Source organism: Gobio gobio (genome assembly GCF_949357685.1).
Source record: "Gobio gobio genome assembly, chromosome: 22".
Lineage (NCBI taxonomy): Eukaryota > Metazoa > Chordata > Actinopteri > Cypriniformes > Gobionidae > Gobio > Gobio gobio.
In genome coordinates, this window is record NC_137118.1 from 25,275,751 (window position 1) to 25,557,352 (window position 281,602).

The following is a 281,602-nucleotide window of genomic DNA, read 5'->3' on the forward strand; positions in this document are numbered from 1 at the left end:
CCGGCTTGCCTGCACTTTTTTTTCACTCCTCCCCTCACTGCAGCCGCCTAGTCTCGGCTGAACTGCAGGCGAGGCGAGGCGCATCTCAAACAAGCCTAATGCCATCACTGAGACCACATCACTCAATCTCTCGTGATTTATTCTCCCTGTCTATTCTCAGGTAACGGATCACTAAAGTGATTATAGTGCATTTAAAAAATGAGTTTAAATGTTGAAGACATGTATAGAGATTAGGTCCGTGTACTTAGTGGCCAACGGATTTTCGTTTTAAAAGAAAAAAACGAAAAACGGCCCGTTTCCCAATTCCCATTAGTAAATAGGAAAACAAAAAACGGAAAACAATCCATTTTTCTTTTTTTCTTTTGATATTGAAAGACGGAAAACGGAAAACAATCTCGTTATCCGATTGTGTTTATAGATGGAAATCGGAAATCAAAATACGTACGTTATGACCTAATCCTGCATTCTGCATTGGTACTGCATTGGTACTTTTTTTTTTTTTTTTTTCATGTTATCTCACACCTTTAACAATCAGTTTTTGTCTTGTTATCAGTCCCCTCTGGAGATGCATGTGCATTAGAATCTCAGATACGTATAGCTCATATTTAACAGTCTATTGAGATGCAAACTCTATGTTATGTTGAACAGTCCATTATGTAGCCTAGCTAAATGCACGTGCATTTGTTCAGGTCGGGGGAATGGGGTTGTAGGTAGCACAGTTATTTCAAATCTCTGATTTGCGAGTAATTTCTGGATCTTTCACTCTGATCCAAAATACCGTTACCCACTTCTGATGGTGATGTGCTTATTTTATTTTATTTTTTCTCTCCCCTGGACACTTAAAAAAAAAAAAAAAAAAAAAAAAAAAGTGTATATATATATATATATATATATATATATATATATATATATATATATATATATATATATATATATATATATATATATATATATATATATATATATATATATATATATATATATATATATATATATATATATATATATATATATATATAATATATCTTTCCTGAGCCTTTTTGTTTACATCCATTTAAAAAGAAGAAATATGATTACTAAAGACTTTTATCGATTTAAGTTATAAATGCTAATTATTTTAACCCCTTTAAAAGGGGAATTATAGTTGTTGTTCCTCAATTGTATGTTTGTTCTCTTGGTAGATTAATGAAGGGATTGTTAACCTCATCCCTTACTTGTTCTGACCAGTTAGGTTCCCTATCTCAGTGACTTAGTCCTTATACTTGTTCTTTGAACTAATTCTTTCTTCTATTGGTCTTTTTTTTTTTTTTTTGGTTTGTTTTTTCTTCTTTATTCTTCTATGTCATTATCTGTTATTTCCTTAAATTGTAGAGGGCTACGAAACATTCTTAAGCGCAAAGCTGTTTTTTTGTATCTTAAAAGTCTCAACACAGATCTTTGTTTCATACAAGAATCTCATTCAACTTTACAAGATGTCAATTTATGGAGAGCACAATGGGGGTTAGAAATGTGGATGTCTCACGGAAATGAATATTCTGCTGGAGTTTGTATTTTAAAAAATAATTTTGGAGGAAAGATCCTAGCTACTGATTGTGACATCAATGGTCACTATATTATACTTGTTTTTCAGTTTGCAAATATGACTTGTATTACTGCTAATGTATATGGGTATAATTCACCAAAAGATAATAAGGTATTTTTTAATATATTAGAAATGCGTATATGTCATATGTTATCTAAATTTCCAAATTCTTTCTTAATATTCGGTGGCGATTTTAATGTTGTTTTGAATTGTACCTTGGACAGATGGCCCCCCCAATCTACTAATACTAATTCTGAGTATCTATTATCCTTTATGCAAAAATTTTCTGTTGTAGATGTGTGGCGAGAAACCCATCCCTTGCAAAAAGTATTCACATGGAGCAATAATTCTCTTTCTAGACAATCCCGACTTGATTTTTGGTTGACCTCAGCAGAGTTATCTAATATAAAGACTGATATACTTCCCTCACCATTTTCTGACCATAAAGCCATCTCTATCTGTATTACATTTGTATCCTCTTCCTCACAAAGTAAAAGATCCTCGTATTGGAAACTTAATACCTCAATTCTTCAACATAATGAAGTTCTCACTAAGATTGACAACTTAATTTCCTTTTACTGGCATAAAGCCAATAATGAGAATATTTTTTGTAATAATTGGGAACTTCTTAAATATGAAATTGGGAAGTATTGTCGGAAATACAGTAGTTTGTTAGCAAAATTAAGAAAAAGTAATGAGAACCAGATTATGATAGAATTTCGTCATTATCATGTAAAAATGTAGATGATCTTACAGATTCAGAAAAAATTGAGCTTGTTAAGCAAAAACATAATTTAGAGAATATATATAAACGGAAGGCTGAAGGTGCCTTCATCAGATCTCGACGGAATTGGCTAGAGGAGGGTGAGCAGAATTCTGCCTATTTCTTTAGGTTAGAAAGGCATTAGTAAAAAATTCCATTCAGCAACTATGTATTGATGGGAATGTAACGGATGATTTTAAGATAATTGCAGATTTTTGTGCAAAATTTTATAGTGATTTATATTCTTCTAAATTTTGCCAGCAATCCACCACAAATTTTTTTGATTCCTTATCTCACATAAAACAAATTAATAATGAAGATTGTAGTCTGTGTGATGCACCCATTAGTCTTTCAGAAATTATTGATTCTATAAATAATTTAAAAGTTAACAAATCCCCAGGTACTGATGGGCTATCTGCAGAGCTTTATAAAGCATTTGGTCAAAAATTAGCACCTTTTTTACATAAAATGTTTTTAGAGAGTATTGAGAAAACAGTGCTTCCTTCCTCTTTATGTCAGGGGCTAATAACTTTGATTCCCAAGCCCAATAAAGATCCCCTTCTAATAGAGAATTGGCGCCCGATTTCATTATTGAATACTGATTATAAAATTATTGCCTTGGTTTTAGCAAAAAGATTAAAACTTATTCTTAATAATTTAATAGATGAGTGCCAATCAGGTTTTATTAATCAGAGACATATTTCTAAACATATATTTCATATTTCTACCTGGGGTTGGGGCTCGTATGCGAGCGCCTGGTGGCCGGGCCTTCCCCCACGGGGTCCGGCCGGGCTCAGCCCGAAGGAGCGACGTGGGGACACCTTCCCGTGGGCCCACCACTCACGGGAGGGACCGTAAGGGGCCGGTGCAAAGCGAATCGGGCAGCAGTCGAAGGTGGGGGCCTAGACGACCCGATCCCTGGACACGGAAACTGGCTCTTGGGACATGGAATGTCACCTCGCTGGCGGGGAAAGAGCCTGAGCTTGTGCGTGAGGTTGAGAGGTTCCGACTAGAGATAGTCGGAATCACCTCCACGCATGGCTTGGGCTCTGGAACCACACTCCTCGAGAGGGGATGGACTCTTTACCACTCTGGAGTTGCCCATGGTGAGAGGCGGCGGGCTGGTGTGGGTTTGCTTATAGCCCCCCAGCTCTGCTGCCATGTGTTGGAGTTTACCCCGGTGAACGAGAGGGTCGTTTCCCTGCGGCTTCGGCTCGGGGATAGGTCTCTCACTGTTGTGTGTGCCTACGGGCCGAACGGCAGTGCAGAGTACCCGACCTTCTTGGGGTCTCTGGGAGGGGTGCTGGAGAGTGCTCCGACTGGGGACTCCGTCGTTCTACTGGGGGACTTCAACGCCCACGTGGGCAATGACAGTGAAACCTGGAGGGGCGTGATTGGGAGGAACGGCCCCCCTGATCTGAACCCGAGTGGTGTTCAGTTATTGGACTTCTGTGCTAGTTACAGTTTGTCCATAACGAACACCATGTTCAAGCATAAGGGTGTCCATCAGTGCACATGGCACCAGGACACCCTAGGTCGTAGGTCAATGATCGACTTTGTGGTCGTTTCATCTGATCTGCGGCCGTATGTCTTGGACACTCGGGTGAAGAGAGGGGCGGAGCTGTCAACTGATCACCACCTGGTGGTGAGTTGGATCCGATGGCGGGGGAGGAAGCTGGATAGACTCGGTAGACCCAAACGTACTGTGAGGGTCTGCTGGGAACGTTTGGCCGAGTCTCCTGTCAGAGAGATCTTCAACTCCTGCCTCCGGCAGAGCTTCGACCGGATCCCGAGGGAGGCTGGAGATATTGAGTCCGAGTGGACCATGTTCTCCACCTCCATTGTCAAAGCGGCTGCTCGGAGCTGTGGACGCAAGGTCTCCGGTGCCTGTCGAGGCGGCAATCCCCGAACCCGGAGGTGGACACCGGAAGTAAGGGATGCCGTCAAGCTGAAGAAGGAGTCCTATCGGGCCTGGCTGGCTTGTGGGACTCCTGAGGCAGCTGACAGGTACCGACAGGCTAAACGGACTGCAGCCCGGGTGGTCGTGAAGGCAAAAACTCGGGCCTGGGAGGAGTTCGGTGAGGCCATGGAAAAAGACTATCAGCTGGCCTCGAAGAGATTCTGGCAAACCGTCCGGCGCCTCAGGAGGGGGAAGCAGTGCCCTACCAACGCTGTTTACAGTGGCGATGGGCGGCTGTTGACCTCGACTGGGGATGTTGTCGGACGGTGGAAGGAATACTTCGAGGATCTCCTCAATCCCGCCGTCACGTCTTCCATTGAGGAAGCAGAGGCTGGGGGCTCAGAGGAGGACTCGTCCATCACCCGGGCTGAAGTCACCGAGGTGGTCAAGAAACTCCTCGGTGGCAAGGCACCGGGGGTGGATGAGATCCGCCCTGAGTACCTCAAGTCTCTGGATGTTGTGGGGCTGTCTTGGCTGACACGCCTCTGCAGCATCGCGTGGCGGTCGGGGACAGTGCCTCTGGGATGGCAGACCGGGGTGGTGGTCCCTCTTTTTAAGAAGGGGGACCGGAGGGTGTGTTCCAACTATAGGGGGATCACACTTCTCAGCCTCCCCGGGAAAGTCTATGCCAGGGTACTGGAGAGGAGAATCCGGCCGATAGTGGAACCTCGGATTCAGGAGGAACAGTGTGGTTTTCGTCCTGGTCGCGGAACACTGGACCAGCTCTATACCCTCTACAGGGTGCTGGAGGGTTCATGGGAGTTTGCCCAACCAGTCCACATTTGTTTTGTGGATTTGGAGAAGGCATTCGACTGTGTCCCTCGCGGCGTCCTGTGGAGGGTGCTGGGGGAATATGGGGTCCGGGGTCCTTTACTGAGGGCTGTCCGGTCCCTGTATGACCGAAGCAGGAGTTTGGTCCGCATTGCCGGCAGTAAGTCAGACTTGTTCCCGGTGCATGTTGGACTCCGGCAGGGCTGCCCTTTGTCGCCGGTTCTGTTCATAATTTTTATGGACAGAATTTCTAGGCGCAGCCAAGGGCCGGAGGGTGTCAGGTTTGGGGACCACACGGTTTCGTCTCTGCTCTTTGCGGATGACGTTGTCATGTTGGCCCCTTCTAACCAGGACCTTCAGCATGCATTGGGACGGTTTGCAGCCGAGTGTGAAGCGGCTGGGATGGGGATCAGCACCTCCAAATCCGAGGCCATGGTCCTCAGTCGGAAAAGGGTGGCTTGCCCACTCCAGGTTGGTGGAGAGTTCCTGCCCCAAGTGGAGGAGTTTAAGTATCTAGGGGTCTTGTTCACGAGTGAGGGGAGGATGGAACGGGAGATTGACAGACGGATCGGTGCAGCTTCTGCAGTAATGCGGTCGATGTACCGGTCTGTCGTGGTGAAGAAAGAGCTAAGCCGTAAGGCGAAGCTCTCGATTTACCGGTCAATCTACGTTCCTACTCTCACCTATGGTCATGAGCTTTGGGTCATGACCGAAAGGACAAGATCCCGGATACAGGCGGCCGAAATGAGCTTTCTCCGCAGGGTGGCTGGGCGCTCCCTTAGAGATAGGGTGAGAAGCTCAGTCACTCGGGAGGAACTCGGAGTAGAGCCGCTGCTCCTCCACATCGAGAGGGGACAGCTGAGGTGGCTCGGGCATCTGTTCCGGATGCCTCCTGAACGCCTTCCCGGGAAGGTGTTTCGGGCATGTCCAACCGGGAGGAGGCCCCGGGGAAGACCAAGGACACGCTGGAGGGACTATGTCTACCGGCTGGCCTTGGAACGCCTCGGTGTCCCCCCAGAAGAGCTAGAGGAAGTGTCTAGGGAGAGGGAAGTCTGGGCATCTCTGCTTAGACTGCTGCCCCCGCGACCCGGCCCCGGATAAGCGGAAGAAGATGGATGGATGGATGGATGGACATATTTCTAATAATATACGTTTAATTTTTGATTTGTTGGATTATTCAGATCTTATTTCTACAGATAGTTTTATCCTCTTTCTTGACTATTATAAAGCATTTGATTGTTTAGAACACGAATTTATGTTACAAGCCCTACAAAGATTGGGTTTTGGTAATTTTTTTTGCAAGTGTATTAAAATGCTTTACAGTAATGGGAATAGCTCTATCCGTCTAAATAATGGCACTTCTCCTAGATTTTCTTTAAACCGTGGCGTAAGACAAGGTTGCCCCATTTCCCCATATCTTTTTCTAATAGCTACACAATTTTTAAATTTACATATTAAAGAAAGTCCTGTGAAGGGAATTTCTATTGCTGGTACGGATTTGTTTATTAGCCAACTGGCAGATGATACAGCATTGTTTCTAAGAGATGCCTCTCAGATCCCTATTGCTTTAAGCTCTCTACAATCTTTTTCTAATGCGTCTGGCCTTCTTCTTAATATTAATAAATGCGAATTACTCCCGATAAAAAAATGTGCTGCAACCTCCATCTCAAATATTCCCATCAAAGAAAGTGTCACCTATTTAGGAATAAAAATAATAAAAGATAATAAACTAAGATGTCAGATTAATTTTAGTTCAGTTATAGAGAAAACTCAGAAAAAATTTAACCTTTGGTTGTTAAGAGATCTATCTTTAAAAGGCAGAACTCTGCTTACTAAAGCAGAAGGGATTTCACGTTTATCTTATGCTGCTCAGTCTTTATTTGTGGATAAATCTACTTGCAAGCTGATTGATGTAATGTTGCTCAAATTTCTTTGGAAAAATAAGACTCATTATGTTAGAAAATCAGTTATTTTGAATTCTTATAATAAAGGTGGCTTAAACTTCATTGATTTTGATTCTCTTAACAATACCCTAAAAATCAATTGGCTTAAACGTTTCCTTCACAATCAATCTTCTATTTGGAGTATAATCCCAAAATATGTCTTTTCTCAATTAGGAGGTATACATTTCCTTTTAATGTGTAATTATTCAGTTAGTAAACTTCCTATTAAACTTTCAAACTATCATCAGCAGATGCTTATGGCCTGGAGACTTATTTACAAACATAATTTCTCGCCACACAATTTTCTAATTTGGAACAACTGTAATATTCTACATAAGAGGAAGTCTTTATTTCTTGAAAACTGGTTCAGTAATGGAGTGATGTTAGTAAACCAGTTGTTTGATAGTGATGGTAATTTATTTAGTTATTCCGCTTTTGTCTCAAGATACCAATTCCCAGTTTCTAGTAAGGAATTTAATATAGTTTTCAAAGCCATCTCTTTGGAAATCTCAATGCTATTTAGAAACCGTAATAATGCTACACTGACTTCTGTTTGTCCCCCTAGCCCTGAATCCACTGTGGTTGGTTCTATTTGTTTTTCAGTGCATAAATCCAACTACAAAATAAGGTCCTTATTTTTGGACCTTATTACTTCAATTCCTTCTTCCATTTCTTATTGGAATAACTTTTTTGATGACATTAAATGGTCATATGTTTGGTCACTTCCTCAGAAATTCTTTCTAACAAATAAAGTTAAAGAAATTTCCTTCAAAATTATTCATAGATTTTATCCAGTTAAGTACTTTTTAAAGAAATTTAGAAGTGATATTGATACGTCCTGCTCTTTTTGTGAAGCCTCTTCTGAAACTGTTGATCATTTGTTTTGGGAATGTCCTTTTGCTCGATCTTTCTGGAATAATATTGATGCTCTGATTGTCCAAAAGGTTTTTTGCAACTTTTCTCTATCATTTAAACACATTCTTTTTGGGTTTTATGTCAAAGACAATAATCTAATTGATGCAAGCTTTTGTATAAACCTTCTTTTATTTATTGGAAAGTTTCACATCCATAAATGTAAATATATTAAAACTAAACCCCACTTTAACTTCTTCAAAGAAGAACTGAAGGCGTATTATTTAAATACAATTTCAACTTCTGATAACAAAAAAGCTATGAAAACATCCAGAATTTGTGCCATGTTTAATATTCATCCCTAATACTCTGATTTTGGTGCCCTCTTCCCTTTTCTTTCTTCTTTTTTCTCTGTTTCCTTTTTCTTTTAGGTTTATTATTCAGGTGATTTACATTTCTCTGTAAAATTATTGAATCATACTTTCATTTTGTCTTTGAAATATTGTTTATATTTGTTATATGTGTTGTTTTATTTTGTTTATTAATATTGCAATAATAAAAATAAAAAATAAAAAAAAAGACCTGCCCCTCACCCAATGTAATGTAAAACACGTAACGTAATTGATGTCCGAGCTACTGCGACAATGGAGACAAGTTATGTTCTCTTTCGAGAAGGCAAACGTGTCACAGTAAGAGAGGATGACATGTCTGTTGACAAAATATGCAGGATATTTCAGGTACTGAAATAATACAGAATATATAAGTAACGTTAGTTATAATTTACAGTTTTGCACGCAAGGACATGTCATGTTGTGGACTTGCCAACACAGTTCAAAGCATTGGTTAGCTTGGTGGCATGTGTTTCTAGACAGGTACCATTAAAGTTGTTCATAAAAGCATGAGTTCTTGCTAATGTTAGTAACACTAACTTACTTTGCTAACCTAACGTTACCTAACTTTATTTGTTAAAATATGGTGGGACGGTACATCGTGTATTCGTATCGAACCGAAAGGCGTCACGGTTCGGTGAATTATGTCATTATTCTTTTCTGAAAATATAAACAATACAAACAGGGTCTCTAAAAAGTGAGAATAAGTGAAAAACCCACATGGTCCCTAAATTGAGCTGATGACATACAATAATTAAAAGAATACTGTAGCCTAATTATATGCATGTGCCTTTATATTTTTTACAGTTGTATTAGTCTTTTATTCTGAAAATATACACAAAAGTAACACAATCCCTTTAAAAACGTGATAAAGAAAAAACCGCCGCGCTCTCTGTTGAGCGGCAATAAGAAGCCAGTAAACGCGGAAGTTCGCGTCAAAATTTCGTGTTTGTTGTGAACGAAGCATAATGAACAGGCTGCAATGTCGATTGCAATGCTGGAGTGTGGGCGATCGAACTGTGGATAGTGTGGAAACATAAAAACATACTCAGTAATTTTGTTCATACAGGACATCATTGAAATTGCAAAGGGTTTGCTTATATTTGTGTATACTCGCAATAAAACACAACATTGTGCTTTTGTCTCCCTCTTGTCAAAGCTGTAACCTACAACTGTCACACACACACACACACACACACACACACACACACACACACACACACACACACACACACACACACACACACACACACACACACACACACACACGGTTTTAAAAGAAAACCATATTTATCCAACCCTGTTTCAAAACAGTCTGTAGGTTCCATCTTTTGAACATTCATCATATCGCATTGGTTTTCATTTCTTCTCCTTGGAGGAGTGATCAGTTTATTTTTTACTTACACATTCTACTAATTGATTTAAATAGAAAATCAAATGTGCTTTAATGGTAATCAATTATTTATAATTCAGATTAGTGAATTACAAAGTTAGGGTTAATTTAAATGAAGGAAAACAAATATATTTATCTGAAATTGATCTATAGGAAATTAATGTTAAATTCATTAAAGTACAATTTTAAACACCTCAAGGTATTTTTTGTCTTTTTAGTAATTTAATTAAAAAGCTAATTGTATAAAACTATTGTCAGTGCACTACAAATAAACTGGTTCTATGCCTTTATTAATACAACTTATTTAAAAAAATACAAGGCTTAAGACATGTATAAAAATGCCTTCTGCATTTTTGTTTTGCTTTTTACTCCATTGTACCGAAATTGTACCGAACCGTGATGTCTGAACCGAGGTATGAACCAAACCGGGACTTCTGTGTACCGTTCCACCCCTATTAGGTTTTCTGAAATTTTAATTAAGCATTTTGTTTATATTCGTTATTAAGCTAACAATGAATCTGATGGATTAGCATTTGTCTTTTTACTGTTTACCATTTATTTTAAATGTTCTTTAAACTTATGGTATTTTCCTTCTATGTACTTCAACAGGTTGATGGCAGCAGTCTGTACATTACAGATGATGCAAACACTGCAACATTTCCGGAGCCATCTGGACGTTTTTGCATCCTCAATCTTATGCATCGCAGCCATTATGAGGTCCACGGGGATCCAGATAATAGTCAGCTTCCTGCAAGCAGAGCCGTAGCCGTACCCACTACTGCTGTTCCTTTTGCCTTCATGCGCCGCCCCGCACCTGCCGCTTCTGCTTCCACTGAAACACCACGACCTTCCCCTGGAACTCCACGAGCTACTGGCCTGTTCCCTGCAAGATCCTTCCAAAGGTTACTTATTTAATATACAACTGAACTATGCTGCTAATGTTATCCTATAGCTAAAATATTAATAGAATTTTAGGCCCACAGTTGTGATTTTAAACAGTCTGGTTTATCCACAGGTCAGTCCATGTTGCTGAAATAGTGAATGACAAGCTCATTACTTCCAGGACAGTTGTCATTCGCTTTTTGGAAGCTGATGCAACTGTTGAACGAATAACCGCAAAGGTGAAGGATGCATTAGGCTGTGATGAGCCAGGGAAATGAGATAGTGGACTCAGATGGCACAAGAAGTAAGTTTTATGATTAGAATGTTGCTTCTAATAGGTGTAATTTGTAATTAGTGTTGATAAAAAAAAAAAAAAAAGTCTCTATTGTCCCCAGGGTGTGTAAGTTAAAGGGTTAGTTCACTCAAAAATGAGATTTCTGTCAGTAATAATTACTCACCCTCATGTGTTTCTAACCCCGTAAGACTTCCTTCCATCCTCGGAACACAAGTTAATATTTTTATGATGAAATCTGAGAGCTGGCTCACTCTTCTATAGGCATCCAAGTGACTGAAATTTGCTCGATCGACTCCGGTGGCTCAACAAACGTTTATCAAGCGACGAGAATAGATTTTGTGCGCAAAAATCAAAAAAAAAAAAACACTGGTTGGATTTTTATCATTATAGGGTAGTTGTGTACACACACTGGCAACACACATTTATGTTCAAACACCATGTAAAAAGTGATTTTTGCATAACAGGTGCCCTTTAAATACAAAAGTGAAGTAAATATTTTCTGATTCCTAAGGTTCCCAATACTGGAAACAGAACTCCAGAAAAATCTACGCCATCTCTGATTTTGACTTTGTAGAGTTCCAGAATGGAAGAAGAGCTAAAACAAGGTAATACAACATTTTATGTGAAGGCAAAATCATATGAATGTAAAAAATTAAATATAGATTTGAGATGTTACATTGTTGCAGATCCTTTTTTCAATACATGCATGATTAATATTTGAAAATAATTTAAAATAATCAATTTTGAGTCATAGTCATGAATTTATTCATTATGATTTAATTATATGACTATTTACTCAACAGAAATGTAAATTTACAACAACTTAGAGAAGGTATCTTAGGTTGACACTATTATAGAGTAAAATATTCAGAAAGATGTTTAATCATTGGTTCATACACTACTTGAATACATCTTTAATAATTTATTTTCTGATCCTACATTTAAGTCGAAGGGCTGAGGACAGTTTGAGTGCACAAAAGGTTATTGGTAAAATTAACCAACTAAAGGAAGCTGCCGAGAGCCTCCACGACATCACTACAACCATAAACCAGCTGTCTGAGCTTGCAAAGTCCAAAACCACAACAGCAATGCCAGATGCTTATCTGCACACTTTAAAGGAAGCCTTCACCTGTCTAATTTGTAAAGGTATGTGTAAGTTATTTAACAGTAGGTACATATACAGTAATTTCCTTTTTATATTAAAATAAACTATTAAATGTCATTATGCACATTTTTCTTTGAATACAACCTTGCAGCACTAATGGAAGAGTCCATGTTTTCCACATGCTGCGAGTCTCTGGTTGGATGCCAAACATGTGTGGAGCAGTGGCTGTTAACCGCAGATCACTGTCTGAAATGCAGAGCTGAAGAGTTTGCCTCCAAGGTGCACCAAGTTAAGGGTCTTTCTGCTTTCCTGTCTTCTTTCAAGGAGATAGAAGCAGAGTAGCTCATGTTGTTTCAGCAAGGATGGCATCCATGTTACTGGAAAGTTACAGAGGCTGCACATTTTTTTATTTTAGAAAACACCACAGCTGTTGATTTTATTAATCTGTTTTCTCAGAGGAAGATGAACTTGTTAGTAAAATCATCTGTTGTAGTGTTATGTTTGAATAGCAACCTGCAGCTTTCCAGGAACAAGTCTAACCATCTTCACTTTGCATTTTTCATTATCACGTCTGTTTGTTTGATACGTGGTTATAATGTTTAATCCTGTTTGATGTTTTATAAAACATTTTGGAATGGAGCAGTTGTTCCTCAACAGCAATTGACCTCTTAAAAGAACAGTTTATAAAACAGATTAACTGATGTTATGTTCTTTATTGTGATCTGATGAGCTAGATTTTTATACAAAAGCTCAACTTCTTTACACGACAATTACATTTAAAACAAAGAATTTACAAAGAAATAAAAATTGTAAGTGCTGGGTATTCATTGTAAACAGAGTTACTGCATTGTTGGTGCAATTTATTTTGTTATGGACTGAAACCACTTTTACAGATTCCTCTGTAATAAATGTTATTTTTGGAATTATACTGCTGCTTTATTGACCACTGCAGGTCACACACACCTTCTGGTGAAATCAATAAGAGACATAACTGCATCTTTAAAAGGGCCGTAGTTATGGTGAAGTACATTTTCGTAAAGTGATAATATGTCAAAGTGAGAACCAAACTCTGTTTCAGTCCATTGTTGGGCCTCTTCAGAGGGGAAAGGATCACATCCAAAAATGGATTCCCTTTTCAATGCGGATCCCATTTCCTGCTGATACAGGTCAGCTGCAACAGAACCAACAGGCAGAAGGTCCTCGAGAAGTTTTGCAGGACACCCTTCTTTAGCCAGTTCATTTGGTATTCCCTTTCCTGTAAGACATAACATGTTTTACATGTTGAATCTGCCCATATACTGTACATTTTCAGTTTAATTAGCAACAAATGAATTAATTCAATATTAGATTGAAATCTATAATAGAACAGCCAAAATTATTTAAATAAGTCATGATCATTCTACATAGAATGAAATGTATTATACCTGGGATCCTGTGTGCATTCCATGCCTCTGTGACTTTTGTAATGCCAATCCTAGCCATCTGGCATGTCAGGTTTGACACACAATACTTTGATGTGTTGTCCTCCATACTCAGTTCATCTTGGTCCACCAGCTCTACCAAAGCGGTCTTCAAAGGGTAGTTGACTCTGGCATTCACCTCTGACCACATTCTCTCGATCACATGGTTCTGTGCAGGTTTTTAAGGATAGTATTAGTCTGCCTGCCCTCATTAGAAATACAATTAAACCTGGATTAATTTATAAACAAATAAATAAATATATATATATATATATATATATATATATATATATATATATATATATATATATATATATATATATATATATATATATATATATATATATATATATATATTAGTGCTGTCAAACGATTAAAATATTTAATCGCGATTAATCGCATTAATGTCATAGTTAACTCACAATTAATCACAATTAATCGCACATTTTTATTTATTCTAAATGTCCCTTGATTTCTTTTTGTCCCATTATTTTTTCTTATTTTAATGCTCTTATCAGCATAGAAAAGTGGATCGGCTTGCTTTGTTCAAATGTTTGTTTTATTGAAAACAACATTGGCATACTTTAGTGTTCGATTTCACACCAACATTCTCACTTGGAGCAAATAATCTCACACAATGTAACACTGCCCATCAATAAAAGGGTGAAACAAATACTTTGTTGCACAAACAGCCCCTTCAACAGCCCTTTCTAAGGGATCAAAACAGGGTGATACAAAATAAAATTACAAAGTGCACATGCAAGGTAAACTAGGACTCCGCCTATAGTGCAGTTAAACCAGGGGTCGCCAACTAGTGGACTCCGGTCCGAATCCGGACCGCGAAGCCTTTTGACGTAATGAAACAGTTAATGTTGCAATGCTCAGTTACTACGTTCAGACCCAGACGCGCGGTCAAGCATGCAGTGAAGAAGAGACTGATGGTGCGCTCACACCGGACGCGAATGACGCGACATGCACGCCGCTTAATCCGCGCCGCGGAATGTCTTTTTGCGTCTTTGCATTGACTTAAATCACTCGAGCAAAACGCTTCATTCGCGTCTGGTGTGAAAGCACCATCAGAGCAGAAAGCAGCGCTCAAGACAAGCACTTTTAGTTGAAGACCCCTGAGTTAAACCATGGCATAATACGTTTCTCATTTCGGCGTCTCACGCTTGCCATCCACGTCTACTCTTTTAATGGCCCAAACGAGTGCGGGCAGCCGCAGCGTGCCTGATGTTTTGTTTCCGGTCTAGCTACATCCGGAGTGGTGTTGTAGTTTTTCTAACGTTACTAGTTGTTGCAACAGCATGTGAAAAAACTACAAAGTTTGTTAGACCAAAAAGAACGTTAATCTCGCGATAAAAAAATTGACGCCGTTAAAATAGGTTTGCGTTAACGTCGTTAATAACGCGTTTAACTGACAGCACTAATATATATATATATATATATATATATATATATATATATATATATATATATATATATATATATATATATATATATATATATATATACACACACATCACCCTTGTAGAAGGAGTCTGAAGGTAAGGCTGCCTTTGAGTATTGTGTCTGTGCTCTGCCAGCTTTTCCTGTATGAATAATGCCAGATAAAACTCTTTCCCACAGTCAACTCTGACCTGATCCCATAGTCCGAAAGTACAGCAGGTCTGAGGACAAATCGCAGACAAACTTAAAATATAACCTTTACACACAGCATTAGTCTAAGCCATAAATCCCTAAAGTGCAAATTAAAAGTCCAAAGCACTTACATTTTTTTCCAGCTGCACACACACACACAAGGTGGTGTGACACCCAAAATCTGTGACCTATCAGATTCTGTGACCTAAATAGGAAGTAAAGCGCTCAGGGTGGTTAACGTTGTGAATTGGTCGCAGTTTGGTTAGGTTAGGCACCAAAACTACTAGGTTTAGGTTAGGTTTAAGAAAATATTGTGGTTTGGGTTTTGACACAGAATCTGATGGCTCGCAGAATTTGGTGTTACAGCGGCAAGTTACCACACAACCACCGAGCAATTTGGGCACAGTGTCTTGCCCAATGACATTGGCATGCAGACTACTAGCACTAACAAAGTTATTTTACCTGTACACTTCCTCATAAATTATGATGTTGTTCTTTATTGGCATAGTGGAGTGACTGACAATCTTCTTGCTGAAACCATCGATAGCCATTACATGGGTCACACCAAACATAACAAGCTTTTCATTTTGATCTACATGTAGCTTGTGCCCCATGTATTCTGCATTGTAGGGTATGGGGTTCAGATTTCGGGCACCCTAAAATACAAGAACGACAATATTATAAAATCTCAATAATCCTTGATTTGTATAATAAGATTCACCTACACCTAAGTTACAGTGGTCCAAACATCTGAAGCCCTATTTCAGCAAGCAGGCTTAACAGACACTGAGCTTATTCCTGAGCTCTGAGTTGACTAAATCTGAGATGGGAAAGTCCGAGTTTTTGGTTCCAGAATAGCTGATAGAATTAGTTCAATCAACTCTTTTAACCGGTTGGAAGCATGTGAGTGGGGATGAAAAACCTCATCAAAAAATCATCATTGATGAAAAAAAATCATCATTGTAGCTCTGATACTACAATTTACCATTGCAATGGGTGAATAAAGAGCAGAGCCTTCAATCTAATCCAGTGGCACTAGAAATATAAATGTGTGCCAATGCGGACGATGACATTTTATCTTAAAAAACATGAGTGGAGGAAGGATAAATAAGTTAAAAATATACAATTATATTCAGTGTATTCTACTTGTGGAAATGTGACTTCCATCAGGTTCAACATATTGAACTAATTCTATCAGCTGTCCTAAAACTGTTTCATCTCTCAGGCTCAGTCAACGCAGAGCTTGTCAAGCCTGCTTCCTGAAACAGAGCCCTGATGTCCTCTATTGAAACGCAGAAAAAAAAAATGTTATGACCTTACCTGCTGTCTTGCAATGTGGTAGGGTTGATGAACACGTCTCAACACTTTGCCCACTCTGCCCTCAGAAGCTTTAACCCCTTTAGAAGATAGATAGCCTGTCATCATTTTTCGGCCGAAAGACGATCCAGTCTGGGAGCAGGAGTGCAACTTAGTTCAACTGTTCATTGTTATGCCTATACATTCTAACGTTACTTTGTAAAAAAGTTATATCATTTTTTCAAATACTGATTTTATCATCTATCGATAAACAAAACATGTTTGGTGATCAAAGATAACATTAAATAAATAAATAAGTTGTACCTAGCTGTGGTCAGCTTTTTATTTAAGAGTAACAGTTATAGCATTAATTTCTATGTTTAACAAAAGCGGTAAACGGCGATTGATACGTTAAATATAACTTACCTCAGCAATACCTTCAGCGACTTCAACTTCAAGTTGGCTGTCAGGACAGAAGTTCCTCCTGACAAGTCCCTGCTCAGCACACCACCTCCGCACACTCCTCTCAGAAAACCCCCGTATCTCTCCAAACTGTGAACCCACACTGTTATCCCTGAAATTGTTTTAATTCAAATTATTTAGGTACAATAAACATAAACTCCAACAGATTTGTTCAATGACTAAATGTTTTTCGTTTGTTGTACGATTTGCATGATTTTTTTCATTCTATTTAATTGTTTAGATTAAATGTACTTAAAGAAGCCTATTTTAGTCGGTTGTCAATACAACGCAATACAAGGAAGATGCTGATTGGCTCTTTGAACTGAAGTCAGGCATGGATGCAGCTGCACGCATTTTTATCAACGTTTGCTTCAGTATAGGCCTTGTAACTTTACATTTTGGTCTCAAACAGCTAATACATTATTAATCCCTAATAAATTAGATGTATAACAGTTAGCCAGTAAAACAAAATGTAAGTTTAGGCTGTGTTTACACTCAAAAAATTATTTTACGATACTGTTGACTTTATTTAAACAATTTATTTTGTTTAAGGTTTTCATTTTGAAATAACTAAATAAATCAACAGAAGATAAAAGAAGACATTAAATCTCTGAAGATCTCAGCAGAGGAGGATTAAACAACTCCACCAACAGCATTACCAGCTTCACACATCACTAACCAGACTGGCTTTATTTCTGTCTGACCATGATGGAGATAAGTGTTTGTTTTAGTTGACCCTTGGCTCTTTAACATTAGTTTTTTCTTTTCTTTGGCTGCTTTAACTGTGTGTTTAAAAAAACACTTTAGTTATGCCAAGACAAGCCAAAGAGAAAATGTGATCAGGTGACTTTGACTTACTGTATTGATGATGATGACATCATCATGTAGAAGCTGAATCACTAATCTCAATCACACTAAAATGTTCTGTTTATAGAGGTAATGTGTTATCAATTTTGTGTTTACGTGATGTTATTAATGTTATTCTATAACACGAGATCCAGCACTAGAGGTGTGCGATACCGCTTGATTTGGTATCGATCCGATACCAAGTAAATACAGGGCCAGTATCGCCGATACCGATACAAATATCGATACTTTTTAATAATTAAGGTGGATGCGTCTTCAACCTAAATCTAAATGAATTTTCATGACTTTTAATTTGTTTTTGTGATTTGCATTTTGGGTTATTAATCAGTACTACAAAAGCTTTTGTTCAGAAACAACTTTTGGTTACTTCTGTTTTATTTAAATAAACAAAGTTACAAAATGATTACTTCACAAATATAAAAAATGTAAAAACAAAATCTCTTTTCAAGTAGCATGTTAACAAAAAATGTTTCTCCTCTTTAGTGCACTTCTTTTCAGGACTTTTTTCTTAAATAAACAAAGTCACAAAGTTTTACATACAACGCTCCTCTTTCTCTCTGCTGCCATTCTCCGCCTCTGACTGACTGCTGTTAGAAATGCGCGGCTGAGCGGCGCGCGCGCCTGACTGCTGGTGGTAGCGCTAGTGGTGAGTCACGTGACGGTACAACACAGGAGACGGGGAGTAGAGCAGCGTCGAGCACGAGCAGCACTCTTGAGAGCTTGCTCTGCTCTGTGACAGCAGCAGCATTTTGACAAACACGGCCAGGTCGCAAAACGAGAGAAACTGAAACTTAAGTATCGATATTTTCACGTTGGTATCGATCAATACCGATACCAACGTTGGTATCGATATTATCGATATTAATATCGATCTGCCCACCTCTATCCAGCACTGTTATGGTAATTGAATAATATTCAAGATTTTAAAACCATGTAGTGCTCAAAAGGTTTAAATCTACGGCATTACTTAAACACATGCAGACATCAAGAATCTGCGTATGAATCTCAACAATGGTGACAATGAAAAGCTTCATGCTGCAGTGCATGCTGGGTACCACCAATCAAAACTCCCCCATGGGTCCCAGCATGCATTGCGGCAAGAGCCCAACTAAAACGAACACTCATCTGCATCATGGTGACCTAAAATTTAAGTTAGTTTGTTAGTTCAATTAACTAAAAGTTTTTAATTAAATGCTGTTAATTAAGTACATTAAACTGGAAATGTTTTGTTTTTTCAACAAGACAAAATTAACTTTTTTAGGGCAACGAGTTTCCATAAATTGTTTAAGTTCAATCAACCTGTATAAGCTTACAGTGCAACGCAGCTGCTATATCCCCACACGACATCCCATTCTTTCGGTTTTCTAATATAAAACTAGCATATTCATCTAAAAACATTTTAACGTCCGTATCATTCAACTGTCAATTGTATACAACCACCTGCACACCACACCACACAACCAACAGCTCATATCCATGACAACCGCTTACTACTTACGATCGCTTCCGGTTCACGAAAAAGTACCAATGCAGAATGCAGGATTAGGTCATAACGTACGTATTTTGATTTCCGATTTCCATCTATAAACACAATCGGATAACGAGATTGTTTTCCGTTTTCCGTCTTTTAATATCAAAAGAAAAAAAGAAAAATGGATTGTTTTCCGTTTTTTGTTTTCCTATTTACTAATGGGAATTGGGAAACGGGCCGTTTTTCGTTTTTTTTTTTTTTTCTTTTAAAACGAAAATCCGTTGGCCACTAAGTACACGGACCGATTAATTACTAATATAACTCAAATACGCTCAAGTAAACAAAGGAGGATTTTTTTGTTCGCCCCCCTCTATTTTTCAGAGTGGACCCTTACACTTACATGCTGGTGTTTATTGGATTCGTCCGATCGGATCTGCACGATAGGAGATGAAAGATGAGTAACTGCATTTATTATGCTGATGTTTAAGTGGCCGGTCCTTTAGCATTTAATTAAATGCTAAATGAAGCATTAAATTAATAATTTATCATTTCATTAATCCTTTAATGCACCACTGCGGATTGAGAGGTTAAACTAATACAAGGAAACATTATTTAATATTTTTTATTCATATGCAAAAATATAGTAAAAATAAATGAATCAAAGTATTTACCAACACATTTTGATGCATGCACAGACATCTAGCATTTCTGAGTGATGATGATGCAGAGGAATCACTGAATCAAAGTTTTGAACTGAGTCAATGAAACAGGTTCAAACTTTTTAATAAAGAAAACGTCCAAATGAAGTTTGTAACTATTCAATAAATGTGTTTAGATCGATGTGCGCTCACGACTCCGCTCATATGAATGATTCACGTTTTAGTTGCTATGGCGACGCCTGTTATGAATTCTGACGCAGACTCAGACACGCACCGATTGCGATCTGTTGTTGAGAGAGACGACTGAGGCGATTTCACAAACTTTTGCAGAATATTTTCTGTGCTGACCTTGAAATTTTGAAGCTGTTTGGAGGAGACGAGACTTTTATTCTGGAAGAACATCGCAGGAGATATCCTTTACAGAGTTACATTTTTGAGTTGTAGATACTTCTATCTTATTGTTCTTTTCTTATTTTAGGAGTGTCGAGTTTATTGTATTGTATTGTGTGTTGTTTTGTTTTGTGTTTTGTATTGTTTTTGTTCCAGATTGCAGGAGGATGTCGATGGCGAAGATGATGGGTGAAAGAGAAGGTGAGTGCTTTAACGTTAGTTATGTTATGTTACTGAAATATTTCAGCCTCGGGCCGCTCCAGATCCAGGAGAGCTGCTTTCTCTCAGACGGCTGGTCAGGAGGTTTGGAGACAGACAGTGTTCTGATGACCGTGATCAGGCCTGGGCCGGTTGCATAAACCGTTAAGACTAGTCTTACAAGTTAGACATAAATTTTTTTTCTTTAAGACTGTTCATAATTTTTTTTAAATCAGTTACATAAAAACATAGACTGGCCTAACTTGATACGGAAAGCAATGCTGAATGCCACTTGCCTAACTGCTACTGGCTCATACTAGATCTTAAGACACTGTCTTAACATAATGGCTTAGTTTATGCAACTGGCCCCCAGGATACGCTGCCAGACCAGACCCAGATCACAGATCCAGGAGCTTCCTACACATTTAGCGCTTCTGTCTTCTGAGTTTTCTGTTTCTGTGCCCACAGGTCAGACTGACAGGAAGAGAGCGTGGCAGAGCGGCAGCCGGCAGAGCCCAGATGATCATGGACGTCCGTCCACTCCATCTAAAGGCTTTCGCAGAGGTCAGAATATTTAGGCTTTTATTACACAAGTTATGGCTCAGTTAAAGGGTTAGTTCACCCAAAAATGAAAATGATGTCATTAATTACTCACCCTCATGTCGTTCGACACCCTTAAGACCTCCGTTCATCTTCGGAACACAAATGAAGATATTTTTTGTTGAAAGCTGATGGCTGAGAAAGGCCTCAGATAGGCCTCCATTGGCATTCAGTACATTTACACTCACAAGACCCATAAAAGGCACTTAAAATGTCGTTACAAAGTCCATCTCACCACAGTGGCTCTACAATAATTTTACAAAGCGACGACAATAGTTTTTGTGCCCCAAAAAAAATCAAAATAACGCCTTTATTCAACCTCTTCTTGTCTTCCGTGTAGGCCTCCACGACGCATGCGCGAGAATATGACGTAGCGCCGGCGTTTGGGTGAACTAACCCTTTAACAAATAATGTGTCATTGAAAATAACAATTTCATGTGACCACTGACATTGATTATTAATATTATTAAAAATGTCTTGACCAGGCACCATGTCCACATCATATTTGTCCCTCTCTGAGGACAATATAGTGAGGCGGTTCTGCAGAGAGTCGTTGAGCCTTAGCAGCCGAGGCTCGTACATCACGAGCTCAACAGGTGAGACTGAAATAAGGCTGGGCAGTGTACAGTCACATTGAATTTCATTTTACTGGTGACCTTTTTTTTATTTTTTTTTTAAGTAAAACGTAAGTTATGTCATTTTATCACTGCCTAATTGGACGTCAGAGATGTTTCTAATCATTCAGTTTTGTTTTCTTCATTTCAGAAAAACCTACAGAATGTAAGAAGAGGAAACGAGTTCGTTCTTTCCTCAGGAACGTGTGTAAGGCTGTGAGGCGCTCGCTCCTCTGCTGTTGTCTCAGTGATGTGGATGTTGTGGAGTCTTTTGTTCCTCCAGCGGATCTGGAGCCAGAGCCCGATCCTGGTCCATCATCACCTGATCCAGATCACTCCGGCGTCAAGCCAAATAATGGTCAATCTGCAGACATTATTTCTCCAACATTGTTTTAAACAGAATTATTATCGTCTTGTTTGCACTGATATTTTTAATATAAAACAAAGGATCTAGCAATCACAGATCCAGGAGCTTCCTACACATTTAGCGCTTCTGTCTTCTGAGTTTTCTGTTTCTGTGCCAACAGGTCGGACTGACAGGAAGAGAGAGTGGCAGAGCGGCAGCCGGCAGAGCCCAGATGATCATGGACGTCCGTCCACTCCATCTAAAGGCTTTCGCAGAGGTCAGAATAGGCTTTTATTACACAAGTTATGGCTCAGTTAACAAAGTAATGTGTCATTGAAAATAGAAAGTTGAAAAAAATAAAACATAAAGTAACATTTCACCACTGACATTGATTATTAATATTATTAAAAATGTCTTCAGCAGGCATCATGTCCACATCATATTTGTCCCTCTCTGAGGACAATACAGTGAGGCGGTTCTGCAGAGAGTCATTGAGCCTTAGCAGCAGAGGCTCGTACATCGTCGATTGGAGGTGGAGTGGCGATAGATCGGATAGCCGAAACGAACAGGGCAGTTGGAGCGACGAAGAGTGGATGTGCCATCCGCTGCCAGGTCAAGTTCCCGTCGAGCCAACGGAGACTTCAAATGGCCTTATGGAGGCTTCACCGGTGAACACGAGCTCAACAGGTGAGACTGAAATAAGGCTGGGCAGTGTACAGTCACATTGGATTTCATTTTACTGGTAACCTTTTTTTAAAGTAAAAGTATTATTTATTATTAAAATTATTAAAGACATTATTTCTCCAACATTGTTTTAAACAGTATTATTATCGTCTTGTTTGCAAGCTCATACATTTCTCATATTTGTTTTTCAGACTCCTTTGAGACTCTCTATAACGTGGGAGAGATGATTGGATCCGGAACTTTTGGGAGAGTGTTCAAGGGAACACGGAAGTTTGATGGCAAAAAGGTAAAGCAATCTTGCTGAATTGTACAAACATTTTTGCTCTTGCATGCATCAAAACATTCTTAATACAGATGGGTTAATACTTAGATGCTCAAATCGTAAATGTTATGTGCAAAGTCAGGCGCTTGAATACCGTTATTGAACGCTGTTTTTTTTTTTGCAGGTTGCCATCAAGCAGATGCACAAGATTGACAATGATCGTTATCTTGATATTGTAAGTTGGTCAAAAGTTGTATTTGTTGTTTAAGTGCTGTTTGTTGTTTAAGTGCTGATTACTGTAGTCAATACACCTGTAAGAAGCATTAGGTGTAAATGTAATAGATCAATAAACCTGGAAAGGCTCTGATGATCGTGTCTGTAAAGATCAAAGAAAAGTACATTTAAAAATGATAGGTTCCCCTTCGAGGGAACTCGAACTGCGTCATCGTGACGACACTTTGGGGAACGCCCCTCGCGTAAAGCGTCTGAAGAAACTGTAAAATCAGCCCAATCCGATTGGTGTTGCGTGATGACGTCGTATGTGACGGCATACCCGGAAGATACAAAGAGACGTCTGAACGAAACAGAGATAGCTTTTTTGCTCTTCAGCGTTAGCGCTCTGTGTTACCAGTCTGAGAGTATTTGGTGTTGTTATCTACCAACGTTGTTTTCAGAAGCATACAGGGCTCGCGAATTCCATGGCCGGTCCCGTGCTGTTGAGGCAGCACGGTTGATCTATCATGGACTCGCAGATGGGTCTGTCAGGGGAACTTGAGAGTGCTTATGCATCTTCTCCTTCCCGGTGACAGCTCCATTGTTCTCCTTCCCCGCGTGGAAGCCCGCGCTGCGGCTTTTTCCCCCGGGGTGGAGGACCCGATGCGTGAGCTGTCTGATTCTGAGGAATTAGATGGACTCCGTATCGAGGCTCGCCTTTCCTAATGCAGATTCAACCTCGAGTTGCCGAGGCGGCGCGCAGGTTTGGGTCTGTTATTAGAGTGATACAACGTGACACGGTGAGAAGGGATACTGTGGGTGCGAGGCATGCAGTCAGCTCCTGAGGGGGCGGGCTGTTTTCATTCAGAAATATCTCGACGCGGACTGCCGTGCGCCTTCGGGTGTTTCAGCCTCGCGCCCTTTGGCTTTTTTCTCGAGGGATGAAAGCCAGTTGTATTATAGCGGCTTGAACCACGTTGCTGAGGCAACGTGTGGTTTACGAGCCGTATATAATACAATTAAGCAGTATTGTCTGATAATTGTGGCTGCGTTTTATTCTGAGGAATTAAATGAAATATGATCTGACTTTGAGGAGTTAGATATTCAGCCTATTATTCAGACCATGTTCACCGTATTTGTGAAATGTGATACTGTTTGGCTTTCTTCTCGAGGGAGGAAAGCCAATTGTGTTATAACTGCTTGAGCCGCGTTGCTGAGGCAACGTGTGATTTTCGAGCCGTATATAATATAATCGAACAGTATTCGCTTTCACCTTACTATGGCTGCATTTAATTCCGAGGAATTAAATTAAAATATTATCTGACTATGAGGAGTTAGATGTATTTTTTACTCAGCCTATCATTCAGACCAGGTTGCACGGTTTGGGTGATTATGATGACATTTAATTCTGAGGAATTGAGTGTCATGTTATCTGACTTTGTTAAGTTAGATACTTAATCAGTCTGTCGCCCAAGCGTGTTTGACTTGTCTGGATATCCATCTAAGATTGGAGGTTGCGGCCCTGTCGAGCTGCTCCCTTAGATGAGGCCCCTGCTGGCCGGCCCCCTCTCCCGGGTAGGAGCGATCGAGGTCGCCTCCCCTGTGGAGCTTTTGGGAATCGATGTTGTGCTCCCGCCGTCTAGTACGTTTCGGGCCACATCGTTTCTCAGCGCACGCGCGCTGCACCAGCCGCCTCTAGCAAAGACCTGCGGCGGTCCAGCAAACGCGTACGCACACCGAAAATCTTCCTCGATTTCGCCCTGCCGGTTAGCCGCTTCAGGGGGTCGGGGAGGAGGCTCGGTTGACACCCGAGGCCGGCCTCGAGAGGCTGGTTCCCTTAGCAGATTATCTCGGCGCATGGTTATGCCTCCGAATATATCTGCATGGGCCCTGCGTACTGTAGAACGGGGTTACAGGCCGCAGTTCAGTTCCCTCCCCCGAAGTCTAACGGGGTGGTCTGGATTGTGGTCGGCCCAGAGCAGGTGCGGGTAATGGAACAGGAAGTACACTCCCTGTCGGTTAAGGAGGCTTTGAACGTATTCCTCCGCCAGTCAGGGAGTCCGGGTCCTACAGCCGGTACTTCATAGTTCCTAAGAAGGATGGCCAGTTGCGTCCAACTTTAGATCGGAGGTACTTGGATCGTTCTCCGAGGAGATTCAGATTCAAGATGCTTGAGTGTCGTGGTTCAGATCCAGTCTGAGGACTGGTCTGTCACGGTGGATCTAAAGAGGACACATACTTCCATGTTCCATCCTTCTGTGTCACGGGGGATTCCTGAGGTTCGCTTTCGGGGGCGAAGCGTATCATTATCAGGTTCCTCCATTCGGGCATCACTGTACAGCAGTTTTAGGACTGCTGGGACTTGCGGCAGCTGCGTCCAACAGAATTTCTCTTGGCCTGCTGCACGAGACCCCTACAGTGGTGGCTGGGAACCAGGGAGGTTTTCCTTGAGGGGAAGACCATTCTGTATGATCAGGGTAACGCGCAGATGCCTTCGTTCTCTCGTCATATGGAAGAGACCTTGGTTCCTGTCCCGGGGGCCAGTGCTGGGAGCTTCATGTTGCCGGGAAACCGTTTCAACAGACGCATCCCTCACTGGTTGGGACACGGTCATGGAAGGCCGCTTTTTCAGAGGTCTGTGGGAGACCCGGCATTCTTCCTGGCATATCTACTGCCTGGAAATGCTGGCGGTCTACGAAGCTCTGAGGAGCTTCCTCCCGGACCTCCGCGGCCACCATGTCCTGATGCGGAAGTGAACCAGGGGGTTTTCCTTGAGGGGAAATTCATTCTGTATGATCAGGGTAACGCGCAGCTGCCTTCGTTCCCTCGTCATATGGAAGAGACCTGGGTTCCTGTCCCAGGGGCCAGTGCTGGGAGCATCATGTTGCCGGGAAACCGTTTCAACAGACGCATCCCTCACTGGTTGGGACACGGTTATGGAAGGCCGCTTTTTCAGAGGTCTGTGGGAGACCCGGCATTCTTCCTGGCACATCAACTGCCTGGGAATGCTGGCGGTCTACTAAGCTCTGAGGAGCTTCCTCCCGGACCTCCGCGGCCACCATGTCCTGATGCGTAAGTGAACCAGGGGGCTTTCCTTGAGGGGAAATTCATTCTGTATGATCAGGGTAACGCGCAGATGCCTTCGTTCCCTTGTCATATGGAAGAGACCTTGGTTCCTGTCCCGGGGGCCAGTGCTGGGAGCATCATGTTGTCGGGAAACCGTTTCAACAGACACATCCCTCACTGGTTGGGACACGGTCATGGAAGGCCGCTTTTTCAGAGGTCTGTGGGAGACCCGGCATTTTTCCTGGCACATCAACTGCCTGGAAATGCTGGTGGTCTACAAAGCTCTGAGTAGCTTTCTCCCGGACCTCCGCGGCCACCATGTCCTGATACGATCCGACAATATGTCGGCAGTATCGTATCTAAACCTCCAGGGGGGCCTGAGGTCGCGCCCTCTTTGCAGACTGGCGCATCAGGTTCTCCTGTGGTCCCAGGGGAGGTTGTCATCCCTCAGGGCGATGTACATCCCCGGGGACCAAAACTAGGGAGCTGACATCCTGTCGAGGCAGGGGCTGAGGCCCGGGGAATGGCGACTCCACCCCGAGGTGGTGGAGGCTATGTGCGAGCGGTTGGGCCCGGTGGAAGTGGATCTATTCGCGTCTCAAGAGACGTCCCACTGCCCGCTGTGGTTCTCCCTCACTCATCCGGCCCTGCTGGGGCTGGATGCCATGGCACAGATGTGGCCGAGGCTACGTCTGTACGCTTTTCCCCGATCACTCTGCTCCCGGGAGTACTGGAGCGTGTCCGCCGGGAGGGCATCAGCCTTCTCTTAGTAGCACCCCGGTGGCCCACTTTAGTATGGTTCTCCGACATCATCTACCTGCGGGACGGTCCCCCATGGCAGGTCTCTCTGAGGAGGGACCTGCTATCTCAGGCCGAGGGCACGATTTAAGCCTACCCCCGGCCAGAGGTGTGGGGTCACTGGGTCTGGCCCTTGAGGGGGCCCAGTACCTAGTAGAGGGCCTGTCTGCGGGTGTCGTAGAGACCCTACTCAGCTCCAGAGCTCCTTCCAGCAGGAGGTTGTACAGCCTGAAGTGGAAGGTTTTCCACTTGGCGTAGAGAGCGGGAGGTGAACCCAGTTATCTGCCCGGTGGCTTCAGTGCTGGAGTTCCGTCAAGACCGCTTCTCCGCCGGTCTTTCCCCGTCCACACTTAAGGCGTATGTGGCTGCCATTTGGGCTTTCCACGCACCTCTAAGTGATGGGCCGTTGGGAAGGCACTATCTGGTTGTACGATTCCTCCGTGGGGCTCGGAGGATGAGGCCTGCGGCTCATTCCAGGGTCCCAACCTGGGACCTGGCGGTGGTGCTCGAGGGTTTGGCTGAGGCCCCCTTTGAGCCGCCGGAGTCGGCTGAGGCGAGAATACTGACCTTCAAGGTGGTTTTTTTCCTTGCTATCACTTCTCTGAGGAGAGTGGGGGACCTCCAGGCCTTGGCTATCACGCCGACTTGCCTGGAGTTTGCCCCTGGCATGGTTAAAGCCATCTTGCATCCCAGCCAGGGCTACGTGCCCAAGGTGCCATCTAACAGGGCAAGGTCAGTGGTTCTCCAGGCATTCCATCCTCCACCTCACGTGACGGCGGAAGAGAGCAGACTTCACCTCCTCTGCCCCGTGCGGGCATTGAGGATTTATCTGGAGAAGTCTGCTCAGTGGAGAAAGTCAGACCAGCTGTTGGTGTGTTTTGGTTCACCCAAGAAAGGGCTGCCTGCGTCAAAGCAGACGATTAGTAACTGGATTGTCCAGGCTATAGCCATGGCTTATCGGGTGCGCAACCTGCCTTCACCCTTAGCCGTGAGGGCCCATTCTACCAGGAGCATGGCCTCCTCGGTAGCCCTCCTTTCTGGGGCCTCTATGCTAGACATCTGCGAGGCAGCTGGGTGGGCCACTCCTCACACCTTCATTCGTTTTTATAGTCTGCATCTCCCTGAGACGCCTGGCGCGAGAGTGCTCGCCCCCTAGTTGTGCCTGGTTCCAGCTTCACACTGGGGTGGGTATGATTGGTGCGGGATAGTTGGTACTCGTTCCCCAAAGTGTCGTCACGATGACGCAGTTCGAGTTCCCTCGAAGGGGAACGTCTCGGGTTATGACTATAACCCTTGTTCCCCGAGAAGGGGAACGAGACACTGCGTCTCGTGTCCACCCAATCATCAGAGCGCTCGCTTCATCGCAAAGAACGCTATCTCTGTTTCGTTCAGACGTCTCTTTGTATCTTCCGGGTATGCCGTCACATACGACGTCATCACGCAACACCAATCGGATTGGGCTGATTTTACAGTTTCTTCAGACGCTTTACGCGAGGGGCGTTCCCCAAAGTGTCGTCATGATGACGCAGTGTCTCGTTCCCCTTCTCGGGGAACAAGGGTTATAGTCATAACCCGAGACGTTTTCTTCAGATTTTTACCCAGCTAACCTTCTGTCTACTACTTTTCTCTAGCCCGGGCATCCCGAACCTCTCGTTACAGAAGTGGCGCTGCTGCTAATGATGAGGCATGAACCCATAAGCCCCTACGTCGTCCGACTGTACGACTGGTTTGAACATCCTCAGACATTCGTTCTCATAATGGAGTTCCCTGACCCCTGCGAGAGCTTGCTGGACTTCATCATTCGTCATTCGTGTCAACTGGATGAAACAACAGCACGGGTCATCATGCGACAGGCTGCGCTGGCAGTACAGCACTGCATCGAGCATGGCGTTTTCCATAATGACGTTCATGCAGAGAATTTCCTGGTGAAGACAAACACGTTAGAGCTCAAGCTGATCGACTTTGGCTGCGGTCAGCTACTTAGTGGTGATGGCTACGAGACAAAAATATACCGTGGTGAGTATTTTTGGAGTGTGGAAACCTGGATGTAGTGACTTTCTGATTATTTGATGCTTTGAAGAAATTGCTCAACAATGTGCAAAAATGTCTTGCTCACAGGATTACCTTCTTACTGCCCACCTGAAGTCTTCACAGAATCTCGATTCCACGCTGTCCCAGCAAATGTCTGGGCTCTAGGGGTGTTGTTGTACCTGATGGTTAATGGACGTTCTCCCTTTGGCAATAGAACGGAAATCACACAGGCCAAAGTTACATTTCAGAACTCCAACTTATCCAAAGGTGAGTGAAGAATATCGATAAACACACACACATAAAGCAAAGGCTCTGTTTAGAAACAGGTAAAGGTGAAGTATGTAAGATGTTTCAAGTTGAAATACATTCAGTTTATAGTTCACCAGATGCTGTTTTCATAATTGCCAACATTCGTGTCACATGGTCATCATGACTAACCAGCTCTCTCCTTAATAAAATGTGTACAGAATGCAGTGATCTGATTAGCCAGTGCCTAGCCCGGGATCCAACGAAACGGCCGACGTTAGAGCAGGTGTTACAACATGAATGGATTAGAAATGATCTGGAGAAGTTCAGGAGAAGTTCAGGAGATTCACTCGATCAGTGATTTCAGGTGTGAGGCAGTGTAACAGACAGAGTAGGATTAATATCATTTATCTTCAATTCTGGATTATTTGTAGTGAGGTTTTCAAATTTGTGTTCATGTTCTTGTTATAGTCAAGTCAAGTCAGCTTCATTTATACAGCGCTTTATACAATACAGATTGTTTCACAGCAGCTTCACAGTAATAAACAGGAAAATAACACAATTAGTGATGCAATTGCAAGAATTCAGTTCTGTTGTAAATCAGCTAAAAAAAAAAAAACATTCATGAGTTCACATGTTCATATAATCTTTGTATTGGATAGGAGATAACACTTGCTGTCCTTGGTGGGCTTGAGCTCGAGACTTGACCAGAAGTCCAACCCCGACCTGACAGGAACCCAAGCCGATCCTGGTCCATCATCACCTGATCCAGACCACTCCGGTGTCAAGCCAAATAATGGTCAATCTGCAGGGGATGAGGGCTTCCCACTGATGACCAACCTCTTGCGGCCATACCCTGGACATCACATCCCACCAGAGAAAAGGGTGTTCAATTACCGCCTCAGCCGGGCTAGGTTGGTAGTTGAGTGCGCCTTTGGCATCCTCTCAGCTCGGTGGCGGATGTACCGCCCGTGTCATTGCAACCAGTCCAGAGGTTGCAGAGGTGTGTGTGAAGGCCACATGTGTGTTGCACAACTTCCTGCGCATGAAGACACTGGAAAGCAGGGGTGGACTGGGGCAAAAAAGTGGCCCTGGACTTTCTGGCACAAAGCGGCCCATCACACCCGGTGTGCAACACACCTCACCATAAACCCACCAGCTCATTATACACAGGGCAATTTTAAACACAGGAGCTATTTATTCAAAAATATGAATTATATGAATTGTTTTATAGTAGGGATGAAACGGTATGGAAATTTAACATCACGATTATAGTGACCCAAATTATCACGGTTATCAATATTATCACGGTTTTGTTCAAACGAGAGATGAAAGTGTTCAAAAAGAACAGATGCACACACTTAAAACATTTCAACAAGTTTTATATTTGAAATTCAACAAACAACAAATAACTAAAACAGCTCTATGCACTTTTTTAAGCTAGATTCTTTGGGATTTCCTTCCTTAATGGCCATCGTCAATAGCAATGCATAACGCATAAATAATAATAATTTGTCGTAAATATAATCTCTAATATTATCTCTGTAAATATATTCTCAAGCAATATTCTCTATTGTTCAGCAATGATGCATTTAAATCTAGCATATTTAGTGTTAGAGCCCAAACAGTATCCTAGTGAAATAATGCATATCCATATTTCCATATGATTTGACAGTTTATTTTATTAAATATGAAAATGTGTGCATCATACCTGACACCTAGATGATCACTTTTAGAGTCAGTTTTATGACTGTCATTCTCTTCAAATGCTATTGAAGTTTGAAACGTGTATAACGTTACCAATGTTGTATGTAACTTTAGAGACGGCCCCTAAATTCGCCAGAGTTATTCCAGTCATGAACGGAACTCTTGCTAATCTGAACGCCTCTGATTATGAGACATTGCATTCATAAACTCAATAGAAACACGTGTGAGTGGTTATAATGCGCAACACGATTAACAGATGGCTTTTGAGAAGACTATAATAAGTTCAACAGCCAGAGTGACTAGTGTGCAGCCGAAATAACGTTACACCCGCAAATGGCGGTTGTTAATGTCAAGCCCTGATTATTATCCCTTAAACGTCACCCTAGTCTTGTCTGAATTTGTTCGTTCGCTTCACGTTATTATTTGCCAGACGTAGTTTTGGTATTGAGGTCAAAGTCCACTTGCCTTGCGTTCGTAGTTTTGAAGTGTTTCCCCGTATTACAGCGACTTTCTTCAGGCATGTTCTGCAGACAGGGTGACCATCTGCGATTAAGTTTCCCTCAGTACTTTTGTAAAAGCCAAAATATGACCACACCTCAGATTTGGACCTTTTAGAAGTCTGAACAATTCCCCGAGTGCTGTCACAGCCTTCTGCCATTTCTTCTCATTCATAAACAGTGGTGCGGTGCGCCAGACTGAACAAGATTTACAGCGAGTTTTCACAATCGTGATAATCACACGCGGTTTTAATGATAATACAATTTTATACGATATTACTAACCGTCACTAAATTTTATCGTGGTTTATCGTGAAACCGGTAATCGTTTCATCCCTATTTTATAGAAATGCTTATCATACTGAATGACTGGCATACTTCTTCAGGTTATAATTTGTCTTTCCTGGTGCACATGGCAAGTTTTTTTTTTTTTTTTAATACAAATTTTGATTTCTCTTTTCCATACACTGTAGTTTAATATCATTAAGTTCAATACCTACCATAAAATCAGACCATATACAATGCTATTGTCTAGAAGACTTGGGATGTAGTGCAGAATGTGGACTGTTTTAGGGTGCCTTTCTAGTGGCTATAGTATCTAGACATCTGTAATTTTATAGCCTGACGTCGTCATACACAATTCTGGTCAGAATTTGAGTCTGATACTGCTCCGTTGGGCTGTGATTATGGGGCGTGTTTCAACCGAACCAGGAAAGACCTCAATTGGATAGACCTACAACCAATCAGAGCAACGGAGCGACACATAACGTTAGTTGTCAAATGTAAACAGAACTCAACTGCACTATGTTGCCAAGTCCGCGGGTTGAAGCGACCCCAATTATGTGATATACAGACCCAGGAATGCGAATTTTAGCAGGCAGCCCGGCCAACATAATACATATTTTACCCCCCAAATGCCCCCCCCGGAGAACCCCCCTGGAAGGTTTTGTTGTAAAAACTTGGCAACCCTGTCTGCACGCACGCTGGAATAAGTTAGAAGAAAAAGATGAGTGTAAACGATCTTTGCCGGTGTTGTAAAAAAAGAATTTAAGGATACACAGAGTACCAACACGATCATCATTTCTGAGAGAAATAGTAAAGGTGAATGCATATACGAACAAGTTCTCCGTTTAGGATTAGAACAAATTCAACCCAAGCGCCTTTGATGACGTGGATGATTACGTTACTGTTTATCATCTGTCCATCATCGTCTAAAGCCCGCCCTGACAATTTCATTGGCATAATTACTTCTCTACCTATCAAGTCCAGACCGAACTGCCCGAGTTAAAATGTTGTGGGCGGGGCTAAGTTCGGCTGGCATCCAGGCTAGTAATTTTTTGGAATAGAGCTCAAATAGTGGAAAAGAGTTTAAAAATTATATGAAAAATAAAGCATATTAAAATGATTTCTGAAGGATCATGTGACACTTGCTGAAGTAATGATGCTGAAAAGTCAGCTTTTACAGAAATAAATTACATTTTACAATACATTCTCATAGAAAACAACTAGGCCTATTGGAAATTGTATTAATATTTCTTAATATTTGTGGTTTTACTGTATTTTTGATCAAATAAATTCAGCCTTCTTCTTTCAAAAACATTTGAAAAAGTCTTAATTATTTCAAACTTTTGATTACCAGTGTGTAAAATAATGCATGTAACTAGCAAATTATATATTTATTTTCATATGACACTTTCCATTGGCCACTTGAATATGAAAGTTGCCAGTTTTAGCATGATATATGAGAAAGATATTTTGAGTATTATTAATAATTTGAAAATGATTGTGAAATTACTGAAGAAAGCCTGGAAACAGAAAGACAAACATTCCCTCTGATATGCTGAAAACTGCGACACCTACGCTAATGTTTCTTTGTGAATTTTGTGAGGACGAATAACGTAAAAGGCATTTTAATCTGATTCATTTTTAAAACCGTTAACAGTCGGGAAATATTGCTGCCCATTGACTCGTATTCAGCTCTTACCTCGGCTCGCATTCAAGTGTCGCCCGCGCTGCTCGGCTGCTGTGCACAGTAAATCCCGCCTCCTTGAATTTGATTGGATATCGCAAACATTTTGACATTGACGAGCGCTTTTACACCACTGAGACACTGGGACTGAGCAGGCTATAGATTAGAGTTTTGCATGGAGTTTTGCCTCAAGAGGGCTGCGCGGGCCATTCGTCTGGGCTGACGGAAGGATATAGGCTACGTAGTTTTACTATAATTTATTCTTCATATATTTACGTAGCAACGGGCAGGCCCACATTGTCCAGCGGCCCACCGGGAAAACGCCCGGTACGCCAGATGGCCAGTCCGCCCCTGCTGGAAAGGGGGAGAAGATGCGCACACAGAGCTGAACCCACCATTGAGCCATCTTCAGCTCCTGAGGCCCTGCGAGATGCACCAAGGATGGGCTCCAACAATGCCACCCGTAGAGCTATCCAACTCCGAGAGACGTACTGTGCCTACTACTTCAACCAGGAGGGTGCAGTGCCATGGCAGCCGAATTCATAGAATACGCCAAAGGCTCTTTTCAGAGCCACAAAACCCAAAAGCTCTTTTAAGAGCTACCTATATTTTTCTTAAAAGTGCAGATTCCAAGTGTCATAACAATCATGTTTTACATTAAATTAACATGTTTGTTTTATATTTCATTACCATGTCATAATGTACATAGCCTTTGCCCTTTCAGCCCTGTTTTCAACTAATACATTCATGATTTGAGCAGATTTTCACTGGAGAGAAAATACAAAGGCCTTCACAGAACAAAGAAACTCATACAGGTTTGGAACAACTTGAGGGTGAGTAAATGATGACAGAATTTACATTTTTGGGAGAACTATCCCTTTAAGTGATTGTATTGCGTCGACAGCGCTGTATGATACGACAAATTTAAAATACTTACTGTATTATTCTATATGAACATGAGAAAACAATACAGCCATACGATTATTTTAATATGTTTATTTTAGTGCTGTATGTATGTAATATGTGTGTGTGTGTGTGTGTGTGCAGTTGTGAGTGTAAAAAGTAAAATGTAGATCAGTATGTGAAGAAAAAAAAAGTAAACAAAAAAAAAATTCCCTCTTCAGCCTGGAAAACCAGACGATGAATATCAAAACGATATACGTGAATATCCACGCTACCCGCCCTGACCGGCCGGCACCTCGGGGTAGAGGTCGACAACCACGGCGTCGGGGTCCTCGGCCCTCAGGAGATGGCCGTGGAGGGGGGGGTAATGTTACAAGCACGCCAGGCTCCACCCTCTCACAACCACAACGATCCCTATCACCAGAGTACTGAGCACACACACCTGCACGTCATCATCACTGCAATCACCACCTGCACTTAAGCCCCACGCTCACACTCAGTCACTGTCCGGTATCGTTTGCACATGCTACTACTCATGCTTGCTCCCTCGGACTCACCTGACTACTTACCTGATCTCCTTCGTTTCCTGAGTGTCTCCTCGTCTCGTCCTGTCTCCTGGTCCTCGTTTCCTTCGATCCATTGTCCCGCTGTTCTACAATCAAGAAGACGTATAGTATCACCAGCATATCCAGCAATCACCTGAACCACTATCTCTGACTCTCACCTCATCTGCTCACATCCTGGTTCTGCAAATAAACTTTGCTTTCACCTGCCTCTGTTATCCGTGTCACCTCTGTTTGTAACAGTAACAACCTACTGAAATTCTGTTGCTGTTTATAATCTCAGAAGACGAGTTGGCCCAGTCTTGGATACTGTGGAAAAGAGGAAACATTATCTGAGAAAAACTACTGTATAAATATAGTTGACATTAAATATATACATTTTTAAACAATATGGATAATCAGTCTTGCCTGGTTTGTGCATGATGTTGAAGTGGATTCCTCCCAGAACTGTGCAGGCTTACAGTGTTTCAGTCTGTAGCTGTTAGTGTTTGAATCGACTCCTCAAGAAGTGTGACCGACCGGAGATCAGTTAAAACAGTGTGTGTGGTGGGAGAGGATCATTTATGGGAGACCAGGCTGTTTTTTTCTCAAGGGAGATATATTTTGAAAGTATGAGTGTTTATTTATACATAGTTTATAATTATTCATGTATAAATATATATTCATATATAAATGAATATATACTCTTTTCTAGTTTCGACTACACATTCTACTGTTAATGCCCAGGAAAAGATACACGTCATAACCCAAGCCTGTAGTGCTTCAGTCAGAAATTGAAGCTTTCGCGCCTCGATCGCCCCCCGGTGGCCGGTCCCAGTATAGCTCCTAAACCCCGCCTCTCCATGTATTAGTCCATATTTTTTTTACGGTCTATGGTCATAACACACATTGACTTTTTGGGAGGATTAATCACTATTTGTAGAGATACTGCTAGAAAAATCAGGTCTTCATTTCTGTGAAATAATATGGAAAGAAGAATGAAGTTGGGGAGAGAGGATGCCTTCAAATGATAAATCATACATAGATATGTTCTCTAATGGCTCTGTAAAAAGTGATAAAGCTAGCTATATTAGTGTTAAGACTATTACTGTTTTGTAAAACCCCTGGCTCACCCCCTCTCTCCATCTAAGAACACAGCAAGCACATGAACTGCCGGTCATTAACATGTGCAAGGTCTTTACACCCGACAGCCATCAGCAGGGCTGGACTCAGCATAAAATTTGGCCCTGGACAAATCCAGGCCATCCAGCCCACGAGTACCCCATGAATGTTTTGCTGAGGTTAGGGCCTTAAATTTGAGTAAATTAATAAATAAAATAGGACAGAAACAAATAATGATATATATTTACTACAAATACAAGAATATTTATTTTATATTGTCACAGAAATGCACTTGACAGTAAAGCACTGATTTTGTGCTAGTATGCCGTAAAGTAGGCCTAGCTAAATTTACTGTTCACCCTAAATTCATTCCAAATGTATGACTTTCTTTCTGTGGAACATAAAAGAAGATCATTTGAGAAATGTCTGTTTTTAATAGAAGTCAAGGTTAACCCAAATGGTTTGGTTACCAACATTCTTTAAAATAACTTAATTTGTGTTTCACTAGTAGAGAGAAAGTCATACAGGTTTGGAATGACATGAGGGAGAGTAAATTATATTTTGGGGTGATCTAGCTGTCCCTTTAACAACAGTAACATTGGCAAAGAGTTAACACCTAGTAGACACTGATATTTATATTTCACCAAGCTCTAGCTAATTGAATTAACATTTACTTCAATTAAAATTCATTAGAACGATTCAAAAGTTAAACTATTAAGATCATGGTAGTCATGGTAAAACCAGGCTCCTCATTACCATGGATATGGTTTCTAAAATAAATAAATAATAAACTATAGAATTCGTAATAAAAAAATAGTGTAAACACATGTAGAAACATATCCCCCATGTAATATAGGTAATAACAGCAAAAAAATTTAACACCATATTTCTACAGTGTTTGTAGCTGCAAGGTAAATTATAATAAGGGTGCTGGGATGACAGTTTACCTCGTCGCGTAGTTTACATGGTTGTGACTGTTTTCAGCTATACGCCTATTCATCACACTCCACACACAACTGCATAACACAAAATTCTTAGTCAAATATGAATGGATTTTTGGGGAAGTTGTGATATCTGATCGTGGATCAAGGCAAGCAACTAGCTCAGTTTATCACTTGATAGAGCGACAGAAACGCAAGTTCGATGTGCTTTCGCCAGTGAGTGATAAACTGCGCTAGTCACTTGATCTACGATTTTTAATCGAATATAAGTATTTGCATTTTGCTGTTACCAATGCGCTGCATTTTAAAAAACAGCATCTAATATAGTGGAGGGGGATCTCCCTGGCTTCACCGATCGGCCCACCGGGAAAGTCCCGGTGCTCCCTATGGCCAGTAGCCTAGGCTACATGCCTGGCCATCAGTGTTTCAACTTTCAACTGTGAATGTCAATGAGATTTTACGGATTCCTGTATATGTCCGTGTACGCCAAGTATCTGGGTATTTTTGGAAATGTACTGTTCTGTGTAACTTAGCTCACGATTTTTCCGCATCAGGCAAACCTGAAATTACATGGAAATTTACCATGGTCAGATATTACCGGAAATGACCCTGTTCATTTGCACTCTTCGGGAAATCAGATTACTAATGGCTCACTAATGGATGTCTGCGCACATTAAACTGGGTTGGGAGAAAGTGATCAAGGGCTGTCAATTATAACATTGACATCTCATTTATAACAGTTCATGCATTCAGTTCCTTTAGTTGGCTTGTCAGGTCAGTTCTAAATTATTCTGCGCTATCCTTGGGTTTTAGGGGATGTGCTCTGGTTTTACCCAAGGGGGTAATCCAGCACCCGGAAAGCGTACCTTCCATAGGGCCAGCCATTGCTAACCAAGCCATCACCTGCTGTTTGATTTGATTTGATTTGATATCTTTATTTCGAACATGAGAGAAGAAAAAAAAATTATAATAATATACAATGTTCCAACATTTAAAAAAAAAAAAAAAAAAAAAGGAAAGGAAAGGAAAGGAAAGAAGAAAAATCAATTTAAAAAGAAAACAGCAAAGTATCTTACTTTCCTGTATAAACATGCTTCTATCTCATGTACGAAAAGGAGTAGGAAGAAGTAAAACTTATGTACTCCTCCCCCTTTAATTCTTGCTTTCCTTTAAATAACATACAAATGCCTACACCTACACATCTACATATATATACATACACATATACACATCTCTATATATACTCACATACATAACACATAACACATACCTACATATAATCATACATACATACATACTTTACAATGACCACTAACAAGTATTTCAAGTCATAACACAGGAGCTCTCCTATTTTCCTACAGTACTTCTTGATACTTCTTAAAAATATTTTCTGTATAATTTTTTTTAAAGAGGAATATGTTAGGGCATTGCTTTAATTTTTTATCTAGTTTATTCCACAATTTAACTCTGCAAATTGATAAACATAATCTTTTCCTTGTTGTTCTAAATCTATTCGTCTTAAAGTTTCCCCTTCCCCTTAAGTTGTACCCTCCCTCCCTCTCAGAGAACATCTTTTGTATATTCCCAGGCAATAACCTATTTCTTACTTTGAACATACTGCAGTTTGATATTCAATTTGATCGTAGTATTTTAATAATCTCGACTGCAAAAATAATGAATTTGTATGTTCACAGATTCCTGCATTATGAATGATTCTCATAGCTCTTTTTTGCATTATGACTAACGGCTGTAGTGAATGTCGGTAAGTGCTTCCCCAAACCTCTACACAATAGTTCAAATAAGGTAAAAATAATGAGCAGTACAAGATACGAAGAGATTTAAGATCCAGCATATGCTTAGCCCTAGCTAGAACTGCAATGCTTCTGGACAGTTTGGTTTTGATGTATTTTATGTGAGGCTTCCAGCATATCTTTTCATCTATTATCACTCCAAGAAATTTATTTTCATTTACTCTTTCTAAGTTAGCCCCCTCTATCTGTATTTATGCTTGTTGCTTTGACTTACAGTTTCCAAATACCATGAATGTAGTTTTACTCAAATTTATCGATAATCTGTTAGTATCCAACCATTGTTTTATTTTCTTAAATTCTGAAGTGATCAATTCCGAAAGTAGCTGTAAGTTGTCTCCTGAACCAAATATGTTTGTGTCATCTGCAAATAATACAAACTTCACTACTTCAGATACTTTACAAATATCATTAATATATAATAAAAATAACTTTGGTCCCAGCACTGACCCCTGTGGGACACCACAAGCCATGCCCAGACATTCAGATGAATACTCTCCTATCTTCACAAATTGTTGCCTGTCTCTCAGATAACTACTTACCCAATTTAAAACTACTCCCCTGATCCCGATTTGTTCCAATTTATTGATTAATATGTCATGATTTATTGTGTCAAATGCTTTTTTTAGATCAATGAATACTCCAACTGCACATTTATTTTTATCTGTGGCATTTGTGATTTCTTCAATAAGTTCTGTTAATGCTAGTGCTGTTGAGTTTTTTTTCCTAAATCCATATTGACTATCTGAGAGTAGTGTATTTTTATCTATGAATTTCTCTAATCTATTGTTAAATAGTTTTTCTATAATCTTTGAAAATTGTGGTAATAGAGAGACAGGCCTGTAATTTGTGAATTGGTGTCTGTTTCCATGTTTGTATATAGGAGTAACTTTTGCTATTTTCATTTTTGTCGGAAATTTGCCTGTTAAAAATTATAAATTGGAAATGTTTGTTAATGGTTTGGCAATCCCCTCTATTACTTTTTGTATGATTTTTATGTCTATTCCATCATGATCAGTGGATGGTTTGCTTTTGCATTCTTTAACAATATCTTTTATTTATTTTTCATCAACTGCTGTCAAAAATATTGAGCTGGGATTTCTTTCTACTAGGTTATTATATCTACTTTCTAATGTTTGTGGAACTGGAATTTGCTCTGCTAAGTTTGGACCCACATTTACAAAAAAATTATTAAACTCATTCACCACATCCTCCATATTATAGATATTTTCATCATTATCCGTAAAGTAATGTGGATAATTAGCCTGTCCGGTATTATTTTTGATAATTTTTTTAAAGATTTTCCACATACCTTTAACATTATTTTTGTTGTTATCTAATAGTTTTGCATAATATTCTTTCTTACAAGTTCTCATAATATTGGTTAACTTATTCTTATATTTCTTATATCTATTTTCAGTCTCTATCGTTCTGTGTTTTATAAATTCTCTATAAAATGTATTTTTCTGTTTACAGGCGTTTTGCAATCCCTTAGAAATCCACGGTCTATCGTTTTGTTTTTGTTTCCTGCTAAATACTTTAATTGGGCAGTTGTTAGCATTCCATTGACTCCCATTCATTTTGGCGTCATTTTGACAGCGAATAACTTTACATCTGAGGCGTTTAAAGACTCCTTTGTTTATTTCTAAAGAAACCGACAATGTATAAAAGGCTCCATTGCCTTGAATCTTACACTATCGCCCCGTAGAAGCCGTTTTTGTAAAAAATAGGCTAACGATTGCGTCATAACCACGCAACTCTGTCGCACAGTAAAGAAATGACTGTATAGACAGGAGGAGAAGCAATCTTTTACTGTCTATGAGGCAATTTATTAAAATAAATAAATACTATGTAAAATGACAAAATAATTAATCAGAATACTTACCAAAAGCTGCTCCTGCTCACGCTCTCCGTCTCTGCAAGATTCGATGATTCAGATTTCACTTAGCACAACTACTAGAAGACTTACAACTGTCAGACTCTGCTCCGCAGTACGCTCAGCCATCAGGAAGTGAGTGCTTCTAATTGACTTTTCTTCGTTGAAGTCTTTGGGGTCGCTTTGTTCATTTCTTTTACTGTCTATGGTTTTAACCCCATCCCACTAGTAACCCTAACCTTGCTGAGCCTAAGCTCCTCCCCATCCCACCAACAACCTAAAAGACCAAAATAAAACAAGATCTAATCAGATTCACTTAATAATTGGTCAAGAGGTATAGATTTATTTGTCAGATGGAGTGTAGTTTTTTTGTCTGCGTTTTAAGCCACACAATTAAACCTATTATTGATTAGTGTTTAATTGTAAGCGGTAGGCTACACATTCTCCGCTTTGACTGATATTTTCCATTTCGCTGCCCAAGCGACTTACATTCAGGTTCACATTTCATGCATTTTCTGAGAATCAAACACATGACTTTGGCTTGGTGGCGCCAGAGAGCTAGTTTGATCTAAGCACATATTTTTGTACTTGCCTTAATGCAGCCATGTCTTCTTGGGAGTTAGTTCAACATATAATATTTGTAATTGCATTAAGTAATTTTAAGCTTTTAAATAATATAAAACTTTTTTAATGAATACATAAATCAATAAGCCTATATTTGGTGTGGGCCTACATAAAAGTTATTTACAAATTGATATAGCCTATATATATATATATATAATTTTTTTTTTTTTTTTTGCTCTCGCAGCAGTCCTAGTTTCAAGCAGCAGTGTTTTCTCTTGCTGTGTAAATGGGTTTAAATTATTCAAAGTGTTAAAGGTAGGGTAGGCAATTTTCGGAGAGGCTAGCATTAGCAAGCTAGCTTTGAAAGCATGAGATCCCACCCTCCCTTCAGAGCTCCAAAGCCATGCCTCTTACAAAACACATTAACCATAGTTGCCAAGTCTACGTATAGCACGCGAATTTGGGCTTCTTTTTTTTGGCAAGTTGTATTAAAAAATCACATGTCGCGGGTTGCGGTTTTTTGGGCTTATTTAAAAAAATGTGGTTGCTTGTTAGGAAAATATGACAAGCAACTTCGTTTCTTTACATTTATGGTCGCTGTTTTGTCTAATACATTGACTGACACTGTCTTCTCACAGCTAATAGCCAATCAGTGCAATGATACAAATGCTGTAGTAATTCGTCCTCATACATCCCGCCTCCTTCTCCCCCTCACAGAAGAAAAATCACGTTCAACATGCAGGCTAGGGCTGTGCTCAGAATATCGATACAACGATACATCGTCATGAACTCCTGACGATATCGATACAGCAGCTGCCGTATCGATACTGTGTGCTTTTGAATGTAATCAAAGTGACGCGAGCAGCAGTGCAAGACCTTCAAAATGGAGAATAGGTTTTCAGAATGAAAACGGAATAGCAATACTCTTTGTGCTTTGTTGCTATTGATATAAAACAAAGTCTCAGATTTCAAATTATGTCCATTTTATTACGAAATTCAAAAACATAAATACTGTTTTGGCATCACTTTGGTGCAGCTCAGCTCTAGAGAAGTGGCCGTGCGCAGCGCACGTGAACGGATCTTTTCTTCCGCCTTAATACTTAATATCAGTTACCAGCGCGCAATAAACATGAACGAACATCTGAACGTGTGTTAAAAGATACAGTACAACTTACCGAAACCCGTATCATGTCACATGGAATAGCTCAATCAGTGTTTCAAACACGGAAAAGCGTCAGTAAAACAGCTTGTAAATAGCGTCATGTAACGTCACATTTACCTCAGAAAAAAATTATCATTATCATTAGTCAGCCAGAAAAATTGACTCTAGAGAGGAGCATTTTGCTAAATAAATGCCCCATATTCCATATTCATTATACATTTTAATGTTCTTCAATATTTAATGCATGTTTGAATTAATCTGGCAAGTTTTTATAACAGCCACCATTTAAATGTTTATATTTCAAAACATTTGTGATTATGTAATTTGTAAAGTTAATATTACAACTTATTTTTATAAAAAATTATTATAAAAAACATCATGTAATTTAGTGTAATTTAAGTGTTTGTAGCTACAAATCAGTTCATTTTTACCTTTAATATTATAGTACAACTGACTCCCATATCAATATACAGGTGTTGGTTTTCCTGCTGGACATCACTGCCTGACGCACATCCTCCAGTGCCTTTTGATCTGGTGTGCCGTGACACCACACTGAACACTTCCGTGAGCCTGAACGGGTCATCAGCTGGGGACCACCACTCATCGACGTTTCGCTCCTTTAACCCCAGTACGTCTCGTGGTGGCGGAGCGATTGCAGGGATCTCTCCCTGCCACCCCCTGCTGATGCCCTAGGTGTTTGTCCCCCAACCCTTCTCCTTCCTCCTTAGCCACAGCCAGAAACTGCCTTTCTCCGCCTCCTCTGCCAACTCTTTCATGGCTTTCCGATGTCTCGCTCCTGTACATCCCATGTCGCGAAGTAGGCGAGCAGATGAGGAACCTACAAAGCCCCTACACCCCACTTCCACAGGGCAGATAAAGGCTTTCCAGCCCGCCTCACTGCACTCTGTCACCAGATCAGAGTACTTGGCTCGCTTCCGCTCATACGCAGCCTCCACACCTCCCTCCCATGGTACAGTGAGTTCCACCAGGAAGACGGTCTTGCAAGCTTCTGACCACATGACGAGGTCTGGCCGCAGGGATGTTTCCACTATCTCCCTGGGGAACTGGAGCTGCTTTCCCAAGTCGACCCTCATGGTCCACTCACTTCGGGATGAGAGGAGCCTTGCTGTATCTCTCTAGCGGGAGGGTATGACACTCTCTCCAGCCCTTGCGAACTGGATGGAATGTCGTCCACGAGCGGAAGGTCTGCTGTTTGCCTCCTTTCTACATGACTCTACCACCTCTGCCAGCTTCTTCAGTACTTGGTCATGCCGCCACCTATAGCGGCCTTGGGACAATGCTGTCGTGCAGCCCGACAGAATGTGCTGGAGGCTTGTGTTGCTGGTGTTACAAAGGGAACAGTTCTCTTCGGCACCAAACCATTGGTGGAGGTTTCGGGGACAAGGCAAGGTGTCATAGGTTGCTCTGATCAGGAAGCTGAGCCTAACTTGGGGGATCTTCCATAGGTCGGACCATGACATGGACCTGTCAATGAGACCTTCCCATGCCGTCCAACGTCCTTGCTGGCCCTGGGACACCGCTTTGATGTTAAGGCGTTCGTGCTCAGCTCTTGCCACTTCCGCCACCACCATGGCTTTTCGGTCTTCTTTGGAAGCCTTTGACCAGAACAAGGGAATATCGCCCCTCCCAAGGCCTGCCCGACCCTCCTGGACTCTGCCGACCACCTCGCGGTGCTTCAGCCTGCCGATTGCCATGCCGACCTCTACTTGGGCTTTCCACTTTCTTCCCGTTCTTATCTGGGTGCCCGCTGCTTTCACCAGCTGGTCAGTGGTTTCCCTCAGCTCCAGCACCAGCCGAGCCTTCTCTTGCTTGTATCCCACGATGATGGATCGCAGTGGTAGTTGTAACGTGCTCCTCCCGAAGAGGCCTACCTCCGAGAAGCATCTTGGTAGTCCCAGCCACTTCCTGATAAACGAGTTTGCCAGCCCGTCCATCTTGTTTACCATTGATGAGGGAATTTTGCTCATCTTCAGTGGCCACATCACCCTTTGGTACAGTATTGCCTGGTAACACCAAACTTTGTACTTTCCGGGGAGTTGGCTTTGGTTGATCTTGGCCAGGCCATCTGCGAGCTGCCTCCTCACCGTCTCCCCCATCTGCCTGTCTGAGAGCTCTGCTGTATAGGTACGACCCAGGCTACGAACCGGTTGATCTGCCAGCAGTGGGATATTCTCACCGCCTGCGACAAAGATGGTATTGTCATTTCTGACACCCTTCTTGATCAACAAACTGCGTGACTTGGGTGGTTTGATCTTCATCCTCGCCCAGCCCACAAGCTCGTCGATCCTCTTCAGCAGTCTTGTTGTACATGCTGCTGTCCGGAGTATGGTGGTGATATCATCCATGTATCCTCTAACTGCTGGTAGTCTTTTTCCTGACGGCAGTTTCACTCCTCCGACCATCTTCCTAGCCCCTATGAGTATGATCTCAAAGGCTGTGACAAACAAGATGGGCGAGATTGAGCATCCCATGGCAATGCCTATTTTCAGCTGTTGCCAGCCTGTTGTGAAGTCCTGGTGGGTGCAGCACATCTGGAGGTCTCCAAAGTACTTGGCCACCAAAGATCTTATTCCGATTGGGACATGGAAGAAGTCCAAGGCGAACTCGATGAGTTGGTGGGAGACTGACCCGTATGTGTTAGCAAGGTCAAGCCACACTACGTGCAGGTCACCTCTCTCTCTTTTCGCCCTTTGGATCTGCTCCCATATTACTGCAGAGTGTTCCACGCACCCTGGGAAGCCTGGCACACCTGCCTTCTGGCAACTGGTATCGATGTACCCGTTTCCTGTGAGGTAGCTGGTCAACCTCTTGGCCAGGATGGAGAAGAAAATCTTCCCTTCGACATTCAGGAGGGCGATACTCCTAAACTGGCCGATCGTTCTGGAGTTCTGCTCCTTTGGGATGAAAACTGTGACAGCTCTCTGCCACTCTGACGGGATAACTTGGTTTTCCCAGGCCACTCTCAGCAGGTTCCAGAGGTGTCTCAAAACCCCTGGGCAGTACTTGTACAGCTTGTATGGTATCCCGCTCGGGCCTGGGGCTGAGGCTGATCTTGCCTTCCGGACCACCTCTGTTACCTCGCTGAGTTTGGGGAGGGCAGCATCAAAGAGGGAGGTTGGAGGAGCTGGGTGAGGGACATACTCAGGGGATCCCAGCGGAGTTGACTTCGCTGGGTCACTGTACTGCTCCTGTATGTAGCTCTCCAGCTCAGATTTGGTGATCTCAAGCTTTCCGCTTCTCTTATCCTCTAGCAGCTGTCTGGCATGCTTGAAGGGATTTTTAAAGAAGTTACTCCTCTCTTTCTCCTTCTGCCTTCTGCGCTTACGGATGCGCTCTGCCCTCCTTAGGCCGGTAAGCTCTTTCCTCACCTCGTCCCACAGTGGTTTCAGGCCCTCCTTCTCCTCTCTACTTGCCTTCCTCCACTGTTTTCGGAGTTGGCGCCGCCTCTTCACCAACCGCTCAATCTCCCTCTCCCTCCTCCCCTTCTGCACTGGACACGCTCTCCGCTTCCCAGCAGTTGCTCCGAAGATGCCTATGCATTCATCATATAGAATGTCTCCGATACGGTTCAGCTTGGTTTCCACCTGGCCACGCAATGAGTGCCCCAGGATAAGGCTGAGGTCCCTGTCCAGCTTCTGCCAGACCGCGCCTTCGTTGGCTTTTGGCCATTTCACCATCTGCCTCCTTCCGGGTTCTTTCCTCTCTGTCCTATGGCTTTGCTTGCAGTTATTAGGGTTGCTTTGTGTTCTGTGTGTGTCTTCATCAGTGCCACTCTCAGAGGCATTGGCGTCCATCGCGGGCCCTCCTGTGTCCTCCACCTGCCTTTCTACAGCAACGGTGGATCCCTCGGCGCTGTGGTTTGCGACCTGGCCTTGGGTTCCTCTTGTCTGCACTGCGGTTGCAGTGCAATGTTGCTGTTGGCCCCCCTCTTCACACTTCTTCCTTCCCTGGTGGATCCGCAACCCTCTGAAGGTGGTCACTGTTTCCCACCCACACCTGCATCTTCTCATGATCCTAGAACCTTTGTTCGTATCCGTTCCAGTCGTTACCGGGAAATCCGTCCGTTTTTGCCCTTCTTCCACCCCGCCTCTCGGAGGGCATTCGGGTTGTTTTTCTTTATTCGTTTTCGTAGTGAGATTAGGGTGTCCCTTTTATGAGACTAGTGAGTTAGGTAACTAGCCTTCCACTCCATGTGCAGACTTTCCTGCAGTCATCCAGTCTTTCCTGGATAGTTTACAGCATTAGTTAAGAGATTTTTTTCCCCCAAATGTGTTTTAGATTTATCGTGAGATTTGTTTTACATTCCAAAATTTGCCATGTATTGTACCTGATGAAATCTAATCAATATTGAACCAAGCCTTTCCAAAGTTTTTTTGTGACAATTAATTTATTTAATTTAACTCATAGTTTTTTTTTATGACAAAAACAAAATAGTTTTTCAGTTATCACAACTGTTCTAACACTGGTTATTCAATAAACATATATTACTGTTATATAACTCTGCTCAAAAGAAATTTAATTCCAAATTGATCCATATTGTGATACGTATTGTATCATGAATTCAGTATCGTGATGCGTATTGTATCGTGACATTGTTGCTGATACACAGCCCTAAGCAGGTATGTGATGTTATAAATGCACGTAATGATAGCTAGATGTAAATAGACGTATACATTTTCACAAACAATGCCACCAACAAAGATGTACTGGAGAGGAAACAGGGAGAAGAGGCACCTAATTTAATTAAAAATATATTTTTATAGTGTATTTATCATTACAGGCTATAATAAAAAAAACAAGTATACTAATAATAAAGTATGGTCCGAATATATTTTATTATAAATATGTAACTATATTGCAGCGCTCCCAAACTCTTTCAGTTTTTGCTGTTTTTGTTTTTGCTTTTCAAACAAAAGGTTTCAGTTTTATATGTTGCAGGCTCATTTATTGATAAAACATAATCGATCATAAATAATATTGATGATAATAAATAATATAATAATATTGGGCTTGTTTTGGGCTTGTTTTTGAGCCAAAATCCATCGGTCACCAGACAGATCATAGGTATATTAATACACTGTCAAATTCATGGTTCTCATAAATAGGCTGTGATTACTCGTGCAAATGCACTGCAGGCATATATATACTGGTGCAATTTGGATAAGTGATGTTTTTGTTTAAGCTTGTCATAACACGTCCTAAACAAAAGGCTTTTGTTAACAAACGTGCCTTCATGCCAGTAAATGTCCCTGGATTGCAAAATACTGTGACAGGTCTAGCATCAGTAAAGGTGTTAAACCGAAGTTAATCATTCTAATACGTTTTTATAATGAAAATAGGCCCCCTAAAATAGCACTAATTTGTCTGTCACGCATTTTAATGTTATATGTAAATACGCTCAGGAAGTAAGATCATTTTACAGCGTTTTCGGGCAGTGGGCGAGGACTAACTGGAAATCTAATAGATTATGAATCACGAGGCTTATTTAAATGACCGACCGCTCTGCCGACCAATCACGATAAGAGTTTCAGTACCGAGGACGTCTTGGCTCTGCGCATGCTCAGAATGCTTCGATCTATAAAACACAGTAACGTCTTCAGCGAACGTGTGCGCGGTTGCAGGACTTTCCAGATGAATGAGTCATCTGTTCAAATGGGACCGGAAATAAGGACACAGGACGGGCAGAACAGACATGTTGACTTGATCATCCGCGATGTTTTCTAAATATTAAATTCACAGTAATTCATATGATGTGAACAACTCTAAAGGTAGGAAACCATTATAATGCCTCCAACTTATGGTGTTATTGTTATTATTCTCTCATTTGTGATCCTATGATGTTGTTTAGTAAGTTTTATTTTCAACGTCCGTGTAGTTGACGGGGATCGTGTTACTATATTTACGTAAACATGCTGTTTTTGCTCATTCAAGATCATTAGACAAAATATACTTAGTATAAATCATTTTTTGGAGCTGAAACGTACATATTGCTGGTGCCCCTAAAATAAGTGTAATGTAGCCTAATATAATTGGAATAAAAAACACACATATTGTTATCATCTTTTGTAGGTTTAACGAGGGCAAAATTGTGATATGTGGTTTAAAAATTGTTGAATTATGTATTGGATTATTATATATGGATTATGGTTTATCTGCTACCTGTATAACTTATTAAATCTCAACATTATATCATTATAAACAATATATCTATATAATCTGTTTCAATATATGTATTCAGTTAGATAACAGTTGTTCCATTTTCACCATTTTATGTTTTATGTTATTGTTAATTAAAAGGCCTTTTTTTCCACATTAGTCAACACTCCATATCCCAAAATGATCAAATATAACCTAATCACATTATATATATATATATATATATATATATATATATATATATATATATATATATATATATATATATATATATATATATATATATATATATATATATATATATTTATATATATATATATATATATATATATATATATATATATAATGTGTATTATATACACATGCTAAACAAATATCTAAATATGTTACAGTTTAAAACTGTACATATGGATCTTAAGGGGGGCATCTTCCCCCATCCTAGTACTGGATGTGGACCTACATAAAAATTGTTTACAAATGGATATAGTAGCAATTTATTTAGCTTTCTTCAGCAGTCCTCTCTAGCTTCAAGCAGCAGTGCTTTCTCTTCTTGTGGAAAATTCTTCATATGGTAGCACTTTATTATTATTCACAGTCCTGTTCCCCATATACTATATACTTATTATACAATAACTGGGTAATAACTAGGTACTAACACTGACCCTAACCTTAACCCATGTAGTTACCTTATATTACCAGTACTTGTATGTACACTATAAGTACACATACTGTAAAATAAAGTGCTACCTATATTGTTCAGAATGGTCTCTTCATCATCAGCTAAGTGTTAACTGTCGGCAATCGCATGTTTCACATGATTGGCTGACTGTACGCCACTAACGTCACTTTCATGTGCATTGTGAAGTAATCACAAACTCGGGAACAAAATCAGTCAAATATATAAAAAAATTTAAAAAGTAAAATATTCAAATAGGCGCCATCTTTGTTAATAAACCGCAGATTTTAAGTTTAAACCACTACATTCTCTTCTGAAGTCTGAACTCTTAAAACCACATTCCGTGACATAACAACATTAGCGTTCCAAAAAACTTGATGCCAGTTTTTTTTTTTTTTTTGTGCGTTTTCTCCTCCGGCATTGACGCTCTCTGGGATGCTGGAATGCTGCCTGTGTGGAAAACGGTGGACAGTCCCCATGCTGAGACTGCTGGAATACTGAAATTTAAGAAAAATACAAAAAACAGAAAAGTTGTTTGATATAGATAATTTTTTAAATACCCTGAGCCAATATATTCAATATACCCAGTAATATATTCCATATATTCTAATCATTACAATAGGAAAAAAAAACTATTCAGGATTTTTCAGGTTTGTTTCATCAAGACAGTTGTTCCTTTATTTATTTTCCTATTATTACATTAATTAGTTTAATTAGTTTACTTGTTATTAAATATGGCTGTCATATGAACAAAGAACAAAATTTTGGTCCCTATGAGCTGTTATAAATCATACTAAATTATCCTTTGTAAATTTAAAATTGCAGAATGTTTTCTATTGGTTTAAGGTTAGGGGATAGAATGTAAAGTTTGTAAAATCATTATTTCTATGAAGAGTCCCAACACGAAATCCCAATGTTTTCGTGGATAATGTATATATGGATGCTCATTTTTTGTCCAGATCTATTAATTTATCCAAAAATATGTTAAAAATGCTATTCATGCACTGATTCTCTTCTATGACAAGCATGCTTTTCATTTCTGAATTAAAATAGATTTTGAAATTTTTGGTTAGCATAAAGTAAAAAATATCAAATGATACAAATATCCAAAATATCAGGTAATTTGACATTTTTTTAAACTACTTTTTGAAGGAATTTATCTTTTCTTTATTGTGGAAAAACTGAAAATGCTACAATTTAAGGAAGTATTTCTATAACTATTTGCATAATGGTAGGAAAATGAACAGGATGCCTATAAGGAGGGGAATGAGGAGCTAAAGTTAGATGTTGGTCAGTGAGAAATTAACATGCGTGTGCTGTCTTTGTTTATTTTGATTTTGTTCTAGCCTTTTTTGACATTTTCATATATTGATTTGAAAATTTCATCCATTTTGATACGATTCAAACAAACAAACTAACAGGCTTGTCTAAGATGCCAAATGCCTCACCTTAAAGGGGTAATTCACTGCTGGCATGACAGGTTTTAAATAAAACTTGGCTCTCTATTGAGCACAAAGCTTAATTTTTTTATTTATTTAAATCGGTGCTGTGGAGTTTGTGAAAAACTTCAACACCATTCACTTTTGATTTTGGTGCCGTTCCTCTGTTGATCCGACTGTTTGATCAGGAGCTTCACAGAAGCCCTGGAGCTTACCAACATTGTAACAATAATACAAAGCTGGTTGAAAATGGTCAAACTTATCCTTTAAATGTAGATCAGATTTTGGGGGGCGACGATTTCTTTCTTCTGGTGAACACAAAGAAAGATATTTGGAAGAATATTTGTAACCAAGCAGATCTCTGCAGCCATTGACTAGTGGGAAAAAATACTATGGTAGTCAATGTCATTTGAATTAAAACGAATCGTATGTAATTAATGTAAGTAAACTTGAACTGTTACGATTTATGTATGAGTGGTTCCCTACATTTTTACAAGTTTACTGTAATAAGCGAGTGCCCAGAAAGCCGCTTCTTGCATTTACTGCATTGAATTCTCTTTCACTCTTGAACTGACAAATTCACACAAAATGTAGTAGTAAGAAGAAGTAAAAACTCCGTCTTGGCGAGTATCTTAGTAAACATAGCTGGTAATGTCTTTTAAGGGTTAATTCACCCAAAAAGGAAAATTAGCCCATGATTTACTCACCCTCAAGTCATCCTAGGTGTAAATGACAATCTTATTTCAGACGAACACAATCAGAGTTATATTAAAAAATGTCCTGGGGGGGTTAATAAAGGCCTTCTGAAGTGAATCGATGCTTTTGTGTGAGAAAAATATACACATTTAAAATGTTATTAAGTAAAACAACAAGCTTCCGAGAGAACTTCCAAGACAGCGAAAGAACCACAACTGAACTGATGCATGGAACTGGAAGAGCCAGGATATTTATTAATATAACTCTGATTGTGTTCATCTGAAAGAAAAATGTCTTTTACACCTAGGATGACTTGAGGGTGAGTAAATCATGGGCTAATTTTCATTTTTGGGTGCACAAACCTTTTAAGTGAACGTGACGGTTGAGAAATAAAACGCATGCAACTACATTTGATCCGTGCATTCGGTTTTGAACGGACAGCAACTGCTGTTGTGTTTTTACTGAGAAAGGACAAAGAAATCACTCTCTGCTCTTGACTGAATAACTTTTGTAACTTTAATAAAGATGAATCTATATTTAATTTAAACAGTGAAGACTATGCAGTGTCATTTTTTACATTTGATTTAGGGATGCACCGAATATTCGGCCACGGGCATTTTCGGTTTTCGGCCGAAAGACTTTTATCACCGAAACAACATGGCCGAAATGTTGTGATGACGCAAACAGAAACCGCGACCTGCACGTGCTTGCCTGAAGCAACATGTCTGCAGTGTGGACGTATTTCAGTATATCTGACAAACACACACGTCTGCTCCATGCACAAGCACTGACAGCGAGAGCTCATGTTCTCGATGAGAAGAGGACCAGACTTCACTGTGAAACCGAACGCAATCTTTAACAGTGGGCATGTTTTAAGCGCGGAACACACTTCAATCTGGCGGCAGCGCGCGCGCGCGTGAACGCGATCATCTGCGAACGCGATCGATCATCTCTTCCTTAAGAATAAACATGAATGAACATCTAAGGTGTGTTGAGGATACATTACAACTTACTGTCACGTATCATATGTGGTGTAATCGCTCAGTCAGTGTTTCAACGGCAGAAAGACCTCTATATAACTGCTGTAAACTAAACAGTCATGTAGCATCATTTACCTCAGGCACCTCAGTGTCCACAGCTGTTATTTCACTAGAAAAATCAACTCTTTCACTAAATATATGACCTACATTAGCCGTTATATTCATTATATTCTACTTAACCTGTTAATGATATCTTGATTATTTCATGTATGTTTAAATAAAATGACAGACACTGTGTATAAATGATTATATTTCAACAACGAATTGGATAAAAAACTATTTTATAATTAGATTTAGAAGTTATTGCAAAAACTGCCTTATGTGAAGTGTACATGTTTGTGTATTATGTTATTTGAGTGTTGATTATTAGACCTGAAAATACATAGCAACTGAATTTAGGCTAATAGTTTGGGCTCTGTTTTTAACCTTTAATATTAATGTGCAAGTAAGGGCTCCCATATAGTTTAGAGCAATATATTCAATAAACTTTTAGTTATAATTTAATTCATTTAGGGACAGACTTTTTTTTTTAGTTAACCAATAAAAATAAATAAAAAGCCACTTTGTAAAACTGCTGTACCGAACCGTCAGTTTTGTGTACCGCTACACCCCTATTATACAGTTAACATATGGGCTATGGCAGTCTTTGCTTTGATACACTATTATGTTAATGGCCTACAGAGAAAATAGTTGTATCTTTAAGCAGTTGCACTTGTTCTGAATGCACTTTCTTGTAGTAGTCCTGCAGAGAAAATTTTTAAATGCACTAGACCTAAATGCACTTTGTTTTTATGAGAGAACATTTAATTTAAAAACCTTTCGGTAGGCCTGTACATTATTATTTAATGAACACATGAGTGGGGTCAAGTTAAACATTTTAGTTTGAATTTTATTTTATACTGTGCATTGTTGCAATGTGCTAAATAAATATTGGCATAACTTGTAATTGATTTATTCTTTGAAACTTTAATATTAATGTATGCAATTGCAATGCCTTGATTTTAGTAAAGTTAGTACACAGTCATAGTCATAGATGCAATGGTACTAATATTTGGCATAATTTCTTTCGGTGTTTCGGTTTTCGGCTTTCGGCCTTGGTTTCCTCTTTTTCGGTTTTCGGTTTCGGCCAAGAATTTTCATTTCGGTGCATCCCTAATTTGATTAGTTTATTCAATTTCTGTATATCTGAAAACTACTGTTAGAACTATCTGAAAAGAACTGTTTATTTCATTGGTATTTTAGTTGTATTGAATTTATTTGTGCTATTTGTAATTGGATTATTTATTTTTTTACTGACTCTTTAATAATGTTTTAAATGTACATTAATTGGGCTAGTATGCTATAGTATACAAATTGTAATAGAGAATAAAATGTGATATTTCACTGGCATGTAAACATTTGAACCATCCTTAGCAATGAGCTCTGCTGAAGCAGCTCTAAATATACACTGTGCTATTAAATGAAAGATAAAATAAGAAAGTAACAGAGGCATGTATGTACAATACATTTTAACAGGCATAATTAAGCATGAAAATAACTCAACTTTATTTGCTAAACAATTTAAACCAATGAATATGATTCTCTACCTAATATATTTAAAAATTACTAATGCAATGAAAATACTGGTATTGGTATTGGAAAGTATCAAAAATGTAATTATCGGTATCTAGTTCTGTAAAAAGTTGTATTGGTATATCCCCACTAGCTATTGCAGTGGCTCTGGCAAATGTCTGAACATTCAAGGCAATTAAAAGATTTAAATATTGGTCAGTTTTGTTCAAAGCTAGAGTAAGCGATTCTCAAAACGTATTAATGACAGTATGATGGGATGTCACAAATGAAAAGTCTGAAGAAAAAAGAAAGTAATTCAATGATGTAGATAATGGCCAGTTTAGTTGTAAGCCAGAGTGAACGATTAATCATAAAGCAGGTATGATATCAATGGATTGCCTCAAGGGAAAATGGCAGATTGTACTTTTTTTTTTTTACCCCAAATGACACTATACACCATGCACCTATACAGGACATATGTATATACATACTGAATAGTAGGAATGACCACTTTCTGTATTCACTATATCTTTTGATGCCATTTTTTCTCAGAGACCAGTCTTGATGTGACAATGGACACATTACATAATTTCTTCTTACTCTTGATGTTTTTGCACTATGCAATCGGTAAGCCATGTCACTAGTCATTTACTCCCAATTAACAGTTTCTTAATTGTTCTCTTGTGATACTCAGTTTAGTGCTTTGTCCACACAGTTTCCAGTGATGGCTGTGTAAAAATTCTCCCGGACTCCAGAAGTAAGATTCCTGTTGAGGTGGGAAAAAACTTCACAGCGACATGTCACCTGCAGGAGGAATCTGATTACACCTCAGATGACATTGCATGGCTTTTGGGAAACATCAGCATTGGAAAGCAGTATTATCATAAGATAAACAAAACGTCCGTCAGTGTTACTGTTAACATCACCAGTAACATGATGGATTGGTTGTATTGCAAAGCCGCCAGGGAGTCCTTGTCATTCAAAAAACCGTGTATCTATGGAATCGCTCTCCATTCAGGATGTGAGTGTCTTCTCGTCCCAATCGCATCATGTGTTACTTTCTGATTTAAAGGCGGGAATTCTTCCACGCACCAGCTGTGTTTAAGTTTTGCATGTATTGTAGGGTTAGTACGGAGTCCCTAAAAGGACATGGTGAAGGAAAAAAAGATGAGATGGGAGGAAAAATTATGTCAACAATACTTTTGTGTTCTTTGTCCCTTTAGGGGCTCTGTAGGATAGTTCCACCAAAAATAAAAATGCATTGACTTTGTTTCTTCCCTGGAACACAGAGGCGAAATATTGCAGAATATTCACTTTTTCAGTGTATTCCAAGACATTTGTGTCAGGAAAAGACAGACATTTCAGCCGTTACAAGCTTCCCCATTGCCTTAGATTTGAAATTTCGTTAGTCCTCAAGTTCAGTTTCAAATAAAGTATTTTTTCTTCAAAAACCATAATCGGTTATCTGATCTCACACCTGGCACGACAACATCGAATTAAATGAGATATCAAAAATATTTTACAGAAATCATACAGCTTTTGTATGGCTTCAGAACATTTGTTTAATAATGACAATTTTCAGTTTTCAATGAACTTACCCTTTAAGAATCTTTTATTCGTTTGTTTATAAAAATGTTGGAGAAAAGCAGCCTTTCTGTTGTGGGAAATGCCAGAAATGTTTTTCTCTTTCAAGTGTTCTCATTATTTAAAAGCTAATGTATTATTTACTTTTACTTCATTATGTTTTCAATGTTTTTTCTGTTTATGACCTCCAGACCCTCCGGTGAAACCAAATAATCTGACGTGCATTGCTGTGCAGGAGGGCAATGAAATTTCCCCTGACTTAAAATGTTATTGGGAGCCAGGATTGCGGGACCCGCTGCTCGCCACCACTTACACCATTTATGCTGAAGTGTATGTGTGTTTAGTAGCTGTTGTACCTGATAACAATGTATCCGTTTTTACACTTTTAAAAAACTTTGTTTTTTTTATCAAATGACTCAAAATGAAAGACTAGAATATCGTTTATTTCCTCTTCTTTGTCTTTTTATAGAGTTTACTCAACCACATATATTGGCAGCTGTAATCAGAATCTTGCAAGAAGTTGCACCGTCTACCTGAGCACTTTTCCATTTCATATGTCTATGCGTGTGCGGGTTGAAGTAAAGAACGCGCTGGGGTCAGTGTGGTCAGATGACCTTTCATGCTTGGCTTTGGATTTTGGTAAGTCTTCAGCTTTCGCATTAGGAAAGAATGCATTTTACACTTTATATGGATGTGTAACTTCAACTATCTTCTTTACTTTTTTTGCTTTTATTTGTTTTTACATTTGTTTTGTAGCGAAACTCAATCCACCATTGGATGTCCAAGGTCTCGCTGAAAAAAACTTCTCCACATCTCTTATGGTTACTTGGAAACATCCCATGGACAACCTTCTGAAAGTCACTTATGCAATCAGATACTGCCAAGTAGACTCCGATGTTTGGACAGAGGTACGAGAGCCTAGAGCAATTCAGATTTTAAAATGGTCAGGTCATAAACTATGATTTTTTTTTTAATGTGAATAATGATTGTTAGTGAAAAACCTGATGTGATCTTTTGTTTTCAAAACTTATTATTTACCTACCAAAGCATTTCATTATGGTTCAGTGTGGGATTCCATGCATTCCATGTAGTCCTCACATAAAAAAAGGCCCATCTTGTTTTATTCATGAAATTGAACCCTCTTTTAGGTGCCTGAGAGCTTCACCCAAGCGCACACAGAGTCGTTTAGACTGCAGTCTCTGGAGCCTTTCACTGAATACGTGGTACAGATGCGATGCATTCAAGAAGGGCATCAAAGCTACTGGAGTGACTGGAGCGCCAATGCTACAGTTCGCACTGCAGAAGCTAGTATGACCTGTTTTATTCCTAAAGTTATTTACATTTTCTGTGATTGTTTTTATTTGGACCGAACAATGTTGCGAGGACTTCAGAACAATTTCGCGAGGAAGCTATTTTGAAACTAGCTTGCTAAAGTAGTTAAAGGGGCTATGCCAACGTATATGATCCGCTTGTGACAAACTTAAAAAAATGAGACCTTCCCCGACTTCCTAGGTTGTCTATGAAAGCCTGTAAACTGATTTTTATGTGAAGGACTCAAAAGGATGGAGAATCAAAAAGGATGTGACGTTTACGCTCGTTTATGACGTCATGAAATGGATGCTTATACAATGTTCAGGAAAATGCAGAAAGAGCAATTCTGTAGTCAAGTCGTCACCTTTATTTATATGACGCTTTTTACAATGCAGATTTTTTTAGAGCAGCTTCATAGTGTTAATAGCAAAATAATGCAACAAAGTTTGTTTTGGCTGTACAGCAGCTCTAGAAGAAAATAATGTCATTGTCCAGTTTAAAGTGCCCCTATTATGCTATTTTAAAGTTTCCTGATTTTGTTTTGGAGGTCTCCAACATGCATGCATCAAAGGCCCAGTCTGTTGTGATTGGTCTTTGCACTTGTCGGAATTTTATACAACCATTACCATAACTGTACTTCAGCTCTGGAGGCTTTCTCAGTCCTCAGCGAGTGCACACACTGTAAAGACAGTAATGATGACGTCGATTTTACCATATCAATCCGAGCGCGAGTCCGATTATGAAACATTGGAAGAATTAGTTATTTAACCTGAACCTCCATCGCAAACTTGAGCAGGATGTTTCTCAGTGACGGGACTCATTTTTAGGTACATTATGAGATGTTGCAACTGTAATTCCTCCCTATCAGCATTAACAAGTGTGCGTCCATCAACAAACCGATATGTATTCCAGTAAGACCGTAATAACCTGAGTTTGCCAGTTAGGAAACGTACACAATATAAAACACAAAAACACGAATTTTGAACACCCGGTAGAAAATATATACATCAATAATTAATCATACTTACAGTTTGTCATTCGGAAGGGCAATCTGGTCCAAATAAACTGAGTACTGACCCATCTTTCAAGAGCAAGCGTTTTGTGAATCCCTCTGGCATTATGCAAATTTCTTTTCTTGTGATGTATTAAAGACGACTTGTTTAGGCGGTTCAGAGACAATTCTTTCTTTTGGTAGACAATAACTTTATTTATCGGGTACTTTCGACTTTATAAATTTGCAGAACGTTTACATTCACAAACAGCTATATTACACACTGCATGAAATGGCACATTCGAAAAACCATAATGGGGCACTTAAAGTAAGTTCAGTGTTTGATTAATTTCAATTTTTAATGTAAAAATTATTAGTTATTAATTTAGTTATAATTTAGCTCTGTAGAAAACAGTGATGTCGTCATCCAGCTCAGTTCAGTTCTCATACAATGATGTCAATTTAGTACTGTAATGTCAATGCGTCATGCAAAGAAAGTGGATTAATTCAAACTGTAGTCTCACATAGCCAGATCTGTATAGTCCATAGTCTTAAATATACTTTATAATCAAATCTATCATAATAGTGTAATTTTAATGACCTAATCTGTCGACATGATGCCGGTAAATCTCAGAGCTGGTGCAAACATATCCTCATCGCTATGATCAGATGCTTTCTTAACTGCTGTTTTCTCATCTGTCATTTTTGTTTATTTTGTTATTAAAGAGGAAAGCATGTATTTACATATTCATCTAAACGCTCTCAGCAGCATGGACATCCTCGGCATGTTCATTAACAGTATATCGCTGCAAAGGTATTTCCAACTTCTTTTACTTCTAAGCGAAGAACGAAAACTTTGCTGTGAGAACATTTCGCGGTTGTTGAATCACGTTCAGTCTCTTGTATGTTACGTGTGCATGAGTGCGAGCACGGGCAATAAGCTGCTGGCTGCAGTTCGTTTAACGGCCACCGGTGTCGCTAATGACAAGGGTTTATGAATTCTACATATAGCCCCTTCAAGCAACCCTTTTAATAACTAGTTAGCTACTCTACAAGGTACTAACATAAATAGTGTATCTTTCCAGAGATACAACAAACTTATCATTGTTTTAAATCCAAAATATATTTTTGCTGAACCAAAAGATTGTCAACAAAAGAGTTTTAGCATTTAAACTCAGTAAACAGGCTTTGTTTCACAATGCATGCTTTTAAATACAGGAATAAGCGGAGATTGAATCTAAACATACCATTTTACTTAACTCACTAATGACTTGGAGAAGATCATTTACAGTTGTAATGTATGACTAACCAGTTCTATAGAATGAAGCAGACTTTCCAATGCAATATATTAGCGAGTGAGTTTGATTATTCTCTCGAGTCTCGACTTCTTGACAGTAAAGTGTGTGCTAACAGTAAAGCATGCACAAACAACGTGACATTAAAAAGCAGCTGAAGTTAGTAGCATCTCTGCTTAATTACTTCCAGGCATTCAGAAATATTATTCAACATGCATTTGCATTAATATTCATCAGTCGATCTTTACACCATCTTATTTTCTCAGAGCCAGCAAGCGCACCAGATCTGTGGAGAATCATCCAGCCCTCTTCTGATAATAGAAAAGTCACATTAGTATGGAAGGTAATTTCCATTTTTTTTCCACCTGGCAAACAAAATGTTGATGTTTAACATTCAATTGCTACTTTAAATTATGTCTCCTATTACAGCCTCCTGTGAAAGCTAATGGAAAAATACTTAATTATTTCCTGCGAATTGCTCAAGATTCTGGGAAGTTTGAAAGAACCTTTCCAGCAAATAATTTGATGTATTCAATTGAGTTGCCACCAGGAGAAATGGCCAGTATTGAAATAACTGCAGCCAATTCAGTTGCAAAGTCTCCTAAAGCAACTTTATTCATTCCAAGATCAGATCAAGGTATTTTGAAGACTTCAGTATTTTTGATTAGTTACATCTACAGTGAGGAAAATAAGTATTTGAACACCCTGCTATTTTGCAAGTTCTCCCACTTAGAAATCATGGAGGGGTCTGAAATTGTCATCGTAGGTGCATGTCCACTGTGAGAGACATAATCTAAAAAAAAAATCCAGAAATCACTATGTATGATTTTTTAACTATTTATTTGTATGATACAGCTGCAAATAAGTGTTTGAACACCTGTCTATCAGCTAGAATTCTGACCCTCAAAGACCTGTTAGTCTGCCTTTAAATTGTCCACCTCCACTCCATTTATTATCCTAAATTAGATGCACCTGTTTGAGGTGGTTAGCTGCATAAAGACACCTGTCCACCCCATACAATCAGTAAGAATCCAATTACTAACATGGCCAAGACCAAAGAGCTGTCCAAAGACACTAGAGACAAAATTGTACACCTCCACAAGGCTGGAAAGGGCTACGGGGAAATTGCCAAGCAGCTTGGTGAAAAAAGGTCCACTGTGGGAGCAATCATTAGAAAATGGAAGAAGCTAAACATGACTGTCAATCTCCCTCGGACTGGGGCTCCATGCAAGATCTCACCTCGTGGGGTCTCAATGATCCTAAGAAAGGTGAGAAATCAGCCCAGAACTACACGGGAGGAGCTGGTCAATGACCTAAAAAGAGCTGGGACCACCGTTTCCAAGGTTACTGTTGGTAATACACTAAGATGTCATGGTTTGAAATCATGCATGGCATGGAAGGTTCCCCTGCTTAAACCAGCACATGTCCAGGCCCGTCTTAAGTTTGCCAATGACCATTTGGATGATCCAGAGGAGTCGGGGAGAAAGTCATGTGGTCAGATGAGACCAAAATATAACTTTTTGGTCATAATTCCACTAATGAGTACCATCCCAAGAACACCATCCCTACTGTGAAGCATGGGGGTGGTAGCATCATTCTTTGGGGGTGTTTTTCTGCACATGGGACAGGGCGACTGCACTGTATTCAGGAGAGGATGACCGGGGCCATGTATTGCGAGATTTTGGGGAACAACCTCCTTCCCTCAGTTAGAGCATTGAAGATGGGTCGAGGCTGGGTCTTCCAACATGACAATGACCCGAAGCACACAGCCAGGATAACCAAGGAGTGGCTCTGTAAGAAGCATATCAAGGTTCTGGCGTGGCCTAGCCAGTCTCCAGACCTAAACCCAATAGAGAATCTTTGGAGGGAGCTCAAACTCCGTGTTTCTCAGCGACAGGCCAGAAACCTGACTGATCTAGAGAAGATCTGTGTGGAGGAGTGGGCTAAAATCCCTCCTGCAGTGTGTGCAAACCTGGTGAAAAACTACTTGAAACGTTTGACCTCTGTAATTGCAAACAATACTTATTCAAATTCTTATTTGCAGCTGTATCATACAAATAAATAGTTAAAAAATCATACATTGTGATTTCTGGATTATGTCTCTCACAGTGGACATGCACCTACGATGACAATTTCAGACCCCTCCATGATTTCTAAGTGGGAGAACTTGCAAAATAGCAAGGAGTTCAAATACTTATTTTCCTCACTCTATCTATCTATCTATCTATCTATCTATCTATCTATCTATCTATCTATCTATCTATCTATCTATCTATCTATCTATCTATCTATCTATCTATCTATCTATCTATCTATCTATCTATCTATCTATCTATCTATCTATCTATCTATCTATCTATCTATCTATCTATCTATCTATCTATCTATCTATCTATCTATCTATCTATCTATCTATCTATCTATCTATCTATCTATCTATCTATCTATCTATCTATCTATCTATCTATCTATCTATCTATCTAAACTGAATTATAGATGGTCATTGGTCAGATAAGAGAAAATGGGCATATGTAACGTGTGATGATTTGTGTGATTCATCAGAGCTTCCTGGTGTGAAGAGTCTGAGCTGGTTGGTGCGTGATGAAGAGCTGCAGGTGGAGTGGAGTAGAGTTCCTCCTCTTCCTAGCGGTGCTCATCTCTCTGGATACCTGCTGGAGTGGGTGAATGTGCATCAAAGAGACCTTCATCCACACTGGCAGAAAGTTCCTCACAATGTCAACACCACCACACTAACCGGTACCAGCTCTATATTTTCTAAAGCTCTTATAAGTTGGCCCTCATCTGTGCATATTTCTTTATATTTGAATCCACTGATTTTCAGTACCATAGCTGCGGGATGGATTTAAAAATGCTAAATTTGTTGACTTGAGCAGTGCCTATTACATTGTTCAGTTTTTCCCTTTTGTTTAAACAACATTAATTCAGTCCTTAAAATGCAAGTTTGTTTAGAAGTTATGAGGTATAACAACAACTTGCTTAGTACTAATTAGACCTGTTACATGCATCTTGTGTCTGTAGCATGTTTGCCTGCAGTTATTGCTGTTAACCGCGGTGCTTTTGACTCTCAAGGGGAAGTCACTGTTTCACACTGGGTTAGTGGGTGGTATAAAACATTCTAGAGCTGCATGATTCTGGATAAATTGAGAATCATGATTTTTTTTCCAGTTTAAAATAGAGATGATTCTCCCACAATTCTGAACAGACAACTAAACAAAATAACATAATTTACTAGAGGTTCTGACAAAATGTTAATTGATGGAGTTAACACAGTTTCTGCCAATCTCATGTTAATCTTGAGTACCTATAGATTAGTATTGCATCATTCATATCTCCAAAGAGTCTTTACTTTTATCAGATTTTAAAAAAAAAGATACGCTGTACCGATTCTTCCTGAAAACAGCCGAACTCGTGAAGGCAAACTCTTGCTCTGGCTTAGCTTGGCTCTGGAGAAGTGCTCATACAAGGAATTCCGCTCTTTGACGTCATACAGGGCCATACTCGAAAAAAACTTTCCGAAACTTGTTCAAATCCTGGAGTGTATTTGGCACAGAGATATTCTGTCATATGTCCAACTCATTTTTAGAAATTTTTGCCATTTTTAGCAGGAGAATTCAAGTCTTTAAAGGTGTAAATAAGTCAGAATGCATGAAATAGCTTTAGACTCGCCCCTTTAAAATGTTTAATTAATCTGAATTATAGATTTTTTTTTGGTTCGATTGAATTATTCAATGACTCGCTCATAAATGCTTCACTTTTTCATTACTGGATGAATCAGCGTTTGGAACAAATCTCTTAAATGAATGATTCAATGACAAATACATTTTTGTCGCCACCTACTGGCATAATGATGTTATTGATACAATTGTTATTTGAAGCGCCAAGTTACTTTCAAAAGGTGATTTGCTCTATTTTGACATCAGTGTTTATATTCGAAATATAAACTTTTATCCCAGTACTTCTGTATATTCTGAATGATTGTAAGATTACAATACTGTGTAATACTGTGTGGTTGAAAAGACTGTTAGTGAAGCTGTTTCCTATACCTATAAATGACAACTACTCTCTTGGGATCAAAATGCAGTTCTAAATGTTCGGATCATTGCCATTTATGATTGAGATTGCATGGGTGTTTGAATCAAGATTGCGAACTTTTTAACGATTAATCATGCAGCTCTACAACATTCTCAAATACATGAAAGATGTGTGTATATTTAATATTGGACTTGGCCAATAATAGAATCATATTCTAAATTCTCTCTCTCTCTCTCTCTCTCTCTCTCTCTCTCTCTCTCTCACACACACACACACACACACACTCACACACACCGTTCAGTTTCATTGTTTTTGAGAGCAATGTAGCTACCATTTAAGGTGACCAAAGTCTTTGCCCCTTTCCCAAGGTTTTGAAAAAATGAAGAGGTACAATGTATCAGTGTATCCAATTTACAAGCAATCCATATCAGGAAGACCAGTAACCGTGCAGGTAGCAGGAAGACCAGTAACCGTGGCGGCCTACATTCAACAAGAATGTATGTATCTCTAATATGTCACAAATTTAAATTTCATTTTAAGTTCATGCAGCTTTCTCATAAAGGACACATTACCGAAGTATACTTTTATAACAGCTTTGTCTTTTTTCTAGCTCCAGAAAAGGGCCCCACTGCCACAGTTACAAAATCCAAGAAAAATAGTGCTGAGCTGACATGGGAGGAAATTCCCCTGGACAGTCAGCATGGATTCATCACCAACTACACCATATTCTATAGGACCGGGAACACTGAGCACTGGCAATGTATGTTAACACATGATGGTTTTGTATAATGTGTGATGAAATGAGTGTGATGATTTCACAAGCAGATCTTTATCAAATGTTTTTGGCAGCTGTGGCAGTGGATGCGAACATCCACTCACATGTACTGACTGATCTGGCCAGTGAAACAGATTATGTGGTTCACATCATGGTATCAACAGTAGCAGGCTCCAAAAATGGATCCGACTTTAATTTCAAAACAATGAAGTATGGTATGTCTTTTATCCTAATTTTTTTCCATTTCTTATTAAATGCTTAATGATGCCAGACTTTTATTGTAGGGGTGTAATGGTACACGTTTTCCTACCAAACCGTCTCGGTACAGGAATTCCGGTACTATGCACGTGTGTACCGAACGGTTCCGAATGCAATCTTTAATCGTTAACAGTCGGCTTGTTTTAAGCGCGGAACATACTTTAATCCGAGGTTCCCACATGAACATATTAAATATTCAGTCCATTTTATCACGAAATTGCCATTTTGACGCTCTTTAATGTGACGTGACAGATCACTGTATAGGTTTGTCAGTTCAAGCAGCGGTGCAGCGTGCAAGTGAACGCGATCATCTCTTCCTAAAGAATAAACATGAATTAATATCTTAAGGTATGTTGAGGATACATTAAAACTTACTGAAACGTATCATATGTGGTGTAATCGCTCAATCAGTGTTTCAGCAATGGAAGACGTCAATAAAACAGCTTGTAAACAATGTCACGTAGCATCAAATTTACCTCACAAGTCAATCAGTGTCGTCAGCTGGATAGTTCACTAGAGAAATGAACTCTTTCACTAAATATATGCAGTATATTAGCCTATATATATTAATTATATTCTACTGAGCCTGTTAGTGATGTTGTGATTATTTAATGTATGTTTAAATAAATCTGTCATGAAAATGACAGACACTGTATAAATGATTATTTCAACAACGAATTGAAGAAAAAACTATTTTATTATTAGATTTAGAAGTTAATGCAATAACTGCCTTATGTGAAGTTTACATGTTTGCTTACTATGTGTTATTTGAGTGTTGATTATTATATCTAAACATGAATATCAGCTGAATTTAGGCTAATAGTTTGGGCTCTGTTGTTAACCTTTAATATTATAGTAATGTGCGAGTAAGGGCTCCCTATATAGTTTACAGCATTATCTTTAAGAAACGTTTAGTTATAATTTAATTAATTTAAGGACAGACACTTTTTTTTTTTTTTTAGTAAACCACTGTTTAATAAAATAAATAAAAAGCAATTTTGTAAAACTGCTGCACCGAACCGTCAGTTTGTGTACCGTTACACCCCTATTTTATTGTGATTGTAACAAGAAACAAGCTTAAGATACTAAAGGATGTGACATGCGTTGACGCATTTGTTTCTTGATTGTAGGTGATGGAGAGGTGGAGGTGATTGTAGTTGTGGTTTGCCTCAGCTTCCTGTTCCTGACCGTCTTTATCATTATGTTCTGCCTTCGGAAAAGAGAAGTGTGAGTCATGACTTTTTTCCGCTCTCAAAATGAAACGCAAAGCAAAACTTCAACTTAAACTCATCACTTCAGTTCAACCTTTGGTCTGGAAATGCTTACAAGATTGCCTAATACTGCCTAATTGCTTTTACAGTCTTCGTAAACTTTGTGCAAAATGTGTACACACTTTAGAAGTTTATTTAAAATAATTAAATCAAGAAGTAAATACAGTAAGAAGAAAAGTCATGTTTTTCACTCATTTTAATTTTTCACTAAATGAAAACAAGAAAGTATTTTATCACATATTTAAATTACTCAATGAGAGTTACTATTTTAACATTTCTTTATTAAAGGTAAATTATTACGTTACTTTTATTACTGATTTAATTCACTACAACGACAATATGTAAAGTTCCAAAAAGGACAAAAAAATAATTTGTGAAACACAAAAGAGACGTTTAGCAGAATGTTCGCACCAATTTTTTTCTATATAATGAAAGTAAATTATGACCAGGTGCTGTTAGGCATTCAAAAAAGACAAAAAGGCAGCAAAAAAATCTCAATTTTATTCATTGGTTATATTCCAAACCTTCTAGGGTCATGGACCTTATGTGGGAAAACAAGTGAAATGAAAATTGTTATTATTCACTGATAATCTTCTCTGGCACAGCTCGTAGTTCTCATTCTTGTAGATATTTAAACAAGGGAAGTTGAACCATGTCAGGTTTGCACCAGGTTTGATGTTAATGATGCCATACATGGTTGATTCCTACTGCGTGTGTCTTGTAATGGATCACCAATTTTTGCATATTCAAATAGCTTGAATGAGAGTTGTGAGTTATGCCGTTGAGGTATATTTAGTGCAAGTGTCCTGCAAAGTACTTTTTGTGATACTTTTAATAGTGCTTTTTGTCTTTATTGGAGCTTGACATTCCAAAAAAATCCCACAAGGCGTAGAAGGATTGTAAAACTAGTCTAATGATATGCTATTTAGGTAACTTAAAAAAGCACCAAATTCAAGTTCGTTAAAATTATGATAGCATTTATGACATTGCTTATGGCCATAAATAGCTCCAAATATATATGGATGTGAATGTTAGATATATCACCTAGCCCTGATTATAACAGAAGTGAATGGTGCTGTGTGGTGTTGAATGTCATTATTTTCTCCTCTCTGTTCAGGATTAAGCAGCTGTTGTGGCCGCAGGTCCCAGACCCGTCTGACAGCTCTATTGCCCACTGGTCACCTGATTTCCCTGTAAAGGTCAGTGAACTATAAAGCATCAAAATGACTTATGGGTGAATTTCACAAAAACGTTGTCCAGAAAATAAATAATATTTTGCATTTGGAGAATTAAACCTTTTGTTTATATCTCCCACATCTCATATATACAGTTGCAAGAAAAAGTATGTGAAGAATCCGCTTGGAGAATCTGTGAAAATGTGACTAATTTTAATAAAATAAGAGAGAATTAAAAATGCATGTTATTTTTTTTATTTAGTACTGTCCTGAATAAGATATTTTACATAAATATTTTTTACATAGTCCACGAGACAAAAAAATTGCTGAATTTATCAAAAGTTTATGTACCCTTGATTCTTAATACTGTGTCGTTACCTGGATGATCCACGGCTGTTTTTTTGTTTTCTGATGGTTGTTCTTGAGTCCCTTGTTTGTCCTGAGCAGTTCAACTGCCCAATGTTCTTCAGAAAAATCCTTCAGGTCCTGCAAATTCTTCGGTTTTTTTCAGCATCTTTGCATATTGGAACCCTCTCCAGCAGTGAATGTATGATTTTGGGATCCATCTTTTCACACTGAGGACAATTAAGGGACTCAAACACAACTATTAAAAAAGGTTCAAACATTCACTGATGCTCCAGAAGGAAACACGATGCATTAAGAGCCGAGGGGTGAAAACTAGGTCAATTGTAACTAAGTCTTCAGGGAAACATGTAAGTATCTCCTGTTGCTTCTGAAGGTACTAAATGAAAAAAGCTGATATTTAAACAAAATAAGACAAACTTGGACATCTTCATCCTGTTAAAAAGTGTTCACCCCCGGCTCTTAATGCATCGTCTTTTTTTCTGGAAACTCACACAGAACTGTTAATGCTTGGGTTCCAGGTTAAAAATACATTGTAAATGTAAATAAAAATGCAGCCGTGTCATGGGTCATATAACACATGTGCACCAGTATGTGAAATGTACAGTGACCAGAAAGGGACTTTGTTTACTTTCTTTTGTTGTGGCCACGACATATTAAATCAAGGGAACGTGATAATATATCATGGATACGTCTCGTTACGATTATAACCTTGGTTCCCTGAGAAGGGAACGAGATGCTGCATTTGATGGCGATGCTATCGGAACGCCTCTGTTTGATTTTGTCTATAGCACATGCATAATCACTCATTGGTGGAGTGTCATAACATGATGCATGACGTTGTAACTAGGAAACTATAAAGGACACCAGGACCAAACATCATCAGCTTCTGATTGGCTGAAGGAAGTTGCTGCGACGCGTCGCAGCATCTCATTCGCTTCTCACGGGAACCAGGGTTACAGTTGTAACCGAGACGTTCCCTATTTAAGGGAAACTTTCACTGCGTCTGATGACACTATTGGAACGTTATTACCCACTACGCCATACTGATAAGTGCCTGTCCTAGTATTCCCACTTCAAGGCGTAGTCTCTTTCTGGAGAGAGCTTTAGAATTTAAGAGAGACCAGAGTTCACGAGTTGGTCCCCCTCAGGAGCCAAACCCACAGGTCCACAACTCCGACAGGGGGTGTAAGATTGTGCCCCCTGCCTGGAAAAGGAGATCTCTCCTAAGAGGAAAGGGGAGCCGTCGAGGAGAGTCATTAGGTATGAAAACCATACTACTAACAGTATACTACTAACAGCAGACAAACCCCTTGCGAACTCTCTAGACTTCCTGGGAGCAGAGCGACTGTGGGAAATGTGTACAGACGGCCATGTCTGCACCATGAGATCCAACCCTAGTGGAGCTAGATGCATGAGGGAGAACCAAAGCGGACAGTGAGTTGTTTCCACTGATGTAAACAGATCCACTTCCGCTTGGCCAGACCTTTCTCAAATCAACTCCACTGTCATGGGGTGTAGTCTCCATTCCCCGGGCCTCAGCCCCTGCCTTCACAGAATGCCTGCTCCCTGATTCAGGTCCCCAGGGATGTAGATTGCCCTCACTGAGAGCAACTTGCCCTGGGCCACAGGAGGATTTGTTGTGCCAGTCTGCAAAGAAGGCGCGACTGCAGAGCCCCCTGATGATTTATGAGACTACCGATGTGTTTTCTGTCCAGACAAGAACATGGTTAGCCTCTGAGATCTGGCAAAAAGTACCTCAGTGCTAGAAATGCAACCATCATCTTCAGGCAATTTGTGTGCCATTAAAAAAGTTGATGGCCTCTTCACAGACCCAGAGTTGAGTGTCCGCCTAGAGTCGATCCCCAGCCTGTGAGGGAAGTGTCTGCTGTAAGCATTTTGTTACGACAAGCCACTCCCAGCACAGGTCCCTGAAACAATAACACATCTTGTTATTTGGCATGATTTTCAGTTGGGTGGCGTGTGAGAGATCCCGAAAGCATGTTTCTCATCGAGGAATGCTTGGTTGTTTTCATTTATATAAGGGCTGAGTACAACAATTTTAAAAGTTATATGTTGGGGTGGAAATGAATAACATAATTCTTTTGAATATTGTGGTCAATTATGACCTGGGCATGTACATATTTAGTTTTGCGAGATTCACACTTACTAAACAATGTATATTGTAACACAAGTAATGGCATACTCCTCAAAACTGCATTTACGGTGTGTTGGGACGTATTTAAGTAGCCTGGTACACAAAGGTAACGCCTTTAAAATTCTCAACAGGCCGATATGCCCAAAGAAGATGTTAGCGTGGTGGAAGTGGACGTGTTTGATGGAAAGTCTTTGTGCGAGGAAGACAAAGCCGTGCTGCCTCTGAAGAAAGACAAGTATCTCTCTGAGGAGCACAGCAGCGGCATCGGAGGCTCGTCCTGCATGTCGTCCCCTCGCCACAGCGTGTCTGACAGCGACGAGAGCGACTCTGGTCAGACCACGGCCAGCACCGTGCAGTACTCCTCAGTGGTGGCAAGCGGGTACAAGGGCCAAACGCCCAACCATCAGCCTCCTGTGTTTGCACGCTCTGAGTCCACCCAGCCGCTTCTGGACTGCGAGGAACATCCAGACCTTCTCAACGAGAGTGGTGGCCACTCCAGGAACTCTTACTTCAGACGAGGCAGAGAACTTGAGCCGGGCGCCCTCACTCAGGATTGCGAGGAGCCGAATGGAATCTCTCTTACTTTCTGTCCAGTGCAGGAGGAAGAGATGTCTCCTATCGTAGAGGATTCGCCCGCCTCCGGCGTATGTTACATGCCTCAGCAAAACGGCTATCGACCTCAATAAAGTAAAACATTCTTACTGACGCTGGCTCTTTGGAGATGGCCCTAAGCTATTTAGTGTCTTTTTTTTTGTCATGAACTTTCAATTTTAATGGGATTTGTTGATGAACTTAAGTTCCACATTTTAATGGGATTTGTTGATGAACTTAAGTTCCACATTTTAATGGGATTTGTTGATGAATTTAAGTTTCACATTTTAATGGGATTGCAATTGCAAGCTTACGCCAGACATGTATGGTAACACTAGACCGCTCCCCAATGAAGCTGTCTGCACTTCAAGACATCACACTGCCATGTGCCTTTTATGGACGAACACTCGTTGCTTTTTTTTTGCTTCCTTTGTCTAATTGAAATGCGATGTTGCTGTTGTTTTGAACCACATTTATACCGTAGCTTGTTTTGCTATAAATTAGTCAAAGTTCATTTTTAACCAATGGATTTTGGTTTTCATTTTACTTTGGCTGGCAAGGTGATTGCCAGCCTCAAGTTGCAATGTAATTTTCCTCGCTTCCAATATAGACAGTGTTGATTAGAAAATAATGAACACTGTGCCATGGAGCATTATGTTATTGACATTATTGATTATGGTATTGCGAATATTCACATTTTTACAACATGCAACAGAATGTAAACCCTAGCTTGAGTTAACCCTGCTTTCATGTTCCTCGTGATAATTTTCTCCAGGATAAAACTAACACTACGTTGAAATGTCAGTTATGAAATGCAAATATTTCATTGTATGCCTTATCAAATGTATCCACGTATCTGAGTGATTTATTTGCTTATATCATTGCATCACTGGTATATATCACTGATACTAGGTTAAATAAAGACTTATTCAAATGTTTTGTAGTCTTATGGTTCACTGGTGGCACCAAACAATCACTTCGCAAACAGCAACATAGTGTCGGCCCAGATCCGGCCCACATCTGGTACACATGGATTCCACACATACCAGATTTGGGCCGGATCTGGGCTATATTGCTGTCTGGGGCGGCTTCTCTGATTGGCTGTGTCCCACTTCAGGATTGTGGGAAATGCAGTACTTTGCCTTTAACTTGGCAAAATTATAAGTTTTTATTTTGGTACAACAAAGTTTTGAGAAACTGTTATAAGCAATGAAAAATTTAACCATTATAAAACTAATATCTGAGATGTATATACACATCGATCAGTTATAACCAGTGTTGGGGAAAGTTACTTTGAAAAGTAATGCATTACAATATTGCGTTACTCCCTTAAAAAGTAACTAATTGAGTTACTTGGTTACTTTTTAAGAAAAGTAATGCGTTACGTTACTTTTGCGTTACTTTTTCTCACCTGGGCTGGGCTTGTTTTTGTTTTGTTTTTTATAACAAAAAAGTTATATTTTTGTGCAACGGTAAAGACCTCTTCATACCAAAATTGAAATAATAAAAACGGTAAGAATGCAAATTCACGCATGAACAGTAGAGGGCGCAGCTCTGCTCTGCTGTGCTTCCATTCTGGAAAATGGTAGAATAGGATGCAGGAGAAAAACGTTTTACCAATAAAAACAAAAAATCTAGTAAATTTCATCATCAAAGGTCAGCAGCAAGACATTGGTAAATTAAATATAAAGGTAGATTATGCATAAAAATAGTTGTTTTATTTAACATTTAATTATTGGAGGTTTGCATAGTACTGATTTTATTCATTTTGAGGAGTACAGAATCTTTATTGTGCAAGTTAAATAAATGCTCACATTTAGTCTGGAACTACAATAACCATCATGTTTACACACAACGCCTCTGCACTTATTTTTCTCAACATGGGGGCAGGAGAGCTGTCAGTCAAATTAATGTGAAAAAGTAACTTGCGTTACTTTTTTAAAAAAGTAACTCAGATATTTTGTTGTAAATTTGAAAAGTAATACGTTACTTTACTAGTTACTTGGAAAAAGTAATATTATTACGTAACTCAAGTTACTTGTAATGAGTTACCCCCAACACTGGTTATAACATTATGACCTAATATAATACCACATACCCCTGAAGGTGTGCTGTGGTATCTGGCACCAGCAAATCCTTTAAGTCCTGTTAGTTGCGAGGTGGGTCCTCCATGGATCGGACTTGTTTGTTCAGCACATCCCACAGATGCTCGATTGGACTGAGATCTGGGGAATTTGAAGGCCAAGTCAACACCTTGGAAGCCACCAAACTCGTGCACCTCAAACTGTTTTTGCTTTGTGGCAGGGCTCATTATCCTGGTGAAAGAGGCCACAACCACCAGGGAATACCGTTTCAATGAAAGGGTCTACATGATCTGCAACAATGCTTAAGTAGGTGGTACGTGTTGTTAGGGGACAACAGTTTAGGACCCAATACCAGTTGTGAAGAAAGAAGACCAACTATGCAGCAAACATTTTAAAATTAGCCTGGAAAATAACTACAAATTAATCAATTACAAGAATACCCTAGGCTACTTGTTCAAAATAAAACAGCCTGCATGGTTTTTCAAAAAGTAAAAAAAATGGTGCTCTTTCATATGGTAGGCCTAATGATATTAATTTGGGGGCGTTTACAAGGCGGAGATCTGAAACCATTCAGCTACGCACAATTTCAAGATCATTTGCGATTTATACTTCACATGCGAAAGAGAGGCGTACGCACGTTTCTTTGTGCGTACGTTCGTTTCCCGGAATCATACGTACACACATTTCAGAAATGATCTTGGATCAAACGTAGGACAGTTTCTAGCAACATTTTATAAATGAGGCCCCAGGTCACCTGCTTCCATTGCTCCGTGGTCCAGTTGGACCAGTTCTGATGCTTACATGCCCACTGTTGGCGGCGGTGGACAGGGGTCAGCATGGGCACCCTGGCTGGTCTGCGGATATGCAGCCCCATACACAACAAACTGCGATGCACTGTGTATTCTGACACCTTTCTATCAGAACCAGCATTAACTTCTTGAGCAATTTGAGCTTCAGTAGCTCGTCGAGTTGATCAGACCACATGTCAATTAACTCTCAGTCTCAGAGTAATAGTAGACTGTTAGGGTTAGTAGAATAACTTAACAGTTGCAAAGTTACTGACACTCAGTAGAATGTCTGTTGAGGAGCATCAAAATAAAGTGTTGACAGATATTAAGCAGACTGTACTAATACTCTAATGAGAATGTCTAAAGGGATCAAAATAAAGTGTTACCGTATCAAAATTGAGGGAGCTATTATTTATTAGTCTTCATAATAAGCTATCAAAATGATCAGAATCTATCTCTTTCGATGCCGTTATTCATTTTAAAAAAAGTATACATTTACATGTAAAATACTGAATCTGATATTCTAAATCAATCGACAGCTGGGATGTGTTTACCCCAGGGGTCCATTTGCCCTGGCTGTTACCACCCCCATAGTGGGACAAGTTGGAGCCCTTTCTTTCAAGGTAAATTAGCAAATGTTTTATTTTCTGTATCAATATACTCAATGATGCACCATTATCATCCTGTGCCTGTTATGTTGCAATAAATTCACTCTTTTTAATAGGGGCATTCAAATGATTAGCAGTAGTGCAGCGCAGTGTGAATTTTCTGATTCTCAATATACATTTAGGAAACTTCATACAACTGCTAGAAAGAAGTGATGCTTTGCAGACACTTTATTACACAAATAACATTGTTACTGAAAATAGTTTTCTTGCAATAAAACCTCATTATCACAACAAATATCAGACACATCTCACATTAGCTTTGAAAACGTAGTAAATACAGCTTTAAATATTTAATATCTTTTTTTCTTACTCTTTTATCAATGCAAAAAAACTGAACTCAAATCACATGTGACAGTAGCAGCTCTTAAATATGTGGCACATTTGTAGTAATATATAGGTGCTGCGGAAGGCGAAATACATAAAAGGCACAAACATACAGAAAATGTTATGACACAAAATGCCTGGATCAATTATATATTAATTGCACTGCTATCAGATTGTTAAATTATTGGAAGAGTTTGACTAGCTGGTCATCATTAAAACTAAATAAATAATCTACCTTTACCCTCCTGTTAAAATAATAATGAAATGTCTTTATCCTCAAAATGACCAGTGCTCGGTATCTCCACATGGTCCCTTAAAATCATAAATTAAAGTGGCAGTCGTAGGTCTCGAAGAGAACATTTTCACACAAAAGATAAAATGTTTCAGCAGCTGATACAAACATTTACAGGGGTGCTTAAAGTACATCCTGACAGCGCTAGCAGAAGGACTGGCAAGCGACACTCATTAGGACGAGGACACTGGGGGCGGTGGAGCGGAGTACTCTTCATTCTCAGAGTCGGTACCATCCTCGTCGTCCTTCTCCAGGTCGCTTCCTTCGGTGCTGAGCCTGTCAAAGCCGTGCCGAGTGTAGCCTTTGTGGGAGGCGAAGAAATTCCCCAAGTTCAGGCTTCCTGCAGCTTTGCCTGTGGATGAGAAAGACAGAGAAAGAGGTTTACTCAAAAAACTGCTTTTTAATGCAACTGTTTACTGCTTTTAAACATACAAACTATACTGTAGAATAAGAACTTCATAAACTACCGGACGCACAAGAACAACCCTCATTGGTTCTCACGTGTCAAGTACGTTTGAACTTCCATTTGAGAGATATGGGTGGATAATTTCATAAAAAAATAAATTTCCTCACTACTAAATATTCCACTGTCAACAAAGTGGAAGCAATTGGGAACAACAGCAACTCAACCACAAAGTGGTAGGCCACGTAAAATCACAGAGCGGGGTCAGCGCATGCTGAGGCACACAGTGCGCAGAAGTCACCAACTTTCTGCAGAGTCAATAACTACAGACCTCCAATTCGTGTGGTCTTCAGATTAGCTCAAGAACAGTGCGTAGAGAGCTTCATGGAATGGGTTTCCATGGCCGAGCATCACCAAGTGCAATGCCAAGCGTCAGATGCAGCGGTGTAAAGCAAGCAGCCACTGGACTCTAGAGCAGTGGAGACGTGTTCTCTGGAGTGACGAATCACGCTTTTCTGTCTGGCAATCTGATGGACAAGTCTGGGTTTAGTGGTTGTCAGGAGAACAGTACTTGCCTGACTGCATTGTGCCAAGTGTAAAGTTTGTTGGAGGGAGGATTATGGTGTGGGGTTGTTTTTCAGGGGTTGAGCTTGGCCCCTTAATGGAACTAAGACATTTTGGACAATTTCATGCTCCCAATTTTGTGGGAACAGTTTGGGGATGGCCCCTTCCTGTTCCAACATGACTGCGCACAAGTGCACAAAGCAAGGTCCATAAAGACATGGATGAGTGAGTTTGGTGTGGAGGAACTTGACTGGCCTGCACAGAGTCCTGACCTCAACACCTTTGGGATGAATGAGAGCGGAGACTGAGAGCCAGGCCTTCTCGTCCAACATCAGTGCCGGACCTCACAAATGCGCTTCTAGAAGAATGGTCAAAAATTCCATAAACACACTTCTAAACCTTGTGGAAAGCCTTCCCAGGAGAGTTTAAGCTGTTATTGCTGCATAGGGTGGGCCAACTCCATATTAAACCCTATGGATTAAGAATGGGATGTCATTAAAAGTTCATGTGCATGTTAAGGCAGACGTCCCAAAACTTGGCAATATAGTTCATATGTATTTAAATATCTGAAACACAAAGTAAACATGTGAAAGCAGATTTGACTTTAGCGGTATGGCTACGTCCCGCACTGAACTGGTGTGATTGTGCACTCCAGGGACCAGCCAGAGGAAAGGGCCCAAACATTTCTGTTTAACCATTGGGTCTCTTTTCTGAGGATCTATGCAAAATAATACCTTACCTCTGATTTTACCCAAGATTCCACCTGTTGATCCTGATGGCTCCAACTTCACTTGACAATCTTCTTAAAAGTAGAAATCGATCAAAAACAATCCGACATACAACAACACGCCATTAACAAGACTGTCATAAACAAATTCCACAATTACCACTGTACATCCTGCCCTTTTTCCAGCGGATAAAGACACCGATGGTGATGACAATCACCAATGGGATGAGCAGTAGAGTGGTGATGACAGCAGGTGACACGCCCTGAGCGCTCTTATTGGCCACAGTCTGGGGTTTCTTCTCCTTCTCTTCAGGAGCTGATGGCGGCTGCTGGTGCGGTATCTGTGGAGGCTCCTCGATTTTCTGCACAGCGGCCACCGGAGCCAGGGCTGGAAACTTGGGTAATGGCTTCAGCTTGGCTTGCACAAACGCTTCCGTTTCTAAAACAAAGATAAAAAAACAATGAAATATTGATTAACGATTCAAGGGAATGCAGAAAACAGGTGAAATATGACAGACATTTTCTTGACTACTTTTGGTAGTTTCTAGGGATGCACCGAAATGAAAATTCTTGGAAACCGAAAACCGAATTGAACACTGATCCCTAAACCTACCCGTCACTGTAACGAATTAAGTACTGATTGCCTGCACCAAACTCTTTTCCCTAAACCTAACCGTCACTGTAACGAATTAAGTACTGATTGCCTGCACCAAACTCTTTTCCCTAAACCTAACCGTCACTGTAACGAATTAAGTACTGATTGCCTACACCAAACACTGATCTCTAAACCTACCCGTAACTGTAACGAATTAAGTACTGATTGCCTACACCAAACTCTTTTCCCTAAACCTACCCGTCACTGTAACGAATTAAGTACTGATTGCCTACACCAAACTCTTTTCCCTAAACCTAACCGTCACTGTAACGAATTAAGTACTGATTGCCTACACCAAACACTGATCTCTAAACCTACCCGTAACTGTAACCAATGAAATTAGCTGCAGGGCGGGAGTTCTGACGTCACACTTGGATGTGGGCGGAGTTGGATATCCACCGCAGGCTGCAGCGAGCCCTACTTGGGCAAGCCGGACAGTTCTCTCTTCTCGTAGTGGATCAGAGGCTGCGAGATCAAAGGCGGATATCGCGGGATTCACACTCGTGCGCTTTGTTGCTGATAAACTGGATGTAATTTAAGTTCTGTTACTTTTATATGAAAATAAATATTATGAACAAGACACCCAAAGTTTTTGTTATTTATTTCCATTCGAAAGACGTGTTTATCAAACATTTTGACTTTAATTAGGCCTACATACATGTTTTATATATATATATATATATATATATATATATATATATATATATATATATATATATATATATATATATATATATATATATATATATATATATATATTTTTTTTTTTTTTTTTTTTTATAAATATGACAACAATCACATAACCCACAGAGAGATTGCCTTTGATAGAGAGTTTGGGAATATTCACACATAAAAACATGATATCAGAGTTTTAAAATCAAACATTTAAAAAAAGAACCATACATCACGGTTGTTTAAACCAATAAGCATTAAGCTGTGTCGTCAGCAAGTCATTTCCCATCATGCTTTTGCTCAGCGCAGTCGGCGGAGAGCAACTGCGCTCGACTGCAGAATCCGACACATCCGCCTTTCGCTCGCGAGAGTTTTTTGACATACGTCAGCATGACATCAGAGCAAGGCGGACTGCCCTCGGACACATTTCTAACCGGAATGCATCTCGCGCTGATCACCGGTGATCGGTTCTGCGCAGATTTCGCTCATCTCAAACAAGCCTATTGCTTCAGACAAGCACGTGCAGGTCGCGGTTTCTGTTTGCGTCATCACAACATTTCGGCCATGTTGTTTCGGTGATAAAAGTCTGTTGGCCGAAAACCGAAAATGCACTTTTGGGCCATTTTCGGCCGAAAATTTTCGGTGGCCGAATATTCGGTGCATCCCTAGTAGTTTCACCCATTAAGTCAATCACAGAAGTTTATAATGACATTCTAAGGTCATTATTTCACGAGCTGCAATGAAACCATCACAAAAACCATATTGTGCCTTCAACCATCAATGATAGGTTAAGTACACTGAACCTCATAATCCCTTCTTAATGCAGTGTATATTTTTTCCCCCAATTCCCAGGATTTTCCAACCTGTCTTGGCCAATCCCAAATAGTGTGCTTTCAGAAGTCTTAAAGAAAAGGCAGAAATGGAGCGTTTCATTTAGAAGCCCATACATGTGAAATGTTTAAAATGTCCAACTGGTGAATTTTAAGCCCTAAAATGTTACATTAAACCTTTAGTGATTAACAAATTATTCACTAAAACAGTTTTTTACACAAAATGTGCTCTGAATATGATGGACATCAGATTAAACATTGATTTTGTTTCCAGATCTCTACCTAATTTTTCATTTTAAAACAGATACAATTGCATAAAAAAATTTTTTCTTAGCCCACAATCATTTGACAAATGCTGGATGTAAAGGGAAAAAAGCTTTGTGTGCTATGGAGGACAGTTAGGGCTAATCATGTTACATGAATTACTTGTCTGTATCAAGCAATGTAATGTATATAAGAATTTATTTACGTTAAGAATATATTTTATTCTAAAAAGTTAAGGAAAAAAGTGTCTCGGGTCAGTCAGTGCTCATGGTACAGCTGTGGCTGGGCCAATGAAAGTTGCTGTGTCATAAAAATGAAGACAATTCAAGCCGAGTTCAGACTACACGATATCGATATCTGCCCGATTTTGGCATGATCCAGTTGTTTCTGGAAATTGATCTAGGTGTTAGAGGCAGAATTCAGAATACATACATTTAAACATTATAAAATACATTCAAATCTGTATTTTTGTGAAAGGTTAGAATTTTTAGTTTTTAAGTGTCTGTTTTTGCAATAATGCCACATAAATTTGCATAAATATAACTAAAATGCCTCCAAAAACTTAGAGTCAGATTGAATTCACAAATTATTTATTTCAATAAACCAATCAAAAAAAATCTAACTTTAGAATAAGAAAATATTTATTTAAAAATATGTAAATAAAACCAATAGCAAAAAGCAGAAATGAACAGGAGTTGTGTATGCATGTGTGTTAGGTCTCACCGCTTCATATCTTTTAATAATTTTTTTCCCTGTATTTGCTGATTTTGTCTGTTGCAGTCACACCTCTGTGTGTTTGTGTGAGAGTATTTGTTCCACACTGCATTTGTGCTTCAAAAACAGGCCTTCATTTCTGTGTGAGAATTTTTAGATTTATGCTGGATTTATTGATTTTATTTTAAAAAATGTAATAAAAAACTTTTAATTTTTCACCTTTTCTATTAATTTTCAATGTGGGGTCGGTTTGGACTTAAAAAAAAAAATTATAAAATAAAAAATGTATAATGTATAAAAAATAAAAAAAAATTATACATACCTTCAGAACAACCTAATTAAGCCCATGTTATGGTGTGTGTTTAGATAGATGATGTAATAAAAGTCACAAAATCTCATGCCACTGAGATGAAAGGAACTTTTTTTTTTATGAGAGGAATATCCAAATGGACCCCAAAGATGGTTAAATGCTGGTGAACGGAGGTGGCCTCGCTTCAGCAACATGGTGAGTATTGGAATTAGCATTAGGCTAGTACAACCATTGTTTGTTTAGACTCTTGTTTACAGAGGTCAGTCGCTAGTTCCGCCTTCTCAATGACATCACGCATGTCATTAAAGACAGTAAGCGATGACTGGTCAGGAAGAACCGCGTAGTCTGACATGTTTCTTGTCCACGACGCAAGAAACATTTAGTAGTCAAAATCGCTTAATCGAACACATTACCTTCAATTTCTTGGACCTCGATTCCTCCTTTTTTAACAGAGCGATGTTCTGCTTCTGAAATGTGAAAAAAAAAAACTTCAAGCTTCATTTTTCAGACAAAAAGCATAGAAAGAATCTGCAGGCTTACGATAACACTGATGAACAATGACAGAAGCATGATAGAACAAGTGACTTTTTCCTCAGGTTACTAAACACATGATGCTTGCCAGAATAAGAAGTGTATGTGCAGCAAAATATGACACATTTTAGTGCGTTATAAAAAAATAAATTTCGTTAACACTTTAGTTTAGGGTCCAGTGCTCACTATTAACTAGTTTCTTATTAGCATGCATATTACTAGGATATTGGCTGTTTATTAGTACTTATAAAATCACGTATTAATGGCTTATTCTGCATGACCTTATTCTACATCTCTTAATCCTACCCAATACCTAAACTTAACAACTACCTTACTAACTATTAATAAACAGTAATTAGGAGTTTATTGGTGCAAAATGTGTGGTTAATAGTGAGAATTGGACCCTAATCTAAAATGTGACCACTTATTTATTTTATTTTTTTTACAAACATTTCTCATGATCATACTTTTGTTTGAAATGTTATACACAGGTATGTTGACATATTAGTATATTTATACATTATAACTTACTTGCAGATTGTACAAACTTCATTACAGAATCTGATCCTGCGTCTCCCACAAAGACACTGCCATCTGCTGTAACAACAATGTCATGTGGTATTTTAAATTCCTGAAGGGAAAAAAACAGAAAGGAAAGACTTCAGATATCAGAATAAAATATAAGAATGGGTAATGGGTCGAAGGCATGATATTTTGTGTTGATGCAATTTGGAATATTGCTAATATTGCTTGAATTTTTTCACATATGGGAATCTCGGTGTGGCCAAAAGCATCAACTAAATGAATAAATGTGAATGTAAGACTTAAAGAGCAGAGAAACCTATAACTAAACTATTTGCTAATTGGCATGAAAATAAATCCTAAACAAAGATGTGAGCGCTACTTCACATTATTATCACTCTTCATTAAAGCATTAAAAAATGACAAGCTTTAAAGGTGCAGCAAGCGATTTCTGAGAAACGCTGTTAATATATAAAATAAAATAAAAAACACTATACATGTGCAGTTTACAACTAACATTAAACTCTCAGCAATATCACTGCTCCCATCATGAGTAACCCTTCTTGCATGTTTTGGAGGAATGTTGTGTTGTGCTCAGAAGGATTGTGTAAATATTTCTTAATCAGCACCTGTGTGTCTGGACTGAAGGAATCCAGGATTTCCTTGGTTGAATAGCTGATAACAAACCCTTGAAGAGGAGCAGCCTGTCCATATGGAGGCTCTCCATTCACCGCGTAGATGAGACCGCCTGAAACAACACATTAAACAACATGACTGCAGACTCTACATTACTACTGATTTGGGTTTTGCATCAGTCAACACGTTTTTGAACATGTATTCATATTCAAAGGAAAAAGTGAATTCACACTGTTAGGATTGAGATGCTCAGTGATCTCAAGAGGTCTTCAGCTTTATAAAAATGAATTGCATGACATGATTATATGAAGTCATTAAATCCAAAAGTTTGTCAATTCTTTATTTGCCTATACTTCTGCTGAACACAAAAGGATAAATATAGCTGCAAGCAGCTAGCCTAACGTCGTCATACTCAATTCTAGTCAGAATATGAGTCTGATTCTGCTCCATTGGGCTGTGATTATGGGGCGTGTTTCAACCGAACCAGGAAAGACCTCAATTGGATAGACCTACAACCAATCAGAGCAACGGAGCATCTTATAACGTTGTCAAATGTCAACAGAACTCAACTGCACTGTGTTGCCAAGTCCGCGGGATGTTTTCCATGTCCGCGGGTTGAATCGACCCCAATCATGTGATATACAGACCCAGGAATGCGAATTTTAGCAAGCATCCCTGACAAAATAACACATATTTTACCGCCCAAATGCCCTTTTTTTACCGTACAACCCCCTCTGAAAACTATTGGACTTGTTTTTGGCTAGTTTTGAGTAGCAATTGGGTGGGTTTTGTTGTAAAAACTTGGCAACCCTGTCTGCACACACGCTGGAATAAGTAACGTTAGAAGAAAAAGATGAGTGTAAACGATCTTTGCCGGTGTTGTAAAAAAATAATTTAAGGATACACAGAGTACTAAGAGTAAGAGAAATAGTAAAGGTGAATGCACATTAGAACAAGTTCTCCGTTTAGGATTAGAACAAATTCAACCCAGGCGCCTTTGATGACGTGGATGATTACGTTACTGTTTATCATCTGTCCATCATCGTCTAAAGCCGGCCATGACAATTTCATTGGTCCAAACAGTTTCTGTTCGGGCATAATTACTCCTCTACAGATCAAGTCCAGACCGAACTGCCCGATCTCAAATGTTGTGGGCGGGGCTAAGTTCGGCTGGCATCCAGGCTAGCAAGCAGCAACAACGCGGAGAAGCATGACAGTAGCAGATCAGTTACAAGTACATTTAAATCGGATATGGCATCTCTGGTGATCATTTTAGGAAAATTGGAAATTGTCAGGGCATTGTGACAATACTTTCCTCCCTTATATTCTGCATCTGAAAGGTAAACTCCTACAAATGCATGTGCAATAAGTTCAGCCGCAAAAATAACCCTGTCCACGCTAATTTTTGACTGCGTCTCTTTAGTAAGTCGTGACAGTAGTTTTTTAATGCCAAACGAGGGATTGAGCTGACGCAAGCTGTAAGTTTTGTCAATATGCCAAAGCAATTCCTGAGTGGAATTATCAACGCATTACGTAGAAATGGTTTGGTTAATCAAAATCCTGTAGCTTTTCCGCCATTTTGTCAAGATGATCGGACACAGATTGGTGAACCGAGGTATATTCAATTCAGCACCAGCCAAGGAATCAGTGGGAAAAATGTTTGTAGACCACACAGTTTGTGTGAAATTTGCCTCAAGACTCTAATAAGTAGACGTCTTTGTGCTTTTAGAAAAAGACCCTGGGCAGTTTGCTTAATTTCTCTTTTTGTGTTCCAACTGAAGAAAGTTACACATGTGTGAAATGAGTACATTATGACAAACTATTCATGTGGTACTGTAGTCTAATTTTCAACATAATGATACAATAAATCAAAAACAGACTTATCATGCTCTCTTCGTGCATACCTTGGACAGGCGAGTATGCGATGGCAAACACTTCTCCTCCAAACATGTCTTTTTTGATCTCCTTCACAAACTCTCCAGTATCTGCCATGAAGCACTGAATCCGTCCATTGTCACGATCAGCCACACACAGCTCCCGTTTATCCGGCAGGAAGGCCAGGCTGTGCGGGATCCAGAATGGGACACGATGCTTTCTGTCTGAGGAGCCTTTGCCATCAGCAAAAATTGATTATTAATAATATCTTAAAACTAAACTATGCAAACTGTGTTCTGAAATATCAACCAGGTGTTGGATGTTCTGCCTCACCGATTCAATTCTAATTAGGCTGTATCATACTTTGCAGCAATATCAAATCGTTAATTGCAAAAGTTTTGTATCACTGTAATATCGTGTCGGATAAAAAATTGAATAAGAAATAGATTGTGCAACGTGTACCTGCTCCCCAGTATGAGATATATTTGCCCTCTGGTGAGAATTTGAGGATCCTGGAATTGCAATAGCCATCTGAGACATAGACGTTTCCAGTCACAGGGTCCACGGCCACATCTGTAGGTTGGCAGAAATGATTCTTGTCACTTCCTGGTTCAAAAGCTTCTCCCAAGACCAGAAGCTGCTGATCTGTACCACTACTGCTCAGCTTGAATACCTATATATGGAGAAAGAATGCTTCACTTTATTACAGTTGTAGAACTCATATACCGTATTTTGCTTGACCATGATGATGTGTTTTTTATTACAGGGATACACTATATATAGGCTACCGTATCGGCTGATATATGTTCATTTTTATTGTTATCATTATTAACCCGATAAGTAAATTTGGGCGATATATTAAAGCCAATATATTTTTTCCTTCAGCTGCGCACTGGTCGCCATGATGATTTTGAATTGCTTGAAATATGATTAGAATCACTTCAAAAAGGAAAATATAATTAAGTGCAATGCAAGTCTGTCATATAGGCTACATAAAATTGTTATGAGAAGAATATTGTCACTTCTTTGTGTGCCCGTGTTTCAGTGTGTTGTTGTGGAAAAAGCGTGTCCACGGATTTACACCATGACTAGCAGGGTCAAGTTCACTTGTACATTCACAGCCTTCTGTGCCATTGTAAGTTGTAATATTATGTTTATTTTGTGTATACTGTATATACACAGTGGTGGCCAAAATTATAAGAACACTTGGTATATTTAAGAGGTTTCAGTTGTTTTTTTGTTGAATTGGCCACTACAACATCCATAAAATGAATGAAATATCTAAAAAGTCATGATTATGCTCTATAAGCCACATAATAGAGCCATCATAAGGAGATTTAGGTCATTTTCCTTACAAAAAACAAGCTAGGCCTATTTCACTGTCAATGCCACATAATCATATTCCTTCACAGAAGAAGCCAAATTACTTGTGTGGTCCCCAAGTGGATAAGATTTAAGTGGATAAAAACAGTACAACTCACTTCATCTGATATTTGTTGTGCTCAGAGAAACCATCTGCATGTTTCATGAACATTATTAAATGAAATCATGTTTTGGAGGCAAAAAAGGTTAATATTTTCAGATCTGTCAGGTGTTAGGTGTGTGTATATATATATATATATATATATATATATATATATATATATATATATATATATATATATATATATATATATATATATATATATATATATATATATATATATATATATATATATATATATATATATATATACATGATTTCTCTCATAAAGGATGATCATTTCATTATTGTCTTTGCATAGACTGTTACATTTTTTTTATTTATTTCTTTTTCAGGCTCTCAGAAAATTATAAAAATGTGGCTCTAGTTGTATTGGCCAATATATCGGTTATCGGCTTTCAAATATGAAAAATTATCAGTATCGGCCAAAATGTTCATAACACTGCATCCCTAATTATTACATATTGTTTATCACACAAATTCATTTCCTTTTTCCCCCTTTTTTTCTGCCATTCTGAACCTTTTTTATGTCCACTGACATGTCTTATTTTTGTGGACCTCTCACTAAAATCATTGTATGAAGAGTCCAAGTTTGAGACAGAATTTTAACAGTATAGCTGAATAATACACTGAGAATAGACTGGAGCAGGCATGATGGCAAAACCTTAAAGTCTAATTCACGCTGGTTCCCTCAAGATTTTCCTATGGGGTTTTATAATAGGGTTTTCAATTTTCAACTCGCCAAGTTATGTTTACCACAGGCTTTATTTCACTTAATAAATTGACTTTTCCAGGCACATTTGACCAATTCCAAACCACAGTAATCCTAATAACTACTATTGATTTAGTATTTAATAATGTATAAGTGATATATAATTGTTCATGAAGGCTGGAAATGAAAATCACCTTATATTCAGGTGTGCAGAATTATTAGGCATGTTTTCTTTTACAGATAAATTGAGCCAAAAAAGAGATTTAACTCAGACTGAAAAGTCAAAAAGTATTAAATGCCCATGAGAAGGATGCAATACTAATGCAATACTAGACATTGCAGTTAAGGCATGACCATTGGACAGTGAAATGCTCGTTGGGTCAGCAGGATCTGACAAAAACAGGTGGTGAAGAAAAGTCACCTGTTAACTGCAAAAGAATTAAGAATTAAGGTGAAGAATTAAGGGTGAAACCATCAGGAACCCTTTAGTCTCCAGTGCCACCATTTTCCAAAGCTGCAACCTACCTGGAGTCTCCAGAAGTGCAAGGTGTCAGGATCTCAGAGACTTCAGTTAGGTAAAGAATCCTAAAAAATGACCCCCACTAGATAAGAATCACAAGCTGAAGTGTTGTAAAATACATGAAGAAGGTTTTTTTATTTGCTTTATGGACAGATAGGTTGAGAGTGACTCTTGAAGGACCAGCACCACATCCTCTAGTACCACTGTTTGAAGAATTCATCTTCCAGAATCTGGCAGTACGTTTTGGGAGTTCATTTTTAGTCCATCTCTGCAAAACGGACTTCAGGATGGACTAAAATGAACTCCCAAAACGTACTGCCAGATTCTGGAAGATGAGTTAGACTTACGAGTTCTGAAGTCATACCTGCACCAGTCTATTGGTAGATATTAAAAGTGCCTCAACTTTTACTGTGTAGATACCAACACCAAGCTGACTGATGCTGAAAGAGTGCTCACAGTAATGCTGGTAATACACGAACCTTTACTTTTGTATAGAGCCAATAAACAATCCTACTAAACTAAGAGTTTCTCAAACTAGAATATGACTTGGCTAAATCACCCACCCAAATAAACCTGTATTCGCTTTCCCCCGTTTTCATTTGTATATTAAGATATCTAGTAGTGGGGTTTCTTAAGTTCATTTAAGTGTCTTTACCTGATGAAGTGCTACATCGGTCACCCAGTAATTATCATCCTTGTCAGTAGTTATTCCATGAGGCAAATAGAACCTGTTGAAACAAACATCTCATTAACAACAACACAATGAATCAAAGACAGAAAAAAATAGCAGTACAATGTCTACACTGCATGAGAAAACTTAAACACTCTCATTATAATCAATCTCTCACATGCCTAACTCCACTTCAGCTTCATTGATTATAAACAGGAGAATTCTAGTCTGTCAAATTGCATTGCACCGCTTGCCTGAACTGTAGACACAGAGCAATAACAGAATCTCATGGACTTACATATTTCTCCCTGAAGCTCTGAGCACACGTCCTTTGACTGGATCCACCACCATGATTGTGGGCTGCTGGATGGGGCCCAGATCCTTCTGCTGGTAGTTGCCATTCATATTAAAGGAGCTGCATGAGAAAATGACTTGATTATACTATAGCAACATATCGTTTATCAGCCGTATTTGCCCCTTTAGAGGGATAGTTCACCCAAAAATAAAACCCTGTCATGATCTGCTTCATGTTTTCCCCAATGTTGTTCAAAAACCTAAAAAACTTCTTTCTACTTTGGAATAAATAAATAAAAAAAACTGAAAGAATCTCTGCTCTTTTCATGAAATGACAATAAATGCGGATGGGTGCTGTGTAGCTCCAAATATGGCAAAAATATGTCGAATGACATCAGCCCTGCTGAAATATAGCACACAAATCATATGAACCACATCTATGTTACTTGTGTGTTATATTTGGTACTCTACAGTATTGTATGGAAAATGGAGATTTTGGAGAATTTTTTCTAAGAAAGGACAAAGTCATGAGATTGGATCTTAAGGTTGAGTAAATTATAAATAATTTCATAATTCAATGTGCACAAATTGCAAGAGATAGTTCATCCAAAAATGAAAATTCAGTCATCATTTATGCACCCTCATGTCATTCCAACCCCTGTCAGAAGATCCCTATAGAATTACTTTACAATCTTTTCAGAAATGCATGGACTTTCAATGGATGGACAAAAATGATGAAAGAATATAAAAAATATATGAATTTGTGTTCTGAAGATGAACAAATGTCTTAAGGATTTTGAAGGACTGATGAGTTTGAGTAAATTATGATTTTTGGGTGAACTCTCTTTAAGCAACACAATGCAAAAGTAGCATTTCCTTTAAATAGCCGTTCATCAGACCGTTAATTCTATGCAGAGTCAATGAAAACTTCATGAGCAAAAGGTCAGTGTTCATTACATGTCAAGATAGAGCTTAATTCTACATCAGCACTGTTTATCACTTAATATATGCACAAATTCTCTTAAATTGATTTTTTTTCTTCTCCAGAGCCTCTGGATGGAGAATGCTAAAATGTATGGAGTGGATTTATATGCCAGAACGTACTCCCTTCCCCATATGTGATCTCCTCTGTGGAAGATGATCAGGTCACCATTTGAGTTCAGAGCCAGGCCAGACACCTGCCCAAGCTGGAGCTCCGCCTCAGGCCAGTCTGACATCTCCACCAGATGGGCACCTGTGCACACACAAAATTGAATTTTGGTTTGAATTTGAATGTGGAATGAACGAGGAAGAAAAAACAACAACAACAACTGAGGTTTCTAGTTTAAAACAACACAGACATCTATCAAAGTTCTTAATAGTTTTGATCACCCTTGATTCACATAGATGCAGAGTACAGAGAGAACTGGCTCATGAGTTTAAAAAGAAAAAGATTGTAAAAAAAAAATGTATACAGTGAGGAAAATAAGTATTTGAACACCCTGCTATTTTGCAAGTTCTCCCACTTAGAGGGTTCTGAAATTGTCATCGTAGGTGCATGTCCACTGTGAGACATAATCTAAAAAAAAAAAATCCAGAAATCACAATGTATGATTTTTTAACTATTTATTTGTATGATACAGCTGCAAATAAGTATTTGAACACCTGAGAAAATCAATGTTAATATTTGGTACAGTAGCCTTTGTTTGCAATTACAGAGGTCAAATGTTTCCTGTAGTTTTTCACCAGGTTTGCACACACTGCAGGAGGGATTTTAACCCACTCCTCCACACAGATCTTCTCTAGATCAGTCAGGTTTCTGGCCTGTCGCTGAGAAACACAGAGTTTGAGCTCCCTCCAAAGATTCTCTATTGGGTTTAGGTCTGGAACCTTGATATGCTTCTTACAGAGCCACTCCTTGGTTATCCTGGCTGTGTGCTTCGGGTCATTGTCATGTTGGAAGACCCAGCCTCGACCCATCTTCAATGCTCTAACTGAGGGAAGGAGGTTGTTCCCCAAAATCTCGCAATACATGGCCCCGGTCATCCTCTCCTTAATACAGTGCAGTCGCCCTGTCCCATGTGCAGAAAAACATCCCCAAAGCATGATGCTACCACCCCCATGCTTCACAGTAGGGATGGTGTACTTGGGATGGTACTCATCATTCTTCTTCCTCCAAACACGTTTAGTGGAATTATGACCAAAAAGTTATATTGTGGTCTCATCTGACCACATGACTTTCTCCCATGACTCCTCTGGATCATCCAAATGGTCATTGGCAAACGTAAGACGGGCCTGGACATGTGCTGGTTTAAGCAGGGGAATCTTCCGTGCCATGCATGATTTCAAACCATGACGTCTTAGTGTATTACCAACAGTAACATTGGAAACGGTGGTCCCAGCTCTTTTCAGGTCATTGACCAGCTCCTCTCGTGTAGTTCTGGGCTGATTTCTCACCTTTCTTAGGATCATTGAGACCCCACGAGGTGAGATCTTGCATGGAGCCCCAGTCCGAGGGAGATTGACAGTCATGTTTAGCTTCTTCCATTTTCTAATGATTGCTCCAACAGTGGACCTTTTTTCACCAAGCTGCTTGGCAATTTCCCCGTAGCCCTTTCCAGCCTTGTGGAGGTGTACAATTTTGTCTCTAGTGTCTTTGGACAGCTCTTTGGTCTTGGCCATGTTAGTAATTGGATTCTTACTGATTGTATGGGGTGGACAGGTGTCTTTATGCAGCTAACAACCTCAAACAGGTGCATCTAATTTAGGATAATAAATGGAGTGGAGGTGGACATTTTAAAGGCAGACTAACAGGTCTTTGAGGGTCAGAATTCTAGCTGATAGACAGGTGTTCAAACACTTATTTGCAGCTGTATCATACAAATAAATTGTTAAAAAATCATACATTGTGATTTCTGGATTTTTTTTTTAGATTATGTCTCTCACAGTGGACATGCACCTACGATGACAATTTCAGATCCCTCCATGATTTCTAAGTGGGAGAACTTACAAAATAGCAGGGTGTTCAAATACTTTTTTTCCTCACTGCATATATTTTTTATTGATCCACCATGAATAAATAATAACATAATGGCAGAATAATGAAAATAGCCCCTGAATAAGTTTGTCATGTAAAGCGGAATAATGACCACATCAGATTGATGCATCAGTGCATCATAAATCACACCGTGTTCGTTCGTTGGCCAGAGGAGAACTGCTTCCCACGACTAAGCCTGGTTTCTCCCAAAGTTTTTTTCTCCATTCTGTCACCGGATGGAGTTTGGATTCTGGCCAGTCTCCTCTGGCTTGCTTAGTTGGGGACACTTAATATTCAGCAATTTTATTGATCTGACTGCGCTGAAGCTGTTGTATGAGAACTGAAGTGAGCTGGACAATGATATCATTTGCAGTACTGCTTTAAAGATGAAATGATCTAATTTAATAATTGATTATCTTTACAATGGAGCTGAATCAACACTGAATTGACTTCGGTTGAACAATGCATCATTTTCCTGTAATCACTGTAAAGCTGCTTTGAAACCATCTGCATTGTATAAAGCGCTATAGAAAGGTGACTTGACTTTTACATTGCTAGACGCAACACAATAGAGACATTCTGAATGTGAAACATCATAAGTCAACCTGTACTCGACTTCTGTACTCTAGTGGGAAATGAGGAATTAATGTGGATTGTAGAGTGCTAAAAACTTTACATCGCATGTCAGGAATGACATACCAGACAGCAGTAAGCAAGAGTTGTGTCCCAAATGACATACATACACTATGCACTTATACTATGCACTATGTCAGGGGTCGGCAACCATACGGAGGGATAATCACTGGCATGTGACAATAGCTAAAGAGATGTTTGTATTTAGTTTAAATAAAGTCCCTAGATCTTGCATACGGATGTACATTTTAAGGTAACCATTCCTCATTATCTCACAGCCTAGAACTATAAATATCACATGCTAGCACACATATCTGACAAACGATTTGTGTGACCTGAGGTGCGCGCTCCTGTGATTATCCCTCCGCGTGCCATAGATTGCTGACCCGTGCACTTGGTACTCAACCATCTATTGTATGAACTTCATAAGGTCATTCTGGCATTCAAGATCGTAGTCTGATGCCCCTTCCCCTCTGCCAAGTAAGGAAAGCTGTGCAGGTGATTAAAAATTATAAACCTACTTCAAACACCCAAAGATGTCAACAATGTGTCCCCAGAAGAAATTGTACATACAAGGCACAGTTAATGAATGTCTTCACACTATTTAACAAAATATGACATTATGTCAAATAAAATATAGTCAACAAAATGTTTGTTCGATTTCAAACTAAAAAACGATTTATAAATGGGCCAAAATTAAAGCAAAATGTATTTGCCTAGCATCTGTACTAAGAAATAGATAGATGCATAAAATCACATTTATTTACTCCTTTTGCATATGCCATAATTCGGAAATGGAAGAAGCCCATTTAAACAACCGGGACTCTTGCTAGAGTTGGCTGAACAATAAAACTGATGGTGACAAGGGCCTTGGTAAAAGAGGTGACCAAGAACCCGATGGTCACTCTGGTTGATCTCCAGAGATGGAAGAAACTCTCCTTAGTGAAGACAAGCTTGGAATTTGCACAAAAAAAAAAAAAAAAACCTCTCTGACTGTTCCAAGCATCATGTCTGAAGGAAACAGGCACCGCTCATCACCAGCATAATACCATCTCACCAGTGAAGCGTGGTGGTGCTGTAGGAGTTTCTTTCATCGACCGGGAATTGGTCAGGGTTGGAAAACAAGCTGAATATAGCAAAATACAGAGATATCCTTAATGAAAAGTCAAGTCCAGAGTGCTCAAGACCTCAGACTGGGCTGAAGGTTCACCTTCCAACAGGACAAAAGGACCCCGAGTACACAGCCAAAGCAATGCAAAAGTGTCTATAGGCATAACTCCCAGACAGAGCCAGGATTTGAACCCAATTTAACATCTCTTTAGAGACTTTGCTGCTAAAAATGGATGATCACCAACCAACCTGACAGGGCTTGAGAGGATTTGCACAGAAAAAAATGGCCGAAAATCTCCTAATCCAGGAGTGCAAATCTTGTTGTATCATATTAAAAAATACTTACTAAAACTGCCTAATACTAAATAATGAGTTATTGCAAAGTTATTGCAAAAAAAGCATTTTAGGGCTGCAACATAACATAACATGAATTAGGTGTGGGACGAGATCTTGCGATATTAAAATGTGACAATATTTCTCGTCGAAGTGAAAAGCTGTATATCAGCTGTATATCGCGATATTAGCATGAAGGAGTTGAGTTTTTGTCTGTTACTGCTTATGATAATTCATACTCATAAAGTAGAACTAAATAGACATTCATAGATAGCATTTTTCGTCAAAACACTTGCATGTTTTGATTTCTACAGTGTTGTTCAGTAAAACCACACGATTGCTTGCTTTTGTTACTTTATTTGAATTATTATTGCCTCACTGTTATTATATATGGACTTTAAGTCATTTTAAATACTTTTCACTATGTATGCTTGTGTACTATTTACAATCGTTCAGTGAAATCAACTTCAGGGAAAACTGATCAGAAATATACTGATGTCTCTTGCTCACAGGGGGATTTTTTGACCAACGAGATGAAAGCAATGCATCTTGAAATCTATTCTATAGCAATTCTCATGTTTCAGCTCATACATTAGAGAATTATTAATACCACATGCTATAACATTACACACTCAGCCAACAATCTGTGCAGCCCATATATAAATGATAGCAGTGAAATGGGTGGAAACAGGCATCAAAAGGAAAACAAATGGAACACTTGTCTCAGTTGACACTGTGGCCCATGGATTGAAAGCCTACTGTCCACACAACACGTGACACATTTATGTCCTTGCTTTTTGTTGGGGTAAAAAACGAGGCCGAAACCCACCTTGTTTGTCCCTTTGAGCCTCCCCTTTGGTTGGCTGTCTGGCGGGTAAACTCTTGCTCCTTGAGGGGCTGACAGTGGACTCTAACTGGTGAAACTTGTGCACTCTGTCCCTCACCAGAATTGCCTCCTCTTTTGTTTTGTAGCCTAAACGTGGCCAGCCCAGGTCTTTTTTTTGCATTATGCTATCAATCTCTGCCATCAGATGTGACTGGGCTCGGGCCGCATCTGCAGGGTTGTACTTATGCACGTGGACAACATCCTCTCTCTCCCCCAGCAGTTTAGAAAGAAGGGAATAGAGGTCACCTGTACAGGAAGAAACAGAGGAGGAAAAGCGGAAAGACAAAAGAAGAATGGTGGTGTGAAAAGTGAGAAAGTCCTGGAGTCAAGGAAGGGAGGTTATGCTGGTTGGATATACTAAACGGCCGATTATACATTGTGCTATTTTTGCCTGTCCTTTACGGCTATTGCTTATCAGACTGTATGACGCTCTCCACTGAGATCTTGTGTAACAGGCAGACTTTTATATCAGACTGTACCACATACAGTACATCCATTCTGATAACGATGACTGGGTGTTTGTGTTCGGATGTCCTCACTGGCACGCAAAATGAAAATGGTAAGAATGCTGTATTACAAAATGAATTATGTCCATGCATGCATCTCTGCATAACATATATCTGAATAAACAGTTTTATTCAAAGCCTGTGTGAGCAGAGGGTGAACTGCGCATTCTCAGTACAGAGCCAAGCACTATAACTATAATATTTCACTGTAACAGTGATCAAATAATGAAGCTAGTGAATTTACACCTTTTCATGACAATTTGTCAAAATTAAATATCATGATGCATGTCCATGCACAGACATTTTGAGGGTCAGTGGCTCAAACTGAACAAGAGGGCTCCATACATTCATACTAGGGGTTGTACCGACTAGTCGACTTTAATGCTCTGCCGTGACACTTTAAGCTTAACGTCGACTAGTCGCTGGTCATGGGCTATAGAGTGCGCAACAGGATAAGAAATCCACTTTTAAGCTCCGTTTCCAACAGTTAAAATGACACATAAATGCACACTCCGACAGTGCTCCACAAGATGTTTGATTATACCATCTGGATGTTCAAAATTGATCAGGTGAATGCACGTTTTTAAACAGTTTATTGTACACCTAATTTAATCAGCGTTCTAAACTAATGCGCTCCTGCATTGTAACATACACACATACAGACAGTAGCTCGCACATCAGGTTCAGATCGCGAAACTGAAAAGTTCTAACATGTATTCCTTAGTAACTAAAACCCACAGCTTCACTATCAGTAGAGAGTAGAATTCATTCACACGCAATCGCGCTCTCATTAATGCAGTCATATAAATGTAATCTTTACTGTGCTACTTTATCTGTATCTGATTTAGAACGAGCAGAAATCTGTGAGAAATATAAATATAAATAAGCTGTTAAAATAAGCGGCTATGTAGGAGCAATAGCCTTTTTGGCAGGGCCGTGTCGTATGCCATAGCTGAGCACAAAGCAACCTGCATTCGAGTCTCAGCTCAAGGTTTAGGCTTATTTGTTCATTAATGACATCATCAGCAACTAGTCGACTCAACTTTAATCACATAAATGTCGACTCTGAAATCTGAAGTCGATCAACCCCTACTTCATACTACTACTCTTGCATTAAAACAAACCGGTAGTCATTTATTGAGATAGGATGACCTTCCCAATATCAAATTTATGATTAAATGACTACAATTGTGCTTAATGTTGAATGGTATTAGTGAAATTATAAAAGTATTAGACTTCACTTATTGAGTAATAGAGTAGCACTGTCTATTCTAGTAGTTCATTTTAAGTTAAAGGGTAACTTCAGTGATTTAGCATTAGGCTTTGTATAGAAACCCAGTAGTATTTTCAAATTATGGTACTTTCCCCCCTCATATCCCCCTGAGACGAGAGAATTATGCATTTTATTTCTGGAAAAATTCCTCAGATGACGCAAATATCGTCATTTTGCGTCATCTGAGGATTTTTTGGCAAGAGGCTAAAAACTACAGCCACTAGATGGAGCTGTTCCGCATGTTATCAACCCACCCATAGGGGAGAGATCTCACGCACAGAATGTAAGACACAGACGGCCACACGGACAATCATAATAACGCAGCGCGGTGCAGAGTTTCAACTTTTCAATTAATTCCTGGTATAGTTTAGCTTCCATATGCGATCTGAAAACGTGCCAGACTGGTGCTTAACGTTACCTCAGCTCCAATGATGGGAATAACGGCGTTATAAATAACGCCGTTACTAACGGCATTACTTTTTCCAGTAATGAGTAATCTAATTGATTACTCTTCTCATCTTAATAACGCCGTTACCGTTACTGCCAAAAAATGCGGCGCGTTACTATAACTGATGAAGCTGTTTTTTTTTTCATCAGACCAACTAGATCTCTGAGCGAGTTCTACTGTTCTTCCTTGGTTAGTGGGCAGAGCACGAGACAAGCGCATACATTCTGACGATTGGCTGAGGTAGAGTACAATTTAAATTGTAAGCCAATCAGAGGTAGAGTTGGGCAGGTGTTCGAAAGCACGCATAGTAGTGATGGGCATTCGGCTCTTTTGACTCAGCTCACTGAAAAGAGCCGGCTCTTTTGGCTCACAAACGGCTCTTTAAATGACTTTGAGCAATTGAGCAATTCACCTTATGCGACGTTCACCTAAAAGAGCCGGCTCTTAGAGTCGGCTCATTCGCGAATCGCGAACGACCCATCAAAAGCTCATTCGCGAACGAGTCGATCCATCATCACTAACGGTCATTCGCGAACGACCCATCATTAGTAATGCTCATGAATTGCAAACGACTCATCATAATAACGCATAGTCAGACAGGACAGGACACACAAGAAAAAACAACACAAGCCAGTCAGTCAACGAGAGACAGGTATGGCGACGAGCCCAAATAATCCAAAAGTAGCCTTCTCTAAATGGAAGTATAGACATTACTTTTTCCTTCAAGAAATTAAAGGAACGAATGTAATCGTGAAATGCACATTATGCCCTGGGCAAAAGTGCCTATCCACGTCATTGTCAAGTAATTCAAACTTACTCAAACATCTTTCAACGTTGCATGCTTCCACGAAATTAGTGGCCATGACTACCGAAGGAGAAGTAAGATTGTCAATGGCCAGAGTACGAGATTTATTTTTATGGAGATGTATTTTTTTTTTTTTATGTATTACCTACCTGTTTATATCCTTCGGTATGCTATACATTGCACTTTCCAGTTACATTGAAAGCACCTAAAATTGTTACACTGTTCTACTTGAAGTACAGTATTTTTGCAGTAATTTTTGTTTTATTTGCACTACAAAGAGTGTATATATTTGTTAATTCTTTTTGGTATATTGCTTAACAAGCTTAATTTAATTTTGCCCAGTTGTGGCCTGTTGAGGGGCAATAAATATCAAAAGCTCCAAAACATCTATGGTGTTATTTGCATTGATCCACTATATAAACATAATATCTACATACATGGCATTTGATTGGAGGCTAGTCTCACTTTGTCCCACAGCAAAAAAATTTTTTGATGTGTACATATGTTTCATGTTTCTGTTAATAATGTATTGTATTAAGTGTCCATTTCATTATAATATTCAGATTTATCATAAATAATTGAACATGCACATGTATTTTAAGGTCCGTTAAAGAGGGGTAGAGGTGGGGTCACATTTGAGCATTTAAAATTTAATTTTACTTGAAAGTAACGCAACAGTTACTTTCTTAAGTAACTAGTTACTTTTAAAATTTGTAACTGAGTAACTAATTTAGTTACTTTTTGGAAGAAGTAACTAGTAACTGTAACTAATTACTTTTTAAAAGTAACTTGCCCAACACTGCTCAGCTCTGCTCAGCTCGAATGAAATCTGACATTGAGCCGAACGAGAGTCACGTCACAGACGAAGCACTCACACTTTATTGAAAAGACACTTTCAGTTTTTAATTGTAGTGTTTATTCTCTAACTGAACGAAATGATTGTATTACTATGAAGGTCAAAACGACGTTTACGGAGTGGCCTCGTAGGGCAGCGAAGCAAGTGCATTCTGGGAGTTGTCTTTCATCCACATGAGACAAAAATAAATTTTCTGTCTTTTCTCAATCTAGAAGGCACCAAATTCAAAAATAATTTCACATTTCTACTGCATAAATGACCCAGTTTAAATACAAAGCTTAATGCTAAATCACTGAAGTTACCCTTAAAGAAACGTGTCGATTTTAAGACTTATTAGATCCCACTTGGAAGTTTGCTGAGGTAGCTAATGCTTGTAGGAGATGTTTCAGGAAGCACGGGATGAAATTTGTGCAGATTACTTCCAAAGATTGATGACTAGAGTGTAAAAGTTTTAAAAACAATTATTTGACGTTTTCCTGGAAAAAAATTAAATTTCTAAGTGACCCCTTTAGACAAGTCAAGTTGCGATACCGAACAGGACCACATGGAGATGCCATAAAACAAAACAACAACCGCCTTGACCTGACTGCATATACCTACTACAGTATACGGATCCACTCAGAATGACTAAATACAGCAAAATGACAAATCAAAATATTATACTGAATGTGTGTGAAAATGTGAATGTATTTATGCAGACATTTCAGTACAATGTGCGATCAATACACGGATTGTTAGTGCATCAATATAACGGACTCGCGCATGCTCACTGTAGGACTGCTGAAATCGTCTTTACCTTAATTGCCTTCTTGTCCATCAAAACTTTACAAGTGAGATGCTGATTTGCTTTTTCCAGCCGAGAAACATAGTTTGTGTATTTTCTGCCCAAAAAGCCATGGGTTGTTTTGACGTTCCATTCAGTCTGTATTTCCCACAACACGATGCGTGAGAGCTTGCGCTCTTCAGAAACAATCACAGAATATGACAGAGCTCATGTTTTAAAGCTAAACGGACACTGGAATGAATAATTCACCGAAAACTGGCCACGAGTCACTGTTTTCACCGCCATCTCCGATGTAATCAGCCTGGACCTCCAAGATCCCCCATGAAAAATCTGGACCTCCTCAACCACCACCAATTGTACAGCATCCACCTGGATGATGCGACGGCAGCCATATTGCGCCAGAATGCCCACCACACACCAGCATATTGGTGGAGAGGAGACAATCTGTATGGAGATGATTAGGAGGCCATGATAATGGACAAAGGCCAGTGGGAAAATATAATATAATAATATTATATATACTGCTCAAATTCTTAGAGGGTCCTCAAGGTCCATATGACATGATAGTATCACGCAGTTGCTGCAGATTTGTTGGCTGCACATCCATGATGCGAAATCTCCCATTACCCCATTCAAAGCTGCTCTATTGGATTGAGATCTGGGGCCGGTTGCATAAACCGTTAAAACTAGTCTTACAAGTTAGACATACATTTTTTTCTTTAAGACTGTTCATATTTTTTTTTAAATCAGTTACATAAAAACATAGACTGGCCTAATTTGATACAAAAAGTAAGACTGAATGCCACTTGCTTAACTGCTAGTGGCTCATACTAGATCTTAAGACACTGTCTTAACATAATGGCTTAGTTTATGCAACTGGCCCCAGGTGACTGTGAAGGTCAGTGAACTCATTGTCATGTTTAAGAAACCAGTTTGAGATGATTTGAGCTTTGTGGCATGGCACGTTATCCTGCTGGAAGTAGACAGAAGATGGGTCTACTGTGATCATAAAGGGATGGACATGGTCACAATACTCAGGTAGGCTGGTGTTTAAACAATGCTCAATTGTTACTAAAGGGCCCAAAGTGTGCCAAGAAAACTAAATATCCCCCAAACCACCAGAAGCAGGCTGAACCGTTGATTGAAAGCAGAATTGATCCATGCTTTCATGTGGTTTACTCCAATTTCTGACCCTATCATCCTGACCCTACCACCAGGGTCCTGTTTAATAGCGCTTCTCTGTCTGTCACAGTGGTGAAATTTTCAGATTTCCATTGGATCTTGAACTAACAATCAAATACCCAGTGCCATCAGGCTGCTAAAACAACTGCTAGACATCTCTTACAGGGTAAGAAGACGACCCCACTACCAGGTCTTGAAAAAACTCACCGATCCACATGCTGTTTCGTATGAACTAACTGCCTTTTAGCCATCTTAACTGTAATCCCAAGGTTCAAACCAGACTGGCCATAAAAAAAACCTCCAGATGCAGCAAGGTAATTTACTGGCCATGCCACAGCAGTGGCTGGAACAAAGCTACAAGTCTCCACAAACTCTTATACAAAATGGATACAATACTACAACATTCAATTCATACTTATTCAGAGAAACAAGTATTCTTAATAACAGCTAGTCTACACAAATTCAGCTGCTAATATGTGAAAGCATACATGATAGTTGCCACTTTTCAATTATGTTTGGCCTCCATGCATTCAGAACATTGGCAACATTTCAGAGGTGGTTTGGGAAGCAAGTAATGCATAGGTATTCAGTCACGGTTGTAATTATGAGCTTTAGATTATGCAAATGAGCTCCATGTGGAGATGCTAATACATGGCATCTATAAATACAATGATATGCAAAAGACCATGTTGACGCTGGATAAGCAGGTGTTATACTAGTGTAAATAGGCTTTGTAAGCCTAGCCTATTAAGAGGGGATACAAATTTTTTTCCAATAAGCCTTCATTTGTTAACTATAGTTAACTACATCAGTTAACATTAACTTAGAATGAACAATACTTCTACAGCATTTATTAATCTTAGTTATTATTAATCTCAACATTTACTACTACATTAAGATCAAGATGTGTTAACATTAGTTAATGCACTGTGAACAAACATGAACGTGAATATTTTTGCCTAACATTAACAAATGTTAATAAATGTGGTAAAAATATATTGCTCATTGTTAGTTTTTGTTAATTAATGCATTAACTAATGTTAAACAATACCTTATGATGACACAAACAATGACAAGCTTTTTTTTTAAAGTCAGGTTATGCTAAATGCTCCTGTTTGGAGTTCAACACTCCATCTTTCACTGAATAGAAAAAAGCAACAACATTTTCAAAACATCCTCTTTCATGTTCATCTTTCTCTTTTCTGAAAGTCGTGCAGGTTTGGAACAGCTTTTATTCATTTCCCAACCTTGTTCCCAACCTTGTTGTTGGATGACACTCATTTCGAGTCTCTGAGCCTCTATTGATGAGTTGTTCTATAAATCCATTGTGCTTTTGCATGGTAAAAGAATGCCAAGAAACATGTCAAATTAGATTTGTAATGGTATTCCAGCAGTGATTGTGTTTCAGGACAGCCTCTCTCATGACTAATGTCTGTAATTTGAAATTATTTTTAAACATCTTACCCTGATCCAGAACTTCCTCTTCTCTCTTGGGCTGCTGCAGCTCCAAAGACTCCACAACATCTGTGGAATCACAAGATGAAAAGAAATGAGAATATATAGAAAAGAGAAAATCTAATTAAGTACATTTCATTTGCAAACTATTCTGGATTATCTAATAATAATAATAATAATAATAAAAAAAATAGTGATATAATACAATCGTACCATACTATAAGAGTTTGGTCATACTGCCTACACTATTGTGTATCTTGAAATGTGTGTTTTTGGATGGTACCTTTACGAGGAGCTGCCTCATGCCTCATGGACATCATATGGTCTGGACTGACCGGGATGGGAGTACTGGCCTCAGAAGGGATGTTTTGGAACAGCTCACTGCTGCCATCATCTCTGCAGCTCATGTAAGGCACAGCATGGATGTTGTCCATGTAGTACATGATGTAGAAGTTACACATCTCATCATTGGAGGTGCCTCTGTGAGGTAACAACGGGACATGAAAAAAACATAAATACAGCTTTAAGTATGAAAATATCCAACAGAACTACAGTAGCCTTTGCCTCAAATGACATACCCACAGTCCACCAACCCTCTACATACTGTAAAATGGCAAGATATTTCTCAAAAAAGCTGCTCTTGTTTTTACGACTTAATTAGATAAAAATGCACTATGCAGGATTGTCAGTTACTCTTTGTAAACACAACATTCAAACTTTTCTTCAGCTTCAACTCTTCTGGGAAGGCTTTCCGCAAGGTTTAGAAGTGTGTTTATGGGAATTTTTGACCATTCTTCTAGAAGCCCATTTGTGAGGTCAGGCACTGATGTTGGACGAGAAGGCCTGGCTCGCAGTCTCTGTAATTCATCCCAAGGATGTTCTATTGGGTTGAGGTCAGGCCAGTCAAGTTCCTCCACACCAAACTCACTCATCCATGTCTTTATGGACCTTGCTTTGTGCACTGGTGCGCAGTTATGTTGGAACAGGAAGGGGCCATCCCCAAACTGTTCCCACTAAGTTGGGAGCATGAAATTGTTCAAAATGTCTTGGTATGCGGAAGCATTAAGAGTTCCTTTCACTGGAACTAAGGGGCCAAGCCCAACCCCTGAAAAACAACCCCACACCATAATCCCGCCTCCACCAAACTTTACACATGGTACAATGTAGTCAGGCAAGTACTGTTCTTCTGGCTTCCACCAAACCCAGACTCTTCCATCGGATTGCCAGACAGAAAAGCATGATTCGTCACTCCAGAGAACACGTCTCCACTGCTCCAGAGTCCAGTGGTGGTGTGCTTTACACCACTGCATCCGACAATTTACACTTGGTGAGGTAAGGCTTGGATGCAGCTGCTCGGCCATGAAAACCCATTCCATGAAGCTCTCTACGCACTGTTCTTGAGCTAATCTGAAAGCCACACAAAGTTTGGACGTCTGTAGCTATTGACTGCAGAAAGTTGGTGACTTCTGCACACTGTGCGCCTCAGCATGCGCTAACCCCGCTCTGTGATTTTAGGTGGCCTGTTTCTGTTGTTCCCAATTGCTTCCACTTTTTTATAATACCACTAACAGTTGACCGTGGAATATTTATTAGTGAGGAAATTTCCTGAGAGCAACCCGTTCTTTCACAAATGTTTGAAGAAGCAGTCTACATGCTTAGGTGCTTGATTTTATACACCTGTGGCCATGGAAGTGATTAGAACACCCGTATTCAATGATGTGGAGGGGTGTCCCAAAACTTTTGTCAATATAGTGTACATCAAGTTTAGTGAGATCTGATATTTCATTGAACAATATAATAGATTAAATAAGGCCGCATCCTAATTGGCACAAACATACAAATGGTTCAATAATTTAAAAGGTACGATGAGAATTTTGGTGCTTGGACGCCTAATTACACTTCTCATCGGGTGCACTTACTTTTTCACAGCATTGTATGCATACTGGGGCCAGCAATGTATTCATGTCTGTGTGCTTGTGTGCACGTTTCTGGCCTAAGCGGGCGGTTGACAAAGACCAGACTTTAAGTCAACAATCATCTTATCTTGTGGCCTTGAGTTGAGTGTGTGGGCGAGGGTGGTGGGCTTCCTGGGAGATGCGTCAATGCACTATTGTGTGCTCTCTCTGTCACCATGGTAACAGGAATAGCAAGGCAGAGGCAAACATACGTCCAAGGAGTCACGCTCAATCAGGATATGATGAAACACAGACACATCGACAAGCTGACCTATGCAGTGGGTTTCATCACTAACAGAAACACACACACAGCCACCACCAGTCTTACTGTGTCACTTTGCCAGATAGACGTACAGTAGTAAGACAGGTGGTCAGAGACACAACGACAGGAATCCAACACCATGCAAACAGAGGGAAAGGAAGACGGTGGAAATGTCAACAGCATGCACACCATCATCACTCATCTAACACACTTACTGCCACTGTAACTCTACATAGGAATAAAAAATAAAAGGGGAAATCTCTTACAGAAAATCTGACATCAATTGTACATTTTAAACAATGTTATTAAGCTTTTCAAAGCAGTTTCTAAATTGAGTTTAATTTAATCTAGTCAATCTTCAGCAAGAAAATGTACTTACCCGATTTCGGTATTAGTGGTTCTTCCTTCTCCTGTGAACATACACCGGGCTGCTAGTATGTCTCCATTTTTTACGTCAATGGTGTTGGTGGCTGGATAAAAAGCCTAAAAGTTCATCCAAGAGAAATAAAATTAAAGTGTTAGTTCAGCCAAATTTGGTCATCATTTCACCCTCACTTAATAAAAAAACCCCACAAGACTTTTGTTAAATTTTGAAGATATTTTTTAATGAAAGATTTCTGACCCTTCAAATGAAAGTCTATCACACCAAAAAAGCCTCAAAAAATTCTAAAATAAATTGTAAACAAACCATATGAAGCGATTTAACCCTTTTTAAGTCTTTTCAAGTCCAACGATCACTTGACAAATATACACAAACAAACATTGGTCAACACACATTACATGGTAAATGGAAGCAGAAATATCTTCATTTGTGTTTAGAAGATGAACGAAAGTCTGAGTAAATATAACAGAATGTACATATTTGGGTGAACTATCCCTTTAAGATTAACATATTAAACAAAAAGTTTAATTTACACAATTTCTGCACAGATGCATAGGAATTGAATTGAAACTAAATTTTTTAGGCTAGTTTTCCAGACAATATTTGAAGTACAAAATAAGTACAATTCCAGTACAAAACCCAATTCTTTTACTTAGGAAACATGTTCCCAAACAGCGTTCCTGTTTAGTTAAACAGTACAGCATGACACTAATAAAGCCAAGGTCAGAGGTCTGATTCCCATGGACGGGTAAAACATATGGACTGAATGCAGTGTACAAATCACTTTAGATAAAAGTGTCTGCCAAATGTAAATGTGTAAAAGTAACATAACGTCTTCATAATAAAACACTTAATTTTTCCCACACAGTATACATGGGCCATTATATATTTAAATATGTAGCTGCTTTTATATAGACCCCCTGTGGTGAAAATAAAGTTTTTAATAGTGCTGGGAATCGATTAAAAAAAATAATAATTAATTGCATTTTTTCTGTAATTAATCGCAAGTTTTTAATATTTTACGTTTTTAATATTTTAATATTTTAATAATTTCAGTTACTCTCCAAATTAATGTAGAAACAATTTAAAGACATTATATTTTAAATATGTGTTATAATGGCATCTTTTTAAGAATGAAGGTCAGTATCACTGATACTAATGTCTATGAAACATCAATGACGTTACATTACAGTATAACTGAAAGCTCCCAATTTCAACATTTATTAGGCTTTTAAAAAAACTTTTAATTTAAGTGAACTTATAACAATCTTTACATAAACCTATTATAATAAATATTATTTTTACCTGTGGCCTTCCCTGTTAGACATATACAGAAATGTAATAGTTATCAAACACCTTTCTTAACTGCATAAATAATAACTGAAATATAGATTAATCAACATTAAAGCTACAATTTTCTATGTTCCCGTTAATGACAGGCATCATCAGTGCTCCTGTCACTTTAAGAACGGCCGCTAACGAACATGACGCGGATCTCACGCGTTGTCCCGCGCATCTCATTTCCTCACAACTCTTTAAGTTCATTTAAGACTCCTAATATGAGAATACTCAAAATTCTCTGTGTTGTTGTTATTGTGTGTTCAAGAGACTGACGCGAGTCAGTATGTGTGTTTGTGTGTGTGTGTGTGTGTGTGTGTCAGAGTGTCCCTAGATTAGCTGACATGAGACGCAGCCACACAGATAGGACATTGACATACAGTGCGTTCTCTTATGTCTTGTCGCGCTTGGAAGCATTTACATGATTAGGAGTGTGATCATGTAACGCTAGGAAAAATGGATATAAAAACGGACGCTGCGTTATTTGCGTTAAATATTTTTAATGCATTAAGCTGAAAAAATTAATCGCCCGCGTTAACGCGTTAATTTGCCCAGCCCTAGTTTTTAATGTTGTTTATATGTCTATGTGGTGTTTTAATGTTTTAAGACAAACCACGTGCAAATTCATGTCAACACCGCTGCTGAGTATTTTCCCCTTAAAACTGTAAAACAGTAAACTAGCCTGACAAGCCAGACCCATATAAAGATGTTGGGTCTGGGAACACACCATTGGCAGGGCTCAATCCGAGGGGCAGGATAAACGGTTGTCTTTCAAATTCCCTCTGCAGGATAGTGCTACAACCAAACAGAGCATCCGGTCGGCAAAACTCCAAACACATCTTCCTTTTTTAAGAATGACTTCAGTGCCGTTCTTTGTTCTTTTCTCAAAGAAAAGCTTGACTCCAAGTCTTCCAGAGTCTCGGCCAAAGCCGATTCGAAAGACCGCAGTTCGCCAGCTTCATTGTTTACAAGTAGCACGCAGCCGCCGCAACTCTACCGTCATGTTAAGCCCGCCCACTGACTCTATACATGATGTGATTTGCCTGACTAGAGTTTGGTTTTTCCAGCTCGCAAGCCAACAGAGAGTTGCTAGACGCCCTGGCTGCAAATTATATTTGCTGCCGCTAGGGTGCGTCTAGATTTCTAGGCTAGCAATAAACCAAAGACAGTCTCAAACACATGGTTTGAAATCACCAGTGTTTCTTACATCACATTCGACCATGTAACCAATCACATCAACGTGCGGGCAGGCTTTAGCATATCATTAACTATGACCGCTCTGAAGCAAGGGAGTCTCAAGAGAAGGTTATCCCGGTAAATTTTTCTGTTGATATGAACAATCAGGTACATTTAGCAATAAACTATATGCTATATGCAAACGATATGCCGTTTTCACCTGATGTTCTATGATTTTCAAAGTGTTTCTAAGGATACTGATTTTTAGAAGGCAGTTGTCGGACTCGGAGATGGCGAATGGGAACATGGTTTGTGTAACATTAGCACACATTATTAGCTGTTTGATAACGTAGTCAAGCCAAAGGCTAATCATATTAATTACCATTATGTGTCCGAGGTTGTAAAGAGCAATGTCATTGTGCAGCGTTTACTACAGTAAAGTTGACCGAGTGGATCTCTGAGCTGGTGTGAGTGAGTGGAGGCAGGGCTAATTTGCATATTCATGGTTCGGCGTATACTAAATAAAGCAAGGGTGTAGTTACATTCAAGCTATTTTAAGGCATGAATACATTTTTTTTTCACAGGAAAAACATTTAAATATGTTATTTTAGTGATCAAAGATGAGTTTTATTATTGACTAAAAGGGGACTTTAGGAATGGGGTCCCTAGCAAGAAGTTCTTGGCATCAAAAAACCAAGACCATGATTATTTGGTACAGGTGTGTTTAACTTTCCAGTAAACAGGCTCTCCAGGAGAAGCAGTTGTCTTAACAAGAAAAACATACTGGACTCATATTGTGCACAGGTAATAAACCACTCTGGCAGGAAGAGTTTAAATTCACCATGAATTTTTAAAATGATAAATTATTTAACCATGAACATCACTTTTTTCAACTTCATGTTCCTCATCATTTTTAATCCGAATAACTTTCCCTCCCTCTTGCAGCAACATCTCTTCTCTGATGACGAGGGAGGAGCAACTTGTCACTCACATGAGATTCACCAATAGCAAACCACAACCATCCAATCAATCACCCACGGACATATTTGAAATCAAGCCCCGCCCTATATTTGTTCTTGTTCCAGAAGCTGTTTCACTCAGATATATGTCACAATATAGTGAAGAAAAGACTATCACAACTTATTTATGCTGACTTTAAACAGGACTGACAGCAGGCAAACATGAATCACTATGACATGGGTCATAAACATGACTGACAACACTTATCAGTGAAACACGATGCATTAACTTCCCTCTCTAGTAACCCATCATGCTCGACCAAGCAGAGAGGACATGTTAAACATACCTGTGGCAACAGTGGAGACTGGCGCCCGATCTGAGTCCACTTTCCATTTCGAATCCTGTACCCACTCACAACTTTACCTGAAGCACAAGACAAGCAACATGTATGCCATTACCATAAAAAGAAAAAGAGAATTTGCAAAGAACTTAGTAGACAAAACCAATAAATAAACGCAATATCTCACCAAGGCTGTGTGTGTGTGTCCTGAAGGCAAATGGATACATCGGGAAAGATTTGTAAGTGCAAGCAATGTCTGCATTGGTAACTGCGAACACCAACAAACATCAGATGTCATAAATAACATAACATATGTTTATAAGGTGACAAGCATTAATAAACTGATCACAACATTCAAGGTAAAGCTCAGAAGCCTTTCACAACCCCAAATAGTGTTGCACGATGTACCGCTACTAGAAAAGTATCGCGATACCCTGTTATTAAAAACGGTAGGCCTACGATATGACCGTAGATAGTACCGGTACTTTAAGAATGACAGCACTCTAATAAGAGCTGTATTTTTTTAATTTGCGTCGATGTGTGACAGCAGGAGTCAGGACGTGAGTGCAGAGCTCTGCTTCCACCGTTCACTAAATACTGGAAGCAGAAGAGTAATATATACACGCAGCGCATGACTTAAAGAAAGCAACTGAAACGCATGCATGAGAAAATAAAACGTGGCGCGGGACGTGTTCGCACTGCCAGACTCTGACCTGAAGTGCGCGCACAGCATGCGATCGCAACGTCAGTTTCGTGGATTATTGGGTTTGGAAGGATGGTCAAAAATATGTAAAAATGCACATCCTAGCGAGTATTCAGCTAAACACATTTGGCTATGTCTTTAGTGAACGTATACAGAGTTGAGTGAGAATTCAGATGTGTTCCAATGTTTTAGGGCCGGGCATAATATTCTATGTGATTAATGTTAATCAAACAACAAAAGAAAATAGAAAACCACCCCATGCTTGACTGAATAATTTTAATATATTTATTAAGAATCAGTGTATAGTTAATTTATAGAGTGAAGACTCTAATTTAGACTCTAATAGAAGACTTTAATTTCTTTCTTGAATGCCCCTGTTAAATAGACCTACTGTAACGTTAGCTGAAAATAAAGCACTGTTTTTGTCATATTGTTTGTAATTTACATTTTTGCTTACTTTTTAAAAACAAAGATAAAATTAAATTAAATATCTATATTGTAATTAAAATATTACATTTAAAAATATTAAATTACTCATGAAACTATTACTGTCATGAAATAAGATTTTGGTCATTCCAACCTGTTCAGAATAGAAAGGTTAGTGAATGTTAAGATGATTGATAATAATGTGATTGTTGCAAACATCTCTGTAAAAGATGTTCACACTGGCATGTAGTTATTATTATATTATTATTTTTAAATAAAGAGGAGGGAATGGTCAAAAAACAGGGCAGGATTATGCTGGCCAAGTGAGTTTTTAGTTTTTTAACAATGGATAGTAAGTTCTGTCATATTATTCAATTACTTTTACTGTTTTTTGCCATGGTATCGATTCAGTATCGGTCTGGATTCAAATCTGGTCTGGTATCGTATCGAAGTCATCATTTTGGTATCGTGACAACACTAACCCCAAATGTCTATAAGATTATTAGTGCCAAACTGGAAAATGGCTTAAACGGTCACAAAGTTGGTACCTTTCTTCCCTGGAGGAATGACAGTGTCCAAAGACATCATCAGATACATGCCAGCAATAAAGGGCTGTCTGCATAGAGGACACAATATTCATCACATTTAAAGAGATTTCAGTTAAAGTCACATTTATAGTCTTAAAAGGGTAGTTCACTCAAAAATGAAAATTAGCCATCCTAGGTGTATATGACATTCTTCTTTCAGACGAATATAATCAGAGTTATATTAAAAAAAATGTCCTGGCTCTTCAAAGCTTTATAATGGCAGCCCAAAATTTGAAGCCAAAAAAAGTGCATCCATTCATTATAAAAGTAATTCACAAGAGATGGGTTTTTATAAGAAAAATGTCCATATTTAACATGTTATAAAGTAAAATATCTATTTACAGGAGGACCGCCTTCCGCATCGATTCTTGTGTTTTACTTTTATAATGGATGGATACAATGTTTTGGTCTTCAAATTTTGGCCTGCCATTCACTGCTATTGTAATGCTTGGAAGAGCCGGGATTTTTTTTTATATAACTCAAAATATATTCGTCTGAAAGAAGAATGTCGTATACACCAACATTTGACTATATAGTTATATAGTTTCTACTCTGATGAAGATCCATACAACAGTCATCACATAAAACAAAGCAAATTTAGATTAAGATGCAACCACAAAGGATGCCCTAGTGAGTGTTTACATATCTATTCAGTTTGATTCACGCACCTGTTACCAACATAATAGACTGATATTATTCTGTAGACATGCCATTCAGCCTTCCACTCAAAATCAAAACAATGAGAACACAATGGGCTTAAAGAGATAGCTCACCCAAAAATAATTACTCACCCTCATGTTGTTCCAAACCTGTAAAACGTTCGTTCATCTTCAGAACACAAATTAAGATATTTTTGATGAAATCCGAGAGCTCTTTGACCCCTCCATAGACATCAATTTAATGAACACTTTCAAGGCCCAGAAAGGTTGTAAAAACATTGTTAAAATAGTCCAGGTGACGCCAGTGGTTCAACCTTAATTTTATGAAGCAACGAGAATACTTTTTGTGTGCAAAAACAAACAAAAATTAAAGCTGCTAGCAGCGATGACGGGCCCAAGCCGGTGGCACCGCCACGCCGGTGGCATCAGTTTAACTGTGCACGGCAGGCAATAGGCATTTAAAATGGGAAAACATAAAAGGACTATTTCAAAGTCATCTGAATTCACCACATTAACTGCAGCAGTTGGTGCTGCTATGACCACAACAGCCACATCTATGAGATCAATTAAATTTATATGAATTTCATGTCAGATTATGTCAACGGTCAAATTGGAATGAGTTCAGAATACCATTCGAATGCTGATGTTGTTTTATTCTAACACTTCTCTTCATGTGTTTTTGAGCTACCTTAGCTACCGTTTGTGCACCAATCTTATGCACCATAAAACATGCTTTCATTTCAATATGGGTGGTCCAATAAATTTTTTTTAATAAAAAAATGTATAAATGGAGCCAAATCACAGAAACTGCAAAGATGATTTTAATATCAGTGTCAGGTAAGAGTAAGATGCGTGTCTACATTTTATGGAAGTTTATTATAAATAGCCACTTTTATAAAATCATGTGAAATTTATGTTTTAATACATTTATATTATATCAGTAAATAATTAATTTAAAGACATGTGCATCATACGTGATCTTGGCAAACACATCACATGACGTTTTTATTTCAAGTGATAGTTATTTGTGATAGCCTATATGAAAGGGTTAAATTATGATCAAGAGAGAAAGTCACACACACACACACACACACACACACACACACACACACACACACACACACACACACACACACACACACACACACACACACACACACACACACACACACACACACACACACACAGACACACACAATGATAGAGTGAGAGTGAGGGGGAGGGGAAGGACTGAGAGAAAGGCACACACACAAACTCACAGGGTGAGAGAGAGACCCCCCCCCCCACACACACACACACACACACACACAGATAGACAGGGGGAAGGGGAAAGACAGGCAGATGGCATTCCATAGACTTAATGGTTTGTATACTGTACAAACTGTACATTCTATCCCCCTACACTACCCCTAAGCCTACATATCGCACACACACACACACACACACACCATAGCTGTCAACCCTCCCGTTTTTTCCGGGTTTCTCACGTATTTTAGCTCTTTTCCCGCTGTCTTCTCGTTTTAGTATTTTCCCGTAAAATATCCCGTATTTTTAAGTTCTGATTGTGTTAACTCAGAACACGCAACTATCTGGTTTAGTGCCAGAAGACGCGAATGAGAAGTCGCGCACTGTGAGAAAATTTTCCGTGCACTCATCCAAGAGCGCGCACACGTCTCTCAGCGCGCAAATATTGAGTTCTCTTTCAAGTCTTGCTCTTGAACGGACAAACTCACGCAAAAAGTATGTCAACATATTGATGAGTATTCTAGCAGACATAGTCTGTATATGGCTTAAGTAAGCTTTATACAGTCCAGAAAAGACGACGCATATCCGAGGTCTTAAAGGGGCAGTAGCCTTTACTGCTGTCTGTTTAATGTCAAACAAAAGACAAGGGCATCACTCACTGCTCTTGATTGAATAACTTTTGTAAGTTTAATAGGATTAATCTTTAATTTATACAGTCATATATGCAATGTTATTTTACATTTGATCAATTTCTGTACCTGAAAACTAATGTTAGACGTACCTGAAAAACCTGAAAAGCATAGTTTATTTTATTATTATCTTTGCTCAATAGTATTTATTTGTGCTGCTGCTTGTATTTAAATGATTTGTTCTTATTATTTTCTTTTTTTTTATTTGACAGTAGTCCTTTTTTCCCTGAACATAACAAATACTGAACCGTACCGAAACGGTGAACCTTAAACCGTGATACAAACCGAACCGTGAGCAATCTGTACCGTTACACCCCTAGCGTAACGTATGATAAAATGACTGAAAAAAGGTTGGGTGTCCATTTGTGTCCTGATATTTCACAAAAACATGCCCACACACACACACACACACACACACACACACACACACACACACACACACACACACACACACACACACACACACACACACACACACACACACACACACACACACACACACACACACACACACACACACACACACACACACACACACACACACACACACACACACACACACACACACACACAGAGAGAGAGAGAGAAACAAGTTTTTTTTTTATCCTGCTTCAAAACTAACACAATGCTGCCATCTTGTGTTCATTGAGGGAAGGGCAGCACACACGGGCACAATACATTATACAAAGAAATATTTATAAAATATATATATATTCATCTGAAAAATAGTACAGTCATTTTAAATTAATCTAAGTTCAATTACCAAACATACAATCTTAATTTAATTTAAATCAAAATATTATTTTACAAGATATGAGACAATTACTGTTCCCCTTTTTTTGTCCTTATTTAATCCCTCGCCATGGCAACACCGTTTGAGATATCCAATATTCGTTCGCATTTAAGCATCTTCCGTATCTTTGTTTCATGTTGACCGAGTTTGGTGGAGATTGAATAAATCGCCTACGAGGAGAACGTAAAAACTCAGACCCTGAATTACATAAATATTCACCTTCAAACCAAAATATCTGACTTCCTGTTGGTCGGAGCTAATGACTGTAAATTAGAAAGTTGTCCGGCTCGAAGAGAACAATATATGTACCGAGTTTGGTGACTCAAGATAAAACTAACCCCCCCACTTTTGTCAAAAGGTGGCGCTAGAGAGCCCCTCATCCCCGCCCGTTTCTGAGGCTTTGTCCATGTGTACTGACTGACATCTCTGATGTGTGTGTTGAGTTTCAAGCAGTTTCAAGCAATTTCAAGCATGCTAAGAGCCTCAGAACAACACTGCTACCTTTTAGTGAGGGGAGGGCAGACAGAGAATAAATATTCAGAAGAAATATATTAAATAAAATAAATATATTGATCTGAAAAATAGTATGATTATTTTAAAGCTATTTGGTTACATTTTAATAAAACATTGTTTTAGTATGTTTTTAAACACACACACATACACGTTGTAATACCAGTGTAATACCCATGTCATTATACAAATTTGTGTCCTCATAAATCACAAACAAGAGAGAGAGAGAGAGAGAGAGAAACAAGTTTTTTTTTTATCCTGCTTCAAAACTAATACAATGCTGCCATCTTGTGTTCATTGAGGGGAGAGCAGCAGACACAGAGAATTTCTGTTCCCCTTTTTTGTCCTTATTTAATCCCTTGCCATGGAAACACCGTTTGAGATATCCAATATCTGTTCACATTTTAGCATCTTCAGTATCTTTGTTTCATGTTGACCGAGTTTGGTGGAGATTGAATAAAACGCCTACGAGGAGAACGTAAAAACTCAGACCCCGATTTAACCAAAAATTTACCTTCAAACCAAAATATCTGACTTCCTGTTGGTCGGAGCTAATGACTGTAAATTAGAAAGTTGTCCGGCTCGATGAGGTCAATATATATACTGAGTTTGGTGATTGTAGATGAAACGAAGCCCTTCACTTTTGTCAAAAGGTGGCGCTAGAGAGCCCCTCATCCCCGCCCGTTTCTGAGGCTTTGCCCATGTGTACTGACTGACATCTCTGATGTGTGTGTTGAGTTTCAAGCAGTTTCAAGCAATTTCAAGCATGCTAAAAGCCTCAGAACAGCCAAAAGATTATTAAACTTTGACACGTTGCCATGGCAACAGTATTTGAAATTTCAGGAATCCATTTCATACGTCTCTATCTGTCATGTTTTCACATTATACTGATGAAGTTTGAAATAAATCTGGTGAAAATAAGATGGTGATTCAAAGCATTTTTGAAAGTGACACACTTCCTGCTGCCAGTTGGTGGCGCTATAACTTTGACTCACAAAAGTCATATCCATGTGATCGGCTTCTTATAACAAACACACAGCTGAAGTTTCATCCAAACCAGTCAATGTTTGCACAAGTTATAACACACTTCCTGTTTCCCTTTTCTCGCCATAAATTCGTTGCATCGCCACGGCCAGACTTTTCGAGATATCAAAAATCCGCTCGCAATTTAGCATCCTGAATATGTTCACGTAATGCTGACCGAGTTTGGCAATGATCGAAACAATGGCCTCGGAGGAGTATATTAAATTCCAGAGCATGCGTTTTCCGAACAACCCATAATAGCTCACTTCCTGTTGGGCTGACACATAACTATGAGCACGAAAGTTGTTCGGCCCGATGAGATCTAAATGTGTACCAAGTTTCATACATGTACGTGCAAGTGTGTTTGATATATGGACCAAGTTTTCAGACCCCACTTTAGGGGGCGCTGTCGAGCCCCCCTGCCACGCCCGGGTACCAGCTTCAGCCCGGCTCTGATGGCCGCGCATTCCGACGCCTGTGCGAAGTTTCAAGAGTTTTCGAGCATGTTAAGTGCCCCAAAAGTACCCGAGAAGTCGAAAAAAAAAAAAAAAAAAAAAAAAAAAAAAAAAAAGAATAATCTGAGGAAGAACAATAGGGCTCTGCGCCCTTTCAGGGCTTGGGCCCTAATAAACCACCCATTACAATCCCAATGAAATTTTAATCAGATCTGGCCAATTCATTCCGATTGACGTGGTTACATGTGACTTTTTTATTTCGATTGTGCTACTAGTCGATTACAATCAGATTATTAAAGCTGCGAGCAGCGATGACGGGCCCAAGCCGGTGGCACCGCCACGCCGGTGGCATCAGCATAACTGTGCACGGCAGGCAATATGCATTTAAACAGGATAATTTTTTTAAATCGCTCGAATATGTCACATTAACCGCAGCAGCTGGTGCCACTATCACCACAAGCCACACCCATGATGTCATTTAAATGTAGATGATTTTTAATGTCATGGGATGAAATAGATCTCTTTCAAATATGTGAAAAGTTATCTTTTCCTGCTCAAAATGTTATAAGTCCAGAAGGCCAGTATTTAATTCAAGGTATTTGTATAGTTCTTTTTTTACTTATTCACAAGTGATAGTTATTTGTGATAGTCTATGATATGAAAGGGGTAAATTATCATCATCAAGAGAGAAAGGCACACACACAAACTCACAGGGTGAGAGAGAGACCCCACACACACACACACACACACACCCAGGGTGAGCCTGAGAGTGAGGGGGGAGGGGAAGGACTGAGAGAGAGGCAATCTGCACATTGAACAAGATTCACAAGATTTTAACAACAAAAAGAAATAAAATCGAAAGTTTTTTTTACTTCAATCTCTGAAAACATTATTTTGAATATATTTGAAATCACAGATGTTGGGTGATGAGAATTGTAACTCAAATATAATTTAGAAAACTAGTCCTGTCTGAATAGTGATATGTCAGTGAGATCAGCTCGGGCGCGCACACCGTCTATGGGTGATGTCACGTATTTTGCGAAATGCGCAGTTAGGTGATGTGTCGCCCTCCACACGTTGCGAAACAGACTCCGAAATGGGGAAATGTAAATTTGCGGACTCCTGGTTGGAGTAGGATGAGTTTAAACAATGACCGCAGGGTTTTTCTATGGTTTTTCCTGCATAGCGGCCGCCTCCGTCACATTTCGTGCCACCTCCGTCTGTCGACAAAACTCAAGACAGGCAGTCACTTGCTCAGATTAGGCATGTCGTGGTAATTAAATAATCATCAGAAATATATATTGTCACATGATCTTTCAGCAATCATTATTAGTATTTTATGATTTGCTAGTACAAAGTCATCTAAAGCCATTCCATAGCTGAATGTCTTTCCTCCGCTGTAGCTGTCCATCATTCTCCGTTCAGCATTCAAACTGCGCGTCGTGTTTGGTTACAGTCAGTCAGCTGCTCGGTAAAGCTCACTCCAAGATGATATATTCCCGTTATAATACTTGATATGCAGATAAAATAATTTATCTTCCTGGAGTTTATCTAGCGGTTTCTGAACGATGTTGTGCTCCCTACCCGGGTGACAACACAAGGCATCACACGCACAATAACCGGAATTTAAAACTGTGAAGAAACCGACCGATATACATAGTAGACTAGGATTTGTGCGCTCAACGCTCATCGTCTCTTTATGCCGTGAACTTTTTAATGTGCACTCGCGCTGCACTGCGCCCTCTGACTCCATGTTGCTTTAAGCGCATCATTCTGCACCCGGGATGCGCATAAGCGCATTGTGCCGCGCTTTCATATATTTTCATAGTTTTGTGCACTTAAAGATGATTAAAAAAAATCTTGTTCTCACGTATCTATCATATATTTGTTGCCCCTTTACAGAGCTGCACATTACGTTTACAATAAACTATAAATCTTGAAATGTTATATTATTTGTGTAGGCCCATATAATTATTTACATTCATATATAAATTAAATATAAATAGTTTTTTTTATAAATGTATTTAATAAGAACACAAAGTAATTTGTACCTTTTCATTAACATTTTTAGATTTTATAAAATTAGTCCAGAGATGTTTTTTCAAGAATTACTTTTTGTAATTGCAAATTTTTTTAACTATCCACTCACCTAATTTAATATATATTTTTGTTATAGCTTATGATTATATATTTTTATTTTATTGCTCAACAGTAGTTCTCATCGCCGATGAGGTCTTTAAATATTTTGAGAAGGTCTTAAAAAAGTCTTAAAAAGGTATTACAATTTACTTCAGGATTCCTGCATATACCCTGCATATGCATCATATGTGATCTTGGCAAACACAGCACATGACATTTTTATCTAAAATTAGAAAGTTTTAAATTAGTTAAATTAGATTAGTTAAATTAGAAAGTTGTCCGGCTCGAAGAGAACAATATATGTACGGGGACACATGAAATGTCTACAAATGTATGTCCTCAGAAATCACAGAAGCACACACACACACACACACACACACACACACACACACACACACACACACAGAGAGAGAGAGAGAGAGAGAGAGAGAGAGAGAGAGAGAGAGAGAGAGAGAGAGAGAGAGAGAGAGAGAGAGAGAGAGAGAGAGAGAGAGAGAGAGAGAGAGAGAGAGAGAGAAACAAGGTTTTTTTTTATCCTGCTTCAAAACTAAGACAATGCTGCCATCGTGTGTTCATTGAGGGAAGGGCAGCACACATTCCCCTTTTTTGTCCTTATTTAATCCCTCGGCATGGCAACACCGTTTGAGATATCCAAAATCCGTTCGCATTTTAGCATCTTCCGTATCTTTGTTTCATGTTGACCGAGTTTGGTGGAGATTGAATAAATCGCCTACGAGGAGAACGTAAAAACTCAGAGCCTGAATTACACCAATATTCACGTTCAAACCAAAATATCTGACTTCCTGTTGGTCGGAGCTAATGACTGTAAATTAGAAAGTTGTCCGGCTCGATGAGGTCAATATATATACTGAGTTTGGTGATTGTAGATGAAACGAAGCCCTTCACTTTTGTCAAAAGGTGGCGCTATAGAGCCCCTCATCCCCACCCGTTTCTGAGGCTTTGCCCATGTGTACTGACTAACATCTCTGATGTGTGTGTTAAGTTTCATGCAATTTCAAGCATGCTAAGAGTCTCAAAAACAGCCAAAGACATTATTAAGCTTTGACACGTTGCCATGGCAACAGTATTGGAAATTTCAGAAATCCATTCATATGTCTATATCTGCCATGTTTTCACATTATACTGATGAAGTTTGAAGTCAATCGGGTCAAAATAAGACAGTGATTTAAAGCATTTTTTAAAAAAAGTGACACACTTCCTGCTGCCAGTTGGTGGCGCTATAACTTTGACTCACAAACGTCATATCCTTGCGATCGGCTTCCTACAACAAACACACAGCTGAAGTTTCATCCAAATCAGTCAATGTTTGCACAAGTTATAACACACTTCCTGTTTCCCTTTTCTCGCCATAAATTCGTTGCTTCGCCACGGCCAAACCGATTGAGATATCAAAAATCCGCTCGCAATTTAGCATCCTGGATATGTTCTCTTCATGCTGACCGAGTTTGGCAATGATCGAAACAATTGCCTCGGAGGAGTATATTAAATTCCAGAGCATGCGTTTTCCAAACAACCCAAAATAGCTCACTTCCTGTTGGGCGAAGTTTATGACTATGAGTGCGGAAGTTGTTTGCCCCGATGAGATCTATATGTGTACCGAGTTTCATACATATACGTGCAAGTGTGTTTGATATATAGACCAAATTTTAATAGGGGGCGCTGTCGAGCCCCCCTGCCACGCCCGGGTATCAGCTTCAGCCCGGCCCTGATGGCCGCAGATTCTGACGTATCTGCAAAGTTTCAAGAGTTTTTGAGCATGGTAAGGGCCCCAAAAGTGCCCGAGAAGTCGATAAAATAATAATAATAATTAAAGCTGCGAGCAGCGATGACGGGCCCAAGCCGGTGGCACCGCCACGTCGGTGGCATCAGCATAACTGTGCACGGCAGGCAATATGCATTTAAACAGGATAATTTTTTTAAATCGCTCGAATATGTCACATTTACCGCAGCAGCTGGTGCCACTATCACCACAAGCCACACCCATGATGTCATTTAAATGTAGATGATTTTTAATGTCATGGGATGAAATAGATCTCTTTCAAATATGTGAAAAGTTATCTTTTCCTGCTCAAAATGTTATAAGTCCAGAAGGCCAGTATTTAATTCAAGGTATTTGTATAGTTCTTTTTTTACTTATTCACAAGTGATAGTTATTTGTGATAGTCTATGATATGAAAGGGGTAAATTATCATCATCAAGAGAGAAAGGCACACACACAAACTCACAGGGTGAGAGAGAGACCCCACACACACACACACACACACACCCAGGGTGAGCCTGAGAGTGAGGGGGGAGGGGAAGGACTGAGAGAGAGGCAATCTGCACATTGAACAAGATTCACAAGATTTTAACAACAAAAAGAAATAAAATCTAAATGGTGGGAGAAAGTTTTTTTTACTTCAATCTCTGAAAACATTATTTTGAATATATTTGAAATCACAGATGTTGGGTGATGAGAATTGTAACTCAAATATAATTTAGAAAACTAGTCCTGTCTGAATAGTGATATGTCAGTGAGATCAGCTCGGGCGCGCACACCGTCTATGGGTGATGTCACGTATTTTGCGAAATGCGCAGTTAGGTGATGTGTCGCCCTCCACACGTTGCGAAACAGACTCCGAAATGGGGAAATGTAAATTTGCGGACTCCTGGTTGGAGTAGGATGAGTTTAAACAATGACCGCAGGGTTTTTCTATGGTTTTTCCTGCATAGCGGCCGCCTCCGTCACATTTCGTGCCACCTCCGTCTGTCGACAAAACTCAAGACAGGCAGTCACTTGCTCAGATTAGGCATGTCGTGGTAATTAAATAATCATCAGAAATATATATTGTCACATGATCTTTCAGCAATCTTTATTAGTATTTTATGATTTGCTAGTACAAAGTCATCTAAAGCCATTCCATAGCTGAATGTCTTTCCTCCGCTGTAGCTGTCCATCATTCTCCGTTCAGCATTCAAACTGCGCGTCGTGTTTGGTTACAGTCAGTCAGCTGCTCGGTAAAGCTCACTCCAAGATGATATATTCCCGTTATAATACTTGATATGCAGATAAAATAATTTATCTTCCTGGTGTTTATCTAGCGGTTTCTGAACGATGTTGTGCTCCCTACCCGGGTGACAACACAAGGCATCACACGCACAATAACCGGAATTTAAAACTGTGAAGAAACCGACCGATATACATAGTAGACTAGGATTTGTGCGCTCAACGCTCATCGTCTCTTTATGCCGTGAACTTTTTAATGTGCACTCGCGGTGCACTGCGCCCTCTGACTCCATGTTGCTTTAAGCGCATCATTCTGCACCCGGGATGCGCATAAGCCCATTGTGCCACGCTTTCATATATTTTCATAGTTTTGTGCACTTAAAGATGATTAAAAAAAATATTGTTCTCACGTATCTATCATATATTTGTTGCCCCTTTACAGAGCTGCACATTACGTTTACAATAAACTATAAATCTTGAAATGTTATATTATTTGTGTAGGCCCATATAATTATTTACATTCATATATAAATTAAATATAAATTGTTTTTTTTTATAAATGTATTTAATAAGAACACAAAGTAATTTGTACCTTTTCATTAACATTTTTAGATTTTATAAAATTAGTCCAGAGATGTTTTTTCAAGAATTACTTTTTGTAATTGCAAATTTTTTTAACTATCCACTCACCTAATTTAATATATATTTTTGTTATAGCTTATGATTATATATTTTTATTTTATTGCTCAACAGTAGTTCTCATCGCCGATGAGGTCTTTAAATATTTTGAGAAGGTCTTAAAAAAGTATAGTATAGTCATTCCGTTTCATGTTGACCGAGTTTGGTGGTACTTTAGTTGAGTATTTGTGCACATTTATGTGTGTGCGTGTGTGGTCAAACTGCAAACACAAAACAATTCACAATTATTATCTAGTAATGTTCACATCACCAAATACGTTTCTAAAACATTGTAACATCAGCTTTGTGTACTAAGCATTAAACTTTGTTTAACTAAATGCAACATATTTTACAGGCAATACAAACTGTAAATGTCTAAAACAAAACAAATATATAACATTAGGCGTTTAGGCGCTAATCGCAAATAGCGATCTTCATAGTGATACACAAACCATCACAACACTTAAACAACATAACACTACTCACCACGCTGGGAATATAATGTAAGATAATAGTTTTAGCTGGAATTATTAAATGTTCAAATCTTCATTTGAGATCAACATGGCTTTCTCACTCAGTTCTCTAAGTTCAGTTTGTTTTTCCCTGCACTTCTTCCTGCAAGATCACATCACTTGCGCTCACCGGAACAACGTCCTTAAAGGGGCAGCACCCAACATCAGGGATTACCAGTCCACCAGTCCACCCACACACACACACACACACACACACACACACACACACACACACACACACACACACACACACACACACACACACACACACACAAATCCCTGAAGAGATGGAATGTTTTTTTTTATCCTGTTTCAAAACTAACACAATGCTGCCATCTTGTGTTCATTGAGGGGAGGGCACACACAGGCACAATACATTATACAAATAAATATTTATAAAATATATATATATATTCATCTGAAAAATAGTATAGTCATTTAAAATTAATCTAAGTTCAATTGCCAAACATACAATCTTAATTTAATTGAAATCAAAATATGATTTTACAAGATATGAGACAATTTCTGTTCCCCTTTTTTGTCCTTATTTAATCCCTCGCCATGGCAACACTGTTTGAGATATCCAAAATCCGTTCACATTTTAGCATCTTCCGTATCTTTGTTTCATGTTGACCGAGTTTGGTGGAGATTGAATAAATCGCCTACGAGGAGAACGTAAAAACTCAGACCCTGAATTACATAAATATTGAAAGGATTGAAAATAATCAAAGATATTTGATATTTGATATTTGAAATCCAACAAAGAAATTTGCTTTACTGTTGTCAACACATTTGCTTAACAGAAGGACAAAAGGCAGGCCTGTAGGCCGCAGGGGGTGCCACACCTTTTACAGTGGGGGAAGTTTGGTCAGTTTGAATGTTATGTGTGAGTCTGGTCTGATTGGTCAGTTTGAAAAGAATACATTTGGTTTCAGTCACATGGTCAAGGAATAGATAAAAGCAGATGGAACTATTGCTCTTTCTCTTCTCTTTTCCTCTGGCTCTTGAAGTCATCTGGGCTTCTTGTCTTTGCTCTCTTCTTCTCTCTCCTCCACTCTCTCTCCCCCCCCCCCTCTCTCTCTCTCTCTCTCTCTCTCTATCTCTCAGGTAACATTGTATTCATGCTGTGTACGATTAATGGTATAAGTTTATCATCTCATTCATCCATTTTGAAACTATTTTAAGTGTAACCATAACCAGATTTTGTCATTAAATCCTTTCTATTACAAATACTGTGCTTACTAGTTTTTGATTTAGTATTGACTTTGAAGTGCTCCCTATTGCAATACAATATAGTCACATTATAGCAACGCTCTCCCACATATTTTGCTATTGTAACTGCGCTTATCTCCGTCGTTGGTATGAGTTGCAGTGGGTGGAAATAGACAAGAAATGTACAGTTTTCTTCCATCTTTCTGATAACGTTTTTTAGTCTAATGGCAACCCTGTAGATTGAACCATCTACAGGAGTCCACTCTTACAGATGGTGCCGAAACCCGGGATCCCTTGCAGTGAATTTTCTGAAATTTACTTTGATCTGTGTAAGAATGAGGACATTTTTTCACAGTTGATCTTGTGAATGGATTAAAGCTGACCTTCTTTGGGTAAGTCTGTTTTCATTGTTTAATGGTTGAAGGAATTGCATGAAACAGAATTTAGAAGGTTTTAAATAGCTTCAATAGTCCCATTACTGTACAATCAGTGAATATTCAGATAATCTCCTCGGGATGGAAGGGAAAATTTCTAGTGACATATTGTTTGCTTTATGGAGTGAAAAAGTTGAGCCTACCTTGTCTAAACTCAAGAAAGAGTATATTGGAATTAAAAGTTCAGATGATGAAATGTTCAGATATTGGGAATTAAATGGCAGACATCAAAAGAAATCAAAACATGGTGAAATAATTGAGGCGTTAAACTTCATAAGTTGTAAAAGGCTACGTGATGTGACAACACATCTATTTTCAAGTATAGATGCGAAATGTAAAGAAGTGGATTCTAAAAATGAAGAAGCAGAAAAGTCTGAGGCAAAGATTCAAGATCTTCAAACGCAGCTAGATAACTTACTAGCTGAGCAGTTAGTCCTGACTGAAAAGTGTAAAAAGCACAAAGAAACCATTGCAGATCTCAAGGCTAAGCTAAATGCTAAAAAGCGCATGCCTCCCATAATGCTTAACAGCGATGGGATTAAAAAGCATGTTCACTTCATAGATGAGGTGACTTGCTCAAATGAATCTGAAACGTTTAGTTCAGAAAATGCACAAGAAAGTGTGCCTATTTCAGTTCTTAAGCGGGTGCAGCAACAGAATAGCGCAGTGTCGTGTACCAGTACGCATGGTTTGCAAGCATTAGAAGGTCATTATCCTCATACTCCTGGAGAACCTAGCAAACCATCCCATGACAAAGAGAACAGGTTTTGCGGATCCTGTCAGAAAATTGGTCATGGCGATTTAAAATGCTGGTCGCAGGGTCGAGGTCGGCCTCCTCCGTATTTTCTGAAAAATAGGAAATTACTTTCTAAAGGAAAAGATCAGCGCTCATTTGCAGGTAAGACTCTCAGTGAGCTAACTGCGGTGTTCATGCAAGGCCTTCAGCTATTAACTTCACTTGCGAGCGGGCTAGCAGCCTCTTAGCAAGGAGTTTAATTGTAAAACATTCAGATTGCAATGATCCTGTTTGTATTTTCTAATTTGTAATTGTATAACACATTGTGCGCATTTATTACACAGTATGGTTGTTTGTGTTACAAGATACACATAGACTAGTCAAGTTTATTCTTTAAAACACATGATTGCTTTACTGTAAGTGATGAAACACTTAGGATAAAGGCTGTAGATGCTGTGCATTCTAGGCCATGTATCTTGTGTAAATTGGAATAACTTTAATACTGGAATTGTACAGCAATTTCAAGTTGCATGTGTGTCTATGTTGAATTTGTTAGTCTCCGAATTGGAAACTCTGCTATTCCCGATATAGCTGCAGTTAAACCAAGTACAGGAGCACAGAATTGCCATGTGGCTACAGTGTGAATTACAATTGCATTAACCATGAGAATGTTTTCATCACAGCGCAGGATTCAAGAACTCCAAACTTTGCATTTTATCATGCTCCTTAACAAAAACATTGGTGTGAGAGGAATTCTGAGCCAGGTCACATCTCATACTCACATTCACATACTGGCTGCCTGTTTTACAACAGGGCTAAATTTGCATCACAATTGTAAACCTCCTCACCATGTTTGGACATGATTTACACATAGCCACAGCTAAATTCAGTCACATAAATTTGATTTTCAGACAAAGTCAAATCTCCATCTGCCTCACAAAATGTCTTTACATCTAGACTGTATTCCAACTGTGAATTTCTTCAAGTTATTGTTTGTTTTGTTTCTTTCTTTTGATTTACTAAATCAGGTATTATTTGTCTCACCAATTTAAATATCAAAAGGGTATTTCTCATCCTTACCTAGTGAAAAATATTTTATCAGTGTATTGTAAAAATGCATTTGATTTTGAATTTTGTTGATTTTGATTTTGAGTTCTGAGTCTTTGTATTTTGTCCATTTTACAATGTAACAATGGTTTTGGACATTAATTCAATTGAATTTCTGTATTTGGTTACACAATATTTTGCTGATACTCTTAATGAAAGAGGGGTGTAAACCCAACAATGTGATTGTTGTTTTGTTATGATGCAGATTATTTAAATGTTTCTAGAAATAATGTAAGAGCTTGTGAGATCTTTTTATTCTAAACCTTGACCACTTTATTAAGTACATCGATTTAAAGGCTTATTGCCAGAGAATATTTTAATCTGACCATATCAAACTTCTGACCAATGACAAATGCCAATGACCAAATGACAAATGACAAAAGTGTATGCTATTTTGCTGTTTGTTGGGCTATTTGTTACAGATTCCTGCTGCTCGAATTCACCTGCTGTGTTCTGCCTCAGAAAGAGAGACAAGCGTTTGTTCTCATCTTCAGTGACTGTTCTTGAGGTGTGAGGTATTCAATGGACGTTTTGCATATCATTGATCAAAGAGATTGCACCACACCATTTGATGAAGTTCTCAAGCAGGGCTGTAAGGACTGACAGACTGTTTTTCCAACATGCCTGGACGACAAGTCTGAAGATGACATCTACACAACGGAAAGCATGTCTTTGTTGACTGTGTCACCTCTGGACATTTTATGAATGTGGCCAAATGTGCCAAGGGGGGACTGAAAGGATTGAAAATAATCAAAGATATTTGATATTTGATATTTGAAATCCAACAAAGAAATTTGCTTTACTGTTGTCAACACATTTGCTTAACAGAAGGACAAAAGGCAGGCCTGTAGGCCGCAGGGGGTGCCACACCTTTTACAGTGGGGGAAGTTTGGTCAGTTTGAATGTTATGTGTGAGTCTGGTCTGATTGGTCAGTTTGAAAAGAATACATTTGGTTTCAGTCACATGGTCAAGGAATAGATAAAAGCAGATGGAACTATTGCTCTTTCTCTTCTCTTTTCCTCTGGCTCTTGAAGTCATCTGGGCTTCTTGTCTTTGCTCTCTTCTTCTCTCTCCTCCACTCTCTCTCCCCCCCCCCCTCTCTCTCTCTCTCTCTCTCTCTCTATCTCTCAGGTAACATTGTATTCATGCTGTGTACGATTAATGGTATAAGTTTATCATCTCATTCATCCATTTTGAAACTATTTTAAGTGTAACCATAACCAGATTTTGTCATTAAATCCTTTCTATTACAAATACTGTGCTTACTAGTTTTTGATTTAGTATTGACTTTGAAGTGCTCCCTATTGCAATACAATATAGTCACATTATAGCAACGCTCTCCCACATATTTTGCTATTGTAACTGCGCTTATCTCCGTCGTTGGTATGAGTTGCAGTGGGTGGAAATAGACAAGAAATGTACAGTTTTCTTCCATCTTTCTGATAACGTTTTTTAGTCTAATGGCAACCCTGTAGATTGAACCATCTACAGGAGTCCACTCTTACAATATTCACCTTAAAACCAAAATATCTGACTTCCTGTTGGTCGGAGCTAATGACTGTAAATTAGAAAGTTGTCCGGCTCGAAGAGAACAATATATGTACCGAGTTTGGTGACTGAAGATAAAACTAACCCCCCCACTTTTGTCAAAAGGTGGCGCTAGAGAGGCCCTCATCCCCGCCCATTTCTGATGCTTTGCCAATGTGTACTGACTGACATCTCTGATGTGTGTGTTGAGTTTCAAGCAGTTTCAAGCAATTTCAAGCATGCTAAGAGCCTCAAAACAGCCAAAAGATTATTAAACTTTGACACGTTGCCATGGCAACAGTATTTGAAATTTCAGGAATCCATTTCATACATCTCTATCTGTCATGTTTTCACATTATACTGATGAAGTTTGAAGTAAATCGGGTCAAAATAAGATGGTGATTCAAAGCATTTTTGAAAGTGACACACTTCCTGCTGCCAGTTGGTGGCGCTATAACTTTGACTCACAAAAGTCATATCCATGTGATCGGCCTCTTACAACAAACACACAGCTGAAGTTTCATCCAAATCAGTCAATGTTTGCTGACGTTATAACACACTTCCTGTTTCCCTTTTCTCGCCATAAATTCGTTGCTTCGCCACGGCCAAACCATTTGAGATATCAAAAATCCGCTCGCAATTTAGCATCCTGGATATGTTCACTTAATGCTGACCGAGTTTGGCGATGATCGAAACAATGGCCTCGGAGGAGTATATTAAATTCCAGAGCATGGGTTTTCCGAACAACCGATTATAGCTCACTTCCTGTTGGGCTGACGCATAACTATGAGCACGAAAGTTGTTTGGCCCGATGAGGTCTATATGTGTACCGAGTTTCATACATGTACGTGCAAGTGTGTTTGATATATGGACCAAGTTTTCAGACCCCACTTTAGGGGGCGCTGTCGAGCCCCCCTGCCACGCCCGGGTACCAGCTTCAGCCCGGCTCTGATGGCCGCGCATTCCGACGCCCGTGCGAAGTTTCAAGAGTTTTCGAGCATGTTAAGTGCCCCAAAAGTACCCGAGAAGTCGAAAAAAAAAAAAAAAAAAAAAAAACAAAGAATAATCTGAGGAAGAACAATAGGGCTCTGCGCCCTTTGGGCTTGGGCCCTAATAATAAGAAACAGAGGAAGAACAATAGGGCTCTGCGCCCTTTCAGGGCTTGGGCCCTAATAACGACTTTATTCAACAATTTTGTTCTAGCCTGTGTCAGTCTCCTATGCAGTTTATGTTGTAAATAGTGCAGCGCTTTCGAGTTCTATGGCAGCCGAGGCGGTTCACGTGAGCTCCACGACGCATGCGTGTGATGAGGACGCAGGAGCTGCACTGTATTTACAACATAAACAGCGTAGGAGACTGACACATACTTGAACGAAATTGTTGAATAAAGTCGTTATTTTGTTTGTTTTGGTTAGTATTCTCGTGGCTTCATAAAATGAAGGTTGAACCACTGGCGTCACATGGACTATTTTAACACGCAAGACGACTCGTCCAGAGTTTTACATCATCAATCCGTGACACGTTCAGTGACGTGAGCTGCATTTACATGTGGGAGATAAAGAGTTGTACCCTTTAACATGAGTGACATAAATTAGGGCGGACATTAGCTGAACTGGAAATGATTAATTGTGTGTCTGTTTTTATTCGTGTTCAGGTTCAATTTGTGATGTTAATACTCCATTTCATTAAAGGGATAGTTCACCCAAAAATGAAAATTATCCCATGATTTACTCCAACTCAAGCCATCGGACAAGAGTTATATTAAAAAATATAATTGCTCTTCCATGTCAGGGGGTTAATAAAGGCCTTCTGAAGCAAAGCGATGGGTTTTTGTACGAAAATTTTAAATGCATTATACTAAAATAACTAGCTTCCAGCAGACGGCCTACCCAAGTCGACTTACGCCAAAAGAGTAAACCCTGACGAAATGTGCGATGTAGGACGTAGGAGTAGCGTATGCTTTGACGCTTCTCGCAGTTCAAACGAATAGTGCCGGGCAACAAACTCAGGCTCCTCTTCTCTTATATCAAAATACTCCAACATTTCTCTTTAAAAATTCTTATTTAAGACTTCTAATTTGTGACAGGTGTTTTGCTTTGCTCCATCCTCTGCGCTTCCGCGTTCGTCATTATGTCATGCATAGGGGAGTCGAAATTAATTGTTTCTACGATGCATCGCGATACAGACGAGAACGATTCGGTATCGGGTTCAGTAATAGACCATAACCAATTATAATGTACTGATTATTTTCTGACGTCATTTGTCGCATACGTGCTTTGTCAGGGTAGCATAAAATGGCAGAGGGAGGCAAGACGCGAGTGCGAGTAATTAAAAATGCTCCAACTACTTTAAAAGCAGACATCTGGGCACATTTCGGCTTTTATGAACAACCTGGTAAGCACGACCTGGAGAACTCCTGGAAAAATATGATTGTGTGTTGATCATCTGCGACTTTCTTTTGTTTTTTTTGCAGTAGTTTGTGCGTTGGCTTGATGAAGAGATACGCGGCTTCTTGTCTGCGGCGATGTGTGCTGCAGTAACGCTGTCATATTTGGCTATAACATGACATAGCCTATTACACGCTCACAGGTTTATTTTTTTTAGCATTGTTGGGATGAATAAAATTTACATATGTGGTTTCAACAACCAGATGCATTTAGACTTCAGATTTAGCTTTAATGCGCCCAGGCCACCCCTTGAAGTGCCTTTTAGTTCTTACTTTTGTGTATTTGTTCTAAATGCTCCTGTTGTCTTCTGTGCCCAGACTTGAGTTTTGTTTGTTTGATACATTCAAGAAGCATGAGCAGGTCAAATTGAAGGTTCTGTTCATATATCTGACTGTGTATTTATTGACAAAATTGTATACATGAGGATGCAGTGCATTGTCGATGCATATCGAATTGAACTGAATCGACGGCATGATAATCGTAATCGAACCGAGCTGTGAGACAAGTGTAGGTTCACACCCTTAGTCATGCGCCAGGTCAGGGGTTACTCTTTCGCCGTAAAAAGATGCATAGGGCCGTCTGTTGGAAGCTAGTTATTTTAGTTTATAAAGTTTTAAATATGAACATTTTTCTTACACAAATGCATCACTTCACTTCAGAAAGCCTTTATTAACCCACGGGAGTCGTATGGATTACTTTTATGATGGATAGATATACTTTTTTGGGCTTCAAAATCTCAACCCCCATTTACTGCCATGTGTATACATCTGAAAGAAGAAAGTCATACACACCTAGAATAGCTTGAGGGTGAGTAAATCATTGGGGAGTAAATCATAAAAAAGTAGTCCATTCGACTTATGCAATACATTTAAAGTCTTCTGAAGCCATACACTAACTTTGTGTGACCAATTGACCCAAATTTAAGTCGTAATTCACTGATAATCTTCCCCTCTGCCGCAGATCTCAAATCTCATTTTGCATTTGTGTTCAATTCAAAAACAGTCAGTCGTGTCAAGCTTGGCATCATTGTTTAAAGAAAGTCATACAGGTTTGGAACAACATGAAGGTGAGTAAACGACGACAAAATGTTTATGCTTGGGAGCAACAAATATGTCTTCTGAATAAGTCACAGATATTTTAAATTCTAGTGGCAATAACTTACGGTTTGGAAGTCATTCTTAAAGTGAGTCCTGAGCAGTCTTTATGATGATCTAAAATCAAGACAAGATAAATACATTAGTCACATCGCAAGATGCTGCTTTTCATAGCCGTTACAGCCATAATACAACAGTTTTCAACGGGTAGGACTGCTTAAAAGCAGCAGTACTCACACAGTGATTGACGGGAATTTATTTAGGGTGAGTAAATAAATGTATTTACAATAAATTAACAAAAGAGGTGTAATATTCTTTTAACTTATCATACATAGTGACTTTTCTGAACAGCATGTCAAGTTTGGTTGATGGAGCTGTCATTAAAACATGCTGATCTTACAATACTGTTGCTTCAGCACTGGATCTGCTGTGTTGCAGTTTACCTTTGAAATTGTTGATATCACCATAGTGAATTTGCAGCACAAAGTAGTTAATTCTGGTGTCTCCTCCAACTTTAAAGCCAACATCTGAAAAAAATGGTTGCAAGTAAGTTCAGAGGTGCTCTTATTGTTTTTCAGATGAGCCATTTACTCATGATCACTCATACGTTATACTGGCTAAACTCATCAGGCTGTTTTGAGACAGAGAGAAGAGGGAGAAATAATGAAGAGAATGGTGAGCACCTTTGGGTAGTTTGGTTGGAGGAGCATTCCTGGCCCAAGCATACATGATCTTGGCCTGATCCCGACAGGTCCCCAGCTCTTTCCCACAATCCCTGAGCAAAACAACAACAACAACACAAAGTCAGAAAGTATCCTTCCACTTAGCATTGTTATTACTCATTTATCACATCAATTCACAATGGTAACGATATAATTTTCTTATTTATTTATACGCATTAGTAAAAAAAAAAAAAAGGGCAAATGAGAGTTCAAGTAAGAAATTAAGTGAGAAAATGCAAGCAAATAACCCTCCCTCGAACTCCAATGCCATTGGTTGAGCCAATATGACAATTTGTTATTAAGTTTTTAACATCATGTTAGCACCAGGGGTCAGTTCTCCGTACGTGGTACGTCAGTAACTCGGTTAGCTGGATTTGATTGTTGACGATTTGGCATGATCTTGGATTGTTTGGTTCTTCAAAGCTCATCATGGACTTGCTTTCATAGCAACAGGTCCGTAAGCTTAAACCTGCTCGGGAGCAGTTTATTTCATGTAAATAGGATTAGATTGCATCTTTTTAAGCAGCGTTGATACTTAAAATCTGTCCCAGCCACTGCTACTCTATTACAAGAGTTCCTTACTGAACAAGGGGAAATAATAATTTTAAATAATAATAATAATATAAAAATGTATTTGAAAATAATATTTATATAGATCAGTGGCTTGATGCAGTGCATGAGATGCAGATAACTTGGTCTTTCTTGACCCTTAAGAAACTTCAGTAGATAGATATATGTTTTTAGTATATTAATGCTGCCATGTAACAAATCTGCTTCAAAGGTCAAATTAAATTAATTACAACATTTAAAAAAAAGTAAAGCCTGTACAAACACTAAAAATCGTTAATATAAATGATTGGGAAACATCAAACAAACAAACAAAAAAACATTATAATTATAATAAAAAACCATCTTTATCCATTATAATTTATGTCATTTTGGTCGCTTGGCTGTCCCCTTATAAAGGTCCAGAAATTTGCATGAAAATCTTTTTTCGCAGAAAATCTTTTTTAATTATATGATGTCACCACATTGCTGTCTTGATGCCAGCCAATCGCTGCATTGCTGAACGTGGTTTTGAGTATCGATACATCTGCCCTCTTCAGGGAATGTAAGAACAGGCAGTAATCTCAGACAATTTAATCCAGATATTTTAATCCAATCGACAAATTCCTTTGAAGAAGAGAATTAGCCAGAGTTCAGGTATCACGATTAGAAGATCTGGCATCTGTCAAATCATCTCAGATTTATTAAGCAAGGTACGAAGAATAAAAGCTTTTTCTAGCAGTATCATAAAAATTACAATCCAACAGAGTATGTTTAACAGTCAAAGGAACTTAGTGTAAGTAAGAGCCATTATGTGTAAGAGCCAATATGTCAGACTGGTTGATATGTTTAAAGAAAACTATCATCATATTAAATTAAATTAAATTATAGGAAGAAATTATAGGAAATGATACCTTACTTAGGGGTTTAACTGGGCATTTTTACAAATCTCAAATTAGCACAGATCAAATCTAACATCCATAATCTTGTGGGCGGTATACAGAGATGGATTGTTTTTCTTGAAAAAGAAACAAAATATTGTTAGGAAAAAATTACTATAGGTTCTACATTTTCAACTTTCCGTCCAACTTGGGTTCCGATGTACACATTTTACTGAAAACTTCTCATTTCTGCCTGATACAAAAATGTTGACATACAGCATATACAGATATTTTCCCCCACATAAAACGACAAAACAACCCATCGACCCACTCTATTGGGGCTGCACATGACTCATGCTCTCTTTTAATCTAATTTATTTCAAGACATTTGCTGGTTTGGCATAATAATTAGTCTATTTTCATGCTGAGCTTCAAAGCCTGACGTCTAACACTATGAAAGAGTGCAGGCCACGAGAAGCAGCCTGCCCTGCAGTATCTGCATGATGAATGTTTAACAATACATTAAAGGGAAAAGCTATAAGAATATGGAACACTGCAGAGTGAAGCCATTGAAATTAAAATGAGGCAGAGAAGCAGTATATTTTAGCTTAGTATGTATAAAAAAAGACTTTTTTTTCATTGGCACCTCCACCTGTTTGATAGCTTTATTTAGAGTTGCCATGTATTGAGGTTTGTTTATCAGGTGATATTTATTGAGACATTTTAAAGTTCTTTATTTCTAATCACGCAGCCTATGGAAACTGAAGAAAGGATGAGAAGCACCTCCCCTCCCTTCAGGTCATCTCAGATGCTGCTGTTGTCAAGGTGCACATGGTTGCCACAGTAACAGGCAGTTTTATCACTTTTCTCTGTCTTTCCATGAGGAAGTTTCTGTTGCACATATTAGCCAAAGCATTCAGTTTAATTTTGCTAATAATGCAGCAGTGTTACTGTACATTACAGGCCAGAGGAAAGCTCAGATGAGATTTAATGACACATATGCACAACTTGTTTTTTGAAAATCATATGACTAGTACACTGAAAGCATTCTCTTCTTTTAAGTTTGCATTTGAGGTAATGAAAAATCCATATTTCTACACAGAGGTAAGGCTGTAATGCAAACGTGCTGGTACAGAGGCTAATGCAATTAAAATAGTAATGTTTCTAGCACCACCAAATAGAAATGTAAGAATATGAATTGTTTCCCAAACACTCCCAGCGCCCCACACACACTGGTCACAAGACAAAAAGACTGTAATCCTGCCTTTAACCCACTTCAGGTTGAATCAGAAGTCAACATGTCAAACGCTCTTGAGATCAATGTTTTGAAAGTGCCTCAAGGCCACAGTGTTTACAATCTTCAGGAACTCAATGCCAGTGGATTATTTATAGTTGACAATGTACTTAAAACAGGGAGATAAGTTTAGTGTTTTTAACAGGAAATAAATGAAACCCTTCATCTTTAACTGTACTTACAGTTTCTGCAATTGTTGAAATTATTCAAAAGAATTAAAATATGGATAAGCTTGCCAAGATTTTAATGTTTTTGAAAGGCTGCATTTATTTATTTAATTAAACAGTATTATTGTGAAGTATTAGTACAATTTAAAATAACTGTTTTTAATGTTAATATATAATAAGATGTAATGATCAAATATGAATTTTCAGCATCATTTCTCCAGTCTTCAGTGTCACACAATCCTTCAGAAATCATTCTAATATGATGATTTGCTGCTCAAGAAACAATTATTATTATCATGGAAACCAGTTATTTTTGTGGAAATCATTTTTTCAGGATTCTTTGACGAATAGAAAGTTCAGCATTTAGCTGTAATAGAAAATGTTCTGTATCAATGTTAAGTCCATACTGTCACTTTTGATCAATTGAATGTCTCCTTGCTTACTAAAAGTATTCATTTCTTTTGAAAAAAAAAAAAAAAAAAAAAAAAAAAAGATCTTTTCAACAGTAGTGATACTCATCTCAACCAGACAATGTTTTTATAGAGCCACTTACAGTTGTGTCTGCAAATTAAGCTGGGACAAAATAAAGTGTGATATCATCAAATAAAAAAAATGAGGTGTCAGATGTGACTCACCAGTATCCTTGAGTGGCATAAGGAGTTTTGCAGCCATATAAAATCATGTGGTGGGCTGTGTCCATACTGGCATGAGGAACAAAGTCCACTGAGAAAATAAATGTTTTTTAAAGTCAGTAATGAAGATGATACGGTGAGCATCTTGAAAGAAAATCAAATGTATCTTGATAAATCAGCGTCATAGCATTTCTGCACACAAACAACTACTGTAAAGTCAGCTCTCTTTAAAAGAGATCTCATTTGAAAAGCTGGCAGAAGCTATATGACCTCTAAATCAAACACAGAGAACTGTAACAAAATCTGGTGGATTTACTGAATCAATTTTCACTCAGAAACTGCTAGTACATTTCACAAATAATTACAAAGAAATGGCAAGTAACAGTTAATTAAACATACAATTTTGAAGTAGAAAGACTGAAATAGTATTTTCTGGTTTATTTTAACTTTTTTTAAAAAATAGGTTTGCATGAAACCTCTGCGAAGAGTTTGAAAGGGTGACTGCTGTTTGCTTGGCATAAACCACAATGAACATCAATATGCTATACTAAAAGTGATTGATATCTTCAGGAAAGGCCTCTCTCTCTCTCTCTCTCTCTCTCTCTCTCTCTCTCTCTCTCTCTATTGTGGTTATGAATAATAGATGGGATGTTTGATTGATGGCAATAGCAAGACAGACATAATGCATCTCTCAAAAGTCTGGGTGGACGTGCGTTCTCTAAAGACCACCACAATGTAACACAACACACTAATGGACAGATTCAAAACAAGTCAGTTCCACACAACCGGTCAACAATTACAGTGAATTAATTTTCGCGATCCCTCAACTTGCTTCATTTCAAGATGGATATCGTTGAATGTAATGATAACATGCAGTTTAATAAGTGAGATGTTGATTCAGTAACTGAACGATTAATCTGATTTATTCAAACCAGTAACTCCTGATTTTGGGTGTCTTTTCTGAATGATTTATCAAAAGCACTGGCTCAGATGAGCTTTTTAAAATGAATCGGACTACACCACTTGCGCTGTGTGTGTTTGTTTTTGCTTGCAGCTGACATGGACAGGACAGTTTTATAGAACTTTTTATACATTGTCTTGCTATCTCATCACATTCAATTCAGACTGCAATCTCACATTCACAAATATGATTACATTTGCCACAGCGATAGAGATTCAGAACTGCAGGAAAGACTGGCGCCTAGGCTGGCGACAGAAACAATACTGAAAATCCTCTACTGGTTTAATCGCTTCACCTACTACAATTATTAATATGTTACAAAAGTATTCATATAAAGAATATCAAATAATCTCAAAAGCCTGAATTAACCATCACCACCCATACAGTAAATGATCAACTGTACAAGACAACCAAAGGTCTTCAATGTGCACTAATTTTAATGGCAGTGAGTGTTGAGGTTGAATTGTGGAACACAAACAGCACAACGAACACAAACAGCCTGCCATTAGTCATCGGTCACGGCCGCTCAGTATGGGATTCACTGGCCTGGATGACTTGTGTAAAGATCTGCTTAAGCACACAGCAGGACACAGAGACTCTGATACAGTGAGTCTCATCTGAAAATTAAACTGGAGCGACTGGCCTCAACAAGATTATATCTTTAAAGCCTGACCAGATTAAACATTCACGTCATCATCAGGATCACAGGCAGCAAATAACATTCAATCATATGAATTCAGGTTGGTAGCCACTCCTTGTCCAAACAATCCAGCGCATATGCACTCATAAAAATAATGGTGGCAGGTTTCATTCATTGTGTACTTAAGAACTCATGACTTCCTTCAGTTCAGTCTCAAGTCTGGTCTATTTGTAGATGGTTCATGTGGTGAGTCATAGTTCTTGTTCGATCGTATTTTGGCTTTGTTTGGATGTTCACATCTGGATCTAAAACTGTTGATCATCTACTCACCTATGTAGGCCTCCTGTGACGTGGGGACAGGAACAGCCATACAGTAGTAGCTGTCAGACTGTTAAGAAACAAACAAATATTAGACAGATTCTATCATACATACGCATATTCATTGCTGACCATGTATACAAAATGCATTGGGGTTCTGGGTCATTGATGCACCTGTTGAGTGAAAATATGAAATCCTCCAGAAATAAGATATCTTGATTTTGATGTTATAGTAAATATAATTTAGGAAATATCATATACTCATGTCCCATTGTATTTTAGCAATATCTACAGTGTGAGTCTCAAATAAATTTTAGATGCAGCCATACTCATCTGACCATACAACCATATAGCTTATTGTAAACTATATACTGCCTACTATTTAACACAACATGCAATAATTGTTATCACATAACTTCATTACATTGTATGTGTTATTACCTGAATGGTCAAACTATTATTTTTTGCAACAATTCTAACGTTAGAAAAAGTTTTTATTTACATGATGCATATTTTTTTCCAATTGTGGAACAAGATTTGGGTGAACTACTATTGCATTATTTTAACAAACTAGCATTCTCACATCAATTTTGTTAAAGACTCAAGGTGAAAATCAAGTTTTTAATGTTGTTGTTTATATGTCTATGTTGAAGCAAGGATGTAGCTACATTTAAGTTATTTTAAGGCAATGTTTAAATGCCATTTTGGTGATCAAAGATGAGGTTTAAGGGATAGAATTATTGACTACAAGGGGGCTTTCATTTTCCCATTTCTAGTTTATATGTTTATATACATACACACGCACATTTATAGGCCATTCCAAAGCTTTAATATTCTTGTTTTTCAAACATTCCGAGATAGTGTTACAAGCAACCCTGTCTCGTGTTCTTTATTTAGAAAAAGCCTCTCTTTCTCCAGATCAGTGCACTCGGCACCATCAGCCATACAAAATTAGCTTAAATCTGAAGCAATGAGTACAGCTCTTCATTCTTTTTAAAGTGCAAGGAGATACAGTCCTAGCCATGCAGAAAAAAACTGTTAATACAAGACATAATGAACACTCTGGAGGATTTAAAGATCAAATGCAACATAACAAATGTGCCTTTTGGGAAAATACTTGTCTGATTTTTAACGGTTCATGATGTTCATGAGATTTTAACAGAGGTGTTTGTGTTGCACATCAGAAGACAATAGCTGAGTTCCATTAGACAGGGTCCCTATGCAGTGTTCACTGCTCCCTACTCCCTGAGCACGGTATATCAGTTGAAGAAAGGCAACGACGGGGTCAAGTAGATTATGATACAAGATAAATAATTTACTTGCAATTTCCTTTTTCAAATTGATATTCAATTATACTATGCCAATGTAACAGTCATTGCCATAACCATTCATAAATACTCTAGTTTGTATAATAATAATATTTATGAATATTCAAATGCATACGTAAACGCAACAAAGTGTACTTATTTACACTGTTAAAGAGTTGGATTCTCATGCTAAACATGGCCAAAATTTTAAAAACCAAGTTGGACGTATGACAGAGTATTTCTGTGCCAATACAAAAAAAAGCATTGATAAAGTATCGGAACGTTTTTTTCCCCAGAGTATGGCCCTGTATTACATCATAAAGGGGCGGAATTGCTTGTATGGGCACTTCTCCCGGATGAGCGCGTGCGTACATCAACAAGCTTCGTTCTGTAAAGAAATCTTACCTCTGTTGGAATCACTCCTGGTATGCGAATATCAAGTGAAAAATTGTATGGATTGGACAGGACAAAAGGCTGCCTGGTCCTCGAGCAGTCATTGGGGTCTAACCAGGCATTTTCCTGAAACCTATCAACAAAAAAAAAACGTGAATGTGGATTGCTATGTGGTTGCTAGGGACCTTGATCAGCGGCAGCGCCAACGCAGATCTGAATGTTCCAGTGTGATTGTGTCAAAGGTTTGATAGACACAGACGAATCGTTGTAATTCAGGAATAAGACCGTGTGGGTGTTTAAATCGAGATTGCCATCTTTTATCGATTAATCGTGCAGCTCTAATGTTATAAAAATTTGGATATTTTAAAAATGTATATATAACTATATTGTGATATACAGAATACTAATCAATAAATAAAATTACTCATATCCTGATATAAGACTCTGGTCATATCGCCCACCCCTAACTCTATTAAATACAGAGAAACAGTCATAGATCTGTATGGTGTTACTTTAAGGTAAATAAAAAGTTACATGTACCGGTATTTACTATAGCAACTACAGTGAATTATGCATACCTACAAGAAACTAAATGATTGAAGAAGTCCTACACAAGTCACCGGAGAAGTCTGTCGTTTTTCACAGATTTTGATGAAACATTACAGGGTCAAAACATGAAAAATTAATTGATGGAATGTTCACATTAAGATCTATAACATGCATTTCGAAATTCAATTCGTTTTTTATTTCATGCTGACTTAAAGGAAATGAATTGCCTCACCTTTTGAACCTGTACATGGGGTTTTGGATGTTGCGGCTGTGGCACTGAAAGATGAGCGCAAACACGAATATGCCGCACCCCAGCATGCCCATCTCTGACCGGACGGAAGAACGAGCAACAATAGAACTGAAAGTAAGCCGATGCGTTTTCCGCGTCAATCCTGCCCTACCGCCATAAGCAACGGCAACACTCAGCGACTGCGGGCTGCTCCGGTTCTCCTACTCCTCTGATTCTCTCTTTCTGCCCTCCTCACTTGCTCAATCTCTTCAAAAAAGTGCCATAAAAACAGTCTACGTCTCAGTCGCCTCCACTCTGAATAAAACAAGGGCTGTCCAGATACAGTATGACACCACCAAAGGAGATGAAAAAGAAGAGAGGAAAGGCTTTCTGGTCCTCAGGCTGGGCAGAGCATATCACAAATGCAACATCAGGCTTCCGTCACGACCTGCAAAAATAGCAGACAAAAAAAAAATAAGAGAATAGATAAAATACTTATTTTAAAAAATATATACTGCAGCACTTTTAGAATAATCAGTAAGATCGATTTTTACATCCCCTACCAACATTCATAAAATATACATGTATGCGGAAGAGAGACAGCAGGAATGGGTGGAGAGAGGAGAAGTGAGAGAGCACACAATAATCTAATCAAAGAGGATTCCCATAACAATACTCTCGGCTCGCTCCCTAGGAGACACAGGAAGTGAAGGGGCCTCAGCAGTGCATAGTGACTGGAGATGTCACTTTAGTGCACTATACTGAATATCTCTACTGCAAGTTCTCAGTTTGATTAAGAAGTACTCAGAGGTATTCTCTGCGAGACGTCAATGACCAGGGCTGAGCCACTGGGAATTACGGGAGTGCATTTTCAACATGTCGTGTGTTTATCCTGAGAGCACATCACAATATGTCCACATTCAGAGTCAAAGGAATGCCAAACAGACGCTGCCACGCTAATCGTGACTGATATCATTTTTGTAATGGCAGATGTCTCATGATGATGAGGAGAATCATAACCAAAGAAAGATAAATAAAGCAAACATCAGAAAAAAAAACGAGCAGACGGGGAAGAACTGGAAGGCTTTCAGAAATGGGCTTACAGTCTTTCAATGTAAGCTGAACTAATCGCTGAAATAATCCTCTTGACACACGCTGTTGGAAATTAACATATTGACAAGGAGCTGCTTAGTCTTTCTGGGGCATATGATAGTAATTATAAATGTGCACCTAAATAGACACAGCAAATTCAGATTCCTTCCCTTGGATATTCTGAGGAATAAATTGACAGATGTTGACAAATGTCAAAATGTTCTAATAATAAAGCTCTGTACAAGTCATTAACAAATTAATGTACATTAAGTAAATTATATAACATTTAATCTATTCTCTTTGGTGACATGCTAAATTAATTGAATACCTGTATGTCCAGTTTATTGTGAAAATTGTATTTACTTTATTATTGCCATTTTTCACATCACTATATAAATTGAATACCTGAAAATAGAATTTACTTTTTGAAACAGAAACAATAAAGCACAAAAGGCTGTGCTATATTGTGAATATATTCGCAGCTGAAGTGTGGTCCAACAGAGGAATTTAGCAAAAGTTAGTCTGTTCCACCATGTTTAAATCCACTTTTAAATTCTCCAGATGAGGATTGTACACCAATTGGGAGGATGTTTTTTCCTTCTTCTTTCATTATTGAATGTTGAGGTTTGATTGATTATTGTAAACCCTACTTTAGGCATCTGTTTTACGTAAGCTCATTAGCCTCCACACAGGCTGTTCACACACACTCTTATACAGTCCCATACACAGCACCTTGCATACAGTGTTCATGTTGGGACAGTATGAACGAGTAACCGATGTCAATCCCCTTTCTTGCTGCTTTTATCACCTGACCAAAGTAACTATCAAGGATGGAGACATCCATAACACTGCAAAGTCTTTCCACAGTGTTGACACAACAAGAGTTCAATTAAGATACAAGTTAATTCACCAAATCTTAAGTCATCGACAGCAGCTTTTGTATATATACTTGCATCAATTTATACTTGTGTGTCAGACCTACACACAACCGTATGCTGCCCGTCATGTATGCTCAGTGTAGCTACAGCAGTTATGGTACAGTCTTATAAATTACACGATTATAGCTGAATTAAGAATTGTGGGTTTTTTTTAAATGTATTTTATTGATTTGCAAAACACCTGAACATTAGGCTACTAAACAAAATAACAGGGCTTCTGACAAAATGTTTTTGGTTAATTAAAATACACAAGAAGTAGGAAGTATGTGAATCAAAATATGGAGATATGTATGGAAATTAAAAATATAAAAGTTTACATAAAACATTTAGGTAGTATGCTAGACCACACTTGTTATTGGAAAAGACAATTAAAACATTACTTATATGACAATTTTATTTTAAACTTATTACATTCAAATATGTATTCATCTGAATACATTCATTAACAAATAACAAATTGGTTGAATGAATGATTCAATGACTGGTGTGTTCCAATTCACACACTCATACCCTCTCTATCTCCAACCATAGTTATTCTTGTAAAGAGGGAATTATTCTATTAAAGTTGGGATGTCAAAGACATTAAATTCTAGGGATGCACCGAAATGAAAATTCTTGGCCGAAACCGAAAACCGAAAAAGAGGAAACCAAGGCCGAAAGCCGAAAACCGAAACACCGAAATAAATTATGCCAAATATTAGTACCATAGCATTTATGGCTATGACTGTGTACCTACTTACTAAAATCAAGGCATTGCAATTGCATACATTAATATTAACGTTTCAAAGAATAAATCAATTACAAATTATGCCAATATTTATTTAGCACATTGCAACAATGCACAGTATAAAATAAAATTCAAACTAAAATGTTTAACTTGACCCCACTCATTTGTACATTAAATAATAATGTAGAGGCCTACAGAAAGGTTTTTAAATTAAATGTTCTCTCATAAAAACAAAGTGCATTTAGGTCTAGTGCATTTAAAAATTTTCTCTGTAGGACAACTACAAGAAAGTGCATTCAGAACAAGTGCAACTGCTTAAAGATAAAACTATTTTCTCTGTAGGCCTTTAACATAATAGTGTATCAAAGCAAAGACTGCCATAGCCCATATGTTAACTGTATAATAGGGGTGTAGCGGTACACAAAACTGACGGTTCGGTACAGCAGTTTTACAAAATGGCTTTTTATTTATTTTTATTGGTTAACTGAAAAAAAAAAAGTCTGTCCTTAAATGAATTAAATTATAACTAAAAGTTTATTGAATATATTGCTCTAAACTATATAGGGAGCCCTTACTTGCACATTAATATTAAAGGTTAAAAACAGAGCCCTCAACACTCAAATAACATCGTACACAAACATGTACACTTCACATAAGGCAGTTTTTGCAATAACTTCTAAATCTAATTATAAAATAGTTTTTTATCCAATTCGTTGTTGAAATATAATCATTTATACACAGTGTCTGTCATTTTATTTAAACATACATGAAATAATCAAGACATCATTAACAGGTTAAGTAGAATATAATGAATATAATGGCTAATATAGGTCATATATTTAGTGAAAGAGTTGATTTTTCTAGTGAAATAACAGCTGTGGACACTGAGGTGCCTGAGGTAAATGATGCTACATGACTGTTTAGTTTATAGCAGTTATTGAGGGTCTTTCTGCCGTTGAAACACTGACTGAGCGATTACACCACATATGATACGTGACAGTAAGTTGTAATGTATCCTCAACACACCTTAGATGTTCATTCATGTTTATTCTTAAGGAAGAGATGATCGATCGCGCTCACAGATGATCGCGTTCACGCGCGCGCGCTGCCGCCAGATTGAAGTGTGTTCCGCGCTTAAAACATGCCCACTGTTAAAGATTGCGTTCGGTTTCACTGTGAAGTCTGGTCCTCTTCTCATCATGAGCTCTTCTCAACATGAGCTCTTCTCAACATGAGCTCTCGCTGTCAGTGCCTGTGCGTGGAGCAGACGTGGGTGTTTCTCAGATATACTGAAATACGTCCACACCGCAGACATGTTGCTTCAGACAAGCACGTGCAGGTCGCGGTTTCTGTTTGCGTCATCACAACATTTCGGCCATGTTGTTTCGGTGATAAAAGTCTTTCGGCCGAAAACCGAAAATGCACTTTTGGGGCATTTTCGGCCGAAAATTTTCGGTGGCCGAATATTCGGTGCATCCCTATTAAATTCCCCAGCATAAACGTTGATAGTTGTCCTTTATCCCTCACCTCAAGGATGTATTTACTTTTTGTTAAATTAAAATGCATGAATTTACCTCTGCAGCAATAAAGAAGTAATTCAAATAAGGTTGTAGTGGATCTCTCATGCTGTTCATTATAATACTAAAAAGAGTAACTGGAACCACCTTAATGCACTCCTAGCTTCTGTCTTGTAAGTCAGAGAAGGGTATTACCTACCCTGGCTATAAAAAGTTTGTTTGATAAGTTGTCAATAAAAGCAGGCAGCTGTCTGTCGTCTAAATCCTTCTAAAGTTAATGGAAATTCTTTACAAAACAATGTACTTGTATCAAGTTGTATCAGACGCATTCTCTAAATCAAAGAAACGCAATTGCATGATCCTATATCCTTTGAGTATCCACATAGAGCATTGCATAAACACTTTGTCAAGGAAGGCTATGAGACACAAATAGTTCATTGAACCTTCCCTGCTTTTGAATATGAATGATTTCCACTGCTTTCCAAGAAATTATTTAAAAGCAAGTACAAGAGAGTATGAGGTAATTTTTTTCAAAACTGATTGTGGATGTTGTCCCACAGCCATATCATGTGATCTGTTTATGGCCCGGCCATGATAAAATGTTGGTTATAAACGATTATACGAAAACAAAAATAATACCCTTCCTTTCTTCTACAGCCTGAATTGCTCAAAAAGCCCATTTGCAAACATATTAGCATTTCTTGTTTTTTAGTTAATTTTTAATTTAATATGCTAAATTTGAGAACCCATCATACCACAAATCAGCCAACCTTAACTGAAGTCTTTGATGAAATGCAAGCCTCATTAACTCATACTCTGTGCTTTTTTGTTATTTTAATGAGGTTCCTAGATGTTCTGAAGAAAGACCTTCCTGCCTTTTCTGCTTTTTTTTCCCAGTTGTCTTTGAACTATGCCAGATGGTATTTGGTGATATTTGTGGAATAGTATAATTTTATATGGACTATAAATACTAAATATCTCTCATAAGTTAACACAGGACTGAAAAAGGGTATAAGTTTGTTTTTTAGGCCCTTCTCCACTTCCTTTAAGAATTAGAATACGTAAGTAGAAAATGGTCACTTGCACTCAAACTCTACATTAAGCTACTATACATTATTTAAGCCTATTCTATTTAAGCCACTGATATATGAACTGTATCAGTGCTGTGAGAAAAGAGAAACAGGTCAGCATAAAAATACATTAGCATATTAAATTTCAGCCGTCACAGATTGACCCCATCTTCCATTTTATAATATCAAAACAGAAGCTGTAAATCGGAAAGCGCATACTCTATTGTGCATTCACTAGGTATGAATCATCTCACACGCGCAAGTCTGCACGTCATCCAGCACCTGTTATGAAATGTAAAACTTACAGCCTGCAATCTCAAATGACGGAAAAGAACGCCCCTGTAATCCAAGGAAACATCTACTTGATGCTACCATGATGCTTTTTACTTTCAGAGAAATCTGTCCCAATTTCCCAAATAGTCATAATTTTTTGATGAGGATGTATCATGGACGGCGGGAGACAAGTACCACTCTGAGAAACAAACAGCCATCTAATGATCCCCTGTGCCTTCTCAAGCATACACACTATTGATCATCCTGCAAATATCAATCTGCCACACGGAAGAGTCTCTCAGAAGTCACAGTAAATTATCACTGACGCAATAAATCTACTCAAACAACCGCACTATTTATAGAGCTCTTGTCACGAAGCATTCTCTCTGCCAAGACTTGCATTAAACGCACTGTCACAGAGGGAACAATAGAGTCCATGAGAAGGAGAAAAGACAAAAAATCATAACAGACTGCCTACCTCACTTGCTCGTCTCATTAAGATCTGAATCACGACAGAAATGAGAGAGAACTCGAGATGCTTCAGTGCAGCCTGACTCATTGAGAGAGAGAGAGATAGGGAGAGAAAGAGAGAGAGACAGTCTAGCATGCTGGTTGACATCATCATCATCACACCCAAGACCTGAGAAGGTAACTATGGTAACCGCTGCACACCCACAGGCATTCACCATCAGTTACCATAGTAACCGTCCCCATGAGTCTCTCTCTCCACATTGATCCATCAGTGTTTAAGCAGCCGTTATCTCTCATACACACTGTGACAACACAGTGGCTACGCCCACGCAGTCAGTGTTGGAGACTAAAAACTGTAAGAAACCACAAACTGCTGATTTATCATGCTTGATTAAATGAGTAAAAACCTTATAATTTAGGTTTATTGCTGAAATTCATACATGCACAAATATATAAATAGTATAATTTTGGGAGTATGACTACATCACTGACGTTGCTTCATGGGAGTGGGTGGTTGCCAAGCTCTTTTGACGCAGTATCCGTAGCCATAGTAACAGCAGCTCTGGTGGAGCCCTTTTCAGAATTCATGGGTAATGTAGTTCTTCACTGGGAATTTGGTTATTGCCTTTTTTAAAGAAGTTAAAATCACTCTGACTTATGGCATAGGCATTAATCATCACTTAGGACTTCTTGTTGAAAGGTATGCAAAACAATTCAATTTGCAAGCGCTTTATTTTAAAGTGGCATACAGCCATGTATAAATATTCATGTATTTAAATTCAGAGCAATCCAGATTTACAGGCTTGTATTATAGTGTTTGTTGTATGTCATTTTTCCTAAAATCCCAGATATATGCTATAGAGCCATTTGATTCATTTCATTACAGTCTCTTCGCTGTACAACATCCAATAAGGTAAGAACAGTGTTGGGAAGGTTACTTTGGAAAGTAACAATAGGTTACAGATTACAAGTTACCATATTTAACATGTAATAAGTGGTGTAACTATTTCAATTACTTTATTAAATTAATGTAACTGATTACACTGGATTACTTTTCTAAATTTCTAACAAATGTTTTCAACTGTTAATCGTTTTCAAACATTTAAACCAGGCAGGGTTAACCTCTAAAAAAACAGCTAGTCATATTTAATAATATTTAAGAGAAAACACACAATTTTAGATCATTATACTATCAAAGTATATTAAAGTGCTCTCAAAGTTTATTAAAATTTGTATTTAGATTTATCGGCCAATATATCGGTTATCGGCTTTCAAATATAAAGAATTATAGGTTATCAGTATCGGCCAAAATGTTCATATCGGTGCATCCCTACAAAATGGCCTCGCCCCCCTTATTTAATACTCTCGGAGGAGGGGTTTATGTAAATATTGGGGCTGGTGATGTCAACAGCCCTGGAGGTAGACCCTACCGGACGTTTGCTGTAGTCCTTAGAAATTGATTTCTTTAAAAGCAAATATCATCCTTTGCTTTAAACGTTGAACGTTGTAACTTTGCAGATGTTGTTTATGCTCAAACAGCAACATTACACACTAGCTAAAGTTAGAAAAGTGAAATTGTGTTTTACCACCCCTTTAAAACCTTCGATGTCGATAGCATTTTAATAGTTGGCAAACATATTTTACATTAAACTGTTATATTTGCGCCCTTTTCTAATTTCTGAATTAAATGAATTTTTTTTTTTACATTTCTAGTACTGGAACACATTTGTATCACTTGCCATGGTGACAGGTTGTAGCCTAAAGCTTTCAGTGGCTTTAATTGTTGGACGTGGTGCTCTGCAAATTCAAACAGAGAACTAATCAAAAGCATCAGAATAGCATCGCTTTACTAAACAGCCTTTAAATGGCAGGAGGCATCGTGCACATCAAAAACAGGCAAAGCAAGTTGCAACAAATTATTATTCAACATATCCTAGCTTTTTACAGAAAATGTTCAGATGTAACCCCCTTTGTAATCGATGACATTTTCATAAGTAACTGTAATTTAATTACACATTTTTTCTCAGTAACGGTAATGGATTACAGTTAAATTTTTTTACTCTGTTAAATGTAACTAGAGATTAAACATGTAACCAATGAAATTTTTTATGTTCAACATTAAGGCACAGAAATCATTTAAATTGCCATTTAATTTTCTGTGTTCAAAAATGTGGTCACACTTTAGATTAGGGTCCAATTCTCACTATTAACCAACTATTGACCACACATTTTGCCTCAATAAACTCCTAATTACTGTTTATTAATAGTTAGTAAGGTTGTTAAATTTAGATATTGGGTAGGATTAAGGGATGTAGAATAAGGTCATGCAGAATAAGACACTAATATGTGATTTATAAGTAAGTACTAATAAACAGACAATATCCTAGTAATATGCATCCTAATAAGCAACTCGTTAAAAGTGAGAATAGGACACTAAACTAAAGTGTTACCAAAAATACACATTGTGTCAACATCCCAGGATGTGACACAGGATGTGACACAGCATGCGGTGCTTCATGTGATAGATGCTTTAAACTAAGTGATCAGAGATTAGTTGAGAGACGTGACTTAGTTGCAAGGCTTTCTCTGCAGTCAATGTTTCAATAGCAGCATTAAAGTGCCCCTATTGTGCTTTTTTAGATATAACCTGATATATGTAGTGAGTAATATAGTTGTCTGTAAATGTAAAAGGTCTGATAAATTTTCAGAGTTATTGTCTAATAAAAAAAGAACTGATTCTGAACTGCCTGAAATGAGTCGACACAGTAATTCGGGTCTTACTTCCTGTTACATACCTACACTCAAAAAGTCTAGCTGTTTGCTCAATTAATTTAAAGGGATAGTTCACCCAAAAATAAAAATTATCCCATAATTTACTCAACCTCAAGCCACCCTAGGTGTATATGACATTCTTCTTTCAGGCGTATACAATCGGCGTAATATAAAAAAAATGTCCTGGCTAATCCAAGTATTACAATGGCAGTAAATGGCAGCCCAAAAAAAAAAATCAAGCATACAGCGTTAGTTCAGGCAGGCCAAGTAGTCAAGCTCCGCTATCAGCTGATTGGGAAATTCTAACTCCGCCCCTTTCAGCTGATCCGATTCAGCTGATCCTATGCACTCAATTGGCTTCTCTCAAACAGGGCGCCTTACTTAAGCATAGCTTCACTTCAATCTGCCTGCTTGGACGCTTCTGCTGCACACTGCTTTGCAACCTACCTCCTCCCCAGCTCCTCCTTAAACTGCTTAACTTAATCAATGTCATTCTGTTGTCATTGAGGCATTCTCTGTTCTAAATGGGGGATTTGCTCTGCCCTCCCAGTTTAAAATGGGAGGTGTCCCCAGAATCTGCTGCTGTTCCCTGTCTTGGTTTTTCATGGAGCTCATGAAAAGGATGGGGAATTTAGAATAGAGCCATACCGCCAACTGTAAATCTTTGCAAAATATGCAATACAAAGTTGACTAAATGTTAGTCTATGGTGTCTTTGACTTAAGTGGACCTGTCTGAAGTGCAGTTATACAGCTAAAAGCCAATTGTATACGTCTAAAAGAAGAATGTCATATGCACCTAGGATGACTTGAGGGTGAGTCAATTATGGGGTAATTTTCCTTTTTGGGTGAACTATCCCTTTAAATAAAATAAGCTGAAACAACACAAATCTTTAGTTTTTTTACATGTCATTTGCACTCAATTGTATTATGTTAAATGAAATTACATTTCTAAAATGTTAACATAAAACCATTTGTGTTGGGACTACATTAATAATTTCTCTTGCATTGAAACTAGGCAGTGGATTTCCCAGCACGCTTCGCATATGGATAGATCAGGAGAGTAAATGTTGAAATTAAGTGCTGTTTAATGTGTTTTTTTAGTAAAGGGAAAGGCGTGTTAATGTTTGATGTTCAGTTATATTTGCTTTTATGTTATGTCAGTTACCATTATCGTGAAGTGTAGACCTTGTGGTTAGGCTGTGGGTGGCTACGTAAAAAACATTTATGCTGCTCTCAATGAGCTGTTACTGTGCTAATGCCAGTGATGAGAATTGTTTTACTTGATCATTACTTGCATGCTGCAAATGTTACACTTAGCAAGTGTTGCACATCATTTACACAGTCTACATACGGTCATCAGTTCTACCTCAATCAAACGATCATGGGACATCTGGGTATACGACAGCTACTCACAACCTTCACCACAATGGTATAGGTAATAAAAAATGTAAATATATATATCTTTTTCTTTTCTACAAACTCTTTTATATGTTCAAAACAACTAAACATTAAACACTTAGACTCTGATTACTTGTTTCTGCAGATGTGCTACAGCCTAACTTACTAACAAATAACAAAATACACTTGCTACCCTCCAGATTGTCTTAATTTTGTTTATCTCTTGCTGGTCAATGTTGGACTAACTCGCACTGACAGCATCATGCAAAGATAAAGATTTTCATTTACGGATGCCACTGTTAATGCAGTGCACATAACACTCAAAAACTGATTAGAGATTATAAATACGATTTATAAATATGTTCCATTGACATTTATTAAAAAGTATGTTTATTTAGAATTGTCTTGTGAAGCTCCACAATCAAAATTCAGGAAATTCCCGCTAACATTTATTCACTATAACATGTAGTCTGAATAAGCAAATTAATATACACTGTCGTTCAAACGTTTTTTATCTGTAAGATTTTTAAAAAATGTTTTTACAAGAAGTCTCTTAAAATCTATTTTAAAATGTATTTTATTTCTGTGATGCAAAGATGAATTTTTGACATCATTACTCCACTCTTTAGTGTCACATGATCCTTTAGAAAAAAATCTAATATGATGATTTCCTGCTCAAGAAACATCAATGTTGAAAACAGTTGTGTACATTTTTTTTTTTTCAGGATTCTTAGATTAATAGAAACTTCAAAACATTTATTTTAAATAGAATCTTTTGCAACATTATAAATGTATTTACTGTCAATTTTGATCATTTTAATGCATCCTTGCTGCTTTAAGTCCTTTCCCCAAAAAAAATTCTTACTGACCCAAAACTTTTGAACCTTAGTACAATGTTGCAAAAGCTTTCTATTTCAGATAAATACTGTTCTTAACTTTGCTTGTGTGTAATGGATTAAGGGTATATTAATTATATATAGGTTATAAATAATTATATAATTATAAATCATATACAATTATTATATTAAGTAATCATCATTAAATCCCAGACTAATTAATATATATATATATATATATATATATATATTTTATCATATAAAAGTAAGTAAGGAAGTAACTTTATTGCTTCAGACATGTCACTTTGCTCACAGCTGATAGGTTCAAATTCAGTTTGAGATCTCTTATCCCGAACATAACCTGCTCCGGTTACTATGATGAACACAGCTAAAAGCCAAGCCACTTACATGGTACCTAAAACCCAGGATTGGCGTAATCTAAACTGAAACTGACCTGGCTAGCCAGCAAAACTGGCTTCATGATACAGGCCCCAGGTTGAGGGCTATGAGTTAATTAATACAAATGTCAAATTCCGTTAATCATTCATCAAAGTAATAGTAAAACCAAAGAATATAGCTCTGATGTGCAGCAAAAGATTGTTGGGCTTCACAAAATAGAAAGAAAAAAAAAATTCCTAAACCACTGAAAATCCCCATTTCCACCATCAGGGCAATTTTTGTAAAGTTACAATCAACAGGAAATGTAAAGAATCTGCCTGGAAAAGAACATGCCACCCTAGGCTATTTTATAGTCTTAGGCTAGTCTATATTGTCTTAATGTGTGAGTCTTTGGGTCAGAAAGGTTCTTGGGTCAGAAAAGAGCTTTTTGGCAGCAAAACCACCAGATGGGTTTAGTGCACACAGCAGGGATAAAAAAAAAAGTAAAGCATTTAACATGCTTAAATATACTGTTGATCTTTAATGTTATGGTCCTATTTTTCTGCCGGATGTCCTGACCTCTTAAATGCATGACAATAAATACAACAAACAGTAATACAAAGCATAATAAATGACACAATATACCATAAGACATTATAGATTATAAAAGGCAAGACAAATATGAATGTTTTAGGCCATTTTAACGTCAACGTGGACGATGAGAAAACAATGTTTTTTTTTTTTTTACTTTAATCACGATCTTTTAAAAAATATATATTAAAAGCTTAATAAACATTTATAGCAACAGATGTACCTTATTGTTGCCACATCTATAGCTCTCGTTTAATAACCGCTCGGTTTTAGAATAAACGTAAAGTCATTTGCTACAATTTCTTAACAGTTGTAATAAGTAAGTTGTTAAATCTCACGTAATTTACTCAGTATAAAATCCGAAAGTATGTTGTAAATGGCTAGGTTGCTTTGCTAACCGATGACGTCGTGTGAAGTTCTGTGAACTTCACTGAAACGGTTCAAAAACTGAGAAAACACTCATATGATAAACGACAGCTTATATAAGACTTAAGAGAGGTCATGAGATGTTTATATACTCTGTTCAAAGACATGGCTGTTATTTACCTTAATTTGCTGCTCTTGTTTTGTCATGTTGAGTGTTCAGTCAGACCAGTGTAATCGATAAATGAGCTCACGAGTGAGAAAACCACGTGATGGTTTATGGAGCATATTTCTTTTGTATTTTTGTGTATATATTTTTTTTTCAGCTTTCACAAAAATTACATTTGATATTACATTTATAAAAAAGGAATTTGGGGGATACAAACAACAGATCTTACGTCGTAGAAGGTAAAACATTAAATTCTACAAATCACTTTTTTCAGCATATGATTTTATACATTTCTTATTTGTAGCAATTTCATTTAATGAGTCATAAAATATTTTAAGATCTTCACAAAAAAACCTAAAGGAGGGAATATGAAACTTCCCAAGAAGAAGTATGATTTCAGTGTGCTCTCAATTGGAGTCAGTTTTACAGTCCAAGAAGAGGATCATAGCCTTATATATTTTGATTATTGAATGTATCAAAAACCAGCATAGATGCCTGCTTCCAAAAGTCTTCTGAACGAACGGATAAGTTATACATTTAATAATTCAAACTTAAAATAGAAAAAAACTTTGAATTGACAAACAGACACGTTTAAATGTAAATACATTTATACAAAAAAAATTATAAAAAGATTTTAGTAAAGTCTTATGACACGCTCTTTTGTCGCCACCTACAGGCCTGAATATGTAAGATCAGTGAACAAATCTAAATTAATCTTTTTGGTGGACTCGATTCATTGGGATGAATCAGAAGCCTCATTTGAGAAAAGAAAATAGACGTCACTAGGAGGCTGCAGTCAGAGAAAAGTGAAATAATGTGCTGTCAATCAATCTTGTGATTCACTCACGAGTGCTTGGTTGCAAATACATTGGATGTAATTTAAATTCTGTTGCTTATATAGGAAAACAAATACAATGAACAAGCCAACGTACCTGTTATTTAATCCCCCCATTTCAAAGTCAAAAGGAAATAAAAAAGGACAATTCTTGTTTATGGAATATTGCAGTATTTATTGTAAATGATTTATCCATTCACATTATTATTATTATTTTAATTAATCTGCCCTCATAATCTTTAATCAAAACAACTTCCCCCTCACTTTTGCATTTCTTCTCTTTTCTGACGTGTTTACTGGTGTGAGGGCGGGACAACCTGTCACTCAGATAAAATTCACCAATTGCAAACCCCAATCATCCAATCAATAGAGGGCAACAGTGCCCACCCAATTTTTGTTGGTTTTGGATTTTCATTAATTTCTTCCATAGGGATTTAAAAAAAAAAAAAACTTTGTTAAAGAGTTTAAAGCCAACCAGAGACTAAGTGAATCAAAACATTACTAACTTTGTTTTGAAGCAAAAAACTACAAGACTGCTGTTACAAACCTGAAGATCCAAAGACGAAGATGAGTCAAAAAGTTCTAATCCAAAGGTATTTAATAAAAGAACTAACTCAGAATATCCAACAAAGCAACAGTGTGCACTTAATACAAACAACAACGACAACTGAGGAGTGAACAAGGAGGAACTGATGCTGTGTTCCAGGCAACCCGTAACCCGTGTTTTTCCAACCTTCTACCTGTGAAAGTGCACTGGAACGGCAGTCAAACCCGTGACTTCCCACCCGTGAACTCGTACTAGATCGATGCACTCCCAGTTACGATCTCTGACGTCACATAGCCCGCGAAGCAACAATGGCAGCCCCTATGGACGCAGTGTTTATGAAAGTCGTACATTAAAAAACAAAAATGTTATTAATCCGCAAATGTTATGCATTATCAGCAGCTTTTCTAGTGTTAGCTAGTTTTCAGGCCATTGAGTGCAAGAATAAATGAATACCAAATACATTTCCAAATATACAAATAACGTAAAATAAAAGGTATAACAGCTTCTCTTGCCTTATGTGCCGTTTTTTTTTCCCTCCGTTTCCCTCAAATAAGCAAGGAGTAAGCCCTTTTGGCGATAGAAATGATGGTAACTGAGCATAAGCCACGTACGGTTCGCTAGTCTTTGTTTACATAGCTACCGTTCAGGCAGTTTGGCGTGACTTTGCCTGGAACGCTACAAAGTCGTGAGTCGTGGTTTGAAGTCGTAACTTACGGGTTCAAAAACCTGCCTGGAACGCAGCACACGACTCATGACTTTGAAGCGTTCCAGGCAAAGTCACGGCAAACTGCCTGGTAGCTAGATGTAAACAAAGAATGGCGAACCGTACAGGGCTTATGCTGCGTTTCAGGCCGGTTTTTGAGCCTGCAAGTTACAACTTCAAACCACGACTCAGGACTTTGTAGTGTTCCAGGCAAAGTCACGCCAAACTGCCTGAGCAGTGCGAGGAATAGCGGTAGCTAGCTAGATGTAAACAAAGCATGGCGGACCGTACGGGGCTTATGCTCATTTACAATCATTTATTTTGCCAAAGGTGCTTACTCCTGGCTTATTTGAAGGAAACGGAGGAGAAAAAATGGCGCATACGGCAAGCGAAGCTGTTATACCTTTTATTTTCATAAACACTGCATCCATAGGGGCTGCCATTGTCGTTTCACGGGCTAGGCGACATCAGAGCTCGTAACTGGGAGTACATCTATCTAGTACGAGTTCACGGGTGGGAAGTCACAGGTTTGACTGTCGTTCCAGTGCATTTTCACTGGTAGAAGGTTGGAAAAACACGGGTTACGGGTTGCCTGGAACGTGGCATAAGACAAAGAAGAAAATGTGATTGAGAAAAACAAACTAAAAGTCCATGAAAATGAAACTAACTGAACAGAACCGTGACCTTACACCCCATCCCGGAAGGTGCGACCTTGCACAGAGCAGTCAGTATGCAGTCAGTATGCTCAAGAACTAAGGTGCATACGGAAGGAGGGCGGAGCCCGCTGGAACCGAAGGAGTGGAGAGACGTATAGCGCAGCGGATGACTCGTAAGTCCACAACGCAGACAGGGGGGCAGCTGACCGAGGTGCAACCAGAGGGACGGGGGAGCCTGGTAGAGCCAAGGGTGGGAGGAGCCAAGGCGACACCGACAGGTTGACCAGTCGAGGTGGAGCGAATGGATCAGAGGCCGGAGGCGGAGATGAGAATCAAATCCTCAAATCCTTATGCTCGCCCATTTTTCCTGCTTCTAACACACACTGCCTAATATCCCCTACTAGGTGCCGTGATGAAGAGATAATCAGTGTTACTCTTCACCATTATGGTCATAATGTTATGCCTGATCGGTGAAGCGTTTATTCTTTTAAAAAGAATAAATATACAGCATATATATAAAAAATAATTTATAACATCATCATGCTTGATTTAATTGAATGATTATTATATTTTTATGTTTAACATATGTATCGTATTTACATACGAGATCAGGTCAATTCAATATGGTTAGGCTATATCTCTTACAATGAACAAGCATAACGATAGAAATATAAAACAAAAATATCATGGATTTGCATACATCAAAATATGAAATTGTATACATAGTAAAAAAATAAATAATAATAAGGTAAGCTATATAATATCTTTGAATAAGTCATCATAATGCATAAAAAATGTTGCCCCTTTTTTTATAAGTCTAGGGGATGAAATAAAAGAGGTAAATTCAGCAAGGAAAATAGCAAAGCATAAAGGAGACATAAGTTATTTGCTTGTGAATGCTCCTGTGCGCGTCACTCACACACAGAGAGAGAGAGAGAGAGAGAGAGAGAGAGAGAGAGAGAGAGAGAGAGAGAGAGAGAGAGAGAGAGAGAGAGAGAGAGAGAGAGAGAGAGAGAGACGTGTAGGCGCTGTTGTTCTGTTGAGATGGGGAGTGTGCGCTACAGCAGGGCACGTTCTCATCTCCAAAAATATTAATGTGCGAAATGCGGTTTACACGGAAACGGTGGACTATATGCACCATAAGCATTCTTCTGATATTCTACAAAACGACAGATATTGGCAGAAATGAAGTGCATCAGAAAACTGGATTGACAGGGTAAGGACTCTTCTGCTGTTACTGCTTAAAATGGCTCTTCTGGGGTTACTGCTTATCTAATGAGTATCGAAGTGTGAAGTCTATACGTGTAGCCTATTTCCTTAGGCATTCATTTATGTTTATCTATTCATTCATTTGTATCGTAAACCTCCTATAGTAAACTGCGGTTCATGTGCCCTAATGTTGTTTCGCCTCAATTGATCGATTCACGCTGTCCTTTGTTTTTCGAGTTGAAATGGTAATTTTATTCTTCCCCGTTGTGAAAAAGAAGTGCACTTAATTGTATTGAATGTGCACTTGTAGTGTTCTTCAAATCTGAAAAGTATATTTAAAAAAAGCTGTTAGTTAGTTAATAAAAATACGGCCGTTCATGGTGTTAGTTCACAGTGCATTAATGTTAACAAGACTTTAATAATGCATTAAAAAATGTTGAAATTAACATTAACAAAGATAAATAAATGCTTTAAAAGTGCAGTTTATTATTAGTTAATGTTAACTAATGTAGTGAACTACAGTTAACTAATGAACCTTATTGTAAAATGTTACCGTAATTTAATGGTACACTTGACTTTGTTTCTTAAGTACACTTTTAAAAAGTAGCCTACACTTGCAATAATGGAACATTAAAAGAAGGCATATTACTTAAAGTACATTTAAATCGTTATGTTTTAATAACATTACATAAAAGTTTCAAAAGAAATGACATTAAAGTATATTTAGTTATAAATAAATGTTTGTCGTTACATCCGGCAGTAAACTTTAAGCTTATTTTAAATACAATAGAAGTAATTATGAAATTACATATAGAGATATGTAATATAGGCCTACTTAGTAGGTCAAAAAGCCTCTTAAGTTCAACTAATTGTTTTTAATGTAAATTTAATATAATGCAGTTTCATTAATGTGTAAGCAACTTGCAGTTACGTGTCTGAAAATATCAAACGTTACATTTAGTTTGTGCTTCATTCAAAGCAGGGGTGTCCAATTCTGCTTTGTCAATTTCCTGTGCAGTTTAGCTCCAGTACACCTGCCTGGAAGCTTCTAGTGATTCTGAAGACCTTCATTAACTGGTTCAGGTGTGTTTATTTGGGGTTAAATCTAAACTGCTTGAAGATGGCCCTTCAGGAGCAGGATTGGACACCCTGGATTTAAAGTATTGTTTCAGCTAAAAGTACTCTTTTTAGAAGTATGCTAAAGTGTACTTTTTCAGGGCCTACAGCTACAAGATATTTTTAACTTTATTCTTATTTTTTTATATTCCTGTCATTGACAAATGTAGCCTACCTATTCAAATCCTTGCTAAAGTAGATTAAGTATTATAATGCCCAAACATAAGTGTGTCAAAAGGAGTTACACGTTTTTGGGGACTTTTGAAATGATGTAATGCATTAATTTGAGCTGGATGGAAAGTTGAAAAAGCAAGGTCAATTTAGATTATTCACTGAAGAGCTTGCCCTTGTTTTGTTCCAGGAACTGAAAAAATGTAGTCAAGTTCATACTTGCTGATTTGCATCGCTTTACGCACACTGCATTGGGGCAATTTTAGTTTTTCACAACAGATCATGAGTTAATGGATTTTAGTTCAGTGCCAAACTTATGATAAGAACTTATGATACAACACATTTTGAAATAGAGGCTACTTGTTTGTGATTTGGCTCTGACGTGTGTGCGTGTTTGTGTGTGTATGTGTGTGTGTATGTGTGTGTGTGTGTGTGTGTGTGTGTACATGAGACAGTTGTCAGGTAAGTGAGAGGACAGCAGACAGCTTTTGTTAGTCAGATGTGGTTTCCTTTTGTCTCATGCAGTTGTTGCACATGATTTAAAACAGAAGTGGAAAAAAACCCACAGTAAATGTCAACTGCATCTGAAGTTGAGTCTAATGTTGGGTTTCGATTTGATTTCATAAGATACAAATCTTTTGGCATATGTGCAGAGACAGTTTGCTCATTTGCAAATTGCAAATTTGTACACACAACCAACATCATGTTTACAGTCCCTCACAAAATGATGACGAATTCCAGAAGAATATGTTGTTTCTGTCTAAAATCATGTGCACAAAAATAAAATGTTAAGTTTATTTTAAGTTTATTTTGTTACCTCATTACTTTTCAAGTAAATGTATCTTGATTCAAAATGTTTTGACATTTCTACTGAAAAACGAGACAAAAATCACTTTTTGCAGTGTAACAATGTAACGGCATGGTGGATGACAGAATAAGAGGCGTGGATCTAAAGCAAGCTGAATTTACTAACTAAAACGAAACTTAGGAACACAGGAATATAATTTAGCACAGTATCTTACAAAAACATAGACAAAGCAAAATAAGACAGCTGACACAGAGGGCTTAAAATATACTGGACAATGAGACAAAACAGATGTGCAGGGTTATTATTGTTAACTAAAACTGACACTAAAACCATAAAAACATTTTCACTAGCTACTTGAAATAAAATAAACATTAACTGAAATACTTATTTTCAGCAAGTTCAGCCAGTAGTCATGGCAACCTTTCTCTTTTTTGTTTAGTTGAACTTTATATTATGTGGCCCTGATACCTGTGAACTTACATGGTAACTAGATGTGTACCTAGTATGTAAACACAGTGGTCAACACTTTTTTCACTTCAGTAAGTACACGTGTATTCACACTTCCACACGCAGTCATCAATACTGCAGTTACCAGTTTGGAATAGACTGAAACTTAATGGAAATCTTGAGGATTCCTATAAAATGTATTTATGACTGGCAGGACTAATGTTGAATTAGAACTAAAGTTTAAATTGTGATACCAGTGTACTTGTATGGTAACTCTGGTATTTTGATGTAGAAGTATTAGTGAACATGGTAAAAAAAAAAACTACTTTTCTTTTTGTATTTCTCAGGTCAGATGTGCATGTACCTTTCTCTTGTGAGCGATCTTAGACTCATCTATGGCCACAAACTGTCTTGACTTCCTGCAAACTCTAAGACCTGTTTTTATTTTCAGTTTCCTCATCGAAAAAGTATGTGGCCATAGATGAATTAGTACAAACACAATTAATTACATTTCAATTGGCTGAGCAATGCAGTACTGAAGAGTCTTGTGCAAAGGCTATCCTTATACAAATGCACAATGTTGTTGAAGTTTTGGCAACGCAGTGTTCTATCAAATCAATTTGTCTTATGTAGACCGTTGGAAAACTATTTTTATTTCCATAAAGTTTCAGTGTATTCCAAAATGGTAACTGCAGTATTGAAGACTGTGCTTATAAGTGGAAAAACGTATATACTTCCTGTTACACTTGTAATACTTACTGAAGGGAATTCCTGTTACACATTTGTACTTGCACATAACATTCAGTGGGTTGTTACATGTGTGTAGACTCATATTAGAGCTGTACATACTATGTACCAATGTGTACTTACACTGTATACTAGGTATGTAACCACATCTGTAAGTTCACAGGTATTAGGGCAACTTAATATATAATACCATTTGAACCTTCTTTAAAGCCACCCGCTGTGACAAAATACAGGACCCATAATTCAGATGGATTTAAAGGGATAGTTCACCCAAAAATGAAAATTCTGTCATCATTTACTCACCCTCAAGTTGTTCCAAACCTGTATGAGTTTCTTTGTTCTGCTGAACACAAAATAAATTATTTTGAAGAATGTTTGTAACCAAGCAGATAGAGTAACCATTGACTACATAGTAGGGAAAAAATACTATGGTAGTCAATGGTTGCTCTATCTACTTTGTTACAAACAGTCTTCAAAATATATTCTTTTGTGTTCAGCAGAACAAAGAAACTCATACAGGTTTGGAACAACTTGAGGGTGAGTAAATGATGGCAGAATTTTCATTTTGGGTGAACTATCCCTTTAACAGCACTGCCAATGCAAATGGTCACAGTGTCTCCCAATCAAAGGACTGCAGCATTGCCTATACAAATGGTCCTGTACTTGCTCTGCAGTAGCAGCAATAACAGCAGCTATGACCAACAACAGTAGCAGCAGCAATAATCAACAGCAGCAATAACAGCAGCAGCAATACCAACAACAATAACAGCAGCAGCAATAACTGCAGCAGTAGCAATGACCGACAGCAGCAGCAATAACAGCAACAGCAATAACTGCAGCAGCAACAATAACAAACAGCAGCAGCAATAACCGCAGCAGCAGCAATAACAAACAGTAACAACAATAACAGCAGCAGCAATAACTGCAGCAGTAGCAATAACCGGCAGTAGCAGCAGCAGCAGCAGCAATGACTGCAGCGGCAATAACAAACAGTAACAATAACAAACAGCAGTAACAATAACAAATAGCAGCAGCAAAAACTGCAGCAGCAACAATAACAAACAGCAGCATCAATAACTGCAGCAGCAGCAATAACAAACAGTAACATCAATAACTGCAGCAGTATCAATAACTGGCTGTAGCAACAACATTAGCAGCAGCAATAACTGCAGCAGCAACAATAACAAACAGCACCAGCAATAACAAACAGCAACAATAACAAACAGCAGCAGCAGTAGAAATAACAAATAACAGCAGCAATAACTGCAGCAGCAACAATAACAAACAGCAGTAACAATAACCACAGCAGCAGTAATAACAAGCAGCAGCAGCAATAACAGTAGCAGCAACAACAATAACAGCAGCCATAACAAACAGCAGCAACAATAACAAATAGCAGCAACAGCAATAACAAACAGTAAAAACAATAACAGCAGCAGCAATAACTGTAGCAGCAGCAATAACAGCAGCAGCACAATAACTGCAGCAGCAACAATAACACACAGCAGCAGAAATTACAGCAGCAGCGATAACAAACAGCAGCAATAACTGCAGCAGCAGCAAGAACAAATAGCAGCAGAAATAACTGCAGCAGCAACAATAACAAACAGCAGCAACAATAACAAGCAGCAGCAGCAATAACATCAGCAGCAACAACAATAACAGCAGCAGCATCAATTGCAAACAGCAGCAGCAGCAACAACTAACAGCAGTAGCAATAACAGCAGCAGAGTAGCAGATCTATTCCGCCAAGACCAAACAAATCAACATTGTCATCATGACAGAAATTAAATGTATGACTGAATTTGGACATACTACATCCGCCATGTTGTTACTGTCACGTGACCTACCAGCGTCACTACCAGCGTGTCGCTTCACTGCCATTCATAAATCCTTTCCCGTGGGAGAGTAAAATGTCCTTTGAATGTGCACTTCTCAATCTTGGCGGAAGTAGTAGGTCATCCGGGTACTTTTCACCACAGTTTTTCTAATACTATGTATTCGGACATAATGCTCTTTTGGCTTACTGATGTTTGCATACTATATAGTAGGAAAGTATTCAATATCGGACTCTGCGCAAGAGTTAATTATATCAAAATAATTATATTAAAATAAGAGTCTTTGGACAAAAATGGAAGAAAATCTTTGTTTCACAAAGTCATTTGATGAGTCCAATGGCAATGACAGCTTAAACTGGTTGTGCTTATCTTTTGTTTAGTTTTTTTTGGATACTCTGTGATTGGTACACTAGTACACTGCATAGTTCTTTGTTTTTGCTATCAGAGTATATTAATGAGTTTGACTACATGAGCACAGTGTTGAACCCAATACAAGTATCAGTACTGGTGCATATGCTGTAGTTACTATACCACACTCTACTTCCATTTAAACAGGAACTCTAGGGCAAGAATTACGAGACTGATGGTCAACGGCTCCGAGACACTTTTCGGCAGTGGTTTAAGTGATCCGAGTGACCAGAGAGTTCAATGGAAGGTTAATGCCACCCTTGTGACCATGATAAGGTGAGTAACCTGCACTATATTAAAAAAATGTTGTTAGGTAATCTAAAAATGTTCTTCATGTGATACTCATAGACAAAGTTGAGAGGGAGGAGTCCCTTCCAGTGTTCAGAAGTTTTGTCAGTGTCTATACCTTTTTGATCAACATAGGATTTTTTTTTTTTAACTAAATAAAGTTTGTTTCATTATATCAAAACAAATGTTTCTTGAGGTTTATCCCGGATTTGCACAAGGCTTTATGGCATAAGTTTAGGAGCAATGATATTGTGCAGGGAGTAGAAGATCTGACTGGACAAAATTTGGACCTTTATCTGTAATTCTGAGAAAAATATTTGTTTTATAATATTCTTTCAGTTATTTTTTTTATATTGCTTATGCACTGTAAAAAAAATTCGGGTCTCCAATTGAACATTTTCTAGTGACCGATCACATCTAAATTTTTCAGTTGGCCAAATTGAATTTCTGTGAATTGATGCAATTTAATTCAATTCAATTCATGAAATTCAATTTGGCCAACTGAAAAATGTAAATGTGATCGTTCACTAGAAAATGTTCAATTGGAGACCTGATTTTTTTTAAAGGTCAAGTCAAGTCATCTCTATTTATATAGTGCTTTATACAATACAGATTGTTTTAAAGCTTTACAGTGATAAACAGGAAAATATTGATCAATGATTAAAAAAAAAAAAAAATGAAATAAGTTAATTAAATTAATTTATAAAGCAGCTCTGCAGAAAACAGTGATGTAATCTTCCAGCTCAGTTCAGTTCTCATCCAATAGTGTCAGTGGAGTCAAATCAATAATATTGCTGAATATTAAGTGTCCCCAAGTTCTAACTAAGCAAGACAAAGGCGGCAGTAGCAAGGAACCCAAACTCCATCAGGTGAAAGAAATGGAGAAAAAAAAACCTTGGGATAAACCAGTATTAGCCTGTAATCTATTCCTCTTTTATTTATTTCAACATGTGGAAAGGAAGGACATACTTCGCTTCTTGGATGTGGAGAGAGATGTGTCCATTATCAAGAGCAGTTTTAAACCAGGCGATACCATCCACTACATTCTGGACAGACGCAGGACGTTCAATGTTTCTCGTACTCTATACAGTTTACTCCCTGAAGTCTCTCCTCTAAAGAACAAGACGTTCAAAACATGTGCTGTGGTGGGAAACTCGGGCATTCTCCTAAAGAGCGGATGTGGAAAGGAAATAGACAGCCATAATTTTATTATACGGTAATGTATTTCCTTTTTTTTGCAGTAATCTAATCATTACCGTCTTATGGCAAAGCAGAGTCTATCAAGGTATAAATGGTCATTTATCTCTCACTGTATCAGTTTTTTCACCCTAGTAACTTGAATACCATCTGATCCCATTTTTGGAAACCTGAACCAGGGACAAAAGTTCAACGTAATTTAGAAACTTGACATGCCTTGTACAATTCAGTAGGACCCCAAAATGAAAATCCTCACCCACTTATTTTAATATACTATTGTAGAGTTGTTAATATTTAGATTTTTTAATGATTACATTTTTTATATATTTTTTGTTATCAACAAAGGTTTAGTAATTTTGTTGTGCTTGTGTCATTTTTATTAGATTATATAATATAATAAATATGATATATTGTATTATATTATATTATATTATATTATATTATAAATGAATATGAGAAATGTTGCCTTGGCCAACTGAAATAAGTTTACATTTGTATATTTTATTTAATTCCTGTTAGTTTTATTTCAATTAATGAAAATGCTTATTATTATTATTTTTAGTTAACAGCAACAACAACAAAAAATACCATAAAAGCAGGGCTAAACTGAAATAAAATAAGTAAAAAAATTTATATTTTATTTAATTCCAGTATGTTTTATTTCAAATAATATTTAAGTTTAAAGTTAAACAATTACCATAATAGCAAATCAATTATTATTATTATTATTATTATTATTATTATTATTATTTTGTTGTTGTTGATTTTTAAATAATAGCAATAAACTTTGTAACCTGTAAGTTGATAACCTAATGTGATGCACTTACTGCCTCAGATGCGACCAGTTTAATGACGGACAAAACACAAATCTCCGACATTCGCTGGTGAAAAACCTCGTAACTCCATTGATTTTGTGAAAATGTTAACGATACAATGACACACGCAAGTGCCACAATACTAACTTTGACAATATGTTCAATTATTAAAAAAATATTTTTTTCTGCAATTTTCCCTGGTTTCAAAACACACCACACTGGATATAACCTGCTTTTCACTTTTATAAAACTACTGAGATCAATAAGCGAATTCTTACCTATGATGACTTGACAGCTGAGTGCGGGTGTGTCAACGTCACATTTGCATAGGCCATACTATTTGAATTCATGATTGTTTAAATGCCAAATTAAAATATTAAACCGAATGCTAAAATACCATTATTGACATGAAGATGAAGACGATGGTAGGCTACACAGGATCCAATACGAAGTGATTTTAATAATACAATGAACACAGGAGCAGACAGAAGATGTAACAGTGCGTCCGTGAAACAAGTGTAAACACACACAACACCAAACACCGACCGACCAACCACTAAGAGAGTGCATGGGGAGGAACTTAAATACATGATGAACTCAATGATAATCAGCTGTGATGATGAGTTAGTGTCCATGGAAACCGATGAGTGGTGGGAAACTAAGACAAAGGAACACATGTGTCTGATGAAAAAAAACTAAAAGTTCATGAAAATTGATCTATGAACAAACGAAACTGAATGCGTGTGACAGTTATTAATCAGTAAATGGTAATTTCAAATAAGCGTTTCTGTTCAGAGCGATTCAATTGGATTTAGTTTTCGTTTATTTTCCTGTTAAAATTTTGTTTGTTTTTAGTTCTTTGAACCGGTTCGGAGCCCTGCAAAAAAGTAGTATGTACAACTTGTGTATAACTCATAGCTAAACTATAGCTTTGTGTGAGGAACAAACTTGAATTAGAATTAATTATTCACAGATAATCTTTCCTTCAAATCTCATCGCACTCGCTTGTCCACGAGTTCCGGCGGAAGGGTGACCTCTGACCCTACGTAGGACATATGGCGTAGCACCTGTTCTGTTATATCGAAATCCTCTAGTGTTTTGCTTTGCTCTATCCTCTGCGCTTCCACGTTTGTCAATTCTCACCTGAGCTTACACTATGCCTACGGCATATGTGGGGTCAGAGGTCATGCTTCCACCGAAACTCGACTCTCGTGAATGCGCGTATGGCCATTGCTGGAGGCCAGTGATTATAGTTTATAAAGTTTTAAATATGGATATTTTTAGTACAAAAATATTGTGCATCGCTTCACTTCAGAAGGCCTTTATTAACCCTCTGGAGCCAAATGAATGCTTTTATGATGGATGGAAGCGCTTTTTGGGCTTCAAAATCTATTGTACCATTCACTCCCATTACAAAGCTGGGAAGAGCCAGGATATTTTTTTAATATAACTCAGACTCTGTTCAGCTGAATGTAGACCGCCATATACACCTTGCATGGCTTGAGGATAAGTATATTATGAGATCATTTCCATTTTTGGCTGAATCTTTCACTAAGTTTCACATGGTTGAATATAATTTTTTGATGCACCTTCGCCTTAGTCCACATTATTTAAAAGCAGTGACATCTGTGTTTAAAAACTAAAGAAAGGCAAATGTATTTGTACATTTATTCCTTAAACTGTAATTTCCATAATCTTATTTTCCACCTATTTTTGCTAAGACAAGAACCCTTTTCTTTGGTTCTTGAGCAGATGTAACCTCGCACCTCTACAGGATTTTGCAGATGATGTGGGTTTACGGTCAGACTTCACCACCATGAACCCCTCTGTGATCCAGAGGGTGTACAGAGGTCTGCAGAATGAAACGGAGCGGGAGAACTTCATACTTCGTTTACAGCAGCTGAACAACAGCGTGCTCTGGATTCCTGCCTTCATGGTGAAGGGTGGCGAGAGGCCCGTGGAAATTGTGAACGAGCTCATTCTTAAACACAAGCTGAAAGTGCGTACAGCCTATCCTTCGCTCCATTTCATCCGTGCTGTACGAGGGTGAGTTAAAACATATCAAACTCAAATGCTCAATTTGAATTTAAGTGCAGAACTATAATTAAAATGAATATGTAATGAAGTAAAATGTAAAATTGAAATTCAGAAAAATTGATATCACTGTGATTTTAGAAAAGGAACTAGAAAAGGAAAGTACTTTAAAAGTCTTGACAAACACAAAAGTTTAAAAAGCCTTAATGTTTGAAGGTTTTAATTCCTTTGTTGAAGTTATTTTATACATTTCATATTATTTAATAAATTAATTTTTAGGGATGCACCGAAATGAACATTTTGGCCGATACAATAACCGATAATACTTTATATTTAAAAGCCAATAACCCATATATTTGGAAAGAATTCACATTCTTTTACAGAAGTGTTTTTATTATAACTGTATATGACAGATTTGCGCTGTACATGTTGAACTTAACTGTATTTTCTTTTTCAAAGTGATTCTAATCATATTCCAAGCAATTCATGACCATCATGGCGACCAGTGCACATCTGAAATGTCTCAGCTAAAGATATAATCCATTATTTATCTGCTTTAATATATCTGCCTTATTTTCTTATTAGGTCAATAAGGATAACGTTAAAAATTAAAGGGATAGTTCACCAAAAAAACGAAAATGTGATGTTTTTCTGCTTACCCCTAAGGCATCCAAGATGTAGGTGTCTTCGTTTCTTCAGTAGAACACAAATGAAGATTTTTAACTCCAACCGTTGCTGTGTGTCACTCATATAATGCTTGTCAATGGAGTCTAATTCTATTAGAGTAAAAAAAACATGGACAGACAACTTCAAATTAGACCCCGCGGCTCGTGACGACACATTGATGTCTTTAGACACGAAACCATCGTTTTCTGAGAGAAACCGAACGGTATTTATGCAAATAATTTCACCTCATATCAGACGAACGCTTTAGCTCTGCAGACTGCCATCACTTCCCGTAGGTGAGGTCAAAATTCCGGCCGGGTCATAGATATGTATACGTAGATTCCTCATTCGAGCGATCCACGCCATGATCCACGCAGGCACTAATGAGGAATCTATGTTTATATCTATGACCCAGCCGGAATTATGACCTCACCTACGGGAAGTGATGGCAGTCTGGAGAGCTAAAGCGTTCGTCTGATATGAGGTGAAATTAATTGCATAAATACCGTTCGGTTTCTCTCAGAAACCGATCGTTTCGTATCTTAAGACATCAATGTGTCGTCACGAGCCGCGGAGTTTAATTTGAAGTTGTCTGTCCATGTTTTTTTTACTCTAATAGAATTCGACCCCATTGACAAGCATTATATGAGTGACACACAGCAACGGTTGGAGTTAAAAATCTTCATTTGTGTTCTACTGAAGAAACGAAGACACCTACATCTTGGATGCCTTAGGGGTAAGCAGAAAAACATCACATTTTCGTTTTTGGGTGAACTATCCCTTTAACATACATCGGCCGATACCGATATGGTGGCTGATACATGGTGCATCCCTATTAATTTTTGCACATTAGTAAGTAAGTTCATTAAATATGAAAGTTAACTGTTTCCGCTTCCTTGTTACTGTATGTCCCTTTTCAGTATGTTCTGTCATGTTTCAAAATATACACATTTTTGGTTAAAAGATTAAAAAAATGAATGGACTGTAGGTCTATCACACATTTTAAATATTTTTCATTTCAACCAAAAATATTCAAGCCACCATCCTAATAATTATAATGTAAATGTTATTACACTAAATACTGAACAATGTATTTTTTATTTCTTAGGTTCTGGGTTACAAATAAAATATTAATCAAACGACCCACTACTGGATTATTGATGTACACAATGGCTACACGCTTCTGTGATGAAATCTACCTGTATGGATTCTGGCCTTTTCCAAAAGACGCCAACGGAAATCCTGTTAAATATCATTACTACGATGCACTAAAATATCGCTATTTGTCCAATGCGGGTCCCCATCGCATGCCACTGGAGTTCAAAACGCTGCAAAGACTGCACAACAAGGGTGCACTGAAACTGACAACATCTAAATGCACATATTCTTAACACGTGGGCGGACACGCTGTACTCATGAGCACCTTTACTGTGATAAGAAGACAATGAGTGTGCCTTCAACTGAAAACTGTGACCTGTTCATCTTGGGAGACTTGAGACTAGTTTACTATAGAAAATGTGCAATTTTTTAGATACTGAATAATCTACTCTTGTTTCAATGACAGATGAAAACAGTCATGCTTAGTGCATTGATATTTTATGATCTCGTCTGAAAATGTTTTACACAGAAGATGCCAAACATACTGTTTAAAAGATTGTTGGTTGTTTGTTTGTCTGTACTGTACTCTTTAGTATATCTAAACATAATTATATTTTCATTCATACAGATAATCTGTCTGTATGATAGACTATATGGCCTTCAAAACCTTCAAGCTTTTAAACCTACTTCAGACTTTCTGGTCAGGCTTTATCAAGCCAACATCCAATATTTTATTATCTAATTATGTTCCAAGATTCTCAACCAGTCATGTCCAAAAAACAAAACCATGTGTTTAAAATATAAATTTTATGAATTTTATGTGGATTATAATCAAAGCATCAAAGCCATTTTAAATTACTAATAATTGTAATGATAATGGTAAATTATCCTCTTTTATAAATTATACTGATTTCAAAGAAACACATTTCTGGTTTGGTGTCTATGAACCTTATGGTTACACCTAAAAAAACAAACACTTTGTAAAATTCACTGAACATATTACATTTTGTCAAAATATATGTTAAACCAGTCTTTCTTAATCAAATGCACTGTATGTCAGAATGTGTTGGCATGATTGAAATTCCTATATAGTTCAGGATAGTTCTGTTTTTCTACTTCAGTGTGTTTTATTTATATTGTAATGTATTTTGTATTTTTAAACAGATAATGGATGCATTTCTAAATGTTTTTATACTGTTTGTATTGCTGTATTTTTGACAGCTTTAATGTCAGTTTGCCAAATTTCTATGTGGAAATACATTTTATACAAAAGCAAAAATCAACTTGATTTGAATTGTTGACATTTCTGATTACTTGATTTCAGATTGGCCTATATAACATACTGTATAGTAAGTAAAATGTATATATATATATATATACCACATTTAAACATACCACAACTATCCAAAGTGCTGAACAGAGTAAAGAGGAAAAAAATTAAAACAAGAATAAAATACAGACTGGGTGAAATCAGACAAAACAAACAGTAAAACAGAATTGTAATAATATTAAAATACCAGGGAATATAGATACGTTTTCAATTTTGACTTAAAAATAATGGAAGGTGCAAGGCAGATGTCCAGAGGCAATTGGTTCCATAGACGGAGGGCAGCAACGGAAAAAGCTCTATCTCCCTTAGTTTTTAGACAAGAGCAAGGGATGGATAAAAGAACCCTGTCTGAAGATCTTAAAGGTCTGTAAGATTACTGAAGAGTAAGAAGATCTTTAAAATAACAAGGAGCTTGATCATTAAGAGCGTTAAAAACAAATCTGGAGGCGTGTCAGCGACGACTGAGGAAGACCCAGGTACAATGAGTTACAGTAGTCTAAGCGTGAGGTAATAAAAGCATGAATAACTTCAGTACCAACTAAGTCGCTACTGAAATTTAAAAAATGTGACCCTACCAGCATTTCCTTCTAGCATTTTGAGCGCCGTTGAACGGATACTCTGATTGCCTGTTGTGTTCACATGCTCAACATAAATGTCTGTTAAGGGCTACAACGATCAACGCTTCAAAAACATGTTTTCACAGAGTTCTTACAAAAATACACAGGAGTATTTGAGCGCAGGCGTCTATCAGCGGATCCCTAATATATATCCGCTGATAGACACCTGCTTTCTGCCGTCTCGGTTTCCTTTCTGTGAAGTTTGTGGAGCAAAAATGTATCAAACCTCAGCGTACAGACTACTACTATTCGCACAGTTTTTCTTTCGTTTTGTTAATCTGTAATGAAATATATTTTTACGTGTATTTATTCCTTTTATATAGATGTTTTTTTATTCTGCATGTGCGTGATGTGATGATGTATGAATCCCCATGTTCTGTTGTTTAATGTTCTGTTGCGCATGTAAAACTGAACAAAACAAATGTAGGTATTTGTAATGGCTCACAGACACTTATCCATTCTAATTTAATTCTAATTTAGCAATTTTTAGAGGATCTATGGGATGTTCTGAATCAATAAATCCGATCCGATCTCACAGCTTCCATGAATTACTAATGAATCTGCTGCTAATGTTTTGGTGCCAGAAACCACAGGTCACGTTCAGAGTCCATGCCTCGATGCATCAGAGCTGTTACACAATATTTATTACTCAGGTGGTTTTAATGTTGTGGCTGATCTATCTCTATCTATCTATCTATCTATCTATCTATCTATCTATCTATCTATCTATCTATCTATCTATCTATCTATCTATCTATCTATCTATCTATCTATCTATCTATCTATCTATCTATCTATCTATCTATCTATCTATCTATCTATCTATCTATCTATCTATCTATCATCTATCATCTATCATCTATCTATCTCTATCTCTATATCTATATCTATATACTGTATATACACTCACCTAAAGGATTATTAGGAACACCTGTTCAATTTCTCATTAATGCAATTATCTAATCATCCAATCACATGGCAGTTGCTTCAATGCATTTAGGGGTGTGGTCCTGGTCAAGACAATCTCCTGAACTCCAAACTGAATGTCAGAATGGGAAAGAAAGGTGATTTAAGCTAATTTTGAGCATGGCATGGTTGTTGGTGCCAGACACATTTGGCATAAACAGAATGAGAACATGGATCCATCATGCCTTGTTACCACTGTGCAGGCTGGTGGTGGTGGTTTAATGGTGTGGGGGATGTTTTCTTGGCACACTTTAGGCCCCTTAGTGCCAATTGGGCATCGTTTAAATGCCACGGCCTACCTGAGCATTGTTTCTGACCATGTCCATCCCTTTATGACCACCATGTACCCATCCTCTGATGGCTACTTCCAGCAGGATAATGCACCATGCCACAAAGCTCGAATCATTTCAAATTGGTTTCTTGAACATGACAATGAGTTCACTGTACTTAAATGGCCCCCAAAGTCACCAGATCTCAACCCAATAGAGCATCTTTGGGATGTGGTGGAACGGGAGCTTCGTGCCCTGGATGTGCATCCCACAAATCTCCATCAACTGCAAGATGCTATGGGCCAACATTTCTAAAGAATGCTTTCAGCACCTTGTTGAATCAATGCCACGTATAATTAAGGGAGTTCTGAAGGCGAAAGGGGGTCAAACACAGTATTAGTATGGTGTTCCTAATAATCCTTTAGGTGAGTGTATAAATTCATACAAAATATTTCACTCCTCAATGACACCATTGACCAGTCAGAATATTCCAGAGAACTGTGTAATCATGACACTTATAGTACAAGAACAATTTATGTGAGGTAGAACATAATGCAAGTCTGTATTTTGGCAAGCTTTCTTAGTAGCATAGGATATTAACATGCAATACAAGCACTTAAATGAACAGACTACATCAAATTCTAATCATTAGGGAATATTTACACTTGGTCACTTAAATGTTTCACTGATCACATAGTTATCCAATCCTTAAGTGTGTAAATGCCCTGCATTTGAGATGGTCAGCAATACAACTAGTGGCCAGGTGTAAATACTACCTTAGTTTTGTAAGAAGTATTTTCCAACTGTAAACTGGAACTGTAAACACCCAGTACTAAAAAAAATATTAATACAAAACACCAGAAATGTATCCTTAATCATATAAAGAATAGGCAAATTCATAATATTGCCATAAATTAGCTAAGACAAGCAGCAAGATATTTTACTGCGGGCTATATAAAAATAACTAAATGATTTATGGAACTGACCTAGACAGCAAAAACCAAGAAAATGTGTGTTATGTACAAAAGCAGTGGCAGTGTCTTCACATAGTTATCAAATCCTGGAAATGGACAACATCATAAGAATTGAAAGTATGCAACACAAAAAGGTTTATAGGAATGCAGGCCTGAATGCACATAAACATATAACTTAATGGTTAAGTGGAACTAAAACAAGATTATGATAAATTACAATGTGTATAAAGAGTGAAAGAGAAAACAGTTTGATGGGAACAAATAATTCAGTCTTGAACTTCTATATAACATAAGCTCAGGTTTTTGATATGCAATCTGTTAAATGGCTGAGATCTGATGATGATGTCCTAATACTGTATGTACATTTTAGTATGAATTAGGCTTCTCCTTCTATTTCTATGCTTCTAGATACCATCACAGCAGGCAATGTATCTGGTTGCCATGACAACTTCATGCGCTCGCTGTTGCTCTGTCGTCACAGTACGTCTGTGAGCCTATACAAGATGTAGGCTCTTCACCATCACATTTCCTCCCCTGCACAGCTAAACTTGTTGCGAAACAAAACGCCTCTTGTGTCAAGACCTGTCTTGTTCACATTCTTGTTTCCTCGGGTGGACGACTCATGTAGTCTTGAATTGCCTGATGCAATGGCAGCCATTTTCCTATAGAAGATTTTATTGCACTGATCCATCTAGGGACACAGTAGAGAAAAGGATCATGTTAATTAATCAGTATGTTTTCTTCAGTTCCTGCCATTTCATCCCTGTTGATGATGAAAGGGCCTTACAGACATGCAAATTTCACATATTATTATTTGTATTATTGGTTAATATAGCACCACCCACGCTGATATTTCAACACCAATTTAGTATTCAGTAACTTGGCTCACCTTGGTAAAGACAGTGTGAAATGTAATTTACATATTAATAAGCTACACTTAAGCTACGCCTTTTTATCAGTTCTGGGGAACAGATCTTCATCAGAAAAAAGTGTCCCCATATTTTGATACTATAAATTATCATTCACAATCTGCAGGCAACTAAAAACTGCTTAATCACTAAAAAAACGATTGGTGACATTTGCATGTTTGGTGGACGGTAGGAAAATACAGCATATATGTAGCCTAAATATCCAACTCATCTAGTGCTCTTTTTGTTTTCTGTCTGATAAAATATCCTGTTACTACCTGTGTATGAAACCACTTCAAATTATTCTGTTTCAATCCCGTTAAACCATTTAGATCAATACAGTGATTCATTCAGGTCGCTATGGTAATCTCCATCATCAGACAAGGATTTATCTATTGACGCACCTGCTCGTTAGTAAGGCTGAGAATGTCTAGGTTACGACCTGGTGCCCTAAGAAGGGGAACAATACGCTTTGTCTTGGTATTGATGCTATGGGGGACCGCCATCAGTATGACTGGTGTCTGAGGCACGTGTAAACAAATGCCAATAATCATTGGCAGACGGCAATCAATGAGGTCACAGGCGAAGCACCCATGAGTATAAAAGGGTGCCTGAGTTACATGTCATCAACTCTTTTGTCTGAAGGAGACGTGCAGGCAAGCCTGGGGTATGGCAACGAGACACTGCGTCTCTTTCCTCTTCTCAGAGAACCAAGGTTACAGTAGTTGTTTCCTTTTGAAGTGGAACTTAAAAAATGGTGCTATATGGCACTAAAAGTTGTTCTTGGTCATAATCATAGGGGAACCACTTTTGATGCTATATAGCACCATATCTTAACATGTGCTGTTTATGGTAGCGGTGCTATATAGCGCTTTAGTCAGCGTTGCAATATAGCACCTTAGCTAAAGAACCGTTGAAGAATCACAGAAGCACCAAGATTGGTGCTATACAGCACTTAAAGTGGTTCCCCTATGATTACGAGCCAAGAACCACTTTTAGTTCGATATAGCAAAATTTTTTTGTTGGCATTGACACTATGGAGAACCAATACTCACTACGCCATACTGAGGGAACGCCTGCCTCATTAGGCTGTGAATATGAGCAAACATAGTGGGCAAAACATAACTTGACTCTACAAATTACTCTACAACATCTATAGAAGCACCTCACCAAATGGGAGCATACATCCCTTCTACAAGCCCCAACAACAGTTGGGGAAATGGAAAAGAGGACTCATCTGAATTGCCTGTCATAGTTCCGTTTACCTTGCTCTACCCTACGGGGTACTTGATCAGCCTACCAAAGGGAGCATACAAGGTGCTAACAAACCTCAGTAATTAGCACCTTAGTATAGACCAAGAGTGGGTAACCACTTATTCTCCTGCCTGGGCTACAACCTTTGGTATTGCTACTCAGCCAAGGGTATACATCCCACAGGGGAGCCTTACTTAAAGACCCCAATGTAACTGGGAAAGAACAGCTAATGCCCTGTCTTGAGTGAAGGCATCAAATACCCCTTTTCCACTAGAATGAACGGGGTGCTAGTTCAGAGCCAGTGCTAGTGCCAGTTCGTAGTTGATTCGACTGACGAGCCTTCTACGAACCGGTTTGCCTTTCCACGGGCTGGAGAACCACCACAGAGCCAGGTCTTACATCACTGTATACGTCTCATCTTTCTCAGCAACGCTAGCGAGGCAGTGGGAAACACAAACAGTGAAACACACGCGGCTTGATCGAGATGCATCGGTGCTGCACAGTCCGATCAGCGTATGATATCAAAACACTGCATGAGCGATTCAAAAGTATAAGGAGTCGTATGCTCTCGTTGTACTCGTTGTCATACGGCGATCGTTCTGGTCTGCACAGCGCCGATGCATCTCGACAAGCCTTCCATCAACAATGGCGAACGTTGCGTTACTATTGATGCACATGGCTTTGCGATCCTACATCGGCATCAAAACACAGCGAATCCAACGCATTCGTGCAGCTCGCCGTAATTTGTATAGACGGAAATTACAATCGAGCCGCTATTAGCTCCATTAGCTGCTATTTCAAAAATGGCAGTCACAAGTTTGTGTTTGTCTTGTTGGTCACGGTAACCCCAGCCCCTGACGCAAGCGGTTCTTACTTCTAGACCAGCAATGTTTTGGTGCTAAGAACCACTTTTTCTGGTTCGGAGCTGGTGCTTTGGGTGTGGAAAGACAAAGAACCGATTTGAAACTAGGCTCTGGCTCCGAACCAGCACCAGCACTGCCTTGGTGGAAAAGGGATATAAGTCCTGATATAGCAAGCACTTTGCCTTTTTCTTTAGCACTAGACCAGTGTATATTACAGATAACAAGGAGGGATGCCCTGCAGGCGGACTTTTTGTACTTATTAGCATTGTTGAACCAGAGCCATAGTAGAGCACCCATCCAAAAGTGAGTGATATCCCTACTTCAAGACCCAACAATAGTTGGAGAGGGAGGTAAAAGAAATAGAGGGGAACTTTCCTACCCACTAATTCCATTTACCCCGCATCAACCCTAAAAAGGATTTAGTTTCACTGCCTTTTTGTTAGAAAGGTTAAATTGTAAAAACTAAAATATTATTGTCTACAGTTTTTATTGTTTTTGGTGCAAGAAATCAAAAAAAGTTCAGAAATTCAAACGTTTAAAATATGGCCACTTCATAATGTTCAGACTTAAGACTGTTTCATCTTTTTTTAACTATTTAGTTAGTCCAAGAATATTGGCATTACTTAACAATATTTAAAATCTAGTTCATTACCGTTTGTTCTCATTTGCATTCTCTGCAGAGAGGTAGAACACTTTAAACTCTTCGGATGGAGGTCTGAGCTCAATCGTGGATCTTTTGGATCCCAGCGGCTGATCCCTCACTGTGTAACCATGCAGGTAGATTCCTCCTGCAATAAGACAAATGAGAGATATTAGTCATAGAATAACAAGCTATAGAGATAATAAAATGAAAAACATTTGCATACTATTTACACAAAATAATATATATATAACAGACCTAGCAATGAATATTAAAAAAGTTGACTGTAAAGGAGAAGTTTGTTTGGGCATTTTTTATATCCTTGTGAAACTTCATCCTCTACAACAGATCTTCAAAACTGATCCACAAAACTTAATGTGAGCATGGATAAAAGTGCTTCTTGAACAATTCTCTAATTTGGAAACAAAAAGTAATTTAAACTGCTAAATGTTTCATTTCAGGATCCGTTGGCTCCCAAGTCAATTTATTTTATCTGGAGTCCTGATTTATAAAGAGATAATTCACATGCGAATTTGTTTCATTAGCAGTTGTACAGCAATATGGCAGTTCAAACCATTCAGACATTTGCACTGTGGAAGTTCCCAAACGTACCGATGGCGCAGGTTGACCGAATGCTCACATAGAAATAGAGGCATCCATCTTTCAGCACACAATAGTGCTGTACCCATGAGTCCTTGTTCCTGTCCAGCTGGTGGAGCAACCCAAGGCAATCTGGGTTCTTGACTGCCAGAGGGGGCAGATTTGAGTTGTGTCGCGTGACGTCCACCCACACGTGATTCTGCTTCAACAATAACCATCATTAGCATTATGAGCATTACCATAATAACATCAGTCTCAATCAGCCAATGGTATTCTGTTTAGCAAGACACTGATTTTTTAATTGATCATGTATATTCACATTAACAGAGCTGTCATGAAGAATGGAATACCACATTCTAAGTGCACAAATGAGTAGGAAGTTACCTGAGTAATGGGATGAACCGCTCGACCCATAGCCTCCAGCCACCTGAGAAACATACAAATGCAAACTGAAGAACATATATATTGGCTTTTACAACCAGTGATTCCCCGAGGTTTGCTGTTTTGAATGATCCATGTTCAATTTTGCTTGTGACATGTATGCATGTAATTTCTTGTGAAATCTGTCAACTCTAAAATATAAATTCTTATTATTATTTGAGACATTGTTTGAAAGATGGATTTTTTTGCACACCTAATCTCTTATTTTCAGAAAGCACTGTATGTCCTCACCTTTTCATCTCTTGGTTTGATGTAGCATGCAAGTAGTAAACTCGGTTCCCAGAGACAGGGCAGCATCTGAACACAAATGGCTTTCCTAAACTGGTGTCGGCCTCCACCAGCGCCCCTTCCAGACTCAACGCAGACAGAGCTCTGCTCTTCCCTTCATCCTGCCAAAAAGAAGCAACAGCTTTATTTTTAATGTCACTGCACATTCAGGTTTTCCAGGTAAAAAACTCAAAGAAAACTGAACTTACACGCTTGTTTCTGTAGTAATAGAGGCAGCAGTCATGTCTGAGCACAAACCAACGCTTTCTCCAGCCCTTCAGCAAACTGGATTGAGTTCGCTTATGCAAGTAACCCCTGCATGTTGGCCGTGGAGTGTTAGGGATTCGACCAATATCCGAGCCAATGGTCAGAGTTAAAATGTCTGGGCCTTTAACCAGAAAACACATACAATTGTTTTTTACACAAAATGAAGTTATACAATAGCATCTGCCTTTATGTTGAGGTCAAGTCCCAAAAGAGCAATGCATTTCCATATGAATCATGAGCGATGTAAGCATGATTTCAATCAAAGGCTGGAATACACTACACAGCTTTTAAAATCTGAATAGACAAAAAGTACACTTGCTGACTTTGTTAATGGTTACAGAGAAAAATTACGAATGAAGCAAACGAAAACAAAATTAATATTCGTCTATGAATATCCACTGCTGTGTAATATGCATTAGAATTACCCTGCCTCATTTTTGATGCATTTAGCTAATATATTATTTATAATGCTTTATTATTTAGTTTTTTCTGGAAAGGCCTTAAATGGGTAAGAATCTAACTGTTACATATGCATTTTATTTATAACTTAATGAATATAACATTACCATGTCAAACACTCAAAGAGTTGTCATAAAAAATGAATAATAATCTCTAATAATGTTGTCTGAGTGTCCAGCCTACCTTGCCGTGCGAGGTCAGCTGCTTCTGAGTGTGGGACACTAGTGACATCAGTGCCGTTTACTGCCAGCACATAGTCTCCAACCTGCAGCCCTGCCTCCTCCGCTGCTCCATCTGAAGAAGAGCACACCAACATCTTCATCTTACTTCATATGAGGTCTCAACATTTTGAAGAAAATGGCTTGTGTACAGCACACTCTATGCTACTCAGATTCAAACTGTATGAATTCCTGCATTGTCCATTTGCTCAAGGTTGATATGGGTTTTAGTTCATAAGTATGAGTAATATGATTACAGAGGGCTTGAGAATAGAGCTGTTACAACCTAAGGACGTTTTCATCAAAAATATTCCCAGCTCACATGGAACGTTCTGAGAATGCTAACGTTCTGGCAAGGTTATTTCAAAGTTATGAACCAGTTAATCCAGTAACATTAACAGAATGTTTGTTCAAAGTTGCCGGGTCTTTAATGACGTTTGCTAAACGTTGGCACAAAAACATTAACATTAACATAACTCTGCGATTAAAACAACCCAATTGCTGAGTTTGTCCCTTTTCAACCCAACTTGGGTTGTTCTTAACACAGCAGTTTTTTGAGTGTATATTGGAATATTACAGTAACATCTACCTTTGTACCTGAAACATACAATTTGTATAAAGATGAAGCTGAACCCCCTAAATAACCCTCAGTGGGGAAGAGCAGATTGAACAAAAACTTACAAATGGTATTCCAATTCACCAAGTGAAAAATAGTTATGACAGAGTCATTTGGGTCATTCCGGAAGGCTAATTTGCCATGATTTTAGGACAACAAAAACAGCTCTTTTAGCAAAGTAATCCCTAAAATCTAGAAAACCTACAATTAGCCTACCAATACATTTGAATTATACGTTATTTCACAGTTACTTAAGTGGCCTTCAAACTATTCATTTTTATAAAAATCCATTTGATAAAACTAATGAGTTTCTCACTCTTGTTGTTACATAGCTACACATAAATGTGTTGTTGTGCTAATCAGATCTATAATCTTGCAAACTTACTTGTATCCACCTCAGTAACCACAATGGGTTTGGAGAACTGAATTCGGAAGCCCCAGGGATACTCGCCCATGCCTTTACCGATTTTTACTGTCCGCTCACGAACTGAAATATATAATGCAATTTTAAACACTGTAGCTACTATAAATCATAAATACCCAGCTATATTCATCATAGAATGCTAAGAACCCACTTGCTGCTGGTCGGGAACCGTTGCTGAGACAGTCTTTCTGGTTAACATCATCTCCGTGGTATATCCATGATACAGAGTGAAACGTTTCTGTGTAAAATCCTCTGTCCTCAATATCTCGCATTGATATGTCCACTGAACGAGTGTCCTCAGAGTTCATTGTGTCTTAATGACAGAAAAGATTTTTGATCATCATTTTGATAGTTAATAGTTATTGTCATGTCGTTTCTCAATACACACACCAAACTACCAAATATATACCAGAAACCATGGATATCAAACACTCTGGTTGTGAGCTAAATTCAATCCATTTTGTAGAATAATTTAATTAGTCAATTCTATGTGCTTCCTTTTATTTTAATCTAAAGTGAGTTAAAACATCGAGTTTGGACTTTATTTGCAGCAGAAGAGCATGTGCAATGTGAACTCCGTTTAACAAATAAAAGAATCAACACCCAAAAGAAAATATTTAGTCCAGTAAATCGTGCGACCAAAAATTAGTTTGACATTCCTGCCATGCATTTTATATAATTACATTTCCTGCAGAGCATTGCAGTTTGCACATAAACTTCCTTATAAATCAATCAGACAATTCACATCTGGCAAATTAAATGAGCATATATGTACAGTAAGTGATTACCTGATTCCTCAGTGATATTGCTAGTTATAGAGCTTCCTCCTGCAGAACTGCGTTGTTTGCTCTCCTTGAAGAGCTTACGTCTCTTTGCCCAGTGGTCTGAATGTTCCTCTGAATCTTTATGAATGGAATCTGTTGGAGGCCTGAGGTGCTCTTTGACCTCTAATGAATCTGTAAATGATAAACAAATCAAGAGGCTTGATTACAGCAACAGTGTAAAGCCAAAGCCAACAAAACAATGTTTTTGTGGTTTTCATCCGGTTGCCATCTTCAGAACCCAGATTTTCATCAAGTGATGTCCCAACACAGTGCCAAATTTGATAATCACATAATCATGATTTTAAGAGCTGCATACCTAATAACATGCAAAATGATTCAAATGACAGATTAAATAGGAACCTTTAACATTTTGGTTTTTTAAATGTTTCTAAAATTGGTTTCAGCAAATTGGGGTCATCACAAACCAAATTGTCCTTTTTGCAATTAAATTGCAATTTTATGTAGTATGGGTCAAATTTTGTGTACCTTGCATAGTTTTGCCCTTTTATTTGGCTACATAGCTTTTGATGTTACATTATGGGAAGCATTTTCTCTTTCAATTTGATAAGACAATTTAACCATGCACTCTTAACTGTACTTATGTGTCGGTGCAGCACACATTCTTAATTCTGTGTGATGTGATTATCCAATGTATTATTATTACTACTACTTTCCGCAACCCTATTAGGATAGGCCTTATTAGGTTGTGACCCACCGGAGAAAACCACTGCTAAGAAAACATAAAATATTTCAGTCCTCACTTTTTGAGGCACTTTGCCGTTCAGACAAATCATTCTTATAAAGTTTGGGTGTCATACAGACATCCACACTTATTTTATCCAAGGATTCATTTGTTTGCACTTCTTCAGTCTGCTGACAGGACATGTCCATCTGTAAGGTCAGCTCAGAGTTTGCAGAGGTTGTGGTGTTTTGTGCTTGGGAGGAATTCTGGAGCTCGTCCACAGCTTCTCTGGTGCTTCCCAGGTCCTCTATTGGAGACCCAATAGGAGACTCACTCACAGGACTCAAAAAAGCATCTATTGGATGTTCCTCTGAAATGTCCTCATTAAGCGAGAAGGCATATTTGCCATGTAGAAATCTCTGCTCACAGTCCCCAGTGATTATTGTCATTACTGAACCTCTTCGTTTCTTTGGGGCATCAGCCTCATCTCTGTCACACATGTTATGATTGACACTGTTGGGTGTTCCTTCATTGATTTTTTCTTCAGAGTTGCTCAGTGAAGGTGGGATGACATGGATAAGAAGTTCCCTTTGATGGCTGTCCATGGTGTCACCTGCAGAAATCGACTCATCCAGCTCCACCATCTCCTCGTCAAAGCCACTTTCATTGACTTCATTCAGCTCAAATTGGCCTACTGAAGTGCCGTCTTGTTCAACAAACATCAAACCAGCAGCTGTAGCATCCGAACCCGGTTGCATCATCTCATCTAGCTGTGGTGGCCCATGATACTGTTCACCTCTAAAGAAGACTTCTTCTGGACTCTCATCTGACCTGCATGGATAAAATGGGTTTTTGATTGTGCTATAAGCCTTACATCTGGGATTAAATGAGTCAGGACCAGTTGTAGAGCTTGAGCTTGGTCTATAGCTGCTGCTACTGGAAGACTTGCGGCTTTCAAGTGGACGAAGTCTTTCGTCTTCAACTGAGAATCTACCCCTCCTCTCTGCTTGAGAGGGAAGTGACTGCATGAAAAACGAAGACAGTGTGCCAGAGGAAAATGACTCTCTGTATGAGGGAATGCTATCTCTGGCCTGACTCATATTATATGCCACTCCCGGGTAAGTCTTTCGTCTTTTGGGTGGTATATCCATATAGCCTGGAGGATGCGTTTTGGTTTCTAGGATGGCAATGCTGTTGTTGCGTAAACGAGTCTTCCTTTCATGATTGTCAATGAAGTTTTTAGTGAAAGAAGATCTATTCATTGAAACTCTGGGATTCATGAATACATTTTCCTCAGGACTCAAGTCGGATAGCCGTTCACAGCACCTGTTGTCCGCATCCAGTGTATTCTGGCATATAAACTCTTTACACAAGGTAACCTCAGATGCTGTCTGTGTGAAATGAGTGTTGTCATGGTCAATGAATATTTCTCTGGGACTGATTTGACATGAAGCAACATTTTCTGCAAGAAAATCCAGTGCGCTAGCCTTCTTATCAGCAAATTCATCAGGGGGAGGGATATCCCATAATGCCTCATTACTGAGACTGGTAGGCAGTGGCAGCTGTTTCTGAAGTTGCCAGAAATCAGAGGGCGATGAACAACAGGAAGATCCATCAACCAGTGTGAAATCAGTGTCAGTCTGGCCACCTGTGTTTCCCCAACCAAAGTTATTTTTACAACAGCTTTTACAGCAAACCCCTTCTTCTGGGTCGTCCCATGAGCTCAGACTCTTGGAAGCATGTGTTGACTCAGCATTTAGCTCTGCAATGCTAATCTTATAGCTAACATTCTCACTGACATTTAGTTTGTAATCTGCTCCGTGTTGGTTCCATGAATAGACTCTGGGATTTTTTTCATTTTGACATTTCTCAGTTTGGCTTCTTACATGAATCTCTTCTCTTTTGTCTTTGTGTTTTTGAAGAATAATTGTTGTCTTGATATTTGAATCATCTGACGTCACTACTTCATTGATCTCAAGCGTCATATTTGCGCTCATGCCCTTGACCTCAGTGGTTGTGACTGCTACCACACTACTAACTGATCCTCTTACAGAAGCCTCATGGCATCGTTCAAACAAAACCCTGGGAGAAGACAGTCCAAAGTTATCAAAGGTCACCGAATGTGTTATTTTTAATCCTGGATCTCTGTCCACTGGTTCTGAGATTGACTTTTGTCTGTCTTTATTCTTTTTTTCCTGGAAAAAATCTTCACAGCTCCCTGGTCTGTTTTCTTTCTCCGTTGTTGGAGTCTCTGTCTCTTTCTCATCTTCAGACTCTGACAGCTTATGCTCTTTACAGAAAGAGTCAGTTTCTCCTTTCTCTGCAGTTTCCTCCCCATGAACCTCAGTGTCCACCATAGTGTGGCTTTGAAAGTTATATGGAGAGAGGCATTCTGTACAGAAAAGAAAAGAGGTTTATATGCATCACATTACACATACCTTTCTTGATACATTATTTGTAACATAACCCTTGATTATTTTTAAAGGAAAAGCCACATTCAGTTTATTAATCATAAAGTTGCTTAAAGTCACTATGAAATCAAAATGGACTATTCTTGTTATTTTATGGAATATTGCAGTATTTATCATAAATTATTTATCAGTGCACATCTCTTCTCAGATGATGAGGGCGGGGCAATAGCAAATCACAACCATCCAATCAATTCACCATGGACAAAATCAAGCCCCGCCCTACATTTGTTCTTGTTCCAGAAGCCGTTTCACACAGATATATATCACAACATTCATTTCATGCCGGCTTTAACCTATTGAAAAAAAAATGTATGCATACTGGCCCCAAAATGTATTTGGACACTTAAGCCACACCTCAGTGTCTGGATGTCATTGCAAAAAGCTCAGTAACATTCATTTGCAAATTGCCTCTAGGTTTGATATTTTGTACAATTTACTTTGTATAATGATTTTTTTTTTAAATGTGCGGCTTAGTGTCATAATACTTTTTGGGCCAATATCTCTTACATTCTAAAGGCCCATTAATACCAAGAACGGTAACTATAAAGATAACTATAACCATAACAATATTAGTGCCCACACCAGCGGACACTTTGCTATTCCTTTATATTTAGAACGATTTTTAGATAACTTTACCATTATCGTTATAGTTATTGTCATTGGTGTAAATGAGCCTTAAATATTATGAACTTCTATACATATTCAAAAATTTTTTGTAAAAATAAAAAAAAATTGTATATTGCATCAGCATTTTAGAGACTTTTTCCTAAGTACTTTCAAAAGTATATCGCCCAGCAGAAATTATCAGTATTATTTATTTGTAAATAGCTTTTTTTCACAATGCACGCTATTACAAAGCACATTTTTGCGTGATCCTGAGTGCTTTATAAACAGGCCTAATCCGGCACCTGTTTGTAGGATGTGCTGAAGGCAGGGGTTAAGTGTGACTCAGACAGTGTTTAGAGGATTATTCTCCACACATGGCCCAGGAGCCACATTTAGATCAACACTCACGTTTACTGCTGCTGGAGCTCTTCCTCCTGCGACTGTTTCTCCTCTTCCTCCTACTCATTCTGCTGGATGACGTGACATCTGCAATCCTTTCAACTAAAACATTTAAAAAACACGGTGCAATTTCAACATCTATGTTATTGTTTATTTATAAATATACTAGAGTTCATTGTGAATTCTTGTTTATTCATAAACGAATGACTAAACCAATGAATTAATCCAAAATAATGCTAATTTATACAACCTGAAATTGTAAAAATGTATTTTTATATGTAGAAATCAACATTAGATTAATAAATGCTTTAAAAGTTATTACGTCTTACAATTAAACATTAAATAATGTTAACAGATTGTTTGAATATATTTTTGCATTTAGTAGTTTATTTTAAATTATCCTGTTATAAATTGATTTCAATTCATTCAAGTCCAAATATTCCATGTGCTTTCTCAATTAATATAACAATTAAAGCTGTATGCATTAAAGTCAGTCAACAAACATTTAAATGGAGCATAAATTCAGCGTTAGTTCATAATTCAGGTACAATTTTATTGTTTTGATGTTCTGATTTTGTTTTGTTTTTTAATGGAAGACGGGAAATACGATGACGATGAAGATACAATGAAGTGTTATGCGTCTGCCTCACCCAATTTTGCGAGAGTCTGCAAAGTCCTAACCTTGCCATGACAAACACTATACGTACAAAGAAGTACATCCAAAATATATATATATTCTTACCTTGGGGCAGTCAGGTATGTTTCCACAGTGATGTCTTTAGAGAAGTATTGATGAAAAGGCGGTATTTGCACAAACAGCAGCATTAGCTGATATCAGAGCACTGCTCCACTTCTTATTGTTCTATTCTTGACATAAAGCCCAGAAGGAGATTAATTGAACTAATCCAAAGAAGCTCCTCAGACCCAACCCTGTGTCAGTATATGAAACACCCTCTAGAAAGACAGATAGCCAATAGCTTTTTTATTTTATTTTTTGCAAGGAAACAATAGTTTTTTTTATTTAGATATTTCATTTATTAAAAAATAACTAAACATAAATAAATAAATATTTTTTTAATTTTAGTTTTATAATTTTATACTTTTTAATTAATTGAAAAATGTAAATAAAATTTAAGTAGCCTAATTCACTTATCAAATAGGCAAAAGCATAGACATACCAGTCATTTTGACTCCAAACTTTTACAGAACAATTGTATAAAAGTATACATTTTTAATAATAAAATGATATATAATATTTTTTATTTACTTCTCAACTATACTTTCACGCTGTGTTTTGGGCATGTACAGTATTTAAAAAACAATACAATACAATAAAATCGATCAATTACACTATTAGGTTGCTTATAAAATATATTTTTTATGAAAAAAAAAACTTAAATGATGATCAATTAAATATTAGCTGTTTCTGGATATGTATCTTGGTGTTAGAGGCAGAATTCTGTGTGTGTAAGCTGACACTAAAAGACTTGATTGTAATCACATATTGTTTATTTCAATAATCCACATGCAAAAAACAAAAAAAAAAAACTAAAACTAAGAAATACATTTTTAGCAATAAGCAGATATGAACAGGAGTAAAGAGCAAAATTTTTACACACTTGTGTGAGCAAGTGAAGAGCAAATACACACTTGTGTACACTGTGTGTGTGTGTGTGTGTGTGTGTGTGTGTGTGTGTGTGTGTGTGTGTGTGTGTGTGTGTGTGTGTGTGTGTGTGTGTGTGTGTGTGTGTGTGTGTGTGTGTGTGTGTGTGTGTGTGTGTGTGTGTGTGTGTGTGTGTGTGTGTGTGTGTGTGTGTGTGTGTGTGTGTGTGGGCATGTTTTTGTGAAATATCAGGACATAAATGTGTATAATGACATGGGTATGACACAGGTATTACAAAAAGAGGGTGAAATATGAGGACGTTCCCCATGTCCTCACTTTTCAAAATGCTTATAAATCACACAGAACAAGTTTTTTTTCACAGAAAGTGAACTGCACAGTCTCCTGTGAGGGCTAGGTTTAGGGACAGGGGCAGTGTAAGGGGATAGAAAATACGGTTTGTACGGTATAAAAACCATTACGCCTATGGAATGTCCTCACATTTCACAAAAACAAACGTGTGTGTGTGTGTGTGTGTGTGTGTGTGTGTGTGTGTGTGTGTGTGTGTGTGTGTGTGTGTGTGTGTGTGTGTGTGTGTGTGTGTGTGTGTGTGTGTGTGTGTGTGTGTGTGTGTGTGTGTGTGACCATGTTTGTTCCACATCCTTTCTCATTTTTGTATAGTACCTAGTATTTCATGTATGTGTTTTTTTGACAAATGAAAAATAAAAACATTTGACCCTGAACACCCTTAAAACAAACTCTTTTTTACACCACTTCGGAACAACCAAATCAAACCCAGATTTTTTGTGTATATAGACCAGGGGTGCCCAAACTTTTTCCTATGAAGGGCCAAAAATCAAACTTGATTGACAGCCGTGGGCCAAAAGTAAATTTTGCATCTTAAATCAAACTGTATTACATTAAAGTTGCAATGTCAGTGACCTAATGAGAGATATGAAGCTGGTCCTTATTTTTCAGAAGTTTTTCAAGATTGGGCGTTTATTGGCGTCCTGCACCTTGAATTGCACATTTACAATATTTTTTTTTAATTTACATTTAATTAAAACATTTAATTTCAGTTTACTCTGTTGTAGTTCAACAATATAACAAACAAAATTGTTATGTCAAATTAGAAATGACAATCTGTGTCGAAGGTATCACTCTCTCTCTCTCTCTCTCTCTCTCTCTCTCACTCTTTCTCTCTCTCCCCTTGGACGGTACGGTGGGCCAAATCAAAGGTTACCACGGGCCAACTTTGGCCCGCGGGCCCTAGTTTGGGCATCTCTGATATAGACAATGTCACAAAAGTAACAAGACAGTTCATATGTGGGAACATTAAATTAAATATAAATGCAGTGTGGCGATATAATGTGTCTGCAATGTTCCCTTTAGACCACAGCAACTTTCTAATAATATAATCAATCATTGTTGACAACATATATAACAAATATAAATGTTGTCAACAATGATTGATTATATTATTAGAAAGTTATAAACATTAATTTAACCTTTTCAATACATCTATTTATTTGTGTTCTTTTTAATTTGTTATTCTTTATTTAACACAATATCTCATATCACATATAAACCCCAATATTCCCCAAGACACCTACGCATAGGCAAACACAACAATAATAAAAATGAATAAATAACATAAAATACAAAAAATCCCAAAGTCACAGTACTAAACATGATTAAAAATACTTTCAGTCTGTATTGACTACAAAATAAAGGCTTATTGGATTGGTTTTGTAAACTTGAAACTATAATATAAATGCAGATACCACAGAATTGAACTTGTGCTGTAAACTGAATACTACCTGTTGCAAAACTGTCTGACTTCTTTAATAAAATATTTTTTTGAAATCCAGATATAGCTCACCCCTTAACTTTTTAATGGCAAACACGTTGAAGATTACCAGACAGGCTGTCAATTCATTAAGTGATAAGCTGTTTATAAGCTGTTTCACGAGTTCACACTTACAAATAATCAGATAGATTAAAAGGAGTAGGCGTATTTGGCGTGCTGTCTGAGGGGAGGCTCCGACTTCAGAACAAGAACAGTGTGTAGAGAACTTCATGGAATGGGTTTCCATGGCCGAGCAGCTGCATCCAATCCTTACATCACCAAGTGCAAAGCGTCAGATGCAGTGGTGTTAAGCACGCAATGGAGACGTGTTCTCTGGAGTTCTCTTTTCTGTCTGGCAATGCGATGGACGAGTCTGGGTTTGGGCGGTTGCCAGGAGAACGGTACTTGCCTGACTGCATTGTGCCAAGTGTAAAGTTTGGTGGATGGGGCGGGGGGATTATGGTGTGGGGTTGTTTTGTAGGGGATTGGGCTTGGCCCTTAGTTCCAGTTAAAGGAACTCTTAATGCTTCAGCAACTCCATATTAAACCCTACGGATTAAGAATGGGATGTCATTAAAGTTCATGTGCATGCAAAGGCAGATGTCCCAAAACTTTTGACAATAAAGTGTATATTGGCTAGATCATTTGAACATGTTCCTCCCTAACTTTGTTAATAAAACATAATTTAATCAGCGGACTGAATCTCAGTGTCTCGTCCATTGACATCCATTCAAAACTCACCACCTTCATACCATTCAGTTGAAAACAATTGCACCCTCTGGCTGTTTAAGAACATTTCAATGCAATTGTATAACTCTTTTTAAATGTAAGGGTTATTAGGATTGATTCTTAATGGTCAGGAAGTCTATAGACTTCACTGGGTTTAACGCATTTTCATTGTCTTAGACAACTACAATCATCATGTGTTTTATCTCAGTTTAAATTGATAAAACACACTCTGGCAAAACAAACTGTCAAAATACGGAATGACAGGCCTAACACGGGTAGACAGTTTATAACATATTAAAAACTGATTGTCATTCAAAATCGTTATCAGAAGTCTTGCTGAGGCAGATGTGCATTTAATTTAATGTGCAATTTAACAGTTTTAATCAATGTATCAAATGTTTTGATATACTTAATAAGGAGGAAATTAAGAATCTAAGGATTCTTACAGCAACCTGTGTGTGGGTTCAAGAGGGCAAAATACATATTCTCCATTTATGCTATCTTTTTTTTATATTTCTTTTTTTTCTGTTTTCTCTTCACAAGTAAGTAAATTAAAGTCTCCATCTCAAGGGTTGTAACATCTTTTGTCTTGTTCATGTTTCGGTCTCACACAACATACTGCATGGCTCAGATTGTCTGTGAGGGGTTGTTATCAGACTTTGACTGACGGGTTGGGAGCCATGGGGGTGGACTGGATGTTATAATAGGGCTGCACTTCCTGTCTGGGCAGATTTCAGTTTCAGACATGCCAAAGCCAATTAACACCAGTTTGATGATCATATTTAAAGCAGCCTGCCAAAGTGTTCAATAAAATAAAACTCTTTAGTGTTTAATATTTTGTTAAAATTAGGGATGCACTGATATATCAGTATCGAGCCAATACTGCACTTGTGTACTCGTACTCCGATACCATGCAGCGTGTGTAAAGTGTTTGTGTCCAGACAAAGAAACACTGACAACAGAGCAAACAGATAGCATAATAGAGATATAAGAGAGTATCTATGAAGTAAATGTATCTAATCAACAGAATATTAAACAAATTCAATATTTACACTGTTCGCAAGTTGATAAGCGAAATACGCAGGGTGGATTGAGTGCACAGCGGCATAGTCGTGCAAGTTTGTCGAGCACAACCCTTTTTTTTACAGACATTGCCAGAAATTACTAATGTTAACTTACGGTAAAGAGAGAGAGAGAGAGAGAGAGAGAGAGAGAGAGAGAGAGAGAGAGAGAGAGAGAGAGAGAGAGAGAGAGAGAGAGATTGCTGATCGCTCACTCAGCACACATGAGTCATTTGGATTAAAACTGAATCATATTTGCAGTTAATTTACTCATCCTCAGGCCATCCAATATTTCTTTCTTCAGTAGAAATGTAAAGAAGATTTTTTTGCTTGGTGATTCATATAATGCAAGTCAATGGCTACGTCACTCCAAAGCCCAGGCCCACCACTGCTCCAAAGGCCAGGCCTGCCCTTCCTCCACGGCCCAGGACCACCACTAATTCAAAGCATAGGCCCGCCACTGCTCCTATGCAAAGGCCCCCCACTGCTCCAAAGCCCAGGCACGACACTGCTCCAAAGCCCAGGCCCGTCACTGCTCCACAGCCCAGGTCCACCACTGCTCCACATCTCAGATCTGACTCTGCTCAACATCCCGACCTCGCTACTGCTCCACAGCCCAGGCCCACCACTGTTCCAAAGCTCAGGCCCGCTACTGCTCCACAGCCCAGGCCCACCACTGTTCCAAAGCTCAGGCCCGCCAATGCTCCACAGCCCAGGCCCACCACTGTTCCAAAGCTCAGGCCCGCCACTGCTCCACACCCCAGGCCCACCACTGCTCCAAAGCCTAGGCCCGCCACAGCTCCACGGCCCAGGCCACGATCCAGACACTCCAGCTGCCACTGGTAGTTCACATGTTAATGACAACATGGCGAATGTAGTATGTCTAGATTACATTTATACTACACATATCCATACAATATAGAACCAATTTTTTTAACAGTCGCAAAGTAATTACTATAAATACCTACTCAAGAGAGTATGCAATTTTGGACGCAGTCAGTCATGTTTCCTGTTAAATAAGTTATGTCAGCATGTGCTATGATAGCTGTTGATTTGAACCGAAATAGGTATGATTAACTGGTTCCAGGGCTACAACTCTGGTAATTGGGGCAACTTAATTTTTTTGAGTAATCAACTTAAAAATGTGTGTTTGTGCTACAAAGTTCCTCTAACTCAATGTAGCTTGATGGTTCAATGTAAATTCACCCAAAGGGCCCTATCATACACCCAGCACAATGCGACGCCAGGCACGACGCAAGTGTTTTTTGCTAGTTTCAGACTGACGCAGTTAACATTTTCATGTCCAGTGCCACGTTGTTTAAAAAGCAAATGCACTCGCGCCCATCTGTTCACCCATTGGCGTGCTGGTCTGAAAACGAGGTGTGTCCGGGCGCATTGTTGGCACGTTGCTATTTTGAGGCAATTGAAAACGACTGCGGCATTGACCAACAAAAACCTGGTCTAAAGACAATAGCGCAGTATTTTTGGTATTATTTAAAGGACGCGTTATTAATATGCACCAATAAGCGGGTGCACAACATGCGTAAACTCGGCTTATTACACACACAGGGATGCGCAGCAGCACACAAACATTTTTAAATAATAAAAATAAAAGAATTCCTCTTTGAAGAAGCGTTCAGTCTTTCCGCGCGCAAATTCCGCCATGTAAATAACGAATCCGCCATGGTGCAAGCTCAACTGGCTTTTAATGGAATGGGAGATGAGACTTTGATTGGTTTATTGCATGTTACGCCCAAAACACACTCATGACTCATTAAGAGACTAGGCACAACCATTTTGGACAAAGCGCCTGCGGCACACCTGGCATGCGATCAGATCGTTTTGATGCAAACTGTGAACTTACTCTCATTGGAGTATTAGACTGTAATAGACTGTTAGGTTAGGTTTAGGGTTAGTAGAATAAGTTGACATGTTGTTGCAAAGTTAGAAAGCATCAAAATAAAGTGTTAGCAGATATTAAGCAGTCTACTAATACTCTAATGACTGCTGGTTGACATGTAGTTGAAAAGTTACTTAGTTAGTTGAATGTTTAAAGTGGACTATCAAAATAAAGTGTTACCTAGTTTCGGAAGTGCATGCATGTTCTATTGAGTGGTGTTTAGGATAGTAGTTTGATGCTCTCTAATGTAAAATGGAGCCATTCGCTGTCTCCTGTCAGATTTATGTCAAAGTCTTCTGATATCATTGTTGCGAGGTTTTTTTGTTTATAAATGACAGAATGTTTTAGTCAGATTAATGGTGGACTGTGCTGGTGGTGCTCATCATGAGAGAGCTTGTGTAACTGGCTTGATGCTCGTTAAGTGCTGGCAGGTGCTCTATTATACTGTAGAACACTTGACTTACCGATAATGAGCCTCGCGGGCTTTATTACTCTGACATGTCTAAATAGCACAGAAATTCTTCCCCCACCTTCCCCCATACACCAGCATCATTTCTGCCCAGAGCTAAACCATTCATCAGCTGTTTGAATAGGAACACGCATAACCGTGGCAGCTGCTATAATGATCTTAACGCAATTGTTTGAACACAAAGGGAGCAGAAATTTCTATTACAACCCTTTAAATGTTCTTTCATGTGAAAATGTTGGATTCATTTTCTAGTAAAATTTTTGAATAACTTTATGAATGGATTATTCAAGAAATACCGACACCTGTGACTAGCCTCTCAGTACAGCATGAAGACATTAGATTGTGATTCTGCATCAAATAGATAATATTATTTATTCTTGTGACCTAAAATACAATCATATAAACTTGTAGGCACACATGATGTATATACAGGCATTTCATCAAAACAATATAACATTTTAGATATCAGAACTCGTACTGTAGAACAGAAACCCACTGTAAGCTTTGGGTCTAAGCAATTCCTGTACCCATGATGCATATTCTCAATAGCTACATTTGCACAGATTCTGCTAATAAAGTTAAATATCGCATTTGATAAAGCTCTCGAGTACTCTACTACAGATAATATGCAGCTGTTTACTTCCAACCAGACAAGTGAGTTTCTTTTTGTAACAAATATAGTATAGCACTTGAACTTGTACAAGAGCTGTCATGCTAAAATACACAACTATAAAAGCTATCCTTCTTCAAAAGCACATGTTGATATTTCACTAAATATGTGTAAACACATGAAGATGATAGATCATGTTGGTTCGCTTGAAAACCACTGCCAACTGTAATTATGTCAGCGATGATTAATATTATGTTTACCGTATTCAAAAATCAATCTGCCAATAAGGTTTACAATTATATAATGTGACACTGTTGATATGAATTTAGCTTTCATACAAAATCCCTTAATACAAATACTGTATATTACTGGGAAAATAGTCAACTCGGTTTTTGTAAGAGCACATTTAGAAACCCATCAATAGAAAGAAGACTAAAGCTTTGGTACAATCCAATCAAAGGCATATAGAAGTATAATAAAACTATGACAGCCATCCTTAAAACCTTAATAGTGAATTGCACAACTAACACAATGACAACCATTCAGCTTATTTTAGTTGATTTCTACTGGCTGCATGCCTTGACATGTTACCATTCAGTTGATGTATGCGATCATACTGCGAACTGTCATATATGACGCATTTGTTATACATCCATTAATTTAGCGCAGCCAGTGCTGTAAGACACAGCTGTTCTCCACACAACAGCTAAAAAGCTAATGTGACTATTTCAATCGATCTCAGGAATAGCTAGTGGTTTTAAAACCCTTGTCCTGATTTTACTGCTTTTTGAAATGCTTATATTGATTCAAAAAGGTATTAGTACTGCTATTGGGTTCATTGGGTTAGCCTGGGATTTTCCCTTCGGGTTTGTGGTCTAGAACGGACAGAGTAAACTGAGTGCAGAACAGGTTGCTAGGCACTACTGCATGTTGCTGCTGAGGTCTGCTGTAAACTTCAATTACACCACAATCACATCTGTGACAAGCTAGCAAAGTTATGTCATTACAAAATGTAAAATTAAAACTTTATGAACAGTTCTCTAGGCATTTCTCTACGGAGCCCCTAAAGGGACATGGTGAAGGGGAAAAAAACATGAGATGGAGGAAAAATTACTTGTCAATGCTTTTTTCCCCACTACCATGTCCCTTTAGAATAAGTTAAAAAGAAGGTATATTTTGCTCACTCTTTTGCATATAATGTTGGTGGATGGGACTAGTGCAGTCAGGCTCCTAAATGAAAAAGCATCACAAAAGTATAGTAAAAGTATAGTAAATACTGAAGATCTTCCCCTCCCGTAATCAACTGACTTCAGGAATATTGCGCATGAGTCATATGAACTGCTTTTATTACCCTTATGATGCTTTTTGGTCATTACCCATTTCACTTTTATACTATGTAAAAGAGCGGCCATTCTTCAAAACTGGAACGTTTGGATGGATTTTTGGGATGAACTCTTTCTTTAAGATATCTGAGTAAACAGTTGTCGCCGCACTGAATCTTTGCCCCTGGAAATCTACAATGGATAAGTGTTCTTCCAACATTCGTGTCTTCATGTGTAAACAGTGTTAGCCAGAGCATTAACGTCATCAAAGTGAAAACGCTTTGGTTTTCCAAACACATTTCGTTTTTTCACATGACCACACATTTGCCCTTAAGCTTCTCAGCTCGTTTTTGCTGCTTGCTCTTCTTGCCATCGATCTGAAGGCTAACAGTCCTGCGTTTCTCCAAGTTAAGAAGCTCTTGAAACAGCTCCTTAACGTTGTGATTTGTCTTCGCCGATGTCTCCATGAAGGCACATTTCCACCTCTTGGCCACGGCCTCTCCGTCGCTGCTCTCCACTTCACGACTGTTCACCTCATCATTCTTATTGCCCACCAGCATGATTGGGTTGTTCTCTATGTCCCCCTTAATCTGGCAGATTTGCTCAAAGATGGGCTTCAGCTCCTCCAGAGACTGTTTGCTGGTGATGGAGTACACTAAGATGAAGGCGTGGCCTTTAGTGATGGACAGACGCTGCATGGCGGGAAATTGGTGGCTGCCCGTGGTGTCTGTGATCTGAAGCGTGCAGATGCTCTTGTCGCAGCTGATCACCTGCCTGTAGGTGTCCTCGATAGTTGGGATGTAGCTCTCGCGAAAGGTTCCCTTCACAAAGCGCAAGACCAGGGAGCTTTTGCCCACTCCACCGGCTCCAAATACAACCACCCGATAATCGTTGCTTTGTTCTGGCATAATGCTGCTCAAAAAGACCTGGATGGAGGCAAAGCGAAAGGAATGGTTATGAAATACAAGCACCAAAAGTTTGACAAGACAGTATTGAAACAAGCCAAACATTACAATTATGATTTTACATTACATTATATTTAAATTCTGCAAAGTGGTACGCTTTCTGATTGCTGCTGTTTTTAAATATGACTCAGCCATACCATGAATCTTTATATAAAATTATATAAAGCATTCAAAATTCAAAATCAAAGTAAACTCGGCGTTCTTATAATCAGAGTCTGAAGAGACTACTGGCCAATGAGACCTCTGCCAGTCTGACATGCACGTTTCCCTGATTAGTTCAACCACCAGGACGAATATCAAAGCCTCAATACAGGATACAGGAACAGCACCTGCTCAGTGAGCACATGGATGCAAGCAAAAACGGCTACTGGAAATATATTTAAATCGTCTTTTATTTCACGGCAAACTGGTCAGGATGTGATGCAGCGCTGTTTGTTGGTGCAGGCAGAATGCGCAAAAAAAACAGACGAAGAGAAAACAGCCGTAAACTGTGAGTACCGCCTATACTATACTACCTTTGATATTACGTGTTATATAATAAATTATATATAATACATATGGTGTATTTTAAATAATAAATAATGTATAAAAACAATAATGGCAAACCAGATTTAATTTGCTGCTTTGAATTCAGAAACTCACCTAAATGTTGATGTGCAAAGACTTTAAATTCCCGTTGTCATGTCGTGGTAGACGATGGAAATGATGGGATATGGGTTGTTTTTCTGGAGGTCTGCGATGCCTCTAAAGATCCATCTGAGGCATGACTGTGATATTTAAAGGGGGAGCGCTGTTTCCTGTGTCTGCTGACTGACTGACTCTCTCCCGTTCTCTCCCGTGACGTCATGAGGGATTTCAGCGTTTCTCCCCCTGCTGCTGCGAAACACATCAACAGCCCTGCCTCATTACAGTGCGCCTTATATGGTGTACATTCCTCACAACCTTCCGTTTTTATAGTATATTCATATAATTCAGCTTTAGCTGTGCTATTAGGCTTTTGTGAAGTTGAGAAATTTAAGCTTAAAATTACAATTTCACACTAAGGGCAAATTAGCGTGAGAGCGCAATTCCACAAAAGCACAGATGGGAGTGGAAAGTTCTGCGTGTGATCTACTGATGACGCACAAATGAAAGGACACATTGTGCTGCCAACACCATATGCATTGTCTTAATGGTAGGGTAGGAGTAGGTATGGATGTTTTTAAGCCTCAAACCACATGAATATAATGCTGGTAGCACAATCTGATAGGTAGCATTTTTCACTGTCCAATTGTGCTACCTACTGTTTTAATGGGAGGTAGCAAAATCTGAGCGGGTAGCACAAATCGTCAGAACACCTGATCATTTCCATAATGACCAACACAATCTACTAAGAGCAGCGCAAATTAGCGCAGACATGCTTTTTCTGGGCTGTAAATAATGGCGCAAATACCAGTAAATTGACTAGCGCAAACCTTAGTAAATCACCTTGCGTGATTCATTTAAATAGGGGAGAGCGGGGCACTAACGCAGGGTTAGTTGTAACACGCATGGTTTAAAACGTTCCATACATGCCAGGATGACGAAACTTAGTGTATTTACTAGTTGCCACATCAACATTATTTAGAGAAAAAATTGCACCAAAATTAAAAAATCTTTGGAAGATATTACTGAACATTTATTTAACCATAGCAAAAGTACATTTCTTAAGTTTATTTTTCATCTCTGTTTTTTGTGTTTATTTAAAAGAAGACAAATCTGATATTATTTGAATCATATATCTGTTATTTAACAATTGATATAGTTCTTTAATGCTGATCTAACCAGCAGAAGACACGATCCGGGTTTAAATCCCAGTTGCACAGGTGGGGTGCGTTGTAACACTGCATTACAATGAGCCCCTATTAGAACTACACTATTATATTCTATACTTTTATGAATTCTTTTGAGAAACCATGAGAAAAGGGTGAATAATGACTGAGAGTCAATGTTCAGAAATTATTAATTATTATTATGTTTTGAACTATGCTGTATAGCTGTATTTAGCGATGTGTTTGTTGTCAAATCAAAATGTGTATATTTTTAGTGATTAAAAAATGCCATTATTTTATTTTATTGTATTTTATTGACCAAATATTTTAGTTTGTCTTGGATATTTTTTTGATTATATCAGATCATATTTTAACCCTCTGGTGCTCTTCGTTTGGGGGTTCCTTTGGTTATCTTCCCGGTCATAAGTGACCGGACACCTAACAATTAAACTTCCTCGACCCCAGAAAAACCAATGTAATTTATTTTTCTCCAATAATATTTTTTCTATTATCTTTTGTATTTTGAGATGATTTTATCGTACTTATTAATATTTATCCAATAATTATGGTCTATTTTTGCCATTGAAAATAATAATAATAATAATAAAAAATTAAATAGTATTTCAGGTTAAAATAGTCTATGCCTTCAAAATAAATTTTTTTGAAGGCAGATTAGTGACCTCTGTTGGAATTATTTATGGGAACATGCAACCATGGGTGTAACCACTATGGAGAGGCTTGTGAATTTCCTAGTTCTCTTTTGAACAAATTTAATTATTTTTTTTAGATGGATTTGAATATATATTTAAACAATCTCAAAGACTATTTATTATAAAGTTTTAGATAATTTATTTTGTTAGAAATAGTGATTTAAAGTGTTACAATTATTATTATGTATACAGTCAAACCTAATCATCGTGTTAGGAAGAGAAAGCAAGGAAGCATTTTACTACCCATTTTTTTATTCAGAATTTATATATATATATAAATTCATTAAATTATAACACTTTATTTTGTTTTTAAAAATGCTCAGAAAGATGTAAAGGATCAAGCCTGAGCTTCCAAGTGCACAGTTCGTGTGTGTGTGTGTGTGTGTGTGTGTGTGTGTGTGTGTGTGTGTGTGTGTGTGTGTGTGTGTGTGTGTGTGTGTGTGTGTGTGTGTGTGTGTGTGTGTGTGTGTGTGTGTGTGTGTGTGTGTGTGTGTGTGTGTGTGTGTGTGTGTGTGTGTGTGTGTGTGTGTGTGTGTGTGTGTGTGTGTGTGTGAGAGAGAGCTTTTTCTGCATTATGACTGAATCTGATTATTGAATGGATTTCACATTCCATAAACTTTGCTCTGTATTACAGACACAGTGATTCATAGGTGTGTGTGTGTGTGTGTGTGTGTGTGTGTGTGTGTGTGTGTGTGTGTGTGTGTGTGTGTGTGTGTGTGTGTGTGTGTGTGTGTGTGTGTGTGTGTGTGTGTGTGTGTGTGTGTGTGTGTGTGTGTGTGTGTGTGTGTGTGTGTGTGTGTGTGTGTGTGTGTGTGTGTGTGTATATAAGTGTGCGTGTGTCTGTGTGTGAGTGTCACACTCTTGGTGACTTTTTTCAGCATTGTGGCCGATTTGTAGATTGTACACACACAAATTTTGTGAATTTTTGTGTTTTTGCAGATTTCCCATTCATTTCCTCAATTTTTTTCCTAATGCCAATAAAGTCACCAAGTTTCATATCATTCTGAAGAAGTTGTGATTTAAAACAATTCTAAATGTGGTTCATAGGTTCAGTGTGTGTGTGTGAGTGGATGTGTCAATATCACACTCTTGATGTTTTGGAGTGTAACTTCTTTACTGCTGTGTACTTTTTTTCCAGCATTGTGGCCGATTTGTAGATGCAAATCGTGTGTGCACACAAATATTCTGTGAATTGTTGTGTTTTTGCTGATTTCCCATTAATTTCCTATGGTCGGTAATTTGTGACCGAAGATAATGAAAGGTAAACTTTTTTTAAATCTACACTGCGTGATATTTTCCCCCATCTAGCGGTGAAAAGGTATATGACCATCCAGTGAATTTTAGTTTCTGTTCCTCTCAATTCCGATTTTGTTTTAACTCCTACGGTGGCCGATTTAGTCCAAGATTAACATGGCTTCCAGTTCGACCTCGTCCACATTCGACACGGTGCCATTGAGTGTTAAAACGTGAAAGGTGAAGCTTGAATTTACGGGTATGTCCCTCTTTGGCTAATGTACTTTCAAGATGGAGGGGCAACATGGCGACCCGCATTCAAACCCCTTACCCGTATGTATTTTCAATGGCATATTATAAACTTACGAGAATACTTTATTACTTGAAAGAAGTAAATATACATTAATGAGCACATATATTTTTGAAAGAACTAAGTGTTTTTAGCTAAGAATAAACGAAAAAAGTTACACACTGTAGCTTTAACGACCAATTAGCATGCCCGAAAATGTTCCGGTCAGAAATGACCGAAGAGCACCAGAGGGTTAAGCTGTCGTGTTACAATGTGCCCCTCACATGTTACAATGTACCCCACCTCTGGGGCATGTTGTCACATTTCACTTCCATTCTTCCACTCTTCCATTTCATTCCTCCGAAAATCAAGAAAAAAAGTATACACTGTATTAATGAAACAAAACCACATAATTGTACTAGACGTGTGATATTAATGTGGGAAAAAATAAATACTCTGAACCCCAAGTGGATTTACACAAACTGAGACAGTCAAAAAGCGTTAGGTTGTGCCCTGCTCTCCCCTACTCTCCTCCCATAAATGTTCCATCTGAAAGGGAAACTCCTACAAATACATACAATAAATTAAGGTCAGCCGCAAAAATAACCCTGTCCACGCCTTTTCAAAGCTATTTTTCATTGCATGACTTTAGTAAACCCTGACAGTAATGTTTTTAAATATCTTTTTAATGCTAAAAGAGTGTTTGGTCCCAAATCTGGCTCTTAATGTTTTCCATTCAAAATGTAAACAGATGCCGTTATTGTATGGTCTTCATTCAGAACTGTGATTGGCTTTTTCTTCCCTGTACATATTTAATCATAGTAGCATTTGCACTGCAAAGTGTCTATAAATGTGTATTCCCTCAGGAAGAAAAATAAACCATAACATCCTTCCCAATGTGATAAATGTAAGTTTTATAACGTTTTATAGAGTTTTATACTGTATATGACTAATATTTGTCTCAAACTATAAGCACGTCCTATGAAGCCTGAAGAACTGGCTTTAATAGAGGCATCAGTATATGTAAACAATAGTGCTGAGTAGATTACAAATTGTAGTCAGTTACTGATTCCAAATTACATGACAAAAATTCTAGTTAGTAACGTAATCCATTACATTAAACATGTAACAGGTAACACAATCTGTCTACCTTTTGATTACTTTTGCCATAACTCTTTTATCACATTGATTTGAATAGGATAATCTTGTACCATATTGATATAAAAATACAAAGAGAAAGATAATATATTCCATTCTTTGTTATCAACAACATGAAGTTCATTAAATATTACATTATGTCAGTGTTTCCCATACTGGGATTCATGAGCTTAATGAAAAGCTATTTGGTAATTAAATCATAAATTAAATGAATAATTTTAAAATAAAAAACAATCAAAATAATAGACTTACTAGAAAAGATTAAATATTTTATTTGTTTACCTGCATGTCATGTGATGTCAGAGAACCATGAACTTAATTTTATTATTTATTATTATTATTATTGACTTTTATTGATATTTTATTATTGACCTAACTTAAATCTCAGGAAACACTTCAAGTAAATAAATTAAGTCAAAGAGATTCAGCTGACAAAAATGTTGAGGAATCCCTGCTGTCATGAAACTGTTCGGGCTCAGAGACGCAAAGGTTAAGTATCCAAAAAGTAGTTTGCGTCATGTTCAGGTAATTCAACCAATCAGCGTGAGAAGAAACCTGTGTATAGCCGTCCATCACCTCTATCCTTTGACAGTTTTGCAGCATGCAGACATTATTTGTTATGCAGACATTAGCCAATCAGGGCTTCGTTTCTCAAACGCATCATAAGATCATTGAACCATTGGCACCTACGATCAACACAGCTCACAATGCTTTTGAGAAACAGCCCAGAACAGTAGGCGCTGACATTGAAATTTTAAGCTGAAGCAGCACCAAAACCGAGCGTTGCATTCAGATGGGGGGAAAATATTCATGTATTATGACTTGTTAAAGCTAAATTATGACTTGGAGCAAACAAATATTCACTTGGTATCTTGCTCTACTCTTCAGACATGCATGGTGTAATTGGTGCTTCCATAGTTTCTCATATGTCGCTCTGTTTACAGAGAACTAATGTTTACTGACATTTTACAAAGACCTCAGGGAAAATAAAAAATAAAGTATGTCATGACCCCTTTTATTTATTTATACCACAAAATAAGCAGTGATGTCAATAGATTTAGCATTATGGTGCCTTGCCTGGTTGAGCCTGATTGAAAATACATGGAAAGAAACCTTCCCTTGTTCTAAGTTTTGCCCTTGCCTAATGGCTGACTAGGACTGTGCCAAATTTCACAAGTTTTCAAAGCAAAATCTAAACCAGTAGTTCTGAACATGGGGCCCATAGGGGGCCTTAACCAACTTCTAAGTGGGCCTCAAGATGACTTAAAAGAAAAAAACAAGTATAAAAATAAGCTAAACAGCTACAAATCAAGATGTTCTTATTATTTGGTTATTTTATATTGGCGTTAAGTCTAAAATGATTATTGAAATGTTTCAATAAGATATTTTTAAAGAGTTTTCTTCAGTGCTGTGACGTATTTCCAAGTAAAACAGATTATTGAATGGAGGGCAGTGTTTTACTTCAGCGCTCCTCCTCTCCATCTCACACTCATAGCAGACTAATGGTTGGAGGGGAGTGGTTAAGGATATTCAAACCCAAGCCGTCAAACTGACATCATCTGGGAAGGAACACCATTCCAGACCGGAAGTAACTTTTCAGATTTTGATTAAAGATTACCGCTACAAACTATTTTTTTCTGTGTATTAACTTGCACGGAATAATTTTTCACCCTAAGACCTGTTATGTGTGCTAACAAAGTAAAATAAAAAAATAAAAAGTTCAGCTTTAAGCAGCTCTACAGAAGACACTAGTGTCATTATTCAGATCAAGTGAATTCTGTTTTGATTCAATTCAATAACGGTGAAGGGGTACACTTTATTTCAATGGTCCACTTTAGACATTGTACTAACTATAATTAACTTTGCCACTACACGTCAACTGACTATCATTAGATTATTAGTAGACAGTTAGGGTTCGGGTTAGTAGAAAAAGGCATTTAGTTGCAAAGTTACTTAAAGTCAGTAGAATGTCTGTTGGGGAGCATCAAAATAAAGTGTTAGCAGATATTAAGCAGACTGTCACCAGCTCACCAGCTCCATTCACCATGCCTGTCTTCTCAGCACTACACTTCTCATCATCTTCTCTGGCTCACACCTCACACTCCTCAATCACCTGCACCTGCAAACCATTACCCTCGTCATCACATCACTTTGGCTACATCTGAAAACCTAGGCAGCTGACTTGTTGCAATGACTTATAAAGCAGCGTTTGCGCATGAAGGCGCCTCACTAAACTGATTGCGGATAGACTTCTGAGACAGTTTAATGATCTACAGCAAAATAGCACAAGCTTTGGTGGTAACTACTCAAATATTGAATTACTACAATAGTAATTTCTCGATAGAAATGAAATCAGAAGTGGAAAACGTTGGTCAAAGACGTACTTTTACACACAAACTGACCAGCAGCCGCAACATTCAGACGCCATCTTTCTTTTTCTAGCTCAACTGTCACAGAATTGAATGCACAGGATTGTGGCTATCAAAGGCAGCGAAGGATACATCTATGCTGCCTTCAAAAATCAATGAGATGTGAAGGTCTTTCAGGAGCCGGGAAGTGATAACATTGGATTTGGCCTTGATGCGGTTACTATCCAACGCCTGACTACCTACCGCTTCTACCTACTGTACCTGTAGGGATGGGCAAATGAAGTCTCATGTAGCACCGAGGCTTTCCCTTGATTGTTCCGGGAAAAGATTCAAAGCTTCAAGAGTGTCGAAAACAGCGTCATCTGGTGTTTAGTAAAAAATAAATAGCCAAAACCCTATGAAAGAAGCTTTGTCGGAATTGTTTGTTCTTTTGATTTAGTCAAGTCTTTGTTTCTAAGTATTGCCAAGTCTTCGTTTTATGTTTGGAATTATTGGAATAAACTGCACTTGGGTTCTGCAACTTGCCTCCAGTGGACTGAATATGTTACACTAACAGTGCCCTTGTGTTTGTGTGATGTGTGTTGAATTTCTATGTGATGTGGCTGCATCCGAATGTAATATCTTCTATTGATGTAATAGAATAATAATAGGCAGCTGCCTACGTTTTTGGATGTAGCCGCTATTTCTGCAGTCAACATCCTCACCTCAGTGTCTGGTCTCGTCATCACTACCCAATGCTAGCCAGACTACCAAACGGTTCTACCTACCTGTGTTACTTACTGCCTTCATCTGTCTTCTACATTCCTCAGTGGTCCGGTTCTCCAGATTCCCGTTCTCCATCCTCATCTGCAAACATAAGGAACTCTGTTACCATCCAGCTAACTCATCTGTAAACTATCAGTCTGCTGTGATACTCACCATTGATTCACTTTTTGCTGTAGTTTTAATTAGTTAGTCTAAAGTGGACCATCAAAATAAAGTGTAACCCAGTATCGATGTTGCAAAATTTGTCAATTATAAAACAAACCTGATTCAGCTAGTAAGCAGCTCTACAAAGACAATAGTGTCCAGTGCAATTAGTTCAATTTAGCTTGTATACAAAATGTTACATTATCATATTTGTATTACAGATTTCAAACAGTAAAATTATAACAAGGCCTAGATACAGTACATGTGGGTTTGATAAGATCAACTTTGATCAGTTTAGGAAAATAAATGACTATTAACCACAACAACAGATGTGGTTGCTATATGAACAAGCATCAGTTGATGTCAAGCATTGTGCCGCCCCCTGCTGAGAACAGATGAAACTTTAGTGAAGTTATTTCTGGTGTGAAATGATTTCTTCAAAACTCATCATATTCTATATATAAAAAAAAAAAATACATGCACGTGCAGTCTTAACTGACACAAAAAAAGGACTATATTTTCACCTCAAAATCAGGTCCAGAATCACAAATGAACTGCTGCCACCATTTTGCAGGGTCCTCGCAATCATGCCATGTAGTTCTTTCACTCAAAAAAATAACTCTTTGAATGAACATAAAAAAATCATGGAAAATATTTTCACATGATTAACTTGCTTTATTTCAGCGTTATGCAATTCTGTTATTCCAAATTAATGTACTTATGTTGATTCAACTTATTTACTATGGTTAGGCACAGCTTAATTTAATAGTGTCAGCCCAACTAATTTGCAATGTTTTGGACCAACTAATTTATTTAAGTTAGCCTAACAAAAGTGCATAATGCTGAAAGAAAGCCATTTAATCACATGGAAATCCTTTCCAGGATTTAATTACATTAAAGGGTTAGTTCACCCAAAAATGAAAATTCTGTCATTAATTACTCACCCTCATGTCGTTCGACACCCGTAAGACCTCCGTTCCATCTCACCACAGTGACTCTACAATAATTTTACGATGCGACAACAATAGTTTTTGTGCGCAAAAAAAAATCTAAATAACACCTTTATCCAACTTGTTCTTGTCTTCCGTGTATGCCTCCACGACGCATGCACGAGAATATGACGCAGATCCAGCGTTCGGACACATGACCCAGAAGCGATTTGTTTACAAGCAGAGGAAGACGCGCGTATCTAAGCTGTTGAATTCTACATTGATCGTGCTTTAGGTCTCGGCGTAGTTCTCAAAATGGGGCTAAAGTGTGCATTCCACGGATTCCCGAACCCCTGCGCTACGTCATATTCTCGCGCATGCGTCGTGGAGGCCTACACGGAAGACAAGAACAAGTTGGATAAAGGTGTTATTTTGATTTTTTTTTTGCGCACAAAAACTATTGTCGTCGCATCGTAAAATTATTGTAGAGTCACTGTGGTGAGATGGACTTTTTAACGACGTTTTAAGTGTCTTTTATGGGTCTTGGGATTGTAAATGTACTGAATGCCAATGGAGGCCTATCTGAAGCCTTTCTCAGCCATCAGCTTTCAACAAAAATATCTTCATTTGTGTTCCGAAGATTAACGGAGGTCTTATGGGTGTCGAACGACATGAGGGTGAGTAATTAATGACAGAATTTTCATTTTTGGGTGAACTAACCCTTTAAATCAAAGAATAGCTTTTGAGTGCATTTACAATACCTTTTACAAGAATATATTGGCTTGCCAGAAAAGGGTTTTGTTACATTTGTTGGCATGCCCAAAGTAGTTTATTAATATTAAAACAACATTAATAGTTATTAATAGCTCCTCACCCCATGCACATGCTCTACACTTTACCACAATGGTAACCTCCAAAAACACTAACATAACACAAACTTTTAAACACCAACATAACAAAACATTAAGCATTAAAAAGTCTCTAAATTTTCTCATCTTGTTAAAAATCCATCAAATTGCACTTTATTTAAACATTTACTCTCCGAATTCAGCCCCTTTGCAAAGCATGATGGGAAGTGAAAGCCTTGTTTGATTGGGTTACTTGATTGAAACATGTTATTTCAAAATGAAAACATCAAGTTATGTCAAAGAGTAACAGTTTTAAGTCAGTTTAACATGAATCAATTACATTTGAACCAGAAACCTAATTTAATGGCGTTAAATCAAGATGAATTACTTAAATAAAGTGAACAGCATCATGAATAATTTTTTTGAGTGTTTGTTCCTGAAATATATTTTTAGAGTATGCGTTGAGTTTTGAAGAAATCATTTCGCTCCACATTTCACACCAAAAATTATTTCACTCCAAGTGTACAGAGCTTCAAGCATTGCTTCAAAATCCAGTTATGAAGCTTAAAATGCAAATCAGGGTTCAGAGTTTAAATGTCAGTCAGTTGCGAAATTCTCAGATGATTGTTCTTGCAGCTGTGTGGCATTTCTCTCTGTTGCTAGAATGAAACAACCCTCTGTGTTGGTGTTTGTAACATAAGATATAGGATTTTAGCCTTCGTTATGTTTATTAGATTTATCACAATTATAAAAAATATTTAATTTTTATATAATCACAGACTGGCTGGCAGGTGTGATGCAGAACACTGAACCAAAGTCAAAGGAGGAAATGTAAATTTGTACAGTTGTCATTACAGCTGGGTTCAGCTCAATGAACCGCATAACACATCTGCTCTACTGTTGATTGCCCCCTTATATAGTGGCATGTTAATATACAGTATGCTGCATGCAATATTTTACAGGTTTTAATTTTTTGTGCAACAGTTGCGTCAGTTTGTTAAGCAAAGTGTTGTACAAACGGTCACACTTTATATTATATTTAATGTTCTTTAATGTATTTGCATTAAAAAAAGTTTAATCAGTTTAAGGGTAGGTTAAATCAACAGTATAATTAAAGATTACAGAAATTAATTACAGCTGTAAATACATGCAGGTATTTTTAAATATAAGTACAATGTAAAAACATGTATGTACACAATAAGTGCATTGTATCAAATTATTTATTTAAATGCAAATACTTAATAGTTGAAGACACCTAAAGTTGGAGCGTAAAAAACACTTGATTAGATTTAAAATAATTTTTGGTTACTCTTTATTTTACAGTATGTGTACTTACAGTGTAAGTAGCAAAAGTACTGGTTAACTACATGGGTTAAGGTTAGGTTTAGGGGTAGGTTCAGGGTTAGTACCTAGTTATTACCCAGTTATTGTATACAATATATATATATATATATACAGTATATAATTACTATAATAAAGGGTTACACTTTATGTTAAGGTGTCATTGTTACAGTGTAATTACATATTTAAGTAATATTAATTAAGTACATGGACTTACTATGTACTTACTATATGTTAGGGTAGGATTAGGGTTGGTTTAGGGTTAGTTGCATGTAATTATGCATAATTTACTGTTATTACTATGGTAAGTACATGTAACGTGTAACATGGATACTGTAAAATAAAGTGTTACCATACTTAGTGGGGAAGAAGACTTTAAATTAAAGTGCTACCCTTTTTTTCCCGTATATCTGGAATTTTATAAACAGTATAACATGATGTTTGTTCAATGCAAACTATACCTAGGAAATTAAACATTTGAGAAAGGTTCATGGCTACTCCTGGACTAAACGTCTTGTATGTGTTTTCATTCTGAGATAGAGAAGGAAGTTAAAGATAGGACAAAAAAAATATACTAAAGGAAGTAGGCAGAAATTTCTCAAAATGAGGAAGTCTACAAATAGTTCCATTTACTTACTGAAGCAAAAAGGCTTGTCAGTTCAATAACAGCAACACAAAGGTGAAAAAGCATTGCGTTTTAGTACATCAGTATACGCTCAGAGTTTCTCTTAGAAGTAGTGCTCCTGAATTGGCAGCTTCTTTTGAACTATCCACTGAGTTTTTGGTCATACCACATCCTGTTCAGTTAGACAGCAATTTGAACATGCTATGTAGTCCTTGTCCAAAGTGAGGGGAGTTGAACACTTTATAAGGTAAGAATATGTCTAATTCTCTACATGTATGTTGTATGTACATGTAAGATTTTGCGCTCAAGTATGATGTTAAATTGAATGAATTCATAAGGCTAAGTGAATTAAGCGGCCTAAATTATTGACATGAAAAAAAAACTGAAATACTTTCCATTACATTTTTACATGACTTCTCTTTGGATATTTCTCAATGTTATATCATACAATTATAAATATTATAATTGTAATATTATAAAACATAAATATGATCATTTTTTTAAATCTTCATTTATTTATGGTGCCATAAAATAAAAGGGAAGATAAACGTTTTAAATTATCTGTATAATATCTGCGACAGCACTTTGTTGTGGCATTAACTGATCTGTCATTATTTAGTTACTTTGAAGTAAATGCAAAAGAAAAGCTGTTTAGAAATATTAGAAGTGTCTCTGTCTAATTGTGCACTCAATTATTTTCAAGAAGGCAATTGTTTGTTTTTAATGATTTATTAAGTTACACATTTATTGTATGTATGTGTTAATAGTTCAGCAATAATCTATTAATGATTACTTATAAAAAATCTGGAACATTTGCATTTGTTTTTCACAGGCAATGCAAAGTTCATACAGTAAGGTCCAAATGTCTAAATAGGAGACTACAAAATTTTGCTATTTAAAACATATTTTGAACCTGGAAATAATTAGAAATAGGGTTTTGAAACTTGTACAAAAAAAGATGTTGTGACAAACTTATAACAAATACTAATAAATGCAGATTTTTGTTTGAACACTTCACTTATATTGTTACCAAATTGGTGGTATATTATATATTATAATTTATGATGAAAGAATTGTATAATTTAAAACGGTTTCAGAAATCAATTCATATATATATATATATACTCCTCTGCTTATAACACAAATTGAGACATTTATAAAATCTTAATATTGGACACAATAATATTATCCTTCTGCATAATAAAACAGCTTAATTAAACATTTTATGATATCTCACCAATACGCCTTAGACTTAGACCTGTAGAACTAGTAAAATCCAATAATTTAAACGGACACATCTGACCAGAATATTAATGCTTTATTATTGCTTTTACTGATGTTTTTCTCAGAATACTGAAACCACATTTTCCATTACAAACATTACATTTTGCTCTTAGGTTACAATAACACTGACCATTTCTTGCTTCTTCTTTATGGAATCTTTTGTGGTTGCATTTGATGCATCTAGTCTGACTCGCTTCTCTTTCATGCATTAACATGCGACCCTGAGGTTTTGTATTAGGGCTTGTGTTTGAGGTTGCTTTTTAGTAAGTACGAGGGTTATAGGGTGTATTTTCTGTTTGCTCCATTTCTCATTTTGTACTTTTTGTAAAAACAAAAAAACAAATGAATATAAATTAAAGCTGATACAGTGTACTGTATTTCAGTCATTCATTTTCAGTCAGACCAACAGATCAGACTGTAATCTGGCTTGCTTTGTCCACTATATAACAGGTAAACTGTTTTAAAAGATAAATTGTTAGTTATGAGTTTGCACGGACATGATTACATTTTATTTATAATGATTATGATGCCACACTATTTTCTTTGAGGTACAGCAGTAACATACACAACAACAGTCCCACATATGAGAATGTAGCTATTTCTCTCTTGAATCATGAAATCTGTAATTTAAAAGTGTAGTTTCCTGTAGTTGGAGTAGCAATCATCTTAAAAACACATCATGGGAATGGACTTAAGTTATAGTAGAGTCTGAATGTTATTGCAAAAGACTTGACCGCTTCCTCTTTCTGCATGATCTAGTTTCTCAGAGGCATGTGTCTTTTGTCTTATAACTTCTTTCACAAGTTAGAGTTTCAAATATACATATATACACACATATGCTTTTGTGTAATGTGCTTTGTAAGAAAATGTAAGAAACGTTTTCAATTTCAAAGCCTTTTTGATATGAAATACTTGAAATGTTTTTTGTATACATATAAAATGTGGCTACATATACATTTAAAAATATATATTTTTTATGATTTGGACCTGTTAGTGAGGGTGAAACAGCCAAAAAAAGTGTCTGTTTGACAGACTGCAATATAAGATTTGGATCTGTTTAATTGAATTCAATTTAATGATTCTCACTTCCATTATTTTTCAGTTATTTCATAGTTTATTCATTTTCAAAAATTAAACAAAGTAATCTATTGATTATCTTGATTATATGTTAGTTGGAACAAACGTTATCTTCAAGTTGAATTTATTCAGGTTTGGTTTACTCACGTTTTACCACGTGGAAATGTTTTACAGATTATGCCCATTCCTTTACTTGTAGTGTAAATAAATAAACAAAAAATAAACAAAATCTATATTGATATCTCTGTATATTACATTTTATTACAGTATTTGGTATTTTAGGGGCCTTTTTCAGGAGAAACATCTGTCTCAATTTAATATAAAAATTACATTGAATGAACATCACAAAATGAGAAGAAACATTCAAATGAAACAATAAAGACAGTGGTAAAGATAACTGAATTAACACACACAATTAGTAAACAGTGTGAGAGATTGTGAGTCCACAGAATGCAACATGCATCAAAACGACAGTAATAAAGTAATGTGGCTACATATATATATTTTAAAATATATATTTTTAATGATTTGGACCTGGTTGTAAAGTTGTGATATTGGGATCTTTTTAGTTGTATTCAATTTAATGAGTCTCACACTTCCATTTGTGTTATTTCATAGTTTACTATTGTAGAAAATGTGGAAAACATTAATAACAGATAGTCTCATTCTGTTATTTGAATGTATTTCTTCTCTTTAACCTCAATTGTTTTGACAAGTTTTGGATTTTAAACTCAAGTTTATTCATTTTCAAAAATTAAACAAAGTAATCAATTGATTATCTTGATTATATGTGAGTTGAAACAAAGGTTATCTTCAAGTTGAATTTATTCAGGTTTAATTTACTCACGTTTTACCACGTGGCAATGTTTTACAGATTATGCCCATTCCTTTACTTGTAGTTTAAATAAATAAACAAAAAATAAACAAAATCTATATTGATGTCTCTGTATATTACATTTTATTACAGTATTTGGTATTTTAGGGGCCTTTTTCAGGAGAAACATCTGTCTCAATTTAATATAAAAAATACATTTAATGAACATCACAAAATGAGAAGAAACATTCAAATGAAACACTAAAGACAGTGTTAAAGATAACATAATTAACACACACAATCAGTAAACAGTGTGAGAGATTGTGAGTCCACAGAATGCAACATGCATCAAAACCACAGTAATAAATGTGTGGCTACATATATATTTTAAAATATATATTTTTAATGATTTGGACCTGGTTGTAAAGTTGTGATATTGGGATCTTTTTAGTTGTATTCAATTTAATGATTCTCACACTTCCATGTGTGTTATTTCTTACTTTACTATTGTAGAAAACATTAATAAAAGTATAGCCTCATTAATCAATTGTTTAAAAAAAAGGCTCGTAATCATAGGGGAACCTTTTTTAGTGCTATATAGCACCAATTTTGGGGCTTCAGTGGTTCTTCAGCGGTTCTTCAGAGGTGCTATATAGCACCTTATTCAAAGAACCGGTGAAGAACCTCTGAAGAACCGCTGAAGAACCTCTGAAGAACCGCTGAAGAACCACTGAAGCCCCAAAATTGGTGCTATATAGCACTAAAAAAGGTTCCCCTATGATTACGAGCCAAGAACCATTTTTGGTGCAATATAGAACCTTTTTTTTTTTAGAGTGTATGTGAATTGAATCAAGGTTATCTTAAAGTTGAGTTTACTCACGTTTTTCCACATGGAAATATTTTACAGATTATGTCTATTCCTTTACTTGTAGTGTAAATAAATAAACAAAAAAACAAAGAAATAAACAAAATTCATATTGATATCTCTGATATCTCTATTTTTGGGGCTTTTTTCAGGAGAAACAACTGTCTCAAATTAATATTTAAAAATGTAATGAACATATCACAAAATGAGAAGAAACAGATTAAAATGAAGCATTAAAGACAGTGTTAAAGATAACATAATTAACACACACAATTAGTAAACAGTGTGAGAGATTGTGAGTCAACAGAATGAAACATCTAAAAGACAGTAATAAAGTAAAGCAAAACACAAAAATAATGATTCCTGCATTGGTCTAATATTTTATTTCTTCACAAATGTATCACCCTCATACTGATTGCTGTTGTTAATCTTAAATGACTTATTGCCTTAACACCATGTTTATTATATAACAGCCTACACATTGTAATATTAGCATAAAGTATATATTTTCTTTAAAACATTATCATTATTATTATAACATCCTGTATAAGGTTGGCATTATCGTCACAGGGTTAACTTCTCTAGATTGTATTTAAATGTGTAGGCCTACATTACTCATATAGGACGTGTGCTTAAAGCCTCACTGATTTTTCACTAAAATATGAAAGAAATGATCTACACATTCTCCTTTTCAGGTCATTAGCAATCCTATAAGCCATCCCAGAAGGTTAAACAGACATGGCAGACAAGGTGCAGCTGCTGCCGTACTTCTTCGGCAACATCACTCGAGAGGAGGCTGAAGAGTACCTGAGGCAAGGAGGAGCAGGAGACGGCGGTTACCTGCTGCGCCAGAGCCGAAGTTTCCTCGGTGGCTATGCCCTGTCAGTGTCCTACGGCCGCCAGTTTTACCACTACACCATCGAGAGAGAGATGAACGATATGTACGCCATCGCAGGGGGCAAGTCACACAGAACCCCGATTGATGTGATCGACTATCACTCGCAGGAGTCTGACGGGCTCATCTGCCTGCTGAAGAAGCCCTTTAACCGGCCGCGCGGCACAGAACCTAAAGTTGGACCCTTTGAAGACCTGAAAGAACAGCTCATCCGGCAGTATGTCAAACAAACTTGGAATTTACAGGTTGGTGTCAGTTTAAAGGCCTGTTTACAAACCAAAAAACGATATATAGACTAACGACTATAAAGATAAGCACATAACGATAAATTTCTAGCGTCCACACCAGCGGACGATATCGTTGTTTATTCTAACTGAGCTCTCAAGTTTTGTTGCCTGTCACTTTAAATACTTGAGCTCATTAAAGCAGCATGGGTTCTGATTGGCTGTCAATGTTTTTATCGTTCATCAGCTGGATAAAAATCGGTCTGAAAGCTTTCCAACAATATCGTTATTGTTACAGTTGAGTGGACTCTGTTCTGTTTAGGACGATTTTCAGAACTATGTCTTAACCATTATCTTTATCGTTATCATCCTTGGTGTGAACGGGCCTTAAGACTTTATTCAACTGCTATTTCATACAGTATTTGCAACACACTCGCATGGAAATTTGTAACAGTTTTACTTTTTGGCAAATTTGTATGACTTTCTTACTGTCAGGCGCTATGATAAAGAAATACAGAAGATTCAATAGCGATTAAACACTGGTTAATTGAACAGAAGTTCCTCAGAACTGTAGATAGAGAACGTCAGACAGGCAGGTAACTGAAGGTGGTTGGCTTGGTGGGGCAACAGAGTCCGATGAATAATCCAACCCAGAAATCAGGGTAACACACAAACAGTTCAGAGAATCCTTAGTCCAGGAAGACATACCGGGAAAAGCGCGACCACAACCCAGGAGAGCCTGCAACGATCTAACAAACATGACACGTTGGCACACACATTAAATAGAGCGCTGAAACAAGGCACAGCTGACGCTGATAACAATCAGCCACCAACAAGGTAATGCCCACAGCCATACTCACGCACACACTCGTACACACCACGCGAGGGTGTGAACCGTGACAGTACAGTCTCTCCTAAGAACGCCTCTTGGCGTTCTCAGGAGAACCTACCTGTTGATTGTAATCATCAATCAGAGAGTGAGCCAGGATGTTCCTAGCATGAACCCAACTTCTCTCCTCCGAACCGTAACCTTCCCAGTCTACCAAGTACTGAAATCTGCGTCCCCTCCGTCTCGCGTCCAAGATGCGACAAACCGAATAAGCAGGTTCCCCATCTATGAGACGCGGCAGGGGAGGAACCGGATCAGGCGGATTAATGTGGGAATGAAAAATGGGTTTTATTTTGGAAACGCGGAAGACGGGATGGATTCTTCCCATGAATACGAAAGATGTGATCTACGACTAACCGCTAACTTGACCGCCAACAACTCTGTTACCAAATTCATAATTGCATTCGGCAGCAGATAAACGGTGAGAAAAAAAAAACGCGCATGGGTGCATCTTGTCGTCCGTGACAGTGCGCTGAGAAAGAACTGCCCCTACGCCCACCTCTTACGCATCGACCTCCACTACGAACTGACGTGAAGAATCAGGTGCTACAAGAATGGGAGCAGAAACGAAGCGGCTCTTGAGGTTGGAAAACGCAGCTTCGGCTGCCTTAGACCACCTGAACATTGTCCCGGTGGAGGTCAAGGCGGTCAGAGGAGCAGCTAGTTAGCTGAAATTGCAAATAAAATGGCAGTAAAACCTCTGTAGGGCCTCACAGGAATCTGGGATTGGCCAATCCACCACAGCCTTAAACATGTCAGGATCCATGCACTCCTCTCCCTCGAACGAGACGATGTACCCCAAAAACGGAACTGACTGTGCATGAAAAACGCATTTCTCTGCCTTGACAAAAAGCCCATTCTCCAACAGTTACTGGAGCACTCGTCTGACGCATGTTCCCGGAGAGAGGAAGAAAATATCAAAATGTCGTCCAGGTAGACATAAATTAACTGATCGACCATGTCTCTCAACATGTCATTGACGAGTGCTTGGAAAAGCGGGCGAGTTGGACAGGCTGAAAGGCATGACCAAGTATTCAAAGTGCCCCCTGGGGGTATTAAATGCAAAACCAGTTTTCCACACATCCCCCTCCCTTATGCGGACCAAATGATAAGCATTGTGCAAGTCTAATTTCGTGAAAAGAGATGCTCCCTGCAACCGTTCAAAGGCGGAAGACATCAGCGGCAAAGGATAAGTCTTCTTTACCGCGATGTTGTTTAGTCCTCGATAGTCAATACACGGTCGCAGAGAACCATCCTTCCAAGAATCAGAAATACTGTATATTTCTGGATTAGAAAGTGAATATAACTTGCCTTTAGGCGGAGAAGTACCAGGCAATAACTCTATTGCAGAGTCATAGGGACGATGCGGAGGAAGAGAAGCAGCCCGGGACTTACTGAACACTTCCTTCAGGTCAAGGTAGTCCTCCAGGTTCACCGGCTCCTCCTGTAACACAGAACGAGACACAGACGAACAAGCAGACACTAAAAAAGAAGCATGACAATGGTTACTCCATTCAGAAACTGTACCCTGGCCCCAATCGGTCCTGGGTTGGTGCTTCACCAGCCACGGATGACCCAGTATGATGGGTAAAAGAGGAGACCTGGAGATAAAAAAAACAGTCTGTTCCGTATGATTACCGGACGTGATGAGTGTCAGGGACCCCGTGGTGTGCGTGATGGCCGGTAACCTCTATCCGTTAAGTGCGTGCACGGAGATGGTCTGACAGAGTGGAAACATCGGAATACGCAGGTGACTGGCCAATAAATATTCCAGAAGGTTTCCCTCCGCTCCAGAATCGACCAGAGCCTGGCAGCTGTGGAAACCTGTTGCCCATTGCAGTTTCACCAGGAGGAGAGTCGCTGACGAGGATTTCTCCATGGTAACCCCACCCGACACTGCCGGGCTTGATCTTTTCACGGGACAATCTCTCAGGAAATGTCCAGATTTACCACCGTACATACATAAACCTCTCGCTCTCCGATGTTCTCTCTCCTCCCGGGAGAGCCGAGCCCTACCCACCTGCATGGACTCGTGGTCAACCGGATGGCTGACCGTGTTACACCCGCTGGCACCTGCACCCTCACCCTCCAGACTCTCGAACCTCGAAACCGGTCGTGTGGGATCCACACGTTCTTGTAAACGAGCATCCACTCGTAACGCTATAGCTCTATCTGTCCGTTGAAGCTTCTTGGTTGTTCCAGGGTGTAAATATCTTGTTGCACACGGTCAGCCAGCCCATGCAGGAACATGTCCCACTGCGCCTCCTCATTCCACTTACACTCTGCCGCCAAAGTACGAAATTCAATTGCGTAATCCGAAACGGGTCTATTAACTTGATGAAGATCAGCGAGTTTACGTGCCGCTTGAAAACCCGCAACCGCCCGATCAAAGACCCTCTTCATCTCCTGGGAGAGTGTAAGGAACGAGGAGCAGTAAGGATGGTTATTCTCCTACACCGCCATTCCCCACAGAGCTGCACGTCCTGACAGCAGCGTCATGACTAACGCCACCTTGGATTCCTCAGTAGAAAACGTTACAGGTTGGAGAGAGAAAGATATAGAACACTTAGTCAAAAATGCTCTACAAAGATTCGGCTCACCAGCATACCTCTCAGGTGTTGGAATACGTGGCTCATTTTGGTTGGCGATGTTCAAAGGTGGGTGAGGAACGGGCGGTGTGGCTGGCGCAGTGGGTGATGAGAGATGTTGGACTTGGGTAGTCAGCTCGGTCACCTGCGCCACCAAAGCCTGTACAGCCTGAGCCAGTACCTATTTATCCTGCTGATCCATGCGCTGGGCACTCTTACTCAGATATTCTTGTAATCTCGCTGGATCCATGTTGGTCAGATCGTTCTGTCAGGCGCTGTGATAAAGAAATACAGAAGATCCAATAGCGAGTAAATACTGGTTTATTGAGCAGAAGTTCCTCAGAACTGTAGATAGAGAACGTCAGACAGGCAGGTAACTGAAGGTGGTTGGCTTGGTGACGCAGGGCTGCAATGGGCAACAGAGTCCGATGAATAATCCAACCCAGAAATCAGGGTAACACATGAATAGTCCAGAGAATCCTTAATCCAGGAAGACACACAGGGAAAAGCGCGACCACAACCCAGGAGAGCCTGCAACGATCTGACAAACATGTTACGTTGGCACACACATTAAATAGAGCGCTGAAACAAGGCACAGCTGACGCTGATAACAATCAGCCGCCAACAAGGTAACGCCCACAGCCATACTCACGCACACACTCGTATACTACACCACGCGAGGGCGAGTCAGTGAACCCATGAACCGTGACACTTACGCTAAAGTAGTTGCTAACACTTTAGTATGGGAACACATTCACAATTAACTACGACTTCTGTAGTTAGTTTCTGTAGTGTTTAAATGTAGGTATTGTGTAGGATTAAGTGATGTATAAACAGCCAGTATCCTAGTAATATGCATGCTTGTTTGATCTAAATATAAACTATTTAATAGCGAGAACTTAACCCTAAAATAGAGTGTTACCAAATAGTTCCATTTTCTAATTAAATCAGGTTGGTATTTGAGTCATATAGTTATGTTTAGAATGAGACAATTGTTGAAAAACAGTATTGAGGTCATGCATTTTCTTAATACACATTCTTTGTCCTTTTGGCTGAAGTTTCAAATCTTTCACTTCCAACTCCTTATATCCAACCACCTCGCTCATTTTGGGGTTACACTTTATTTTAAGGCGACATAGTTACATTGTACTCGCTCAGATAAGTGCTGAGTAATATTAATTAACTACATGTCTACTTACTATAGAGCTATGGTTAGGGTTTGGTTTAGGGTTAGTTACTTGTAAATATGCATAGTTTACTGTCAATACTATAGTAAGTACATGTAGTAACGTGTAACTACGTCGCCTTAAATTAAAGTGTTGCCTATTTTGGTATATAATACCAATTTTTACCATCCATTTCCCGCTGGATAAATTCCTATCCTATACATTTTGTTTGTTGAATAGGCATACTCAGAAGTATGTCAGATTACGAGAATAAAATAAACTGTGAACTTTTGGCATTAGAGTCACAACATATGTCACAACAATCTTTTGTGTTGCACATTTAGTTTTTGTTGGTGTCAGCTTTTGAACATATGCAGCTATTGTGAATACATTTATTTCGCCTCTGCACAGTGTTAAAGTATGTGTAAATGCACATTTCTTGGAATAAAACAAGCCGTTTGTTAGTTTTGTTGTGTTTTGTTTGTTGTGTGGCAGGGTTCGGCTCTGGAGCAGGCTATCATCAGCCAGAGGCCTCAGCTGGAGAAACTCATTGCTACGACAGCGCATGAGAAGATGCCATGGTTCCATGGCAAGATTGACCGCGAGGACTCGGAGCAGCGCTTGCTCAAGAGCCCACACATCAACGGCAAATTTCTGTATGTTATACAAGATCAAGAAAAATTAGAAATGATCTTGGATTTCATTACATCTACAAAGAATCACCCAGAATACATATGTGACCCTGGACCACAAAACCAGTCATAAGGGTCTTTTTTTTTGTGAGATTCCTACATCATCTGAATAAATAAGCTTCCCATTGATGATTGGTTTGTTTGGATAGGACAAATATTGGCAACTATTTGAAAATCTGGAATCTGAGTGTGCAAAAAAATCTAAATATTGAGAAAATCGCCTTTAAAGTTGTCCAAATTAAGTCCTCAGCAGTGCATATTACTAATAACAATACATTTAGGATATATTTAAGGTAGGAAATTAACAAAATATCTTCATGGAACATGATCTTTACATAATATCCTAATGATTTTTTGCATACAAGAAAAATCAATAATGTTGACCCATACAATGTATTGTTGGCTATTGCCACAAATATACCCGTGCAACTTATAACTAGTTTTGTGGTCCACATATTAGTTATAGGGTACAATCTAGATCAAAATTTCTGTAAGTTGGATGACTTACAAGATCAAGAAAAAAGAGAAATTATCTTGGATTTCATTACATCTACAAATAATTACCCAGAATACAGTTATAGGCTACAATCTAGATCAAAATTTCAGTAAATTGGATGACTCATACAATATCAAGAAAAATGTGAAATTATTTTGGATTTCATTACATCTTCTAAGAATCACCCAGAACATAGGCTACACTACAGTTCAAAACTTTACTGTCAGTAGGATTTTTTTTTAAAAGAAATTAATAACTGTATAATGCATCAGTTGATCAAAAGTAACAGTAAAAACGTTTACATTGCTACAAAATTATATTTCAAATAAATGCTGTTCTTTTGAACTTTCTATTCATCAAAGGATCCTGAAAAATATCACGTTTTCCATTTCCAAAATTATGAAGCAGCACAACATTGATATTAATCAGAAATGTTTCTTGATCATCAAATCAGCATATAAGAATGATTTCTGAAGGATCATGTGACACTGAAGACTGGAGTAATGATGCTGAAAATTCAGCTTTGGTCACAGGAATAAATTACATTTTACAATATTTTCATTTAGAAAACTGTTATTTTAAATTGTAATAATATTTCACAATATTACGTTTTTTACTGTCTTTTAGATCAAATAAATGCAGCCTTGGTGAGAGACTTTTTTTCTCTCTCCAAAAATAGACCCCAAACTTTTGAATGCTACTCTATATTACATAAACCAAGTGCATTTGTTCTATCAAATGACAGTATTTAATTTTGCAGAGACAGAAGTAAAGCGCTATGTTGTTATGTTGCATGCATTACATGAATCTAAATAATGTAGCCTTTCCATTACGTTAAAATAAATTATGTTTTAAAGGCTCTAAAATAAGTATTTCTTTAGTACATTGATTAAGATCTTAAATAAAATTTTGAGTTAATCATAAATCTTAAAATTTGAATCCCAATAGATAAGAGATTAAATTCATCACTGAATTAGTCCCTGGATGAAGCATGGGTTTGGACTGTAGCACCACTGCTCTAAAGTGAAAGAAGCGAGGCAGGGAGGCACTGTGTGGTTTCCGCTGTGACACTGTTTGCGAGGACTTCCTGAAGTGACCAAAGACGCAGTGTGGAGGCGGAAAAAAAGAGCAGGGCTGGGTGGGGGTAGTGAGACTGTGTACAATCTGCACTTGCTTTAAATAGAACACTTGCTACCATCTTAAAAGATGTACGTGCAATGTAGTCTACAGAAAATGGAAAAAGAAGAAAGTTTATTTACAAGACAAATACGGTTTTATCATCATGAGAACTTCATTAGCTTTCAACTTTCTAGTTTTTACTAAAGGTAAAAAAATAGAAATCAAATGTGTTATATTTTATAACTTGATGTTTATTTTTATATTTCCTTTTTGATTAAGCATTTATTGGTTCACCAACTACATCCACTACTAATTCTGAATACTGAATCTCTGTTCTGAAAAACATCTACGGCTCCATCTAGTGTTGATCTGTGTATAAAAGAATCATATGGCAAGAGCCTTTTCAGAGGGTGTGAATTACTGTGAGTTTTCCCCTGTCCTCTGCTTAACATTTACTGTATAATTTTCTCTCCTCCTGACAGAATTAGACAAAGAGAAAACGATGGCAGAAACGTGTCCTATGCACTGGGTCTCTTGCATAATAAGCAAGTCATGCACTATCGCATTGATAAGGACAAGGCTGGCAAACTCTCCATTCCTGATGGGAAGAAGTTCGACACACTTTGGCAGGTAATTAAAACCTGTCAAGAGACACGCCAAACCTGCTTATGACTTCAGAGCAGGTGAAGTCTATACAGTATGTGTAGAAAAAAATTACCTCAGATAATTAGAAAAAAAAAGGGATTTATTTAAAGTCCCCCAGTAGTCAATAATTGTGTCTCTTAAAGCATAGAAAGGCATAGGCTACAGTTCATCATAACATCGTAATATGCATCATATGCATAATTCAATTGTAATTGGTTACAAGGTAGTTTGTGATGTCAGAAATACTGGCAATTTCAATACGTGTTTTTAAGAACTGTCTTTGGTTCACTGGTTTTAAGAAGAAAATACTCAGCAATGGTGTTGACTTATGACTTTGCGAAACCCTTCTAGAGAGTCCTCGCTCTCTACCAAAGAAGAAGTCATTGCGAGATAAAGCTTGGCATTGACAAACGTCACATGTGACCGAAACGTTTGCCCTTCTCTCAGTAATGCAATGTTTTTATCTCGCAAGTGATGACTTCTTCTTTGGTAGAGAGTGCAGACTCTCTTGAAGTGTTTCACTATTTGGATTTTCTGTCTACGCACTCATTTGGACTAATTCGAAGGCGCAGGGAGTTACTGAATACTTATGACTTTGCTCATGGTTTGTCTTGAAGCATATAAAAAAACACCACATAGACATATAAACACTTTTAAGTTAAATTAAAAGCTTATGTCACAATGTCATAACGGCCATCTTGGGTTACACTTTATTTCGATGATCCACTTTAGATTCTTATTCTATAAGATTCTTATTAACTATAAATAACTTTGCAACTACATGTCAAAAAGCTCTCATTAGAGTATTAGTTGACTGTTGTAGACTGTTGGTACTGTTAGGTTAGAGTTACGTGTTAAGGTTAGTAGAATAAGTTAACAGTTGCAAATTTAGTCAGATTATAAAAAGAAAAAAAATATTTATCAGCCACTTCATGCCTTAACCAATTGATGTGTTTGTTACCTCCTATATTTCAAGCTAATCAGACCATTGCACACTGAGACATGGGTATTCATGTGTTCATACTATCTGGTGGCCATTTTGAAAGCTGTCTGAAAACTTCCACCAGAAGAAGAGCCCATTAAATGTGCATTTTTAGGATGTTTAAGCCTTTATTTTGGATAAGTAGCTTCTTATTGTAAAAATAAGAGATTAATGCTTAGAATTTTGCATATTACAGTTAGATAGATTTAGCAACATAGCGCAGGTGCTACAGAACATTATTCGCTTACTAGCTGTATAAGATTGTGCACTAATATATTACTTCACAGGCATTTCTGGCTTGTACTTTTAAATCCATTATATTATAAATTTACAGTTTATTGATGTTCTGTGGTTTTACACTGCTGTTATTTTTAAAGACTTCATATTATTGTAAGGTGAGCTTAAAGGGTGCACTACTATGAAAATCACAGCTTCAGTGTGACATCGATAAGAAAAGTATAATTTCATAGATATTTTCAATAATAGTGGTCCATATTAAAATATGTATGTATGTATGTAATTTAATACATGACCTATATTATTTACTATAATTGAATAATATTTATTAATAAAAAATGTTTGCTGTTCCAATTAAGCTCAGTGTGCTCCCTTTAAGCTCATCCACATTGAACGTCTATGTAAATACTTCATAAACAGACTTTAAATATTAACTGATGGTTGTCACTTCAAGTTAATCCTTAAAAAAATCATCTTTAAAAATATTGTTTAAAAATAAACAAGAATTAAAACAAAAAAACATGTGAGCTTAATGGCAACAGGGGTGTGCTTAAACCCATTAAGCACAGCCAGACTTTTTGCATTTAATTATGTACATCTTAATTAAAATGCCTTTGTCATTTAAAATAAAATAAAATATTATTGTGTCAGAGATTAATCCTTTATTTTAACATAGCTTTTTGTACTGAAACTAATACCCTGTGCACTAAAATGTCTCAATGTAGACTTTGGTGAACTTAATAGGTACGTTTACCCTACTTATAGTCAGTAGAATGTCTGTTGGAGAGCATCAAAATAAAGTGTTAGCAGAGTACTCTAATGACTGATAGTTGACATGTAGTTGCAAAGTTACTTATAGTTAGTAGAATGTCTAAAGTGGACCATCGAAATAAAGTGTTACCCAATCTTGTAAAGGTAGACAATTGTTTTGAATATGGTGACCAACAGGACAAATGCCGCGTTATATTTAGATTTCCTGGTTGGGGGTGAATTGTTGCGTGGCTGTGCATGATGCACTGCATCAAAGGTTTAGCAAAGGTAATGCTACAGCTAGGCCATTAACTAGCACTGGTAAACATCTATCACTTTGTGATTTGGAGAGCGCTGCATGGTTCGAATGAGGTGGGTGTGTATTAAAAGTATATTTTAAAATAGAAATTGTTTGATATAGATAATGCGTCACAACACTAATGTGTAGCTTTTCAAAGGTGTGCTGATGTGAAGCATGTGAAGAACCAAAAAAGGAAAGAAAAGCACACTTGGCTATCGGTTATCCATCCTTTGTCAAAAACAATGTACTCTTCTATTCTAGTATTGTTGATTTTGTTACACAACATGAAATAGGCCTAAGCTTATAAAAAACATAACGATGCTGAAACAATGACACTGTGATGATGTCCAGAATCTGACTTCAATGTGCAATGTATTATAGCTGGTAGAACACTATTCGTACAAGCCTGACGGCCTGCTCCGAGTGCTTACCGAGTCCTGCCAAAGACCATCACATCATTCAGTGGTAAGTACATAATTCACAACTACAACCAAACACAATGGTGAGAATGTGTTCTAATACGAGTTTACATGAACATGCCTTTAAGTAAGATGACATGTCAGACGATATGAACCACTCTGAGGGCTATTGTACTGTTTTAAATATCCACAAATAATTGTTTAGTGATTCACACACAAAAAAATTAAGGAAATTAAACTTTTTGTCTGCTCATTAATCTAAATAATGTAAGTTCTTGCTAGTGTGATAAAGCATAGAGAAGTGGTTCTCAAATGGTGGGTCGTGACCCAAAAATGGTGTCACAGACAATAGGGAAAGACAATGCACAATTCAACTAACTATATCATTTATGGAGCCCCTAAAGGGACAAGGTGATAAAAATAAAAAAAATCAGATAGGAGAAAAAATATATTTTAATAATTTTGTGTTGCATTTGCTCATAGAAGTTTTGCGTTCCTCCAATAAACTTTGCATTTGAGAGAAAACTTTGCGTTCGCTCACAAAGGTTTTGCATTCCTCCAAGATACATTGCGTTCACTCGCAAATATTTTGCATTGGCATTGCTTGGGTCCTGCTGCTGCGGAGGCAGCATGGCGACTCCGGTCATGGGGATCGCAGGTCAAGTTAGCGGAGGCTGAGTTTGAGGTGGGCAACAGTACCTTTTCTCCCGTGCTCTCTGCTGACTCAGAGGGCATTTTTACACTGCCAATTAATTCGGAACGGGGCATGGTTCGCATAAAAAATTGATAATGTGAAAGCTGTCATGTGGACCTGGGCGTGCACCGAGGTACAAAACCCGAGACTACCTGGATTCACGTGAATGACGTGAACTAGAAAGCAACACGGACTCAGGTACACACTTGTTCCGGAAGTAAAATAACCTGCACATATGTTTTAGCCGATTACGGTGTATTTAGTTAAATTAAACACATGTACTGCTCTCTAAAGATATTTGAAGTAAACATATGATAATACAATCCCTAATACAATATCCAGTTGAGCACACTTTTGAACTAAAAGCCCAGAGGGATGTAAATATAATAAAACACAGAAAGGCGTCAGCTGGTTCATGTAACATTTCCCATTTCAGGACTAGCAAAATAATTGCAACTTACTCTCTGTACAGTTGCCAAATCTGTAAGATAACAGAAGTGGAGGTGGGTGAACAGATTGGTGGTATCGCTCCCTTTTGCACCCGCCGTTGATCGGCAAGTCCTGTAGACTTGAGGTGAATAACAAATCATTTTCACACAATCCAAAATACTTCCACACTGGCGAGCTAACTTTCTTGGAGTGCGGGAAGGGTCTCGTCTGTCATATCCAAGGACATGATTTTACATGGCAGTAGCAGCTGCACACTCTATTTGCTTGTGTTTTATGACAGGTGGCAACCAGCGTTAAGGTGCAATACAGCCACCTACTGTACGTTGTGATATCAACCAGATTCTGGTGCTACATGACAAATTATCATATGTGTACTATTCAGTTTTTAAATATTACAGTTATCGCCAATACCGGTTGTAATAGAGTTTGTTGTTATGGGAAGAAGGAGGCGGGAACCGGCAAACTTTCAACAACTTTAATAAATAAATAAACACAAAATGAAAGTAAAAGCGTCAGCCCCTCACGGACGACTGCCGCGCACACACATAACAAAACATAAACAAAATAAAATGTAAAGTCCAGGCCTGGTCCTCTCTCGTCCTTCACTGTCGTCGCTCCTCCTTTATGCTCCCGTCACTTCTCCGTGAGGCACAAGGCCGATGTGACACGTGTCCCGCTCTCACGGTCCCTCAGCCTCTCTGCTCGCCACACCAGTATATTGCAACACCCCTAAAGGAGCCAAAACATCTGTCTGCAGCATTGAAGGAGCTGATTTATCGCCATGTCAGGAGCCAGCGACTTCCACTGGCCAGGCTCAACCAAGCTCCAGGAGGGAGGAGCAAAAAGTGAGTGTGGCCCAAAGGGAGATAAGATTTAAGGAAGGTGATCTCCTCGAGGGTAGCCAAGAAGAAACCCTGACGCCTTAAGGCCCTGGTCCCAAGGGAGGACATTGCACACCATGTCATTGTGTGCCCAACTTCCTTTGGGTCTCTCATGGGGTGTCACTACTAATCCTGCCACCTCAGGTGAAAGTGTACCCCCTTCAGAGAGAGAACTAGTGTTTTACAGTCTGTATTTTATATTACCCACAAATGATAGGGTTGTATCCTATTTTATATCTGCTGGACGTAAACATCTGCTCCGAAGATCTGCTGGGCCTCTTTATTGGTTTGTGATGATAGATCTAGATGATAGATGCGTATTTCCAAATCAAAAGTTTGCCAGAAAACAGGAAGTGCCTCAGTTTTGCTTTCGGGGCCGAAACATACCAATATCGGGTTATTCCTTTCGGCCAAGCCTTGTGCCCACATACCTTCACCAAGTGCATTGGTGTTGCTCTGGCTCCTCTATGACTCCAGGGCATTTGTATACTATATCAACGACTAGTTGATACTAGCCCAGTCAGAAGTGTTAACGGCACAACATAGAGGTTCCTAAACAGGGCCTGGACACTTGGGGCGTGTTGCCATCAGAAGTCTCTCACAACGAACGCCTCTCTCGTGGGTTGGGTTGCGGTTCTTGATAGCTGACTAGTCTCAGCCTCAGATGTCATGCCCACGGAGCATCGGCTGAACGTCGGATGCATATTGCACACTTTTCTGGAAACACTTCAGGAGTTTCAAAGTCATCATCTGTTGAATTTTACAGGATGTCCTCGAGACGCGTGTGTTGCGTTCTTTAACGCACCACCTGGAAACAAATGCTGTGACTCCAAACTCCCTTTTGGAAGAAGAACGCCATCATGTGTACAACTGTGACAATGAGTGCTTACCAGGATCAAAAGTATGTGAAGTTTGCAGCTCCATTGTTGCAGTAAACTTGAACAACGTACTTAAAATGAATAATTTATAGATGCACAACAGTCTGTTATTGCAGGGACATCGACTCTACATTTTCACACCCCTAAACATGACGCGGAACAAAACTGTGATTGGTTGCATTAAATGTCAGTCAAACTCCCTCTTGGGCAGTCCGTGACCAATGAAAGTTGCGATAGAGTCCAGACTTTGTGTCATCAGTCTGAAGGTTTGGCTATGCAAGACTAATAACCGACCAGCCTTTCTGGGGAACCTCGTCTTTTTTGGCACATAAATTTGCCTTAAGACAAGGGCAGTGTTTCTAGCACTGAAAAACTACAGTAACTCTATGGTAGTCTCTTACATCAATCACCAGGGTGGGCTGAGTTTGCGCCCCCTTTTCAGGCAGGAGCAGCAGATCCTGTTCTGGGCAGAAGGCAGGCAGTTTTCTTTGAATTTACATTCTGGGACAAAATAATTTGGGATCAGACATCCTGTCGAGGTAGGGGCTAGCAAGGCACCAGGGCTGAGTTCACCTCCTTCTAGTGGCTCTGCTCTGGCCGGCTCAAGTTTGGTTTGCGGTCTTTCCTGGACAGCATCCCTTGGGAGATCCCAGTCCAGAGAGATCTGATATTTTACCCCCGGCCAGAGATCTGGAAACTTTGGGTCTGACCCTTGAGGGACACCAGCTCATTGATTCTGGTCTTTCGGCTGAGGTTGCTGAAACAATCTTGAACTCTACAGCTCTGTCCACTAGAAAGTTGTATTCCCAGAAATGGCAACTTTTTATGTCATAGTGTGAACAATGTCACTTAAACCGAGTTGACTGCCCTTTTGGTCAAGTGCTGGAGTTTCTTCAAGAATTTTCAGCAGGGTTGGCCCCTGCTACTTTTAAGGTTTATGTGGATGTTATTTCTGCTAGCCATATACCCTTAGAAGTAGCTTCTGTTGGGAGGCACCCCTTGGTGTCTCGGTTCTTACGTGGGGCCAGACGGTTGAGACCTCTCTTACCCCTTTTCCACCAAGGCAGTGCTGGTGCTAGTTCGGAGCCAGAGCCTAGTTTCAAATCGGTTCTTTGTGGTTCCACACCCAAAGCACCAGCTCCGAGCCAGGAAAAGTGCGCTGGGGGCGGGGTCAAAAAGACGAACACAAACTTGAGATCCGCCATTTTTGAAATAGCAGCTAATGGAGCTAACAGCTGCTGCTCATTTGTTATCTCTGTCTATACAAATTACGGCTAACTGCATGTTGGATTTGCGGTGTTTTCGCTGTGTTTTGCCGATGTAGGATCGTAAATCATGTGCATTAATAGTAACGCAACGTTTGCATTGTTGATGGAAGGCTTGTTCGCAGCGGTCCTGTGCAGACCGATCGCCGTATGACAACGAGTCCAGCAAACAACTCTATATGCTTTTGATTCACTCATGCGGTTTTTTTAACATCATACGTGGCCTGGTGTGTTTGTGTTTCCCGCTGCCTCGCTAGTTGCTGAGAAAGATGAGACGTATACAGTGACGTAAGACTTGGCTCTGTTGTGGCTCTCTGTCAAGTCAAGTCAAGTCAACTTTATTTATATAGCGTTTTTAACAATGGTGATTGTTTCAAAGCAGCTTTACAGTGTTAAACAGGAAAATAATGCAACAGAATTTTATTCAGCCGTATAGCCATTCCGGAGAAAACGGTGATGTCATCAGTTCATTTCAATTATCATACAGTGACAGTGTTGGCTTTAGATCAGTAATTAGATCAGTAATTAGGTTTATATGGTTAATTTAGTTTAATAATTAGATTTATTTGGATATTTAGTTTGAAAAATGTAGAAAAATGTAGAAAACTCTCAGCATGTGGAAAAGCAAACGGTTCTTAGAAGACTCCTCAGTCGAACCAACTATGAACTGGGACTAGCACTGACTCTGAACTAGCACCTGGTTCATTCTGGTGGAAAAGGGGTATCTGTAAGTCAAGAGTTCACTTCTGGGACCTAGGATTGATCCTAGCAGATTTGAGCCCTATTTGAGCTCTTGGAGTCGGTCTTGGAAAAAAAGCTATAAGTGGCTTTACTATTTGCACCCTCCTGCTTAGATTTTGCTCCAGGTGATGTCAGAGCTACACGGTTTAAAAAAATTCAGGTCTCCAATTGAACATTTTCTAGTAAGCGATCACATCAAAATTTTTCAGTTGGCCAAATTGAATTTCTGTGAATTGATGCAATTTAATTCAATTAAAATTCAAGAAATTCAATTTGGCCAACTGAAAATTTTAGATGTGATCGCTCACTAGATCATTTTCAATTGGAGACCTGATTTTTTTTTACAGTGTATACTACACCCCAGACCAGACTATATCCCTAAAGTATCCACTGTGGCTGTATTGCTCAAAGGATCTATGTCCACCGCTCAAATCAGCAACGTAGATCATCTCAGCCTTTGGTCTGTTTTTGTGGTTGCAACAGAGATTACGCAGTCACCAAACATTGTATTTTGCATTGGATCACAGGCACTATCACCCTCTCCTATGAGAAGCGCGGAATGGCTTGGCCTTTAGGGGTCAGGTCACCTTACAGTGTTAACGGCATGACTCAGCGTCAAAGTTCTACTACGGTGACACACTACACTCCGGCTCACACAGAAGCGCTCCCATAGCGTCAACGCTATGACGTAGGATCTCATTCCCTTCTCGGGGGAACCAGGTTACATAGTTAACCTGAGATGTTTTACAAGCAACTACTCACAGTTTCTTTGTGGAACGCAAAACTTTTGCAAGAGAACACAAAAGCATAGAACGTTTTCCACCGATCTAATCCAACCATCATGTGTCCTTTTAGTGGCTTCGTATTATCTGACTTGGGATAGCAAAAGAAAAAATGTATTGCCTAAATCTCAAAAACCTAAGCAAGGTACAAAAAAGGATCCAGATTATGAATGATTACGCACATCAGGGATAAACATGATATGTTCTGACAACAATTTGTTTTATTCTGCAAATTATTGGCTGCAAAGAGCATGAAACCGACGTTCCAGAGGCATTTAGAAACCATGGTAAATGGTATTTTTTCTTATTCATTCAGCTTATGGCATGTTATTAATTTGCACATTATTGGATTCATGCAGTTTATGTAATATATTTCAAAATTTCATAAGGACATTTTTATTTACTTCAATACAATAAACAATTCTGATCTTGCGTTATGTCACCACTTGTACCACAATGTACAATCTAGGTCCTGAAGCAAAGCCTGCTGAGAACCACTGACCTAGACTGTACCAGTCCTTTTAACATAATGGCCACTGGAAATGTGAATGTTACTTAATGTACATTTAATTAGCTCATTTGCAGAGCTATTTTTGAAGAAACCAATTTTGTGTGCGTTTAGCTTTGCTGTTGTAATGTATAACACAATATTAATGGGTCATAGATGTTTAGCATTAAACATTAGCATCAAATAGTGTAGGATAAAATAACCTTATGCTCTTTAAAATTGTGGTTTCTAGCAAGGTGCCACAGGTGGGATTCTCTCCAGAATCAAATCATACTCCTTCCCCAAACCTGGCCAAAAAAAGGTGCACTAACACTCCCCTCTCTTCCTCCTTATCCCCCACTGGCAGTGGTAGGACACCCGCCTTGCTTGCGTGTGGTTTTTGCTTCTAACTTTGCCTGTGGGACGCCTACACCCTCTCTGATCTCTTCCTCCATTCACTGCCCTGTACATCACATCCAATCACCAGCAATAACTCACATTTATTGTTTTCATTCATATAAATATAGATACATAGATAAATGTGTGATAAAAGCTGTTTACTCTCAGTTCAGTTAAAAGAATGGTTGCTTTTTACACATTTTTGTTCAGTCCATTTTATACATTTTCATGTTGATTGCCTATCCACCTTATTTGTAACGTAAGACCGGACATGTCCATTTTTACCTTGAATGTGCAAGGCTTCCGGTGTCATTTGCTTCCAGTTATTTTTAGCTGTACAAAAACAGCCCGCTGTGCTGCTTGATTTTGCAAACCTTTATTTGTTATCATATTATTTTAATTTATTATCAAAATCATAAACGCACTGGTTTGTAGTGCAAATAGTTTTACCGTTAACTTTGTTATTTTTCTAGTTATTTACCTATTGCAACTAATGAATCAGAAGTGTTGCACATTCACACATTTCCTCACTGTAAAATAAGGTGGATAAAGAATGTAAGTCAGGGCACATTATATTCCCTTTTATTTTTCTGTAGTTAAATGTGTTTAAAATACTTTAATATTAATACTAGTTTCTATTATATACAACATTTACACTGGTTTGCTGGTCTTCCAGCATGGCTGATTTTAATGGGGTTTTAAGAACTAGGCCAGCTAGGCACAATATGTAAGATTTTTGGATTCAAATATCCAAAAACCACTAGAACAATGTTATATATTTTGTTGACTTGTGTTCTTACATTATCCCAAATGTTTCCAAGAATGTTTAAATCCAGAGAAATATTCAATTTTAACCAGGACACGGACCTTGTCCATGCGTCGCCTATCAATGACTTAATACCCGCATTAGCCTCGGTTTCCGGTTTTATTTTGTAGAAACCATGGAAACACCAAAGACGCTTTAATATATTATGTTTTTATTAGACAGTTGAGCAACTGTTTGGATGCATTCATCGACAGAAAACGAATCATTGTTATATAGCTCAACACAGTTAGTCTTATTGTTAAAATCTTGTTTTCACTCAACTTGGATGTTCAAGTCATTTCAACTTAAATTATGTTAAAGTGACTTTAAAAAATGTGTTGTATCCTGTATAACTTTGTAGAAAATTGCTTAACTTATTTTGATGAGATTGACAATGTAAAAACATATGTTGTCATAACTTATTCATCATTTAATTTTTTATAGTCTACGCCTTTGTTTTGAATAAGCAACCCCTAGCGGCGAAACTTACATACTGTGCCTTTAAGATGTTATTCCTGTATTTGAAAACTTAAACCATTCTTCTTCAACAATACAACAAAAATGTCATTCTAAGCTGCATTGGTAAGGTTGGTTACAGCATTTATACTATTTATTGCATACTATAATTTTTATAATTTTTGTAACTAATGTTCAAAAATGTGGGATCAGCAAGTTTGTTTTCTTATTCAAAATTATTACTTTTATTCAGCAAGGATGCCTTAAATTGATTAAAAGTGACAACAAAAGACTTTTACATTGTTCATATTAGCTACTTTAAAACAAATAGCAGCTGTTTATAGCTGCCAAGCAACATAGCAATTTGACACATCAATATAGAATGTGAGGTAACAGATGTTACCTTCAGTCACATGTTCACAACAGCTTATCAAGGGCAGTTCCATTGAGAAATTAGATTCAGAACTATATTTTTGATAATGTACATCATAGTACTTCTGCCTCAAATACTGGTCTAAAAGGGAGGTAGCATAATTGATCTCCCTTTTGAGACACCTCTGGCTATTGTCCATTGAAATTAGTCAATGGACAATAGTGTATAAGCAGTGTAATTTATATGACTCACAAATTGCTTCCTAGAATGTTCCAAACGTTCCATCTCAGTGATTGGAACAAAGACAATAACTGGCTCTTTTTTGGAAGAGATGGCAATCATTTGTGTTGATAATGTCTATCTGCTTTTTTAGCTTCTAACAGTTGAATTACCCTAATCATACATCCATATTTTCATTCTCCTTTTCTATCACTCCTTTTTAATGATACAAATCACATAATTATCAATCCTATCTGCAAGAGATCTCTTTTCTTGTATTGTTCCTTTTTTATTTAAACACTATGTGTTGGCTTTTTGACCTTTTGGAAGAAGGTTCTCCTCTTCTTCATGGACACTGACCACATCGTGTATAATGCTGTATATGAATTGCCATTCACTTACTGTACCATTGAAACATCTCAGTAAATGTAATTATGCATTCAATGCATTCAAGTGCCATGAAGAACACAGGAAAGTTTGGTTTGACCCTGTCCTTCTTTCCCATTGATGCATGCAGGCATTTCAGTTAACATGCCTGTGTTCTATCAGCTTTTTTTATGTGGATCTGTGTATTTTCATAATTGTAATTGTGTTGTGTTTTTGTAGGGTCATCTTGAAAATCCCTATAACTTTAGATCAAACGGCAGGGGTGAACTTCCTAATCCTAATATCTTCGGCAAAGGTTTGTTTACTTAGTTTTGCTTCAACACTTACACTTCCAGTCAAAGGCTAGACACCTGACTTTTTAAAAAAATAAAGTTGATTTAAAGGCTTTTCCTTTGGATAGACAAATATAAATTGTGCCTACATATGGATTTCTTAAATATATGTAAAGTAGACAGTGAAGGAAAAGATATCCGACTCACATGGGAACTCTGTTTTAAAAGCTTCCATTTGTTTGATTTTCATAGTTTAGGCGAAATATTAATAATAAAGAATGAGACGGTGTGTTCAAACTTATGACTGGTAGTGTAAACCCTGATGTAATTCTTGTAATCCTAAACTCTGCGCTCTATGTTTCCAGAGGCTATGCCAATGGACACACAGGTGTACGAAAGTCCATATGCAGATCCTGAAGAGCTGCGATCAACTACAGTGAACCGGAGCGACCTGACTCTGGAAGATGGAGAGTTGGGCTCAGGCAACTTTGGCACTGTCCTAAGAGGGGTCTACCAGATGAAAAAGTTAGTTAACCAAATTTATGCAGAAAATTAATTAAAATCTCATGTGGATTTTTAAAAAAAAATATTATTTTAAGGATATAAAAATCCGGTGCCCAAATAATTTACATGTCAATCAATCAAACTTTTATCTTAGATCTTATAAGTCCTTTTTCTTGCTTTTAAAAATTTTACCCAAAATAATTATTACTCATTGGTATTGTATTCTAAAAGCCTGATTTTGTTACTGCAATCAAAAAACAATTCATTAGCATTAGCAACTATAAGTCAATAACATACAACTAAAGTTGCCATTCATGTTTATTATAGGACTTATAGTGTTGTTGTATTGATATTTCTCAAACATTCTGGAAAGGGTTTGTAGTTTAATTAATCAATTACTTCAGTCCGATTTGCATAAGTACAGACTTCATTAAAACGTTTTGTAGATGAGTTCAGCCTCTATTTTTTTGTAAACTTTAGAATGATCTGCGTTTAAGTGATTTTGGTCACTTAAATAGAACCCGCTGGACAATTTAATTGCTTTAATCTCTCTTCCAGTCAAAAGACAGGAAAAACAGTAGGGGTGAGATCTACTAACAGCTTGCGCCATCGCAAACCCTCTTTTGGCGTTAAAAAACTACTGTCAGGATTTACTAAAGACACACAGTGAAAAATTTGCGCTAAAAAAGGCGTGGACAGGGTTATTTTTGTGGCTGACCTTATTGCATATGTATTTGTATGAGTGTCCCTTTCAGAAGAAAAAAATTATGGGGGGAGAGTATTTAAATGAATCACGCAAGGTGATTTACATATAGGTTTGCGCTCATCAATTTACTGGTGTTTGTGCCATTATTTACCGGCCAATAAAAGCACGTCTTAAACCAGATGCTAACTGGTAGATTGCGTTGGTCATTTGGGCAATGATCTGGCTGTGTCTGTGTTCTTTAATTTACATGTAGTCAGCAGATCACATGCAGAACTTTTCACTCATCAGCGCTTTTTTGGAATTGCGCTCTCACGCTACAGTGCATCCGAAAAGTATTCACAGCTTTTCACTTTTTCCACATTTTGATATGTTACAGCCTTATTCTAAAATGGATTTTGGAAAATGGAAAATGGATATTATTTTCCTCAAAATTCTACAAACAATACCCCATAATGAAAATGTGAAAGATGTTTGTTTGAAATCTTTGAACATTTATTAAAAAAGTGAAAAAAAAATCACTTTTACATTCAGTAAGTATTCACAGCCTTTGCCATGACACTCAAAATTGAGTTTCCACTGATCATCCTTGAGATGTTTCTACAACTTGATTGGACTCCACTTGTGGTAAATTCAGTTGATTGGACATGATTTGGAAAGGCACATACCTGTCTATATAAGGTCCCACAGTAAACAGTGCATGTCAGAGCATGAAGTCCATGGAATTGTCTGTAGACCTCCGAGACAGGATGTATTGAGGCACAGATCTGGGCAAGGGTACAGAAAAAATTCTGCAGCATTGAAGGTCCCAAAGAGCACAGTGGCCTCCATCATCCGTAAATGGAAGAAGTTTGGAACCACCAGGACTCTTCCTAGAGCTGGCCACCCGGCCAACCTGAGCGATCGGGGGAGAAGGGCCTTAGTGAATGTCCATGAGTGGCCCAGTCAGAGCCCAGACTTGAACCCGATTGAACATCTCTGGAGAGATCTGAAAATGGCTGTGCACCGACGCTCCCCATTCAACCTGATAGAGCTTGAAAGGTCCTGCAAAGGAGAATGGAAGAAACTGCCCAAAAATCGGTGTTGCCAAGCTTGTAGCCTCATACTCAAAAAGACTTGAGGCTGTAATTGGTGCCAAAGGTGCTTCAACAAAGTATTGAGCAAAGGTTGTGAATACCTATGTATATGTGATTTTTTTTTCTTTTTTTTTTCTTTTTTTTTACTTTTAATACATTTGCAAAGATTTCAAACAAACTTTTCACATTGTTGGTTATTATTTGTAGAATTTTGAGGAAAATAATGAATTTAATCCATTTTGGAATAAGGCTGTAACTAACAGAAGGTGGAAAAAGTGAAGCACTGTGAATACTTTCTGGATGCACTGTAATTTCCCCTGTTTAGTAAATCTGGCCCTAGATGTGTAATTGATTTATCTACAATTGTGGCCAAAAGTGATGTCCTAGGAATATTGACCTCTTCACCTGTTATTCAAATATCATAAAATGTGTTAAAGATTTTGAAAGCATGTGTGCTTGGAGTCAGTTGTTTTGTGATAACGCAATGAAACATGACAAATTGTGCAGCCATAATTTTTGTCAGGCTGCCATATAAAGAAAATAAGAACACAAAACAAAATACAATAGTATCGTACAAGTGTGAGAGAATTCAGTTCACAATGGCTTCAAAACCTGATGTTCATTCCTTGTTCTTAATTTTGTAGAAGTAGAGTTTTAAAAAATCAAGAGAAGGTACACCTTGCTTGACTTGAATGCACTTGACGATGTAATTACGATTTCCCAACTTGTAAACAAAAAATTCACAAGAGGTTGTGAATGCACCAGAAGTATTGAGTGTCATTCCTTGGGAGACACTGTCCATTAATTCTCTTAGCCATGATTTTTTCCGGGGTAGGTTGCCAGGTCTTCCCCCGTTACATGGCTTAGGACTCACACACATTCACACCCACAGACAGTTTAGAGTCTCCAATCCACCTAACCTGCATGTTTTTGGACTGTGTGGGTGAAACCGGAGCACCTGGAGGAGGCTCTGGGAGAACTCCACACAGAAAAGCCTACTGGCTCAGCCCAGGGACCTTCTTGCTTTGAGGCGACCTTGCTACCCCCTGAGCCAATCTACTTTGTATATTTATCTGTATATTTCTCTTTCTTTCAGGACACAGAAGGCTGTGGCAGTGAAGATACTGAAGAATGATGATGATAATGCAGCTGTAAAGGATGAGATGCTGCGGGAAGCTAACGTCATGCAGCAGCTGGATAATCCATACATTGTTCGCATGATTGGCATGTGTGAAGCTGAGAACCTCATGCTGGTTATGGAGCTTGCTGAACTGGGGCCGCTGCACAAGTTCCTACAGAAGAACAAGTATGTTATGCGACAGAAATTGAATAAAATAAGAGAGGCTGATATTTCATATTCTTGATGCTGCTCTGCTGCACTCCATTACGCATGTATAGGCGCATATTAGTAACAAAAAATACTGCAAAAAAAATCAGCAGACCAGCACGCACAAATGGGCGCAAATGGATTTGCTATTTAAACAATGTGGCTCAGGGCGTGAAAATGATAACTGTGTCTGGCTGAAATTAGCAAAAAACACTTGCGTCGCACCCATAGACGACGTGACTTCATTGACTTCCGCTGACCAGAGTTGAAGCTTTCGTAGGCCCGCACACGGCGCTGACATCTTGGGACCGAGTCTGCGCAGTAGCGATCTCCGGACTGGAGTTGCGCAGTAGAGAGCAGGAAGTAGAGGCGCGATTATCAAAAGCCCGCCCAAACTCTCACAGATGCAGAACAATTCATTATGTTGGTGAGAAATAAACAGTTATAGAAATGTAGAAATTAAAGCTAAAGCTCCAATCTCCTCACAAAAATCCGTTAGTGCCTCAGTGACAACTTCACTCAGAGAACCCGTCAATCTCAGCTGTCAATCATGACGTCACAACCCCCGTTTTTATAGCATCAAATATCTCACTAAAACTAAACTTATTTAAAAAACGAACACTTGAAATGAAATCATCGTAATAAAAACTGCCTAAAATGACAGAAACCATCTTTAGGAAACAATTATTTGAAGTGTAATTGAATTGTTTAGTGTGTCTTGCGCCCATTCTAATACATGGAGGGGTGGGGTTTAGGAGCTATACTGGAACCAGCCACCGGGGGGGGCGATCGAGGCGCGGAAGCTTCAGGCTTGGTCGCACCTGGCGGCGCATTGCGCCGGGTGTATGATAGGGCCCTTAGTGTTTATCATTCACTTTCGTTTTTTGTCATCTATTCTTCTTCGCTGATGAAGACATGCCATGTTTTGTGTACGCAGTAATAATCATAAAGACTGTTTTACTTAAAACTGTTGTTCCTTTTTGGACGTCTGACAAGTCGACCCATTTCACACGTGGCTTGTACCCTGAAAACCACTTCGACTGCACTGATGTACGAACTAGAGAATATAAATAACAAAAAGATCTATAAAAGATAATCACAATGTTTGTTTTTTTCAAACCTTTACAAATCATAGCATGATCACAAGATTTTATCTACATTAAACAGCTCTTCACTAAACACTTTTCTTGTTGTATGGCCACACTGAACAAGCCAAAATTGCAAAATTGTACCATAAAAATACTATAAAGCATCACAAACTGTACACTATATTCTACAGAATTGGTTCAAAGTCAGAGTTGGAAACATTTTCCACACATTTTGTATGTATGCAAATTGTTTAATATCCAAGGTACACATTTCTATGCAGTTAATTCTCATATTGTATTTTCAGCAAGTTTTGGAATATTTTTCACAGAAAATTATTAAAGCTGCAGTCCGTAACTTTTTGCGCTCTAGCGGTTAATAAACAGAACTGCATGCGTCTTGCGGAAGAACATTGCAGCTACTTCTCTGTGTTTATGTCTATGGCGAGTCACGCAGGGACTTTGCTCCTCCGCAGTCTGAAATAGTCCCAATATAAACACTTATTATAAGTGTACCATAATAATTCAGGGTAAGACAAAAACACGGTTCATGTTGTACGTTCTCATTATATAATTTTTGTAAATCTTGAACACAAAAAAAGTTACGGACCACAGCTTTAAGCTTACGGATATTTTAAAATATGTTTTTTGGTTGTGGGACAGCAGTTTGCACCAGTTCTGTACAATGGCCCTGAAATCACATGACTGCACTGTGTGCACATAGAAAATTAAAGTCATTATTCACTGAAAAATGTTACCTCCATTTCAAGCATCTGTTCATTGGTCACATTTATCGCTGTTCTGCGAAATTTCACAGACAAAATCCAGTCATTTAAATAAGTAGTTTCAATAGTTTCATGCGAGGTGAAAAACTGTGCCATGAGTCTCAGGACTGAACTTCAAGTCATAAGCAATAGTAGTGTTACTATTTACATAGAAGCCTAAATTGAATTGATCTCACTTGCGTTTTCAGACACATCTCTATGAAGAACATCACAGAGCTGGTTCACCAGGTCTCTATGGGAATGAAATATCTCGAAGAGCACAACTTTGTTCACAGAGATCTTGCAGCCAGGAACGTGCTTCTAGTCACTCAGCACTACGCCAAGATCAGCGACTTTGGACTCTCTAAAGCCCTGACAGAAGATGAGAACTATTACAAGGTATAATAACCACAGTGCTATCCATACGTATTGGCAAAAGTGCAGAATGTCACCTTTTATTTCTGGATGTTTTAACATGTTCATGCTTTTAACGCCCTTTAACAAAAAGCTGCTGTCTTGATGTTAGTACAGCAGGATGAGGGTTTGACCACTCTTTGTTCACTGCTTCTCTAGGCCAAAGGTCATGGTAAATGGCCGTTGAAATGGTACGCTCCTGAGTGCATGAACTACTTGAAGTTCTCTTCTAAGAGTGACGTGTGGAGCTTTGGAGTCCTGATGTGGGAGGCTTATTCATACGGACAGAAACCGTACAAGGTGTGATTCTTCCTTGTGTTCATTTAGAGACAAAAACAGTGATTATTTTGACTATTTTATTACTCTTTTAGTTTAGCTAAATCTGCATTAAATCTTTTGAATCTACTTGAAAACAATGGCTATTTGGTTTGAAAATCACCCATTTCAGAGAAAATGTACAGAGCAACACATGACATGCTGACAAATTGTTTTATATATATAATATATATATATATATTCTCTCGTTTTATTAAACCATGGCCACAAATTAAGAACTTATTCTCTCGTTTTACTAAACCATGGCCACAAATTAAGAATTTATTTAGTAAATCACGGCCAAAAATTAAGAATTTATTCTCTCGTTTTAGTAAATCATGGCCAAAAATTAAGAATTTATTCTCTCGTTTTAGTAAATCATGGCCAAAAATTAAGAATATATTCTCTCGTTTTCGTAAATCATGGCCAAAAATTAAGAATTTATTCTCTCGTTTTAGTAAATCATGGCCAAAAATTAAGAATATATTCCCTCGTTTTCGTAAAACATGGCCAACAATTAAGAATTTATTCTCTCGTTTTCGTAAATCATGGCCAAAAATTAAGAATATATTCTCTCGTTTTATTAAACCATGGCCACAAATTAAGAACTTATTCTCTCGTTTTATTAAACCATGGCCACAAATTAAGAATTTATTCTCTCGTTTTAGTAAACCATGGCCACAAATTAAGAATTTATTCTCTCGTTTTAGTAAATCCTCACCAAAAATTAAGAATTTATTCTCTCATTTTAGTAAACCATGGTTACAAATTAAGAATTTATTCTCTCGTTTTAGTAAATCATGGCCAAAAATTAAGAATTTATTCTCTCGTTTTAGTAAATCATGGCCAAAAATTAAGAATTTATTCTCTTGTTTTAGTAAATCATGGCCAAAAATTAAGAATATATTCTCTCGTTTTCGTAAATCATGGCCAAAAATTAAGAATATATTCTCTCGTTTTCGTAAATCATGGCCAAAAATTAAGAATATATTCTCTCGTTTTCGTAAATCATGGCCAAAAATTAAGAATATATTCTCTCGTTTTCGTAAAACATGGCCAAAAATTAAGAATTTATTCTCTCGTTTTCGTTAATCATGGCCAAAAATTAAGAATTTATTCTCTCGTTTTCGTAAATCATGGCCAAAAATTAAGAATATATTCTCTCGTTTTATTAAACCATGGCCACAAATTAAGAACTTATTCTCTCGTTTTAGTAAACCATGGCCACAAATTACGAAATTATTCTCTCGTTTTAGTAAACCATGGCCACAAATTAAGAATTTATACTCTCGTTTTATTAAACCATGGCCACAAATTAAGAATTTATTCTCTCGTTTTAATAAAGCATGGCTACAAATTAAGAATTTATTCTCTCGTTTTAGTAAATCATTGCTACAAATTAAGAATTTATTCTCTCGTTTTAGTAAATCATTGCTACAAATTAAGAATTTATTCATTCGTTTTCGCATTTTAGTAAATTGTGGCCATGTTACATAAACTCTAAACTGCTGATCAAACTGGAAAAATACGAATTACTGTCCTTTTTCTTTAGTATATTTCAAAATAAAAGAACAGGTAGTCCCCTAAATATCAAGATATATTGAATATCGTCTAAATCTCAAGCTGTACATTCATACATTTAACCATCAGACATGAGCTTGTTTTTTGAACGTCATAATATTAGTGAGCATTGTTTTAGCAGTGTTGCTTATGTTGTTTATTCCATATTGTTTGTAGGGCATGAAAGGAAATGAAGTCATTCAGATGATTGAGAGTGGACAGAGAATGTCGGCGCCCCTCGACTGCCCGTCTGAGATGTTCAACCTCATGATGAAATGCTGGACATACAAGTAAGTGAACACTCACTAGATTATACTAATACACTCTTTAAAAAATGGTGCTATATGGCACTAAAAGTGGTTCTTGGCTCGTAATAATAGGGGAACCACTTTTGGTGCTATATAGCACCATATCTTAACAGGTTCTGTAAATGGCACCTATATAGCACCTCAGTCATTTAAAGAACCGGTGAAGAACTGCTGAAGAACCACTGAAGCACCAAAATGTGGTGCTATACAGCCCTGAAAGTGGTTCTCCTATGATTACGAGCCAAATAACCACTTTTAGTGCTTTTAAAGAGTGTATAGAGCAGATTCATAATCAGAATGATTGAAGTAAATGTGCTTTTTATCTGCATTTATTTAATTATCATTCTGTATTAATATGCATTTGCAATAATAACTTTTATCACTACTAATTTTACAAATATATTACTTGTAGTGCACTATACAAACAGAAAAACAAGATTATGATTATATTATTACACCATTATTTAAAATGTTATAAAATATACTGTTTTATAGTAATATAATATTATTAGTATAATATAATCATTATATTAGAGTGTTTATTTTTTAGTGTGTCATGGCATAGACACTTAAAATTTCATAATCATCAAGATTCAGATACTGTACCAAAACTCTATTTTTACTGTTGACAATTAAATCACAATTAAAGCAGAAAAACTACACATGAAAGGAATAATGTACATTATACTGGTCATTATCACAAAATATGGATGGATGGGAAATACTAATTTGGCAATTCATTGAAGAAGAATAATGTTTCATTGTTCTGTTTCTGTAGGCCAGACGAGAGACCTGGATTTTCTGTAGTTGAACCCAGATTGCGACATTACTATTATGACATATCTCAGTGATGACATCACCCAGACCACTCACAAAATTATGCAGTACGGTACTGGAAAACAGTCAGTTTGTATTGGGTGGTATAAGCATAATTTGAATTGACTTGGACATATTTTTCATTGAGATTTTTTATGATATTATTTGTTATTTTTCCCCCTTCATCATTGGTATAAATTCGAATTAGATCATTGACAGCATTTCATTAATAATTTTAAGCAATAATTTGTATCATAGTGTTTGTCCATCCAAGATGTTTCTTTTAGCAACTGTACAAATTTAAAGTGCTTATTAAATGCTTGTTTTTGCTTCTAAATGCATGTTTATAAAGAACATCAGTGTTCTGTGTTTGAAGCAGTCAGTATTTCTTATTAATTCACTTCAGATGTTAGAGCAATACCAAGAGCTAGACATGTCTACATTATTCTCATTCTTTTCCCTCCCTTTCTTCTTTGTACACATTTAAGGCCCTGTATACTCATGATGAAGTTTGTTCTTCAATTTCACTTGAAGCATTAGGGCCTTTATGGGTTTCTGTCTTTATCTAATTGCCAAATTCTACAATTTTAACATTGAGTTTACGTTTAAAAATGTTGTGTTAAAGTGTTCAAACAAACTGCCATTCATTCTACGGTATTTGTGGACAGTGTTTACGTCACACCATCAGATAAAATGTAAGCATATTTTGCATGTCATCTACTGTATGACAGTCTAGGCAATTAAAATGAGACCAATACTCTTTTAAGATAGTTTTCTACATGTTTCTTTTGTCTTATGTGAATTCATTGCATTCATTGTGATTTGTCAGCTTGATTCAGTTGCTCCAGACTTTGCACAAGCTTGATAACTGAACAGCATGGCATGACACATTAGAATCTTGCTCTTCCTGTTTGATAAGATTGATAAATGATGCTGGGCAAATAAAACATGTACGGCTGCAATACGATTGTCCAGTTATGCTTTAAAAAATAAATTTGTTTTTAAAAAACTGTGGCAATTTTCTTGGATGCATAGTAACACAAACATACAGAAATAAAAAGGTGTTGCAATATCATTTGATTAAATGACAATGGAATAAAATAGGCATGTCATATTTGGGTAAAGTAATGAGGGGGGGGGGGGGTTACTTTTCTGCACACACACAGAAAATAAACATGTCATCTTTCTAAATACAGATTAAAAATAGTCATCTGTGGCCAGTTGCACAAACTTAGCCACTATGTTAGACTGTGTCTTAAGAACTAGTTTGATCCAGAATTGTGTGTATAAAGTCAGAATTGTGTGTATAAAGTCAGAATTATGTGTACAAAGTCAAAAAAAAAAAAAAAAAAAAAAAAAAGAGAAAAAATGGAAAAGGGGAAAATGTTTTGCCTTTTTGACAATGACTTGTGTTTATAAATAGCCCCGTTCCTTTTTTTTTTTTTTTTTTTTTTTTTTTTTTTTTTTTTGTTCTGTTGTTTTCTGTTTAGTTATTCACTTTTGTATTTTGACTACATTTTGGTATGTGTATACTCTCTTTCCCCTACGAGAGTTTTGTATTTTGCTGTTTTTTGTCAAATAAAAAAAAAAAAAAAAAAAAAAAAAAAAAAAGAACTAGTTTGATCAACTAGCAGTTAGACAAGAGGTAAATACTCTGTTGAAGTTTAGAACTATTGGATCTGCCCAGAGACACTCTGGATCTGCCATAACCAATCGCTAACGTTTGGTCGTGATGTATGTGCACGACATCAACGTCATTGTTCTCAGCCACTCCCTCTATTCGCTGATTGGACCGGTTAAATGTTGACCGAAGAAAACAAAAGAATATACCGCAAAAGATGGAGTACGGAAGGAAAATGAAAATTGAGCGGAAGTACGTAGGAGGGCGGAGCCAGGTAAATTGGTAGATATATGCCAAAAACAACAACTGCAACATGGAGGGGTTTGCAATAGAGATGTTGAAAATGTGTAGCTGCGGCGATGGACTACTGCGTACTAACTGGACAAAGAAATGTTCCCCAAAATCCTGTTGTGTCATACTTGACATAAGAATTTTTAACAATAAAAAATGATGTATGAATAATCAAGTAAACCCAAGTTGCTTCAGTCTCGTGAAAATGTTTCTTACGTTTACTTTATACATATCATTAAGTATTTATGAGCAAAAAATACTTTACTTGATAAAAAAGTATGAACTCTCTCAATCAGAGGACAGAAGGCATGAAGTAGATTGTGTACAACAGGTTTTTCAGCAAAGTTTTGGTCATATTGATAATGTATAGGCCCTAGAAATTTGTGTATTAAATGTGATACAGTAGGCTATAATAAATTAATAAATAGGCATTATACAAAAGATTAGTTTAGTTTAAAGGGGGGGTCTAACGCTATTTCATGCATTCTGACAAAAGCCTCGATTCCACTGAAATTACCCGGAAAAATTTTGTACCAGGAACTTTTTTTACAGGAACTTTTTCCCCCAGACCTGCTACTGTCTGCGTTTCCAATGCGGTCTAAAGTACCGTGAAGATTAGGCAAATTAGTCCAGAGACGTGGGACTGTGTGACTGTTCCTCCCAGTCAGCGGACAGTAATCATTTTTGTGCGATAATGTCTGCAAGAATAACAAGTATGGAGGAGATGCAAGCTGTGCTGCTTTTGCTGGTTATGTATTGGTTTACTAAAGATGTAATTAACAAAACAGCAGAAAAGAGACGAGCACCGATACTAAAGCGTATTCTGAAAGCTAGATTTAAAATAAGACAACTTATGTTATTATCAGCTATCACGGACATTGACCGTGCAATTACTGAGACAACGCGCGCCATTGGATAGAAAGAGCAAGACTGATTTACTGAATGCAGAACGAACCTCGCAAAAGACTTTTAAAATGCCGGTTGAAATAAAATGCTGCGTGAGCTCAACCAATCAGCATGTTCAGCACCCAAGTCCCACTCCGGAAAGTTCCTGAACTTTGAAAAAGTACTACCTCGCGAGCAAGGCCGTTTGGAGGGGGAAATATTTACCCGGAACTTCATTTAGACCCTGGTTCCTGCGGTCGAAACACACCGAATACCACCCCAAAGTTCCTAGTTCCTGGGGAAAGTTCCTATGGTGGAACCGCGGCTTTATTTACACTGTTAAAGAGTTGGATTCTCATGCTAAACATGGTCAAAATGTCAAAAAATGAGTTGGATGTATGGTGGAGTATCTGTGCCCAATACACTCCTTCAGGATTCAAACGAAAGTTTTTTTTTTTCGAGTATGGCCCTGTATAATGTCACCTTTCAAGTCAAGTCACCTTTATTTATATAGTGCTTTTTACAATGCAGATTGTTTCAAAGCAGCTTTACAGTGGTAACAGGAAAACAATGCAACAGAAATTGATTCAGCTGTACAGCCACTGGTGAAAACAGTGATGTCATCCAGCTAAGTTCAATTATTATATAGTGTCAATGCAGGCAGATCAGTAATATGAATATCCCCAACTGAGCAAGCCAAAAGCCAAAGGAGACCGAGACGACGGTGGCAAGGAACCCAATTAACTCCATCAGGTGACAGAACGGAGAAAAAAACCTTGGGAGAAACCAGGCTCAGTCTGGGTGTCAGTTCTCCTCTGGCCAACGAACAAACAGTGTATGAATATGATTCAGGCAAACATTACAAGTCAGAGGTCAGATTAGATTGGAACATTCAGAATATTTGTCCAGTTCCATATGGTTGAAGATCAGAGTCAACACGACGGAGATGGGTTTGTTGAGGATCAGTGCCACTGGATGTCCTGACGATGAGGCGTTCACAGGGGAGAGTCTAGTTGATGCGGTCTCTGCAGACACTTCAGGGATGCGTTGGTCATGTCTAGGTGCAGGTCCACCATCTGATCTGGATACGGCCTGGATAAACCTCTGGATAAACAGAGAGACTAATATTAGCATAGATGCCATTCTTCTTATGATGTAACGAGTACATTAGGTGTTATGGGAAGTGTTCCCGGTTCCGGCTGACCTAGTTAATGCCGCCTAAAACAATAATTTAACTGATTTGAATAATAGAAATTGATAATGTTCTATGTGTATGCCATAGTAAAGAGATGTGTTTTTAGTCTAGATTTAAACTGACAGAGTGTGTCTGCTTCCCGAACAATGCTAGGAAAACTGTTCCAGAGTTTAGGTGCTAAATAGGAAAAGGATCTTCTTCTTTGAATTCCAGAAATCTTTCCCAATAATACTGTCTTTCTCCTGAGCTCCCGAATCTGGGCTGGGGTCAGTGGAGGACCCAGGTCACCTTGGTTGCCATCTCTCACGAGACTCAATGCATTTAAGTGGATCAACCCTGCTCTTCGCGAGGGACTGTCCCTCCAGTACCACTCCTTCCACTGAAGTTCTAAGGACTTCTGGTTGCATTTGTTCTGTGCACTGCTCCATAAACTTTGATGATAAATGTTGATGTCCAGCAGCATGTGTGACAGATGGTTCTGCATCAGCATTACTTTTACCAGGCTGTTTTTTTATGGAAAAGTTAAAGGGATGGTTCACCCAAAAATTTAAATTAGCCCATGATTTACTCACCCTCAAGCCATCCTAGGTGTATATGACAGACTTCTTTCAGACGAATACAATCGGAGTTATATATAAAAAAATATATCCTGGCTCTTCCAAGCTTTATAATGGCAGTCAGTGAATGGCTGTTTCTGTTTTGAAGTCCATAAAAGTGCATCTATTAGGGGTGTAACGATTCGTTTTAACAACGATTCGATTCGTATCACGATTTGAGGTTGTCGATACGATTCAAGGACGATATTAGTTCATTTAGAACGATACGATCCGAAACGATTCAGTGACTTGAAATCGATTCAGTAACTTTTTAGCCAAAAATTGTGTGACTGAAATAAATATCTGGATACTGGTCATTGCAGGTGAAGTTTCCTAGATTCCTTTTGTTTCTTGTAAGGGAATCAGGTATCAATTAATTATGGATATAAACAAACAAGTAAACAACAATTAATGGCAAATGCATTCAAATTTTATTTGAATAAAGTGCAACCAACAGTTTAGGTTGAATTAACAGGAAGTTAACCTTTTCTGCTATCATTTTCAATATTCAATACATTTTCAATAAAAGCACAGTAAGTGCAACCAACATTTCAACAGTAGGTTAACCTGCTACTTCTGCTTTTGTTTTCCAACATAATAATATTACAATATTAATATCAAAAATAAAGTGCAACTAACTTCTCTTCAGGTTTAATTAATATTAGGTGTACCTGTTACTTTTGCTGTTGTTTTTCAACATTTAAATATAATACAAATACAATATTAATATCAAAAATAAAGTGCAACCAACATTTCTTCAGGTTGAATAAACTGGCGAAACCTGCTACTACTCTCAGTTTAATAAACAAACAATATTTAACAAAAGATAAAATGTAACCAACTACTCTTCAATGACTCTACATATTTCTTTTTCAAAAATATCAACATGATCTGACCGCAGAACACTTCTCTGTACGTTCACTATGTCGCCAGCAGTACTACAAACTCGCTCTGCTGGCACACTGGTGCCAGGAATGCACAGGTAACAAGCAAGGGTTGAAAGTACAGGTAGCTCTTTCTCTCGGTGGCTTGATAATTTCTCGCTGGTTGGCTTCTCCTCTGCCATCCGCCATGCTATGTTTTGTTTTCTTAGCGCTGCTGCTGGTGCGTGCGTTGCGATGATGTCACAGATAGGCAGACTGAATCGAGTAACGTTTAACGCCTTTATCATTAAAAGTGCTAAGAAAAAACATCCATTTTAAGTCTGACGTGCTTAAATCCAATGCGTTATTTCCTATGATCAATACAATCGATTGATTACCTTTTAAAACGATGTTAGATCGATATATGTCGTCCGGAAGGCCAACTTGCCGAGCACAGATCGATGTAGTTAGATCGTAGGAAAATAAATCGATACATCGATGTAGTAGATGAATCGTTACACCCCTAGCATCTATCCATCATCATGCACCACACCGGGTGGTTAATAATGGCCTTCTGAATGCGTTTGTGTGAGAAAATATCCATATTTAAAACCTTACAAACTGTAATCTCTAACTTCCGCTAACTGTTGTACGCGCGTTCATGAGAGACAGGCGTTCCAGCGTATAACGTAGGACGCTCCGGTGAGAATATGCTAGTTCTCACAAGAACCAAGTTTTGTTTTGCTCTATTCTCTGCGATTCCGTGTTCGTCACCGGAACTTATGCTATGCCTGCGTCCTACGTCATGCGCTGGAACGCCAGTCTCTCATTTTTTGGGTGAACTATCCCTTTAAAGTCGCAAGCTGTGCAACCCATCTGTGCCCCATGGCATTCAGTTTGCCGGTGATGAGCAAATAGTGATTAGTACTCACATCACCACTGATGTTGTGATTTTTGGATCACACGTCACTTAAGCACCCCTCTCTTTGTTCGAGGGACCAGTCAAGGACTTTTACCTTTGCAGTATGAGTCTGAGAACACTCTCAACAGGGGGCTGTTCAAGCATTTTGGAGTAACTACTTAATGAATACCATGAATGGTAAAGGAATAATGTGCATAAGACTCATAAAATACAAGTGATTAAGTTGGGTGTGGCTATAGAAAATGTACGCTATCTTATGGAAAGATAAAGAACCTTATTATGCATTAAACAAATAAATTAAAGATGAATTGTTATTAACTAGCATCAACTAATGTAAATTAGAAAATCATATACTGATAATATAAAAAAATGTAATATAAAAAAACTAGGTGAAATGTTGAGTACACCAAAGTTTTATTGCAGATATGTGAAGTATGGGTCCCCAGCATACAGAAACTGCCGGATGCTAATTTGCATATGTTGAGCAATTTACATAATTAGCATTATTAGCTTATTTGACATAACTTGGATTCTGCAACTGTACAATACATATTAATAGGGTAGCTCTTTAAGACAACCAATGAGATTATATCACCTAAGCCCAACACCATGTGTGATCAACAAAATATACACCATATGCCATACAAGACAGGGCCTGCAAGTCGCTAGGGCAACGCCCGAATGGCAGAAGGGCTGCCCAGGTTGGTCCACAAGGCTCAACAGCCTTGAACACGAAGATCAGTGGGATGTTGATCTCCATTAGCACCAAAAGGAACACGCAGATGAGGCCCTGAAGTAGGTGCAGAAGATCCTTAACAATCTGGAACATGCAGACGAAGGAACCTTGAAGTGAAGGTTTGTTCTCCTGACATTTAACCTTGTTGCAAATGTCCGTTTGTCTTCTGCCTCTCTGGGCCAGACACTTAGAACTTGGTCAATCCACTTTTGTCTATGTGGGATGGAGACTCGGAACTTGCTGTTGTTACTGTCTCCCTGAACAAAGACTCTGAATGTAGTGTTTGTTAATGTCTCTTTTTTCACAGACTGGAGGCTCAGAACGTGGTTGTATCTGTTGCTGTCTCACAAGCTGTAGACTCAGATCATGGAATTTGTTGGTGTCTCTCTGGACGAACCAGAGGCTCAGAATGGTGTGGTCTATCTGTTGCTGCCTTCTCTGTAACGGGCCAGAGATTCAGAACATATTGATTTGTTTCTGTCTCACCTTTGCAAGCCAGAGACTCAGAACTTGTATCTTTTGCTGCTCTCCCTGTAACGGGATGCAGTCTCACAAAATGGTTGTATCTGTTACAGTCTCAGCCTTGCAGCCCGGGCTCAGAACAAGGAGTTTCTAATGAAAGGGTATACCTTTATCCATTTCTGATGAGGAGGAGATTGCAATTTGGTGGTTCCCCATTCTAGTGCTGTGATTGGCTGTGATTTTATAAGACAACGCTGCTGTAAGATTACAAATGTATTCATGTTTGAAATATATTGTGGTACAGTTTAAGGTAAAGATTGACTACATTCTAACATGATCAAGTTAATCAGCCCATGGGTTGGAGACATTGAGTATTTTGTCTTTATGCACCTCCTGACCATTTAGCATAACAAGCTCAGAGCACAATATCGTTTGGCTGATTGGAATTAGGATTAGTGATACTCTGTCTGGGCGTTTTTTCCCAAAACCTGTATCTTCCCGGCCAGTTCCTGTTCTGTTCATTGTAAGTAAAATGAGCACCATTTGTCTTTAATGGCTCTGGGATGGCTCTTGGAATTGGAGTTCCTGGCCAGTATCAGCATGCGAATAGTTATGCTGATTCAATGGGACTGGTAGGGCTTCTCATAGTAGGGTGTGTCCTTTTACCTATACAACATTTGCATTGTATTGTTCAGAGTGTCTCCTCCCCTGCTGTATAATCCCTCCTCCTGAAATGTAGATAAATTACAAAGTACAAACTCCTTTAGTTAGACTTGAGACTTGGAACCTCAGCCGAAGAACAGCACGATTCTCAATAAATGAGTAACGTCTGCTTTAAAGATATCCCAACGTCTCCTGGTCTCTTCTTCAAACGAGGAAAAGGAAGTTCACAACACTGCGTAGAGAGAGGTGTTGACTTTCGGAATCTTCGCTCTTTGAAATACGTTAACCCACTCGCTGTGCTCACAGACACCGGTCCGCAACATGAATAACTGCCGCTGTTAAACGCGAGATTTATCCGTAACAAAAAAATTATTTTAAACTATTTTGTATATCTCATGACTTGGACTTCTTATTTTTGATGGAAACCTGGCTCAATGCGGGTGATTTCATAATTTCATTATCAGGCTTATCTCCAGTGGACTATGACTATTTCAGTTCCCCTTCGAGGGAACTCGAACTGTGTCATCGTGACGACACTTTGGGGAACGCCCCTTCGCGTAAAGCGTCTGAAGAAACAGTAGAATCAGCCCAATCCGATTGGTGTTGCGTGATGACGTAGTATGTGACGGCATACCTGGAAGATACAAAGAGACGTCCTGAACACAACAGAGATAGCTTTTTGCTCTTCAGCGTTAGCGCTCTGTGTTACCAGTCTGTGAGTATTTGGTGTTGTTATCTACCAACGTTGTTTTCTCAAGCATGCAGGGCTCGCGAATTCCATGGCCGATCCCGTGCTGTTGAGGCAGCACGGTTGATCTATCATGGACTCGCAGATGGGTCTGTCAAGGGAACTTGAGAGTGCTTAAGGCATCGTCTCCTTCCCGGTGACAGCTCCATTGTTCTCCTTCCCCGCGTAGAAGCCCGCGCTGAGGCTTCATCCCCTGGGGTGGAGGACCCGATGTGTGAGCTGTCTAATTCTGAGGAATTGGATGGGCTCCGTATCAAGGCTCGCCTTTTCTAATGCAGATTTCAACCTCGCGTTGCCGAGGCGGCGCGCAGGTTTGGGTCTGTTATTAGAGTTATACAACGTGACACGGTGAGAAGGGATACTGTGGGTGCGAGGCATGCAGTCAGCTCCTGAGGGGGCGGGCTGTTTTTCATTCAGAAATACTGCCGTGCGCCTTTCGGGTGTTTCTGCCTCGCGCCTGTTTGGCTTTTTTCTCAAGGGATGAAAGCCAGTTGTATTACGGCTTGAACCACGTTGCTGAGGCAACGTGTGGTTTATGAGTTCGTTTAAATACAATAAAACAGTATCGTCTGATGATTGTGGCTGCATTTAATTCTGAGGAATTAAATGAAATATGATCTGACTTTGAGGAGTTAGACATTCAGCCTATCATTCAGATCATGTTTTACCGTATTTGTGAAATGTGATACTGTTTGGCTTTCTTCTCCAGTGGTGAAAGCCAATTGTATCATAACGGCTTGAGCCACGTTGCTGAGGCAACGTGTGGTTTACGAGCCGTATATAATACAATAAAGCAGTATCATCTGAAGTTGTGGCTGCGTTTTATTCTGAGGAATTAAATGAAATATGATCTGACTTTGAGGAGTTAGATATTCAGCCTATCATTCAGACCATGTTTCACCGTATTTGTGAAATGTGATACTGTTTGGCTTTCTTCTCGAGGGATGAAGGCCAATTGCATTATAACTGCTTGAGCCACGTTGCTGAGGCAACGTGTGATTTTCGAGCCGTATATAATACAATAAAACAGTATCGTCTGATGATTATGGCTGCATTTAATTCTGAGGAATTAAATAAAATCTGACTTTGAGGAGATATACAGCCTATCATTCAGACCAGGTTGCACGGGTTGGGTGATTATGATGACATTTAATTCTGAGGAATTGAGTGTCATGTTATCTGACTTTGTTAAGTTAGATACTTTCATTAGTCTGTCGCCCAAGCGTGTTTGACTTGTCTGGATATCCATCTAAGATTGGAGGTTGCGGCCCTGTCGAGCTGCTCCCTTAGATGAGGCCCTTGCTGGCCGGCCCCCTCTCCCGGGTAGGAGCGATCGAGGTCGCCTCCCCTGTGGAGCTTTTGAGAATTGATGTTGTGTTCCCGCCGTCTAGTACGCTTCGGGCCACATCGTTTCACCAGCCGCCTCTAGCAAGACCTGCGGCGGTCCAGCAAACGTGTACACACACCAAAAATATTCCTCGATTTCGCCCTGCCGGTTAGCCGCTTCAGGGGGTCGGGGAGGAGGCTCGGTTGAAACCCGAGATTATCTCGGCGCATGGTTATGCCTCCGAATATATCTGCATGGGCCCTGCGTACTGTAGAACGGGGTTACAGGCCGCAGTTCAGTTCCCTCCCCCGAAGTCTAACGGGGCGGTCTGGATTGTGGTCGGCCCAGAGCAGGTGTGGGTAATAGAACAGGAAGTACACTCCCTGTGGGTTAAGGAGGCTTTGAACGTATTCCTCCGCCAGTCAGGGAGTCTGGGTTCTACAGCTGGGACTTCATAGTTCCTAAGAAGGATGGCCAGTTGCATCCAACTTTAGATCGGAGGTACTTGGATCGTTCTCCAAGGAGATTCAGATTCAAGATGCTTGAGTGTCGCGATTCAGATCCAGTCTGAGGACTGGTCTGTCACGGTGGATCTAAAGAGGACACATACTTCCATGTTCCATCCTTCTGTGTCACGGGGGATTCCTGAGGTTCACTTTCGGGGGCGAAGCATATCATTATCAGGTTCCTCCATTCGGGCATCACTGTGTAGCAGTTTAGGACTGCTGGGACTCGCGGCAGCTGCGTCCAACAGAATTTCTCCCTGCCTGCTTCACGAGACCCCTACAGTGGTGGCTGGGAACCAGGGAGGTTTTCCTTGAGAGGAAGACCATTCTGTATGATCAGGGTAACGCGCAGATGCCTTCGTTCCCTCGTCATATGGAAGAGACCTTGGTTCCTGTCCCGGGGGCCAGTGCTGGGACCATCATGTTGCCGGGAAACCGTTTCAACAGACACATCCCTCACTGGTTGGGACACGGTCATGGAAGGCCGCTTTTTCAGAGATCTGTGGGAGACCCGGCATTCTTCCTGGCACATCAACTGCCTGGAAATGCTGGCGGTCTACAAAGCTCTGAGGAGCTTTCTCCCGGACCTCCGCGGCCACCATGTCCTGATATGATCCGACAACATGTCGGCAGTATCGTATCTAAACCACCAGGGGGGCCTGAGGTCGCGCCCTCTTTGCAGACTGGCGCATCAGGTTCTCCTGTGGTCCCAGGGGAGGTTGTCATCCCTCAGGGCGATGTACATCCCAGGGGACCAAAACTAGGGAGCAGACTGTCGAGGCAGGGGCTGAGGCCCGGGGAATGGTGACTCCACCCCGAGGTGGTGGAGGCTATGTGCGAGCGGTTGGGCCCGGCGGAAGTGGATCTATTCGCGTCTCAAGAGACGTCCCACTGCCCACTGTGGTTCTCCCTCACTCATCCGGCCCTGCTGGGGCTGGATGCCATGGCACAGATGTGGCTGAGGCTACGTCTGTACGCTTTTCCCCCGATCACTCTGCTCCCGGGAGTTCTTGAGCGTGTCCACCGGGAGGGCATCAGCCTTCTCTTAGTAGCACCCCGGTGGCCCACTTGAGTATGGTTCTCCGACATCATCTACCTGCGGGACGGTCCCCCATGGCAGGTCTCTCTGAGGAGGGACCTGCTATCTCAGGCCAAGGGCACGATTTAAGCCTACCCCCGGCCAGAGGTGTGGGGTCTCTGGGTCTGGCCCTTGAGGGGGCCCAGTACCTAGTAGTAGGGCCTGTCGGCGGGTGTCGTAGAGACCCTACTCAGCTCCAAAGCTCCTTCCAGCAGGAGGTTGTACAGCCTGAAGTGGAATGTTTCCACTTGGCGTAGAGAGCGGGAGGTGAACCCAGTTATCTGCCCGGTGGCTTCAGTGCTGGAGTGCCGTCAAGACCTCTTCTCCGCCAGTCTTTCCCCGTCCACACTTAAGGCGTATGTGGCTGCCATTTGGGCTTTCCACGCACCTCTAAGTGATGGGCCGTTGGGAAGGCACCATCTGGTTGTACGATTCCTCTCTGGGGCTCGGGGGATGAGGCCTGCGGCTCATTCCAGGGTCCCAACCTGGGACCTGGCGGTGGTGCTCGAGGGTTTGGCTGAGGCCCCCTTTGAGCCGCCGGAGTCGGCTGAGGCGATAATACTGACCTTCAAGGTGGCTCTTCTCCTTGCCATCACTTCTCTGAGGAGAGTGGGGGACCTCCAGGCCTTGGCTATCACGCCGACTTGCCTGGAGTTTGCCCCTGGCATGGTAAAGGCCATCTTGCATCCCAGTCAGGGCTACGTGCCCACGGTGCCATCTAATGTGGCACGGTCAGTGGTTCTCCAGGCATTCCATCCTCCACCTCACGTGCCGGCGGAAGAGAGCAGACTTCACCTCCTCTGCCCCGTACGGGCATTGAGGATGTACTTGGAGAAGTCTGCTCAGTGGAGAAAGTCAGACCTGCTGTTGGTGTGTTTGGTTCACCCAAGAAAGGGCTGCCTGCGTCAGAGCAGACAATCAGTAACTGGATTGTCCAGGCTATAGCCATGGCTTATCAGGTGCGCAACTTGCCTTCACCGTTAGCCGTGAGGGCCCATTCTACCAGGAGCATGGCCTCCTCTGTGGCCCTCCTTTCTGGAGCCTCTATGCAAGAGATCTGCGAGGCGGCTGGGTGGGCCACCCCTCACACCTTACACCTTCATTCATTATTACAGTCTGCATCTCCCTGAGACGCCTGGCGCTAGAGTGTTCACCCCCTAGTTGTGCCTGGGTTCCAGCTTCACACTGGGTTGGGTATGATTGGTGCGGGATAGTTGGTACTCGTTCCCCAAAGTGTCGTCACGATGACGCAGTTCGAGTTCCCTCGAAGGGGAACGTCTCGGGTTATGACTATAACCCTTGTTCCCCGAGAAGGGGAACGAGACACTGCGTCTCGTGTCCACCCAATCATCAGAGCGCTCGCTTCATCGCAAGAACGCTATCTCTGTTGTGTTCAGGACGTCTCTTTGTATCTTCCGGGTATGCCGTCACATACTACGTCATCACGCAACACCAATCGGATTGGGCTGATTCTACTGTTTCTTCAGACGCTTTACGCGAAGGGGCGTTCCCCAAAGTGTCGTCACGATGACGCAGTGTCTCATTCCCCTTCTCGGGGGAACAAGGGTTATAGTCATAACCCGAGACACTCTCCCATCAGTGGGCCATGGTGGAGGCGTGGCTACAGTTTGTAAAAAAGACACTTGTCTTCAAAAGAAGATTGTCTTTCTTCAACTCGCTGCATTTTTAACAGACCATAATCTCTATGATAAATTCCAATCGGGGTTTAGGGCCCGCCATAGCACCGAAACCGCCCCCCTTTAAGCTACACTGTATAACTTTTTTTGTTTATTCTTAGCTAAAAACACTTCTTTCAAAAATATATGTGCTCATTAATGTATATTACTTCTTTCAAGTAATAAAGAATTCTCGTAAGTTTATAATAGGCCATTGAAAATACATACGGGTGAGGGGTTTGAATGCCGGTCGCCATGTTGCCCCTCCATCTTGAAAGTACATTAGCCAAAGAAGGACATACCCATAAATTCAAGCTTCGCCTTTCGTGTTTTAACACTCGATGGCACCGTGTCGAATGTGGACGAGGTCAAACTGGAAGCCATGTTAATCTTGAACTAAATCGGCCACCGTAGGAGTTAAAACGAAATCGGAATTGAGAGGAACAGAAACTAATATTCACTGGATGGTCATATACCTTTTCACTGCTAGATGGGGGAAAATATCACACAGTGTAGCTTTAAAGTGACAAATGGCTTACTTTGGATTCAGGTAACTCTGCGCCTTTGATACAATCCATCGCAGTATTCTTTTAGATCGTCTACAGCTGGAGGTTGGGCTTAGCGGCATTGTCTTGCGCTGGTTCTATTCGTATCTCTCCAATACTGTTTCAGTTAAAATTGGTAATCATTCATCACCAATCATGTGGGCTCCCACAAGGGTCCATATTAAGTTCTATCTTATTTTCTCTGTAAATGTTACCTTTGAGGTCTATTTTCAAGAAATATGAGATTACATAACACTGTTATGTCGATGACATGCATTTGTACACTCCACCACATCCACTTGATATGTCCGGTTCCAACATTGCTAAGTGCCTAGATGAGGTAAAAGGCAGGATGGCTAAGAATTTCCTTCACTTAAATGAGAGCAAAACTGATGTTGTTGTTTTTGGTCCTCTTAGTTCTTCGCCACTTATTTCTAGCTACCTAGGAGCTACTCTTTAGAAATGTTCATCCATAAAAAATCTGGGTGTAGCCTATTTCTTGACTCAGAGCTGAATTTTGCTATACAAGTTAGTGCTGTGGTGAAAACTAGTTTCTACTACTTAAGATTAATAGCTGAAATGAAACCTTTGCTCTCATCTAGAGATCTAGAGACGATCATCCATGCTTTTATATCATCCAGACTGGACTATTGTAATGTTGTGTATTTAGGACTCTCTCATTGGTGAGTCATTGGTGAATCGATTGCAGCTGGTTCAAAATGTTGCTGTCATTGAAGGGTCAAGGGTCAAGTCAAACATCACTTGCCTCTTCATCAGACACATATCCTTCAAGAATGATTTTATGTTCAATATTAAAATAAGAATGAATGATAATCAAGTTATAACCATTTCCTACATTTGATAAATCAGTTCTCTATATTCAATCAGTGATTTTGGATATTGTAGTGTTTTAGTTGCTGTGTGCTTTTGAATCCACTGTGTCAGTGTCAAGACGTGCTGACAGGCAACTGTCCTTGGTGTGTGTAATAACACCCCAGGGAGTGAGAAGGGCTCAGCATGTGTTAACTGTATGTCTTCCTAAAGTGACCCCCGGGGTCACCTATGTTACAGCTATGTGACTCTTTTGGGGACTCAGAGAAATGTACCTCTTTTATATGCTTTTCTTACTAAATAGAATAAATTCACTTCTGTACTAAATGTAGTATCAGCATGTTTTGGAGAAGAGTTTTGTTGATAGTTGTATGTAGTAAGATGTTCTCAACCTTGAGGAAACCTTCTCTGGAGCTTTGTGTGTATGTGCGTTGTATGATTTGTGCAGATCCAGTATTGGATATGGGCCTTCCTGCAGGCGATGCCAGACCTATAGACGCCTTTTCTATGACCTCCGAGGTCACTGTGGACTAATCTGGGCCTGGGCGACATCAAGTCTACGCATTTTTAGTGATATATGCTCCTATCTGTCTACGTGTGGAAAGTTGCTTACATTGCATGTTGTTAGAACCAATCAGAATCATTCCACATGGCAGTAATGACGTGTCTAGACCTTGAAAACAGTATAACTGTTCAGAAAATTGTATGTACGTTAGACGGAGACGGGGAGACTGTTAGAGGGAGCGCGGCCTACGAACTCCTCTTGAGCTGGCTTCTGCTGATGAAACTGCAAACTATTCTTCAGTAAATTTTTCTTTAATTAATCTGACTCCTGACTCCTGCTCTTCATTTTTCACTACTGGTCCTGGGTCCTAAGCTGTTACCCCAACACTGGTATAAGAAAGAGCGACATAATCACCCCGATTTTATCATCCCTTCAATGGTTAGGCAACCTGTTAGATTTCGGATCGACTTCAAGGCCATATTAATATTTTTTTTTATTTTAAATGGTCTCGCACCCTCTTATTTGTCAGACCTTATTATTCCGCACCGGCCAGTAAAGAATCTGAGGTCGGCAGATGAGTTATTGCTCCATGTACCACGATCCCGACCGTGCCTTTTCGATAGCCGGACCTAGGCTATGGAACAACTTACAGCTTGTCATCCGCTCTGTCCCCACTTTGACCACTTTAAAAAAACAGCATTGAAGAAACTATTTTATAGCTTGATGTTTGACTCTGACCCAGGAGAGAACTAAATATTAATTTTATGTTGTGGTGTTTTTGTTTTTTCTTTGTTTGGTTTTATTGATTGCTTTGTAGGCCTACAGCACTTTTGCCTGCACCCGAGGCAGTAGAAATGTACGCTATAAAATAAACAAAACTAAACTCTGAGTACACTAACACAAATGCACAGGCTGTTGTTTGTTAATTACAACACTTGACGATGAAAACAAGAGAAGTATGCTGATGTATGTGAATTTCCTAAACAACTTTAAGAAACAGAGAATTCAGGGTCAAAATCAGAATAGGAAATAGCCTGTTACTTCTAAATTGTGTTTTTGATGTAAAAATCTTGAACCCCCCCCCCCCCCAAAAAAACATTATTAGTCGACCTCAGATATTTAAAAAAAATAGGCTATTTCTAATTAGATAACAGATTCAAAATTAAACAAAATTAAATTAAACAAAATTAAAAATATATCTAGTGGCAACATTTTTTTCTTTTATATTATTTTATATCTATAACATATGATATGGTTAAGCAATTTCACACAACAAAGAGAGCTACTGCAGATTCAGGTGATCTAAGAGTGATGGTTTTGGTTCAGATCCGAGTGCTTTGTTCATGGGATTTTCTTATTTCTTGTATTGCTACTAGATGGCGCTGTTCATCCATTTTACAACATGACTGTTGCCCTGTAGCAAAGAAATGCTACCCAGACAAATTCTGTTGAATCTTTTAATTTAACCACTGCAACCATTAAAAACCATTCATATGAGCACTATAGACAATTTGTTTACTAAATTACAATAATAATAATTTCTTGTGCTCAACCAAAATAGACCTTCCATTATAACAGTGAAATTAGCCTTTTTTCAGTGACAATCCACTATAGTGTTAGTAAGAGGAGTGCGGCTAATATATATCTTTAGGGCATAATAAATAAATATATACATTTGAATATTCTGTTTTTAACAGTAAGAAACAAAGACTTCATGAGTGATTAAACTAATAATCTATAAATGTACTGAAGGCAATTAGGTGGAGAATTTGGGTTATTGGTTAATGTTGTTGAAAATATCATGGAACATGCACCTGTTAATAGGAAGAATAAATTACTTCCTATTACCTTTCCAGTGTTTCATGTTCTTGATTTATTTATTTTTTAATTAGAGCATATCAAATATTGAAGAACTCAGCAGAACTTAAAATTATGCTATAATATATAATGCAATAATAAAATACACAATAGAAATCTTTCTTTTATAATATTTTGTTTCCATGCTTTTTCCAGGTATGGAAATCACAATTATGAAACCCTGAACTGAGCCTCTAATGCACACATGTAAAAACAAAAACTCAATAATGTTATGTAATCTAACTTACCTACAGAGCTGGATATATTCAAATTGTAGTCCATTACTGATTTCAAATTACAAAAATTGTAATTAGTAACATAATCCATTACACTGCACATTTTAGGTAATATAATCTGACTGAATAGGCCTTATGAATAGGCAAAGGGGGAGGTGTTGCTGTAATTTATAGTAATATCTTCAGCTTTACTCATAAGTCTAGTTTCAAATATAATTCGTTTGAAATTTTGGTGCTTTTCGTAATGTTATGTAGTAAATTATAAATCCTGTTTGACATTTATTCTGGCTACTGTACAGGCCACCAGGGCACCATACAGACTTTATCAAACAATTTGCTGATTTTCTATCAGAGTAGTACTAGCTGCAGATAAAGTCCTAATTGTTGGTGATTTTAATATATCCATGTACACAATGAAAAAGACACATTGGGATTGGCATTTAGAGACATTCTTCACTCATTGTCGTAATCATATTTTAGACCTAATATTGTCACATGGAATAAATGTTGATGCTGTTGAAATTCTGCAGCAGAGCGATGACATCTCAGATCATGATCTAGTATCGTGTTTACTTAATTTACTTAATTTAGCCAAGGCTGCAAAGCTGTCCCCTCATTTCAAATATGGCATTTATTTGATACAGTGGCTAAATTAACAAGAAATAAAGCTTCAACTTCAGACGTTTGCAAACAGCAATGACTAGGAACTTCTTTACGTGCAAGATTGATAATTTTAGGAAGAAAATTATAACTATACAACCATCTACAGTATCGCATCAGCCAGTGCATTGTAGTGTCACTGAGGAAAAATTCCATTCATTCACTGGTATAGGAGAAGAATTGGCTAAACTCATTTAATCATTTAAATCAACAACATGTATGCTCAACCCTATACTGACTAAGCTACTGAAAGAGATGCTTCCAGGGTTCGTAGATTCTCTTCTTAATATCATTAATTCATCTTTGTCATTAGGATATGTGCCGAAAACTTTTAAACTTGCTATTATTAAACCAGTTATTAAAAAAACTAAACTTCTCCTACAGAATTAGTCAATTACAGGCCCATCTCAAATCTACTCTTTGATCGTGGTTTTAGCTCTCTATTAGTGTTACTCGATCTTAGCGCTGCATTTTATACTGTCGACCAAAACATTCTTTTGAATAGACTCGAAAATTATTTTGACATTAGTGGAATTGCATTGGCATGGTTTAAATCTTACTTATCTGACCACTATCATTTTGTAGCAGTAAATTAAGAGATGTCATACTAATCAAAAGTTCAGTATGTGGTGCCTCAAGGCTCAGTGCTAGGACCGTTGATTTTCACCCATTACATGCTACCCTTGGGAGATATCATTAGAAAGCAGGGCATTACTTTTCATTGTTATGCTGACGACCCTCAGCTCAGCATTTCTTCGTGCCCTGACGAAACTTACCAATTCACAAGATTGACGGAATGCAAAGCTGATATAAAAAATTGGATGACTAGTAATTTCCTACAACTCAATTCTGAAAAAAATGCATTTTTAATTATTGGACCAAAAACCTCTGCACGTAGTAACCTAGAATACTGTCTAACACTTAATGGCTGCTCTGTCAAGTCCTCGTCATCAGTTAGGAACCTGGGTGTGCTCATTGATACCAATCCTTCATTTGAAAGCCATGTTTCTAGCATCTGTAAATCTGCATTTTTCCATCTTAAAAATATATCTAAATCTAATTGCGGCACATGCTTTCAATGCAAAATGCTGAATAGTTAGTTAATGTGTTTATGACCTCAAGGCTAGATTATTGTAATGCTCTACTGGGTGGTTGCCCTGCTCGCTTAATAAATCAACTGCAGCTCGTCCAAAACGCAGCAGCTAGAGTTCTTACTAAAACCAGGAAGTATGACCATATTAGCCCAGGTCTGTCAACACTGCAGTGGCTCCCAATTAAACATCGTATACATTTTAAAATCTTGCTAATTACTTACAAAGCACTAAATGGCTTAGCTCCCCAGTACTTGAGCGAGCTCTTAACGCATTATACTCCATCACGTCTATTGCAGTCTCAAAACTCTGGCCAGTTGATAACACCTAGAATATCAAAATCAACTGCAGGCGGTCAATCCTTTTCCTATTTAGCACCTTAACTCTAGAACAGTCTTCCTAGCAGTGTTGGGGGTAACGCATTACAAGTAACTTGAGTTACGTAATAATTTTACTTTTTCCAAGTAACTAGTAAAGTTACGCATTACTTTTCAAATTTACAACTAAATATCATATCATATAAATATATATCAATATGACAGCTCTCCTGCCCCCATGTTGAGAAAAATAAGTGCAGAGGCGTTGTGTGTAAACATGAGGGTTATTGTAGTTCCAGACTAAATGTGAGCATTTATTCATCTCACTTGCACAATAAAGATTCAGTACTCCTCGAAATGAATAAATCAGTCAAATGCAAAATCAGAGAACTATGCAAATGTTAAATAAAATAACTATTTTTATGCATAATCTAACTTTATATTTAATTTACCAATGTCTTGCTGCTGACCTTTAATGAAAATTACTAGATTTTTTGTTTTTATTGGTAAAACTTTTTTCTCCTGCATCCTATTCTACCATTATCCAGAATGGCAGCACAGCAGAGCTGCGCCCTCTACTGTTCATGCGTGAATTTGCATTTTTACCTCAGCCTGGGGCTAATTATTTCAATTTTGGTATGAAGAGGTCTTTACCATTGCACAAAAATATAACTTTTTTTGTTATAAACAAAAACAAGCCCAGCCCAGGTGAGAAAAAGTAACGCAAAAGTAACGTAACGCATTACTTTTCTTAAAAAGTAACCAAGTAACTCAATTAGTTACTTTTTAAGGGAGTAACGCAATATTGTAATGCATTACTTTTCAAAGTAACTTTCCCCAACACTGTTTCCTAGCATTGTTCGGGAAGCAGACACACTGTCAGTTTAAATCTAGACTAAAAACACATGTCTTTACTATGGCATATACATAGCACATTTTCAATTCCTATTATTTAAATCAGTTAATTGATTGTTAGGCTGCATTAATTAGGTCAGCCTGAACCGGGAACACTTCCCATAAAACCTGATACACTCGTTACATCGTGAAAGAATGGCATCTATGTTAGTCTCTCTGTTTATCCCGAAGTTTACTGTAGTCTGCCGGATCCAGATCAGACGGTGAACCTGCTCCTAGACACAACGCAGACCTGAAGTGTCAGCAGAGACCGTGTCAACTAAACTCTCCACTGTGAGGGCCTTCTTCCCTTCCCTTCCCTTCCCCTCTGTCCAGTTAAAAACACTTATGCACACATGCGTAGTCAAACACGCTTGCCTATAGGCTAAACACGTAATGCTTGCGTAATTTGCAAAAAAACCTTTTTGGGGGTTTGCGCGGGACGATGATGGTATAGTTTCAAAACTATTTCAAACCTATTTCATGGTTTTTTCCTCACTACAAACAATATATCATAATGACAACATGAAAGAAGTTTGTTTGAAATATTTGCAAATTTACTAGAAATAAAAAATGAAAAAAATCACATGTACATAAGTATTCATAGCCTTTGCTCAATCCTTTGTTGAAGCACCTTTGGCACCAATTACAGCCTCAAATCCTTTTGAGAATGATGCTACAAGCTTGGCACACCTATTATTGGGCAGTTTCTCCCATTCTTCTTTGCAGGACCTCTAAAGCTCCATTAGGTTGGATGGGGAGCGTCAGTGCACAGCCATTTTCAGATCTCTCTAGAGAGGTTCAATTGGGTTCAAGTCTGGGCTCTGGCTGGGCCACTCAAGGACATTCACAGAGTTGTCCCGTAGCCACTCCTTTGTTATCTTGGCTGTGTGCTTAGGGTTGTTGTCTGTTGTCCAGAGCAGTCCGGAGTAGGTTTTCATCAAGGATGTCTCTATATGTGGTGATACGATCAACCATATGTTTTTGTCAATGAGGGTGAAATGGTATATTCCACTGGTATAAAAAAAGGAATGAGTCTGACGTCTAAAACGCATCAGTCGGGGTCTTGGTGCTGACGTAATTTCTGGTGCGCCGTGTTTATGTCCTGGAGTATGGCTGAGGAGCATGGGAGACACATTGAGCAACTTTATTCTGCAAACCTTGCACGGTAGCTTGCACGCTATTGAGTGTGTGGGGTGGTGTGAGTCGTGTCTGTTAGTGACACAGGGGCCAGGCGGTGCTGCAGCAGGCTTTGTGGGCATTGTTTGGCGTCATAACTTCTCTGCTTAATGTATATGACGTATACCATCCGTATGTGTGAATGACTGCTTGAACTGGAACGTTATTGGACGGATTCGATGGCTTCTTCTTTCCGCGTTGATCCCTTCGACCGTTCTTCTGCTGTACACCCACAGAGCCTTTGCTGCGGCTCTGTGGGTGACCAATTCATGCTATCATCTTGGCGACCGGAACGATTTGGGAGACTTGGACTTTAAGACCACTGGATGTGAAGGGGGTAATCGGTGACGAAGAGCGACGTGTTTGTCACTACTATTGTTTCTTTGTATATGTTTTCTTTTTGCTATTTTGTTTTCCTTTGTTATTTTTTGGAAATAGTTATTTTGTGTTTGATTTTTCTGTCTGCTTAATGTATATGACTTTATGGGAGGATTCCCTGGTGCTCTCACCGCCAAAGAACACCAGCTAGGACGGTCACCATTGTTTTGTGACATTACTCCTTCTGACAGCATGTGATAAGTGTCTTTTGGCTAACTATAACGTGGAGAGAGTGTATATGTATGTGTGTGTGCTTGTGGCTCATCCTGTTTTCTCTTCCCTTCAGAGCTGGGGTACCAGTGTTAGCTGGAGTCCTTCTGTGTGTGGTGGTGGGTTGGCCGTCGGCCTGCAGTGTTCACAACGAGTGGTGTTTGTGATTGTGGTGAGAGCACGAGTGGTTGCTGTGCTTATCCGATAGGCAAGACGACTTCCCCAGTTCTAAAGTGGTAAAGATTCATGGTTTTGGTGATTGAATGGATGAGTAGGAAGTTTTATGAGGGATTGTATTTATTTAAATTTTTATATACATTAAAGAGACTGGTTTTGTATTTTTAAAATTGCGCGAAACCTTTCATTGTTTTCTGATACCTGTCCCAGCCACTGCAAATCTGTGTGCTTCTGGTACTTTGTGTACCTGTGGGGCCCCGGCCTATTTCCGCGGTGGCGTAGTCGAGTTGCTGCCATAAATTGGGCTAAGCTTTTGATATCAGAATGCCACATATACATTGCTGCATTTACCTCCCTCGATCCTGACTAGTCTCCCAGTTCCTGCCGCTAAAAAAACATCCCCACAGCATGATGCTGCCACCATCATGCTTCTCTGTAGGGATTATATTAGCCAGGCGATGAGCGGTGCCTGGTTTCCTCCAGACATGATGCTTGCCATTCAGGCCAAAGAGTTCAATCTTTGTTTCATCAGACCAGAGAATTTTGTTTCTCATGGTCTTAGAGTCCTTCAGGTCCCCTTTGGCAAGCTCCAGATGGGCTGTCATGTGCCGTCTGGCCACTCTACCATCAGGCCTGATTGGTGGAGTGCTGCAGAGATGGTTGTTCTTCTGGAAGGTTCTCCTCTCTCCACAGATAAATGCTGGAGCTCTGTCAGAGTGACCATCAGGGTCTTGGTCACCTCCCTGACTTAGGCCCTTCTCCCCCGATCGCTCAGGTTGGCCGAGTGTCCAGCTCTAGGAAGAGTCCTGGTGGTTCCAAAATTCTTCCATTTACGGATGATGGAGGCCACTGTACCTTTAATGCTGCAGAAATTTTTCTGTACCCTTCCCTAGATCTGTGCCATGATACAATCCTGTCTACAGACAATTCCTTGGACTTCATGGCTTGGTTTATGCTCTGACATGTTTACTGTGGGACCTTATATAGACAGGTATGTGCCTTTCCAAATCATGTTCAATCAACGGAATTTACCACAAGTGGAGTCCAATCAAGTTGTTGAAACATCTCAAGGATGATCAGTGGAAACAGGCTGTGAATACTTATGTGCATGTGATCCCCCCCCCCCCCCCCCCCCATTTTTTATTTTTTATAAATTTGCAAAGGTTTCGAACAAACTTCTTTCACGTTGTCATTACGGGGTATTGTTTGTAGAATTGAGGGAATTTTTTTATTTTAAAACAGTGAAAACAGTGTCTTCTCAACATATCAACAACACAAACCAAGCTCTTCCAGTCTCAGCTAACCCTACATTGTTTGAGGGCGGCTCAAAGTCAAAGTTGTTCATTTCATATTGCCGCCATGTTACTGCAAGTGGTGCAGCACACAGTAAAATACAGAACAATGGAGGGACCATCACATGCACCAGTTAATTCTGCTCAGGGGGTAAAGAGAAGATCATGCTTTCACTGTGGATCGGAGGCACACTTAGCTAAAACTGCAAACTGCCCAGCTGTAACATGCAGGAAGTGTACAAAGATTGGACATTACGCTAATCAGCGCAATCAAATACGTGCGAATCCCGTGAAATTGATTTACCTGATGTTACTGTACTGTACACAGAATATTCAGCTCGTATTCCCAACATTACAAGCACAGTGACTATATCTACTTCTGGCTCACAAACTTGTGTGGTGGACTTATGCATGCCATTTCAGCAGTGTTGTGCTATTGCAACCCCCAGTCAGGCTGGTGACATATTCAAAATCCAAATTCTTTTGGTTGGGTGTTTGTCAACAAATGTTTCCCTGCATGACCACTCAGTTCCTGCTATGTTCTTCATTGTGGACAAAGGGACACTCGTGGCAAGGGACCTAATGTCTGCACTGCATGTGAGGATTGAAAACAATCACGTCCTTCCTCCTAATGGTCTTCCTATGCCTGCTTCTCCTGTGCCAGTCTTTCAGTGCACTGCTAAGTCAACTGAGTTTATGTGTTTAAAAACTTTATACACTACGTAAAGCTGGATGAAATCACACTTTTGTGGAAAAAACTTTGCCGTCTGCCACTCTCTGTTCACAGTGCTGTCAGGGGAATAAAATAGCTTGCAAGCAGTGATAGAACGCATCAGCGCCTCGGCATGGGTGTCACCAATTGTTGTTATACAGAAAAGGTCAGGTAAAATAGGATGTGCTTTGACCTCAGAGGGCCAAATAAAGCAATGATCGTGGACTCTTTTCCATTGCCACACATGGATGAACTACTCTCTGCTCTAAAAGGTTTTTACTGTTTTCACTACCATCAATCTGACTAATGCTTACTACCAAGTGCACGACAGTCGTGACCTCACAGTCTTTATTACTTACGACCGACTGTTCTGTTTTTGTCGTGTTCCTTGTGGATTGGCTTCAGCACCTGCCGCATTTCAGAAGATGATGACCATCATCCTGGCTGGCTTGTCAGGGTTTGAAAATCACCTGGACGACATTATCATCCATGGACATGACATGTTTATGCATGACAAACCACTTCAAGCGGTCTTAGGTCTCCTTTATTCACACTGTCACTACGGATACAGTGGTTTCGTTTCTGTCATCAGTCTTGAGCCACCATGGAAATCCAGTATTGTTACTGATAACTGTGTTCAGTTATCGTTCCTCTCCCAACTACCCTGCAGCTAATGGTGCTGTAGAGAGGTTCAACCGTGTGCTCAAACACACTGTCCAAATGGCCATTCAGCAACATCAGCCATGGAAACCTTTGGTAACTGATTTCGTGCAGGTGTACCATGCCACTCCGCATGCTGCAACTGGTAACTGGCAAATGTGTATAAGGCTGTGTATTTTGCCATCTGCTCCTGTGAACCCGCCAACTGACATGACTGTTCGCTGAAGGGTTACACGGCTGCAACACAAAATGAAAAAGTATTGTAAGCGGGTGCTCGCACTCCTTGTTTTCAGGAGGGGGATAAAGTGAGTGAACCCCTTGCATGTTTATAAGGGACACCGAAAATGTACCAATCCTCTTACGGTTGCCAAAAGACTTGGGGTGGGTACATACGTTCTTAGTGATGGAAAGACATGGAATGCTTCCCATCTTACTGCATTTCTCTGCACACCAACAACTCCGGCTCACTGATCACTGTTCACTAGGGCCAGATTTACTAACAGCTTACGTCAGCGCAAACCCTCTTTTGGCGTTATTTACTAAAGACATGCAGTGAAAAATGAGCACTGAAAAGGCATGGACAGGGTTATTTTTGCGGCTGAACTTATTGCATATGTATTTGTAGGAGATTCCCTTTCAGATGTAAAAGTTATGGGAGGTGAGTATTTAAATGAATCACTCAAGGGGATTTACTTAGGTTTGCGCTAGTCAATGGACTGGTATTTGCACCGCCCAAAAAAAGCATATCTTAAACCAGATGCTAACGGTAGATTGCGGTGGTCATTATGGAAATGTGTTCTTTCATTTGCGTGTCGTCAGTAGATCACGAGCAGAACTTTCATGAGCTTCATTGTTTAATAACTCCTGACAGATACCACAGTGCTCCTGAGTTTCATTACTTTTGGATGCAGGCCCAACAGACGCCTTAAATATATTCACCAAAGAAACACACAATCGCACCACAGAGAGCACACGCATCCGGCCACATGCACACATTCGCTAGCCTTTCGATCAAAGGCCCCCGCGAACACACACACAAACACATCTTTACAGCAGTAATTTTGTACGTGATTGGTTGATTATCAGATTTGAGAGGAAAGGTGCAAGTGTGCAAGGACCGGCTGCGGTTTTGAAGCATTGTGACTAGCGGTGTAGCAACCTAGATTCATGTGTTTCTGTGGTTGGTTACAGCAGGAAAAAGCCACCATTATAGAGATGGATCGAATAGGAAACACTAAGGCACAAGAAGGGCCATTTGAGTCAGCCAGAATTGCTTGTTCTTGAGTAATTTTCTGGTAACTGATGGACAAAATTCAAAAACGTTCAAGTCTAAGCTGATGTCCTGACAATCTATACTCCATAAAAAAAATTCAAACAGCATTTTACTAATTATTTTATCATTATTATAGAATATAACAGCTACTTATAACATACTATTGGCCAGCATGTAATTTTGCTGTATTCAGCAAAAACACTACAATAATATGTGAGCAAAATGGATGTACATGTTTGCATTTTTTAGAAAATAAAGATTACGCATGGTTACTAGGTTTTGGGGGGGGGGGGGGGGGGTCTCCCTACTTTGTGTGGCCTTCAGATTAGCTCAAGAACAGTGCGTAGAGAGCTTCATGGAATGGGTTTCCATGGCTGAGCAGCTGCATCCAATCCTTACAATGCAAAGCGTCAGATGCAGTGGTGTAAAGCACGCTGCCACTGGACTCTAGAGCAGTGGAGACGTGTCCTCTGGAGTGACGAATCACGCTTTTCTAATCTGATGGACAAGTCTGGGTTTGGCGGTTGCCAGGAGAACGACTTGCCTGACTACATTGTGCCAAGTGTAAAGTTTGGTGTGGGGGGGATTGTGGTGTGGGGTTGTTTTTCGGGGATTGGGTTTGGCCCCTTAGTTACAGTGAAAGGAACTTTTAATGCTTCATCATACCAAGACATTTTGAATAATTTCATGCTCCCAACTTTGTGGGAACAGTTTGGGGATGGCCCCTTCCTGTTCCAACAAGACTGCGCACCGGTGCACAAAGCTAAGTCCATAAAGACATGGATGAGCGAGTTTGGTGTGGAGGAACTTGACTGGCCTGCACAGAGTCCTGACCTCAACCCGATAGAACACCTTTGGGATGAATTTGAGTGGAGACTGCAAGCCAGGCCTTCTCGTCCAACATCAGTGCCTGGCCTCACAAATGCGCTTCTAGAAGAATGGTCATACATTTTTGAGTGTCTTTGGCACTGATAAGAAAAAAATTGAGGCGGTCGTGCCGGCTTGACGGCCGACCTGTGAGGGTTAAGACTCAATTGGATCAGGGGAGGCATGAGAGACGTAGACTCCCGCTGTAACTTCACCTGTGTGTTGCTGTTGGACAGTGTTACTTTATAAAAACAAGTGATTTATACACTTTTTAATGTCACGTTTTGTAATATTTGCGTTGTTTTATTATTTTAATAGGGATTCTTTTCTCTTCAAATTTTTTGAGGATGCACTGCAAGGATGCACTGCCTCCTCGAAGGAAACACCCCTGCTGTGCAATACACATTTACACACATTATGTGTTTCCTAATTTCTATATACTATTTGGTGTGTGTATATATATATATATATATATATATATATATATATATATATATATATATATTTTTTTTTTTTTTTTTTTTTTTTTTTTTTTTTAAGTGTTTGCACACTTGAATTATCAGTAGTAATAAAATAAAAAGCTTTCTTACTTGCAGATCAATAAAGTCTATTGACTAGTCACTAGTGCATGCTACTTGACAATTAATAATTCATAATGATGTCAGATTGAGCTGTAACCTATTTAAGCTCTATCTGTGTCTAGTACATTATTCACATACATTCTATTAATGAAATTAATATTATATTAATTTCACTTGAGTGTATTTAAAGACAGCACACTTTCATGAATGTTTCGTAAAACACTTCAATACACTTACACTTTTAAAGTGCACTTTGTTATAATGCCAAATTAAAAGTTTTACTTTAAAGTAGATATTTTAAAGTTGTATTAATCTTTAATAATGCTTTAAGTAAAGTGTTACCTAACATACTAAAGCACATGTAAAGTACTTATATTATAATTTTCTGCAATACTATACGATAGTATTATAATTTTAACTGTAGAGTGTTATTCAATATTACATTTTAAAAGTTAATACATTGGAAATGTACTAAAATGTAACTTCAACGTTACAAATGTGTAATTACAAATTAAAATGCATAGTTAAAAAAAAGTATAAAAGGCATACAAGTTTCAACAGAAATTACATTAAAATGTGTTTTAATTTCATATAAATGCTTGTTGGTACATTCTGCATATTTCAGAGAAAATTAAAGCAATTATGAAGTATAGACTACAGTATTACTACGTTCACTACCATCTAATTTGTTAAATTTTAGATTTGTTGCTATTGTGACTATATTAATAATTTGACCACCAAATTTCACCTATTTTAGCATAGAACATCTTTCCATTACCAGAACAACGAAGGATATTGAACACTGAATATCAAGGGCCGATTTTTTTAAGGTGAAACAATGATAAAATCTGCAGTACTAACATACCCATTCAGTTTCATTTACCATTTGCAGTTAAACTATTTAATGATTATGTTGCACATCACTGCACATCTAAAAGAGCTTGATAAATTAGCCACGGTACATGGAGTTCCAGCTGCTATATTTGAGCCCCACAAACGGAGCTCTAAAGTGAACCAATGCGCAACATACATCAAACCCACTACGGTTGCTGGTGAAAGCTGAGCGAGAAATGCCTGTCGCTTGTTCTCATCTGCAGTTGTTGGCACTCTGGCCAAACGGAAGCATCGGCCCCACACCTCAGAGCTAGAGGAGAACCACCTTTACGCAACCCCCACACCCTGCACCCCTTCCTCCTCGCGTTTCTGTGGTGGAATCGTCCTCGGCCCTGCAACTGGGACATCTGCCGGAAACAGGTCACCCACAGTGGGATGTGCGTTGCCTGACACAGGCCCCTGCAGCTCTGGGACTGAAGCCACAGCTCAGGCCTGCAGCAGGGTTCCTGGTCAAGGCAGATCGTCTGCAGGCGTCTGATAGCAGCCATCGGATCCTGTGCTGCAGACAGACAGAGTCTATCACCGCAGAGACGGTAAACCAGAGACTATTTCTGTTATGGCAGATGTCAGGCTTCTCCACCTGCGATTCTTCAGAACGACACCCATTTGCAGTGCATCAGGTTCTTTCCACGTCAGGTGCTTCAACAGTCACTCTCAAATCCTCAAAATAGGGTTTATGGGAAATCAATGACCCGAACAACTGAAGCTTCGGTTATCAGGTTCAAATCTCATGGCTTTTGTGCAGGCCCTTTCCTCAGATGGATTAATACAAGAAAACTTTAAAATGTCAACTTTAAACTATTATACCATGAGATTCTTCTGTAGTCAAGGTGTTTCGCTCACAGTGCATCATATACAATTATAGGCACATTTTGCTAGCTTCAGAACTGACCTCTAGTTGAAACACACTATACAGATTAAATATCTGTACAAATTCAAAAGCACACACACACAATGAGAATTATTATTATTAAAATGACGTGCTCTATACCAGGATTAAAATCAGGCTGTTGCAGCAGCAGGCGGGGAGCTGTGAGGTGTGTGGGTTCGATGTTTAATTTATTATGCAGTGGATGCCAATTCAGCTGCCAGTTCAAACCACTGGATATCCGCTGGAAGTCTATTCAATCTTCCCTAAGCCCTATGTGGTTGCCCTGCGGTCAAAACACAAAGGCCACCACTCAGTCTAGGACAGCATATGCTTCATTTGTTGTGGGCAAAAAAATGCTGTGGGCTTCAGTGCAGAACACACAAGCACACCTTGGTTACTTCTACGAGCAACTGAAATTCAAACTCGAGTAAATAAAAGTTCATCATATTGCAGCATATAAACAGCAGCTGCCACTGAGCATAATATTCTCTGATGAATAATTTGAGTAGGTCCTGACACATGAGCAGAGCTTTGAGACAAAGAGTGAGTGAGAGAGAGAGAGAGAGAGAGAGAGAGAGAGAGAGAGAGAGAGAGAGAGAGAGAGAGAGAGAGAGAGAGAGAGAGAGAGAGAGAGAGAGAGAGAGAGAGAGAGAGAGAGAGAGAGAGAGAGAGAGAGAGAACGCCAAACCAAGATCATAAAAGGTATACTACCAGAAACTCGAATGTTTTCTGTTTAAAGCTCTTTACACTCTGTTCCCTATCAAGATTTGACAAAGATGGAATGGGCCACGAAACACCTTACTTATGAACTTTTTTTCTTACACAGCTATTTTTTATACCATGAACTAAAACGTTTGTGTGGTTTGGCATAATCATATCAACTTCATGAGGTGTGGCTGAAATTAAGCAGTTTTTACATTTTGAAATGTAAGAATTTCTTGTTTAATAAATGTAAGCATGTTTCTTAAATAATGAGCTTTACAGTATACATAACTAAACAGTAAAGCCACCAAAACTATGTTATAACTTTGAAGAATGGGAATTATACAGTCCAAACAATTTTTTATTTTATATTACTTTTATTTTCTTTACTTTGCCATGATTCTGGGATACTTTTAACTGATTACTTGATGGCTGGTTTTATGGACACATTTTTTTTTAAGCATGTATGCATGAACCCTTCAGAAACTTTTCACTGGCTTTTATTGCAGTTTGTCTTTTGTCTCATTAACCTAGAACTTCTAAATTTGACAAAGAACTATCAACTGTCATGGAATCTATTATACAGTCATATTAAACTATCTTTTAAATGAGTAAAGTAGTATTCACCCTTTCAGAACTAAGCACACAAGTCATTAGAACACAGTACAAGCAGTTTGTGTCTTTATTTCTAAATCATCAGTACCATTCTGTAGCACAAGGGGGCGCAACAACTTTGGTCTTTCTACTCAAGTTCCTCTCGAATGCAGTGACCTTCTTCTGAGAACCCCACATTTTGATACAAGGTTTTTTGAAGGCCAGGAACCTTTTTCACAATACAGTGTTTCAAATAGCTTTGACTTAGAGATTTATTAAGTAATTCAAGATTACTGATTTATACTAGAATAAAGTATAAATCATAAAACCACTGGGGAATTTTCTTTTTTTGATATGGTCATATCCTTGTGGTGTGATTCACAGGATTTTTGCATTGTTTAAAGGATTAGTTCACTTTAAAATGACAATTACCCCATGATTTACTCATCCTCAAGCCATCCTAGGTGTATATGACTTTTTTTTCTGATGAATACAATGGGAGTTATATTATATCCTGATGTTTCCAAGCTTTACAATGGCATTGAACGACCACGAGTTTAAAACTCAAAAATGTGCATCCATCCATCCGCTCCAGGGGGTTAATAAAGGCCTTCTGAAGCGAATTGATGCGTTTGTGTAAGAAAAAAAAATATATATAACACGTTATATAGTAAAATATCTAGCCTCCAGACCACCTTCCGGTTTCGTACCTATTCAAATTACGAAAAAAGCGTGACTGGCGCGGCGTATCCATTGGCACATTTTCACATAGACCGTAAACAAATGTGTGTATCACTAGAACGTAGCGTAAGCATTTTGAACTACAAGCGGCGCGTTACACTTTCTGCGTAAGTTGAATACGGAATGCGGTCTGGGGAAAACTTTTCTTTATAAAGTTTTGAATATGGGTATTTTTCTTACAAAAACCCATTCATTTGCATCAGAAGGCCTTTATTAACCCCCTGGAGCCGCGTGGAGTACGTTTATAAGGGATGGATGCGTTCGTCTGAAAGAATGTCACATACACCTAGGATGTAAATCATGGGGTAATTTTAAAGTGAACTAATCCTTTAACCTGCATATCACATTTTGCCCAATTACTGTGACAATAACGCAATATCCCCTTAAAAAAAATGTGTTCACACAGTTCCACTTTACCTTAGTCATCCTTTATGATAAGAAATCAGACTTGATCATAATCTTAAAGGGATAGTTTCACCCAAAAATGAAAATTATATGAAAATGATAAGTCTTATAGTGTGATAAGACTTTTATTATTGTTGTTTATTAAATAACAATATTACATTTGGAAAATGGACCCTTTTCACTGAATGTGACGTCATAAGTATCGTAAATCCTACAAAAAAAAAAAAAATTAATTTTTATTTTTATTTTTATGTAGGCCTATGTACATTTATAACTTTGTATTACCTTTGCCTCAAATTGCAAGAAAGTTAACACTGCTGAGTGGGTGTTTCTTATACAGCGGCTGTGGGAGTGACAATAAAATGTTCATCTGTCTCCCTTCTGACTGACGTTATCAATCTCCCAGTATTTTCATCTTTTTGAAAGTTGTGAAAACACTACTGTGGTGTTTTTCTTTTGCTATTAGAGCAAGTGGGAACTCAAATATATTTAATATATTATCCTATTCACCCCATTAGAAGTTTACCCAACTATGACGACTTCCACTCCTAAGAAACACAGAAATGTGAAATTCAATTTGGGTGGGCCACAATTTAAAGTGTGGCCGTCGCCATTGATGGGTAATTACTGTTAATACTCAAGAATGCCAATATTTTTCACTTTGTCGACAAAAGATACTTTGCTGTAAAAACAAAACAACAAATCAAACAGTTCAAGTGTTCAACTTAAGAGTTATAGGCTATGCATTCATAGCCTGGCTCCGCCCTCATTCGTACTTCCGCTCAATTTCCATTTTCCTTCAGTACTATGTCTGGGACTGCAGTATAGTCTTAGATGTTCTCCGAACAAATTTTTACCAGTCCAATCAGCGAACAGAGGGAGTGGCTGAGAACAATGACGTTGATGTTGTGCGCTAGTTTGAGTTGTAGTTCAGTAATGGCGGCGGAGAAAGATGCGAGCGAAGCCATTCATTCCGTTGTGGGACCGCTGCCAAATATCCAGTAGTTAAAGCCTTTTCAGCTCGCTCCGTTAGTGGTGAAGGAGTTGGCTGAAGCCCTATTCGGACGGTAATTGTTTCTGGTGGGGTCGTAAGGTTTTGTCATCATTTACAGGGGCTAGTCAGTGATTTAATTGCCGTCCGTCTCCCACCACCCACGTAAAAATCCCCGGCCGAATTACCTAATGTTTTGGACAAACACCAAGGTCGTGTCGTAATTTAATTGCTGTCCGAATCCACATCTCTGAGTTTTCAAGAATATATAACTTCAAAATTCACTGTTTATATCCTTTTTGACCACTGCAGAGCACCGTACGGTTGTGCTGTAATTTGGATGCATTTCTAGACTTTCTAGAATTTCTTTAAATGCTGGCAAGTATTTACAAGAGCAATATTATATTGAAAATATTTCATCAAGCTCAAAAAATAAAAAGAAGAAAAGCACATAAACATTTGAATTGGGCCATTATTTACGGCCGCATTTATTCTTATCATACCAAGCATATGACATTTTATTTACAGCATACAATCATGTTACGGACCACGTGAGCAGCGCGTTCCCGATCACAAAACTCTCCCCTCCACCGTGAATAAATCACAATCCGAGTGCACAACTGAGGTTTTATCACTGAGGTGGCATGCACAATCTGCAGTTATTTTTACGGATTTCCATGTGAGAAATAAAGGCGAACGCCGCATGACATACGTCACGACCAAACATTAGCGATTGAGTTTTAAACTTCAACAGAGTTCCCGCCTTTAAAGAAGTAAACGCTTGTCAGTGGAGAGTGGCCAGACTCTCTGTACAAATGAAATGTACGAGAGTCTGGTAAGACCAGGCTAATGCATTCATACAAATAAAGTGAAAAATGTTGGTTTCGATTCCACACAAAATGTGAAAAAACGTTGCGTTTATATTCTGGGTTCATCTGTTGCTCATTTTGGTCTTTTATTAGCACTGTCTTGCTACATTAATGAGCACAAAACTGGTAAAAATGACTGGCGGTCAAAGGAAGAAAGCCTTGTTTTGCCCTCCAGGTGGGCACTCCTATAACAGTGTGACATCACAAAAAACTATAAATTAATTTACATGTGTGTAATGACGTAGCAAGTAGAGCTGTGCGCGTAAATCTCACTCCTAACTGTAGAAAGCTTTTTCACTATAACTGGTCCTACTCTACCCGCTCCGACTGGGATTCAAACCAGGGTCTCCGGTGAGGGAGGTGGGCGCGCTAACAAGGACACTCTTGAATACCTCTTGAAGCTCGCGACTGATGCAAGTGGCTGCGGTCTTTAGCGTCCTTGTTAGCACGCCCAACTCCCACACCGGAGACCCTGGTTTGAATCCCTGTCAGAGCGGGAGTAGGACCGTTTACAGAGACCCAGATGGGAGTGAGGTTTAGGGGGGTGAGTGTAACGTAGGCCATTAAGAGCTGTGCATGTTAACCTCACTGCCCTGATCTCAAGAGGTGTACTAGCGGCTGCAGTCTTTAGTGTTTTTTAGCGCACCCGCCTCCCACGGCGGGGACATCGAATCCCCGTTCCGAGAAAGTCGAAGAGGACCGGTTACACATGCATTATATAAATTCCAAAACGAAATAAAACTTCAGCCTGTCATGCGCAATGCGTCCGTCGGTGTGTTGAGCTAACACCAACATGTCACCGGAAGTAATCACAAGCATTATTGCCATTTTTTCCTTGATGACATTTAAGGGTCAATGACAAATAAGAAAAAATATTTTTTTTAAGATTAAAAAAAAAAAAAGTTTTAAAGTGCATTTTTATGTCCCAAAAAATGTATGGTGTTGATTCATATTGGTTTTACAGCTTTTAAGACAGCATTAATTCATTATTAAACAAGATTTCAGATTTTACCACCCAGAAAATGTCAGGTGGTGCAACCATAGATTCATTTAAAATAATATACATATACAATAAATGAATTATTGTAAAATGCATATCACATGGTAAATTCCCTTTCCCTTTTCTATGTAAGTCCAATTCATATAAATGGACACTTTTGTATGTGTTCATAACACAATTTACCATAAGGAGTTTTTATGTTTTTTTTGGAGGGGGTTTGTATACATTATATAATAGTTTAGATTTATATTTCTTACTTCATTTTGCAATTGCAGTGGGAATTGATACTTTTAAATGTAAATTTGCTGGTCGCACCACCTGACATTTTAGGTCTTTGAAACACCACAACTCATAAAGTCAATAGAATTTCAAAAAAATTAAAAGAGTATCTTATAAAGGAAATATTGTAGATCAATTTGATATGTGACATGTATTTATAATTTTTTTTTTAGGATAATAATGAACTCGGACAAAAAATACATGTCTGGAAACTCACCATTGACAGGGCTCAATCCGATGGGCGGGATAAACGGTTGTCTTTCAAATTCCCTCTGCACGCAAATGGATAGCGCCACGAGCGCTACAACCAACCAGAGCAAAGAAGAAGGTGAAGCTGAGCTAACGTTAGTTGATAGACTTTCGCCGTATCCGGTCTGCAAAACTTCGAACTCATCTTCTTTTCTTAAGAATGACTTCAGTGCTGTTCTTTGTTCTTTTCTCAAAGAAAAGCTTAACTCCAAGTCTTCCAGAGTCGCGGCCAAAGCCGATTCAAAAGACCGCTGTTCGTCAGCTTCTGTGTTTACAAGTAGCACACAGAACCTCCAACTCTGCCGTGACGTGCCGTCATTATGTTAAGCCCGCCCACCGACTCTACACACGCTTTGATTGGCCTGACCAGAGTTTGGTTTTTCCAGCTCTCAGGTCTACCGAGAGTTGCTAGACTACACTCGCGGCAAAATACATTTTCTGCCGCTAGGGTGCGTCTAGATTTCTAGGCTAACATGTCATGTCATTGACCCTTAAAGGAAATGTATGTAAGATTGTGGCCAAAACTGGTACTGCAATCACTTTCAAATTACTGTAGAGCGGTGTATCCCCTCTCCCCCTGTCTCGAGGTTGCCAGATAGGCTGCAGGATCCAGCAGGAAAGTAGGCTGCTACAAGGAGCTTCCAATGGGAAGTGACGAGTCCTACACAGCTAATTTTTTTTTTTCATTGTCATATCGTTTTTCTGATTCATAACAAGGTCTTTTAGGTCTCGTAAAGTTTTATTTTTTATCCAAAAAGTTTGTAGCTGCAGCTGTGGTAACTAGAGCAGAGCTGGCAACCCGGATGCCGAAACACTACTGACTTCGTGATTGGTAGATTGGTGGAGGGTGGCGCTTCAGGCCAAAACACAACATGTCAACATCAACATCAGTTGAGGGCTGCAACTTCACTTTTAATTGACAATATTCTGGCCGGACTACTGTTGTCAGTGATATAAGTATTTGAAATTAACATGATTTCTTAATGTCTAGTGACATATCAGGGCGATTTTATGATTAATTGAAATACATTTCTTACATACAGTTCCTTTAAATATAGAGAGCTATTTCAGCAAAATTTTTTATGAATATTCATTCTTACTGACCAGTTCTTTCCACCTGATGTCATGTTTAAGATATGAAGTAGCCTCAATAAACATACCACAGCACTGCACGTGTTATTTTTAAATCTGATTGGGAAAGTCTGCCTGATTAATGTTTTAGCACACATTGTAATCAAAATTAAATCTTATAAAAATGTTAACTCTTAAAAACTGTACAGTAACTGTATTTGTACAACATTCTTACTAGAAGGCCTAGTCGATATATCAAAACAAAATGTAACTATAGGATTTGATGGTGAGTGAACTGCACAGCAGCTGCCGCAAGAAACATGAAGTGTGAGAATCTGTCAGTGACACAGAAGCCGAGGATACATGAATGAACCTCATGGCCTCGAGTCGTGGCAGTATAAACAGCCCTTCAATAGGGCTCCACGTGAGCGGGCACATGCATGCAGGCAGAGGGCCGACTGGATTAGGTGTCGGCTCTTGGAAGGCGGCCAGAGGATCATTATTCGATTCCAGCTGCATTCAGCACAATAGCCAACTAATGTGACGACTCAATCTTACATCAGAGCGGCCAGCGCTCAGCCATCGACCCACGGTTAAAATTAGGCCAGCAGCTGCAGGCACAAAAACAACTGAAACTTTGAACCTGGGTATGTGTAGCGGGTCAAAATGGCTACTTAATGTCTAGATGAAGGATACTTTTACCCAATGTGCATTCATGGTAAACCACTGTACATTTAATCAGCATGCGTATTTCCTGGGAATCGAAACACATGACCTTGACATTGCAGGTGCTGTCGCTAAATCCGCAATTTGACATCAAATTATTCAAAGAAAACTGCAGCAAAATGTCTCCAAGATTATTGAATACTAAGTAAATTAAGATGCTAGATTTCATTTCCAACAAGCTAGGATTTACATGATTCATAAAGCTAAGCAGGGTTTCTGGAAGAAATGAACTGCTTTTGTAATTACCTTGTTTTGCAATGATTAAAGTTTTACCTTGGCAAACATGAGGTGATTAACAGAGATGTGGTTAAGTTTCCAAAGGTTGCTATGGCAACACTCATCTGTTTATTCATAAATAGATGTGTTTTTGTGCGGCAAGAAACATGTTTTTTTCTTTGAACACAGTACCATGAAGAGGTCAGAAGAAGTATTGAACGTGCACTTGTATTGCCCCCTTCTTGTTTAGACCTGTGCTGCGATGATAAATGGCGTTCTGCGTCATTCATCCCAGTCATGCCCACTCCCACTCCTCGCTTCTGCGTACGGTTGCCGGGCAACACATCTTCACTGAGATCTGTTGCATGTGATCATAAAGTAACTTAAGCTGAAAAAGATCTCTCTTCAGAGGACATCACTCTTTTGAGCCAATGAGTATTTCTTTGAACAGAAAAACAAAGCATCATCAGTACTGAAGAAGATTGTGAAGCCTAGCAAATAACAAACAGGTTTGAGAAAACTATACGAATGAAGCATTCTATATCAATATATATTGCAATATATCTATCCATCCCTCCATCCATCCATCCATCCATCTATTCCTCCGTCCATCTCTTTGTCTGTCCGTCAATCATCCATCTATCTATCTATCTATCTATCTATCTATCTATCTATCTATCTATCTATCTATCTATCTATCTATCTATCTATCTATCTATCTATCTATCTATCTATCTATCTATCTATCTATCTATCTATCTATCTATCTATCCACCTATTTGTCTGTCCGTCTATCCATCTATCTATCTATCTATCTATCTATCTATCTATCTATCTATCTATCTATCTATCTATCTATCTATCTATCTATCTATCTATCTATCTATCTATCTATCTATCTATCTATCTATCTATCTATCTATCTATCTATCCACCTATTTGTCTGTCCGTCTATCCATCTATCTATCTATCTATCTATCTATCTATCTATCTATCTATCTATCTATCTATCTATCTATCTATCTATCTATCTATCTATCTATCTATCTATCTATCTATCTATCTATCTATCTATCTATCTATCTATCTATGTCTGTCTGTCTGTCTGTCTGTCTGTCTGTCTGTCTGTCTGTCTGTCTGTCTGTCTATCTCCGTCCGTCCATCCATCCATCCATCCATCCATCCATCCATCCATCCATCCATCCATCCATCCATCCATCCATCCATCCATCCATCTATCTATCTATCTATCTATCTATCTATCTATCTATCTATCTATCTATCTATCTATCTATCTATCTATCTATCTATCTATCTATCTATCTATCTATCTATCTATCCACCTATTTGTCTGTCCGTCTATCCATCTATCTATCTATCTATCTATCTATCTATCTATCTATCTATCTATCTATCTATCTATCTATCTATCTATCTATCTATCTATCTATCTATCTATCTATCTATCTATCTATCTATCTATCTATCCACCTATTTGTCTGTCCGTCTATCCATCTATCTTTCTATCTATCTATCTATCTATCTATCTATCTATCTATCTATCTATCTATCTATCTATCTATCTATCTATCTATCTATCTATCTATCTATCTATCTATCTATCTATCTATCTATCTATCTATCTATCTATCTATCTATCTATCTATCTATCTATGTCTGTCTGTCTGTCTGTCTATCTATCTATCTATCTATCTATCTATTTCTGTGTTTCTGTCTGTCTATCAATCTGTCTATGTCTGTCTGTCTGTCTGTATGTCAGTCTATCTATCTATCTATCCGTCTATTTATCTGTCTATTATCTATCAATCTCTTTGTCTATCTATTTCTACCTATCTATCCATCTGTCTATCTATCTGTCAGTCTATCATCCATCCATCCTGCCTTTTCTTCTTCTTCTTCTCTCCCCTACTTCTTCTTTACTTTCCAAAATGATTTTTAACCAAATGGTGTTAAGGTGATTTTAGTGAATGTTCTAACATTGTCGCCAGAGGTGTAGTTCCTTAAATTAACTATTGACATGTTCCACTAATGTTTGACAAAAGTGTCCAAATAATTTTGGTCTGGAAAATGTTGTTCTTTATGAACACTATCTATTGTTTTGTCAACAACCCTTTGTTTGTGCTATCTTTCCTTCAAATAAATACACAGTATTGTTTTCTAAATGCTGTGCCATTCAGATGTTTAAATGTGACTGAAGTGTACAAATTCTTGGGTCCCTGTATATCTCATAAAACGTGTTCCACCTTTGTTGCAGCATCTGACTGATAAGAAATGTTTAAAGCTTATCTAGCTATTCAAATGCAAGAATAAAATTCCTCAACCCAGCACTGTTGTGAAGGACTGTCACGTTTGCTCATTCACACAAACACAAATATGACATTCCATCTAAAAAACTAAACAAAACAAATCACATGGTTCCAGTTACTCAACAGTTCTTCCCACTGATTGGCTCCTGGCTGACAGCACGTGTTCCAGCGAGTCTGAAAAGAAAGGCACCTATTTATAGCTCCTGGGTGCGGCTAGGAATAGCAACACGTGAGTCTGGAGCAGCTGTACTGAAGAGACAGGAAGAGAGAGCGAGCTGGACTGGGGTGGCGCAGATTCCCCATTCATTGTTATCCAGAACGACCTTTCTTAGAGTCGGCAGTCTAAACACTCAGGGTCTGTTCCAAAACTTAGTGAGCTGCCTTGTCTGCTGAAGCCTTTTTGAATCCGAACTGAGATGGAACCTCATAAGTGACTGATTTGGAATGTTTTGAATTGGCAGCAACACCATAACACAGAGGAAATCTTTATTAAAATCTTTATTTCTGTCACTTTGTCCTCCATCTTTCATTCAGTTAATGGAAATGCGTGGGATTGCCTTCACCGCAAAGGCAATTCTGCCTTAAAATGTGCCCAAAAGAAAGTATCTTATAAGGGAGCATAATTATGTGTCTGTAGCAAACCAATTATGCCATAGCTCATTAGATTTGGGAACAGTTTTCAAGGCACTGAGGCTGCATCTATTTGATCAAAAACAGTTATAATGTGAAATATTATTACAATGTAAAATATGAATATATTTTAATATGTAATTTATTCCTGTAATCAAAGCTGAATTGTCAGCATCATTACTCCATTCTTCAGTGATCCTTCGGAAATCCTTCTAATGAGGATTTGATGCTCAAGAAACATTTCTGGTTATTGTAATTTTAAGCAGCACAACTGTTTTCAACATTGATATGTTGAAAACTGTTGTGCTGCTTAATATTTTTGTGGAAACCATGATACAAATTATTTGATGAATAAGTTAAAATGGCAGCATTTAAAGTCTTACATTAAAAGACAATAAATGAATGCCTGCCTAAAAAAGTATTAAAGGGTTAGTTCACCCAAAAATGAAACTAATGTAATTTATTACTCACCCTCATGCCGTGCCACACTCGTAAGACCTTTGTTAATCTTCGGAACGCAAATGAAGATATTTTTGTTGAAATCCGAAGGCTCAGTGAGGCCTGCATAGCCAGCAATGACATTTCCTCTCTTAAGATCCATTCATGTTCTAAACACATATTTAAATCATTTCATGTGAGTATAGTGGTTCAATATTATTATAAAGCGATGAGAATATTTGCCCCCAAAAAAACAAATAACAACTTATATAGTGATGACCGATTTCAAAACACTGCTTCATGAAGCTTCGGAGCGTGAATCAGCGTATCGAATCATGATCACGTGTCAAACCGCCAAACTGCTGATATCACGTGACTTTGGCGCTTCAAATCATGATTCGATACGCTGATTCATAACGCTCCGAAGCTTCATGAAGCAGTGTTTTGAAATCGGCAGAAATTTCGTGCACCAAAAATATTCTCGTTGCTTTATAATATTAATATTTAACCATTGTACTCACGTGAACTGCTTTAAATATATTTTTAGTACATGAATGGATCTTGAGAGAGGAAATGTCATTGCTGACTATGCAGGCCTCACTGAGCCACCGGATTTCAACTAAAATATCTTACTTTATGTTCCGAAGATGAACAGAGGTCTTACGGGTTTGGAACGGCATGAGGGTGAGTAATAAATTATATTATTTTCATTTTTGGGTGAACTAACCCTTTAATATATGTTTTCACAAACTTTTGAACGGTAGTGTATGTTTATTTAGTTCAACACAACAAATACACAATGTACATCTTAACAATGTTATTTGTTAAGAAGTACATTGTGTGGTCAATTTGTAGCAGAAGACACATTATCATTTGTATGATATAGGCCTATGTGAAATGTGCATTAAAGCATACCGTACACGTTTTGAGTAGAAGAAAATAGAACTAGGTACAATAAATAGTTTATTTGGGATTTGTGGAAATGTAGTTCCAGGAACTAAGAGCTATTTCTCTCACAGAGATCCATTTTCTTTCTGGAACATTTACAAAAGCTATAGATGAATCAATGAACATGCTGGAATGCACAATGAGAAGTATATATATATATATATGTATATGTGTGTATATATATGTATGTATGTATATATATATTTTTTTTTTATTTTTAAGATATTATATATTAGATATATTATATTAAATATAAATATACATATATAAAGAAAGAAATATATGTAAATACAAAAATAAATATCTCTCTCTCTATATATATATGGGGGGCCAAACAGGAAATAATTAAATGTAAATCCGAATATATAGTTGTAAATCCTGAATATATAAATGTAACCCTGAATATATAAATGTAACTCTGAATATATAAATGTAAATCTTGAATATATAGTTATAACTCTGAATATATAAATGTAAATCCTGAATATATAGTTCAGAGTTAAACTGTTCAGAGTTATAATTATATATTCGAGATTTACATTTATATATTCAGGATTTAAATGTATATATTCAGAGTTATAACTATATTCAGGATGTACAACTATATATTCAGAGTTTTAACTATATATTCAGACTTACATTTAATTATTTCCTGTTTGGCAAATTAAATAAATAAAAAAATATATATATAAAAAAATAAAAATAAAAATAAAAAAATGAAAAAAAATTAAATTAATAAATAAATGAAATAAAATAAATTTAAATAAAATAAATAAATAAATAAATTAAAATAAAAATAAAAATAACATATATATACATATAACATCTGTTTCTTTTCACTCTTTTAATGCACATTGAGTTTCATTCAAGTTTATAAATGCTTGTTAGTATGTGACCAACATTTACCACCAGGAAACATCATCAAGTTTGGTCACTCCACATGTTCTGGAAAATGAACGCAGGCTGCGCTCTGGTTCGGTGACGCTCTGCATGACCATGGAATGAACTGCCGGCCACATGGTTAAATGAAGAAAGCAAAAACATGATGCAAGGCTCCAAGCATCTCTCCCTGCAACAGCTGGGGGTTCAGGCTCTATGATAGATATCCCATCAAAGAAAGACGCACCAGTCGCACGAAGATTACCACATCTCCAATCAAATGTTGGTCTGTCTGCATGAATGACAGCACCTATTGTTCATCAAATGTACAACAGGGTGAGGTCATCAAATGTACAACTTTTCCAAAGAATAGTGTCAAGAGTTTCTTTCACTTGGTGTATTTCTGAAAATGGGTACCCCAGTAAGCCACTCGTTTCTCATCGGTGTGTACAAACGAATGCTCACACATGCAGCTGATGTGTGTAAATGAGCAAATGTTAGGCCTGGTTATATTGAGGATGGAATGTTAGCGGTGTTGTCAGCGTCGAGGGGGAGGTGTGCGGTCCCGCACGTAGGCTTGGACTCGGGCCCTTAAACCGGCACCTTCCCCCTTCTCCCATGTGTGAGGCCACTCTGAGCTTCCCTGCACAACTTCCAACGATTGTTTAACCATACAAAGATGTAGGCAAGAGTTCCCAGAATACTTTAGGCGCCACATAAAAACTCTGAAAAATTAGATGAGCAAGCCTATAAAGGGAAAAATGTGGGTGTTTTATTTTGTGCATCCACAGCAATCTCAATCAGAATACAATCTGAGAGTCATTTCAATGGTAATTTCATAGGGGTCAAAAGGTAATGGAAAAATAGAACAGGAGGAAAAATATTTACATGTTTTTGCATTTACTCACAAAACTTCTGCATTCCTCTGAGAAACTTTGCACTTCCTTGCACATTTTTTCATTCATCCAAGAAACTGATCGCTCACAAAAGTTTTGTTTCACTGAGAAACTTTGAGTTTGCTTGCAATAATAATGCGTTTGCTCACAACAGGTTTGTTCCTCCTGTGCGTTCGCTTGAAAAAGTATTGTTTCTCTGATTGCGTTTCTCTGAGAAACCTTGCACTCACAAGTTCTGTGTCCAAATTTTGCGTTTGCTTGCAATAATATTGCGTTCCTGTGAAAAACATTGTGTTCGCTCGCAACATGTCTGTTCCTTTTGTGCGTTCGCTTGCAAAAGTATCGTGTTTCTCTGAGAAATGTACTCAATCAAAAGTTTGATCTTTCCAATAATATTGCGTTCATCCAAAAAACAAACACAATTTGTGCATTCATCCAAGAAACTGTTTGCTCGCAAAAGCGTTTTGTTTCTCTGAGAAACTTTGTGGTCATACGTTTTATGTTCCTCTGAGAAATTTTACATTCACTCACAAAAATATTACATTCCTCCAAGAAACAGTTTGCTAAAAAATTTTTTGCTTTCCTCCAAGAAACTGTTTTCTCACAAGTGTTTCGTTTCACAAGTTGTGTTCCTCTGAGAAATTTTGCATTCGCTCACAAAAATATTACATTCCTCCAAGAAACTGTTTGCTCAAAAAATGTTTGCTTTCCTCCAAGAAACTGTTTTCTCACAAGTGTTTCGTTTCACAAATTGTGTTCCTTTAAGAAATTTTCCACTTGCTGGCAATAATATTGCGTTCCTACGTTGTGTTCGCTCACAACATGTTTGTTCCTCCTGTGCGTTCGCTTGCAAAAGTTTTGCATTCCTCCAAGAAACTGTTTGCTCGCAAAAGTGTTTCATTTCTCTGAGAAACTTTGCGTTCACAAATTTTGTGTTCCTCTGAGAAACTTTGCGCTCACTCACAAGTTTTGTTTCTCTGAGAAATTTTGCGTTCCTTGTGTTTGCTCGCAATGTCTGTTCCTATTGTGTGTTCGCTTGCAAAAGTATCGTGTTTCTCTGAGAAA

General features: G+C 38.5%; 6 protein-coding genes across 15 annotated transcripts; 3 read left to right on the forward strand and 3 right to left on the reverse strand.

Moving 5' to 3' along the window:
- The first annotated feature begins 47,996 nt into the window (after positions 1 to 47,996).
- On the forward strand, positions 47,997 to 70,667 carry il6st (interleukin 6 cytokine family signal transduce). Its single transcript, XM_079804470.1, has 16 exons — positions 47,997 to 48,118; positions 54,461 to 54,535; positions 54,624 to 54,929; positions 55,684 to 55,822; positions 55,962 to 56,131; positions 56,249 to 56,400; positions 56,641 to 56,800; positions 59,356 to 59,432; positions 59,519 to 59,726; positions 61,652 to 61,846; positions 63,511 to 63,639; positions 63,753 to 63,902; positions 63,992 to 64,132; positions 65,306 to 65,402; positions 66,564 to 66,645; positions 69,274 to 70,667. Exons 2-16 carry the CDS (start codon positions 54,481 to 54,483, stop codon positions 69,826 to 69,828), a joined length of 2,616 nt encoding a protein of 871 aa, XP_079660596.1. The 5' UTR covers positions 47,997 to 48,118; positions 54,461 to 54,480; the 3' UTR covers positions 69,829 to 70,667.
- A 2,557-nt stretch (positions 70,668 to 73,224) lies between these two features.
- On the reverse strand, positions 73,225 to 149,278 carry pam (peptidylglycine alpha-amidating monooxygenase). Of its 8 annotated transcripts, none has more exons than XM_079804753.1 (26): positions 149,204 to 149,278; positions 136,598 to 137,042; positions 135,829 to 135,949; positions 134,129 to 134,186; positions 132,201 to 132,288; positions 128,639 to 128,730; positions 128,399 to 128,482; positions 128,024 to 128,072; positions 107,649 to 107,716; positions 106,159 to 106,239; positions 105,978 to 106,054; positions 102,155 to 102,258; positions 99,842 to 100,038; positions 99,568 to 99,627; positions 92,193 to 92,495; positions 87,376 to 87,505; positions 86,276 to 86,392; positions 85,963 to 86,035; positions 83,055 to 83,265; positions 82,622 to 82,825; positions 80,711 to 80,829; positions 80,091 to 80,190; positions 79,442 to 79,495; positions 75,744 to 76,022; positions 75,596 to 75,655; positions 73,225 to 74,241 (listed from the first exon to the last, which is right to left on the reverse strand). In XM_079804753.1, exons 2-26 carry the CDS (start codon positions 136,687 to 136,689, stop codon positions 74,063 to 74,065), a joined length of 3,000 nt encoding a protein of 999 aa, XP_079660879.1. In that variant the 5' UTR covers positions 136,690 to 137,042; positions 149,204 to 149,278; the 3' UTR covers positions 73,225 to 74,062. The 8 variants fall into 8 exon arrangements, with proteins under 8 accessions (XP_079660879.1, XP_079660880.1, XP_079660881.1 ...); XM_079804754.1 differs by lacking the exon at positions 149,204 to 149,278 and adding an exon at positions 142,690 to 142,783; XM_079804755.1 differs by lacking the exon at positions 149,204 to 149,278 and adding an exon at positions 137,158 to 137,400.
- Positions 149,279 to 152,940: 3,662 nt separating this feature from the next.
- Positions 152,941 to 166,189, forward strand: st8sia4 (ST8 alpha-N-acetyl-neuraminide alpha-2,8-sialyltransferase 4). The gene is made up of 5 exons (XM_079804762.1): positions 152,941 to 153,146; positions 158,822 to 158,950; positions 159,921 to 160,178; positions 162,727 to 163,020; positions 164,783 to 166,189. The coding sequence occupies exons 1-5, from the start codon at positions 153,025 to 153,027 to the stop codon at positions 165,063 to 165,065; spliced, it is 1,086 nt and encodes a 361-aa protein (XP_079660888.1). The 5' UTR covers positions 152,941 to 153,024; the 3' UTR covers positions 165,066 to 166,189.
- An 805-nt stretch (positions 166,190 to 166,994) lies between these two features.
- Positions 166,995 to 181,749, reverse strand: pdzph1 (PDZ and pleckstrin homology domains 1). Its single transcript, XM_079804761.1, has 13 exons — positions 181,610 to 181,749; positions 180,877 to 180,969; positions 177,471 to 179,783; positions 176,674 to 176,841; positions 176,037 to 176,198; positions 175,847 to 175,948; positions 174,811 to 174,921; positions 174,111 to 174,289; positions 173,866 to 174,023; positions 173,578 to 173,620; positions 173,206 to 173,392; positions 172,606 to 172,741; positions 166,995 to 169,619 (listed from the first exon to the last, which is right to left on the reverse strand). The coding sequence occupies exons 2-13, from the start codon at positions 180,932 to 180,934 to the stop codon at positions 169,520 to 169,522; spliced, it is 3,717 nt and encodes a 1,238-aa protein (XP_079660887.1). The 5' UTR covers positions 180,935 to 180,969; positions 181,610 to 181,749; the 3' UTR covers positions 166,995 to 169,519.
- Positions 181,750 to 188,823: 7,074 nt separating this feature from the next.
- diras2 (DIRAS family GTPase 2) lies at positions 188,824 to 192,203 on the reverse strand. Its single transcript, XM_079804606.1, has 2 exons — positions 192,015 to 192,203; positions 188,824 to 191,333 (listed from the first exon to the last, which is right to left on the reverse strand). Exon 2 carries the CDS (start codon positions 191,313 to 191,315, stop codon positions 190,716 to 190,718), a length of 600 nt encoding a protein of 199 aa, XP_079660732.1. The 5' UTR covers positions 191,316 to 191,333; positions 192,015 to 192,203; the 3' UTR covers positions 188,824 to 190,715.
- Positions 192,204 to 203,579: 11,376 nt separating this feature from the next.
- On the forward strand, positions 203,580 to 238,553 carry syk (spleen tyrosine kinase). Of its 3 annotated transcripts, XM_079804607.1 has the most exons (14): positions 203,605 to 203,820; positions 208,309 to 208,753; positions 213,871 to 214,031; positions 216,165 to 216,312; positions 218,979 to 219,062; positions 224,956 to 224,994; positions 225,448 to 225,516; positions 228,053 to 228,128; positions 228,471 to 228,630; positions 231,485 to 231,694; positions 233,774 to 233,963; positions 234,138 to 234,278; positions 236,031 to 236,143; positions 236,940 to 238,553. In XM_079804607.1, exons 2-14 carry the CDS (start codon positions 208,352 to 208,354, stop codon positions 237,010 to 237,012), a joined length of 1,866 nt encoding a protein of 621 aa, XP_079660733.1. In that variant the 5' UTR covers positions 203,605 to 203,820; positions 208,309 to 208,351; the 3' UTR covers positions 237,013 to 238,553. The 3 variants fall into 3 exon arrangements, with proteins under 3 accessions (XP_079660735.1, XP_079660734.1, XP_079660733.1); XM_079804608.1 differs by lacking the exon at positions 224,956 to 224,994 and having other exon boundaries at positions 203,587 to 203,820; XM_079804609.1 differs by lacking the exons at positions 224,956 to 224,994; positions 225,448 to 225,516 and having other exon boundaries at positions 203,580 to 203,820.
- Positions 238,554 to 281,602: the final 43,049 nt, after the last annotated feature.

What these genes read in the sequence shown, in the direction of transcription:
- st8sia4 (XM_079804762.1), top strand. Translation starts at nt 153,025, where the DNA reads ATGTGCGAAATGCGGTTTACACGGAAACGGTGGACTATATGCACCATA. An exon ending in ACCCTTGTGACCATGATAAG is followed by an intron (nt 158,951 to 159,920) that starts GTGAGTAACCTG and finishes ACATGTGGAAAG; the next exon opens with GAAGGACATACTTCGCTTCT. An exon ending in AGCCATAATTTTATTATACG is followed by an intron (nt 160,179 to 162,726) that starts GTAATGTATTTC and finishes GTTCTTGAGCAG; the next exon opens with ATGTAACCTCGCACCTCTAC.
- pam (XM_079804752.1), bottom strand. Translation starts at nt 136,689, where the DNA reads ATGGGCATGCTGGGGTGCGGCATATTCGTGTTTGCGCTCATCTTTCAG. An exon ending in CAGGAGTGATTCCAACAGAG is followed by an intron (nt 134,187 to 135,828) that starts GTAAGATTTCTT and finishes GTTTCTTAACAG; the next exon opens with TCTGACAGCTACTACTGTAT. An exon ending in CCTTCAGTCCAGACACACAG is followed by an intron (nt 80,191 to 80,710) that starts GTGCTGATTAAG and finishes TTTTCCCTTCAG; the next exon opens with GAATTTAAAATACCACATGA.
- il6st (XM_079804470.1), top strand. Translation starts at nt 54,481, where the DNA reads ATGGACACATTACATAATTTCTTCTTACTCTTGATGTTTTTGCACTAT. An exon ending in AGTTCGCACTGCAGAAGCTA is followed by an intron (nt 56,801 to 59,355) that starts GTATGACCTGTT and finishes TTATTTTCTCAG; the next exon opens with AGCCAGCAAGCGCACCAGAT. An exon ending in TGCCTTCGGAAAAGAGAAGT is followed by an intron (nt 65,403 to 66,563) that starts GTGAGTCATGAC and finishes CTCTCTGTTCAG; the next exon opens with GATTAAGCAGCTGTTGTGGC.
- pdzph1 (XM_079804761.1), bottom strand. Translation starts at nt 180,934, where the DNA reads ATGAGTAGGAGGAAGAGGAGAAACAGTCGCAGGAGGAAGAGCTCCAGC. An exon ending in CGGTTCATCCCATTACTCAG is followed by an intron (nt 173,393 to 173,577) that starts GTAACTTCCTAC and finishes TTGTTGAAGCAG; the next exon opens with AATCACGTGTGGGTGGACGT. An exon ending in TCGGTCAACCTGCGCCATCG is followed by an intron (nt 172,742 to 173,205) that starts GTACGTTTGGGA and finishes GTCTTATTGCAG; the next exon opens with GAGGAATCTACCTGCATGGT.
- syk (XM_079804607.1), top strand. Translation starts at nt 208,352, where the DNA reads ATGGCAGACAAGGTGCAGCTGCTGCCGTACTTCTTCGGCAACATCACT. An exon ending in AAGTTCCTACAGAAGAACAA is followed by an intron (nt 231,695 to 233,773) that starts GTATGTTATGCG and finishes TTGCGTTTTCAG; the next exon opens with ACACATCTCTATGAAGAACA. An exon ending in ACGGACAGAAACCGTACAAG is followed by an intron (nt 234,279 to 236,030) that starts GTGTGATTCTTC and finishes TATTGTTTGTAG; the next exon opens with GGCATGAAAGGAAATGAAGT.
- diras2 (XM_079804606.1), bottom strand. Translation starts at nt 191,315, where the DNA reads ATGCCAGAACAAAGCAACGATTATCGGGTGGTTGTATTTGGAGCCGGT.